The 288,358-nt window shown below is 42.4% G+C and overlaps 2 pseudogenes; one reads left to right on the top strand and one right to left on the bottom strand.

Moving 5' to 3' along the window:
- The first annotated feature begins 161,024 nt into the window (after positions 1-161,024).
- Positions 161,025-161,475, top strand: LOC147683329 (protein BTG2 pseudogene; annotated as a pseudogene).
- An 87,541-nt stretch (positions 161,476-249,016) lies between these two features.
- On the bottom strand, positions 249,017-249,175 carry LOC147683328 (U2 spliceosomal RNA; annotated as a pseudogene).
- Positions 249,176-288,358: the final 39,183 nt, after the last annotated feature.

Below are 288,358 nucleotides of genomic sequence, written 5' to 3'. Positions count from 1 at the left end.
TAACTATGTACATACAGCAGTCATCCATCCTTCCACTCACATGCCCGTTCCTCCACCCACTTACACGTACATGTATTGACCCACTTGCACAAGTAGCACACAGAAACTCTAGAACATATGCAAGATAAATTTAAAAAAACAAAAGTTGAAAAAGAAAACGTGCCGCGGACCCCAGTTTGGGAAACACTGTCATAGAAGATGTACTGAGTGAAGTAATATTTGGGGTAATTAGCAGTGCATGGCAAGGGTCCAATTTATAGTTACCATGGGGTGGAAGTTATAGTCACTTAAGATAACTATAATTTCACCTATCTATAACATTACCTTCTCCTTTGTTTTTTCAGTAAATGTATTTTTTTTTACATAACCCCCCCCCACATGGAGCTAACCCCACGCTGCGCACAGTCTTTGGTCTCGAGCAGTCATGGGGTTGGACTCAAGGCCTGGCCTACGGCCAGGACTTGTGGCCAGGACCTGTGGCTAACTCCCATAATGTCAGCCAACCCCACACTGCGCAGGGCCTTCGGCTGTGCACGGTGGGGGGTTGGCCACAGCCAACCCCCCGCATGCAGCCAACCCCATGATGTGCATGGACTTCCCTGTACACAGTGAGGGGTTGGCCCTTAGGCCTAGGGTCCCAATTCCTCAGTGCCTGGCCCCCTCCCTTAACCTATTATGGCCCTGGGGACCAGATCTCCCAGGGCCATATATAGTTTAAAGGGGAGGTGGCACTGATGCACATTCATTTTGCTCCAAGTGACCCCCCTCCCTGAGCCTCAATAGGCCCTGGGATCCCCATCCCTCAGGTCCATATTTATTATAAAGGGGAGGGGGCTCTATGGTCCCCTCCCAGGGCCATATTAGGTCCAGGGTACTGCATCCGCAGTGTTTTTATTTTATGAAGGGGGAGAGGGCTGAGTAGCCCCATTCCCTGAGCCTTTATTGGGCCCTTGGGACTCCCTCCCCTAGGGCTGATTTATAATGTAAGGGGAAGGGGCAACACAGCACCCCTCCCTGAACCTTCCTAGGGGAGGCGATGGTCACGTGGCCCCCTCCCCGAGCAATTTTCTGACCCGGGGACCCCATCCCCAAGGGGCTCTCATTACTTAAAGGTGGGTACCATATACACATTAGGGGCTGTGTGGGGTGCCACAGGGCCCCAGATGGCTAACTGCATGCAGTGGGAACTGGCACTAATATCACCCAAAAAGATCAGCTATTAATGCTGCTTCTTCCAGGCAGGAGCAACATTTTTATATGTTTCTCTGCTCACCTCAGTTCAGGCAGGGAAACAGATCAAAGGTCTGCTCCCAGCTGGCTGGAGCATTTTCAAAACATCAGCCCGCTGGAAGCAAAGTCATAGCTCCCATTGGATGGAAGCATTTTCAAAGCTCCCGCCAGCTGCAAGCATTTTCAAAGCTCCCGCCGGCTGGGATCTGACTTTGTGTTTGCATCCGCATAGCGGTAGTTTTGAAAATGCTCCTGCCAAGAGAGAGCAAACACGGGTTGCTCTGCCCGTGTCAGTGCAGGCAGGGTAGCACTATTTCCTGGGGGTGTGCTCTCCAGAAAATAGCTAGTGAGTGGGCCGCGGGGGAGGTGGTCCTCGTGGCAATTGGGACCCCCCCCTGATTTCTTGTCCCCTGCTTGATGAATCACCCTTGCGCAAACTATTCAAAAAGTAGAATGTTTTATGAAGAAGATTCATCAGAAGGGGCCAAAGTTATGAGCAGCCCAAAAAACATTTCCTATGGAAACATGATCCTAACGATAACTATCGCCACTCGGTATTATATTCATTGAAAAACACAGAGGTTAACGTAACATAATAGGTTAATAGGGAAAATATTAACATTTTAAACAAAAAAAACACAGAAATTCACCAGTTATTTCTAGCAGAGCTAACTATAACGTGCACCCAGTCATGCACTGCTTATGACCTCACATATTACATCACTCATGAGATGTTCTATGACATCATTTATGACATCACAGATTACATCTCTTCTCAAATGACATAATGATGACATCACTGAGGATCCCATTCCCCGGGTCATTATTTTTAAAGGGGAGGAGGCCATGTAGCTGCAAGCTTTATCCTGGTGCACTGCTGGCAGGGGATGAGGTCCCCAAGCCTCATGAGGGCCTCAGGACTATAGTGGACTTCTTCCCCCAAGCAGAAGTTCACTCGGAGGCATGTTTGCAGAGTGGTGGAGAAAGGGGGAGTGGCCACTGTTGACCTTTCAGCAATCTAGGTGTGTGGGTCTTACTGGAGGTAGTGGGAGGGCTAGTTGGCCACCAAGGACCCTCAAGTGCCAAGGGGACTTCCTTAGCCAACTAGTAGAGTGACAAGATGTCCTTGGAGGCCATCTACCACTCCTGTTATCTCCAGTAAGTCACACACAGTGGGATTGCTAAGAGGTCTTCATAGTCCACAAACCCTTTCTCCACCATTCTACAAACGCAACTACTACTTAAAAAAACATAGAAATTCGCTGAAAAAAACAAAGGTTACAGTGATGTTAAAGTAAGAAATTCGCATTTAAAAAACTTGAAAAATTCACTGAAAAAACCAAGGGTTACAGGTACGTTATAGTTAGGAAATGGATTGGGAAAAACAAAGGTTACAGAGATGTTGTAGTTAGGCTCAAGTTTCACTCATACAAAACCAGAGAAATTCAGCAGTTATAATTAGCCGAGCTAACTATAACTTGTGCCCCTGCAAGGCACTGCTAATAAACACATACTGCATCACTCATGACATGGTCAGTGATGACATCTCAAATAACATCACTGATGACATCATCCAGTGTGTTTGAGTGTTTTAAATATGTTTATTAGTGTTAAATATATATACCAAAGTGTATTGGTGAATCAATGGGTGTATGAGTGCCTGTATGGATGATTCAGTGGGTGTGTGACTGACTGCATAAGAGAATGATTAGGTGTCTCAGTTAATGTATGGGTGAGTGACTGGTTGAGTGAATTTCTATATCAGTTGGTGTCTATGTGGTTGTATGGGTGTGTGAGTGGGTGCATGAGTGGCTGTATGGCTTGTGTGTTTAACTATAACTCACACCCTCACCATGCATAGTTTCTTCATCAATAATGTTGCTGCAAATATTTCAGTGATATTATCAATGATGTCATAGAAGATATCATACATGATGTAATATGTGGGGTACTTTGCAATGCATAACAAGTGCATGAGTTATAGTTACCTTAGGCATGAGATACAGTTTTTGGATAACTATAACTGCTACATTTCTAATGTTTTATGTGTGTAACATTTGAAGCTAACTATAACATCCCTCTAACCTATTTTTCTGTGATTTTCAAAGGTTTTTATAATTCTATTTCCTAACTGTAACGTCACTTTAACCTTTATTTTTCAGTGAACTTCTCTGTTTTTTATGCTATTTCCTAACTATAATACTACTGTAACCTTTCTTTTTCAGTGAACTTTTATTTGTTAACAGAATTAATATTTAGTTACCATAGATTAATTCATCGATCGCCAAGCCAGGTCTTTGGCCATGCATGTCAGGGGAATGGCCACAGGATCTGCCCGACCCCCCCCCCCCCCCAAGACAGCTAAACCATGGGCCTTCTCCCAGGCTGATTTTGGCCCTGGGGACCCGATCCTCTGGGGCCTGGTAACATATTTCAGGTAGAGAAGGGCATGTGCCACCCCTCCCTAGGCTGATTTTGGACCTAGGAGCCCCATACCCCAGGGCCCAGCGCCATATTGAATGGGGAGGGGGCATGTGACCTCCCTTTCCTAGGCCAACTTTGGCCCTGGGGACCCAACCCCTGGGGCCAAGCACATGTTGTGGGGGAGTGGCTGCATGTGCATGAGTGGCTGTCTGGGTCTGTGAATGGGTATATGAGTGGTTCTGTGGGTGGATGGGTGGGTGTGTGAGTGGCTGTATGGGTGTGTGAGTGGATGTGTGGGTGAGTAAGTGGGTGTGTACGTGCATGTCTGAGTAGCTATGTGGGTCAGTGAGGGGGTATGTGAGTAGTTTTGTAGTTCTGTGAGTCATTGTGTGTAGCTGGTTAGGTGTGTGACTGAGTGTGTGAGTAGTTGAGTGAGTGTGTAAGTGGGTGTGTTAATGGGTGTGCGAGTGGGTGTGAAAGTGGTTGTGTGGTTCTGTGAGTGGGTGTGTTTGTGGTTTTTGTAGGTCTGTGAGTGGCTGTATGAGTGTGTTAGTGGGTATGTGAGTGGATGTGTACGTGGGTGTGTGAATAGGTATGTAAATGGGCATGTGAGTGGTTTTTGGGTCTCTGAGTAGGTTCATGAGTGGTTTAATGAGCTTGTTAGTCAGTATGTCAATGGCTGCATGGGTGTGTGAGTGGGTGTGTAAGTGGGTGTGTGAGTGGGTGTGTGAGTGAGCATGTTATTTTCTGTGTGAAGGATTGTGTGTGTCTGTGAGTGGGTGTGCGAGTGTTTTCATGGTCTGTAATTGTGTGTGTGAGTGACTGTATGGGTATGTGAGCGGGTGTGTTGGTGGTTGTGTGGTTGTGTGAATGTATGTGTGTGTGAGTGTATGCCGGGTGCATGAGTAAGTGTGTAAGTGGCTGTTTGGTTCTGTGAGTAGATATATGAGTGGTTCTCTGTAGCTGTAAGTGGGTGTGTCAGTGACTGCTGAGTGTGTAACTGAGTGTATGAGTGATTGCTATGTTTCTGACTGGGTGTGTGAGTGGCTGTGTGGGTGTGTAAGTAGATGTGTGCATGTGTGTTGGTGTGTAAGTGCCTATTTGAGTCTGTGAGTGGGTGTTTGAGTGGTTCGCTGGATCTCTGAGTGGGTGTATCAGTGACTGTTTGGGTTTGCAAGTGTGCGTGTGAGTGGCCGTCTGGAATGTTTGACTAGGTGTGTGAGTGGTTGTGTGGGTGTGCCAAAGAGTGTATGAGTGGGTCTGTGAGTGGGTGCATCTATTTTTTTAATTGGGGTTTGAATCCACAAATCCAAAGCAGATTCACGCATAACCTCATGTGCGGAAAAAAGAAATAAACATTTTCCCACAATCTATTCCTCATGAGGGGTCCCTCAAGGACACCTCTATCGGTTCCATGATGTTGGAATACCTCTATCCTGACCCCTTATATCCTATTTCTACTTTATTTACCCCCCCCCCAGGAACTGTGTCCCAATTAACAAAATGGAGGCTGCAACTTTTATCTCAGGTTGCGGCCAGTCAATCACAGCATTGCTGTTGCCGTGTAGATCCATGAATTTGCCTTCTGGATCCACATCTCTAGATATACACAAATCTTTGTTCTTTAATAACTCCAAAACTACTTAACAGGTTTATCCCAAATAGAAAAATGCTCTTTCTGGACCAGGATCTAGCTTTCTGCCAAATTTAGTGCAATTCCGTTCAGCGGTTTGGGCTGTAGTCATGTCTAAAATTCCTGTGAGAAATAGCATGGGGAAACCAGAATTTAGGGCCCACCTCGCTTAACGAGTCACCCAAAAACTTTACAGACAACAGCTGAAGTGACTGGCAAACTAGTTTTGAAAATTTCATGAAGACTTGTCAAACTTTATTAGCAAAACAAAAAATGCTTTCTCTATGGAATCTAGGTGCCAGATGTGCGACCATTTGCGCCTCGCAAATTGTGAAAAATTGCGAGTCACAATTTGCAAGTCGTAAAAGCAAATGTATAACAGTGTCAGAGACACTGTTAGCGATTCCCAATGGGGTTGCAAAAAGTGAGGCTCATGAATATTAATGAGCCACTCGCAATTTGTGACCCCATTGGGAATGGCTGGCCCTCCAAGGATGGTGGCCTGCTGGACTCAGTAGGCCTCAATGTCTGGGACTGGCAGAGAGGTAACTAGAGGACTGGACGTACCCGTGGCGACGCATCACAGCACAAGACCGAAGATTATACTAGTGCTACTACACATCCCGTTACCATTATCCAGAGTGGAATGGGAGTGAAATAAAGAAAAGTAAACCACGGGAAGGAGGAAACCCCTGACCTTTGGAGGGGCTCCATCGGACGAAGCAATACAAGGAACACATGCAAATCCTATGATCCAGAAAGCCTGAAACAGCGCAAAAAATACTAAAAAAATTCCAGACAACGTTCCATCGAGAAGCAAGGAAAAGCTAAAACTTCTTAAGATTTTACTCCTCAAAGAGAAGATCAAGTATATTATCCAACTCTACGTGGATACGACTCTCATATTAGATATATGAGCCTTTCTAGTCAAGGAAGGATACCACATTTTAAACCCCTAGCCATCTTGAACTGTCCTGAAGAAGGTGTGCCAATATCCAAGGGCAATACACCGAAACGCGTCGACGCATTTCTTGTCTTGTAGAATTCAAGCCCAGGAAATTCCTAACATCAGGCGTATTGCAATATAGGATATATATGAATATGTAAATAGGGCTTTTTTGAATCTTATGATCATTAACAGATATAGATACTTTGCTTACATTAGGGGTTTCAGTTTCTGTTTTGGTTCATAGGAAACATTCCTTGCCTTAGATTAATATATTGTTCCCACTTAGTATTGAATATGTTGACACTTTTGCATTTGTAAAAAATTGTTTCTCTCCCTGCCTCATCTGTATATGTTTATGAATATTTTTTAATGTTGCTTTTTATTGTGTGCACAAATTGATTTTATTTATGAATTGTATTGTGTAATGAATTTTCTCTATATGTATGTTTTTAATAAAAGTCTGTGAACGGTATAAAATAGTTTCTGACCAGTCACTTAGAATAGGGAGTGTGAGTGAATGTAACAGTTTTCCAGGGATTATCTTTAGACTTTTCACTGGTATTAAATAAACATATTTTTTAAAATGCAGCCCGTTTTCCTTATAGTAAAATGGGATGCATTTAAAAAAAAAAAAAAAACGTTTTCGTTTAATTTTTTAAGGGCAGTCAGTAATCCCTGAGACAACCGCCTGCCTTAAAAACATATTTTCCCATGCATTCCCATAGGAGTGAATGCTTTACTACCTACTTGAAGTAGGAGGTAAATTGCAACTGTTAAAACAGTCATACACAGGGCTCAGACTCGCTATTAGGAAGGGACGCACTTGAAACGCCCCTTTCTAATAGCGAAAGGCAAATCCTGATTAGCGAGTCGCAAATAAATTGCGACTTCGCTAATTAGAGTTTGTACATGGCACTTAGGTATCTTTGCATGCGCAAATGGGTTGCAAACCCGTTTGCGCATGCAAAAATACTTTGTTCATCTGGCCCTAGCTCCTAACTATAATTATATGAGGAACAGCCATGGGACTTTCCTTCTCCTCTGGCTATGCACATTTGACCATGGGCTTGTGGGAGAGGTAGATTGCGTGGAATGACATACATGACTAATATCTCTCAAAAAAAATAATCTGGTTGTGATATGTAAATGATCTGTTTCTGATATGGAACAGAATGGACAAACAATTTGAGCAATATTCCAAAGCAATCAACCATAATGAATACAATTTGAGCTTCACATACAACATAGATGATGTGCATATTGATTTCCTAGACGTCCACATCTATGTTAAAAAGCAAAAACTAGAAACAACCATGTACAGAAAACCCACTAAAAAAAAGTTTTCTGCATGGAATCAGCTTCCACTCAAAGGCTTTATTCAAATTAATTCCTCATGGGGAATTCATCCGCACCAGAAGAAATTGCTCCAGGAAAGAAGATATGACGGCTCAGTTGAGAGAAGTAAAGATTTTATCAAAGCAGATACCCAGCAGCATACATTGGACATGGGGCAAAAAGACCCAATAATTAATATAAGAGCACAGATACTAACAGAAAAACCAACCCAAGCGGATGAAAGTGCTGACAATCTTAGAATGATCACGACATCCAGCAAAGAGCACCTTGAGATTAGAATATTCTTTCAAAAACACTTAAACATGTTACTAAGTGACAATGACATTACTAAAGTTGTTGGACAAAAACTTCAAATCTCATACAAAAAGGTACGCTTTTCAAGGGTCAACTGGTAAGAAGCCATTTCACTAACCAGCGTTCAGAGAACTGACTGGAACAACAAAACACAGGTTTCCTTAAATGCAAAAGCTGCAAGGCATGCAGAATAGACAAAAAAGTGAAGACTATCAAGGACCCACAAGGCAAAGAAATCTCAATTGAACACAAGATCACGTGTAACACTCAATAGGTGGTATACATTGTTGAATGTATATGTGGACTAAAATACATAAGAAGCACGGTATGCCAGCTGAAGAAAAGAATATTGGAACACATGCATTCAGTCCAACACAAAGATATGAGTTATGCAGTTGCCAAACAGTATGCCCTATCATATGACAATGTCAGGAAGACCATGAGGTACTATGAAGTGGTACACTCCCTGAAAATGTGAGAGGTAGGGATAGAACACTACAACTTCGCAGTTTGGAATGCAGGTACATCATGAGACTATGAACAAAGGTACCTCTTGGCCTCAACGTAGACCAGGAAATACACGTACACTTTTAAATAAAGCAATGCCTTTAACAATGGACAGTATTGCATATCTTCCAATTGAATCTGATAGTGGTCAAGAATCTGTTGGTAAACCCCATTGGGCTTTATACCTATGACAGGAAAATATGTTATCAACTGTACCTTGATGGAATAGTAAACATGACACTGTGTTCTTACAATCAGTTGTACAATAACAGCACTGACATAGGGTAGGTGGAGTACAATAGTGGATATGTAGCTCAAGAAACACATCATGTCATCAATGTCATCAATGTTAACAACCCTTAAAGATGCTATTAAAACTGTCACACAGTCTAAGAATACCCTCACACAGTGGAGCTTAACATCAGCTCACAAACATTTGAAGAACAGACTGGCATGTAGCCAACAGAGGCAGCCCCATTAAATGTAACAGCCAAGCCCACTGGTATGAAAAATACAAAAGAGGAAGTGTAAGCCACAAATAAATAGGCACTCAGCCTGCAATGTGGTAACACGGCTGTAAACATATATATCATTGTAACAGCACAAGACACAAAACAACCAGCCAACATCAGAATTTAGAGCACTAGGTGATAACACAAGAACAGTCTACTAAATAGTAATGAACACCATGCATAACAGGTGACAAACAGAGTCCACAATTTCGACAGTGACATTGCAACAACTGGAAATTGTATACAATGTCAACTATTGTGTGTATTTTTTGTTACATGACATAATTGTATGTTATCAGGAAATACAAGTTCCAGAATACCTCCTAATAGGATGGATGGGCAACTGTGTATATATATGTGAAACTAACAAAGGACTCAGTGACCGTGAGGGCAAGATGGTGGCCGCTTAGCTGGCCGAGTGCTGAGGCAGTGGGCAGTGGCAGTGACTACAATCTCAGACTGATGGTCACATCGTACAATTACCTATACCTATGCCCGACAGTGAAGCCGATTTTGTATCCCCGTACACCACCTCGCATCTACCTCTAAGCTTTGGAGGTTGTATAGGGGATGTGTCAGGAGGCCCCCTCTCTCTGAGGTCTCTCGCAATAACGTATTCGAGCGCCTCGAGCGCCTCGAGCGCCTCGTCGAGGGCTGTCTGTCGAGGCTTCTAGCATGGCTGCTAGTGCAGCTGACCGTGAGCAGCAGCAGTGAAGAGGAAGAGCAGGAGATGGCTCCGAAAATGTCGGCGGCAGCATCTTGGGCAGCTGCAGGAGTGGCGGCCCGCAAGGCATGAATGGAAGGTGCAGCAGAGGCAGCAGCCCTCACTGGCAGCCCTTCACTAATATCAAAGAAGCTTTCCCCGGGTCCGGACCAGGAATGTGAGCGAGCACATCAAACACTGTCAAAGCCGCCCAGAAGGGGAAGAGGTGGGGCAAAAGATCGGCCAGTGGGTCCTACTGTGTTCGAGCTCCTGCAGTGAGCCAAGGGCTCAAAGGGCATGAATGGTGCAACAGAGGGCCCGTACAAAGATCTGGCAAATGATCTGGAGGGGCTCAAGGGTTTGGAAGAACAGGGAAATGATGCTGGAGTGGAACTGGTTGCTGGAATTGGTGAAAGCTGCTCCCTGCCAGATGAGGTGAGGCAAACTAACATGAAGGAGGCTCCTTCACAGAGTGAATATGTGAGCAACGCTGGAGGGGGAAATTGACTGTCTGACATTGGTTTGTTCCCCGTGCCCTCTTCTCTACCCTCTCTGTATCTATTAATGAAAGTAGTAGGAGGAGGGGTGAGGGGGGAGTACCGAGGACTCCGGGGGTACCCCAGGCAGCAGATTGAAGGCAGGGAATGCTCAAACCCCTGTTGATCAATTACTAGCTGATCCTTTTAAAAATATACCGCCCACATTGGAGCGGTAAAGGGGTAAGAAAAAGGATGAAGAGAATGAAGAGGAGGAGGAGGAGAAGGAGCCAAGTGACTGCTTCTTTTCGCTATCTGAAGGAGCGGAATGGTCTGATGACTGAATAAACACATCACAAGGGGGAAGTTGTTTAGAGTCAGATGGGGAGGATAGCCAGGTGGAGATCCCTCAAATGGCCATAAAACCTGCACAGCAGAAAAGTAAGGGCAGCAAGGATAGAAAGGAGTCGGTTCTCCATTATCCCCCCGTAACTACTGGCACAACTATCCGCACAGATCCAAGGAAGACATTTATTGCTGAAGAAGTAAGCCCCCCCGCTAGATACAATTCATCAGGCCATACTAGCTCATAGAGAAGAAACCTGGCAAGACAACCGGAAAGTAAGCATGGGCGGAAAATCCGTTTTGCTCGCGGATTTTGCGGATTTTCGGTAAATTCGCAATCCGCAAGATTTGCGAATCTCCCACAAAATCCGCAAATCCGCGAGCAGCGGATTTTGCTCGCACTGTTCGCGTGAGTTCGCGGCTTCCCAGTACAACTTCGCACCCCGCGAATAAGTGCAAAATTGCAGTAATACGATCTTAGCAAAACTGAAACTACTTACCAGGTTCAAAAGTTCAGGCTCATCATTAGTAGCCATTTCCTGTAGTGCTTCCTGAGGGGCCCCTCCAGAGTTCAGTTGCCAGTTGCAACTATTATGTGACCCTGCTCTGAACCTCAGAATAGTTACACATATGCCACAAAGGTCCTGAATTACAGCTAAGGGAGACAAGCAGGAGCCAGGCTGGAAGTTCAAATCCATTAATCAGCCCCTAATTCATTATTGTCAGTTGGGGCAGGGCAGGTGTTGTAACTAATTTTGCAACAATGAAAGCACTTAGCAAGTGCAAAGGATCACTAATCAGGAAGCACTAAGGAAGCAGGTGCCAGCTAAAAAAATATTCTGTGACACATTAATCAGCCCCAAATTAATTCAGGTCACTTGAGGCAGGGAAGGTGTGCTTGCGTTGCCACAATAATGTACACTGACTGGACAACCAGAGGGTGCTGTGATGAAACAGAGGGTGGCATGGGTGGGCCAGAGGGTGGCATGAGTAGTCAGAGAGTGGCAGTGGTGACAGAGAGTGGCAGTGATGAAGAAGAGTGTCCCAAACAGGCTGGACACGTAGAAACAACAAGTTCGCGAAACTTGCGACCCGACAGGTAAGTTCGCAATTTGCGACATTGTACAAAACCCTTGCGAACTGGCAGAAACCCGCGTAAACACAAAAAAAAATCTGCAAATTCGCGAGAATTCGCGGATTTTGCGGATTGCGAGTTCGCAAATTCGCAAAATTCGCCCATGCTTACCGGAAAGCCCAGCAGGTATGAGGAAAATGCAGGGTGTTGTGAGTAAGCTGACAAAGGCGTTCTCAAATTTGTGAGACAGAGTATCAAACCTGGAAGAAAGAATTGTCGAGACAGAGGCGGATGCATCTAAGGCTACATCTATGGCAGAGGCTCAGTGCGCACAGATTAGAGATATTCAGTGGAAACTCGAAGAGTCTGAGAATAGGCAGAGACTAAATAATATTCAAGTGCTTGGTGTGCAGGAGGGTCCCGAAGAGTATGATCCTAGACAATATGTAATCAAACTTTTTAAGGGGGCCTTCCCAGAACTGTCAGAATGGAACTGGGCAGTTGAGATTCAGAGGGCACACTGCATTCCGTTGAAACCTCGCGTACTGGCAAAAGTCAGGGATAGACCACGGGCTCTACTCGTGTTTTTGGGAAATTTTCTTCTGCGACAGTCAATATATGACAAAGCAAGGCCTGATGTGAGAAGGTCAAGCGGAGGCGTCTCGTTTTTTGTTCGTCCCGACTTTTGCCATGTGACAGTGTAGAGGCGCTGGAGGCTGAGACAACTTATCGAGCCGTTCCAGCATAAGAAAATACAGGTGTTTTTGGTTAACCCAGCGCAATTGAAAGTGATGAATAACGTTACAATCCAATATTTCACGTCAGCGATCAAGGCCAAGCAATATCTGGACTCCCTGGACAAATTAAAAAGTCTTACTATCCGGGGATGAAAACATAGAACATGTGAATTTTGGGGGCAGCTTGAGCGCCCTCATGTGTTCCTTTTTTGAACAGAAAGAGGCGGGGGTTGAGTGGTATGAGAAATTAGTAATATGATCGTTATTATGCTTGAAAACCACAGTCGAGGGGTGGAGTGGGGGGTGGGTGGTTGGGGGTATTTGAAACCGCATCAGGTGTGATTTGTGGGGGGTGTTGGCTTTGGGTTAGGTATGATTTTTTTTTCTGATGATCTAAGGGTTATGATGGGATTAGATATATACGTTAAGGTGACCACTGCCCATCTTCATCACATGCACAAACTATCGTCTGAGCGTCCTAGAGGGTTGGAAGGGCATCTCATGTTAGGGAGGGTGTCTGGGGGTCTGGGGGGTGGGAGGGTTGGTGGGGGGTTGGGAAGCTCTCTAAAGGGGTGGAAAAAGATTACCTGGTATTATGGTTTATATTTGTCGACCACTATGCTTTATGTGTCATTGTCATATTGTTTTGAAAGTAGACTGCTGTTAGGCTGTTTTATACCAAGAAGCAATGGGGAGGCTTAAGATATGCTCTGTTAATGTAGGAGGTCTGAATGATTGGTCTAAGAGGCAAAGATTGGGGTATTTTGCAAGATAAACCCAGCTAGATATAATCTGCCTACAGGAGACCCACCCACCGTGGGGAAAAAATACCTATTAAACATTAAAGGTTTTGATTTGTTGGCATGTTACTCCCAGACATCTACTATAAGAGGGGTGGCAATCTTGGGGAAACCATGTCGGGGAGGCATTGGCTGCTCCCTAGTAGATCCTTGGGGGCGATGGGCAATTGTTGAACTTAAGATGGGGCCTACGTTGAGTGTAATTTATGGATCCAACCAGGATGACTCAGAGGTGTTCGACAAGTTAGAAATAGAACTGGCAAATTGGAAATCTCCCATTATCTGTTGCGGGGACCTTAATATTGCTGCTGATTTAAGCGTTAGGGATGAGACCAGTGTTTATGAGAGAAGTAAACCCAGGGTCTATAAAGCTGTGAGCTCTTTGATTGGTTCATATAGTCTATTTGATGTTAGGGGGCATAAAGAGCAACATGACCCAGGGTTTACCTATTTCTCACACCCACACAAGAAATACACTAAATTAGATTATGTTTTAATTTCATCATCAGAATTGTCTAGGATCGAGATAAAAAAACATCCGAAAATTATTTCGGATCATAATCCTCTGGTCTTATTCTACGAAGTAGAAAACACCCCGAAGGTTGGTTCCAGATGGACATTTGAGAGGAGACTTCTGGCTAATCCTAAATTTAGAGACCACTTAAGAAAGTGGGTTGAAGAGTTTTTCGATGCAAATAGATTTAGTGCCTCCCGCAACTGCGTCTGGGATTCTTTCAAATCAGGTTTAAGGGGTAAGACATTCAGTTTCTCTGCTATGCAGAGGAAAGCAAACCAGAAATAACATGTGGATTTGGTTGGGCTACTCATACAGGCAGAGGCCCTACATCTGAGTAATATTATAGCGGGAAAGTATTCAGATCAAAACCTTAAAAAAATTGTGTCCATTAAGGCTAACCTTAATAAATGGATAGTACAGAAAAATGCTGATGAATATCAGGTGCACAGGGGAGAAATGTACGAAACGGGAGAGCAGGCCGGGAAGCTTCTGGCATTGAAAATCAAGCAGCAAAGCAGTCAGAATGTTATCTTAAAAATCTGTGAAGAAGATCAGGAGTTTGTAGAGCCAGCAGATATCTGTAGGGTGTTTAAAAACTTCTATCAACATCTTTATAGGGAGGAGGATAGGGCAACACCGGTTGGACGGGCAGGGCTGGAGCAGGGTAATCTAGGTCATAAGATAACAGATCAGGACAAATTAATGCTTGAGGCCGATATGACGTTAAGTGAAGTGGAAGAGGCATTGCAAGATCTGACGGTGGGGAAGGGTACAGGGCCTGATAATATCCCCATTGAGGTTTACAAGAGCCTGCAGGATGTGTTGGCCCCATTTATGCTGGATTTATTTAATGGTGTTATGTGTTCGGGAGTTGTCCCTGCCTCTTGGAAGGACACCGATATTGTTGTATTTCATAAGAAGGGCAAGGACAAGGAAAATCCAGGCTCCTACCGCCCAATATCCCTCATAAATGCAGACACCAAAATGTATGCGAAGGTCTTGGACAAGAGGCTGGGAGGGATCATCGGCGGTCTGGTCTCACCATGGCAGCACGGGTTCATACCGGGTCGTGACACCGCGGACCACATCAGGTGGGTGATCACACTATTCGATGCTCAGGCTGCTGTGGGGGGTCGGATCGCCATGATCCTTCTGGATGCGGAAAAGGCCTTCAATCGCATCACCTGGAGCTATTTATGGGGGACATTGGAGCAGAGGGGCCTGGGCCCTAATGTCATGAGGGCTATCAAAGCCATGTATGACGAGCTAGTAGCAAAAGTTCAACTAATGGGTGATAGCTCTGAGGAAATTAACATATCGCGAGGGACCCGGCAAGGGTGCCCCTGCTCGCCAATTCTATTTGCAATATATATAGGCCCTCTGGTCAGAAAGATCTTAGACTGTAAGAATATCAATCCTGTGGTGTGCAATGGTTATGAAACTAAATTATTGGCGTATGCAGATGACCTGGCTATAATGACGCCAGACCCGGAGCAAGCTATGGCGGCCCTTATAGAGCTAACTGGGGAATTTGGACAATATTCAGGATACCATCTTAATGAATCAAAAACTCAATTAATTTGTTCAAATAATATTCTTTAGAGGGATGATAGATATTTGGAACCCAGTATATCTGGGGGTTAGGATTAACTCTAAGGTAGACTTAATTGTCGAGGAAAATTTTGCACTCGTCCTTAAGACAATTACGGCAGATTTGAAAAGAATTGACTGTTTACATCTATCTACAATAGGTAGAGTTACTGTTATTAAAATGTCCATGTTTCCCAAGATACTTTACCTCTTTCGTACTATCCCCTTGGTGGTCGGTGAGGAAATGTTAAAACATTTAGAGGCAACCTTTGCCAACTTAATCTGGCAATGTGGGAAAATTAGACGCTCTATGAAGTATCTCTCACTCAAATTAAAAAAGGGGGGGGGTTAACGGCTCCTAATATAAGATTTTAGATGTTGAGCTGTCTCTTTAGCCAGATGGCAATCTTATTAGGAGGCGTTTCAAATAGATCAGATTCCTCTCTAGGGTTAAAACACCCTCCATCTATTTTTGAGCTCCTGCTGGGTAAAAAAACTACTGGTGTTTTGCTTAATAAAACGGACAAGCGTCATTATAATAAAAAACTATACAAGACTTTGGAAAGTATGGAAATCTATTCAGATGCATTTGGGTATTCTGGAAATTAGTCATTATACCCTACTTTGGAATTCAAGCCTGTTTCCTTATCTTAGTATGGATAGGCTTTGGAGCATGTGTGAGGTTCACAGAATTAGAAGATTGGGAGATTTGTTCGGTTGGAACAGGTTAATGAGTTTTAATGAGATTCAAAGAAAACATTGAGTCCCCGAATCGCAAGGTTTTAAATTCCTGCAGATATATCAAACACTATCAAGGTTTAGACTACCTAGTTCTGCAGGGGATAAAAACAATGCGGTTGATTATGTGTTGTCGGGGGTGTTAAAATTAATCCAATTTACAATGTGTTAACTTCAACTCTCCAGAATGATGTAAATAAAATGGAAGCAGCATGGATGGCAAAATTAGGGGATCCTGATGTTGATTTAGATAAGACCCTCGAATTAGCTAGGAAATGGTTCCGCTCTACAAACTTGAGAGCCCAACGTTATAAGACAGTATTCAATCTCTATTACACCCCGGCTAAGTTATTTGGGTGGGGTAAGAGGAAAGATGATAAGCGGTCCTAGATGCTCTGAGGGGCCAGCTGATCTTGCTCATATGTTCTATTCCTATGAAAAACTATCAGAGATTCTTATTAATATCCAGAAATTTTGGGAGGGGCTGCTAGGTATTAAGATCATCCTATCCCCTACCCTAATAATTCTAGGGCATGATAGTAAAATGAATTTAAAAAAGAGGAAGAAGGGATTGTGTTCATATCCGCGGCTATCTTCCGGATCATGTTGGCAGCTGGCTGGAAGGATATTGCGGCTCCCTCCTTTCAGATCTGGCTCTCTTGCCTGCTAGGGGTCCACAATATTGAGACAGCCCTATATAGGGGAAGGGGTAGGAGAATGAGAGAACTAGGGAGAAACATATGGGCCCGTTACAAATTTGGAGAGAATCTTGCTTATAATAAGTCGGAATTGTGGGAGGTCTTACACGATCTTATGGCTTTTACCTCTGATTGAGATGAACTGTGTGATTCTTTATGTATTTGTATCCTGTGGGTAATGAATTCATTTATATTTATATCTGTCTCGATCCTAACTTCAACCTTTTTTGTAACTATGTGATATATGTATAGTGGTTTTATTGTTAATGTTATTGTATTATTCCTAATTGTTTTACCAGGTAAACAATAAAAATAAACAAAAGAAAAAAAAAGGACTCAGTGACCGTGAGCAAGACTAGCAGGAGTTGAAATGTGTTGGTGTTTGCTATATTGAAATAAATCTGTAGATTCTATCATAGACTGATGTGCAGCAACCTTTTTTTAAAAGGGCATGTGCAATATATCTATCTATCTATCTATCTATCTATCTATCTATCTATCTATCTATCTATCTATCTATCTATCTATCTACCAATCAAATGAATTTTAGGTTGTTTAAAGGAAGTAATGCTGTGCAAAATGTAGAATGGTTTATGGCACTGACAAATTGACCTTGCCCGAAACGCGTTTGCAAGATTAAATCATTTTTTAAAAACCCCTAAGTGCTCTGAAATCTTGTTGTTGTGTGACAAAACAAACTCACCTCGCATCTATGGAGGCACCCGCTGCGTGTTCGGCTGCCCAGGTGAAGCGTAATGGGATGTGTTTGGCAAGCTTAAACCGCTGCTGCTGGAGCCTGCCGACTTTGAAGGACGAGGACTATACAAGTCTGTGGTGCCCTAGCCATATGAGGGACACCTGCAGGAAGCACAGCATCTAATCGAGTGAGAAGTGGCTGCCCGCTTGAGACGACATCATGAGAAATTATCAATGGGAAGGGGCTGTAATGCTTAACAGATTCACAGAGTACTGTTAAATTCATCAAGGATGATGCATGATGGGATATTGAGGCCGCTCTCACTGGATATCCATGCAGATGCAGAAAACACTTGCCATCTCCTAATTGGCTGCAGCTCTACCAATGAAATGAACATTAGGTTGTTTAAAGGACATAATGCTATGCAAAATGTGGAATGCTTCATGGCACTGATGAAGGCACCACGCCCAAAGATTTAATCATTTAAAAAAAACCCTGAGTGCTCTGAAATCTTGTAGTTGTTGTGTGACAAGACAAACTCACCTTGCATCTACGGAGGCACCTGCTGTGTGTTCAGCTGCCCAGGTGACGAATAATGGAATATACATATATATTCACTGAAAAAACCATAGGTTTGACACCAGTTATAGTTAGCTGAAAATTTTACTGACATAAAACCATTGAAATTCCCACGTTATAGTTAGTTGGACTCACTATAACTTGCGCGCCTGCAATGCACTGCTGATGACGTCACATATTACATCACTCATGACATGGTCAGTGCCATCACTCATGACATCACTTATGACACCATCCAGTGAAGGTGTGTCTTTCTGAAAAATAAATATGTTTTATATTTTAGTTTCTATTTTTGAATATGTGTTTCATGGGTTACATTACACTAAAATGAGGTCTGTCACTCTGTCACAAGGATGGTGTCACTGGTTTTTTTATTCTTTTTTGTTGTTTCATAATTGTTAGTATCAGTATGAGTGTCTGTATGGTTTGGTGGGGGTATTACCTAGCACATAGATGCATCAATGAATGACTCACTGTTTGTATGTGTTAGAAGACAGCATATATGCAGGACTGTATGGGTGGATGAGTGTGTAAATGTGTATGTTAGTGAGTGAATGACTGTCTCACTAGTGTCTTTATCAGTAACTACATATGTTTTAATCTAGTATATGTGAGTATTGATGTATATCAGTGAGTATATGTGAGAGTGAGAGTTTGTAAGAGTTCCTTTTTAAATAAGTATGTGTTTCTATAAGTGATTGTTTAAGAGAGTAAGTATGTATAAGTTTCCTTAGAGGTAAGGTGGTAGTGTGTGTATAGCTGTATATGCAAATACATGGATGTTCAATAGTTTATTTGCATGTGTGAGTATGTGTGTGAGTAACTTTTGGATGACTGTCGGTGTGTAACAGGATGTGTAGGTGTATCACTCCATATGATGAGTGAGTATATGTTTGAGTGACTATATAGAACTGTTGGTGAATGAGTGGATGTGTATATAGATGGTGGAATTACTGAATTGGTTGTTATAACTGGTATGGGTATGTCCATTTTTTTGAAAATGTTAGTTTCAATTTTTGAATATGTGTTTCAAGGGTTACATTACACTGAAAGGAGGTCTGTCACTCTGTCACAAGGATGGTGTCACTGTTTTTTTATTCTTTTTTGTTGTTTTATATTTTTTAGTATCAGTATGAGTGTCTGTATGGTTTGGTGGGGGTATTACTTAGCACATAGATGCATCAATGAATGACTCACTGTTTGTATGTGTTTTGAAGACAGCATATGTGCAGGACTGTATGGGTGGATGAGTGTGTATATGTGTGTGTTAGTGAGTGAATGACTGTCTCACTAGTGTCTTTATCAGTAACTACATATGTTTTAATCTAGTTTATGTGAGTATTGATGTATATAAGTGAGTATATGTGAGAGTGAGAGATTTTAAGAGTTCCTATTTAAATAAGTATGTGTTTCTATAAGTGATTGTTTAAGAGAGTAAGTATGTGTAAGTTTCCTTAGAAGTAAGGTGGTAGTGTGTGTATAGCTGTATATGCAAATAAATGGGTGTTCAATAGTTTATTTGCATGTGTGAGTATGTGTGTGAGTAACTTTTGGATGACTGTCGGTGTGTAACAGGATGTATAGGTGTATCACTACATATGATGAGTGAGTATATGTATGAGTGACTATATAGAACTGTTGGTGAATGAGTGGATGTGTATATAGATGGTGGAATTACTGAACTGATTGTTGTAACTGGTATGGGTATGTCCATTTTTTGGAAAATGTTAGTTTCTATTTTTGAACATGTGTTTCAAGGGTTACATTACACTAAAAGGAGGTCTGTTACTCTCTCACAAGGATGGTGTCATCAGTGATGTCATGAGTGATGTCACTGACCATGTCATGAGTGATGTAATATGTGACATCATCAGCAGTGCATTGCAGGCGCGCAAGTTATAGTGAGTCCAACTAACTATAATGTGGGAATTTCAATGGTTTTATGTCAGTAAAATTTCCAGCTAACTATAACTGGTGTCAAACCTATGGTTTTTTCAGTGAATTTAATAGGTTTTTTAAATGCTAATTCCTAACTATAACTGGTGTGAAACCTATGTTTTTTTCAGTGAAGTTCATAGGTTTTTTAAATGCTAATTCCTAACTATATATAGGGCCTCAAACCTATGTTTTTTTCAGTGAATTTCAAAGGTTTTTTAATAGCAAATTTCTATAGCTATGAAATATATTTTTTATAATGAATCCTATATTGTAAATTTTTGCCATTTTTTTTAATGTATATTGTTCATGTTTTTTTTTAAATGTTATTTTATTTTTTTGCCCTGGAGCGCTCCCGGTGCGCGTACCGGTGTGCGCACCGGAAAGCGCAGTCTTGCGGCGCGCCCCGGTGCGCGTACCGGTGAGCGTCCCATTTGCGCTATTTCCGCGAACGAAAACATCATCGTGAGGTATCGCGTAGCCGCGTCCACGTGATACCCCAGGCGTAAGCGCACCCAGAAGCACCCGAGTGCATACAATCGCACTACGTAAGCGCCCCGGGGCGCTCCCCGGGGCGCATAGCGTAAGCGCATCGGATCATGTGACCTGAAAATAACACTTTTCATTGGTTCAGAACAGTTTTTTTTAACAAATTATGAAAGCCCCCACCTTTTTTCCTTATTCTCACTTTGTACTTTGACTGAGGAAGACCTGTTTGCAGACCTATTTGTACTGAGAAATGGCTACAGTAGCAGCAGCAGCAGGAGCATCTCAACCACCACCACCCCCTCCACCACCACCACAACACCACAGTGGTGGGGAAGAAGAAGAGGAGGAGGAGGAGGAGGAGGAGGAGAGGTGGTTCCTGCCTGAAGATAATACCCCTATAAGCCAAAGGAGCACATTGTCTGGGAGTTTTTTAAAATCCCAAGGGGCCTAAAGAAAGTTAATGCTCCCAAAGTTACTTGTCTGATCTGTGGCACTGTACTTTCCAGGGGGAACCCTGCCAAAAAGTATTCTTTTGGCAACAACACTATGATTCGCCACATGCATCGCCGGCACCCAAACAACTATGCTGCGGCAGAGGTCAGAGATCTGACTAGAAACCTTCCCCAATCTTCTCCCAGCACCTCCCAAAGTAAACAACCCACTTCATCGGGTCCAGAGACAAGGGAGATGGTCCCAAATATCAAAACCCAGTTTGGAGATTTTAAAATAGTTTGTAAATTTTGCGGAACCACAATTTGCTATGGAGAGCAAAGTATTAAACTGATTAACCATGCTGGAGACAACCACAAGTGCAAAAGCAAACCTTAATTTTTTCCTGTGTTTTTTTTGCTCCAGTTGAGCCATTTACAATTCCCTGTTTCTTGTTTGTCCCCATAAAAATTACGAAAAAAATATAAAATTGTTCATAAAAGCCGAAAAAAGTAAAAAAAAATCCAAAAAACAATAAAAAAAATAAAACAACAAAAAGAATACAAAACCAGTTCATTTTAGAACTACCTCCAATTTATAAAAAAATGCTACATTTTAAAAAACTCTGTCATTCTTTTTTCCCCATGGTACGATCCCCGGTACGCTCCGCGGTGCGCGTACCGGTCGCTCCCCCCGCGCAAATCGAAAATTTAAAAAAAACATTTTTTGCCACTCGGGGCCCTTTTATGGCCCCCACATCAAACCTAGGGGGTCAGGGGGGTCTACCCTGCCCCCTTTTGGACATTTCCCCCTTTGTTTTAGCCACCTCTTGTGTCTCGATCCTACCGAAACAGAAGATGGCGGCCGCTCCAGACTATTTGGAATGTTGACAGACACCCGAGAGCCAATCTGTTTTCCGCTCGCGAACTCGCGTAGCGCGCTGGAGTGCGCCCTGGTGCGCACCTATAGATATATAATTTTTTTTAATCTAAATTACTCAAAATCCACTGGAGCACATATCTTGAGACATAGCAAAGGCATATCGGGCTACCAGTCCCTACAATTTTGCCAAGTTTTGTGGAAATCCATTCAGCCGTTCGGGCTAAAAGTTAGTCCAACCGCCCTATGGAAATTAACATGCGAAAAACACGTTTTGGGACCGCCCTTTTATCTCGGCCCCCGAAAATTACAGGCAGATTCCTCAACCAGCGCCAAAGTTATTCCCAATAGAATGTTGCGGATTTCCTATAGAAAACAATCCTAACTATAACTACCTACTGGCGACCGCCAGTAGGTAATATATTACCTACTGGCGACCGCCATAATCTCAACTCCCGATTACTACCCAATCACTTGCTGGTATATTGTCAATGCAGAAAAATTTCAAAAGATTCCTATCACTATTGTTGAATTTAGCGAAATGCCTCGCCAGAGGATAGGAGAAATCCTTGTTTTCAATTGCTCTTGCGTGTTCTAGAATTCTACATTTTGTCGAGGGTATCGTACTCCCAATGTACTGTTCACAAGGACTTACCAAACAGTACACACAGGTATTACTAGTCAAAAATGTATTAATCACTTTGTTATGCTTCATACCTGGTATTTTGTAGGATAGGACTCTAGAATTATGTTAACATGCTTTGCATTTTAACAGGAAAACAACCCTGTCAATGTGCTGATTCTTGGAATAAATGGGATAGGTTCATAATGACTCTTTACCAATGCATCTTTTAAGGATCTACTCTGTCTAAAAATCACCTGTAGGTAATCTGTGAGGGTACTGTCTATCACCATGTCAGTTTTCAAAAGATGCCAATTACGACACAAAGATTTCCTTAGTATGCCTGCCTCATTTGAGGAAGTAGTAATAAACCTAAAGGTTTCTCCCTCTTGATTCCTAGGTTTTTCTTTATGCAGTGTCTGGGAATTCTATCCACTTTAGATAAGGTTTTAGCCAGCAAGTCCTGGCAGTGGCCGCGTATCTTTAATCTTTCTATCGTTTCAGATGTTGCTGCATGAAAGTCACTCTCTGAAGTACAATTTCTTTTCATAAGGAGAAGCTCCCCATAAGGTATACTATTCTTCAGGGATTTTTGGGGACTGCTACTTGCTTCCAAAATGGAGTTACCTGCAGTTTTCTTCCTAAATCGGGATGTACAAATCTTATCCTCCTTCACAAAAACTTTTAGGTCTAAGAAAGAAACTTCAGTTGTGCTGAAGTGGCCACTGAAGTGTAAATTCAGATTGTTTTTTGTTAAGCTCTGTGATGTAACTATCTGCATCTTTCTGGGAACCTTTCCATAGTATAAATAGATCATCAATATATCTATATCATGCTGTAAGGCACCTGACCCACTGATTTTATTTGTCCACCCAGGCCTCCTGCTTCTCCCACCAGCCCACAAATACATTTGCGTAGCTGGGGTCAAAGCAGGTGTCCAGGGCTGTGCCCCGTATTTGGCGGTAATGTTGTTCAACAGGAAGATATTATTTGTCAAACAGAACCCTATAAATTCTATCAACATTTCATTGTGTTCTGTGAACTTCAGTGATCCTCCGTTTAAAAAATACCATATTGCTAGTAGGCCATTGGTGTGTTCAATTGAAGTGTAAAGCCTCGTCATGTCTAAAATAATCATCAACATATCACGTTCCCATGGTGTATCCATAATGTTTCTAATAAAATGAGCAGTGTCTTGTATGTAGGAAAGCAACGTCCTTACAATTTCTGCCAGGAAAAAGTCAACATACTGGGACATTGATTCTGTTAAACAGCCAATAGAGGAAACAATTGGACCCCCTGGTGGTCTGACGGCGTCCTTATGAATTTTGGGCAGGTGATAAAATGTTGCTGTAACAGGATATGGGCATGTCAGGAATTTGTATTCATTATCATCAAGCATATTTTTATCCACCCATTTTTCAATGAGTGCATGGTATTGGTTGATACTTTCAATATATTCATCCTTGGTTACTCGAGTATAGCACTTTTTGTCAGATAATTGTCAAAGTTCCTCCTGTACATAATATTCATGTGTCATTAAAACAATGTGTTGTAATGCAGTTTGTTGTCCTCTAGTTAGATCCATATTTATATTGCTTGGTTTTGTTGATCCTAACTATAATAAATCCCTATTAACAGACGCTTCAAAAGTATCAATGATATCAAAGGGAGTCATAGGAATGTATGTTTACTTCGGTTTGAAATTAGTTTGACAGATTTCTGTTCAATACCGACGCTCGCCACATTAAGTATGTTTGATGTCGCCTCCTGTGAGCTAGCAGGTTCTTGACTGGAAAATATTTGCAACGTTCTTAAATCTTCGCCTATCAAGCCGTCCATTGTAGTCACCTGTTGTTGGGCAGGGATTGATGCAGAGTAAAGAGATAGAGGTTATTCTGTGTTTGCGAGTATTCTAGTCTTTCAGCTGGGCAGAAGATAAGTCCTTTCTTTAGTACCGATTCTTCATCTTCAGTTAATCTCTTCTTCGTTAGATTAAGAATTGCCAGATCTTGAACTGGCACTACCTCCTGAACCCTCTCATGCTGCTTGTTTGGCCTGCCATACCTTGGTTTTGACTTGTTGAAGCCACCCCTTCCTGTTTTTCGGGGGTGTCTTGACGTCTTTATTCAGGGGTTTGCCACGTCCTCCCTGTTCTCGTAAATTCCTGCATCAGCTGGAATTCCTCGAAAAAAAATATTTTTTCCAGCAAAAACAGGTGCAGTGTTGACATTTTCTTTACCTGAAAAATCTGCATCCGTACTTACTGCATACTCTGACATGTCTCTGGATTCCACATTTTGAGAAACTGCACTTCTCAATGCCCTGTGTTGCCCATCGAATCTGCATGCAAATGTTAGTATTCTCCCTTGCTTGTAGTCTCTAGCATCCCTATTAAATTTTGTGTGTTTTTGTAACTTGATTTTCTCCTGGTAGGCGATAAGGCGTTGCTTCATTTTTTCACGGAAATCATTCTGTGTTTTGGTATCCTGGTTTTGTGCAATATGAGCTTTCACCACCTACCTCCTTGAGACATTTCTCTCGGTCGCTCCTTGTGAATTTTATCAGTATCTTGAGCATACAGACCGAGACTTCTGTAGTGTATTCAGACCATTCCTCAAGGAGAGCCTGGTCCGGGTTCTCATATGATGGAATCGTATAAATTCTCAATCCGTGCAGTATGCGCTTGACCTCGATGTAGTTCTGCAACGAGGTGGCTTCCCACCACTTGCAGATTTTGCGCTCAAGATGCTGCTCCATATTTATTAAATTGTGTCTGTAAAGAGCCTTGTATGCCATTACTTCGGTCCCGCTCTGTGCGCTGCATTGGAGTGCATTTAAACACATCTGCTGCTTCCTCAATTTGCGATGCATCGGAAAACATTTTGTAGCGAGGAACTCAGCACTTTTTATAGTCAGTATTGATTCCAACCTTGAAAACACTCCTGCTACAAAGTGTAATCGTTATACGACAATATTCATACGCAGATACCAGAATCACGAAGCAACACACTAGTGCGCCTCACGACTCACCCGTTAATGTTGCTCACGTTTTTCTTTCAGCATCGATGCAGTGTAGCGGTGCTCAAAGCAACGAAAGGTCAAAGCTCCTTTTCCACCACAGGTTGCTCAACATAAATGACGGACTCATCCGTAAATCATAAGTTAAACAGAGGTGCCATATTGGAACATATAAAAGCAAAGTAAATACTTATAAATTCATTACTGAAATCAAATCAACATCAGTGATTTCAAGACGTAATTCACAGTAATTCATTTGTTACTGAAATACTTTAATCCCTTCAGGGATGTCACATATTGGTTCAATATATATACCATAGGTTTGACACCAGTTATAGTTAGCTGGAAATTTAACGGACATAAAACCATTGAAATTCCCACGTTATAGTTAGTTGGACTCACTATAACTTGCGTGCCTGCGATGCACTGCTGATGACGTCACATATCAATATATATATATTACCTACTGGCGGTTGCCGGTCGTTATATTTAGGACCTAGTTTCCATAGGTAGAGACTTTTTTCACTTGCCAATAACTTTGGCATAGTTTGACAAATTCTGAAATAATGTACAAAAATAATTTGCCACTCACAGCAGCGGCTGTCTTGAAAATGTTGAGATCGTCCGTCAAGGAGGGGCCAAGAAAAAGGGGAGGGGTCCCAAAACAATTTTTCTCCATGGTAATTTCCAGAGGAAACTTTAGACACAGCTACAGCCTGAACTACTGAACGGAATTACAACAAATCTGGCAGAAAGGTAGCCGTTGGTCCAGAAATCAACCTTTATGTTAAGTGGTGTAAATACATTCAATGTTTTTTAAATATTAAGGAAAATTCAAATATGTATATCTGGGGAACGCCATGGAACTGCTTCCTCTCCCGATCTTTTGCTGAGATTTGATTTGCTGCTAACACTTCAAACCAGGAAGTGTTGGCAGCCATCTTGTGACTAGGTTGAACTGATTCACAGAAAAAGCATTAAAAAAAGAAAAGGGGGCATAGTTGAAAAACCCTGACTCACTAGGCCTCTTGGGGGTCTCACAGGAAACCTGCACCAATAAACCATTTTTTCAAACAATTCTGCAGGAGTAATGCTGGATCTGCCAGTCCCACCCAAAAAACAAAGTACAGCCTCTCACACTTCATTTCTAACAGGCCCCCTGTGGGCCAGGTTTAGAGGGCAAGTCCAAAATATGTAGGTGGGGCGCACGGGGACCAACTCCTAGGAGCTCTAAAGCTCAGTTCAGCAGCATTGTTAAAAGTCCAGGTTGATCTGTCAAGTAGGGGCTTAGAAAAAAGAAGGGTCCCAAAATGCATTTTTCCCACGTTAATTTCTCTAGAGATTTTGAACATGACTACAGCCTGAACTGTTGGACAGGATTACACCAAAGTTGTCAGAATGCTAGCTCTTGCTCTAGAAAGCATGCTTTTTGTGAATTGGGGCCTGATTACTGGTTTGGCCATCTTATCGCCATTCTGCCATGGCAGCAGCCCCAAGAAGACCTCAGCAGCGGTGGTTTCCCACCAGCCGTATTACGATGTCACCATTGGGCCATGTGCACTGTTTCTGATGGCTGGCAATATTTTTTTAGATGTGTTGATGGAGGTGTGTTTATTTTTACTGCACAAGTGCTAAATGTACACATATGCATGACATGTGAAAAAATACCTACCATCAGTACTTACCCATTGCTGGGGTTCAGACCATGCGTCCCCAGTCCAGTCAATGGGAAAATAATGCAAACAGACTTACCAGGATTTTGGCACCAACAGGGTTGTTTTCTGTGGGGCTCAAGATTCTGCTGTGAAGGGGGGCCCTAAAGGAAGTGATCCATGTTGGAGACTGTAGGGAAGAAAAGGAAATGGGTGAATAGACATCCAAATCCTTTTATTACACTGACTCGAAGACGGCAGTTTTTGTGCCATAGTTGGCTCAATAGAAAGCCAACTCATAATTCTGATGGCGGTGAACTTATCTGTACCACCCTCTGACACATGCTTTCCCCCTACCACTGTCAAGGTGGTTGGTGAAAGGCTGGGGGTGGTGGAGGTGCTCTGGTGGTCTTTCGGTCCGCAAACCACTAACTGTGTAATTTGGTAGGCATACCACCAAATAGGCGGCAGAGTTTCCAACATCATTTAGACAGTGGTCCCCTTACCGACAAACTCATAATCAGGCCCGAGCTGTAAGCCTTTTCAGTAGCTTTAGAGGTATCACATGAAAAACAAATTTGTTTCTCTATGGGCGTGGATCCTCTGCGGATCCAATAGTCCCTGTGCTGAAATATAATTGGTTGCCAGCACTTCAACTAGGAAGTGTTGGTAATCATCTTGAGTCCCATAAGAATTGCTAAAAGTAAAGAAAAGGGGGCAGGTTAGGAATTCCCTGACCCCCTAGGTGTGGTGGTGGATCCCACAGGGACCCTCCCAGGGGTTAAAACATTATTTTCTCAATTTTGCTGCAAAATTGAGGGTGGATCTGCAAATTTGCGGCAAAATAAAAAAGAACAAGCATGGTCTATCACTACACTATAGCCATCAGGTGGGCCAGGTCTCTGGGACCTGTGGGCATCAAAAAGGGTACACGGGGTTCCCCTTCTAGGGTTTTTTAGCTCCAGGGGCCACCACCTCTCCAGGGCTATTTAAAATATATTGAAGGGTGGTTGCGTGGACTCCCCTCCATTGGGCTTATTGAGCCACAGGGACCATCACCTTCCTTGGGCTTTATTTTTTTAAATGGTGGAAGGGCTGCATGGACCCCCTCCTGGGGCTGTTTCAAGCCCCGGGAACCACCACCTCCCTAGTGCTAAAATGTAATTTTTAAAGGTGGGCCATGCGTACCCTCCTGGGGAGCACCACCTCCCGGGGCCAAATACATATTTAAAACTAGAAGGGGGAACCGCTGGCCCCTTCCCAGGATATATATGGCAACAGGGACCACCACCTTCTTGGATCTGGCCACGTGGCCCCTTCTTGAAGCAATAATGGCCCTGGGGACCACCACCCCAATAGGGCCGGCTCCTGCTATCTCCAAGATGCCCACCCTTGGGGAACAGCTTTTTTCTTTCGCTTGGTGGGATCTTACAGCCTGCCAAGCAAGAGCAAATGTAACTCCACTCCCATTGAGCGGGAGCTGTCAAGCTGATCCCTCTTGCTGGAAGCAGAGTTTTCAAATGATTTCATTGCATCCAGCGTGCGGGGAAATAAGATGAAAGATTTTGCCTGCATGCAGGAAGCTGCCTATTTAGCAGCCCCCTGAGTGCTGGAACAATGCCGGCTCCCCCAGAAGGCAGGGTGATGGTTGGGACCATGAGGACCTTCAGGTTCCACCAAACCCCATCATAGCACAATGGGTGCCATGGATAGGCTCCACAGGAAGATTTGACTGGGCCCCAGGGACCCAAAATTGACCCCGGGAGAGGGCTCATGTGGCCTGCCTTCCCCATTACATTTTGGTGTGCCCCAGGGGATGGGGTACTTTCGCCGAAATCATCCCAGGTAGGGGAGCCATGCAGCCTCTCTCTTAGTATTATTTTTTTAATAGGCCCTGGGGAGACGGTAGTTCCCAGGGCCCAGAGGGTCCACATGCCCCCCCCTGCTTATTTTTTTAATTTAGTCCCAGGGAGGTTGTGGTAACTGGGGCATGGTATAGCCCCAGGAGTGGGGTCCACAAGGTTTCCCCATTGACAAAATAAAGCCCCAGGTAGGTGGTGGTCCCTGGGGCTCAAGAAGCCCAATGTAGGAAGGTCCGTACAGCCCCCCTCCAATATATTAAATAATGCCTGTGTGGTGGTGGCTCAAACAACCCTGGGAGGTGGATCCGCAGATTGTGCGAGGATTGGCATCTTAGCATAAGCACACCGTACCGATCACACACTCAATGCTAATTGGCCGTCAAACGGTTGTATACATTCAAAACCAGGAACTGTTGGCAGCCATTTTGTGCCTCGGTAGAAGAGAGGCTGAGGAAGTCAGTGGAATATGTGCGCAAAACAGAGAAAGGTGGCAGGGTAGAAATAATTTTACCGGCTAGGGGGTCCCAGAAGGACCCCCAGGGCCCACATTAAAAAAAAAAAATCGGCAGGTGCGTGTAGGGTGCGCGGATTCTGCCGTAAAATTGATAAAATAAAATGGAGCTTTTTTTATAATTAGCCCCCCGGGGGGAGGGTAAATACCGGGGGCAAAATTATTTGAATTTTAAGTGGGGCCCTTATATTTAGACTTCGGGGGGGCTAAATACTGGGAGCAAAATTATTATATTTTATGGGGGGCTCCAGCCCCGGGGATCGTCACCCCCCGGTGCTAAAAAAGAAGAAAATAGTGAGGGGAGGGGTCCAAGGTCCCCAAAGCCACGGGGACCATCACCCGAGGCTTTATGTATTGTGGAAGGGGGACTGCGTGGCCCCCTTCCTGGAGCACTCGAGGGCCCCGTTACCCCCAGGCTACAAAAAAGATGGTTGGGGGGCTGTAAGGTCTCCAAAGCCCCAGGGACCATCACTCCCCGGGGCTATATGTATTATGGGAGGGGGACTGCGTGCCTCCTTCCTGGAGCACTTGAGGGCCCCGTTACACAAGTGGCTAAAAAAAAATGGTTTGGGGGGCTGTAAGGTCTCCAAAACCCCGGGGAGCACCACTCCCCGGGGCATTATGTATTGTGGGAGGGCCGGCTTTTGCAGTGCCCCAGGGTGCCCATCCTGCCCTCCCATAGCAAGGAAATCTGTTCTCTCTTTCAATATCTAAATGACATTGATTTTCTACATGGAGAGCTGCATGTTAGTAGCTCCCTATGTGGAAAAGCAATAGTGGCTCCCAAACGCGTAGAAGTTGTACACCATAGGCGCTGGATTTGTGCACCCTACAGGAGGAACGGTTCTATGATTTGCGAGGCCCTGGGCCAAAAGGGAATGCGCGAGTCCTCTCTAATTTACATAAGGGAATGCGCGAGACCCCTCTAATTTATTTGAAGTGACCCCTTGCAAAGCATTCAGAGACACAGCAGGAGACCCATTGTACAGGATGTTAGCGCCCCTATAGTTTTAACTATCAGCCCACAAGCAATTCTCACACCTCCAGCCTGATAAGTGTAAGAATTGCTTGTGGGCTGAGAGTTATTACTGTGTGGGTGCTAAAATCCTGTACAATGGGCCTTCCGCAGTATCTCTGAATGGGTCTCCTTGCAATTGGGACTAGGCCTCCAGACACCGTCCCTGAGAGGCCCAGGGAGGGGGAGCCTCCCCTGGACCCTAATTGCAAGGAGACAGGGAAACAACAGGGCACATGATTGGTTTGGGGCCCCATGCTGGTGAGCTGAGCGCAAGGCCCTGGGCAGCCGCCCACGCTGCCCGTGCCTAGCGCCTGTCTTACAGATTATGAGTCATGCATGCAGCGCATGCACATCAGGGGGCCACACTGCCGAGGCTAAAAAAAAAATGGTTGTGGGGGGCTGCAAGTTGTCCAAAGCCCCAGGGACCACCATTCCCGGGGCTTTATGTATTGTGGGAGGGACGGTTCCTGCAGTGTCCTGGGGTGTCTATCCTGCCCTCCAATAGCAAGGAAATCTTTTCTCTCTTTCAAAATGTAAATGAGATTGCTTTTCCACATGGGGAGCTGCATGTTAGTAGATCTCCATGTGGAAGAGCAAAGGCGCTGGAGTTGCGCACCCTACAGATTATGAGTTGTGCATCAAGCGCATGCACACCAGGGGGCCGCACTGAGCTGGGTGTGCGACTTTTAATTTTACCGTAAAAAAAATAGACCCTATCAGTAATTTTTAGTGTTTCCGGGGACCCTATCCCCTGTGTCTTATAAAAAATGTTGGGGACTTTTGTGAGAGCCGTAACATTTACTATTCTAACACCAGGGGGGTGCCTCTGTGTAGAATGTGCTGGATAGTGTATCACTAAAAAAATATATATTCTAACCCCAAGGTGGTGTATCTGTAGGGTACGTGCTGGATAGTGTATGAGTAACAATTACTATTGCAAATCCAGGGGGTTGCATCTGTGGGGTATTTGCAGGATAGTGTATGAGTAAGAATTACTATGAAAAAGAAAGGAGTTAAAGGAAAAGGAGACACGCACTTTCATGGTGAACGTGGAAGAAGAGAGATGATTTCCGACGTGTTTAGGCTTGAGAGCCTGGATAATCATTGAATGGGGTCTGGAAGTGAAGTGCGTTCTTATTCTGAAAGAAGTCTTTCGTGGTCTTGCGAAAGCAAGTCATTTTTAATAATTGTCTCTCGCTGCGTGTACTTGCAAGGTTATCTGATTTGCTCGTATGTTAAAAACAGAAACTTTCTACACCTCTTTTTGATTGGTTGTGAAGCATTGTAAGAAGACGTATTAGCGACCAATCCCTTTCCTTGCGCAGATTTTGAAAAACATTTGATTGGCTGTTGTGTGGTTAAGTCTTCCTTCCTGATCCTAATGTTGATTGGCTTGTTTTTTTTATGTGACATTACGATACACTCACCATGTGCGTAGCCCATTTTGTGACGCACTTTATTTTACTATGCGTTTCAAAAACTAGTTGTGGTAGAGTATTTTTAACTTATACTGTGTACTGTGCTTATGAGTTTGTTGACTGTAAAGGTATTTAAAAATATTATTCTATTTTCTATTCTATCATAATTGTGCTGACTTTTCTCCTTTAACGTGGAGTACTATGTTCTTTTTATAAAATGTATAATTCTTCAAACCATCCTTGAAAGAAAAATGCTCCTGTTTTCAAAATATTTTTATTGAGTCCTTTATATTCATCATATGGGTGAAATGCAAAAATTATTTTACATTCATTGGTATCACGCGTTTGACCACATTTACTTTATTTTATCATAAGAACTCATTCCTTATGTTAACATTATATACGTGTTGCCCCATTATCTTTTTATAAATATTTGGGCTTTTTTTACTTTCAGATCAAGCAGAATAGAAGTGCTACGACAAACACTCCCTCACTACTCCAGCTTTCATTTTTGATGTACATTTCATGTCATTATTACATTTAATAATCATTTTTAAAAATGGACAGAATTATTAACATTTGAAGCTACATTTATATTACTTTTTTTTCAGAAAAGTGCTTGCAAAGATAATCCTCCTGTTCTTCACGAGTGAAAATTGGGAAAAGCACTACTCAATATAAATACTTTTAGCCCATTTTCACTCTAGAAGATAAAGAGTATTCTTTTTTATTCCAAAGTATTTCATGTTTTCGTTGACAGTTTATTAATAGTACATTTTTCAATCATTAAGAAATACTTGCATACTAAAAAAAATTATTTATTAATGTATGAAATTCTCGGTTGTAAGTCATCCAACTCCAGGTGAAGGATCATAAAGTTATATATAAATTAAAATATACATTAACAGTATGATCCCTTTGTGGAAATGAAAGATACATTGAAGATTATGACATCGCTCCTAATCATTACTTTGCACGTAGTAATTCCTTAAATAACCTATATTTGTTGTAATGGTTCTTAGGTGAACTCGTTATTATATTCTATTTAAACTTAATCATACCACATTCTATAATCATATAAATATTTGTGCTTTCTTTTTTAAATATATAAAACATATACTCATTAAGATAATTTACCTCTCTTCGATATTCTTTCCTTCCTCCGTCGAAATTCATCCAACTCCTCTGGAAGGGACATCATGTTTTGTGGAATTTTAAATATACATTAACAATATGTTCTCTCTGAGAAAATGAAAGATATTGTCAAGATGCTTCCGAAGTCATAAATCATTACCTTGCTCGTAGTTTCTTTGCCCAAATTGATTCTGTGAAACAAAACGAATTATCCCACAGGTGTGGTTTAATACTCTTTGGTTACCTAACAGTGTATGGGGTCAATTTATTGCTCCTCCCACTTTTAAGTCACGTTTTTCAGTTGACAGGTGTTCTCATTTGAACTGTTTTAGTGAGTCATGTGTTTATGTAAACATGCCTCTTTCCATACTTTTTAACTTTCGTATAATTTCTAAAATGCTTTATTTAAACTCGTTTTTTTATTAAAGCATTTCTATAGGTTACTTTTTTTAAATACGAGTATTAACATTCACTCTCCTTTTTTTATAACTTATTTTTCTTGTAACTTCCCTTTTTTTTAAAAAATATTCTTAATATTCGTCATTACCCTAAACCCCTACAACCCGTGCAAGAGATACTCTCTAATAAACTTTGAGTATTCTAATTTATATCGAGTATTAATTTATTTAATTCCATTACTACGAGTTTTAATACATTTATTTATCTAATATTTTATCTCTTTCTTTACACACTGCAAGGGATACTGTTATTTGTGTAGAATAACACTATAAATCAGTGTCCAGTTGGCAAAATTGAGAGAGCTTGATTTGGTTGGTTGATATGTTTGCAGTTACATAAGTATATATACTTTTGCAGTAAGCCAGGCGTTAGGGTATGCAGTGCTTCAAACTCCTATGCATTATGCATGTAGTTGTGTAACCACCTTCCCATTTGTGCTTCAGGCCTACATTTCCCCAGTCAGTATCTATAAACTCCAGGTAACACAGTTTGAACCCTATTGCAATTTGAAAATGACTCTTTTGGTACCATGTAGAAATTCATTCAGTAAAGTAAAAGGGAACCAATTAAGAATTCACTCAGTGTCTTTACTTATAATAATGTAATCATTCAGTCAGTAAGCATGTACTCATGCAGTCGGGCAGGCTTTAGGGAATGCAGTGATTCAAAGTGCTATGTATTATGCATGTAGTGGTGTAATAAACTTTATATTTATGCTTGAGGACTACAATTCCGCACTAACTTTACATACCAGGGGTCTCCAACCAGTAGCTATGGAGCTACTGGTAGCTCACCAGCACCCTGAAAGTAGCTCTCAGAGGTGAAGCCAAACCAATCTCAGAGATTCTGTGGATATTAAAGAAGGTAGTACTGCTAATTTCACTACTGTTAAGAGTTACTGACAGCCAAAGCAATGGCAGAGCCTGTTCAAAACAATCAAACACAAACTGTGGTGGCGTATGAATTAATCAATTAGGGATGTATAGAGATCACTATTCACCTGTGAGGGTTTCCAGGCACTGGGGGAGTATTTTGGGGGGGATTTGTGCAGCTTTAGTCTTTCAAAAAGGCAGGTGTTATGGCTCTTCCTGAATGCTTTCAGTGTGGGTGTTCATCTGATGCTGAGGGGGAGTTCTTTCCAGGTCTTGGCCATGATGTACGAGAAGGGTGTGCCTCCTGTCTGGTTATGTGAATACACAGGATTTCTGCCAAGGCCTGGTCAGCGGAGTGAAGGTTTCTTTTGTGGGTGTAGAAGGAGATTGAGGTATTGGAGTCCGGTGTTGTGGAGGGCTTTATAGGTGTGTGTGAGCAGCTTGAAGTTCATTGTTTTTTCGACGGGGAGCAAGTGCAGTTCTCGTTTATGCTGAGTAATGCGGTCTTGTCGTGGGATCCTGAGGCTAAGTCTGATTCAGTGTTCTGGACAGTCTGAAGTTTGTGGAGTAGAGATTTGTTGATTCCGACTAGAGGGTCTTCCCGTAGTCCAGTCTGCTGGTGATGAGTGCTTGAGTGATGGACTTTCTTAATTCGGGGGTGGGTCTATTTGAAGGTCTTGCTGAGGCTGTGGAGGGTGTTCAAGCATGTGGAAGCTGCAGCGTTGGCCTATGGGTCTGTCACATGAAACATGTTTATGCACTTTAAATCTAAGTTGGGGAGACTTAATGTTGTGGTAATACCATTTGTGGCACACTGTATGTGGTGATTTGAATTTTACTTGATTAGAAGCATTTAATATTGATAAACGTTATCCTAGCATTCTGCTGATAACTTCATCTGGAATTTTTTGGTGGTTACTACTGAAAATTGTGCTTAGGGTGGAGATAGTGTAACGTTAATAGATACCGCCAGCACAACCACTACACTTCACAAACACCACTACACTATTGTAAACCCTAAATACTATCCCCAGCATGAACCTCTACAGTACATAAACACTATTGTACTTCTCTAAACCCTAAAACACTACCCACTACAGTAGACAAACACTACTGGACTATCCTAATCCCTACAACACTACCTTCAGCACAGCCCCCTACACTACACAAACAGCAGTGTACTACCCTAAACGCTAAATGTACCACCAACATGACCTCCTACTCTAGACAAAGACCTATGCACTACTTTAAACCCTAAATCTATCTGCAGCACAACCCGTTCACTACACAAACACCACTACACTACCCTAAAACACTACCCCTAACACTTATGCAAACAGCACTTCATTTATTTATATAGATAGTTACTCATAGTTAGTGTTATAAAATCACTAATACAAGTATACAGTTAACTATACAGTTACTGATGCAATCACTGAGTAAATATGTATACTTTTTTACATACAAGTAATGCCACATACGTTGCCTTTTATTTTTGTACTTTATTGCACATGTACCATTGAGAGATATACTTACTAATCACCACACCCATAAAGATGTTAACTCACCCAAACAAGTGTTATAACATGTAGTCTTAACGTCATATAATTACTGAATCAACTATTCACACATCTTTGGGCAGTCACACATCCCCCACCGAACCACAGACACATTCATTCTCCCATACATATACTTAGTTAAGTAATCAATAAGTAATATAGACTTTCAAGTAACTAGTAACCAACTGGTGTAGCAGTTTACAGAACAACTGTCAAATTAATACAAATCTTCACAGAGTTTAGTCACTATTCAATATATTTAATGATACAGTATAAATTAGTCAATTAAACAATCAATCACACTGCTACTAAACCCTTTATCCAGATTGTTTTATATCCACTCATTCTTTAATGCATATTGTTATATATATAATACATATTTAAATAACAAACCAAACTACATTCACTGGATGTTGTCATCAGTGATGTCATATGAGATGTCATCAGTGATGTGATCTGTGATGTTATTAAACGTGTCATTAATGAAGTAATATCTATACGTAAAGAGCTGCGTATGATGGGGCTGTACTTCTAAGGAAAGGAATAGTCACGCAAAGTAACTTTTTCTCTCTTTGTAAATATGGAGGAGGCACATGCGCAACCAGTATGTCACAAAAAGTGACGTACTGGTGGCGCAGAGAGCTTGTAAATCGGCCGCAGAATTGTTTTTATTTCTGCTCATTTTTTTCTTCCAATATATGCTACAATGCACAGCATAGATTGTAGGAGAAAAATGCTTTCACTGATTGTTTTTGTACAGGAAGGTGTATATTCCTGGACAAAAACAAACTCCACACAACACAGATGTTTTTGCACCATGGTGCAAGGTTGCCTGTATCATCACATGCCTGCAGTTTAAGCAGCAGTGCAGAGGGAAGGACAGATTTACAACATATTTATGTGCATATGTTGTATCTCTGTGCTTCAGAAGTAGCTCATCACGCTGTAGCTAAAGAGCTTACAGTATCATGCTACAGCACCTCAGCTAACCCCGTCCCACAACCACCTCAGAGACTATTGCCATCCTCCTTCGACCTCGCCCCACCAAGTAACCGGGGGCCTGTCTTCAGCAACTGTAATATTGGCTATCCTTGTATACTCCCATGCCTCTTGTAATGAGCACCCCCCCTGCCTAAAGTACAGTATACTCTTGTTTTATCATGCCTCTTGTATGACTCTTTAATTCTGTAAAGAGCTCTGATACCCTAATGGGTCAAGTTCGCAATACATTCTTTAGTCAATTATGCAGTAGGTATACATTTATGTAAACTTTCACACACTAGCATATACATTTAGCTCTTTCTTTAACCAGAGTAGTTCGTTCTGAATAGATTTTCTTTGTTCTTTTATATATTTTTTTTATTTTTTAAACTTTTTTTGTTTTTTTGTTTTTTTTAGAAAGAAAAAGAAAGTCAACAGGACAAACAAAACCATGAACTTTGAGGGAATTAAAAAAAATAGCATTGATGGTTATTATTTGCTCTGCAAACTAGGTCTACTGATTGCTCCCCATAACAAATTAAATGAAAGCACTTCAGGCAGTGCATTCTAACTTTCACAAATTGGGGATCTATGTCTGGTGGCGATGTTAAAGGTGATGCCACAGAGGTACTTGGTATTGCGGGTGGTGGAGGTGTATTTTGGCGCAGACTTCTACATTCTTCGTGAGCATAGTTCACAGATTGCTGGGATTTGACGTGCTAGCGCATACTAGCAGTGCCACAAGAGTATTTCTTGTTTGGATATCCTCTGGACAGCACTGCCTGGCAAATCTTGCATGTCACCTTGGTGGCATTACATTTCTTTTGTCCCTCCGGAAAAGTAAAACATTTCCATACAATGGATGTGTATCTTTTGGGAGGGTGAGGTTCTGGTAGAAATTGTTCAGTAACAAAATCATTAGAATCAGATGATTTTTTGTAGTGATGTAGCCATTTTTTAATCCAAAAAAGAAGTTCAAGTTTCCAATGACGAAAAAGTGAGGTTTTTCTCAGAACAGGTCTTCTCTTAAGGAAGGTCTAAGAAGAGTGATTATAATGGGTGGGGTTCTTCAATAGTTAGAACAGTAAGTGTTATAAAACAATAAAATGTCTTTTTTTGGTCACATGGGATGCATGTTGGGTGCGTACATGTAGCACGGATCTAGCGCAACTTCTGAAAATTGCATTTAAAAGTAATATAGGTTTATTAAAAGTAAAAGAATATTATTTTTTCCTCCTTAATATTTATATTAAGTATATATATATCGATCTATCTATCTTTTTTTTGTACTGAAAAATTTTGCGGAAGTCGTGCGCCTACCTCGTTGAACACGTATCTGACGTCATGCTGAAACGCGCACGCACGGTGTGGCGTGATACGTATATGTTGCGTATGCGCTTGAAGTCACGTACGGGTCGCATAGCAATCGCACATGAAAACACGCATGTATCGCACACCCTACGCACATCCTACAGAACAATTTTAAAATGGTGGCTATGTTCTGCGCAGCAATCGAGAGAGGTGCACTTTGGGTGCGGGACTGCTAAAAAAATTATATAAAAAAATATATATACACATATTTTAATAAATATAAAAATATATATACATCACATTTCTTTTAAATACATTAAAAATGTGTAATGTAATCTAAAAAAAAGATATCTACAGCATTAACAATTAATAGATTTAAAAGTTGTTCTTAAATAAATCTTTCAAAATCACTGAAAAAAACCTTGGGTTTCAGGCAGGTTATACTTTGAAATTATCATTTAAAAAACTTTGAAATTCTTTGAAAAAACCATAGCTTTCAAACAGGTTATAGTTAGGAATTAGCATTTAGAAAAACCTTAGAAAATCACTGAAAAAACATAGGTTTTAGGGGTGTTATAGTTAGCTGAACATTTAACTCATACAAAACCATTGAAATTCCTCCATTATAGTTAGTTGTACTAAGTATAACTCGTGCGCCCCCAATCCACTGCTGATGATGTCCCATATGACATCATTCATGACATGGTCAGTGACATCACTGATGACATCACTGATGACATCTCAAATGACATCACTGATTACATCATCCACGTGACAATCTGATACACCTCATCATACACTAGTATAACCTTTCATCACTCACTGTAAAAAAGTTTCTAAAAACCCACTCAGTGATTCCTAGATCTACACACACATCTAATCACTTACCTATAGATTCACTCATACATATTGTCAATATTCAATAGAACACTATCAAATATACTTATACACCTATATTGACATTACACACCAGCACACATCCTATTCACTTATGCAGTCATCTTACTCACTTATGCAAAGAGTGGATCATACTTACATTTACTCAGCTACACACTTATACAAACACCACTTCATGTATTCCTATAGATAGTAACTCATACTTACTGTGTTATAAAATCACTATTACAAGTATACAGTTATCAATACAGTCACTCATATATATATATAAAAATCTGATTCAATAAACATAATGAATAAAATACATTACAAACTGACAATAATCGACTAAAGCAATTATCCACATTGCTCTTAGCACCTCGTCAAAAAGCAAATCATATAAAATAAATAGATATATCAGCTCCTTTGCTTTTCATGTAATGGACTGGAACCCAGTTACCTGTATGACAGGAACATCTGACCAGGCCCCGAAAGATAAGCACACAAATATGCTGAATGTTATAAAATGGCATCATCCGATAATATTTGCTACAGCATTTGTTCTGCAATCGAGGTCTGCCTCCATAACCATAGCTCATTAAAAACAATCAAAATTACAGGAAAAATTATAAACAAGGCACAATATTTCTGTCCTCACAAGTAGGTATAGATCTCCTCATCAACATTGAGGCCCACAGGTTACATGGTGTTTAACCTGAGTATGTCTATGCAGTCCAGCTGTCTTAATTCCCTCTCTCTGTCACCACCTCTTTTGGCTATATCTACTTGGTCAATCACTGTGTAGTGTAGATGTATGGGTTTACTATTATGGTCTTGTCTAAATTGTCATGCTACTGGGTAGGTCTCGTCGACATTCTTAATGGCTCAAAGATGTTGTATGACCCTTTTGTGTACTTGTACTATAGTACTGCCCACCTACCTCTTCTCCCACGGACATGTCAGGACATACACTACAAATTCAGATCTGCAGTTTAGGGACCTTTTAACAGGAATTATCTCTCCTAGATCTGTGTACACAGTAGTTGTGTTTGCCCTTGTGCACATGCCTTGCACTTCTTATATTTCTTGAAACCTAAGTTTGAGTCAGATGTTTTTCTCTGGCATCTGATTTTTAACTATTGTGTCTCAGAAAGAAGTTGTTCTCCTGTAAGTTATAGATGGTCTGGTACCCTTTTCTACTCCTATTACAGGGTCTTTTCTCGGCAAGTGCCAATGTGTATTCAGAATCTTCCTCACTTGACTGTTTGCTTTGGTAACGGTGGTGATGAATCTGCAAGTCTCTATCTGTTTATTTCCTGTTTCAACTGCAGATCTTCTTACCTTCACTGACCTAGGAGTGGATTGAGTTTGAAATAACAGACCAGTCCTGGATTTGGTTTTGACTTTATTCTTGGCCTGTTTTAGGGTGCGATCATCATAACCCCTTGCTCTCAGTCTCATGGTCGTCTCCCTCTCAGTTGTGTTGTAGGCCTCTAGGGTACTACAAGTGTGCTTGACTCTGAGTACTTCCCCATAGGGAATACTCCTTTTCAGAGCACCTAGGTGTGAGCTGGTGGCATGCAAGGTTAAGTTCCCTGAGGTGGATTTCCTATATACTCTGGTTGTAATCTTATCACCCTGAACTTCCAACCTTACGTCTAAAAAGTCAATGCATTCATTGCTAATGCGACAAATAAAGGAGAGGTTAAGATCATTTACATTGGGGGGGCGTGGCTTGGCGCCCGTTGGTGATGGCGGCGCCCGAGTGAGGCTCTGCTGGGGCTCTGGGAGACATACAGCTCACAGTCCATCTTTTCTTGTTTCGAGGCCATGTCTTCGCGTTGGAACACTTCGAGACTCCTAGGCGGCCCCTGGAACCGTGCTGCATTGCTCAGAGATGGACATTTTTGGAGAAGTAAGTTGCTTCGTCTCAGCTCCGAGTGCGGCCACCATTTTGCGATGCCGCGCAACACAAGCCTTCTTACCGGAGCTCTGCCTATGACTGACTTTCATTAATAATCAGGGCACTTCTGCTTTCATGGGGCCTCTCCTAGCACCTTTTTGGTAATAAGTGCGCTTTTCCTCCTCCTCAAAACTGCTGCGTCTTGTCACTGCGCCATTGAACACTCCCAACCGCCATTTTGTGAGGCTTCAGGTGCTTCCTCATTTTCCTCATTGTTATGGCGTAGGAGCTTTTTTTTCTAATGGTGGCTGTTCTCTCTTCTTCCACTGCCGCTTAGCATTGGCTATGGTTTCATTGAAGACTGGGTGATTAACTACTTCATTCTTCATAATATCGAGACGCTCCTGCTGTGTTTTCTCACTTGGATTGGCCTTTGCTGCGCACGGAGGTGGAAATGCTACTAGCATGGTTTTTTCTGCCTTTTGAATACAATTTTGATGCCTCATTCATTGTTGTTGGAGATACACTCTGGCCATTCACTTCTCCTTATTGTGCTTGTTATTCGCACGCTTCTTAAGTCTGTTTATTTTACTTTGTGCACTTAACCTACTCTTGTCAGCCATTCTGCATATGGTCACTGCGTAGTGCCTTCAACAAGTGATTTTGCAGCTTCTAGACTGTATCTTATCCTCTATTTTTGTGGCTCCTATGTGCACTGTCCTTTCCAGTCAACTCAAGTATTCGCTTTATGGGCAAGCTTAAATCCATGTCACAATTGCCTCGCACGACTAAGACTGCTATTGTCAAAAACTCTAGAGTCTTTTCTGCCCTCGCTAAATTGGAAGATTCCCTCACCTCGTCTTGCTCTGACACTGTCAAGATCACAAGCACCCTTACCTGTAGGTCGCTTGTTGTAGATTTTTGCAGAGACGTTATGGACCAACTTCCCCAAATTCACGGCAACACCTAGTGATTGATTGATAACACTGAGGTAATTAAATAGAAATCAGGGAGGTAGGCCGGTTCGTGGACGCTACCTGCTTCCTTGATTGTCGACCTGCGAAGCAATAAGGAGAACTTTTGTAATATCAGTTTCCTATATTTCTATTGGTTTTCCCCCACTAGTATCCCTAAGGGTCTGTAACTACTTTCAATAGAAGCCTACCTGCAACTGGTAAAGTTTTGGCGTCGCGTCCGTGTTGTCGTTGTGAAGGGTAGAGGCTGAGCAGGATTTGTGATGATGTGGAAGGGTTGTTTTATAAGCGATAGTCCTCTGAAAAGCAAGTAATAAAAAATAGGCCCATGAGTTTCTTCCTTTCTAAATTATTTGCATTACACACTGCACCTATTCGTTATATATCACTTACTCAGTATTCACACCGTGCCGTTCTTCTCCTTCACACCCTAGTATAAACAATATTAAACGAGAGAAACATTTTCCTAATGGCAATCAACAATAACATTTGCCCTCAAAGATCACTTTGATACTTCTGAAAGCTTTAAAGTTCCTTCTTTCAAATTCTTTGTAACAATGTCTTTTTCTATAGGTTCTCAAAGGATTATGCCTTAGAATTGCTGTCCAGGTAAGTCTTTAAGTTCTTTAGATCAATTGTAGCTTGCTTGCGATGGGCGCCAGATAATGCAAATAAGAAGAAAGTTATTCACTTAGCTTTTGTCGTGTGTTCTTCTTTTCAGGTTTCAGGTTTGGTGTCAAGCGTGCGCAAGCAGGATGAAGACCTTCAAGCTTCCTGGGCGTTGGCCGTCGTCTTCGGGATCCAGGACTCTCCACGGCGAACCTCTGGAGGGCGGTGGCAGAAGGCAAAGCGCTGAACAACGTTGGGTGTGGCCTTTTATAGCAGAGCCACACCCAGAGATCGTTGACGCATCGCGCACCAAATACCTGTGTGCCGTTTTCAGCGTGCGCGGCGCCAGCGTCTCCCGAACCTTCTCAGTCCGAGCATTTCCCTTCCCGCTCTCACTTGCTAGCCAACAGTTCTCTCCTGCAATTTTTACCAATACCTTTGCACAGCGTTTCTTACTCGATAATGACATTAATAAACAGCACTTGGCAGATACAAATGATACTGTGAAACATGTATAACACAAGAAGCATAATTACAGAAGATGTACAGTAACACTACACATTACATTGGCGTGCTGGTAGCACGGGACAGGGGTGGGTTTCTTGCGTGGGCAAATTACCCCTGAGTGAGTGTGAGTACGTGGATGAGTGCAAGGCCTGTGATTCATGACAGTACTCCCCTCTCAAGAGCCCTCCCAAAATCTGTGGAACAGGTTTCGGTTTGCTTGGATTACGAAGATAAAAATTTCTGAGTAATCGAGGAGAATGTTGTAGGTTTGAAAGGGGTTCCCATGTTCGTTCTTCAGGACCATAACCTTTCCAATGTATTAAGTAAAACAATTTCCCTCGAAGCCTCTTTGCATCTACAATCTTTTGAACTTCAAATTCAGGGACCCCATCTATAAGTATGGGTGCTGGATTCTTTTTAAACCTAGTCATGGGATTACAAGGTTTGATTAATGACACGTGAAATACCGGATGAAATTTATACCTAGTTGGTAAGGTAAGTTTAATGCTAACAGGATTTATTATTTTTTGTACAACAAATGGGCCGATGAATTTGGGACGTAATTTCTTACAGATTTTCATTCTTAGATTCTTTGTAGATAACAACACCTTATCTCCGACTGAATAGTTAGGTGGCGGTTTTCTATGTAAGTCTGCAATTTCTTTTTGGTTTTCTTTTGCTTGGGCTAAATGATATTGAGCCTGACTTTGTACATGAACCAATTTTGTAATGTGATCTTCCAATGATGGTATTTCAGGGGGGATTTGTATTGTTCCCGGAATATTTTTAGGATGAAATCCGTAATTGCAAAAGAATGGTGAAAGAGTGGTAGAAGAATTATCTATAATATTGAAAGCAAATTCTAGGACCCACAAAATATCTGACCACTCTCTTTCTTCTTCTGCTAAAGCACATCTTAGAAACTGCTCTATGGTTTGATTTGTCCTTTCGGTTAAGCCATCTGTTTGAGGATTGTAACCAGAGGACATGCGAATGTCCATGTTTAAAGTTTCTCCTAAATTTTGCCAAAAGTGAGAGACAAATTGTGGACCTCTGTCTGAAATAATTACAGAAGGAATACCATGCAAACGAATTATTTCTTTAGAGAAAACTTGAGTTAAGTCTTTTGCAGAAGGGATTTTTTTTAACGGGATAAAATGAGCCATTCGAGAGAAATGGTCAACCGCGGTCAAAATGGTGTCAAAACCTTCTTTGGTCTTAGGAAGTTCCACAATAAAGTCCAGCGATATTGTGTGCCACGGTTGGGGCGGAATTGGGAGAGGAAGCAAAAGACCACTAGGTGCTTGATGTTGTGTCTTATTCTGAGTGCAAACTACACAAGTTTCAATATAAGATTTTACATCATTTAACAAAGAAGACCACCAGAATTTTCTCTTAATTAACTGACTGGTTTTAGCAACTCCTGGGTGTGCACACATTAGAGTATCATGATGTAATTGTATCACTCTGTTTTGCAGTTCCTGTGTAGGTACAAAAATTTGTTCATTCATATACATTAAACCTTCTTTGAATTGCATCAGAGGATACAAAACATTCCATTCTTGTAAAGACTTTTCTTGTACCCTTTTTTTAATGTCTTCCATTACATCAGTAACTACCACTCCCACCTTGAAGCAACTATCAGGCAGTACAGGTTGGACATTTTCAAGAGAACACTCCTTATCATCCATGATTCCCAAACGTGACAATGCATCCGCTTTGAGATTTTCTTTTCCGGGACGATAAGTAATTACAAAATTGTAATCATTGAAGAACAATGTCCATCTTAACTGTCTAGCAGTGAGAGCTTTTACTGAACGCAAAAACTGCAGATTTCTGTGGTCTGTATAAATTGTTATTGGATGTCTTGCCCCTAACAAGTAATGGCGCCATTCTTCGAAGACTGCTTTTATGGCTAACAACTCCTTGTCAGCTATGGCATAGTTCTGTTCAGTAGGGGTTAGCTTTCTCGAATAGTATGCGATTGGATGCATCTGACCTGATTCTTTGTGTCTTTGGGATAGAATGCCACCAATAGCAAACTGAGAAGCATCTGCTTCTACAATAAATGGATTGGAATGATCGGGGTGCATTAATACTGGTGCTGTAGTGAAGTGATTTTTTAAATTCTGAAAGGCTTCTTCGGCATCTTTATTCCATTCAAATTTTGCGTTCTTTTTTAACAATTTAGTAATTGGGGTTATCAAGTGAGAAAAGTTACATATAAAGCGCCTATAGAAGTTAGCGAACCCCAAGAAACTTTGTACCTGCTTAACTGAGGAGGGACTGGACCAATCTAGGACTGCCTGAATTTTCTTAGGATCCATTTCTATACCATTTGGACTCAAAACATATCCCAGAAATTCAACTCTTGTGGTGTGAAAGGTACTTTTTTCCAGCTTGATGTACAAGGAGTTGTCAAGAAGTTTTTGAAGAATAGCTCTTACTTGTTGTACATGTTCTGTGGTGTTCCTAGAATAGATGAGAATATCATCTATGTACACAATGCAACAAATATCCCAAAATTCCCTCAAAACTTCGTTTATAAAAAATTGGAAAGCTGCGGGAGCGTTACAGAGCCCGAATGGCATGACCTGGTATTCGTACAAACCGAATTTGGTACGAAATGCTGTCTTCCATTCGTCTCCACTGCGAACCCTGACCAAATGGTAAGCTCCTCGCAAATCCAATTTTGTATAAATGGTGGCATCTTTTAACTGGTCTAAAAGTGTAGGAATCAAGGGAAGTGGGTACCTATACTTGATGGTAACATTGTTTAAGGCCCTGTAGTCGATGCATGTTCTCAACTCACCTCCCTTTTTTGGAATGAAAAAGAGAGGGGAGGATACTGGAGATTTAGAGTGTCGAATAAACCCATTGGCCAGATATTCGTCTAAATATTCTCTTAGATGTTCATTTTCTTTCTCGGTGAGAGCATATATTCTGCTACACGGCAAAGTAGCCTCTGGCACTAAATCTATTCGACAATCGAAATCTCGATGAGGTGGTAGAGTGTTGGCCCTTTTTTTATCAAATACATCGTGAAGGTCTGAATATTCTTTAGGAACTCCTTCCAGTAGTAATACACTTTTAGAAATCAAGGGGAAATTACTACCTTGAATCAATACTTTGGAATCTTGTGTCGTCAGACAAGATGATACACAATGATCCGAGTCTAATAGCAAGGTTCTTTCCACCCAATCAATTTTAGGGTTATGCTTCACTAGCCAAGGTATGCCTAGAATTAAGCGGAATTGAGGGGCATCTATGATGTCAAAGGTTATGTCCTCTTTATGTGTATGTAAACAAGTCATCAAAAGGGTCTCAGTGTGGAATTGAATCAGTCCAGACGATAATTCCTTACCAACCACCTCCGATTGTTGTTTTGCCTTAGTTTTAAAATCTAATTCCTTCAAAAACATGGTATCGATGAAATTGCCTGTAGCCCCTGAATCGATCAAAGCGTCAACCGTCCATTCCTTCCCCTTTTCTGACAAAGATTGTAAAGTAACTTTTATACTAAGATGATGGGAAGTTATCTCAGGGGTTATTGAGGCCAAACTAGATAACTTACTCGACAATCTGACCTCTTGATTTGTCGAGCCAGTTCGTTTTCCGACTGCTGTACTAAAGCTACCTCAGAATTCTTATTCTTAGGTTTGTTTGGGCGTACCGGACATTCCTTAACGAAATGACCTGACTTGCCACAATATAAACATTGATTCAATTTCCTTCTTTTGTCCTTCTCTTCTTTACTCAGAGGTCCTTTAATCGTGCCTATTTGCATAGGTTCTACTCCTGCATCCAACTTGGACGTGTTTTCTGTCTTTACACTGTTGTATCTCTCTTTAAAGGAGAACACTTTGACTTCTGTTTTACCTTTCTCCCCTCTGCGTTCTATTAAACGATGGTTTAATTTTACTACTAAATCTATGAAGTCTTCGATGGTATCTGGTGGATCCAAAATTTGTGTGACCATATCCTTTAACTCATCTTTAAGCCCCTTGTAAAAAAGGGAAACCCTTTTTTCCTCGGGCCAGCGGGCTTCAATAACGAGCCTATTGAATTGGGATATGTAATGTAATAAGTCCGATGAACCTTGCTTGAGGTGTAATAGTTCATGGTCTGCAGATTGGACAAAGACATGTTTGGCAAACAATTTTTTCATAGTGTTCTTAAAGTGTCTAAGATTATAAAGTATTGGGTCATCTCGCTCTACAATTGGTACAGACCACAGGGCTGCGTCACCTCCTAAGTACGACAATAAATGCTACTTTAGAGGAGTCATCAGGAAAGGCTGTTGGTTTAGCTATAAAATGCAGATGACATTGATTTAAAAAGATTGAGAACTTATTACTATCCCCCAGAAATCGTTCAGGTGGTGCTAAAGGGACTGATACAGGAGTCACTACCTGAATCTGGGTTGGCGTAGCAGATGAACTGGTACTAGAGTGCAAAGTTTGAAACCCCGGCTGAAATGTGGCTGGTTTCAATATAGATTTCTGAGTTGGAGAAAAATTCCAGGGTCTAGAACCGGATTGTATACTGCTTTGGATATCAGTGACATCTCTACGAAGGGCTGCGTTTTCAGCTTGTATTGCCGTCAACAAGGTTGCAATGTCTTGCAAAGAATCTGTAATGGAAGCATCCATAACGTCTGGGCGAAAATGTCGTCGTGGGCTTTGCCTTCTGTCAAAATCACAAGCACCCTTACCTGTAGGTCGCTTGTTGTAGATTTTCACAGAGACGTTATGGACCAACTTCCCCAAATTCTAGGCAACACCTAGTGATTGATTGATAACACTGAGGTAATTAAATAGAAATCAGGGAGGTAGGCCGGTTCGTGGACGCTACCTGCTTCCTTGATTGTCGACCTGCGAAGCAATAAGGAGAACTTTTGTAATATCAGTTTCCTATATTTCTATTGGTTTTCCCCCACTAGTATCCCTAAGGGTCTGTAACTACTTTCAATAGAAGCCTACCTGCGACTGGTAAAGTTTTGGCGTCGCGTCCGTGTTGCCGTTGTGAAGGGTAGAGGCTGAGCAGGATTTGTGATGATGTGGAAGGGTTGTTTTATAAGCGATAGTCCTCTGAAAAGCAAGTAATAAAAAATAGGCCTATGAGTTTCTTCCTTTCTAAATTATTTGCATTACACACTGCACCTATTCGTTATATATCACTTACTCAGTATTCACACCGTGCCGTTCTTCTCCTTCACACCCTAGTACAAACAATATTAAACAAGAGAAACATTTTCCTAATGGCAATCAACAATAACATTTGCACTCAAAGATCACTTTGATACTTCTCAAAGCTTTAAAGTTCCTTCTTTCAAATTCTTTGTAACAATGTCTTTTTCTATAGGTTCTCAAAGGATTATGCCTTAGAATTGCTGTCCAGGTAAGTCTTTAAGTTCTTTAGATCAATTGTAGCTTGCTTGCGATGGGCGCCAGATAATGCAAATAAGAAGAAAGTTATTCACTTAGCTTTTGTCGTGTGTTCTTCTTTTCAGGTTTCAGGTTTGGTGTCAAGCGTGCTCAGGCAGGATGAAGACCTTCAAGCTTCCTGGGCGTTGGCCGTCGTCTTCGGGATCCAGGACTCTCCACGGCGAACCTCTGGAGGGCGGTGGCAGAAGGCAAAGCGCTGAACAACGTTGGGTGTGGCCTTTTATAGCAGAGCCACACCCAGAGATCGTTGACGCATCGCGCACCAAATACCTGCGTGCCGTTTTCAGCGTGCGCGGCGCCAGCGTCTCCCGAACCTTCTCAGTCCGAGCATTTCCCTTCCCGCTCTCACTTGCTAGCCAACAGTTCTCTCCTGCAATTTTTACCAATACCTTTGCACAGCGTTTCTTACTCGATAATGACATTAATAAACAGCACTTGGTAGATACAAATGATACTGTGAAACATGTATAACACAAGAAGCATAATTACAGAAGATGTACAGTAACACTACACATTACATTGGCGTGCTGGTAGCACGGGACAGGGGTGGGTTTCTTGCGTGGGCAAATTACCCCTGAGTGGGTGTGAGTACGTGGATGAGTGCAAGGCCTGTGATTCATGACAGACACAACAATGGAACCGTCCCAACCTTCTTCGGGGAAAAATACCTCCAAGAGATTGAAGATGGATCCCCCCTGCCTCTTAAACAGTCTTCGCCTGTTTCTATGGAACTATTACTGGACGAAATCAGGTCTTTCCGCCCTTTCTTGGAGGAAACCAGATCCTTACGCCCTTTTATGGAAGAAACCAACGTCAAGCTTCAGAAACTCACGGATAACTGGTCGCAAATGGAAAATAGGGTGGCCTCTGTTGAACATTCTGTCAAGTCCTTCCAAGAAACCTGCTCCACAGTATCTCATTTGAACTCTCAAGTATCTGCTCTTCAGCGACAGGAGGAGGAGTTGGAAAATAGGAACAGGCGGAATAACCTCAGCATTTATGGCCTGGCGGAGGGACTTGAGGGCTTGGTTCCTTTTGCCTTCCTTTAATCGTTCCTTCCCAAGCTATTACGTCTGCCAGAGGGTACAACCCTTAACATCCAATGTGCGCACCGATTGGGACGACCATCTTCTTCGCTTTCCCCCTCACAGAAGCCCAGGGGTGTCATTCTCTATTTTTTGGAGTATACTGATCTCCTGAAGGTTCTGTCGGCTGCCAAGTCCTCTCCAACACTGTCATGGTCTGGTTCTTCCCTGTTTTTTGCTCAGGACTATGCTAAGGCCACTGCCAACCGCCATAAGGCTTTTCTGAACTTGAGACCGGACCTTCGTGAGATGGGAGCGAGAAGCATGAGCGGATTTTGCGGATTGGCAATCCGCGAATTTTGCGGATTTGCGGATTCGCAATCCGCAAAATCCGCGAATTCCCGCGAATTTGCGGATTTTTTTTTTTGTGTTCGCCCGTGTTTCTGCCAGTTCGCGAGGGTTTTTACAATTTCGCAATTTGCGAACTTACCTGTCGGGTCGCAAGTTTTGCGAACTTGTTGTTTCTACGTGTCCAGCCTGTTTGGGACACTCTTCTTCATCACTGCCACTCTCTGTCACCACTGCCACTCTCTGACTACTCATGCCACCCTCTGGCCCACCCATGCCACCCTCTGTTTCATCACCACACCCTCTGGTTGTCCAGTGTACATTATTTTCGGCAAAGCAAAGCACACCTTCCCTGCCTCAAGTGACCTGAATTAATTTGGGGCTGATTAATGTGTCACAGAATATTTTTTTAGCTGGCACCTGCTTCCTTAGTGCGCCCTGATTAGTGATCTTTTGCACTTGCTAAGTGCTTTCATTGTTGCAAAATTAGTTACAACACCTGCCCTGCCCCAACTGACAATAATGAATTAGGGGCTGATTAATGGATTTTAACTTCCAGCCTGGCTCCTGCTTGTCTCCCTTAGCTGTAATTCAGGACCTTTGTGGCATATGTGTAACTATTCTGAGGTTCAGAGCAGGGTCACATAATAGTTTCAACTGGCAACTGAACTCTGGAGGGGCCCCTCAGGAAGCACTACAGGAAATGGCTACTAATGATGGGCCTGAACTTTTGAACCTGGTAAGTAGTTACTTTCAGTTTTGCTAAGATCGTATTTCTGCAATTTTGCACTTATTCGCGGGGCGCGAACTCACGCGAACAGTGCGAGCAGCGCGAGCAAAATCCGCTGCTCGCGGATTTTGCGGGAAATTCGCAAATCTCGCGGATTGCGGATTTCCCGAAAATCCGCAAAATCCGCGAGCGTAACGGATTTTCCGCCCATGCTTAAGCGAGATATGGCTTATATCATCCTTGTCTGTTCAGGGTCACCTACAATAATAAGACTACCACCCATGAAGATCCTGTACGCCTTCGGAGTTTCATCAATGCGCATAAGGCCTCTGCCATGGATTCATCTGGTCCCTCTTCCTCTGCTCCTGGCTGACCAGTGGCTGTGTTGACTTTCTTATTGTCACTGCACTTTGTTTTCCTTGATCTTTAAGTGGTTTCTCCGCTTTGTTGTTACATCCTGCCTTCTTCGTTCTTTAAGAAATTTCAATATGTTGGTTTTTGTTTTATGCGTACACGTTGTTTTCTCGACTGTTACTCATATTTGACTACACAGTTGTTGCTTGTTTGCTCTTTCTTGATCCAGATTTGTAATTCTTCTCTTTTGTCTCCCCTCTTTGCCTTCACAGGATCCTTTCCCCGTTTGATGATCTCTCCCTGGCTCCCCGCCCAGCTGTCCTTGGATGTGTTGCCTTACCTCTGTGGTTCCCTCCCCCCCCTGATTCCTTCTCGTTTCCTCCTTTTGTAGGTATGTTCATCCTTTGTTTCTTCCTTTTCTCTCGTTTTCATTTGTTTCTTTACCTTCTTTGTGTGCTTCAATTTCCTTGGTTGTATAATCTGCATAACATTTTCCTTTCAGGTTGTACTTTTCTTTATTTTCTTTCTCTTCTCCTTCTGATCTTCCTGCATTCTTCTCAGATTTCTATTTTACTCTTTCTTTATGCACACTATTTTCATCTTGTTCATCTCTTCCTTCTCTCCCTTCTCTTACTTTTCATTGTATCTTTCTTTTCCCTTGATTTGTTCTCCTTCATGGGTTTCTATCTTGGTTTCATTTGTTACAAACTCATTACATCACTGTACATGTTATGTCCTTGAATATAACTTCCTGGAATGTCAAAGGTATCATTTTCCCAATTAAGCGTCAATGCATTTTATCTCACCTAGCCAAATTGAATGTTGATATTGCGTTTCTTCAGGAAACTCTCCTTTCCGACATAGAATCTGCTAAGCTTAAAAGAGGTTGGGTGGGTGAAGTTTTTTATTCGCAAGGTGATGGTAAACGCAATGGTGTTGCAATTCTCTGTCACAGGTCTCTCCCTTTCACAGTCATTTCCCAAGAATCTGATACTAATGGCAGATGGACACATGTCAGACTATCGCTTAGAGGTGTTCCAATCTCTCTCCTTAATGTTTTTGGCCCCACCAATGGTGAACCCCTTTTTTGGGCTGAGTTTTCTCCACGCATCACCCAATTCATGGATGACAATTTCATCCTTGCGGGGGATTGTAATCAACCTCTTGATCCATTTATAGATAGGAAATTTGATGCCACCTATGTCCCTACTAAATTGCATAAACTTTTTACCCCAGCTATATCCCAACATAAGCTTGTTGACTCTTAGCGACTCTGCAACGCGACTGTCAGGAGTTCACAATCACGGATTGACTACATTTTTGTTTCCCATGATCTTGCTCAAACGCTAAATACAGTGGAAATTGGTCCCATTTTGCTCTCGGATCATGCCCCTGTTGTAGTCAGCCTTGATGTGCTCCCTAAAGTTGACGGGCCCAAGAGATGGAGTTTTAACAATACCCTCCTCTTGAATCCCAAATTTTCTGTTTGCTTCACAGCCTTTTTTGATCATTTTTTTTCTGTTTAACGATGTTCCGCCCATTTCAAAACACACTGTTTGGGACGCTTTCAAGGCAGCTGCGCGCGACTTCATTATTAATTATGTCGCGAAGAAACGCAGGACTGCTCGCCAATTCACTAAAACCCTCCTTCTTGACATTAAGCGATTGGAACATGCCGATTTCACCTCACATTCCAAAGATAGTCTGACAGCTCTGGTCGCTGCTAAGCTTAAATTTAATGAAAAGTCAACTGAAGATGCCTACTTATATTTACTTAAGTCAAGTGCTAAGTTCTATGGTGGTAGGAACAAAGCTGGGAAAATCCCTGCCAATTACCTGAAGGTCAAGCACAACAAGATGACTATTGAAACTGTTTATGACACCAATGCACACTTACAACACAAAGATGTCGACATTCTTGCTATATTCTCCAGCTTCTACGAGACCTTATACACCTCTGACACCCAACACTCTCCTCATTCTCTTACACATTTCTTCTCAACTATTCAAACACCTGCACATTTCCCTCTTGATCTTTCCTCTTTGGAGACTGACATCTCACAGAAAGAGCTGCTCACCGCGCTCCAGCATCTTAAACTTAACAAAGCTCTTGGTCCAGACGGTTTTACCGTTGAGTTTTACCTTAATTTCTCCAAATTATTAATTCCGAAGCTGCATTCCCTTCTCCATTCCTTTGCTGACTTAGGTGCCTCCTCAGGGTCCTTTTCAGATGCACACATTTGTTTAATACCCAAACCCGGAAAAGATGTGCAATATTGCAAGAACTACAGACCCTTCTCCCTTGTTAATATCGATTATAAAATCTTCACCAAGTAATTGTGATAAGGTTCGATCATTTGCTTCCTGACCTCTTAGGAGAAGAACAATCCGGCTTTGTTAAAGGTTGTTACATCACTGACAACACCAGGCTTTTATTCAAAATATTGTCAAAATAATCCCATTTCCAGCATTCCCTCGCGGCGATTGCCCTGGATGCTGAGAAGGCGTTCGACAGGGTGGAATGGCCTTACCTCTTCCATACTCTCGGATGGTTCGGGTTTGGCCCTAAACTTATTTCCCTAGTCTCATTGTTGTATTCTCACCCACGGGCTGCAGTTTATGCTAATGGTCAAATCTCCCCCTACTTTGACCTTGGCAGAGGAGTTCGCCAAGGATGCCCCCTCTATCCTTTTCTTTTCAATATTGCTTTAGAACCTTTCTTGTCCATACTGTGCCAGAACCCCGACATTCATGGCTTTCAGACCGCAGAATCCTCCATTAAACTTGCTGGCTACGCAGCTGATATTTTACTCTTCATCTCGAATCCCACGGTCTCCATACCTGCTTTCTTGGAGGAAGTGCTGAATTATTCCTCAATCTCTGGTTATAGGCTCAATAATGATAAGTGTGAGATCCTTCCCCTGACAAAATTCACCTTTAAACCTGACTTTAGCGCCTCCAATTTTACCTGGAGCTCTTCCCACATTAAGTATTTGGGATTGCACATCACCCCTTCCATCCCTGACACTGTTTCCCTCTGTCTTACTAAGTGCACTCAGAAAATATCCGACCTCACAGCCAGGTGGCATCCCCTTTACCTGTCTTGGCGGGGTCGTTTGGACACCATTAAGATGATGTTATCCCCCATTGTTCTGTACACACTCTCCAATATCCCCGTCTCTACCCCAGATACATTTTTAAAGAAAATTAATTCAGTCTTGTCCTCCTTTTTATGGCATAACAAAAACCCAGAATGTCCCATGCTAGGCTCATGCGTCCCGCTTCTGAAGGAGGAGTTAATTTTCCGGACTTCCCGGCTTACCATAAGGCTTTTTTGTTGCGTCAAGCTTCCTTTTGGTTATAGGACCCTGATTCCCCCTGCCATCTGTGGACCAAGGTTGAGCGCCTCTTCCTCTCCCCTTTCTCCTTTGCTGAATATATCTCTTTTTCACGCAAACCCTCCTCAATTCCTACTCTCATTCATAAATTCAAGGTCAAACTTCTTTTATCCTCTAACCCCCCCCCCCCCTACGAATATTGCAGATTTCCTCTCATCTACTATTTGGCATAAAAAATTCCTTTTAATCCGAGGTAAACCCTTTTACTAGAAATCATGGAGGTCCAAGGGATTGCTCTGGATATCACAGCTCTTCTTACAATCCACCTTTATGCCTTTCTATACCCTATGTTCTACCATTGATTTGCCCTCCTCCTTTGCTCCCAAATATCTTCTCCTCAAAGCAGCGGTTATGGAGGTTCATGCTAGGCCTGGGCGAAGCACTACGCTACGCTCGCGGAGTTTGCGAAGTATGCGCAATTTCGCACTACGCGAGCGGCACGTAGCACAGTGCGAACACACGTAGTGCAGCGTAGCGTAGTGCAACGCTCATTTTTTACTTGTTCGCGGTCCTGAACGTCATGTTCGCGACCGCGAGCAAGCAAAATGACTTCCCGGCAAGATTCTCAAAGCGGGGAGGTAAGGTTTCTCATTGTGAATGGTTGCGCATGCTCGCGACCGCTCTCAATAAGAAACTACCAGTTCGCGTTGAGAAAGCTGCAGCTCGAGTAATAATCTACTCGAGCAGCAGAAAACTACAGCTCGCACTGTGCAAGATGCCGTTTTCAATGATTGCACAGTGCCAGATGCTTGTCTGCACTGTGCAATCATTGAAAACACATCTTGCACAGTGTGAACATGCTACTACGCAGCTTGCGTAGTGCTACGTGAAGTTCGCGTAGTGCGAAGTGCACTTCGCGTAGCGCTACTTCGCGAGCTAAGCCCACCCTTAGTTTATGCGAGACTCTTGCAGGCAACCCCTTCTCCTATTTCACCTGACCTTACCCTCCAACTTCATTCTATCCTACAAGCTCTTCCTAAAGCTTCTGTTATTTAACAAACATCTTCATGCACATACACTCCCCAGACCCAAGTCCAAGGTGGAGGAGCATTGGGAAAATGATCTTTCTACATCATGGCCAGTATCTCTGTGGGATACGATTTGGACAAAAGTTCGTAAAACCTCTAGGGCGGCGTCCTTGGCGCAATCTATATTTTTCATATTTAACCGATTGCTTCAGACTCCTTTTACCCTCCACAAGCGATTCCCTGCCACCCCAGATATATGTTGGTCTTGCTCTTTACCCAACGCCACTCTGTTTCATATGTTGTTCCTTTGCAAGAATGTACATGCCTTTTGGTTACAGGTTCGGGCAGAAATTAATGTTATCTTTCACACTTGCATTCCCTTCTCTCCCACCCATATCTTTTTGGGAAGTCTTTCTCCTTGTTGGGACAAGCCTGATCTCTATGTACGTATTGTTGATATACTACTGGCTGTTGCATTTCAACAAATTACTATTAATTGGAAGTCTTCCTCTACAATTACTTTCAAAGCATGGTGGCATAATGTTTGTCATAATCATAGGCTTGACACTGCTTTTGTTTTTCCTGCCCAGATGGCAGCTAAACGTGCAGATTTATGGCTTCCTGTTACGATGTATTTGGATAATTGTACAACTCGTTCCTTCTGCCCGCGACCTGCTCAGCAGGAGGTTTCCAAACCCCCTTGATGCCCTTTTTCATTCCCCTTTCTTTGTTAACATAATTACCTGCATAACCTCATTTGCATTTACTTCCCTCCCCCCTCCCTTTTTCCCCCTAATTCTTTTACTGTATTATGTATTCATACCTTATATTATGATTAATAAACTTTTATTGAACTGAAAAAAAAGATCATTTACATTGATCACCTTCACAAACTCTTCAACAGATGTAACATCTCCTCACCACAGAATAAGCAGGTCGTCAATGTAACGCAACCATAATTCAATGTTGGCTTACCAATCATATGTTTCTGAGTTTTTGAGCACCTGCTCTTCCCACAAATTTGGACACATTTTCAAGAGAGCTACCAATTGCCGATTTATCGGTCTGCCAGGTGGGTGGGCGTGATCTTTATGTCCAACAAAAAGGAGGGGGAGAATAGGGATCGTTATGATCCAGAGGGCTTAAATTACCACTCAAAGGATGAGTGGAAGGTCCAGCCATAGACCGAGTCCTCAACAATGAGGAAAACAAAGGAAGACTGGGCTGTTCCTGGGGGGTCAGACGGTCACTGAGGTGCAGGGGGGAGTGCTCGTAGGAGAACTTTTTATCCAACTGCCTATAGGTGAAGTGGGGGTGTGGGGCCAGGACAGTGTAGACGGTGTTAGTGAGGGTAAAATGAAGAATCGCATGTCAATGAACGTATAGCGAGAAACATGTTGATGAAACCTTTTACACCTTAGTACTGTCTCGTACGTGGAAACCTAAGTTCCAGCGAGTACAGACTAATCCCTATTTTAATTGAGGCAAAGGACCACCTGAATAAAGTTGTTTTCCGGTACCTCTTGCTTCATTTTACCCTCACTAACACCGTCTACACTGTCCTGGCCCCACACCCCCACTTCACCCATAGGCAGTTGGATAAAACAATCTCCGCCAAAGAGCTTCTCCTAGAGGTGTTGCCTGTTGGGAATTGCACGCCTACCCAACGAGGAGCATTGCCTATGATGAAGCATGACACTCGCAAGGGTGTGTGAGGCCATTATATCCAACATAATGGATACCCTGGGGTAGTTCTCCTAAGAGCATTCCCCCCTCTACCTCAGTTACCGTCTGAACCCCCAGGAACAGCCTAGTCTTCCTTTGTTTTCCTCGTGATCTTTATGTGCCTTCGGCAGGAGGCATAAGATAGGCAGTTGAGGGTGTTTCACATGTAGGAATTCAAATTCCTCTTTGCTAATCAAATTCCTTTCTCACCAGCCTTTTAGGTCTATGAAAAGGCTGTTTTCAACCTCTCATATTTACTGCTGCCAATCTTGCAGTAACACTGTTGGTTATTGAATTGGCTATAGGCTTCCGTTAAATACTTTTAATTGGGCCAAATTACAATATTCCCTCCCTTGTCTGCGGCACGTTCCGGGCATTTCTCATTAGAGGACCATTCTGTCATGACTTCATCTAGTTTTTGTATGAAATAAGTTTTATGTCTAGGTCCTTGAGTATTCTATTGTCTCAGTTTCTTCAAATCATGTATCACACTTTCATTAAAATCATCTATTATCATGAGGCATTGGGGGATAAAAGCGGGATTTAGGTTTAAAGGGATTTACATTCCTGTCATTGCTGTGGCTATCAGAAGCTGTCCAAATTCCCTCAGCTCCTGATTGCTCACTCATGCCTTCTTGGGCTAAATCTGTCAAAACATTCAGAAGGTCTGCATCGTCAACTGATAACACATTAGGAGCAGACTGTAGTGTTGGTTCTATGTTAGGTCTATGTTTACCTTATATATATATATATATATATATATATATATTTTCAAAAGTTCCAAAGTAACGGTGCTCTCAGTCAGCAAGTCCACACAACACCTCGCAAGACACTCACGTGATCAAGGCTGTCCGCAGCCGAAACATGTTGTTGGTTTAAATAAACACCCTTGGAGTCTTGCGAGGTGTTGTGTGGACTTGCTGACTGAGAGCACCGTTACTTTGGAACTTTTGAAAATTGCATTACCGGCGTGCTCGGCCGGCATTGGTGCCACTTCCCGAGGGGCCACTGTCAGCGTTTACGAGCGGACGTTGGAACCATATATATATATATATATATATATATATATATATATATATATATATATATATATATATAAATAATGAATTAAACACCACTGTTTAACCATGTATAGAATGAGAGACAACAAGGAGTTAAGGTGGGCGGATTACTTTTATAAAGATCCGCCCTTTTGTGGTTCAGAAATGCCTTAAGTACCCTCTTCGAGATTTAGTAACGTATCATGTGATCAAGCCTCTGGCTAGAGGCGAAACGCGTCATGCAGGACTGCTTGGGTGTTATTTTTTAATGGAATAAAACACTTATCTTTGCACAAGATCTGGGTCTGGCTTGTTCATTTTTCCAGTTGGATCAGTGGAACTGGGATGCTGGCAGCATTGAGCGATACAGGACTTCATAAAAAACACAGTTTTCTGACTTCTACGGTGTAAGCTGGACCCCTCCCCCCTTTGGATTGGCTTGGCGGCAGGAAGCAGAACGGTTCCCTAACCCGGAACTACAACTCTACACGGCTCCGGCGAGGAGCAGACCGCGTACAGCCCCTGGCATCCATGAGGATTTCCTGTTTGGCAATGGGAGTCGAGAATTGTCGGCAGCTGTAAAAAACGGCCACGTCTGAAGACAGCCCAGCCTAAGGTAGGACAAACTTGGAAAGGCCAGTGGGGAGTAGTGCAGACTTATTAGCGCGCCAATTAACTTGGTGATTTCAAGGAGAAGTCGTCGCATAAGTCTAAGTGTTTATATCCTATAACAATCGCCCTAAACACAGCGACTTTCTGAGTTGCAAGCATAATGTCTGCGGATACGTTACGTAGCAGGGAGGAGGCAGCGGACAGTATGTTTGATAAGTCTCCGGCTGGAGGTACAAACATACAGGGACCATCATCGTCCGGTAGTGCCACTACAACTAATCCCACACTAAAAGACACTTTCAGGAAGTTGGAGAAACTGATGAAAAAAGAACAATCTAAGTGGTGGGAAAATAAGTCCTTATCCCGATATTTGGAAGTCGGAAGAGTGCCCAGAGGGCTCAGAATTACTTCAGCTCCAAGCTATGAGGCACCCGATCCGATAATGCTCACTAGATGGGCGGAAACAAATTTGGAATGCTCCGCTAAACTAATGACTCTATTAGTGGAATATGCAGAAAGTGATCGATTGAAAATACAAGATGAAATCGAACAAATTGAAAGCAAATTAACTAACCTGGGACCTAGCGAGCAGGTTAATAAATTACGGACAGAAATGTTACAAAGGGTCAAAAAGGATGAAGATGTGATTAAGAAAAGAAAAGCCTACAAATTTGAACGCGATCGTCTTGACTATCAAAATGGGCAAATCTTTACATACGCCAAAAAATATGAAAATGTGAAGGCTCGCGCAAGAAAGACCCGACAATTCAATACTGGAAACAAAACAGTATCGATTTCTTCTACTGACGCGAGTATCACATCAGGAAGCAAGGCGGAAAACGAGGCTGCTGGATCCTCCACGGTGGGATCAGAAAAGCTTACACTAGCCCAGGAAGTCAGTTGCCTATGTCAGAATCGTCACAGCACCCTACGACCGAGGATAGAAGGGAGAACGCAAGCAAGCAGCTCCGGAACAACCAGAAACGACGGGCAAGAAGAAAATGCCGGTGGAGCAAAGCCCGGCAACAAAAAACAAGCAGCCAAAGGCCGTTGGAACAAATCAAAGAAAAAAGTAGTGGCAAACTAAAAAATGAAAAATCAATTATCAACCTCTCAAAAATCCCTCTGACAGCAAATGATGAAATGATCCTTGGTCTGGGCCTAACGTACTGTCCACCATCCAACTTCAACTATGCTGATACGAGGATGGATTCATATCGATTTATTCGCAAATTAAAACTGAGCAAACACTTTCTGTTACAACCAAAAAGAAAAAAACAAACGGGATTACAGACTAGTCCTTCTTTATTAGAATCGGCTGAACGACCATTCTTTGACCAGATTTGGGATTTACAACAAGAGGGAGAAGTTTCTGGTGACTTACCCTTAATGACGTCAAGGGAAGATCAAGCAGTCAGTTGCACCCCATTTAAACCCAAATCCGTTTTTCAACCTATTCTAACAAATGACAATATTGATGTGTATCACGACTTGGTGATCGAGGAACTCAAACAACTATATGTCAAGACTAATGAACAACGCAATGTGGTAAACAAAAAGAATCAATGCTACTACAATCTAATCCAAAAACTAGAAACAGATAAAAATGTAATCGTCCGTCAGGCCGATAAAGGCGGAAATATAGTTCTTTGGCCTCGAGATTTGTATGTAGCAGAAGCTGAGAAACAACTATTGGATACCACGTGCTATAGAAAGAGCAATATGCCAGCACTGAGAGCATCTTGGCAAGAACAAAGTTCCAAACTCATGGCATGGAGGAGTGCCAAACTACTAACTGATGATGAACATACATTTTTGAAGAAAGATCATCCAGTGATCCCATCATTTTATTTAATACCTAAAATACACAAGGACGCTACCACACCTCCGGGTCGCCCAATAATATCGGCGATAAACAGTTCAACAGAAAATATCTCCCGGTATATTGACTTTTTTCTCCAGGACTGGGTTAAAGGTCTAAAATCCTATGTGCAGGATACTTCTGATTTCATCAGAAAGGTGAACAATACAGTTTGGGATTGTGAATGTTTGCTTATAACGCTTGATGTTACATCACTATATACCTCAATCAAGCATACTGATGGGGTTCGAGCTGTTGAGTTCTATTTAAACAAACGGCCCATGAATTTTTCTGCGCATAATAGAATGCTGTTGTCCATGATACGAATCTGCTTTGAACAAAACTTTTTTCTATTATCAACCAGCAATACCAGCAGGTCCGAGGGGTCGCCATGGGGTCATGCTTCTCCCAGAGTCTAGCATGCCTTCACATGGGACTCTGGGAGGAGCATGTCCTAGGCGGTCCCTTGGAAGACACTATGCGGCAACATGTACGACTGTACTTGCGGTACATAGATGATTTGTTCCTAATTTGGCGTGGTTCAGTGACAGAAGCGCAGAATTTCATTGGGGAACTCAACAAAAATAGTTTGAATCTAGAATTTACTTCTTGCATAAATGAAAAGGCAGTAGTTTTTCTAGATACAGAGGTTTATGTATCAGGTGACAGATTAGCAACCAGAATGCACAGGAAGCCCCGGCAGGTAATACAATTTTACATGCCTCTAGTCAGCACCCCCGTCACCTAATTGACAGCATTCCCTTCGGGGAAATGCTGCGAATTAGGCGGATATGCAGCTCGGAAGCAGAGTGCCATAAAATACAAGATGAAAGTAAAGATCGCTTCGTGGCCCGTGGTTACTCTGTCAGAACAATACAACGCGCTATAAATAGATCTCTTACAAAATCTAGGGATGAAGCCTTGACTATAAAAGAGAAATCTAAAGAAGGGGTAACTGATAATGACAAACTGATTGCGCCCAGAGTTATTGTAACTTTTAGCAAACAGCACAAAGAGATTAGACAAATCTTTTACAAAAACTGGAATCTAATAACGGGGGATCATGTTATTGGCAAGTATGTAGTCAAAAAACCAGACATCACCTTCAGAAAGTCCATTTCTATGTCAGACCGACTAGTCAACAATTTTTTAGAGAAACCCATCTCTGATACCTGGGGTGCTTTGGGAAGCGGTTTTAAAAGGTGCGCTGTATGCAAAGCCTGTAAAAACGGGTGTAGTAAAACTCAGCATACAGTGCCTTTTTCTACCAAACCTGTACAAATAAAAAAGCGCATGTCTTGCAAAACAGATTTTGCTGTATATGTGCTGCAGTGCCCGTGTGAGCTCCGATATATAGGCAGCACTCGCTTGCCTGTGCATAGACGGGTACTGCAGCACATCAGAGCAATAGTGGGTAAAGACCAAACTTACCCGGTGGCACGCCACTTTGAAAAAGCCCACAATAGCGATCCTTAGGGCCTTCTATATTACGCCATAGACTGTGTCTTGCCCTTAAAAAGAGGAGGGGACAGGGATGCCAAACTCCGCCTCCTGGAAACAAGATATATTATCGAACTTGATAGTAAGGCCCCTAGGCGCCTGAACGCAAGTGAAGATTTATATACTTGTTTATAAGCACCTGTTAAGAGACCTCACAACAGCTCTAGAATTACCATTGTAGCATCTCATAGATTATAAATCCAATAAAATGTGGCTTCAGGTGCGACAAAAAATAAATGTGTCTGCACATGTGGGAATAGCAACCAGTTTACATCTTGGATGTGTGCTTTTATGCTGCCGTAAATAAGAAAGAACATCCTATATAAATGAACTAAGAACTACTCACCTCCCACTCCATGAAAGTGAAAATGATTAGGATATCATTTTCAAATATATTAAATATAAAAAAATAAAAAAAGAAAGAGAAATTGATTATATTATTATTTTCACATTTACATTATATATGCACTTTGGTCTTTCTTTTTCCTGGGGTCACGAGGAATTTTGGTACCGAGGCACAAACTAATCAATAGTTTCTGTGAAACTTGGCTACAAGACTGTTTTGTACTCATTCTTTAGAATCTAGCAGTGGTTTTGTTTATATCTTATATTGACATTTCGGGTATATGAGTTCTAGAATATAGATGATACTAAAGAATTACACAGGTTAAAAAAGCGAATGATATTTTGCACTTTACCTGCTTGAATTTGCACAATTTTGTATTTTTGTAAATATGAATTACATAGAGGATCAGTAATTTAGACACTACGTCTTTTATTGTAAATAGTATTTATATATCATGAATTTTAATTATTTATGAGACTGTATATATATATATTTTTCCTCACATATTGTAATTTCATATGTTTGTGCATTATTTCATATTCTATTTACCTATAGAACATTTAATGTATCATATATGAGTCCTATCTGAACTTGAAATGTGAAAATTATGGCACTGTGCCATTTATTTTTGTAAATAATGAATTAAACACCACTATTTAACCATGTATAGAATGAGAGACAACAAGGAGTTAAGGTGGGCGGATTACTTTTATAAAGATCCGCCCTTTTGTGGTTCAGAAATGCCTTAAGTACCCTCTTCGAGATTTAGTAACGTATCATGTGATCAAGCCTCTGGCTAGAGGCGAAACGCGTCATGCAGGACTGCTTGGGTGTTATTTTTTAATGGAATAAAACACTTATCTTTGCACAAGATCTGGGTCTGGCTTGTTCGTTTTTCCAGTTGGAGCAGTGGAACTGGGATGCTGGCAGCATCGAGCAATACAGGACTTCAGGATTTTCTCACTGTCAGCGCGGGGACACGCCGGTGCGCGTAACTCAGCGCTCTACAAATGCCCCTATTATTATTATATATATATATATATATATATATATATATATATATATAGATACATAGATAGATAGATAGATATGCTAGGCTCATATACAAAAGAAGGCGCACACTCGGGACAAGTGCAGTGAAAACGAAGTTTACTCCAGCACCATGACATGTTTTGGCAGATGAGCTGCCTTGCTAACATTATAGGTTACATGGGACGTATATGTCTGTATATCTATCTGTCTGTCTGTCTGTCTGTCTGTCTGTCTGTCTGTCTGTCTTCCCAGAAAAAAACAAAAACAAAGGTTTGAAGTGATGTTATAATTCGTAAGGTAATATCATTTGTGCTTATGTTTAAAAACACTGAAATTAATCATTTATGGATCACTGAACTATGTTACGCCCCACCATGCCCTGCTTATGACTTCACATATTATACCACTCATGACACCATTGCATTCCGCCACTGAACATAGGGGTCCCAGAGGGTTCCGTCTTAAGTCCGACCCTGTTCAATATATATAGGCGCCCGTGGCTCCTTTAGCTGAACAATACGGGGCAAAAATTATATCGTACGCAGATGACACGCAATTGCTGTTCACCTGTGAGAAGGATGAGGTGTTTAATGGCAATGAAGTCAATGTTTGCTTAACCAAGGCATTTGAGTGGTTTAGGCAAAATCAGTTGCTCTGCAACTCTACAAGTTGGAAATTATATTTTTTGGACACACTCCAGGCAACGAATGGCGTCAATGGTGGCCTAAAAATCTATCTCCACCTGAAAGACCAGTCTCTTCTGCAAAAAATTTAGAAGTGAAGTTGGACTCTGACATGACGATGAAGTCCCAGGTTTCAATCGGTTGCTGCCACCTGTTTTGGCCTTTTGAAAATGATGAGGAATTTTCTCCCTTTGCTTCCTATTCTCTACAGGAAAATTGTGTTCCAGGCCTTGATTATATCAAGGTTGGACTATGTAAATGTGTTGTACCCGGGCCTTCCAGACTACTTACTGAACTGCCTGCAGGTAGTTCAAAATGTGGCAGCTAGGCCCGTGCTCACGGTTGGACCCAGGTCACACATGTCTCCCCACCTTAGATCCTTGCACTGGCTTCCAGTGAGACAGAGAGTCTTTTTTAAATTCCTGGTCCTAACATTTAAGGCCCTAAATAACATTGGGACCTTGTACATTAGGAACAAAATTCAGCCCTACAAACCGCTCTGAATGCTGCGATCCTCCTCCCAGCAGCTGACAATTTGCCTAAGTTTTACCATTCTTACAAAGGTGGCCGCTCCTTTCAAGTAGTAGCGGCAAAATTATGAAATGGTCTCCCTTTTTCCCTTAGACAGGAACGAGAACTCCTCAGCTTTAGGCGAAGCTTAAAGAACTGGCTTTTTCAAAAGTAGTTGCAGTCCAGTAGTTACCGCTGGCTGTTTCCTCACTTACTCTGTTCTGGGGTTAAGACGGCGCTGGGACACTCCTCGGAGTAGCCGTGCGCTTAACAAATACACCTATAACATAACATAACATGATATGTTAAATGATTACTGTTTACATTTTCCAAGCTACTGCACCAACAATAGAAACAGAAGTATACTGGGAACATGTCTCATTTCGTAGGGGAAAAAGTATGTGGTGAACTCTTTTGCTACCAATGAAGTCGAAAGTGCAAGCAGTACTTCATTGGAGCAAAGCGTGGGTTGAGCATAACTAGCGTGATTTGCAGTCATATCTTGCATATAGTTTGTGCCTTAATTCGAATCCTGTGACTAAATAATGTGTGAAAAACCAAAACTCCTCCTTACAATCCATTTTTCCCCGGTTCAAGTCTGTAATGCTGATCTGTAAGAGTTTTCATGTAGTGTTACAAACAATGTCTATAAAAACTTCAGACTTCTAGAGTGGTGATATTTATTTTGAAAAGTTCACTTAAAATTCGGTGACACACCTTGTTGTAGAATGTATAAGCCAGATTCACAAAGGTAAACTTATATGTTTGGTCTAAACTTACACCATATGTCTAAGTTTATGACCTTGGGAAATCACAAAGAGCGTTTACGAAGAGTATCGTTATGCCTACACTTGGGATGAAGATCCACCCCAAGTGCGGACATAAAGATAGTACTTGTAAATGCCCATTGCGATTTCACAAAGTCATAAACTTAGATGTTTGGTCTAAGTTTAGACCAAACATCAAGTTTACCTTAGTGAATCGGGCGGATAATGTATGGCTGACTCACTTACGGGCACTTCAAATTGGAGTATGATTGTGAGCATTCTTCCAATTATGTGAACCATTCTGCCAATTTTGGTAATAATTGTTAAATATTTTTACGTACCATGAAGGGTTGTCTGGTAGTGCATGTCTTATAATTGTTTCGTCCATAGAAGAGAAGCTGCTGATTTAAAAATTTGTGTCAAATGAGCTGCTCAAGACACACCAGTAAGGTAAAAAATAACCAAACTCGGTTTTTGAATGGTGTTCAAGGTTTAATAAGTTGCTGATGCCACTTATGTCTACGAAGTCTTTATATTTCTTATGTACCTCAATACCAGTAAAAATACCAGTAAAAAACAGTATATCTACTTAATGTAGATGATTTCACAGATATGCTTTATGGCCTGCTTGTTGCACAAGGATACACCCCTCAGTGCTGCAGAAGTTATGGCATATTAAGTGTACATGTACCTTGCTGAATGTCATGCAGTATGAAAAGCTTATAGCAAACTGTCATGTCCATTAGATGATGTCATCAGTGACATGATCAGTGATGTCATAATTGACTTAATTTGAAATGTCATAAGTGATGTCATCAATGATGATATTTAACCACATGGCTGCTGGGCGTTTTCCCCCCCTGTGCTGGAAAATGCCATTTTAGTGGCACCATGACGAGCTCAGCTCGTCATCAGCACACGACACCTTTTGGTGATGACGAGCTGAGCTCGTCATCAGCATCGAAAGGGTTAACATATCATAAGTGATGTAATAGGTGATGTCATGGAGGAGGCACACTTTATGGTTATCTCAGTAAAAAACTGCAGAATGTCAATGCTTTTTAAAAAAGTTTTAAAAAGAGATTTTATTTCTAATTAATTAAATACAATATAATAAGCACAAGATAAAATCATACATATAAAGTTATCAGATCAATAAAATATGCAAGATAGAGGGGAAAGAAAGGGAGGAGAACTTGACAATCAAATTATGCAAATTAGTATAATCACAGTACAGTAATTAACATCAAAGTCGAGAGTCAGAAAAAATAGACCAATCAATATATTGCCATATTTGCAGTGTATGAACAGCATTCATGGAGGTTTAGGAACTTCCTCAATTTGGGGATTATGAGAACATGCATTCATAGCAGAATTATCTAGAAAGGTAGTTATGGGTAGCCAAAGGGTGTCAAGCTTAATAGCAAAGGAAATTGGTGAAAGATATGCTCTATCTAGTCTGTGATTGTAACAAACTGCATACCACCAGGCCGATAAGATATTTTAGTAGAGTTCTTCTATTCCCTGGTGATTTGCTGAAAGGCAACGGCAAGGAGTAAGTCTAATATGTAAAAATTGGTCACATGGGAATCCCAATCTTCAGAGACACTCCCTAAGAAAATGGTAGCAAAGGAAAGGGGGACTTGCATTTGAAATATGTAATTTATTTGCTTCCAAACCTGCGTCCAAAATGTGTAAATATGTTGACAGTCGAATAACATGTGTTTTAAATCCGCATTGTTGGATGAACAAGACCAACAAGAAGAGGAGCGAGTTGGATTTATCTTGTGTAATGAAACAGGAGTGAACTTAAGTCTATTATATATATAAAATAATGTCTGATCTTGAAGATCTTCTTATTTTCAACCAAATCTTGTTCCAAATATGTATTGGAAATGTAAGCTGGAGGTCTGTTTCCCAGAGTAATTCTACTTGTGTTCTATCTCGGTTGGTTGAGGAAGGAGATGTCTATATAATTGTGAAGCAGAAGGGGTAGATTACAAATTTGAAAGTATATTGGGTGGAGAAGAGAAAGATACAGGAATAGATACAAAACTATTGTAAGCATATTGAATTGCTGTGATTAAAGAGTTAAGTTTAGATTCCCAGGAATAGGTCACTGAAAAACATATTTGGGCATTGGCAAAAGAAATACAAATATCACCATGAAGAAGTTGAAAAGCACAATGAAGTACTTTAGTGTGCCAGTCTTTACAAAAAGCAGTTTTGTTGTTAATTCAAATGTGTTAGTTGTAACAAATGGAGGTTTGTAAGAATTGACCCTTAAGGGATTTGTGAGAAGGGAAGATAGGTTGGAAGATTTTTGAAATGTTATTAAAAATAGGAAGGGATAGAGATAAAGGGAAAAGGGTGGACACAAGTTTTTTCAATATTGGCCCATAGAGGTAAATTTGAGGCATCGTCCTCCTGTAATAGGAAGGCACATTGCTTGAGGAAAAATGTAGTGTGGTAAGAATAAAAGTCCGGGAAGTTAAAATCACCCATAAACTTGGGTCTTTTCAGTTTCTGAAGAGACATATGTGTTTTTTTCATGTTCCATAAAAATTTAGATAAGATGGAATGTATTAACTTATATTGGAAATTAGGTACATTTAAAGGGAGGTTGAAAATATAAAAGAGAATTATAGGGAACAGCATAATTTTTATTACATCCAAACGACCCCACCAGGATAAAAACAGGGGATTCCATCTCTTAGTGATATTTTTTTAAGTTATTTTCAATTCTTTTAGATTGAGGGATACAGTTTCTTTAATAGTAGGCATAAACCATAAGCCAAGATATTTAATTGTATCTGGGTTCCAACGGAAATTGGAAGCGGTATAATCAGCATGAAAACATAGTTTATTTAGGGGAAGAATCTCACACCTGTCAGTATTTAATTTGTATCCTGAAACTTAAGTAAAAAGCTGTACCTCGATGGAAAAGCTGGAAGAGAGGTCTGTGGCATTGAAAGAAAAAGTAAGATGTCATCAGTATAAACATGGGCCTTTAATTGATTATCACCATATTGAAAGTCAGAAATTTGGGAGTTTGTATGAATCTTTATCTGAAGTGGTTCAAGAGCGAAAATGAAAAGGAGAGGCGAAAGAGGGCATCCTTGTCTAACACCATGATGTAGGGAAAATGAATAAGAAAGAAGGCCATTAGCTAAACCAGCGGATGTGGGAGACAAATATAATAGGTAAACTTAATTAATAAAAGTTTTACCAAAACCAAACCAGGAAAGGGTAGAGAAAATAAAAGGCCAGCTTACACGATCAAATGCTTTCTCAGCATCCAGGGAACTAGCTGCCAAAGAGTGTTTAAAAGACTTGGATTTACTAAGGACATTGAAGAATAATCTAATGTTATCTGCAATATGGCGGTTTTTAATAAAACCCCATTGTTCCCCTCCAATTAATTAAGACATTAAAGATTCCGAACGTAAAGCTAGTATTTTTTCAAAAATGTTATAATCTAAATTGTTTAAAGAAATTGACCTGTAATTTTTACACAATGTGGGATCTTTATTTTCTTTGGGTATGAGGCAAAGTAGAGCATCCTGAAAAGAGCCACCAGTGGATTGAGAGGATATAAAGAATAGGAAGGAAGAAGAAAGTGAGAAAAATGAGAATAAACTCAATGGTAAAACCGTCAGAACAAGGTACTTTACTATGTTTAATGGTACGGATTGCATTACGGATATCCTGAATTGGAATTTTTTTATCTAGTGAAGACAAATCTAAATTAAGATGGAAAGGAGGATCAATCGAAGATAAATATTGCTAGGTATTATCTTCAGATGTGCGAGAGTCAGGTGTATAGAGCTCCTGATAACTTCAGGTAAATTCAGCCAGAATGTCTTCATTCTTATGGAACATGTGATTAGATGATGTAAGAATTGAGTTGATTTTGGCGCGTTCCTTTTTTATTTTAAGTTAATTGGCCACAAGCCTCCCCAATTTATTTTGACCTCCAGCTTTATTGTTTTAAAACATCATATTTTCTATGATTGCAATACTTACCTATAACGCCACTTGAATCTTTTTTTTGTCAGGGAATTCCTAGGGATTTTTTAAATATGAGCTAAAATCGTATTACCTCATGTAACTATAACGCCCCTTTAACCTTTGCTTTTTTTCCAGTGAATTTCTATGCTTTTATTACCTAAATCATGATCTTATTACAATCGCTACTTATAATCACTTTAACCTTTGTTGTTTTCAATGATGTTTTAATCAAATTTATGTAACATTTATACTGAATGCAGCATTTGACCATACACAGCAGAGAGTTGGTTTCAGTGGCTAGGCCCTGCTCCTAAACCCCTCCTCTAGCAAACCCCTTTTTATCAAGTACTGCTTTTTATATAATTTTCATTATTTTTTTTACAGATTTTAACTACTGTATTTAAATGTTTCTTTATATTCTTTTTCAAACATTTTAAATATTTCTTTTACCTGTTTACAAAAGTCTTTGTGCCATGTTTTCATGCTCAATTCCATGACCCTTGACTGTATTCTAGTTCAGAACAGGCTACAACTTTATAACAGAGTCTGCTGTATATCCTGAAATGCTGCATGTGTGATCATTTTCTTCCTCTTCTTGTCACAGCACTTTCTCAGAGCAGTTGGTTTTATTTTGACTGCTCATTACTTTTTCACCTCAGCACACGCTATGGTGTTTCGGTGCAAGCCCTCAGGTGTTTCTAGATTTCAATGGTTCTCATTGAATACTGGCCATTCTTTTCTTTTTGGAACAATTTCTGCCACAAAATGCAGTCACCTCCTGTGCACTCGTTTTCTTTATGCCACCTGAAAGGTAAAAAAACTGGCACCCCAATGATTACTTCACTGGCCTTGCTTCTTGTGATGCTGCAAAACTGCTTGGCAGTTCGGGCTGGACTGTTCTCATGAGGCCCAGGGTCAAGACTGATTTGCATATGGCCAGGTCTAAACTGAGGTGGCATGGTGAGTAAAAGAAAGATGAATTTAACCCAGATCTCTTGCCTGGGGGTGAATGGTTTGATTTCTTCTGCATTCTGTCCATCAATTGTGTGCATTTTGCTTTCTCGCCCTAAATGTGCTGGGTATGTCCAGACGTGGGTCCCGGGCTCACTGTGCCACTGGATTCAAGCTATCCTGGCTGATGAGGTCAAAACCCCGAAACCAGTTCTAGGATGCTAGTTTCCATTCCAGGACGGACCTGACTTGGCAGTTTGGGCTGGACTGTTCACATGAGGCACAGGGTCAAGACTGATTTGCATATGGCCAGGTCTAAACTGGGGGGGCATGGTGCTCAAAAGAATGAAGGATTTAACCTAGATCTCGGGATGAATGTTTTGATTTGTTCTGCATTGGGTCCATCAATTCTGTGTCTTTTGCAATAGTGCTTGGAAGAACAATGATGTAATCATCTTGTGGTGATGAAGCTTGCATTGACATGGTGGTGGATGATGCACTTGGTGCTTGCTGTTCTTCAGTTCTGCTTGAGACCACAATGACTTCAGATTGTGCAAACTGTCTCTATTAAACACCATTTCAGTAATGGTGCTTAGCAAAACCATTTGAGGTTGTTTCAAAAGGGTGTGTTTTTTTAAAGTAGTGTCTCGTGGTTGGGCATTCAAATGACAGCTTTAATTTTGTATTTCCTGCAGGAACTGTAGTACTGCTGGGGGAACCAAATAAAAAATGACAAGGCTTTATGGGAGTCCCTCTTGGATTCTACTTTCTGTTCTGGGTAGTTGTTGTGTTGCTGTGTTTTCCTGTGTTCTGTTTCCTTTTCTTTGCAGTGATTCTTTTGCTTGGGTTTCCTCCAGTTAGGCATATTTATAATTAGAGACTTTCCCTTACCAGAATATATTGGGCAAAAACATTGCTGTGACACAAGACATTAGGCGAGAGAGTGGTTCCACAGAAGTCCTTGGCATATTAGATCTCTCTCTCTCTCTCTCTCTCTCTCTCTCTCTCTCTCTCTCTCTCTCTCTCTCTCTCTCCACCAATCTTCTTTCCCTCCAGTATTAATTCATATCTGGAACTTCTTATTGATCCATGCAATTCAACTTTCAACTTGTCGGAGGTGAAGCGGATTGTCATAAGAGATTGTTTACTTGAAGGGTCTGTTTGAAGTAAATATGAACCTGTTGAGAGATAGAGGGTGTGAGCATGGCTATGCAAGAGGAAAGTTTGTCCAAGAGGAGAAGCCCAGTATTTTCTTAGCATGAGAAGAAGCTAGACAAAGCTGACCTTCCCTAGACCTTGAATGCTGGAGAGAACTGTATCATGAAGGGGTCAACCAGTCACTCTATGCTGTTTTTGTGTAATCCGCATTGAAGAATATACCTAATGTACTCATGTTCTCTGGTAAATTACTGTGAGCACAAGGACTGGTGCTGCCAATGGCACTACCACTGAAGTAACAAAAGAAGAGTGTCACTGTAGAATGAGAATCCCCAAAGGGCCTGAATGCCACAACAGTCTGTGGTTACCATTCTGAGGAGATTGCCTGAAGACCACAATGACAGTGCAAGATATTGTCAGTCAGGAGGACCAGAGCTGCTGAGATCCGATGTTGGTATGCAAGACTCCTACCTATCACCTTGGAGACCATCAACCCTAACGAGGCTGCTTTGATTGCTTAAATTAAAGAAGAGCTGCTGCCACGATGGTGTAAGCCACTCTGCTCCCACCACTCCGACCCAACGTCTTCCAAACCCAGCAGGTAAAAATGAAGGACTGGCCTGAATGGGAACTAAACACTGAAGCATGTAGACAAGTCTCACATGCTCGCTAATGGCCTGATTTAGATTTCAGCCAACGGGTTACTCCGTCACAATGGTGAAGGATATCCCATCCACCGAAATCTAAATGGCATTATTTTTTATGGGATTTGTATTTCACCAGATGGGATAGCCGTCATTGTCCTGATGGAGCAGTCCCTACGTCTTTTTCCAAGATGGGGGTAAAAGATGTTGAACTGAAATTCTGCACTTCACTTCACTTGTGAAATAAATAAGGCTATTGGCATCTATTCCTGTTACTTGTCTAACACCTGTAGTGTGCCTAGAACACCAGATGTCGATTCATGACCATAGCAGGAGGAAAGGAGGTATACCGAGAAGTAAGGGATGTAGAGCCTTACTGCCTGTTGTTATGTAGTTCTCAACCTTTAAATAACTTTTACTTATTATATAGTATGTAGTTCTGCTGTGTGAGTAAAGTAATTTTGTTTACATGAAAGATAAGCATTGGGATGGATATCATTTTGCTGTGTCTGTTGGTTGACTGTTAACTTCTGAGTGCTTGCTCCACCATACTCACTCCCTGAGAAGCCTGTGACTGCTCACTACTGAGAGGTTCAAGTGCAGAGAGGGTTGCAGTTGGTCCAGTGTGCAGAGCAATGGTAGGATAGAACTTATGATACCCATGGCAAATGCCCTCAACAAAGAGAGTTAAGCCCTAATAACCCCTGTCTGCCACATCCCACCTTCCCGAATTATGTCTGACACAAATGCACAGAAAAGGATTTACCTAAAGGGCCCATGTTATTTCCAGCATAAATGTGTTATTAATATCTGTGCTTTGTGTATTTGGCATGAAAGTGAGAATGTCTATACCTGGGCAACATGGATTATAGCTCCGCTGCCAATGGTATTGTAACAACCATGGCAATTTGAAGGATTGAATTGCACTGATGCTTTGCATAAAAAGGAAATTTGTTTCTGTCATGATAGAGGTGATAGAGATTCTGTAATTCTCGCATGACAATTACACTTTCAATACCAGCGAAATGTGATTTCTGACATGGATGTGTTTCCTTGCACACTGGGGCAATGTAGAAACTGCCATGACAATATATGGTGTTCATGCTGGGGCAATTTAGACAAGGCAATCTAGCACTACCTGTAATCTAATGGATACCTGGTGCCTTATTTATGACCACCCCAGTTGAGTCACACTTACAATATGGTACATGTGTGATGCAACTGAAAATTTTGAATTATGAAGCCATGCAAGGCCACTTTGCATGGCTCTTAGTGGCTTCAAACCTCCTCACTGCAACTCTCATGGTTTTTGACTCATTAACAAATTTACAAGAACTGGTAAACCTGGGAATGCAGCAAAAAGATGCTCCTTGCCAGTAGAGGTGTAATGAGAAGAATATCTTTATTTCTCCTGTTGCTTCCTCCTTCTAGGTGTGCTGCTTTCAGCTTGAACAACAAATACCTTGCACCATTCCTATAAATCTGTACAACCCCCTAAAACCGGAGTATTCCTTCATACAATCAATAGTTCATGTTGAGTCTGAAAACTCAGTGATCCTATACATCTTTAAAGGATTGCAGCAACTCTGACATGCTGGTGAAATTCATTGTCATATTATTAGGGCAGTACAATGGTTTCTAAACCATACTGATCCAGAGGCTGGCATTATTTCATGAATTATTTGAAACTAGTATTTTTCTGGAGAGAGAACTTTGTTTCAGAGTTTATTAAGTTGGTGTCATGGCATAAGAAAGTCATTGCATCTCCGGTGACCACTATGAATCAGTTGCATATTTGTCAATGTTTTGTGTCACCCCTGAGCCATGCAAGGCAAGGGCAATTCTAAGCTTAGATAAGATTTACCAAGTCCCGCAAGTCCTCCTTGCCTGGTCCTGTGGTGCTTGGTAAATCTGGAGTAAAGCAAGGCAGCGCAAGTAGCTGGCTTGCTTTAGTTTGGCCCAGGTTAGCATTCCATGGGTGGAATATGGCTGTTCCTGTGCATCCACCCATGGATTTCGCACATCCCCATATTTACCATGATTAGTAGACCTGGGAATGTTGCAAAATGCTACGTTTTCCCACGGCAATCGTGACGAGGAGAAATATCTTTATAGTGCCTCGTTTTTTCTACTTTCTGAGTGTGCTGAATTCTACAGCACTCGTAGAAGGAGGAAAAAGCCTCAACGTATTCTTTTTGTGCACTAAGGTGTCCCTTACTGCATAAACACAATCCTGCCTGCAACAAGGGTACACTTGCACCATGGTGTAAGAGTGCCTACATTGGCTCTAGGTTGTCAAGGAGGAAGCAGGACTATGCCATAGCATTCCTGTCTTCTCCTTTCACGCAATACCGCAAGGTGTCTTGCTGCGTTGCGCTGCATTAAAAAAATTATAAATGTGGCCCCCAGTTCTTTTTGGATCCTTCATATAATTTGTGTATTGGCATCTCCATAAGATTCTTCTTTCAGAAATATTGCTTGTAGATCCCTTGGGAGACAATTAAGTCCTCTTCTGAAGAATCTGTCACTCTGATGCCTTTTTAACACATATATTTTGAAACTTTGTTGTAAAATGAGGAGTTTCAAGTGCATTTATTTTATAATGTATTTTGAGGGGAGACCACCCAGCTCTCTAACCTCCTTCAGTTTCACCACGAGGTGACAATGTGGGATCAATTTGAAAATGTCAGCCAAGGCAAATTTTGTTTCTCAGACAGTCCCTAGCAGGGGAAATCCACTCCGATTTGTTAACTCTCCCAAGAGTATACCCCTAGCACATCTCTTCTTTCGTCATCCTAGGAGATTCTGATATGCCCGGATCTAACTACTCATGCCAGCATCATATGGGCCTGCAATTATGAAGGAAAACAGGAGACAGGGGTCCTATTGGCCGCTAGTGGGCAATAGCACTAGGACAGCTCAGCAATTGCCAAGAAGATTTGTTTGGACGTGGCCATACACATTGTTTTGAGAAGTCAAGAAATACAACAATAAAATATTTTTAAATATTTATTATTTATAATCAGAATTAGTGCATTGACACTGACGATACTTAAGGAAACTGAATGGAAAGTATATAACAAATATTTTAGAATAGGGCTAACAGAATCAGTTCTTGTATTTGCTGCTTATCTGTAGTAATGTGCCTAAATCCCTGCATACCTGTTGTCTATTTAGTCAGGAACAATTAATTGCTTGTCCAATATTCTAATAGCTTACTGATATGTCATTCAGACAGCCATCTGAAAATTAATCGTCCTCTTCCCCTTGCACCAAAAACATGTTTTTTTTACAGTTTTTCACTGAATAAAAGTGGGTGAAAAGAGTGATGAGTCTGTTATGTCTCTAGCTGTGCATGAGAATAGGGGAACATAAATATACACCTCAAGCTGTAAACCCCACAAGATCAAAGCATATACTTATATCCATATTTTTGGTAAATGTAGCTTTAGTAATAATAATTGCCATGCATGTGTGCATTTCCCATGTCTTAATCCAGTCGCTACTGAGTAGGTATAGTTATGTCAGCTTTGCCATAGGAAATGGCTTTGTTTTGCTAATAACTTTGGTGCTGTTTGACAAACCTTGACGAAACGTTATTATTATTATTGATACTTTATTCGATATTGTCATATCATAAAAGTACATTAATCATAGAAAAACATTAGCATTGAGATACATTACATTATACTTGTATAAAAATTCCTAAGTACATTAAAAACATGAAACAGCTCAAAAATACATGACAATATTAAGTATCAGACACTTAAAAATTAGTTATTATTTACAATCATGATCATACGGCCTAAGAATCAATAAATTTAGACATTCTTATACGGGTGAGCCAAGCACTTGAAAGGTACTTTGCTACACCGCAAACCATGAATAGTGGGAGCGTATTGGTTGTAATAATACGGAGAGCAACCCGAAAGTCTCTTGTTCCAAGCTCCCTACAAACTGGTTTAAGCCATCTCAGCCTTGCCCCCTTATAGCTTTTGCAGCCGAACATAAAATGAGCAAGGGATTCTATTTTACACGGACAACATGGGCATCCACCGTTCAGTGACCTTGAGGCTTTCCATCCTTTGGTAAAATGATTAAGAGGTAGAGTTCCATATCTCATCTTTAGGAAAATTACTCTATCTCTGGGTGTTGTTATCAAGTCAAGAAAGGGTTCCAGCTTTCTTGTAGATTTATGTTCCAAAAATTGCATTGTTAGGGTTCCCCAACTTGGGTTTCTCTGTTAAAGAGCCTCCACCCACTCCCAGTAGATTTTCTTTATTACTTGCTATGGGGGTGGTGCCTGGGTAGTCCAGGATTCAATCAGACCCAGCTTTATAGTCATCTCTTTAAGTTTATTTAGCCAGCGTATTTTACCACCCGAGTTCAATGCAATCAGCTCGTCCAGCACTAGGGCATAGTGTGCCAGCTCAGGGGTCCTCCTTAAGCGAACCCAGAACAACAGTGGGCGCAAGTGGAGTACGTCTGAGATTGGACGTTTGCCCATATCCAAGTACAATGGTTTCAATGGGGTGGAGACAGGTAAGGCAACCAGCTCCCTAATAAATTTATTCTCTGCCTTTACCAATAGCTCAACATTTTCTCCTCCCCATAATTCTGCCCCGTAAGTGGCTGAGGGCATCGCCCTTCCCTCATATACAGCTAGAGCAGGGCCAATTGGTCTACTAACTGATAATCGCTGGCTCCTTAATATAGCACCCAACACTCTCCTGAGGTTTAAATGCATCTTAGCTATATGGGAATCCCACCTCATTTTGCTATTTATCCTTATACCCAGGTAGTCAAATTCCTCCACCACCTCAAGAGGACTACCATTTAGAATGATCTGGGGAATCTTACCATTTTTTTGGGGGGTAAAACCATTAACTTAGTTTTGGACGTATTGATGGTGAGACCACGCTCATCACAAAATAGACTGAATTTAACCAAAAGGTTTTGCAGGCCCACCGGGGTTTTGGCCAACAGGAGGGTGTCATCCACAAACAGGAGAGTTGGTGTTTTCTCTCCTGCCAGGACTGGGGCATCCGCACTGTCCTCCCTCAGCCGCTACACTACTCCATTAGCAAAGAGAGAGAACAGTGTTGGCGCCATCACACAGCCCTGACGTACCCCACTATTCACGGCCACCCTCCTCGTTAGCTGCCCTTGGTTTCCCCATCTAATCCTGGCATAGCTGTCCTAGTGGAGCTTGACTATCAGTTCCAAAAGATAGCGTGGGAAGCCCATGTCCAGTAGCACCCTCCAGAGCTTTTCACGAGGTACCAGGTCGAAGGCGCTTTTTAAATCTAGAGTAGAGTTTTCCCTTTCTAACACTGACGGTTTTCCAGTAGATTGCCCAAAACCTGAAGACCTGGTCCATAGTCCCCATGTTTTTGCGAAAACCTGCTTGGAAATGGGAGAGAATACAACCCTCCTCCACCCATCTATCTATTCTGTTCACAATCACAACCACAACCAGTAGAGTTTTCCCTTTCTAACACTGACGGTTTTCCAGTAGATTGCCCAAAACCTGAAGACCTGGTCCATAGTCCCCATGTTTTTGCGAAAACCTGCTTGGAAATGGGAGAGAATACAACCCTCCTCCACCCATCTATCTATTCTGTTCACAATCACCCGTCCAACTACTTTTTGCATAGCATCGATTAAACTAATCGGCCTATAGTTGGCGGGGTCCTCCTTGTCACCTTTCTTGTGGATTGTGACCACTTCTGCCCCCTTCCAAGAGTCGGGTACCGGATGACCAGCAAGCATTAGATTTATTAGTGGGGCAATGAAATTTGACCACAGCTTAGGATCATGTAAAAACAGATCACCTGGTATCCCATCCTGGCCGGCCGCTTTCGCAGGAGTTATTTTCCTTATGGCTGCAGCTACCTCTTGTGCTGTAAAGGGCTCATCGGTTGTTGTCCTATCATTACTGGGATATGGCTGATCCAAGTCTAATGGGGGTACTTCCTTCCCACAATTATACAAGTTAGAAAAATGTGTATGCCATTGTTGTTGGTTTATATGGTTGGCTAGGGGATCATTACCTTTTCTGTCTAACCTGTTTATCATTTTCCAGAATAGTATTGTGTTCTTAGAGGTTGCTGCCACCCTTAATTCCTGCCAATATTCCTCCTCCCAATCCCTCTTAGCCTTTATTATACAGCTTTTATAATCTTTTCTAGCCAGCCGCAAAGCTACATTATCCTTCCTCTTAATTGCCCTTCCAATTTCCCTTCTTTTCTCCCTACATTGCGCCGTATACCAGGGAGTACTAGCTTGTTGGATACCTTTCTTTCTAGGGCCTCCACCCCCATCTATAGAAAAAAGGGATCCAATGTCCTTTACCAGGGTGTTATAGGAGACTTCGAGGCTAAAGTTAATACACTCCATATTGGCAGCCATGTTTACATGAACCAGTTCCCTGGTTAATGATTCAACCATCCCTTTAACAGAGAGCAGACTATCCTCTTGGCCTAATATTCTATTCCATTTAAGTTTGCAGTTACCATCTGACGGGATTAGTTCTTTTGTGATTAATAACGGGGTTTCTACAAAATTCCTCTCCCTCCCCCATTTTATTCCCATACACAGTGGATTATGGTTGCTGTCTTGAGTCTGCACAACTTCCATATCCACTAAACTGCTCCAGGAATTAGTATCGAGCAGGATATAATCAATACGGGAGGGACAACTGAGTTTATTGTATGTCATTGCCCCATTTGGGTCAGATGGTGTTCTCCCATTTAGTGCGCGAAGATTATATTCAACTGTTAGGGCATTCAATTGTAGGACTCTCGGGGTCCACTTTTTTATGGGTGCCAGAGTTAACAGCGGGATAGACCTTGCGCAATCATCCTCATTCACACACATAAAATCATCCTTATCCAAGGGTTCGTAGGTACAATTGAAGTCACCTCCAATGACAATACTGGATAGTGGACGAATACCTGCCAATGCCCCCTCAAGAAGTGTTATAGTGGGGGACATTTGGCCTCCTGGTGTCCCACGTGCATACTCATTGAACAACTCAAAGGTTTTGTGACCCTTAACCGAAATATGTAATATATCATTTGATGGTAATGGCCAAATTAAGTGATATTTTAGTCCAAATATGTAGGCCCCCAGATGGCCGACCCCGCCCATTACTAATAGCCGGTATAAAGGGAGTTGTGTATCCACATTTATACTGGGGGGATATGCTCCAGGTCTCTTGGAACAAGCAGATGTCGAATTTATCTATAAATTCGTTCCATTCTGGTTTGGACATGTTTTTTGATAGTCCTGCTATATTCCACAAAATTAACTTAATTATAGCTGAGTTTGGGTTTACCTTATTTATATTTACTCCTGTATCTTTTTCTCCGTTATCCTCAGATTGGGGTTCTTTTAGTATCGGCACAATCCTGGAGATATCCTCCCTGAGTGGGGGAATTACCTCATCATTATCCTCCCTGTCATATTTCCCCGGACATTCGATGTTATGATCAGCTATTTTGGCTATATTGTCACTCAAGGTCCCACCACACAGTCAGTCAATCCCTTCAATCCCTTCGAACATGGAATAGCGGTTGAATGTAGAGACATTAAAACCATAGGTAGGAAATTCACGGCCTCGGGTTGGTGGGGGATGTACTGGTCTTTTCAGCAATGATTGTGGGTAGAAATAGGTCAGGTCTCTAGTTGTAATTCCCTCCCTGTCTCTCCCATCATACCATTCCCCAATATATTTGGAGATGCTATGGTCTCTAAAGTTTATGATAATCACATCCCCATTTTGATCCTTTGGTCTAGACCCAGCCACCCGACCCTTCTCACATTCAATATTTCCCCATTCAGGTTCGGTGGCAATGGACAAAACGTTATAAAAGAGCTCTTCATTGCATAGTTTGTGCACTGAGTGATCTACCAAGTGGAAGCCAAGGAAGGAAAAAAGGGGGTATCCAAAAATGCTAAATCATTATGTATTTTCCATATACCTTTTTAGGCAGCGCTACTGCTAAAACTGCTGAATAACATCACATTTGGCAGGAAGCTGCGACTTGGTTCAGAAAGCATGTGTTTTGTGATTTGGTGTAAATCTGTTATCCGCATACACTGCTTGCAGTCTCCTGGGCAGGGAATTCCACTTTGCTCTCACCTGACGTGAGCAGTAGAAAAAGGCCATAGTACCCAGGTGGGAGCAAAGTAAAGGTGCCAGCTCCAGCAAGCATTGAGTATGATGCTGGCTGGAGACATTTCCGAACAACCGAATATGATGAAAGGAAACCGTTTGGGCTGTCCGAATCAGTTCCGAACAGAATTTGGACAGCCTGAGTCATTCAGAGCCAAATCATACAGCTCTATGCACACTGTTTCCGAACGAGCAATTACGATGACCGATTCAGACAGCTGTTCCGAATCAGCCTATCTGACATGAAATGGCTGTCAGAATCTGAATTTGGGGGCCCGTAAATGGACCCCCTTCACCTGGATGCCTCGGGTTGTGGCCCATGGTGGTACCCAAGGGAACCCTCTTTACCACCATGCACAGTGTGGCAGAAACCATGGAGTGCCCGTCACAGGGTGCATAGTTTTCCCAACAATCCCTTTTTTCAATGGGAGACTGTGTTCTCATTCAGAACACAGGCTCCCATTGTAGTCAATGGGAGTCTGACCTAACGATGTGCAGAAGCATTGTAATCGCTCCGTCAGACTCGCCGAACCTAAGTCAGTCGGACACAATTCCGAAACCAATTCAGTTGGAGGACTTTCCTAACACCATCGTAATTGGCCCCTTTGTTGGAACAGGAACTGTTTAAACCCTTTTCTGAGGAGCAGGCTAATGTAAATGAGCATTGAAATGTTAATGCAGTTATGAAAAGTGTGGGTTTAAAATGTGAGAGGTTGTATAGTTTTTTAGTAATTTAAAGCATAATGCATTTTTAAAAGGGAATCAAAATAGTTAAATAGAGAGACATCTGCATAAGTACAGCATTCCATTTCCACATCTGTTTATCTGCTTGCTCAGCCTACCTATTTTCTCATTCACTTAGCAGCTCCCTGAATTTCACATAGTGACATGTTGGTAGACACAGATACCCCCCCACATACACACATAATTTTCACTAAACAAACCAACTGTAAGAGTTATGTTAAGTGCTAAGACCATAACTTTTTTTTTTAAACAGAAACTGTAGACTGATACCTGTACATTTCCTGAAGTTCTATACATGAGGAAATTCTGTCCTGTAGTTCCTAGGAATCCCCAGGACCTGCAAGTTTTTGATGACCTAAACTAAGGTATTGGTGTCCAAACTGATTCCGGGCACCCCCACAGGATACCTCAGCTGTTTGACCAGCTAGCTCTACAGTGCCACTACCACCCCTGTATCTTACAGTGGTGTAGGTAGTTTCTGGCAACCACTGAACATAACAACCCCAATTCTTCAGGGATCGTGGAAAACAGTGCAGTACTTTTTGATCAGTCACTCATGCTTACTTATTCTCAGAAAATACACAGGATGGCGGTTAGGACATTTAAATAAGTATTTATTGGTCCAGCGTCGTCTTGTGTAAAACATATTTGCTGTGACAATCAGGAGGTAGAAGCATCAGAATGTTATCACAAGTACTAATATAGTAAACAGTAGATACATTTCTACCATAGTGCTAAGAAGATAAACATATACAGTTCAGATAAAACTGTAGCACTTGCATACTCCTATAATGGGCACCCTACGTAAATTGCCTAAATGTACCTATGGTAGATATGTAGGTGTGGCTTCTATATGTGTATAGCTATATATGTATATAGCTAAGAATTTCCTAGGGAAGAACCAACCCCCTCACCTAATGGTAGAGAATGAAGCACCCCGTTTCTGCTCCGAGGTTTACACCCTGCAATGTCAGATCGCTGGGTGTCGAAGATTCAGCATGCATGACCTCATGCCAGCGTGGAAGGAATTCTCCTCTAATTTGAAGGGGGGAATAAGGGTCTTATATACTAGAGTGGTCACTCCAGGTTTTCTGGTACAATCGATATGTTTTGGAAGGAATAATAAATGTTTGAAAACAATCATAAATGTTTTTTTTTAACACTGCGAACATGCACTGCGGGCCTGTTGGCCAAAGATGAAAAAAGTGGTGACCCTTATACAGAATAAATATGGAGTGCCTGAGGACATGTTTATGTACGTCAGATACAGTGATTATGATAAAATACTAAAAGCATAGTGTCGAAGAGACAGGAGCAAACTACTGGGTAAAAGGTCACCTATTCAAAACCATTATTGTCGTGTGGATGGGACAATGTATGTAAAAAGGGGAAATACATGTCTGGACTAGCCCAAAGGACATGAAAGTTCACTTTACACAAGTTTCACAATCACTTAAGTTCTGATCCAGCAAATTTAGAATACGAACATTAACATCCAAACTGTTTTATTGGCAGAGACAGTGCTTGTTTATTGTTGCCCAGCTCAATGAGGGGCATAAAAATTGTGCCCTTTGTATTGCTCACAAACATTTCGCCCCATTGGAATTAATAATTAAAACTCTACAGCCAATGGCATGATACTTGTGTATATTATATTTAGGACACGACACTGATGTCAAAAGATGCTTTTGGGAATATTAGTCTAACGTGCCAATGAGCATACATTTGTTTTGGCCCTGGCATTCACATTACGAGCCCTGTAAAGTAAGTGCAAACAGTAAGAAATCAATACAACAAACGCAATTTCAATTCAGTTTTTTGATTATGTTCCCCATTGACATCTTCCGGCCAGATACACGTTAGCAGCATCTGTCACCCTTTACCAGTGGTGTGCTGAACCGCACTCCGGCACATGACAAGACCAGTGATTCATACAGTGATATTTCCCAGACAAAAAACAAACATTGACAGGAATATGTTTTCCATGTAGCTGATGAGGTTTGCTGACTCCACAGCAAGGAGTCGTCATGAAGGTCAACGGAGATATGAGGTTGTGTGCGTCCAACCATGGCTCCTGGTGAAAAGATTTGCTGAAAGGGTCTGAATGACATGATAAACAACACATTATGTGAAAAGAAAATGAGCAAGGTTGGCTCAAGACTTTTTTAGAGCGTGGTTTGCACTGAAAGCCATTTGAATGGATGAAACATAACACAGTATAAACTTGTGTTTTAATCTTAGTTTTTACTTGTTACACAAAATTCTTTCCCAAACATCAAGTGCCACGTTATTCGTTATAAGAACTTTACACAGGCGCAAAAGCATATACACAATTCAATAAATAAGTATTACTATTCTATTTGCATCATTTACTGCTTCTATAGTTTATACTTGCACCACAGCAAATTATAGACCAATTTGATTTCACACTATTTTTGATTGCTCAGTGGATAAAATGAACGTCCTACTTTCTTCAAATCTGACATTTAGATGTAGTTGAGGCAAAATGTTTCTGTTTTTTTATTACACTAAAAGGAAAAATTGTGCGAAATTAGTTTGTCTAGTTTTTTGATAGGATTATTTAATGATAAACATGTATTTGCTGCAATTTCCAACAGTCGCTTAAAATGATTTAGAAGCAATAAACGTGAATTTCCAAACCTTTCTTTTTATGGTTCAAGACTGGTGGTATTATATGGAATGAAGTAACATCTGTTTGCTGAATTCTGTATTTATAAACGCTGCAATTTGTGTGATTGGATTTGGCCTTCTTTTTACTAATGATGTTAGTATATGTGACTTCCATAATTCAAACATAGGGTTAGATCTAGTTTGGCGTACGATGCTCCATCTGCCAGCATGGCAAAGGACATTCTGCTGCCCCCTGAGGGACTACCATCTGCTGTAATTCAGAGACCACTGCTGGCCCAGCAGTGATCTCTGTACATTTTCACTAACTAATATTATCGCTATTCCTGTCATAGTACAATCCTTTTAGTGGACAGACAGCATTGGTTGTGATGGCCAACCGCCAAACTTACATGCTTTTCAGCTTTCGTAAACAAACTCCAGTAGTAGGAATTTGTCATTCAAAAAACAATGGGGCATATTATCAAGGGGGTTTATCTCCACTTTTTTGGGTTTAAAAGCCAAGAAAGCGGAGATAAAATTATCTCCCTATTACCTAGCTGTCGCTAACACCAGTTAGCGACAGCTACTAGGAGATAGCAACCATCTTGGGCCCCACTTTGCATGTCAGTGATATTTATCACTAATGACATGCAAAGTGGGCGTGCCAAGATGTTAGCGACTGGAAACAGTCGCTAACATCGCTATCTCCTATTACCAACTTATGGAGATATTCGCGCTAAGCGCGAATATCTCCAAAAGCTAACACCTGCCCTGAGCAGTTCTTAGCCATGTTATCCAATGGGAGGTGGATAACATGGCTAAGAGCATTAGCTCGGTAATGCATGAATATCGCTGACTTTTCAGCGATATTCATGCATTGCGGCCGATTTTTATTGCATTTTCGATAAACCTTGGTAATGCCAAGGTTTATCTGCGATAAAAATCGCTGCAGCTCAGCGGTAAATTTTTGTCTCTAACCAAGCAATAGCGATAATTATCGCTATTGCTTGGTAATATGCCCCAATATAACTAATGACCTCCATAACAAGGGAGTTGTTTTGCTGGGGGTGGAGGTCATACCGAAAATAGGAGCAGCATTGCAATGCCCATCCTCTGACAGCACCTACTCTGTGTGGCCATTGGAGGAACCTTTCTGGAGCCATCAGGGACCCTAATTAGGGAGGGGTGACCATCATTTGGTGCACAAGGTAGTCTGTCATATTTGCAAAGAAGTACTCTGCCTCCAAAACACTAAATCATCTCCATAGTCTCCTAGATAGGGACAGGTTCAGTTCTTACTTCTTAGCATTTTGGTGCATTCCCAGGTCTACCACATTTGCTAAATCTGGGAATGTGTCAACATCCATGGATGTTGCATGCGAACACCCATGCAATGCACATGGAATGCCTCCTGGCACAGAGTAATACAATGCAGCGATTTGCACTGAGTTGCGTAACCCAGTATTTGTGAAGCCCCACAAGGTGTTCTTGGGTGGCTTCATAAATCACATTTTGGGCTTGTGTCTCTCATGCACCACATTGTTTGGTGCAAGCACGACACGGCCCCACGCATTAATATGCCCCATAGTTCTTCCACTCTGCAAAAGTCTTGACTCCACCTCAAATGAGTTGGCTTTTATTTTTCTGCAAAGTCAATTTCACAATAACATATAACCCAGGTTCCAAGCAAGATAAAACGGATGCCATTTTACGACTGGCAGACGTCGATCAAGATATTAAAAACAGGCTATGCTCCCTAGTTAAAAAGCCATAGGAAGCAGCAGTTCAGAATTTTCTTTCAAAAGTCAGTAAAGGTCACCGCAACCCTGGACCCATGAGAGTGGTTAGAGAAATCCATACACCATATAAGAAACAGTAATTCTACCACAAGAATCTGCTATATATCCCCATGCCAAAATTAAGGAAGGGAGCATTTCATTGGTGCCATTCTACTCCCTTAGCAGGGCATCCAGGTAAAAGACCAAGCAAAGCTGCATGCAATGGTTCTTGTAGGAAACAGTGCCCAAAGATGCCACCACCTTCATCCAGACTTGTCTAAGCTTGTAACAAACCAAGCTCCTCCCATTCTATAGGTCTCCTTCTAGTAATGCCCATTCCACTGACCTACTCGCACACCATCAGCATGGATTTTGTGACCGATCTCCAGTCCCTCAAAGGATAAACTACCATTGCAAATGTGGGACCTTTAAAAAAACTTCCCACTGCTACATAGTTGGCCTGCAAATCGATACAACGGATACTGTAATTACACAGAATTCCCTTAGTGATCATTTGGGATCGAAGTCCCCAACTGGTCTCCAGTAATGTAGAGAGTTGTATTCATCACTCAGCATAGACCTCAGGTTGTGTTCTGCATATCACCCACATACGGGTGGGCAGATGGAAAGGGTTAGTCAGTCCTTGGAACAATCTCTACAATGTTTGCTATTTGCCAATCTCCATACACCAGTTATTGAGTCCATGTCTCCTGCCTGGTCATTTTTACATTCAACAATACAAAGCACTACGCTCTCAGGTTCTCTTCATGTTTTTGTAATGTTGAGCATCAGGCTAGAGGCCTCCTCTTGGAACTATAAAAAAGCATAAGTCAGGTCCCTGCAGTACAAACACACCATGCCAAACTGATGAATATTTTGTAGACTGCAAAAGATGTTTCACTCAAATATAAGATAAAGATGAAAACACAACCTGATCAGAGACGGAACAAGAATCGGCCTACACAGTAAGTTATTTATCTGGTTGGTCACTAAAATAACTTCACTTAGAAGAACCATAAAAAATGAAGCCCCACTGTGTAGGCCCTTACACAATTTCACAAAGCACCAAATATGTAATAATGAAACTCACCTTGGCTGAAAATGACTAGGCTTTCATGTGTCTCTTCTCAAACCCTACGATGACCTACGTATACCGAATCACCTCCACTTCACCAGGTTGACTGCTAAACACATTGAAAATTCAGTTCACAAATGTTAGGCTCTAAATTGGATAAAGGGTAATTGTATTATTTTATGGATTAGAATGGTTACTACTCAGAAGAGAGGACTTGTGAACCATCCGCACACGTTCTTGGAATGCACTTTCGTGCTCAACATGTTGGTAAATCAAGCCCCGTCTGTCAGCCTTTGGGGCGAGAACTGCCATACCCTGATCTGCCTGTGCTGATGTTTCCCATTTTGATCACTATTTTACAGGTGCTATGTACTGTGCTATGTATTTTTTTTGCATGCTCTGCTGAGTGTTTAATTTGAAAGGCATGTAACCCACTTTAGTATATGTACCCTGTAAACAAGTCTGTTTAATGAAGTGCAAGTACCTGGTATGTTTATTAAAACAACATACAATGCTGGGAAGTCAATTAAAGCCCTCCATTTCATGATTGCCTTGGCTCCTGCAGGGATGTCTAGTATTTTTCTTTGTACAGCAGCTGATGGCTAATTGTAAACTGCTGAGTAATGAAAGCCCTCCATTTCCTGCAGTCTTCATTTCCTGGCGAAGTGTCTGGTATTTTGTTTTTGATTGTACAATTGCTACTGACTAATTATGCACTCCTAAGCAATTAATGACCTACTGTCCTATTTTCTTCCAAGTAAGAACCTCTGTTTTCTAGCCATATTTTCTGCTCTAGAATATCTTCTAATTGTCAGGCACCACTTTTCAAATGCATGACAGGCTATAAATACTACATTCAAGTTGTGGTCACTGCTTGGCTTTGTCAATCTAGCTTAAGAGAAATCTGTGTCACTCACCAGCATTGTCAATCGGTTGTGAGCGGGGACACCTGTGACAAGAGTAACCAGGACATTGCCACAAGGAAGTTGGGGGCCTGTCTCTTGGAATCCTGTCCCTTGGATATAACTTCCTACAAGCTTTAACCCTGGAACCTGGTCTCCCTCACTTTGACTATGAATATAATTTTCTTAACGCCATTCAACACGCCAGGGACTTCGGCTCATTACATGGACCTCAGGTTAGTGCACTAGCTAGGGTCCTCTTGTTGTTCGTTTCTACTTTCTTCAAGGACACCCTTACAGTTTTAATTTAAACCAGGAAGTATTATCAGAAGAAAAAGTAAAAATTGACGCCTAAGTGTAGTCGGATTTCTTTCAATAACTCTTGTTTGATATTTTCTCAAAGAATAACACCCAAAATACTTTCTAAATTATATATTTTTTTTAAAGAGCAATCATTTGCCTCTGTGTAACTTTACCTTATGAAGTATAGAAGGCTACACTCGATAGTGGTCTCCTCTAGTGGGTTTAGGCTCTATAGAGGTAAGCCACAAGTAACTGAAGGCAGGGAGTAGGATCAGCATGCTCTAGCTGATTGCAAAGCACTCATGTATGGTTGCCTAAAGCGATTGTGTTCTTTTGTTACTGAATACTTCTCCTGGCAGAAGGAACAGTGCTTACCACTAGGACTTGAATGGTCCTGCAGAGAAGGATCAACACACCACCATTCTTTCCACAGGAGCTCCAAATACACCAGAACCATTTCTCCCACTCTATTTCTTCAAACTACTGTTTCACCCATGGTCGGCTATTGGTGTCAGTCATCTCTTCTGATACTAATGATTAACCTCAGGGGGATATGGTAGAAGATCTTTGCTTCAGCTGAAGTTGTGGGAATTCAGTTGAGTGGCTCTCGGCGAGACAACAACAATGTAATATCTGTCAACAAATAAAACATTCAAGACCAGCACAAACTCCCCTTACCATCTCCAATTGACCATTATGGGTAATTTTCCTCGATCATATCAGGCCATCAATCCAATAAACTGGATATAAATGAGCTGCTTAATACTGTTGGTTTTGCTGCAAAGGAAAGCTGATGCTCGAGTAGGCACAAAAGATTTGCAGATGTAGTAGAAATGGATAAAGTTCATCATCTTTCATACAGAAAATATTCCTGTGTTCACTGCAAAGCCATTCACAGATGCTATATCTGCTATGCGAGTATGTGTACATTACTCGCACCTGTTTTGTGCAGACAGGAACGGGTTAATAGAGCATGCCACTGGTCCAATTAAGCAAGTCATCACTGCTAGAGTATTAAGTACAGGACTGTGTTGGTTACATAATCAGAATAGAGTTCAGAGATCATTAAATACCCTTCCAGGAGGAGTGTTAGTTTGTTGCATTCTATATGAAATGCTCTTCGGAGTACGTATGGGCCCGAACTTGATAGTTCTGGCAAGGTGAAGAAAGGAAAATAATTTGACCTGAACCAACTTTTGAATATCTTGAAGAGCATCCATACTGGACTTCAGATAATATCCCTGAGTTGGCTGTCCATGTTGTAATTCTATCTAGGACTATTCTGCCAACGATGTTTACCGTCCAGTCCAGCAAAGGTTTGAGTCAGTAGCAACATGGATCCTGTCAACTGCCCTCTTTTTAAACTGGCGCAATAATAGCAGTATGATCAGATTTAGAAAATGCACTTCTGAAAGCACAATTTAAAATGTTCACAGTAAGTGGGGCCCAAAGCTCAATATTAGCTTTATATAAATCCATTGACACCCTGCCCAGGCCTGGGGTTTCAGAAGAAGGGCTTGTAAGTATGTCTGTTTCAACTTCGTGAACAATAAATTGAATAGATAATGTATATATTGATATCTCTGAATTAGAGGTTATTCCCCCTGAGATCGGAGAACAATATATCTTTTCATGGTGAACCACCCATTTGTAGGTCCTAATGTATGTTCTCCGGGCTGGCGTATAGAAACATTTGTTTGACAATGTTTCAAAATGCTTCAGTATCCTTATGCATATATGCACCAACCAGACTCACTCTAGTTTTTTCTTTTAGGTCCTTTTTCCTCTTGTCTAAAGCAAGCATGTAAGTCACACAGCAGTTTGTGATTTCCCCCCTGTTAGTAGGTTAACAATTCAAAGCCTTTCAAAGCCTTCTATCGGCTTGGCCACAAACCATTTCAAACCAGCCAGAAGAAGTTACGTTTGGGGTCATGACTGGCTTGAAAAGAACTTGCTGGTATGGTTACACAGTTTTACAAAGCTGTTAATAACATCCCTTGGCCTTTACTCCTCGGATAGGCATGAATATACACAATCTAGATATATGTTGTCATTTTATGTAATATGTCATGTGATTTTTTATGTAAACATATTATGTAATGTTTTATATCATATTTCAAACAGAATGTTATTCATTATCTCATATATAAGCAGTATAAAGTTATGTGTTTTATAATATTGTAAATGTGTTTACAATTCTACTATCTCGATTAACAATGCCCGATGTTGTGAACAATGTGACAAGGACTATTCAGACATCTATTTTTCTCATGTGCTTGCTTGCAGATTATTTTATTTCCGTCTATTAGAAAGTGTGACATTTTAGACAAGAATCTTCTCTGCCTCCTATATAGTCTGACTTTTCTGTGTTGTTTAAAATATGGTCACTGACATAACAATATGGATGTTTACCATGAAGGCTGCTATGTCACAATTGTATTAGGTATGTGAGCCAATATTCTTTTGTTTTGTTGGGACTTTAGTTTCTCTAAACTTATAATTCTGCGATCAGATGCCATAAAAACCCAGATATCTGACCATTAGTTGGAGGGGTTTCACGACAGCAACATCAAGCCAGAGGCTATGCCGGTTTGTAGTAAAAACCAGTCTTGTTCGGGGGCTGCTCTGCAAGCAGTGCAGAGACCTGGCCCACACTTGGCATTGTATGTCATTACAAGGCAAGGGTGTGATAGAGAATAGTTAAACAGATATTTTTTACAGAGAGAAGCTATGTTCTACAATCTATTTTAAGCAATGACATTTATAGGCTTGCTATTTCCTGCTGCTGCTATGTTTTAGCAAAGGTCTTAGAAGCAGTGATAGAATGCTAGTAACTTGCAACTGTGTTAGGAATGTTCATATTGTTTCTGCTGGCCATGTCATGCATTCATGGATTTATCATTTTATTCTGTGTGGTTACTGTTCATATTTTATGCACTTGACTTGGGTTTTAGAAATAAACATTTGAAGGAGGAGGGAAGAAGAGAGGAGAGGGGAGGGAAGGAGAGTGGAGGAGAAATAATTACTTTCATTTTTAGGCACATTTTCTTCGGTTTTGAGGGGGAAGAGAAGAGAAGAGAAGAGGAGAGGAGAGGAGAGGAGAGGAGAGGAGAGGAGAGATGTGACTTAATTTGGAAGGAAAAGAGACTTGCGTTTTCAGCTGCATTTAGGAAAAGCTTCAAGTTCAGTTATTTCAGAGTATAGTTTATTAACTTTGTTGAGAAATGTCAGTAAGTGCACTACTGTTGGTAAACTTATTCTACACAAGGTTTACTGAGTAATAAGCTGTTTGTAGAGGTTAGAATTCTCAATATAACTTTTAAGAGGGAGATATTAGAATGTAGAGAGATATTAGCAGGTATTATACATTACATTACAAAATGAGCTGTTCAATCTGTGTATTGGGGTCAATTATGATTGCGGGCGGATTGCCTCCGCCGGGCTGGCGGTAGCCACTGCCGGCCTGGCAGAGGCAATCCGTCCGCCATCCTACCTGAAAAGACCCCCCGCCACATTAGCATGGCTGAGGGGTCAGCGGCGGACGGGAAGACTGTCCGCCGCTTTTCCACCGTGGTCGCCTTCCGACCATGGCGGAAAAGCTCTAATATGGTGGCAGTGTCTATCAGACACCGCCAGCCATATTAGGATGTGCTTTGGGACATGCCTTTTCGTGGCGGCTTGGCATATGGTCTTTGCTTTGGGGGCCCGTTGGGGGCCCCCAGGGTGAAGAGGGTGGTGGGGGGGCCCATGGGGGTTACCTATGGTACCCCCATGCATTTGCATGCACAATGCGGCAGGCACCGCGCGGTGCCTGCTGCTTTGTGCATGCATATTTAACTTTGCTGCGGGTGCTGCTTAAAGTAGCACCCGCCGCATTGTTAAATATACGGGGGGTGACCGCCAGGGTGGCGGTCATATCCTAATTCCACCGGAGGGACCGCCGCTGCCCATGCGGATGGTCCCTCCATCTCGGGGGTGGTGGACGGACGCAGGTGCGTCCGCCATCCTAATAGGCCTCATAGTCATTAGTAAAAAGTGAAGTGTTTCTTAAATTATAAAGCAAAGAATCTACAATATGTTAATACAAGTCCTGGTATTTTTATAACCTTACTGTACACATCCTTTACCAGTATGAGATGTTCAAGTGGAAATATTTCTATCTCTAGAGTAAACCACAGTGCTCACTATTAGCAAAGCTGTGTTAAGAGGAATGTGTAACTTTATAAACTTTTATGGAACCAGGATTGATGGTATGTTATAATGTAATTTCAAAACAAAAGAAAAGCACTGGTTGACAGTGTGGATTTTTTTAGGAGAACGGAATAACAAGTTAGTGGTACACTAGATATTAATATGCAATTGTGGGTGAAAATTTTGGAAATGTTTTGAGAATATAGTAATGTATCACTGTTATGAATTATTGATGAGTATGTAACTTTAAGTTTTTTAGCTATTTTGTCTCTAATGAAAAAATGATCTGTTTATATAAGCGATAAAAAAGAGCCTCTTTAAGTGAATCAGGATTATTGTATTGTTCAGCAGTAAGTCTATGAGAAGGCACAGTGTATCCAGGGTTAAAGGATGTGGAAAAACATGAAGAGTTCTCCAGTTCAGCAGCACAAGCTAACTCTGCCTGAGCTATCCTTTATTCTCAGAGGGTAGGTGAGGCGCCGGAAAAGAAAGTGATGCATTGGTTCCTTACTACACAGGATGTGATGTGTTGGCTCCTTATTGGCAGGGGAGGGGATGTATCGGTTCCTCACTGCTAGACAGGGGAGGTGATGCATTGGTTCCTTACTGACCCGGGAGGTGACACATCAGTTCCTTACTAGTAAGGAAGGTGATGCATTGATTTCCAGACACAAGGCCTCAGTTCCTTACTACAGTGTGGTGTCGATGAAGAATTTGCGCACAGGGACTATGCATCAAAATTCCAGACGTGCTGCGTTGATGCGACTGTGGTGATGCAGGCGCCATGTCAATTTCACACCCACGAAGCAGGTGCTGTGCCAATTCTACTGCCACAAAGCAGGCCCTGCATCAATCTTTAGCACCAATGAGTCAATAAAACAGGTGCTGGGAATTAATGCATGGATTTTCTCCTTAAGATCACCAGGTTAAACTTCCAAGGGCACAATAACTGGATTTTGCAGCACTTGGCAGTCAGGTCTCTCAGCAGAAGAGCCCAGGAACTGGCAGATGATGTATTTGATGGCCCTGAGACTTCGTAACAGGAGGCAAGCATGCACAAGCCCTTGGAGAAACTTGGAAGCAGGTTGTAGAAAGCAAAGTCTAGTCACTCCCAGGACGGAAGCACCAAGCAGCAGGCCAGCACAACAAAGCAAAAGACAGAGTGTCAGTCCCTACTACAGCATCCATCTCTTCTTCCTGACAGAAGGGCCTCAGTCCAGAAGTGTTCTGAGTATATTATGTTACAGGTCCAGTACTGATACCCATTTCGGCCTTAAAAGTAGGCAAACTTCAAAGGAAAGTTTTTTAGTGCCCTGGCTCCCAACACACTACAGGGGGTGGAAAATTCTTTGTGTGAGGATGGGCACAGACCTATTCAGATATCAGTATCAACTCCTCCCAGCACTCCGGCTCAGGAAAGCCCATTACCCTGCTGATGGGTCATCAGGATACAGGATATGCAGGGCACACCTCAATCAATCAATCAATCAATCAAAGACATTTGTAGAGCGCACTACTTACCCGGAGGGTCTCAAGGCGCTTGGGGGGGGGGGGGGGTGCTGCTACTGCTTGAACAGCCAGGTCTTGAGCTTCTTCCTGAAGGAGAGGTGGTCTTGGGTCAGGCGCAGGTCGGGAGGGAGGGAGTTCCAGGTCTTGGGGGCCAGGTAGGAGAAGGACCTTCCTCCTTTTGTCGCTCTTCGGATGCGGGGGACGGCGGCGAGGGCGTGGTTGGTCGATCGGAGGTGGCGTTTGGGAGCGTAGAAGTTGAGGCGGTTGTTGAGGTAGCTCGGGCCTTGGTCGTGTAGGGCTTTGTGTGCGTGGGTGAGGAGACGGAAGGTGATTCTCTTGTTGACGGGGAGCCAGTGCAGGTCTCTCAGATGTCCGGAGATGTGGCTGCGTCGGGGGATGTCGAGGATGAGTCTGGCTGAGGCGTTCTGGATCCGCTGGAGTCTCTTCTGGAGCTTGGCGGTGGTTCCGGCGTAGAGGGCGTTGCCGTAGTCCAGATGGCTGGTGACGAGGGCCTGGGTGACCGTCTTCCTGGTCTCGGTGGGGATCCACCGGAAGATCTTCCAAAGCATGCGCAGGATGTTAAAACAGGACGCGGAGACGGCGTTGACTTGTCTGGTCATGGAGAGGGAGGAGTCCAGGATGAAGCCCAGGTTGCGTGCGTGGTCTGTCGGTTTCGGTGCGGTGCCCAGGGCGGGGGGCCACCAGGAGTCGTCCCAGGCGGAGGGCGAGGAGCCCAGGATGAGGACTTCCGTCTTGTCTGAGTTCAGTTTCAGGCGGCTGGTCGTCATCCACTCGGCTACGTCTTTCATCCCTTCGTGAAGGTTGGCTCTGGCGGCGGCGGGGTCGTTGGTCAGGGAGAGGATCAGCTGGGTGTCGTCAGCGTAGGAGATGATGTTGAGGTGGTGTTGGCGTGCGATGGCCGGGAGGGGGCTCATGTAGACGTTGAAGAGGGTGGGGCTCAGCGAGGATCCTTGAGGGACGCTGCAGATGACTTCGGTGGCCTCTGACTTGTACGGTGGTAGCCAGACTCTCTGTGTTCTTCCGTCCAGGAAGGAGATGATCCATTCCAGTGCCTTCTCCTGGATTCCGACATTGCTGAGGCGCTGCACTAGGGTGCGGTGGCAGACAGTGTTGAATGCCGTGGAGAGGTCTAGGAGGATGAGGGCGGCTGTTTCTCCGTTGTCCTCAGCTCCCTTTGTGTGACTATCTAGAGTGAATGCACAAATAGGCCAACTATCATCCTGACCGAGACGTGTATTCAGAGACAGGCAGAGGCACAGAATGGTTAAAGTAAGAAAAGGCCAACTTTCTAAAAGTGAAATTTTCAGAACCACAATTTGAAATCCAACTGCACTAAGAGATGTATTTTAAAATTGTGAGTCCAGAGCCACCAAACTCCAGTTTCCGATCAGCTCCCAATCGGAAGAAACACTTGTAAGATGTTACAAGCTAGCTCCAATGCTAACCCACGGGAGAGATAGGCCTTGTAGTGGAAAATGAACTTAGCCGTTTTTCACTACAAGGACATGTAAACACATCAGTACATGTCCTGCCATTTACGTACATTGCACCCTGCCCATGGGGCATCCTTGGGCCTACATTTGGGGTGCCTTACATGTAATAAAAGGTAAGGTTTGGGCCTGGCAAGTGGGTGCACTTGACTGGACGACATGGCAGTTTAAGCCTGCACACAAAGACACTGCAGTGGCAGGCCTGAGATATGTCAGCAGGGCTACTCATGAGGGTGGCTCAATCTGAGCTGCAGGCCCACTAGTAGCATTTGATTTACAGGCCCTGGGCACACATGGTGCGCTGCACTAGGCACTTACTAGTAAATCAAATGCACCAATCTTGGAGAAACCTATTACCATGACATTTTAGGGATAAAGCATATGCACTTTAGCACTGCCATTGTAGAGGTAAAGTGCCCAGAGTCCTAGAGCCAATAAAAGGGTTAGAAAAATGTAGGAGGAAGGCAAAACATGTGGGATAACCCTGCAAAGGGGCCAGGTCCAACACACATATTTTATGCTACAGAGAATTGTTGATGGAAAAGGCAACTATTTGAATAACCAACTATGGTGACTTCTCATGCATCTGTGAGGTCTCAATAGAGAGATTGGTCCTCACTGTAGTATAAAGAAATCTCATACAAGAGACAGGGTTTGGCACACAGGCAGGTGTAGACTCATATTCTACTATACACTGTTGTCAGCTGGTGGAGGTTTGATAGAAGAGGGGACAGTTCTTTTCCACATGGTACTGTATATGCGTGTAGCTCTGGAGAGAAATGTTAGTGGAGAAGTCTGTCCCTGTGCATACCCTATGATGCCTTATTGTCCCCATGGGGATAGATCTGAGGGAGGGGTGAGTGTGTCCCCACATTGAACCATACACACCAATCAACCAACACCCAGTTCTCAGCAGAGAGGATACTTCATTGCTATACCCTAATGTGCACATTCCTCCCTAACCACAAAGAGAAGTAGGAGCAAAGAGAACAGTCTCTACTCACAATCTACTACACAAATGTCTTTCTCTGGGGAATGGTCTGAGTTGACAGAGTAGCCTCTTCCCATACCCTAGTATCTATGTTTGTCATCCAAGAAAGACTTCTCAGCCTAGAGGTCAATTGCTCAATTGCTCCCCATACCCTAGAGGTCAAATGCTCCCCATACCCTTATTGTACATCTGTCACCCTGAGAAGAGTGTGAACAGCCAGGTAAGCCCGCCCCCTTCATACCCTACAATGCACACCCATCATCCAGGAGAGAGGTCTTTGCATAAGGCTAATTTCCTCTGTACACCCTACTATGTGTACCTGTCAACTAACCGAGGGGTATCAGCAGGGAGGCCAGCACAACCCCGCCCCCTACTATGCATACCCATCCCTGTCAGAACAGGTATGTGCACAGACGTCACTTTACTATGAACATCAGTCATTCTGAGAAGGGTCTCAGCGGAGTGGTCAGTCCCTCCATAAATTGTACTATGCTCACCCGTCACCTGAAACAGAGGTCTCACAGAAGAGTCCAGTCTCTCCACACACTCAACCATACATGCCCACCATCCCAGAGAGAGGTGTAACCAGAGAGGCCAGTCCTTTTATACACCATACTTTGCACACCTGTCAGTCCAAATAGAGATCTCAGCAAAGAGGCTAGTCTCTCTCCTCACCCTATTACACACACCCAGAATTACAGCGAGAGGTCTTAGTGGAGAGCCCAGTCCCTTCACACACCCTAGTAGGCACACTTGTCATCTGATAGAGAGCTCTCAAAGAAGAGGCTAGTACCTATCAACATCCTACTATGCACATTAGTCATCCAACCAAGAGGTCTCAGTTGAGAGAGCAGTCCCCTCAGAAACCCTACAACACACACCTGTCAGCACAGCAAGAGGTCTCAGTGGAGAGGTTAATCTCTCCCCTCACTCTATTTTGCACACCCTTCATTTGAGAGAGAGTTCTCAGAGGAGAGGCTGGTCCCTTCCCACACATTACTATGCACACTTGTCATCTGACAGAGAGGTTTGAAAAGAGAAGCAAGTCTCTCTCCATATCGTACTATGCATATATGTCATCTGACAGACAGGTCTCCCCAAACCCTACTATACACACCAGTCATCCAAGAAAGATGTTTCAGCAGAGAGGCCAGTCCTTTCACACACCCTACAATGGTCACCAATCATCTGACAGAGAAGTCTCAGTACAGAGGTCAGTCCCTCCAATACACTACTATGCTTACTGGTCACCCTGAGGAGAGGTGTCAGCAGAGAGGTCAATCTCTCCTTATAACCTACTGTACAGTTCTGTTATACTCTGGAAAGGTCTGAGTGGAGTGGCCACTTTCTACCCATACCCTATTTGTGGGAATAAAAAATTATAAGTACTGTAATCAAAGAAAGTGGAACACTGATTTCCCACAAGGATTTACAACCTTGTGAGACTTTGTAAGATCATAGAAAGGTCAGGAGGAGTACAGAAAATGTGTTTGAAGTGGTAGGTCTCAGCAGAAAGATGTATGTGTTTGCACACTCTACCATCCAAAACCTAGAATACAGGAATGTTATCCATAAGACTCATGCTAAGTATTTGAGCTTGTGAGATTCTCGTGGCTGTCGGAAAAATACTTGAGTGGGGGCAGGGATTTGGGTGCTCCGACTCTTGTGGAAGTCTCACAGATGTAAGTATCATAAAAGAGAGGGAGTTAAAACATGAAAGAATCACATATTGTAGGAATGGGGTGGCTCTTAAAAAAGCTGTTGTGTTTAAAATGTCTAGAGGTAGTTACACATAGAACTGAATGCATTCTCTGCCCCAGCAAGCCTTTGCGGACATATTGAACTGAAGTGCCTCCACATGCCTGTGTTATTCATATTGCACTGTTTGTTTCTACTCTCCTGGATGAACTCCTTCTTGCAAAGTTTGCACATAACATACTTTGCAGAGGCTTTTATCCCACCTGGCCTCAAGTAAAAAAAATTGCCATGCCAAAGATTCTTTGGCAGGCTGAGGTGTCTGGGGTGCTGCAACAGCACCAGGTTGCTCATCTGAATCTGATGAAGACATTTTCTATTCCAAACCAAAAAGGCAAACAGAGAAAAACAACAAGGCCTACCCACAGCAAACTTCAACAGGCAAATAAACCAAAAGGATGGAATTTACTTTTTGGAAATAAAGACATGATTCCCACAAGATGGTAAAATTAATATTGCTTTATATATTCAATGAAACAATTCCTAAGAGTTTTTTTCTAAGCTAATCAACATCTTTGATGTTTTAATTTCTCAGAATTACAAGAATACATAGGTATTACCCTAATTCAAAATGCACAATCTCACAGGTAGCTTGTGAGAGCTTAACAGGAAGTAGAGCCCACTCAGAGTCCAAGCTGGAGATTGTGCGTTTGACTCCTGTGAGCCTCTCATGAAGTTGTAAAAATATTATTGATTTATATTTTCAACGGAACACATCATAATCAATTTTACTCATATATTCAACATCCCATAATCTGTAACTTGATTCAGAATTGCTGGAAAACACTGTTCTGAACTTAATTCAAAATGTATGATCTTGCGAGAGTGTCATGAGAGCTGATCAGTAAGTATGTCCCTCTCAGAGTCCACTCAGGGGATTGTGTGTTCAACTTCTACAAGCATCTTGTGAGAATCACCACCTTTAAAAAAACAAACGTATTAACATTAAATAATAACTGAACACATAAAAAAGAACTCTAAACAGTGGATTAAAACAAAATATCAAACTCTACAGACTTGAAAAAGTCTCTTGAGAGTAATAACACCTAAAAAATAGATTTATTTTAGGAGGACACTTGTTGGAGCCACTGTGCCCAGTCGGGCACACTTTCCCACCTGTTATGGTGTTGCCCCAAGCTACATAGGTACTGGGAGGAGGTGCTTACAGACATTGATCAGATCTTAGACACGGAAATACTGCGATTCCCAAGCTATGTTCTGTTGGGACTTCCCAGCATGTTAACCTACCCACTACACTCCAACAAAGGCAAAGTCATCACCCTAGCATTATGCGCAGCGAAGTAAGTCCTGTTGTTGATATGGGGCATGGGAGTTGTCCCAACACACACTGATTGGGTCCATAAATTGTGGGACTTGTTGGGGATGGAAAAATTAACTGGTGTTGTCAATTTAAATACCCCAGTTCACAAAACGATGGGGCCCATGTATTAAGCACCTCTCAGGAGTGTACCTAGAACTGACATGCCCCATATATCTGAGAATACTAAATATTTCTCCAGCCACCGCCACAAAAGAATCAGAAACAGCGAAAGAGAGATGATTCCTATAGGGCGATATGTGCATGTAATATTTATCTTGTTTTTTCCTGTTTTGATTCCCTTCCCTCCTCCTTCCTTCTAATCTCAGACACCTCACCGGCAATTGGGTGCAGGCAAAGGAATTTTTAAGGATGAACATTTATAAAAACTGTTACAATCCTAAAAAATAGATTTAGATAATTAAACTTAATATTACACAATTTTCAAAAAATTGTTACTCTCTTTCTAAATTATAATTGTGACTTTAATGTAAATACACATACCAAGTCTATGAAAACTATGCTTTACAATAGTCATATACTTACTGGGAAAATGTCTCAATATAAGAACTAGAAGAACTGAGGAGATAGAAAATCAGAGCACAAATATTATTGTATTACTCTGTTTTATACTCAAACATAATTTTTTAGAAACATTTTGCAAAGTGTGCACACTTTACTGTTTAGTTACAATGCGAAAACCAATCGCTTTTAAAATAATGTCTGCACACAGGATATATTATTCAGTTATTCTACCATACATACACTTAAAAGAATATAATTTAAAAAAACTCGGAATGAACTGATAACAAGGTTACGGTAACATTATTGTTAGGTGTGATAGAAAGATCTGTTTGTTCCTAAACAACTTAAGACATTCACTAAAAATATCAAAGGTTAAACTAATGCTATAGTTAGGTGAATTTGTCAGTGACCACATTAATGTTTTGAACATAAACCACAGAAATTCACAATTTTGTCAAGCCTGTGTCCAGCTAATATGTGTATGCAATAATTAAACCCTTGTGCGCATAATAGTCCCTTGCTCACTGCACCATCAGGATTCAAGCAAGCCGGGCCGACGACGGCTGAAATGCCAGAAACCGGTCCCCGGAAGCTTGTTTCCTTCCCAGTACAAGAATTGGCTTGGAAGTTTGGTTTGCCCTGTTCCCATCATGCACTGGGACAGGAACAGACTACTTTGCATGTAGCCAGGTTCTGAGCTGGGATGGTGCAGTGAGCTAAAAAACGGTGATGGATCAAGCCCTGATCTTTGGACTGGGTAAGAGTGGTCTGCTTAATTCAGACACTCTGTTCATCACCACCCCCTTTTCTGAATCGTTTTTGGCCACTATAGGTGTGGCAGGGTATACTCAGACATGAGTCCCTTGCTCACTGCACCATCAGGATTCAAGCAAGCCGGGCCGACGACGGCTGAAATGCCAGAAACCGGTCCCCGGAAGCTTGTTTCCTTCCCAGTACAAGAATTGGCTTGGTAGTTTGGTTTGCCCTGTTCCCATCATGCACTGGGACAGGAACAGACTAATTTGCATGTAGCCATGTTCTGAGCTGGGATGGTGCAGTGAGCTAAAAAACGGTGATGGATCAAGCCCTGATCTTTGGACTGGGTAAGAGTGGCCTGCTTAATTCAGACACTCTGTTCATCACCACCCCCTTTTCTGAATCATTTTTGGCCACTATAGGTGTGGCAGGGTATACTCAGACATGAGTCCCTTGCTCACTGCACCATCAGGATTCAAGCAAGCCGGGCCGACGACGGCTGAAATGCCAGAAACCGGTCCCCGGAAGCTTGTTTCCTTCCCAGTTCAAGAATTGGCTTGGTAGTTTGGTTTGCCCTGTTCCCATCATGCACTGGGACAGGAACAGACTAATTTGCATGTAGCCAGGTTCTGAGCTGGGATGGTGCAGTGAGCTAAAAAACGGTGATGGATCAAGCCCTGATCTTTGGACTGGGTAAGAGTGGTCTGCTTAATTCAGACACTCTGTTCATCACCACCCCCTTTTCTGAATCGTTTTTGGCCACTATAGGTGTGGCAGGGTATACTCAGACATGAGTCCCTTGCTCACTGCACCATCAGGACTCAAGCAAGCCGGGCCGAAGACGGCTGAAATGCCAGAAACCGGACCCCGGAAGCTTGTTTCCTTCCCAGTACAAGAATTGGCTTGGTAGTTTGGTTTGCCCTGTTCCCATCATGCACTGGGACAGGAACAGACTAATTTGCATGTAGCCAGGTTCTGAGCTGGGATGGTGCAGTGAGCTATAAAACGGTGATGGATCAAGCCCTGATCTTTGGACTGGGTAAGAGTGGTCTGCTTAATTCAGACACTCTGTTCATCACCACCCCCTTTTCTGAATCCTCTCTGGGCAGAGGCAATTCCGGCAGCCACTGCATGCAGGGAGCTGGTTGGGGCCATAGGGCCTTGGGATTCCCCCTGCGGCCTCTAACAAGTGTATGGTTGGTAGCCTGGGTAGGCATCAGGGCACCCACTTTTAAGTGCTGAAAGCCCCTAAGGATGGGTCCCTAGGGCTGATAATGACTTGGTGAGGGGTCTGACAGCCCCATCCCTGTATCTAATGAGTGGCCCTGGGAGATGTGGCCTCCAGGGTTTATGAAAGCTCAAGAAGGCTAACCACCCCTGTTTAAAAAAATGCCCTATGGGAAGGGGGTGACCAGGGTCTAATGAGACTTGAGGATGGGGGCGCAATGCCCCCATCCTCTTTAATTTTAGTAGTGGCCCTGGCGGACCGTGTCCCCAAGCCTAACAAGGCTCAGGGAAGGGGGCCTTGTGGTCCCCCAACCACTGCCTAAAAAAGGCATGTGGGATGGAGTCCTTAGGGCCTAATAATGCTTGGCATGGGGGGCCACACGGCCCCCTTCCCTTTCATAAAAAAGGCCCTGAGGCATGGGTTCCCCAGGGTCTAATAAGACGTGAGAACAGCAGAATTTCCTTCATTATGTTAGTAAATTGCTGCAGGGAAGTGTCTATCTGATCAATATCGTCTGTGTTGACTACTTTCTTAACTCGGGGGCTAGGACACCCATACGCTGTAGGCAATGAGTTTTGTGGTAGTTGGGAGGGGCTTTATAGACTGGGGGAAAGAGGTAAGACAGGTAGCACCACCCAGACTATCCCTCAGGGAGCCACACATAACCACCTGCACCTCAAACAAAATAAACATTAGGTGGCTGGATCAAAGGCGGACTTTTGGGCATCCTCAATATGGAAGTGGTGTTGCATCTACTGTCCCCCACCTCTATGTCTTCCGGCCCTTGAACAAAAAAAGGAGCAAGTAGGTCTACCACCGCCCGGGGTATGGCTTATGTCCGGTGACATTGCGGGTTTGGAAGGATTGGTAATATTTTGATACATTGAACTGAGAAAAGCTATCTCTATCCATCTCTGTTGTTTGCCTTTCTACCTTTTCTGCCGCCCTGAGGCAAGAACTCATGAATACTCGATCAAACTGCCCATCTCCAGGGGAAACACAAGGTGGGGACCTATAATGGGAATACACATTCCTTGTCAAAGAACGGGAACTGGTGCTTCTTTGTTCCAAGGAGTCACCTTGAGAGAATGAGCGGATCAAAGTAAGTAAGGTGAACCATCCCTCACAGCTATTAACATAGGATAAGGTCATAGGCAGCAAGTTCCCACTTTGATGCGTGATAGACAGTAACAAACCATACACCCAATATTTCGTTGTATTATAAACAGCATGCGTTTGGTGCAACGTCTGAATAAACACATTGTCCTTATAGGACTTCCAGTGTTCTTCTTTGTGAGGCACTAAGGTACCAAAAATATGTTCAGGAGGTGTTGGCGTTGTACTTATCCAAGCATGCACAAGGTATTTCTCTTCTACGGAATACAGCACCCCAATTACTAATAGCAGGGAAAGCAAAATTATTACAACAAACACTATTTTACTCTAAGTGGACCAAGAGGACCAAACAGGCCCTTCTATAGTGAGCCACGGAGCTGCAAAGGGCTGCTCCACATCAGGGGTAGGGTGACCAAAGGGGTACATTTATAAAACATCAAAGGCAAAGGATATGTGTCACAAGGAAAGAAAATCACAAGCTGAACCCACTATTGCAAGAACAGTACCAGGGGGGACAGAAATCACCCAGCGTCTTTTTAGAGCCTCGTTGGCAGACTCCTATTGTTCATCAATGACAGTGCTAGGAAGCACTCCCACGTAGGAGCTCCAGGATCGCAGGCCTTGCAGAAAAACAAATCCTCTTCATTTAGTATAGGGCACCCTCCCAGGCAAGTACCCTCAACTATCCTGTCCAGTGTGCAGGGCAGTGCACCAGTGAAGCTCACTCTAGTCTTATACAGGCACCTTAGGCACAGAATAGAGGAAAAGTGGAGGACTGTGCCCTCACGTTTTGTCAGAAGTGATCCGAAAATTAAATACAGACGTTCTTTGAAAGTCTTAAGTGCGTAGTTTTTAATTCATGTTACATCTGTGGATAAAGAACAGCCGACACGTGTTTCACCCTAGTGGGCTATAGGCCGTGGGCTTGTGGAATCGTGAAACGGAAAAGAGTGTGATGACGTTTGGCAAAGGGACAGAGGGCCAAGGAAAAAGACATTGGGGAAATAGTAAAAGTTGTGCGGAGCAGAAAAGGGCAAAGTAGAGGAATGCAAGGAAAACAGAGTATGGTAAATATTGGAAAATGATGAGGAAGGCGCCAAGATGGGGGATAGGGGTTAGAAAGTTCAGAAGGAAAAGACATGAAGGAACAGGAAAAAGGGAGAGAAAGGAGAAAAATGTGCGCATATTGATTCAACAATGGGTGAATACAGTGAGCTTGTGAAATACAAATGTATCAATGTACAGTTATTTGCGTGTTCCATGAGGGAAGATTCAATCAACATGAGATGCGTAGATGGCATGTTATTAAGCAATTGCAGCATGTAGTAGTATTCAGACATAGCACAGTTAAAACAATTGCGTCATTAGTGTTTGTCAAATGGGCCTAAATACAGAGGGTGCATCAATGACATTTTGTTAAACAAATAAAAAATACAAAAGAAAAGGTAAAAGTAGAATAAAGACCTATTAGGGCTAATAATGAGTCATATCAAAATAAAGGCAGTAGCCTCATCTATGTTCATCATATAGGAAAATGTAATGGTGGCTATCATTCCGGCTGTTAATTTAAAATATGGACAGGGATTGGCATTAGGTAATTTATCGGAGGCACAGTTAAAAATGGCATTCATACCCAAACAACCGTAATGTGAAGAAAAAAGGTAACATTTAGTTAAATGTGATCGGGTAACATGAAAATAGATATAATTCCAGCTGTTAATCTAAAATATGATCTAGGATTGGCACTTAGTAGTTCATCCGAGGCACAGAAAATAGAGGTATTCTTAACCCATCAAACATAATGTGAGAATAAATGGTTACATTTGGTTAAAAGTAACATGTGCTTACCAAGGGTCTGGTGTTGGTGTAGGTCAAGATCATGATTCTAGGGTAGAGACACGATTATATTACAGACACATTGCGAGTACGCAAAGGGCGTTTCAGAGTCTTTATAGAAGGGGGCCAAAAAATGTGTTTATTTAACGATCATTACAGCTGGTGAGGTCGTTCTATAATGCAGAGCGAGGGGCGCACAGGGATTCTATCAGGGAAAAAGTGGTCAAGGGACACACTGAACCGAGGCCCGAGGGTACATGGCTACGAAAAGGGGCAAAAATATCATGCTCTAAGAGCGCAGAGTTTATTTATTAGGTTTCTTTGTGAGAAAACTGTAATAATCGGGTGCCTCATGGAATGCAGGCAAGGTTAAGAGGCCCGGATATGTAGCCGCATATGGAAAGGAGCGGTGACTGGAGTCTTTCATTATCAAAATGCTGTCTGGAAAGAATTTGAGGCCTTGAACTTGGGCAAATGTTCAAGTTCGTGTCTTACCTGTTAGAAAGCTGTATCTCGTCTCTGCGGTCCTGGAACAAACGGAGTTCCGTTTCCCGCCACGGTCATGTGCTGACTCATCTTCTGACGTCAGAGACTAATTAGTCATTCTGACGCATAAACAGAAGCAAAGGCCACTGAAAAGTTACTGTAAAGGCAGAAGACGCTGAATAGTCATATAGATTAATATGATGAAGAGGGTTTAAACATAAGAAAAATGCAGTGATGGTAATTAAGAAAGGAGGGATAGGTTGTGATTATTAACGAAAGTGACTGGCTCAGTAAGCTGCATGGTTAATGACAAAGAATTTACTCATTCAAAGAAAAACTGCTATTCCGAAGTGATAAAGCAGGCCCAGAAAAGAAAGTACTTATCATGTTTGTTGCAGCATTCATTCCAAAAGGAATTGCATTTTCTTTGCCACGAGATCTGTGAAATTATGGAGTGGCAAAAGGAAAAGATGAAGAAAACATAATTGTGACCCACGTTAGTCCCCACCCAAAGTAGAACACCACAAGTGATACAGTGATTCACACAGTTGTTGTGAGCAACACGGAAAATGCAGCAAAATGCAGATATAATGAATGTAGTAGGTCTATGCGTGTTGGTGTAGGCTCTTGTTAATGAACTGCTCCATTCTCATTGGGGCATCTTCAGATCAGGTGTCGCCTTCTTAGTATAGCCAATAAGTGGAGTGGTGTGGCTCACTGGTTAGAGGCGGCAGACCCGTAAGCAGAGGATGGCCCGGGACCAGGGGTCGATTCCCGACGCGGCAGGGTCGTGGACCAGGGTCAGCAGGCTCGATAATTCTCGCCTCGGTGCCTACTCCAGTCAGGGACCACACTCAGCAACTCTGGGCATTAGCTTGCCTCATCTTCACAACGGCCCCCCCAGACCGCTGGGGATGCTTGGTCGCACCTTAGAGATACCCATTAGGGACCATCTCTCAGGGTGAGCCAGGACGGGTTCCCCAGCGGTCGAAGTGCGGAGATACTCCTCTGGTAGTCGATTCTAGCGCTATATAAACCCGCAATTAAATTAAATTTAAATTAAATAATGCATCTCTGCATCTTTATTAAGTCCAAAGGTGGTGGCATTTAGACGCATGATGTATTCACTTTCTCTGAGTGTCATGGTCAGTTCCCTATTTCCACCTCGGGAAGCTGGTTTGACTGTCTCTAGTCCAAAGAATTTGAACAAGACTTTCACATTCTTTGGACTAGAGACAGTCAAACCAACTACTTTGGGGACTACCGTGGGTCACAATTATTTTTCCTTCATCTTTTCCTTTTGCCACTACATAATTTCACAGATCTCGTGGCAAAGAAAATGCAATTCCTTTTGGAATGAATGGTGCAACAAACATGATAACTACTTTCTTTTCTGGGCCTGCTTTATCACTTCGGAATAGCAGCTTTTCTTTGAATGAGTAAATTCTTTGTCATTAACCATGCAGCTTACTTAGCCAGTCACTTTCGTTAATAATCACAACCTATCCCTCCTTTCTTAATTACCATCACTGCATTTTTCTTGTGTTTAAACCCTCTTCATCATATTAATCTATATGACTATTCAGCGTCAGCTGCCTATACAGTAACTTTTCAGTGGCCTTTGCTTCTGTTTATGCGTCAGAATGACTAATTAGTCTCTGACGTCAGAAGATGAGTCAGCACATGACCGTGGCGGGAAACGGAACTCCGTTTGTTCCAGGACCGCAGAGACGAGATACAGCTTTCTAACAGGTAAGACACGAACTTGAACATTTGCCCAAGTTCAAGGCCTCAAATTCTTTCCAGACAGCATTTTGATAATGAAAGACTCCAGTCACCGCTCCTTTCCATATGCGGCTACATATCCGGGCCTCTTAACCTTGCCTGCATTTCATGAGGCACCCGATTATTACAGTTTTCTCACCAAGAAACCTAATAAATAAACTCTGCGCTCTTAGAACATGACATTTTTGCCCCTTTTCGTAGCCATGTACCCTCGGGCCTCGGTTCAGTGTGTCCCTTGACCACTTTTTCCCTGATAGAATCCCTGTGCGCCCCTCGCTCTGCATTATAGAACGACCTCACCAGCTGTAATGATCGTTAAATATACACATTTTTGGCCCCCTTGTATAAAGACTCTGAAACGTCCTTTGCGTAAACGCAATGTGTCTGTAATATAATCTTGTCTCTACCCTAGAATCATGATCTTGACCTACACCAACACCAGACCATTGGTAAGCACATGTTACGTTTAACCAAATGTAACCATTTATTCTCACATTATGTTTGATGGGTTAAGAATACCTCTATTTTCTGTGCCTCGGATGAACTACTAAGTGCCAATCCTAGTTCATATTTTAGATTAACAGCTGGAATGATATCTATTTTCATGTTTCCCAATTACATTTAACTAAATGTTACCTTTTTGCTTCACATTACGGTTGTTTGGGTATGAATGCCATTTTTAACTGTGCCTCTGATAAATTACCTAATGCCAATCCCTGTGCATATTTTAAATTAACAGCCGGAATGATAGCCACCATTACATTTTCCTATATGATGAACATAGATGATGCAACTGCCTTTATTTTGGCATGACTCATTATTAGCCCTAATAGGTCTTTATTCTACTTTTACCTTTTCTTTTGTATTTTTTATTTGTTTAACAAAATGTCATTGATGCACCCTGTGTATTTAGGCCCATTTGACAAACACTAATGACGCAATTGTTTTAACTGTGCTATGTCTGAATACTACTACATGCTGCAATTGCTTAATAACATGCCATCTACGCATCTCATGTTGATTGAATCTTCCCTCACGGAACACACAAATAACTGTACATTGATTTGTATTTTACTAGCTCACTGTATTCACCCATTGTTGAATCAATATGCGCTAATTTTTCTCCTTTCACCCCCTATTTCCTGTTCCTTCATGTCTTTTCCTTCTGAACTTTCTGACCCCTATCCCCCATCTTGGCGCCTTCTTCATCATTTTCCAATATTTATCATTCTCCATTTTCCTTACATTTCTCTACTTTGCACTTATCTGCTCCCCATAACTTTTTCTATTCCCCATTGTCTTTTCCCTTGGCCCTCTGTCCCTTTGCCAAACGTCATCACACTGTTTTTCCGTTTCACGAATCCATCAGCCTTGAAAAAGCCCACAGCCTATAGGTCATCAGGGCGAAACACGTGTCGGCTGTTCTTTATCCACAGATGTAACATGAAATAAAAACTACGGACTTAAGACTTTCAAAGAACGTCTGCATTTCATTTTCGGATCACTTCTGACAAAACGTGAGGGCACAGTCCTCCACTTTACCTCTATACTTACCCTTACAATGGCTCTTGGGTTAAGCCTTTCGCGAAGAATGTGCCACAACACAATTGGGCCCTGACAATTGTAGCACCGAGGCCCAGTAATTTCCACCCAAACATTTATCCACAACCTTAGGCACAGCAGCTGCGCCCTAAGCTCAAGTCCTTCCCTAACTTCTAGACTGTTTGGCTGGTGCACCGTCCTGCTTTTGGGCCGCAGATTATATTTTGTCACTCTAGGCACTGTTTTATCAACAAAAAGGGGCAGAAACTCAGGGTCAGGTGGGTATCGAGACTCAGATTCTGGTGTATTTGAAACAGTGTTATTCTGGGCGACCCTTATCTCTGGTGGGATCACCCCGAATTGGGCTGCATCACTTTCTTCGTCCGTCTGCGACCTCCTCAATTGGGCGTCAGAGAAGGTAACAAAGCATGGCACCCTCTCACCTTCCTGATCAGTGATGCCTTTGTTGACCCAGCGGTCATACGGGAGCGGCAGAGGTATAAGTTTAACATGTGAACCATGGATCCAGTGTTTTCTGCCGTCCACTTTCACTGCTGTATGGGTAGCAAGAAGAACGAGAAGGGGTCTCTTCCACCAAAGCTCCAAACTGTTTATCCACTGAAAGATTTTGATAAGCACAAAGACAACGGTTGTACTTGCTGCTCTGGTACTGGATGCAGTGTGGTGTGTATCTTCTGGTGAAGAGAACGAATATCTTTAGACAACTCATACAGATATTCTGCAAGCAGGGGGTACACTATCTCGGAAAAGTGCTTGGGTCTTGGGAATCCCCAAACACATAGCAGGTTGTCTGAAGACCACCTCATACAGGGACAATCCTGTTCTAGAATGCGCTATCGCTCTGGTAGATAACAAAGCCAAGGGTAATGCATCTGGCCATTGGAATCCTGTGCTTTCTTGAATCTTTTCTAGTTTCAGCTTGGGAGTACTAGTGTACTTCTCAACCAGACCTGCTGACGGCGTTGATTCGCAGCATGAAACTTCTGCTTAATATGAAAGCCGTTACACACCAATTCAATGATTTTTTAATTGAAGTGACTTCCGTTGTCAATCTAAATCACGCATGGCAATCCATAGCACTAGAAGAACTCTTTTTAAAGTGCCTTCACTGTTGCGATAGATATATTCTCTTTAGTGGGGTAAGGTTCAATCCATTTACTGAATGCGCAAAACACTACTAGCACATATTTTGATTTGTTAACCCTGGACCCGGTCACTCTACTACCATACAGCCAGCTACAAGATCATCTGGAGGGACCGCGTCAACCAGACCGGAGGAGGCATCGCCATCACCCACAGAAACACTATCCGCATCACGACCAACAGCGACGCCACCCTCGCCACCGCAGAGCACCTGCACTTCCAGATTCACACCGACCCCAAGACCACCCTCAGAGGAACCCTCAGCTACAGACCCCCAGGACCATGCTCACACTTCAGCGAGGCCATCGCAGACTTCATCAGCCCACTCGCCCTCGCCTCCCCCGACTACATCCTCCTAGGAGACCTCAATTTCCACCTGGAGAACGACTAGGACAACAACACCACCACCCTACTAGACAACCTTTCCAACCTCGGATTCAAGCAACTGGTCAACACCCCCACCCACACGTTCGACCCTGTCTTCTCCTCCAGCAACCACATCTCCTTCAGTCACACCACCGAGCTTCACTGGACCGACCACAGCTGCGTACACTTCAACTTCAGGAAAACAACAACCCACCTCCGCCCTCAACAAACCCCCCGAAGATGCTGGGGCAAGATCACCACCGACCAACTCACCATCTCTTTGCACCTAAACTCTTCCACCAACACCACGGACCCCAATGAAGGAGCCCACAACCTCACACAGTGGATCACCGACTGCGCCGACACCCTTGCTCCACTGAAAAACCCTCCCAGCAACTTCAACAGCAAGAATGCCGCGTGGTTCACCAACGATCTCAAAGACTCCAAGAAATCCTGCCGTGACCTCGAGAAAGCCTGGCGCCACAACCAGTAAACGGACAACATGACAGCCCTCAAGAACGCCATCCGCAAACACCACCAGCTGATCCGCACCACCAAAGGGTCGTCCTTCAGAGAACGACTGGACAACAACACCCACAACAGCAAGGAACTCTTCAAAGTCGTGAAAGAGCTCTCCAACCCCAAATCCAGCAACAACGACATCACGCCTTCTCAAGACCTCTGCAACTCTCTGGCCACCTTTTTTCACCGTAAGATCGTCGACATACACGACAGCTTCAGCGCTGAGAACACATACCCCACCACTAAACCTACACCCCCCACCACCACCATGTGCGTCTGGACTCAGGTCAGCATGGAAGATACCACCCACACGATGAACACCATCCACTCGGGCTCCCCTGCCGATCCCTGCCCACACCACATTTTCAACAAAGCCAACTCCATCATCGCACCCAAACTTCGGGACATCATCAACAACTCCTTCATATCCGCCATCTTCCCGGAGAGCTGGAAGCACGCAGAGATCAGTGCCCTCCTGAAGAAACCCACCGCAGACCCCTCAGACCTCAAGAACTTCCGCCCCATATTGCTCCTCCCCTTCCCTGCAAAAGTCATCGAAAAAACCGTCAACAAAAAGCTGACAGCTTTCCTGGAGACGAACGGCTCCCTCGACAAATCGCAGTCTGGATACCGAGCGAAACACAGCACCGAGACCGCCCTCATCGCGGCCACCGACGAGATCCGGACCCTGCTGGACAACAGAGAAACCGCCGCCCTCATCCTGCTCAACCTTTCGGCTGCGTTCGACGCGGTCTGCCACCGCACCCTGACAACCCGCCTCCGCCACGCCTTAAAAGAATGTTGCTGTATGATGGGCTCATAATCTTTCATCACACTCCACACATCCACCACACTATAGATCACATTCCAGGCCCACTGAGTTGCTTAATTCGCCACCATTTGCTTTTCCTCATCACCCACAGCATAACGCACCGGATCACGGACATACTATCGAATACAAAAATATGGAATTACCAAAATTTTGATGACAAAATATAGAATGCAAAAATATCGAAGTCCTATCTACAAACAGGTAATTACAAACATATCGAATCAAAAATATAGTTTAAAAAATATAGTTAGTCAAAATATCGAATTTTTTCAAATGTCTTAAAAGCAATTTAAAATTAGAGAAATAATAAATATAATTAACTAAAACATACTCAAAAATACTTAAATAACCTTAAAATTAGTAAATAATTAATTTAAGTTAAAAAAAATTAAACATACCATTTTTTAAATACATATATATACATATTAACGTAATATTAATAAAAAATACACAATATTTTTACTGTAGAATAGCGGCAGGGTACAATTTACTATTACCACTCCAGTGAGTGCAACAGTAGGGAGAGCGTTGGATAGCAAAGGGGTAAAAATTACTATTTCCACTCCAGTGAGTGCAACAGTAGGGAAAGCGTTGGATAGCGGGAGGGTAAAAATTACTATTCCCACTCCAGAGTGCGCAACAGTAGGGAAAGGGTTGGATAGCGTAGGGGTAAAAATTACTATTCCCACTCCAGAGAGTGCAACAGTAGGGAAAGCGTTGGATAGCGTAGGGTTAAAAATTACTATTCCCACTCCAGTGAATTTAACTGTAGGGAAAGTAATGATTTAACATATGAATAAAAATAAATTAAATATCAATAGCAATAAAACATTTATTAAAATTAATTGCCAATTTAATATTATATAATAATTAATTATTTAGACATACACATAAAAATTAGTTGTTAATAATTAATTAATTATACATAATTAACACCAAATTAATTTTCAATAACAGCAACTAATAATAATAAAAAGTAATACCAATTAATAATTAATTAAAAGTAAATGAATTATCAATACACAAAAAGTATTTTTAATATGTAATTAATTACAATTAAATTACTTCCCACCCTATTCCCATATAAACCCACAATCAGCTACAGAAAATAAATTAATACAATTATCGTTATTATCAATTAATCAATTAATACAAATTAAATACCAATGAATACAAATGAATTACCAATTAAAAATTAATAAACAATACATTAAAAATCAATACCAATAAATAAATAAAAAATATTTACCTAATTACAATTAAATTACATCCCACCCTATTCCCTTGTAAACCCACAACTTGCTACAGAAAATAAAGTAATAAAATAACATAATTATCAATTAATAAAAATTATTTACCAATTAAAAATTAATTAACAATATATTCAAAATTAACACCAATAAATAAATAAAAATATTTAATTAATTACTATTAAATTGCTTCCCACCCTATTCCCCTATAAACCCACAACCCGCTACAAAACTAAAACGCAAAATTAAATTAAAAACAATTAGTAATTTCTAAAAATTAATATGAAATCAAAATCAAAAAATTCTTTATTTGGTTATTAAGACAGAATAACCATAAAAGTACAAATAAAAACACAATTATAAAATATAGTTAATTCATCCAATGCACTAAATTTCTGTTCAACTCAGTTCAGGATACAATTGATTTACGTGATTTTTAAACATTTTTTAAAAATGAAGAAATAAATACAATAGTTAAAATGTTATCCAATTTCTGTAGAGCTAAAAAGGCAGGGCGACAGCGATTAATTTCCATAATTTTCAATAGTGGAACAACCCATCTACGTCGTGTCATGGTATAAAATTTGCAAAAGAAAAGAATATACATATCTGATTGCTCGGACAAAATGTCACAGGGGCACATAGGCAAGTTTTTAGACCAATCATTCGTTACAGGAAAACTGAGCAACCTAAACAACAAATGTAATCTGAAACGAGTTAATAAAAACCTTTCATGGTCACTCATTTGCAATCTGATGTATGGCTGCATTTTACCTAAAATTACAATCTGTTCGTGGGCTGTCACTTTCTTCATTTCTATTATTGATCGGTGCTCGTGTAGGTAAGTCATACATTTTTCTTTCAAGGACTTCCTTGAGATGTTGACGGCGAGACTACACTCCTGACAAGAAGCTGGTATTCACCACCCTGCTTAAAGACTATAAGCTAGCTATTTTACAAGCCAAAACATCTTATTTCTCTAAAAAAATCACTGACTCAGCCTCCAAGGCGAAGGACATTTTTTCTATTGTGGAAGAACTTTCACACCCAGACATGATTTCCATCAAACCTTCCCCCACCCAGACACTATGCGACTCCCTTAACTCTTTTTTAATTGAAAAAGTTATTAAAATTAAAAATAGTATCTCCTGCTCGGTCCCCTCTAATTTATCCTCTTCTGTCTCAACGTCTGCTGATCACAACTTGCAGCAGATTACTCAGATACCACCCATCTCGGAAGACGAGTTTCGAACTCTGTTAAATAAGGTGAGCTCCGGCTCCCCTATTGACTGCTGCCCCCCCCCCCCCACGTTTTGCGCGATGCTTTCTCGGCCTGCCCTATCCCCCCTGACTCTCCTCAATAACTCACTTAAAACAGGCTCAGTCCCTAGTTCCATTAAAACCGCGGTTGTGATGCCTATCCTTAAGAAACCCAATGCCGACCCCTCCCTTATGAATAATTTTCGTCCCATCTCCCTACTCCCTTACCTCAGCAAGGTCCTCAAGGCCCATGTTACTCACTGTTTGAGTTCATTTATTGAACACTCACAGTTCCTTGACTCCCAACAGGCTGGGTTTTGTCCTGCCCACTCAACTGAGTTAGTCATCCTCGCAGTGATGGAGGAGCTGCCGAGAGGGGCGGACGGCAACACCAGCCAGGCCCTGGTACTCCTAGATTTGTCTGCCGCCTTCGACACGGTCGACCATGATATTCTGGTCGGCCGTGTCGAGGAGGTTCATCCCCTTGACTGGGTTCGCTCGTTTGTGAGCGATCGTCATCAGGCTGTCCGTCTATCCCAGTTCTCCGCCGACAAGGTCAAGTTAACATGTGGCGCCCCGCAGGGCTCCTCTCTTTCCCCCCTTCTTTTTAATTTGTACCTTGCCCCTCTCATTCGTTCTCTACGAGGCAGAAATGTCACTGCATTTAATTATGCAGATGACATTCAACTGATCCTCGACATCGATTCCTCGGATCAATCTATCCACAACTTCCAGTCCACTCTGTGCCACATTAGTGACTGGATTGGAGCAAACCACCTGAAACTTAACCCCGATAAGACCGAACTGGTTCTTATCGGGGGTACATCCAATCCTTCGAATTCCAACTTCTGGCCTGCTGACCTAGGCCTTCCCCCTCGCCCTGCTGACTCTGTCAAAATCCTAGGGGTGGTCATCTGCAAGGACCTATCGATGAAACCCCAAATTAATGCGGTGGTCTCTTCTAGCTTCTTTCACTTACGTAAAATCCGTAAGATATCCCGATTCCTAACCACAGAGGCCCTCACCCTGGCCTTACTTGCCCTGGTTATCTCCAGGCTCGATTATGCCAACTCTCTCTATGTTGGCATCCCTGCCTACCAACTAAACCGATTACAGCTGGTCCAGAATCAGGCAGCACGATTGATTTTCAACCAGCCTAGGCATCATCACGTTCACCCACTATTGAAAACTCTTCATTGGCTCCCTGTTGCTGAACGGTGCAATTTTAAATTGGGATGTACGATCTTCAAAGCACTGGCTGGCCTTGGCCCAGCCTTCATCTCTTCCCTTTTACAACACTACATTCCCCCCCGGAACCTCCGGTCCTCCCATCTTGCGCTACTCAAAACCCACCTTCAAACGCAAGAGACATGGAGGGCTTAAATTCTCATTTCTTGCCCCTTCCTTTTGGAACGCACTCCCCTTGGAGTTTAGGCTCACCACTTCTTACCCTCATTTTAGGTCCCTCTTGAAAACACATCTGTTCCGTAAGGCGCACAATTAATTCCATTATCTTTTGTCCTCACCTGTTTTTCCTCTGCCTCTTCACTGCTTATAGCGCCATGAAACCGCTGGGTGTAAGTGCGCTCTAGAAGAATTTTTTACATTACATTACATAGAGCGGACTTGTCGGAGAAATAATTCCCCATGCCCAGGTCAGTGAGGAATTTCCTCATGTAACACAACCACTTTATTTTGCTACTCTTTTCTAGTCTGACCACATTGTTCAAGATCAAGCGATTTAGCCCACACTCATAGGTCGTCCGTATTCTGTGCCATAGTAATACTGGGGCGGTCTTTATGGTATCCTCCAGATATGGTTCTACAAGTTCTGCATGGCAGACATATGTGGAGACACTTTTAGGTACTGCTAGAAGATATTTCAAAAAGCAATTTTCAATCGTCTGCAAAGATGTTACATTTGCATATCCCCATAAACCTGCGCCATATGTCACAATTGCCACTCAGGTGGCTCTATACACAGTCAGCATTTCCCCAATGGGTTTTCTTCCTATTTTTTGTCTAACATTTTTTAAAGCCATAATGGATTTACAGTACAATAGTTTTCTGGTGTTAATTGTAGAATTCCATAGGCCTGTCTGATCAAACAAAACTCCTAAATAAGAGAAAGTTATGGTAAAATCAACTGGGGAAGAACCAATAGCAACCTCCTTTCTATTTTTGTGCGCACCCAGGCCACAGTTCATGGTGAAGGTCTTTGTGCAGTTTATCCTCAAATCCAGCCCAGTCATAAAGTCCACAAAGGAGGTAACTAAACTTTGCATCGCCATAGGAGTTCTAGCCATCAAGACGGCATCATCGGCGTACAACAATGCTGGAATCGGTCTTACCCCCACCATCGGCACATCCCTACATTCCTTCAATAGAGTGTTCTCCACATCATTAATATAGAGTGAAAAAAGGAATGGGGCAAAAATGCAGCCTTGGCGTACTCCCCTTGCAATACCAAAGGAATCTGTGCATTCACCGTTTTTCCCGTATCTAACTCTGGTGGTTGCGCCCAGGTAGAGTTCACAAAGAAAGTTGATAATTGAAGGATCTACCCCCAGTTTCACCATCACCAGCCAAAGTTTACTATGCGACACACAGTCGAATGCAGTACTTAAATCTACAAAAGTTAAAAACATTCGACCGTCCTTGGCTTTTGTGTATTTTTCTATTGAAATATACAGATTCAAGCATTGTTTAATTGTACCGAGCCCCATTCTAAACCATACTGTAGATCACTGATTATCTTGTTCTCGTCTGCCCAACATTGCAATCTGTTTAAAATCACCCGTCTAAAGATTTTAATAGTAGAATCCAGAAATGACATAGGACGGTAACATTGACAGCTAGCCATGTCTCCTTTTTTATACATGGGGACTATCAATGATTCACACCAGGAGGGCAATAGGTCATTATTAAGTGTGGCATTAAAGAGTTGTGTAAGAATTGGAGCCCAAAGGTCAGTATTATTTTTGAATAGCTCTACAGGGACCCCAACCGGCCCCAGTGCCTTACCCCCCGAACTTGCATCAATGCTAGAAGTTACTTCTGTTACAGAGATATCAGGGACTAAGTTGCTCATTAAGTGTAAGGGGTACCCAACTGGATCTGTCTCAATTAAACTGTCCTCCCCTTGCATCTCAGCAGAGTATAAATGTGAAAAATGTTCACCCACTCCTTCTCAGGTATCGCTATTTCAATTTTTGCTCCGGTGTTATGTTGCAGAAAGGGGGCATTGACAAATTAATATTTAATTTAAGATAATTAAATTACCCCCCACCCTATTCCCCTATAAACCCACAACCTGCTGCAGAATTAAATTACGCAAAAATTAAATAACATAAAATTCATTACTTAAAATAAATTACAAAAATAATATACACTTTTCACACATATACTAACATACAAAACACTTTAAAAAATTCAATATTAATAAAAATTCGATATATTTTAATACCCATATTATATACTTCGATATTTTGAATTCATATATTTTGAAAATCAATATTATATTATTTACCTTCAATTCGATATTTTTCACCACTATATTGTGTCCATTCGATATTTTGTCCATTCTATATTTTAACTTAGATAGTATGGCCATTCTATATTTTGAATTTGATATTATGTCTAGTCACAGAACGCACCAACACATGCGGTCTCGCACTGCTGCCCAATTCGTTTGATGCATCCCACGGAACAGGTTTTTCAACATTTGACAGTATTTGGGGTGTCACACCCAAGGGGGAAGGAGCGGATGCAGAGATAGGTACCATCATGTAGGGAGACAGGGTTGTAGGGGTGAAAGGGGGCGTGGCATTCAAAACGGAACTAATAGACAGGACAAGAGAGCTAATGGCTCCCGCCCCAGTGACTGGTCGGGTAGAAGAGAAGCAAGTGGGGCCAGGGCTGAAGCAGTAGTGCCAGAAACAGAAACACTAAAAAGGGCGGCACTGTGGGCCGGAGACTGGGACGTCGGAACTGTCGGGTATATCCGTTCAGGGGCACAAGGAGGTGGGGGGGACGAGAATCGAATAGTTCTTCAACAAAATCGTCACCTTCCTCTCTAGTAACATTTATCAGTCTGTAATCTGAACTTTCTATCTGCACATTCTATGCCTTTTTCTATCTTTTCCCTCTCATACACCAGTGCCTTCTGTGTTATCGTTTGCGTCTGTCTCTTCCGAGACTCTTTGCTCTCATACATCGTTGCTTTACTTCTTTCTGCCACACTCTTAGAGAATCAAACATCGACTGCCTGCTCCTTTTAGCGAACAATTTATCCTGCAAGAAATTACATTTTTATTTATCGAACGAACCTGTGAGTGGCCATTGCACCTCAGCATTGTCCTTTGTATATTTATGCCACAACGTGCTAAACGTAATAGGGTCATTGCCGTGTTTGATGTATACGTCAAGATTTGGTGAACCCTCCGGAGGCACAGGCTGTCTCTCTTCCTATCGAGCATCAGTAGAACAACATCGACATCCAAAACATCCAAACTTACTTAAACAAGGCATCTTACTAAAGACACATACACTGTCCCCAACGAACAGATACATTAATGAAAATAATAGAAGGAAAATAAACAAGAGAACAATTGCTCAAGAACCAAAACAAAACCATCCACAAACCGCCCACTGCAGTCCGGATACTGTACCAAGTTCAAGAAGACAGGCTCTAGCCCCAGACCATTTACGAGGAAAAAAGAAATTACCAGTTCGTCTGGCAGATTGTTCGCAAACACTCTGTATCTTTCAAAAGGGTCCACAAACCCACCAAGTTCAAACCAAAACAGCCCAAAAGACCATACAAAGACACAGCCTGTCGGCTTGTGCCGGTCAATCAAGGCAGTCTAAAACCTGCACCGAGGCAGTCAAGAGACTATATCAGGACACAGCCCGCAGGCTCGTGTTGTTCAAGAATAGCACAATTTTCCAAGAATCAAATCACTCACCTGGTGCACTGAGGTTGAGTCAAATTATTCTCCACTGCCGACTCTTTGGACCAAACGGTCAACTCCAAGGTTTCACCTTCTTAGGACCCCAGCCGGTGAACACTAGAGGAGGAGTCGGCCGATCATATGGGCGGAACAGCTGTGAGAACCAAGCTCGATTGTGTGGGGTACCCAGATCCACCCCACAACCAGACTTTCCCCCGACCCTGCAAATCACCTTGCAGGGTCCCTCTTTGGCCGCCAACTGGAGAAAGTGGCCCTTAGGGGCCACCCGGATTACTTACAACCACGTGCTATGCCTTCCCAAGAATGAAGAGTTGGTCAGACAGTAGAGAATACAAACACACATCTTTATTAGCTACACTCTACAGAAGAGCCCATCATGACCTGTAACCGAGGATGTCTGTGGAGGGACTGGCCCCCCAACAGTCTACAGTGAGTAATCCTTCCTCCTGAGAAGCCTCTAACCATGTCCACAATGGAAAACAACCAGCCTGGGCCGAACATGAACAAAGTGGCACAGTAGGATAAGTTAACACCTGCCAGATGGGTAAATGTTATCAGGAATCCAAGGCCACAGTGCTGGGTCTCAGCTTCTCCTAACACAGGAGCAGAAACTACGCATTCGGATAGGTATGCAAGGGCAGATTGGCCTATTCACTAGTAAGTCGAGAAACAGCCTTTACAGAAGAGAAAATAATTATGAAAAACAGTGTTCAGCTGAGGCAGGCAATACGAGTATTAGGGCCTAGTTCAGGCACAGTCTAAGCAGCCTATTAGGGATTACAAAATGCAAAATGGAGTCACACTAGCTAACTGAAGCCTGTACATTACGGGGATGACTCAGTGGGTTGCATAACGTCAATACAAATGGCATTCATTTAGCCACACATTGCTAACCTAATAAAGCATGAAACAAGTACGTTGCAGGAATGGGAATTTCAAACCTTTCAATAATGCGGCAGTCGGACCGAAGTGCTGACATTCGGCAGGGCCTCCATCGAAGGCCTATTGGTGTTGGTTCGCCTGACATTGTAATTAGGCCCTGAGTATCTAAGTGAAGGTCATCCTAACAAATAAAGCCCTGATGGGCAATTAATGTATTAAATACGGGATACACATTGGGTACAGAATAACCTCCTCATATAGCCCAAGTGGCATCCAATGACTGACGTGGATTGTGGACCATAAATTCGGCACTGATACACTTCATGCACAAATACTTACTTAAATACACTTTCCTTGCATTCTAAAGGCATGTGTGGTAAAGGTAAATGTGTGCTAAAGGCAAATGTGTGGTAAAGGCAGCACATTGTAAATGCCTTGCATGGTAAATGATGTATGCTAAAATGCCTGCATTGTAAAGGATGTTTCCTCAGCCGCACATACTCAACTGTACCTGACTGTGCCCTCCTCCTGGCCTCTGCAGCAGTGAGCCCTGATTCTCAAGACATGCCCTCCATGTCCTGGACCCTTGGCTGGCATCATAGTGTACTCCTTCAGGCCCAACTGTGGGTTGCCTCAGAACCAATGCAGCATGAACCAACTCGACCCCGTGAGATGCAGGACCTCGCATTGTAGTCGCTGCAACTCCATATCGGTACCATCACAGTGTGGCACAACTCAATGCAGGTTCTCGCATTACAGCCCCTAATTGGAACTGACAAAACATGAGGCAACCCTCCGTATCGAGAACATAACAAGATACAATCCTCGGTGAGGCTAACATTGTCCCTGTATCCAACCTGCACTCCATTGTAGTCATCCTGAACTTATGACTTTGTCTCGGCCTAGCGCAAGCAGTGCTCACAGTTGGCACTTTGTGCTTTTAGGTGCTTTACTTAACTTAAAACTTTTAAATGGCATATCTCTGGTTCTACTGCTTAGATTCTTGTTATTTTGGTGTCAAATAATTTATTCAGTCATACTCTATTTTTCAAAGTTGATGTGGGATTTTACTTGTGTTGTTTGTGTGCTTCATAAATGCTTTATACATTGACTCTAAGTTAAATCTGCCTGCTTTTATGCCAAGCTACCAGAGGGTTAAGCACAGGTTAATTCAGGGACTGTGGTACACCTTGACACAGATTTTGGCTGTTGCTTGAGAAGGGCTCACACCGTCCTCAACCAACAACCCAATTCCGTACTTTGGTGCTCAGTGGCTGGATTCAATTATTGTGTTTGTGACTCTACCCGCAAGCATTGAATTTGAGCTCAACAACTTGGAGAATTACACTGTAGCAAATCTCAGATGATTCTGCAAGGCAAGGGGGTTTCTAGCAAAGAGGTTCTCCAACAAGTAGGAGTTTCAGAAAGCCCTCTGGACCTGGTGGGAGGCCTGCCAGTTTCAGTCTACAGAGGAAGAGTTGGATGTTGAGGAGGAGCAGGAGTTGGAAGAGGGCAGTGACAGGCCCTACCCCTATTTGTGGCCTCAATGTAAGGATAAGCCTTACAAAATATAGGGCCAGCAGCAGCTTCTCAGCCACCAACATGTCCTCAGAGGAACTGGAACACAGATAGAGATTTCCAGCAGCAGATGGTATAAATAAAAACGGAGGAGGCTGCTGCTAAAATGCCTTTAGAGGGAAGGAAACAAGTCCTGGATGAGAAGCTGGTAAAGGAAGATATGCTAAGGGAGTCTTGGAAGAAAGAAGATCTTGTTGGCTCATGAAGTAAGTCTTCGGTAGCTAGACCTCAAAGCCAAGCAAAGTACAGGGTCCCGCAAAAATGGTGGCAGTGAAACCACAGCATCCAATGAGGACAAGAGAACCCACATTCCTAAAGACCTGCGGGCTTATTTATGAAAGGGTTGCATCAAGTTTTCACCACTAAATGTGGTACCGGTGTGACGTAAACCTGTAAGCCAAATTTTTGAATCCACCAAAGCCACTTTGCATGTCTCTGAGTGGCTTAAAAAATCTGGAGTAACACAATGCAGTGCAAATCCCTGTGCTGCGTTACTCTGCCCATGGAAGCCAATAATGGGCATTGGTGAGGTGTTCCCATGCGACTCCTATGCATTTTGACGCATATCCAGATTTAGAAAAACTTGTGAACCTGGGGATGCACCAAAATCTTATACCTTTCCCCAGGGGAGGCTTAACAAGGAGAATTATCTCTATTTCTCCTTGTTTCTTCCTTTTTCTATGCATGCTGCATTCTGCAGAACAAATATAAAGAGGAATATACCTCCCAGGATCGTTTTTTGTACAGGAAAGTGCCCCTTCCCGCACAAAAACAATCCTGCATGCAAGACATGGACAAAGTATTTTCCAGTCACACTCCCAAACTTTTTAAAGCTGGTTTCGGGGCCGGACGGGGACCTGAACAGACCCGTCAACCCAGAGTCCCATAGGGAGGGGGAATATTCCCAAGGATCATACATTCTGTTTTGGCTCCGTCCAGCTTGAGGCAGGATTTATTAATCCAGCTGGCTACTTCCTCCAGACAGGGAACAAAGGTGGACACTGGGGGATTCATGTCAGGGGCAAGTAAAAAAAACAGCTGGGTGTCATCCTCATAGGAGACTATGAAAATCCCAAATGGAGTTATGCTATCCATCAGGGGCTGCATGTATACTTTGAACAATGCAGGGCCAATCTCTGACCCCTGTGGCACTCCACAGGTGATTGGGAGAGTAGTAGAAGAGCAGGCTTTGTCAAAAACCTGAAAGGATCTGTCCATCAGAAAGGAACTAAGCCAACCCAGGACCTTCCTTATGACTCTGGCCTTATGAATCCTGTCAAAAAAAGTAAGATAATCAACGGTGTGAAAGGCTACGCTAAGGTCAAGACGTATAATAGCAACTGTGGCCCCTTGATCCAATCTCCTTTTCGCTTCCTCAACCACTGCTAAAAGAGCACTTTCGGTGCTGTGCTAATGCCAAAAACCAGTTTGCATGTGGTGCATGGGTGAGTTGGCCCTGAAGAAATTTGAAAGATGCCTGTTGACATATTTTTCTTCCACCTCACATAACTCCTAAAGCATGGAATGGCCACCCACTCCACGTTAAAGCCTACTACCCTCTCCTTCAATTCTGCATGAAGCTGAATACCTGACTTTTCAATTAACCAATGTACCATCGACAGGGCTAAGCACACACATACCTGCTCAGTGTCAGGATACCCTTGTAGGTGATAGTGCACAAAACATAACTTCTGCTCTAGTCACTTCTTGCTAGCTCCTTACCTATCTGCAGAAAATACTATATAAGGTCTGAATGTAGAACAATGCAACAATCCTCTGATGCCACTGTGTAAGACAAAGAACACTTGCACACATCACTGCTTCAGCCCCTACATTTTGCTGTAACAACATCCTTAATTGGGAGAAAAACAACTTTGAAGTTTCATGTACGGTTGGCAACCAACCAATTATAGCCAGTTGAATTTCCTGTTAGAGAAACTACCTTACTATTGTCATATTTCATTGAATCCCGCTAGTAAACAGCATAGTTAACATCACAGAATCTACACGACATGTGTTACCTCCAGTACTAGCAGAAATGTGGTCCCACACTGAGGAAAACGCAGCACTGAAAGTCTGACCGGCAGTTTGAAACACCAGCTCCGTTTTGTAATTCATAGGGTCTAACAGCATCTTGAAGAGGGGGAAGTGACTCTTTCACCCACCCACAGGCGAATGCAGTGTGTGACTATACCTTTTTGAAGAAAGATGCTTCGGACCCCCTTCCTTCCTCCCATGGGATGCCATTTTATATACATCAATGGCTTGTTTGCCCTCGTGCCCAAATCTGAAACAAATTGAAGCACAAGGCCGAAGGCGTTCTCTCATTTGAATGGGGCAACACCTCCCCAGACAAATGGAGGCATGGCCCTTTGAAATCATGTGGACATAAAATGTGTGCTTGCTCAATCGATATTATAAAAGGGGCATGTTGTGTGATCACATGCAGTCGGACCTTTGCAGTCCGCGGTGGAATCCTTTCAAAGGTACTTAATCTGGTCGGAGGTATCTGGGAGTGGTCAATAAAGTGTATGATGTGGTGCTGTCAGTAAATGGTTGTATGACAAAGATGTGCGTTACAGAGCTTGTGTGTAGCATCGTCATTTGCGTGCTCCAGCGCTGGAGAGAATGTGACAAATGGTGATGAGTAGGAGATGCATGCTCTGAAGGAACAAGACTGCTGTCCCCTAGACTTGGGTCAGGTTCAGCAAACTGCTTGTGCATGTCAAGTGAGCCCCAAGAAGCAGTCTACGGTTGGCATATGTGGAGTCAAAGCTCTGCTCTAGTTCTTACAAGGCCCTCAAAGAAGGTGAAGGCCCTACAAAGGAACACAGTCAGAAAGCCCAAAAGAAGCCTACTGGTAAGACTTAAAGAAGAGATAGTGCACTACAGCATAACACAGAGCCATCATCGATACTTGTAGAACTGCTAAAGCCAATGACACCAAGTATGTTGTACAACTTTAAGAGCGGTGATGAACAAGTGCAAGAGACAAAACTGTTACTCACTGTTAAGAAAGAAGATGGTGGCAGACCACATCAGCCTTGGCGCGACAACATAGATGCAAGCACATGGCTGAAGCCTACAGACGCTGCAGGTCCAAATGAGTAGTGACTGTCGTTGGAACACCATATGCTCTCAACATCAGTAAATCTTAACTCAAGTTATGATGCTTCTGCGTTTTTTAAACCACCACTTAAAACAATGGACACCCAAATGCTCAGAGACACATAGTGGCCTATGCTAGTAGAAGTCTATCTCAGGCTGCCTATTCTCAGTCAAAAATATAGAGCCTGGCATTAGTGTGGGCTTGTGAAAATTTACATAGGTTTCTTTACGGAAACCATTTCAGCCTTGTCACTGACCACCAGGTGTTGCTCACCATTTTCAGAAATCCAAAAACCAAGATTGCCCCTCGCATCGATCAACAGTAAGGGGTGAAAATGATGTTAAGCAGTGGCTTTAACTGAGAAAGGGCTCATGTAATCTGGAAACTGCAGCAAAGCAAGGTTTAAAAATATTGCACTGTGCAGTGTTCAGTTCCACGCTACTCTTGCTTTTTAAAATTATTTTACTAGGCCAATCGAAAACAGAGATAAGGCCAGTGCAGTTTTTCATTTCACTGTACATGTGACTAAACCAAGAGTAATTGGTTCTGTGATAGAACAACACATGCCTCAACAAAGCATGCCTAAATAGCACAGTCTCAACTACGACTGCATCTTTACTTGCATGCCTTTTCCACACATTCCATTACAAAGAATTTTGTTGTAAAGGCATAATTGGCAAAGCATATATAGTAGAAATCACACCCCAGCCTCCATGCCCTCAGCCCTAAAAAATGGTCCTAAAAATAGGCCCCCAGCATGGCTATTACTTCCGCCCCGCCCTAAACACTAACCAACCCCTGCCCTAAGCTCTAAAAACCGCCCCTAGCCCTGCAATGTACCCTGCCCCAGCCCCAAAATGTCCCCAACCCTAGACCCCTGCCCTGTGCCCAAAAAACAACCCAAACCCCCCACCCTGAGCCCTAAAACGTCCCCCAGCTCATAAATTGACCCTAACCCAGCCCCCCCCACACTGAGCCGTAAAACCAGCCCAGTTCTGAAAACTGTCCCTTCCCCCAGCCCTGAGCCCTAAAACGACCTCCCAAATACAACCCCTCCCCCACAGCCCTACTTATCAAGCGCATCCCGGTTCTTCCTCTCTCGATCCTTCCTGTTCCTTTCCCTGCCTATCCGGTCTCTAAAGATAGACCTATGACTGCCTTAGCCCTGCACAATTAAGCATGGGCGAATTTTGCGAATCTCGCGTTCGGCAATTTTCCGGATTTGCGAACTCGCAATCCGCAAAATCCGCGAATTCTCGCGAATTTGCGGATTTTTTTTTGTGTTCGCGCGGGTTTCTGCCAGTTCGCGAGGGTTTTTGTACAATTTCGCAAACGCGAACTTACCTGTCGGGTCGCAAGTTTTGCGAACTTGTTGTTTCTACGTGTCCAGCCTGTTTGGGACACTCTTCTTCATCACTGCCACCCTCTGTCACCACTGCCACTCTCTGGTTCACTCATGCCACCCTCTGGCTCACCCATGCCACCCTCTGTTTCATCACAGCACCCTCTGGTTGTCCAGTGTACATTATTGTGGCAAAGCAAAGCACACCTTCCCTGCCTCAAGTGACCTGAATTAATTTGGGGCTGATTAATGTGTCACAGAATATTTTTTTAGCTGGCACCTGCTTCCTTAGTGCTTCCTGATTAGTGATCTTTTGCACTTGCTAAGTGCTTTCATTGTTGCAAAATTAGTTACAACACCTGCCCTGCTCCAACTGACAATAATGAATTAGGGGCTGATTAATGTGTCACTGGATTTGAACTTCCAGCCTGGCTCCTGCTTGTCTCCCTTAGCTGTAATTCAGGACCTTTGTGGCATATGTGTAACTATTATGAGGGTCAGAGCAGGGTCACATAATAGTTGCAAGTAGGCAACTGAACTCTGGAGGGGCCCCTCAGGAAGCACTACAGGAAATGGCTACTAATAATTAGCTTGAACTTTTGAACCTGGTAAGTAGTTTCAGTTTTGCTAAGATCGTATTTCTGCAATTTAGCGCTTATTCGCGGGGCGCGAAGTTGAACTGGGAAGCCGCGAACTCACGCGAACAGTGCGAGCAAGCCATAAAATCCGCTGCTCGCGGATTTGCGGATTTTGCGGGAAATTCGCGAATCTCGCGAATTGCGAATTTACCGAAAATCCGCAAAATCCGCGAGCGGAACGGATTTTCCGCCCATACTTACTGCACATGCATGGTTGAAGCAGTGTTCCGCTTGCATGGAAACAGCACGCATGTCTTAGCTCCTGTGCTGTTTCCCAGAGTGACTATGATGTTGATATTCACTCACTTTGTATTACTTTTCTCTGGGCACTTTTCAGTTACTCCACAGGTAGTGCCTGCTTTTAGTAATCCATGTGGGACATATAAATTCATAATTTGGCTTTGCATATATTGCAAATAAAGAAATTGTATCTTGGTCTGATTAATGATTTTTTCTGAACTGCGCAAAAGCATTAGGATTCCAGCCTTCACCTTTAATGGTACAGAAATAAAAAGCAGCAGTTCACTAGATTGAACCTCTGCTGTGCTGCGTCTGGTATGGGGGAAATAGATCAGAGACATATCTACTAAGATTACCCTTTTTTCTGATATCATCCCCCGTGTTGGCGGTCTAATAATGGTGCCTTGCTTCACGGACAGCTCATCACCATGGTGCAGACCTGAATATGTGCTCTCTAGCACAGGTTTTGTACTGAAAGAATACCCCTCCAGTACACATTCTTAGGCCTAGATGATCTCAAATGTATCCATACATTGTATATGTGCACCTCCATACACATACAACTAAATATAACATTAAAAATATAAAAATAAAAATAAAACTAAAGGAGGCTTGACGCAAAAGGATTCAAAACAGCATAAAGCATTTTTGTGCCAAGAATGGGGCACCTATCCAGTGAAAATACTTTTGTGCTTGAAAGTAAATGTCACTCTTTTGAATTGTCGTATATTATGTAGTTTGTTGTCCCTTTGCAAGGGTGCTAAGTCTTAGTAAACCTGGACTCATATTTCTTTTCTGAGATATCCACAGTGTAGACACTAGCTCATCTAGTTAGAGTCTATGCTAACTACATCACTTTTTTCTCGAATTAGGGTGCATGGCCTGAATGGGTACTGTGCCACATGTAGGCAGGGCTACCCATGCGTAATCAAACCCAACTTATACCTTGTACTTTATATGAACTTGTGGGCCTACAATAATGAAATAGTACCAGTCATATTATCTGCAAATACACAATGACGGTGCTGAGATGCCTGTGTGTAGCCATGTTCTTTACAAGTGCTCGTAGAATAGAATAGAATAGAATAGAACAGAACAGCTGCGGCCGGTAGTGGGAGTACCGGCCGGGCAGTGATGTGGGGAGGGGCAGGGTGGGATGTAGTAATGTATGGATTACGGACTTTAAAAGGTAGGTAAACATATAAATAAATAAAACAAATTTTGTTGCACACACTGCATCACCAAATGCGATGCAGTGTGTGCAACGAAATTCGTTTTAATTATTTGTATATTTACTTACATTTTAAAGTCTGTAATCCATACATTACTACCCCCACCCTGCCCTTCCCCCTCCCCACATCACCGCCCAGCCGGTACTCCCACTACTGGCCGTGGCTGGAATAGAATAGAATAGAATAGAATAGAATAGAATAGAATAGAATAGAATCTATGATATGGTCGGCCGTAACAAGACCGTGCAGTGCAGGGGGGAGCAACCATTTAGAGCCCCCATCCTCACCCCTCAAGGGGGCTCAATTCAGCTCAAGGCCAGAAAATATCTGTGAAATATAGGAAACTTAGGAGCCTGTTTTCACATATGATGGGGGATAGATAATCACTTTATTTTACGCCACTGGCTACAGTACATCATACTGCAGCATACTACCAGGATCAAGCTCCCTTCTAAAGGATTGGGCCCTTGGGTAGATACAGCAGGGGGAGTGCCTTCCCCACCTCTGCCTAGGGCATGCCATTATGCTTTTGTCATACTAGACAAATATTGGGGTTCTGCCCAAATCACCCTCCCATACCTGAGCAAGGAACATCAAAAAGATGTAAAAGTCAAGAAGTTGGTACTGAGGGATCAATCCAACATTTAATTGCCCACAAGATATAATTAATTATCCTGTAGGTGACAAGTATTTGAAATCATTAATGCACACAAATTTATAATTGCAAACAAAACAGGTGATGGACCGAATGTGGATCAATGTCACACATTCATCCCAGTCCAAAGATCTGGGCCCAAATCCATCGTTTTTTTGCACTCCACACCACCCTGGGTTAGACAATGGCGATATGCAAATCAGCTCTGACCCTGTGCCCCATGGGAACAGTCCAGTCCGAACTACAAAAGCCATGTCCTTCCCAGAACGGAATCAAGCATCCGAGGACCGGACCGGTTTCGAGGTAACACCTCTCATCAGCCCGGCTAGCTTGACTCCAAACCGGTCCGGTCCTCGGATGCTTGATTCCGTTCTGGGAAGGACATGGCTTTTGGAGTTCGGACTGGACTGTTCCCATGGGGCAACAGGGTCAGAGCTGATTTGCATATCGCCATTGTCTAACCCAGGGTGGTGTGGAGTGCAAAAAAACGATGGATTTGGGCCCAGATCTTTTGACTGGGGGAGTGTGTGACATTGATCCACATTCAGTCCATCACTTGTTGTTTTTGCAATTGCCGCCCTAAGTGCGCTGGGGATGCCCAGACGTGGGTCCCAGGCACTCCACACCACTTGGAGTCAAGCTAGCCGGGCTGATGAGAGGTGTTACCTCGAAACCGGTCCGGTCCTCGGATGCTTGATTCCGTTCTGGGAAGGACATGGCTTTTGTAGTTCGGACTGGACTGTTCCCATGGGGCAACAGGGTCAGAGCTGATTTGCATATCGCCATTGTCTAACCCAGGGTGGTGTGGAGTGCAAAAAAACGATGGATTTGGGCCCAGATCTTTTGACTGGGGGAGTGTGTGACATTGATCCACATTCAGTCCATCACTTGTTGTTTTTGCAATTGCCGCCCTAAGTGCGCTGGGGATGCCCAGACGTGGGTCCCAGGCACTCCACACCACTTGGAGTCAAGCTAGCCGGGCTGATGAGAGGTGTTACCTCGAAACCGGTCCGGTCCTCGGATGCTTGATTCCGTTCTGGGAAGGACATGGCTTTTGTAGTTCGGACTGGACTGTTCCCATGGGGCAACAGGGTCAGAGCTGATTTGCATATCGCCATTGTCTAACCCAGGGTGGTGTGGAGTGCAAAAAAACGATGGATTTGGGCCCAGATCTTTTGACTGGGGGAGTGTGTGACATTGATCCACATTCAGTCCATCACTTGTTGTTTTCACAAATTTATAATAACATATATACATGTCAAAGGACAAGGTGGCACACAAAAAGGATTAAATAAAAAGAGCAATTACTATATACCAACACAAAAACTGTACAACCATATAACAACCTAGCTAGCATTCATCTCTATGCACAATACTACTTACAGTATATATACAACACATCTACAATATATACACAACATATACAAGAAATTATCTATACTACTATTATAAAGAGAGAACTTGCACCTTTTGGCCAGGTAAACTCGGGAACAACAGCGCCAATCTACACACCCGATACATCTATGAAAATGTCAGGGTGTGTAGATGGACATAGGAGTTAAACATTTAAAAAAAAAGTAAATTAAAAAAATTAAGTTTGTAAACAAAGTAGTCCCCTGAAAGTAGCGCCGGCCCGGACCTAGCGCTGGCCGCTACGCGACGTGCGTGATGACGAAGGAGCAGGGCGGTGCAGTGACGAGCGGCTATGCAGTGAGGAGCAGCGGCACAGGTAAGGAAAAGGAAAGTGAGACTGTGTGATGCAAATGTCGGAGCGCAAGTGAGTCGGGGAGGGAGGGGGCACGAGTGAGTCGGGGTGGGAGGGGGGAGCGAGTGAGTCAGGGCGGGAGGGGGGCGCGAGTGAGTCAGGGCGGGAGGGAGGCGCGAGTGAGTCGGGGCGGGAGGGAGTCGGTGCGGGAGGGGGTCGGGCGGAAGTGGGTGTACTTCCCCCAGCCCCTTTCTGCCCCAGGCAACGCTGAGCGGGATGCTAGTATACATATATATGTGTACCCTAAAGAAATAAATAAAATTCTCACGGTATCCACCCATAAATCTAGGTGGAACACATCAAAAGGAAGTCCTACACACGCCAGAGGTATAACTCCTCTAAGAAATCTAATTATCAAGGTGCATGAAATCAAATACAAATTAAATTGGAATTTTATGGGGACTCCTTATCAGAAAGGTGTCGACGCAGGGGGCGTGCCTTCTCCCACCTCTGCCTAGGGCATGGAAATATGCTTTTGTCAAGCAGCCATGCTGGAAGCATCATCAAAAATCTAAATTAATGAAACCAACCTTGTCATGAAATCGTGAGAGTAAGAAGGTGAAGGTATTTGATTAATCTCAATGTTTACGTTGCATTAGTTTCCTACCTAGTACAATTTAAAACACGTTTCATGTTATTAGTCATCAGTAGTATATCTGGTATGTGCCACTCCCCACTGCTCAGCTCCTGCTAGGGTTGCCACACATTCATCATATCCCCAACCTTTTTTTGCGCCTGCTGTCACTTTTGGGGACACTCAGACCTGTCACTTTTGGGGACCCGCATGTTGACGAAAGGTATCTAGATATACTACTGTCATCCAAAAGGAAATCCCGAGTACTACTCCATTCAATAGAAAAAAAATCCCTTCCAGATGTGCGCTATACTTTGTACCCTTCCTTCCTGTCCAGAATTTTGTCCTTCTGTCCTGAATTGTTTGTCCTGAATTTTGGCTTTCTGTCCTGATTTTTTTGTCCTGAATTTTAAACCTTTGTCCTGAATTTTTACACTCACTGTCCTGAATTAACACCCATGGCAGTTGGTCACCCTGCTGAGAGGCAGTCATGGGGTGTGAGGGCGCCACAAATGATTGTCGCACCGGGTGCCACCTGCTCGTGATGTATCGGCGTCCTTGTACCGGAGAGCAACACGTTGCGAACATATACATTATTTCACATCAGACCATATAGCCACTTCCCTAACACCCTTTTATGGTCTCACAAGCCATTGCTGCATACTTTCTTTGCCAGGCACGGGTTCATGTAATACAGCTGTTTGTCTACTAACAACTAGAGCGTGTTCGAGACTGACTGGAGAAGGTGAAAGGTTGGCATAATCTGTGAGCATTCCAGAATCTTCTGCCATGTCCCGTAAATATACACATTGTGGGCACGTAGGAAGGCTCTGGTAACATGCTGCTGCTGTTTAAAATGCAGGAATAATTGAAGAAAACTCTGGCAGACGTCTGCCTAGCCCGGGAAACCCCACCCCCAACGCAACCTCATAATTCCTCTGATCTAGGGCTTCGAGCTCAAAAAAGTTAAAAATACTTTCATGTTCCGATATTTCTTTCCTTTCTGACAGAAAGAAAGGGTCGGTCAAATAAATCCATTTAACAACAGGTTGCGGAAGGCATTGATGCCGGCTCGACTTCCACTAGGGACAGATGCGATTAAGGAGAAACATTGCACACGGCCGCCTTTTTCATTTTTCTCAAAGGTTACTGTCCACTGTCTCGATCCACAGATAAATTCAGGGTTATGTTTCATTATATGTGCAGAAAAAAAGCTCCCGCTCCGCATCGGTTCTGCCTGCTGCTTTGAAAGTCAGGCTCTGGGAAGCTTTCAAAGTCTCTCGGAGCCCGGGTTTGCACACACGATTCTGTAGCCAACGTGCAGCTTGAAGGAGGGGATTTGCTTCCGTGCAAAGGGCATTTTGAAGAGATCCTCCTAGCAGGGTGAGAGGAAACAGTTTTTGAAGCATCGTTTCTTTTAGGCTTTCTCGTTCCTTTTGTGTGCATCAGCCTAACAGCCCCTTCAACAGAAGCAAATATGTGCTGTATGCCATTAGGCCATCAAGAAAGAAAAGAGGCCCTTGTTTGCATGAACAAGCCTTAATTTCGTATTAAGTGTATATGCCTGTTGTGGTATTGTAGGCTGATTCTATCCTATATCTAGTCAGAGGCAGGAGGTGAGATATACGAAAGGCATTTTACAACTTTTGTTTCTCAACCTCTGTGCTACTGTTAGGGGGCTTATTTACAAGAAACTGAAGCATCTGTATAGATGTGTAAGTTTCCCTGCGCCTGCAGTGTGCGAAACTCTTGTGCTACCATGGATGCGCCGCATTTACAATACTGCGCATCATGGTGCAAGGATTGACAGAGGCATGAGAAATGTTGATGCATCTGTTGGTGCAAAAGTCATACATTGCTGGAGTTGTGTCGCAAGCACAACGCAACTCCAGCAATGCATTAGGAGGACTATACCTAATCCACTGCGTCACTCCTTACGTGTGCTCAAAGCAGGTGTAGGGTTTTGACGCAGTGACGTCCTAGAAGTGGATCTAGTACTAGAATCTTGTATATTTCACTGCATCACTTCTAGGAAGCTTTCCCGTATGGGAACTCCCACTCTGCATACATCATACCTGCCAAAGGTATAATGTGGCGCAGGGCTTTACAAGGTGACGCATCTCCCTAGATGCATCACGTTGTAAATGGGCCACAACATGGTGCATTGTTTATGCCACTGCTGCGTCACAAATAATGACGCAAGGGCAGCGCAAAAGTATCGCTAGGGGCTTATAAATCTGCCCCTGGATTTTTTCAGAATAGTTCATGATGCGATTGTGTCTGCATCATCTGTGCCACAGAAACCTACATACATATAAAAGAATCATACTTTAACAAAAATCTTGATGTTCTTTGCTCATGTAGCCAGGATCTAAAACTACATATAATGCCATGGAATTATAGTTAACTTGCTTCTTTTCAGTTCATCCAATTATGGAGACAAATCGTTTTGGACTACATTTAAAAGGAGAAAGAATTCAGATTGTATTAACAACCACATTTATAATTGTACTTTGAAAATGTAATTCCAGTTTCTATTTCTATCATCTTCAAGTCAACTTAATACTATATAGTTCCTAAAGTTGCTTCTAAACAACCTACAACTTGTAAGTGGAGCTGCGCAAAGATTGCCACTATTTGTACGTCACAGACACTTAAGAAATGCACGGTATGAGAGTGCACATCCACATGACTCATGTGTGATTTAATGAACTAAAGTAAGTGTTGCACTTGACATTTTTAAAGAGTGCCTTCACTGTGGCATTAGAGAACTTACTCACTTAAATGTCTCACCATAACTAAGTGTGACAAATAAATAATCATCATTATTTAGTAGATGATGTACTCACTGTTAAGATGAAATTTAAGTTTCTAAATGTGTGTGCTACTGCACATGAATGACATTTAATGAACTGAAACTATGATAGAAACCATGTTCATATATGTAGAAAATAATCCTATTAGAAATTACATGAGATTTATGTAAAGTGTGCATTATTATTCCATATATTTGATTTAAATGTAGTTCTCAGTCATACTTATAAGTGAATATTTTAATGACTTATGGAATATTACATGTAGTGTGGGCCTACTGCATTAGAAGTGTATATTTGTTTATTTTTAAATGTAAGCACACATATATTAAAAGTTCCCCATTGAAATTAACATTTAAAACTTAGCATGAGTATGCGTGTATTTCACTGTGATACATAAAGATGTTTTAATTTTTCTGCTAACTCAACATTTCTTGCAGATATTCACATGTATTGTTAGTTTAGAATAGGTACATTACTATACTAGAGATAGTTGGAACCGGAGCCTGAGAAAATGACCTTCATCAGGACACACAGAGAAACATAGCGCTAGCTTAATGAACTGCTTGTCAAAAAGGTTCCACCTAGGTTTGTCTGAGAGAAAGATGTCGCTCCCATGTCCGGTGTGGAACAAACCAGCAATGTTGCAGTCTGCAATGTGATGATTCGACAAACACAATGGACCAGCCGCAGTCCGTGCAGGTAACAGTGGTGGGGCGGTGCGGCTACATTGAGGGGGATTTCCCACGATGATGCAGAAGGAACATTAGTTATTTATTTAATTTTCCTACTGCATCATCCCTCAAAATCCCCCCATGCGGCCCCACCGATGTTACCTGCAGAGAACGCGACTGCAATGGACCCATGATTGTGCGATCAAGAGGGTGTTGCCCAATGGACTTTGCATGTTATAATATACCGTTCCCCTTGGGCTTTACTCAGATGCCTTTCAGATCCTTCTCTGACCACTCAATGATTCTTGATCCTTGCTCAAGTGTGGCTTAGGCTAACACCTGAACCTGACCCATAGAAGTCTCATGAACGAGCTTCTGAGATACTAACGCTTTCCTACATGAATTTCTTTTTGTCCTGATCTGATTTCCTTTATGGAATTCCCCTGATTTGCTAGGTTTTCATTTCCTAAACCATCCGCTGAACTTTGAAATTCTAGACTACTAATGTATAAGAGAGAGCACTTTAGATTATCCCCCGGAGCACCAGATTTTGATGCTGTTGTTAGGGAAGAGGTGTGGCGCAGCAGGCAGGGCGACTGACTCTGGAAGCTGGGGGCTCGTAGTTCAATCTCCGGTGCCGGTGGCAGATCAGCCCAGCACCATGTGACTCTGGGCAATATCTTGCTTAATCTTCCCAATGGCTCCCAGCGTCTTGACACCTTTGGGTAATTGTTTGCGCTTTACAAGTTCTGTCATTGCTGCAACAGAATTGCTTATACATCTAATACTAATTCACCTTAATTTCTTTAGATGTCTGGGAATCCCAGTTGTTATTCTCTATCTTTACATCATGGTTTTACGAGTTGTTCATTTGAATTTGATTATTAACTTGTAATAAAACTTGGTTAAACTTGGCTACCGATTCCTGGTCCTCATTGTGTAGCCATATGAGTTGCACTGTTAATTGAATTTGATCAATAATAAAGCTAACTCCCATCGAAAAAGAAAAGTCTAATGGAGCACCAATGGTAAGCAAGTGGGCCCAGAAAACGCTGGTAGCACATTGGATGGTTTTCCACTGATATGAGGGAGTTAGGATGTCATTTTTAGAAATTGTCCAACCCATTCCAAATCTCAAAAGCCCATGGAACGGTAGAAGGATTTATGGAGTTGTGCCGGTTTGGAAATTACTTCTAGCAGTGGGAGTGTGAGTATCAATGTGGCTACACATTGCTATTGCTTATGCTTGGATTGTGGTATTTTGAAATGGCTGTGTAGTGTTATGCAGAGCTGATTTAAGTTGATCCGTAAATGCGGCACTTTATGCAGAGAAGTTGAAGTGGTTATAGGGTCTGCTGTGGGCTAAGATCCCGGGATAAGGATAAAAAAGGTAAAGTCAAGTAACAGTGTAGAAGACGATGGATGCAGTTGTCTGCTGTGAATTGATCCTTATTGTGAGGTGTCATCAACAGCATTGTTGACAGGGACTTTGGGGCCATATGCATGAACACATTTTCCCACAGACACAAAATGGGCAAAATGCTTTGATGCATCTGGCCCTTTATCTTTGTATGATTGTGAGATGTGGTTGGAATAGTTGATCTTAGTAAACATGGAATAACTGTGTCAATCTGAGTGTGATCCCGCTGGTCAAGGTTTCATTTGAAGTGAATGTTAGACCAGTTATGAATTTTTTAATGTGTGCATGAATAATCTTGAATTTATTTAGGGGAGCAGACCAAGTTATTTTTAAAAATTGCTTGCATTGGTTTGCCTGAAATGCTTACAGAACGTGCTTGAGAGAAATTGTAAAGGAGGGTGACCTGCTGCAAGGAGTGAGTTTGATGTCACAGTGTGTTACACTGGTATAGGTCGTTTGGTGTAGAGCCATGACGGAATTGGTTGATTATGTAACAGAGAGCTGTGCTGGAGTTGGTTTTGATTGCCGAACTGAGAACTGGGGGTGAAAAATCATTTGCTGGTTTCAAGGGAATGTCATTTGTGAATATTGCATATTATTGATTGAAAATGAAATTCTTTAACGCATTACATAGCATAGTGGGGGGAATGATACAGTGCCTTGTAGAAAGGGACAAGGAGCACCACCCAAAAGTACGCCAGGTTGTACTATGGTGGCAGAAATTGGTGTTCATGCATGGGTTTGGCTCCAAGTCTTCTTTGATATAAACGAAGGATCAGCGAAAGAAGATATAGTATGGGAAACATGTAAGGCATTCTTGAGAGGGAGATTGGGAGCTCAGGGTGCAAAAAAGAGGAGGCTATATTATAGTAAGATTTCAAATTTGGAGAAAGAAATATGAGTCTGGGAAGCTAGTCGAACTAGACAAGGGGAAATGTAACAGAAGAGGAAGTTAAAAATAAGCTTTTGGATTTAAAAATAGAACTCACATCAGTACTCTCACAAAGAGTTAAAGAAAGATGGGAAGCTAGTCAGTTGGCCCACTTCTCATATGGAGAAGGGTGTGGCAAACTGCTAGCGTGGAAAGCAAAGAAAGATCTTGTACGTAACAAAATAAAAGAAATTAAAAAGATGGATTCAGGAGAAGTTATCACAGAAAGTAAAAGTATTGCAGAAGCTTTTCACGATTATTTTGTAAATGTCTATAAAGAAGACCTCTGTCCAAGAAAAATTGAAATGGAAAGCTGGTTACATCTGTTGAAAGCACTCTCTGTTGACTGGGTGGGGGAGCTAAATAGGGAAATTTCGCAAGACGAAGTGGTCAAAGTCATCAAGGAAAGCAAAAGAGGGAAAGCACATGGCCCGGACAGTCTCCCGGCTGAGGTATATAAAGTCCTAGTGGGTACAATTGCTCCCACACTATGTCAACTGTTTAATCAAGTGTTTAGAGGGGAGGTAATAATACCCAGCTCTTGGAATGAGGCAACAATCACCCTAATACTTAAACCAGGAAAATCATGTAGCTGTTTGGACGCATATAGACCTATATCACTTTTGAACTGTGATTATACATTTTTTTCAAACATTTTAGCCGATAGACTCAGCAAGGTTATTCATAAATTGATTCATGAAGACCAGAAAGGTTTTATTAAGGGGAGATACTTAAAAGATTTAACATATACTTTGATCGGAATAATAGATATGGCTTCCAGACATGAGTATCCCTTGGCGGTGATCGCTTTAGACACTGCCAAGGCTTTTGATCGAGTCAATTTTACATATTTGAAAACATTATTGCAATATCTCAACTTAGGAGAGAACTTTACGCAATCGCTTTTTTCTTTGTATTGTTCACCGATATTGCGTGTTCTAGTTAATGGAATTCTTACCCACCCCATTAAAGTAATGCGTGGCACTAGACAAGGGTGTCCTTTATCACCCTTGCTCTTTAACCTATATATAGAGCCACTGGCTTGCAGAATTAGAGCCTCAGAAGAGATACCCCCTTTTATAGTTGATGATTGGTCAAAAAACTGGGTTTATATGCAGATGACATTATTATTCATTATTCTAATTTGCTTCATTCCTTGGAGAATTTGGTTAAAATAACGAAGGAATTTGGAAATGTTTCCGGTTATCAGATAAATCAGGATAAGACTGAGATAATGGCCTGGAATCTAAATACGGAGGGGGTAAACAATAAATCAGAAATGAGATATTTGGGAGTTAGGATAACTCAAAATATTGAAGATCTTGCTAAAACTAACTTTGTTAAGATTAAAAAAGAAGTTGTGGCCACTTTAACCGCATGCGCGCTAGCGGGTTTTCCCGCTGCGCGCTGAAGATTCGAAAATCACGGTTTACGTGACAAAGCCAGCTCGTCATGCGCGCAGCGCAGGTAACGCCCATGACGAGCTGGCTTTGTCATCCGCGTCGAAGGGGTTAAAAGGATGGATGAACCTCCCCCTGTCATTATATGGTCGGACTAATCTTGTGAAGATGGTGATTGTGCTAAAAATCACTTTTGTTTGAGACTATCCCACTTGGATTTAGAAAAGAATGGTTGGCTAAACTACAGAGCGAGATAATATCATTTATTTAGGCATCAAAGGGCTCACGGATATCGTGGAAAAAGTTAAGGAGGAGAATCAATAAAAGTGGTCTGGCTGCTCCAGACTTACAAATTTATGCATGGGCTTTTTGGTTAAAAAATTGCAGGATGCTGTTGGGTACCCTATTTAAATCTACGATTGGAGAAATATTTGGTGTGCTGCTGAAAAGTTCTGGATATGATGATTTTGGTTTTTTATATAAGTTTGCAGATCCCTAATTTTTCAAAAAGGTGAGACTTAAGATTTTACGGGACTTGGCGGAGGTATGGTACAAAATAAGAAGACTACTAAAATTGCCTTATTTTAGTTATATGGCCCCAATATGGGACTCTCCTGGTGCTCCACTCTGGACAAAAGATGCTTTGGCTTTGCATTTGAAAAAAGAAGATGCTCTGCAGAGATGGAAAGATTTGTTTCAGGATGGTAAACTGCTGCCTTGGGGCTTTTGCCAACAACTGTGGGGTCAGGTCTTCTCGAGATATAAGTATTTACAGATTCAGAGTTGGGCAAATGATCCGGAAAATGTAATGATTTTGAGTTGAAGCTTGGAATAGGGATCTTTAAGAAGGAAGTGGCCACATGGTATTGGACGATACTGGAAATGGAAGATGGACCATTTGTGCTTCCGGAGGCCCTGTGGATGGAAAGCTTGCCAAAGATCCCGACAGAGAACCTATGGCAAGTAACAATGTCTATGCTTTACAGTATTGTTAAACCCACAAATTTAAGGCAAAATCTTTTGTTTACTATCCATAGGGCATATTGGTCCCCTCGCAGATTATCCAAATTTAAAGCTGGCGGAGTCGTGGGGTGTCCGAAATGTAAGGCCCCAAATGTGGATGATCTTCATATGTTCGTCTTTTGTCCACATATAAGGCAATTCTGGCTGGATGTAAGTAATTGTCTTTTCTCTGAATCTGTGCATTGAGGTAAGCCCGAATTAATCATAACAGGTAGATATGATTTAGAAAATAAATGCATGAATAATAATGTAAGACTTACCTTTTATGCTATGTTGCTAGCTCGTAGAGAGATATGCAAGTTATGGGTCTCACCATTTAGCCCTAATTTAATGGATTGGATTTTAGCCATTAGGTATATGGCTAAGCTTGATACTTCAGATCATACCAAGAGAAATCGAGGATTTTGAGTACCCTTCCTGACATGTTTTGGTTGAATAATATTGACTATGATTTCCGATGATTAAGCCCGCGCCTATCTCTCTGGTATATATTATATGGGATTCTAGGACGAAAACAGAGTAAGAGGAAGACACACTTGATGAGTCAGATGGCCAAGAAGGATCGCTCAAAGAATTGCCAGACTCAAAATAGGTGGAGTTTATGCCTCACTACTCTAACCAGCTTATGAGATAAAAAAAAAAGCCCAGTGGTGGACTAAGTTAGAAGATATGGGTGGCGAGACGGCAAATGAGGAAAAAAAAAAAGAAAAAAAAAAGAAAATGCATTGGTTTGGCTCGCACAGTGGCATAGGGTCACTGAGAAAGATGGTGCATTGCAATTTCCTCGTTATGGGACATTTATTTTGAGAATGAAACGAGGACGCTGTATGTCAAAGTCAAAGTCAAAAGCCAGCTTTATTCGATTACTTAAAATCATAAAAGCAACAAGACAGTACAATTTATAAAAATTTTAAAAAGATTATTTTATATATCGTGTAATTCATATAGTTAAAACAATTACAAAATCAGTCCCAATGATATATAGATCCAATCAATAATTTAGAAGTTGGTACAAAAACAATACATTCGCAATGTAATCATAAGAAGAATAGTTGATTAAGAAGTGTTAACAGAGTCTGCACTATGGTAAGGTCGCCCTTCCAAGTCCTTCGGGGATAGCTTCCTGGTTTTCGTGCGCATAGCTGCGACCAGAAAGCTAGCAACCCCGAAGATTATCTTGGTGCTACCTAGTAACTGTAAATAAAGTAGTGCTGGGCGTACTTGCATAAAACCTGCTTCCCTTAGGATAGGGACCAAGTACAGTTTTCTGCTCTTCTTAAAGTGTTCACAAAACATTACAAAATGTATAAGGGACTGCTCTGAAAAGTTATCGCAGCTGCATGGAATTGACTCATCTGAGACCCCCCATACAGGGAAGACTCCTAAAGAGTACTGGATGATGTTGAACCTAAATCTAATAAGAAGATGTCGATGGTATGGGCGGCTTACAATTGTTAGATAAGGTTCAATCGAGGGCGTAGTTAGGAGGAGGAAATTGGCTCTAGCTCTAGGTTTGGTCAACTCCTCGCTCTCCCGCTTTAGCGATGCCCTCCTCAGGAAATTATCCTTGATCCATTTCACGTACCCCTTGCAAATTGTATTTGGGTGGCTAAAAAGGTTGGGCCTGCAAAAACTTTCCAGGGCGCTGTATGAAATGAAGCTGACTTCTAGACCAACCTAATTTGAAGCACATTACTCCGAACATGTGGCCCATTTGAGACAGAGAGCTGGAATTCACGGGCGAGTCAAGTATTACATATTCACTTGTGTGGCTGCTAGATGAGATGCAGAACAGAAAGCCAGGAGAATTGACATGATAGAGGGAGCAAGACTATATGTTGCACTAACAACAGAAGAGGGAAAAGAGAAACAAAAGCAGAAGAAAAAGATAAAAAGAGACAGATGACCGAGAGAATGCCACTGAGGACAGTGATTGCGACATAAATGATGACTTTACAACTGAGATACAGTTAAATTGTCCACCTCTGGCACAATGACATGCGAAATAGTGGAGCAAGTAATATGCCCATGACTGAAACCTTTGATGTTCCCACAGCACCACTAAATATGAATCCTGATTCAATGGGGGACCATCAGGAACGGCAGCCTCTTTGACTCCACTAGCTCAAAATGCCCCAGATGCGTTAACCTTTTCTGTAACAATTGATCCTGTAGTTCTTTTGTATAAACCTGGAGTAGCAGGAAATAAAACCAATACTTTGGCTGTTCCTACTAGAATGAATGTCATGGCGAACAATTCAGTGGACATGACAATAAGATCCATTCCTCAGACTCCTAGAATTCTGACACAAGGCTGCAAGTTCATCATCACCATTTTTCATGCCCAATGCAAAAGTCCCACCAATGATGATTTACATTATTCCTGGACAGGAATACTTACAGGAACGCCAACTTCCGATATGTCCCTTTTGCACTCACTTCGTGTTCCAAGTAGTGGGACCTCTGGCTGAGAAATTATACTCCTTCCCCGACCCGAAAAACAGGTCTTACTGCCCAACAACTTGTTGATTAGGTCATAGGTATAGAAACCCAACACTTAGTGGGGGACCTGGAAGGAGTGGAACAGATGTACATGTTCCTGAGAGAGAAAGGCATGGATGGGGCCAAATTAAAATTAGAATTAGAAGAAATGATAATTGGGACTCTTGACGTGACACAACTGGATGCATACCATGATAATGAAATGTTGTTCCTATTTATAGACATTACTAGGCATGCAGGACAGGCTCGTGAGAGATTATCTGAATGTGCCCAGAGACATGGAATTGATACACAGAGGTCCAAAGTCTTGTTGAAAAGTTACACGTTAGGCTTTAGTGACAGAGATATTGCTAAAATGCATCTGACAGGAATGAGATTACCTATTAAGGAATTAATTGGTCACATTTGAAAATGGAGTGAGTTAGATTAAGGGGAAGGCTGATGGTCAAAGAAAAGGGAACCAAAGAAACCTAGGATGCCACTGCCACCATATGAAACAGAGGGAGAAGATGAGAATATACACATGCTTCCCATGAGCAAAATGCCTGATGGAGGGTACATTTGTGTACTATGGAGCAGGATTGATCTTGCCTCATTCACAAATGATCTCCAGAGCCTGAGAGATAACCCATTGCAATGGTACAGACAGATAGATTAATTTTGGCAAACTTCAGAGGTTTTGCTGAAAGATTTGGATACTATGTTTGAAATTGTGGTCTGAAGCGATCTGTGGCCTGAATGCAGAGTCTCTGTGGATTGGCCCAAGGTGGAGCCAATGAAACATCCTAAATCGCATGTGCTGTCAGCATTGGTAAAGAAAATGTAAATCTATACTAAAGAGATTGATTGGTTCACGATTGGCAGAATGACCCAAGAGTCTAAAGAGTTAATACATACTTACTATGAGAGATTGCTGCAGGCATTGAAACAGTTTAGTGGGGCAGAGATTATTGAGGCAAAGGATATGGGACATTTTGTTTACAGTTTCATGTATGGACTGAAGCACGAGGTTAGTAACATGATTCAGCAGCATTTGATTTGCTGGCAGATTAAGCCCATTGGAGAAATTCTGCAATATGCAAAGTATTGCAGCAATGAATTAGAGATGACTCATAAGAAATTGAAGGAGACATTAATGATAACCTCAATGAAATCTGTATAGAATGGTCCGAATCCACAGTTTGTTGGGAATACTGGTCCCGTGCAGGGAGTTTATCAGCAGGGAGCTACTGTGAAGCAAGGTGGTAATAGATTTTAAGAGCAGGGATTCAACAGCGAGAGTTTCAACCACAAGGTAGAGGATGTGGTGTCCTGATTGATCCAAGTATAGATGTTGGTGTGCTGACTTTGAAGAAAACTAACCTCTGCCATGTCTGAAGCAGGTTAGGGAATTGGGAGCTCGAGTGTCTGATCAATATTATGAATATGGTAATGGGAATCAGGCTCAGAATGGTGAATTGGTGCAATCACAGGAGAATTCAAAATCCCATTGTGCCCCAAGCTCAAGTGATGCATGTTCCACAAGCCATAATGCTGCATCAAACTGGAAATGTTCAGAGATACAATACAAATCGAATTCCCAATGGAAACACTAAACCCTAATTCAGACTGATGATGAATTCAGCTCTGAACTTTTACAGTGACAGGACCTAAAAGAGGAGGAGGATTGCATACTTGGTGCAACCTTAAAGGTACACTAGAGTGTACCATATGTGAATATTGAGGTAAATGGAAATCCTGTTTCATTCCTCGTTGACACTGGTGCTACCATCTCTACTGTGAGCACAGCGGAGGTTCCCAACTTACCCCTCTTGGAACAAAGGATCCAAGTTGTGGGAGTTGAAATAAGCAAATAGCAAGCCCAGTTTCAGAAGTGATACATGTCTAGATTGAATCCTTTAAGGACAATCGCCAATTTGGGATGTTTTATTCAAGCCTTGTACATCTGCTTCGATGAGATCTTTTGTGCAAGCTGAATTGTTTTATTTACTGTATCCCAAATGGCATTGAAATCCAGACTCATGATGAGAACCATGCCTTTAAACCTACCTGACAAAGATCAGATATTGAATTGTTCGCTCTGTTGACAAAAGACAATTTACCCCCAGAATTGAGGTACACAGTGATACCTGGAGTCGGAGACTTTTCAGGTAAAGACATTGGACTTATCAAGTTATTGAACGAGTCCGTATTACTGACAAGCCAAATGCTGAGTACACGATAATCCCACAATATAATATGACCCCTAAAACTGTTGCTGGGATTACTCCTGTGATTGACTCAATGATTGAGCAATGCATTCTGAATGTGATTATGGGGAGTCCATGTAACTAGCCCATTATGGGTGTGCAGAAACACAATGGCAAGTACCACATAGTCCAGGATTTGTGAAAGATGAATTCCATAGTTGTTCCTTGTTGTCCTGTGGTAATGAATCCAGCTGGGTTATTGTTTCAGATTCCATGTGAGGCTGAGTGGTACTCTCACTAATATATGTCAAGCCTTCTTTTATATACCATTGCATGAAGATAGCCTCTTTGCTTTCCATTTCAGAAGCCTTGTTTTGGCATGGTGCTGAGTTCCACAAAGGTATACAGAGAGCCCATCCATCTTTAATCTGGCACTCAAAAAGAATCTACAGTACTTAGTGATGTCCTTTCACTCAGTCTTAGTCCAGCACATTGATGACCTATTGGAGGCATAAAATACCCAGGAGGCTTGCAAACGTGACACAACACAATTGCACTCTTGAACCACTTAGCTGAGAATGGACATAAGGTGTCTTTAACCAGATTGCAGTACTGTAAGGAAGAAGTGCATTATCTAGGACATTGCATTGAGAAAGGATCCTCTGTGATTCTGAAAATAAATCTATCAATTACACGCAGATAAATCTGAATGTTCTTAAGGAATGGTGGACTACTCTCGACAATGGATTCCCAACTTTTCCCTGATGGCCAAGCCTTTACAAAGGCTGATAAACAAGTATGTGTCAGATAAGGTACCATGGGATGACAGCTACATGCTTGCCTTCTCAGAACTGTGAGAATGTTTCTGCTGCTCCCCCGCACTGGGAATGTATGATTATGGTAAATGTTTTGCTTTGTTTTGCAGTGAGAGAGATGGTTGTGCTCTTTCAGTGCTAACTCAGATATATAGCCTATTCTTCTGCTACACTTGACACCGTAGCTTCCACTTTGTTTGAATGTCTTAAAGCTGTTTCCTCCAGTAGTGTTAGAATCTAGCAATGTGAATGCATTGTTATGGGTCACCCCTTGACTGTTTTTGTTCCCCACAGAGCTGATTTGCTGTTATCTGGTGCTCAAACACAGCACCTTATCAACACACGGCTTACCAGGAATGAGCAAGTCATTCTTGGAGCTGAAAATCTTACCCTGCGATGGTGTACTGTACTAAACCTCACTATATTACTGCCCCTTCCTGGAAACAAAGTTGTCGCTGGAGAAATGGAATATGACTGCCTTGATGTGACTAAACTATGCACCAAACCAAGATTTTATTAATCGGATGTGCTGTTTGTTGATGGCTCTAGCCTACAAGACAATGAAATAAACCTGAGAGCTGCTTATGCAGTCTATACTGTTTCAGGTGTGGTTGAAGCCTCTTGCTTCAAGGAGTGTTTTCAGCAGAAGAGCAGAATTGATTGCTCCCATTGGGGCATGCTGTGTTTCAGACCAGCTAAGAGTGACAATTTTCACCAATAGGCAGTATAGATTTGGTGTAGAGCATGACTTTGGGCAGTTATGATCCCAACACAAATTCACAACCTCTTTGAGATCACCAATCCATAATGGTAGGATTATAACTAATTTGCTACAGGCTTTGCAACTGCTTGCCCAAATTGTGTTAGTGGAAAGTGCTGCACATAGGCAAGGCACTTACTATGTGACCGTGAGTAGTGTATACGCTTAGGAGTCAGCAAGGTACTGGGCACTAAATTCATGCACCTTTAATGTGGAAAACATTTATGGTAATTCTGATGTCACAAATTGCAATCTGTTGTTGTTTACTGTTGATACTTGGGAGGCAGTTAAGAGATTACAGAATGAAGTGCCCGAAGGTTGGGTCAGGGCAGGTTGTGTCTTAAGAGCTGAGGATGACATTTGGGATTCAGGAGATGAAAAACCTGTACTGCCAGATTGCTTATTACCTCAAATGGCACAATATTATTATGGCCTTGCACATTTTGGTGGAGATGCCATGGGGAATCTCTTTAGGCAAGCCTGGTTTATCCCTAGATTTAGACTGATGGCTGAAAGTTTGTGTCACAGATGTGCTGTGTGCCAACAGCAGAATTCAGACAGAAGAACAGCAGTATTGCAGAGTCATATAGTGAGACAGGAGGTCGCTTTAACAGGATGCAAGTAGACTTCATTGAGATGCCTGTGTGCAATGAGTTGGGATATGTCTTAGTGAATGTTTGCATCTTTTCATGGTGGTTTGAAGCTTACCTACTAGGATAAATGACAGTCTCACAGTAGCAAAGCTTTTGTTGAAGGAAGTAATACTCTGTTTTGGCTTCCCGAAGACTTTGAAGTCAGACTGAGAAAGTCATTTAATAGTGAGGTCTTGAAGATGTTATGCGCAGCATTACAAGTTGAACAGAGATTCCACTGTAGTTACCAACCTGAGGCTTCTGGAATTGTGGAGCAAATAAACAGCTCTTTGAAATCCAGGTTGGCTAAAGTGTGTGCTTCAAAATCTATGAAATGGTCTGATGCTTTGCGCCTTCTAGTGGTGAGTCTACGTAGTACTCCGGATTGGAGGACAGAATTTTCGCCCCATGCAGTCATCATGGGGAGAGTCATGAAATTGCCAGATATGCCTGCAAATAAGCTTGTGAACATTATAGATGAAATGATTCTTGATTACTGCAAAGGACTGGCTGATGTGGTATGTTCTGTGTCTCACCGGGATGGAGAGGCTACTGCCCCACCTGAACAGGAGCAGTCCCATGACCTTGGTCCCAGAGACTGGGCAATGGTGAAGAAGCATGTTTGTAAGTCATGCTTGGAGCATAGGTGGCTTGGCCCCTACCAGGTTATTTTGGTTACAAAAATAGCTGTGAAATGCAGTGGTCTCCCTAACCAGATACATGCTGCCCATACTTGCAGAGTCCCATATCCCCTTGATGATATAAAAAGCACCTGTTCCAGATGTGCCGGTGGTTACGGTGAGTCAGCTGGAGCAGATTAGTCAAGCTGTTGGGGATGAGCAAGAAGCAGGGGCAATACTCGTTTGGCCTGAGGGTGGGTCTGAGAGAGTCAACAGTTGAAGTTGGTACAGAAACATCTCATCCAGCGGTGTTGACTGTGCCAGATTAAGACCCTGGCAAAGGGCCTAGTGCACTAGGAACATGAGCTGTGTCTAGAAACCGCTGACCAAGGAGACAAGAGAGAGGGAGATGCCATCTATCTGATTTGCATATACCACATACTATCCCTGAAGATACTTAGGGAGTTGGCCAAAATGACAGTGATGAAGAAGGGCCATTAGTAAGGAGATCAAATAGAGCAAAGGTGCCCTGTTGACGGAGCTCTTCACCTCAATGAATTTACCCAGCAGACAATGATAGGGAGAGAGCGTTTTACACCTTATGCTATAACAATTTGCATCTAACTAAGCCTTCTTGAGCTTAACTTTATGGCTGAACTAATCTTTGAAATTGCATTGCTGCTGAACTGACTGAGTCAATTTATTCGGGAAGTGATCATTAGTGAGTTTGAACTGTCCATTTATCAGAGACAAACTTAACAAGATTTAAAGAGAGACACTTGAACTTTGCTTTGCCTTTTGTGCCAGTAGATGCTGGCTGACAAAAACCGAAGAAAAAAAAACTGTGCTTCAATCTTTTAGCTAGCGGTGTATCACTGAAGAACTCATGGAGCATAATACCAACTCTATTAGACACAAACACATATGTGCAGGAGTGTTTGCTGTTACAACAATAGTGATAGCTGTTTTGCTTATCATTTTGAATTTGTCCCATCACTTACAGGTAAAGGATCCTAAAACTACACTTGCCCTGAAAATGCCATTTCCTACTGACAATAGTTTACCTGCAATAGATGAGAAAGAGTTACATGTAGATGCTTCTAGAGCAGATTACTTACTGAATGTTTACTCTAACCTGCTTTATGATTATGTTGACACTATGGATGCTAGGAATGGCTACGTTTGTATGCAATTACCTGCATCAGTTGCTGAGGGGATAACATATCATCACCTCCCTTTGGCATTTGGAATTACCTGTAGTTTGCTGATGAACTTATTCTCTGGGAAAGGTCATTTTCAATACTATTACTTGAATCATGACTTGGTTCTTTAAGAAGTTCCTGTGCTGAAGCAGTTAAATAGACTTCCTGATACTAAAAATGCTGAGATAATGGGACATTTTTTTTTAGATCTGTCATGATGCTGGACATGGCTTATGCATACAGACACAACGTAATGTATCTACTAACAGATGTAGAAAAGAAATGTATAGATTCAGTAGAAGAGACATCATAGATAAAGTAAATCATTCAAAAGTGCCATCATGGGCTATAGAAGAAAATGAGTAGAGATACATAGGTAATTGGGGGCTATACTTAGATGAAGCAGATCCTCTTTTTCCTGGAGTTTATAACATTTGTGGAAAAAAAACAATTTTACAGGTTACCCAAGAGATGGTATTGAACATGTTATATGGGAGTCGTTTTTTACTAAATATGTAACATGTAGAACACATTGATGATTCAAGGAAGGGAACAACACATGAGAACAAAAAGAGGTGCTAGAGCTTGTGAAACTGTAGGAGACATTTTTAGTCCATTGATTCCATTTGTAGAAGTGACATTTAAGCATGGGCGAATTTTGCGAATCTGGCGTTCGCGAATTTTGCGAATTTGCGAACTCGCAATCCGCAAAATCCGCGAATTCTCGCGAATTTGCGCATTTTTTTTTGTGTTCGCAAGGATTTCTGCCAGTTCGCAAGGATTTCTGCCAGTTCGCGAGGGTTTTGTACCAGTTCGCAATTGCGAACTTACATGTCGGCTCGCAACGGTCACGATTATGTTGTTTCTACATCTGGTTCATCATCACAGGTTCCCAGAACCCTCTGTTTCACCCCTGCCACCCTCTGTTTCACCCATGCCATCCTCTGGTGCATCAATGCCACCCTCTGGTTCATCATCACTGTAGATTATGGGGGGGAAAAGCAAGCACACCTGCCTGCTTCAACTGACATGAATTAATTTGGGGTTGATTTATTAATGTGTCACTGTTTTAAAATTCCAGTCTGGCACCTGCTTCCTTATCTGTAATTTGCTTTCTGTTGCAGTGCAATTTTTGTTTCCAGGACCTTTGTGGCCTACTTGTAGCTATTCTATGAGCCTGCTGTGAGGGTCAGAGCAGGGTCATATAATTGTTGCAACTAGCAACTGAACTCTGGAGGGGCCCTTGTCAGGAAGCACTACAGGGAATGGCTACTAATGATGAGTTTGAACTTTTGAACCTGCTGAATGCTTTTTTTGTGTTCGCAAGGATTTCTGCCAGTTCGCAAGGATTTCTGCCAGTTCGCGAGGGTTTTGTACCAGTTCGCAATTGCGAACTTACATGTCGACTTGCAACGGTCACGATTATGTTGTTTCTATGTCTGGTTCATCTTCACAGGTTCCCAGAACCCTCTGTTTCACCCCTGCCACCCTCTGTTTCACCCATGCCATCCTCTGGTGCATCAATGCCACCCTCTGGTTCATCATCACTGTAGATTATGGGGGGGAAAAGCAAGCACACCTGCCTGCTTCAACTGACATGAATTAATTTGGGGTTGATTTATTAATGTGTCACTGTTTTAAAATTCCAGTCTGGCACCTGCTTCCTTATCTGTAATTTGCTTTCTGTTGCAGTGCAATTTTTTTTCCAGGACCTTTGTGGCCTACTTGTAGCTATTCTATGAGCCTGCTGTGAGAGTCAGAGCAAGGTCATATAATTGTTGCAACTAGCAACTGAACTCTGGAGGGGCCCTTGTCAGGAAGCACTACAGGGAATGGTTACTAATGATGAGTTTGAACTTTTGAACCTGCTGAATGCTTTTTTTGTGTTGGCAAGCATTTCTGCCAGTTCGCAAGGATTTCTGCCAGTTCGCGAGGGTTTTGTACCAGTTCGCAATTGCGAACTTACACCGCACGCAGCAAAATTGTATCACCAAGAAAAAAAAATCCGCTGGGCGCGAATTTGCGGATTTTGCGGGAAATTCGCGGATCTCGCGGATTGCGAATTTACCGAAAATCCGCAAAATCCGCGAGCGTAACGGATTTTCCGCCCATGCTTAGTGACATTCAACTCACACAAGATTAGGAAGCTTTCTACTTTAGTTGATAAACAATCTACTAGTACATCTAAAGGATTTTTAGTTATAGATACAGAAATGGATACAAACAGATCGATGATTAGCTAAATCGACTTGTTTCAGTTGTCCTTCCCACAAAAAAGGGCAGAGTCTGCAGGATGTTAAAACTCCAACAATGTTGTACTTACATTCCAGGTGAGAGTAAAGACTTGAAGAAATGCATTAGCAATTTTCTTGACCGGAAGAAAGATTTGAAAGGGTTGATAGGAACAGGTGCTTGGGAATGAAAATGTAATGGATTTTCTGTTATAGGTAGGTGGTTTGGAAACCTAGGTAGTGGAACTGTTGGGAGCATCCTTAAACTCTTAGTGATAATTGTTCTTTGAGAATTATTCCTGATTATGATCTCTAAGGTATTCAAATATGTACAAGCAAAGAAGGGAGCGATAGGATGGAGAGATGGTAAGGCACTGGAGTTTAAACAGAGAAAAAGCTAAGATGCTATGACATTTCTGGAGGGTTTTAGAAGAAAGCTGATGAAAATAACCAGCTTGTGATTTGTCCATCTGATAAGAGATTGATGCGATGATGGCTTGATTCGTCATCAGAAGGGGGATTGGTGCAGCACAACAAAATCCCACCCTTTGTACGTCACTGACACTTCAAAAAACACACAGTATGAAAGTGGACTTGGCACATGCTTCATGTATGAATTCATGTACTAATGTAAGTGTTGCACTTGACATTATTAAAGGGTACCTTCAAAGTAGGATTAGAGAACTCACTACATAAATTTCTTACCATGACTAAGTTTGACAAATAAAGAATCATTCTATTTAGTAGCTGATGTATTCAACATAGAGATTAAATGCAAGTTTCTAAATGTATACACTAATTTACATGAATGACATTGAATACATTGAAACTATGATCAAAACTATCTTCATATATATAGAAAATAATCCTATAAGAAATGACATGAGATTTATGTAATGTTAGCATAACTATTCCATATATTTGATTTAAATGTTGTTCTCAGCCATATTTATAACTGAATATTTTAATGACTTATTGAATATTACATGTAGTGTGAGCCTAATGCATTAGAAATATATGTTCATTTATGTTTAAGCATGCACACGTATATTGAATGTGCAACATTGAAGTTAACGCTTAAAACCTAGCATGAGTAGGTCTGTATTTCAATGTTCTCCATAACGCAGATTTAGTTTTTCTGCTATCAGGTATTGACATGCATTGTCAGTTTTGAATAGCGGCATTACCGTACTAGAGATAGGTGGAACAGGTGCCTAAAAAACACAACCTAAATGAAGGCACACAGAGAATCACAGCGCTAACTGAATGAACTGTTTCTCAAAAAGTTGCCATTTAGTTGTATCTGCGAGAAAGATATTGTCCTATGTCCAGTATGGGACACACCAGCAATGTTGCAGTCTGCAACATGATGATTCAACAAATAGAATATACCCCTAATGATGGGATCAGGGTGTGTCGCCCCATGGAATTTGCACTTATAATATACTGTACCCCATGGACTTTACTTAGATGCTAAACAGATACTTTTCAGATCCCTTACTGACCCCTTGTAGATTCTTTACAGATACCTTTTTGCCTTTTGCCCTGCAGACACCTTCCTTGAGTCCTTGTTACCTGAATGGACTTTGAGAGGTTTTAGACCTCAATACTTCTTTATCCTTGCTTAAGTGAAGCTTCGGCTAACACTTATTCCTGTCCCATAGAAGACTCTTGACCAAGCTTCTGAGATGCTAACAGTTTCCTACTTGATTTTCCTTTTGTACTGATCTGATTTCCTTTTTGTATGTGCCTGATTTGCTAGGGTTCCATTTTGAAAAACTTCTTGTGAACTTTGATATTCTAGACTAGTAATGCATAGGAGAGAGGCCTTAGAATATTCTCTGAGCACCAGATTTTGATGCTGTTGTTCTGCATTGCCCTAACAAAATAGCTTGTCTGTTTCATACTAATTCACCTTAATTGTTTAGGCATATGGGAATCCTTGTTGTTATCCAGTATCTTTCCAGCATGTTTTCAAGAGAATTTTATTAATAATTTGCAATGAAACTTGGTTGAACTTCGCTACCAATTCCTGGTCCTCATTGTGTAGCCAAATGGGTTGTGAAGGAAGTAACCCATTTAGGGCCACCAGGGTCTCTACCGACCACCTCTCAGCCTTCCGTATTAAATGAAGAGTTGGTCAGACAGTAGAGAATACAAACCAATAACTTTTTTATTCATATACAGTCAGAGTGGAGCCCCATCTGCTCAGTCGCTAGGAGTGCTGCAGAGGGAACTGAAATCGTCAAATATAAAGATACAATATGTACATTTCGTAACCGGGCAAAAACACGCCAACAGTGGAATTTTCCAAGCAGGTGCAGTTAAACAGTGAAATACAGAAAAAACGGTTTAGCGCTCATATCTTACACAAAGTAACATATTCCAAGGCTGTTCCATCCGGAGCCCGCCACCAGACAAGGGAAAGAGGGCCTCTATCTAATGAGAAAGCTATGTGCTAACCTAAAAAGTGCGCTCATTACTGAAACAAAACCCAAGTGAGGAAAAGAAACTCCGAGAGGAGCATTTCTCGGAATTGAACAAGATCAGTTTCAAACAGCCTAAAATGACGCCCAAATAGAAAATGGCGCAGTGAATGCTAACTTACATTAAAAAATGCATAAGCATAAACAATTTCTATTCTACAAGGCCCGCCTTTTAGCATGAGCTCGAACATTTTCTAATGGCAACAAGAGGAAACAAAATGACGAACAGTAATAAGAAATCCCATGATTAAATAGTTATGAGCACTCCATACTATCAACATCAGGAAGTGAAAGAGTAAGGAGGGAGAAATTCTCAAAAATTCCTTCATCTATATTCATCAGATCCTCAATATCCTTTAGAATCATTGTAGTAGCATTTGAGTCATGAATTGATATCTGCTTTCTTGTGGTGAGAACAATGGTACAATAGAAGCAGGAGAAGGGAAGACACTGAATAAGGGCACAGCAGAGCCCCAATATCACAATCAGATGAATCACTTTTTCAAGAATCCAGCCCCAGCTAACAAGAAGAGACCAACTCCAATTCCCACTTTCCATTCCTTTGACATTTCAAGCTTATCTAGTATGTGTTTGGTGAAATTATTTTTCCATATTCTTGATCCAGACTACACACTGACCGCCCACTACCGTGCATGCATCATCACTCTTAGCCAGAATAAAATCTACTGAATATCAAGTTGGTTATGAATATATGCGCATGCTCTCTGATTGGTGATGTCGCGCAAAGCTGCTACTGTGGTATTAGATCAAATTTGTAGTTTACAACCAAAATATTCTCTAGCCTTCTCACTCCTTGCCATAGAGGTATCACCCAAAGTTAAAATAGGAGGAAGGATGTATCCAAAAGTGATCCCATTACTATAATTATTGACCTCTATATCGGTCACTCCCTCACAGAATTCTTTTGTCAGAGTCCTTTGAACCCATCGTATGTTAGGCTTAGCATATTTACAAGGTACACCCAAGGGCAATACCATTCCAAGAGCTACATCATCTGTACCATTGTGGACATTAGAATACATCCCATTAGAAAATAAGAAAAACCCTGGGTGTGCATAAATCGGTCCTTCACAATGGAGTTCATTCCAAAAGTACTTGGATCCTCGTCATTCACCAAAGGACTGGTAGTGTTATATAACACTATTCCTGAACAAATAATATACAGTGAAGTATCAGTGTTATTCACAATGGGGCAACAAGCGGGATAATACCCAGCCTCCCGGGCAACTATCAGTTCCTTGTAATGCCAATCCACCAATGAAACTCTCTGTTTTTCCATATAGAAATTGTTGCAGCATTTATTGTTATCACAACCTTGGTAACCCATCCCCAGTGGCTGTCTATGGTACTGACATTGTCCCAGATATCCAAATCCAAACACTCCTTTCACTTTTGTAAACTAAGGGGTCGAGTATAAGTATAATTTACAAGTGACAATGTTAGTACTGAACTCAGTACTACCTATCTTGCACGGTCCAACCCTAATCTTTGTTCTCCTTAGAGTCAGTATCCCTCAGCCGAGGGCGCAAATTGTATCTGGTAACCCCAGGGACCGTGTGATCAATAAACAAAGGCTCCTGAATAGCTCGAATTTCTGGGGGAACAGCCTCATTCAAAACATCATCATTCTCCTCATCGGTCTGCATTCAGGTCAGCTGGGCGTCACTGAAGGGAACAAACCTGGGCATCTGGTCACACTCTGTGTCGTCAACACCCTCCTTGACCCAATGAATCATTTGGTAATGGCTAAAGAATCCTCCAGCAGTGAGTAACGTGGACCCATTTCTTTCGACCAGCAACTTTTAAAGTCGTCCGTGTCACCAACAGAACCTGCTCAGGACCCTTCCAGCACGACTCCAAACTTTTCTTATGCTGTAAGTTCCGGATATGATATAAAATCTCCAGGCCGAATGTTGTGGCTGGGCTCCTCTGGTACAGAATGTAGGGACTCCCGCACCTGTTGGTGAATAGAACATAAACTTTCTGATAACTGGCCAAGATAATCAAGCAAAACATGATACTCAATATCAGAATATTTACAAGGAGGTGGGACACCCTAGACATTCACGAGTGTCCGAATACGACCACATAAGTTGACAATCATGTTCTAGATTGAGCTGTAGTTCCTGTTGACAAAAGAGCTAACGGTAGAGCACCTGGCCATTTTAACCTTGTTGTCTCTTGAATTTTTGCCAACTTCAGTTTGAGAGTACCATTGTACTTCCCAAGAAAGCAAGCTGACTGGGGGTGATTGGCAGCATGACATTTCTGCTTAATTTGCAACCCTTCACAAATCAATGTAATCACTCTTCCATTAAAATGACTTCTGTTGTCACTTAGGGTAATTCGGTGCAAGCCAAAACGAGGAAAGTACTCTTTATTGAGTAACTTCACAGTAGTAATGGGCGTATTATCGTTAGTGGGGTAGGCCTCAATCCATTTTACTGAATGCATATACAACCACCAAAATGTACTTAACATTATTGCATCTCTCTAATTCAATGTAGTCCATTTGATGGACCTCAAAAGGAAAAGTGGGTGGTGCAAAATTACCAGGTGGTGTAGGGGTACCCTTTCCTGGATGATGCATCATACAGACAATGCAGTATTTCACCAAATGCACAGCTTCTCTTGGAGATGTAGTCCTTATTCCACACAGGGGCTAACAATTTACAAATGCCTTTTGCACTAATATGAGCTGGACCATATACCATAGTAACCACGGGAAGAACATATGCATCCGGCAACATCCATTTCTGTTGCCCTGATTTATCAATCCAACAACCTTCCTCTTTCAACTGTGCTGTACTCTCCTGCCATTTCGCCAATTCCTCTATTGTGGCTTTGCTTTGTATCGCCTTTACACTCTCAAGGGTATTTTCAAACATAACAAACTCAGGAACCCACCTAGCTGGACATGCAAAAAACATGCATTTAATTTTATTTCTGACTGTTTCCTTAGCTAGCAGATCTGTAAAAGCATTTCCTCTACCCACATCATCTGTGACCTTCCTATGGGTGCTGCACTTGATCATTGCCAATTTCTTGGGGAGCGTTAAAGCCGACAAAAGCCACAATATAAGGTGCCCATGCTGAATCTTGGTACCATGGGAGGAAAGAAACTCTCTTTCTGCCCAAAGACGCCCAAAATTATGCGCGACCCCAAATGCGTACTGGCTTTCAGTATAAATATTGACAACCAACCCTTCACTTAATTTGCAAGCTTGAATAAAGGAAGCAAGCTCAGAAGCTTGAGCCGATTGATAGGAAACCACTGCCCTCAATGTAGTGATAGCATAAGCTGCAGTGTTGGTGCTATCTGGTAATTTCAAACAAGAGCCATCAACATGTAGTTCTCCTTGAGGGTCAGAGAAGGGAACAGCAGTCAGGACTACCCGTCCTTTTGTCTCTTCCTCTGGCTAAAAAATACAGTCAAGTTTGTTTACTTCATCATTCTCAGGAAGGGTAGCAACGTGGCTGGATTCAGAGTGGCACATCTCTTGATCGTAATGTATTTAGCAAACAATGTTAATTCATATATAGTAAGAAGTGTCCTGGTCAGATGCTGTGTCTTATTCAAAAGTGTATCCATAGCATGGGGTACCATAACTGTGAGGTCAGTATCAAGTTTGAGTCCAGCTGATTGCCTGATTGAAGTGGCCACAGCTGCGACCTCTCTCTGACAACTCGGGAAGGCCGAGGCGACAGAGTAAAGCACAGCAGAAAAATAAGTGCAAAGCCTCTGCTTATCCCCAAATGTCTGTGCTAGGACAGAAAGTCTGCAGCCGGCTATCCCATGGACATAGAGCACAAATGCTTTGGTATAATTCGGTGTGCCAAGTACTGAAGTCGAACAAAGCACAGTTTTTGATTGCCCAAAAGACTGCTGGCATTCGGGCATCCAAGGCAAAGGCTCATGCACTGCTTTGTTGTTAATGCAAGCAAAGGTTTGATTTGTAGCAATTAATTTGGGATCCACTGGTGACAGTAGGAAGTATGTATGTCTTTTTGAGTTTGTGGATTGGGCATTTTAACAATAGTCATGATACTCTCAGGGGTCAATCTCCTACCCTCCTTCGACAATAGGTGACCTAAGTTGGTAATCTCCTGTCGACAATACTGAAATTTGGAAAGAGAGACCTTATGACCATGATGTGCCAAGTCCAAAAACAATTTCACCGTACTGTCTTTGCAACCCCATTATGCATCAAAAACAATTAACAGGTCATTAACATATTGCACCAATACATTACCTGGAGAAAGCAATAGTGAGTTCAACTGATTTTTCAATGATTGACTATAAATACTAGGACTCTCCGTATAGCCCTGAGGAGCACGGCAGAATCTAAAGCTTCGCCGACTAGAGTAAATCCAAACAAATACCTACTGTTTGGATGGATAGAAATACTAATAAATGCATTTTTCAGATCAATGACAGAAAAGAACTTAGCAGTAGATGGAATCATCGTTAAAATCGTAGTGATATTAAGAAGCACCGGAAACTGCGGAACTACAATTTTATTAATCTTTCGCAAATGAATCACAAAGCAATTAACATCGTCAAAAGCATCAGGTGAACCCGAAGGTGTCCTCCTAAGGCCCGGAAAATAGGACTATTACAAATGTTGTCAGATGTTTCAACTACTCCCTTTCATATCAAATCTTGAATAATCTGAAGAAGAGCCTGTTCACCTGCGGTATCTTATACTGATGAATGCAGGTGAGAGTATCTTTAACTTGAATAGAAACTGGTGGTATATACAACAGACCCACATCTGTATCACCTTTTGCCAACAGTGTGGGTGGTGCCTGAGCAAATCCAGCTGGAATGGGCACATACTGAGACAAACACTGCCTAGTACTTACACTTTTCAAAAGAAAAAAAAAACAGGAGAGGGCTAGCATACACTAAATAGGGTACTGCACATGGTCATGTCTGGCGGGATCATAAAACTCAACCGGCTGCTACGCTGACAAAACAACAGCCAAAAGTTTCAAGAAGCTAGCCCACTAAGGATCTGTTCTTGGAACATAAATGGGCTTTCAAAAAAACTGGGGGATGATGCCACGATCTCCTACTTACGGTCATTTGAGATCATATTGTTACAAGAGACATGGCTTGTGAAGCCGCAGTATTTGGAAGGGTTCAAAACTCACCACACTCCAGCACTGAAAAAGAAATCCTCGGGATGATGTAATTACCTCATGGGTTTACTCTCTCTTGATTTACACTGTAACTGTACGGCTTGTGAGCCGGAGAGGTGGTCACAACATTGTGTAAATCACAATGGACACGATAACAATTTTTGGTTTTACAGAAGACCAGTTCTCGAAAATTATTGGAAGCTCAAAAAATATTAATACATCTGCCTTGACGGATAGCAATGCAGAAAAGTGGAACACCTTCTGGAATCCTAAAAAGAAGGTAACGCGTACAGAATTACACGCGGAGTTCCTTATTAAATACTGCAGGAAGGGTATTATACCAATTGGACAACAGGTAAAAAATGAACCTGGCCTTTTTGCTAAAAATGATAAATTCATTGAGCACTGGACCCTGATAGCGAATCGATGCAGCAGGGACTGGATGCTTTTAATAATTGAAACAGCGCAAGAATTTTTTTTAGTGGAAAAAAGAGATTTAGATCAACTAGAAAATGAATTGAAAACCAATATGAGTAATGCACTTGATGAGGCTAAACGAAAACTCAAAGAAATAGAGACAGATGTAGAGGGATACAGAGAATATCTGATCAATAAAAAAACACATACATTAATTAAAGATGTGGCTAGATTCAGCAGAGAAATAATTTATTCCTACACACAGAAAGATTATTATGATGCTCCAGCGCAAGATATAACTTATCAGAAAAGAACTTGGTATCCATACCGCCCGAGAGGTTTGAACAAAAATGTAAGTTTTTCAAACACCTCATATGCGAGTACTGAATCAGAGGAGGAAAATCAACCTATAAACAAAAATAGAAATGAAAATCACCAGGGACAACATAGGGAACAAAGACCTTTTTTAGGGCATCAACAACCCAGGCAAAATCAAGGAAACAGGGGAAGACGCCGGGGGAATTTCCAACGACCAGCACAAACATACAGACCCCCTATATGAGAACGAGAAGTCAAAAACAATGGGATTAATGCCTCAAGATAAGGCTCCCATTATAAATGTATCCAAAAAAGTTTTAAATAGAGCAGAAAAAACCGTACTAACCTTAGGCCTAGGATTTGCACCTACATCTAAACCCAATTGCTATGACATCCAAAAAGATAGAAAAAGTCTACTCAGGAAAATCATGCTAAAATATTTTTTCTAAATAAAGAACCAACTGAAAAAGTAAATCGCTCTGGCCTAAAACCAGCCTCCACTTGGACACCAGCTCGTACTATGGTACATAAAAATGTGGAATTATTTGAAAGAGGTATTGAAAAAGATATTGAAGATCTTTTAGATGAAGACCTAAAAGTATATAACAACAATCTATCGAAAGACTCTAAAGAAGCCCTAATAAACCTGGAAAAATGTGACAACCTTACAATAAAACCTGGAGATAAGGGTGGTAGCATTGTGTTGCTAGATACTGATGATTATATGAATAGGATGATGTCTTTGCTCCTTGTAGATGATCATTATAGGAAATCAACCGGAGAGGAATGGAACAATCTGCAAGTTAACATAAAAAGAGTTCTAGACTTTGCTAAAGAGGATGACATCATTTGTACTGAAGAGTATGATTTCTTATAAAATAAATACCCAGTTCTTCCAGCTATCTATGGACTGACAAAAGTCCATAAGAGTATAACGGACCCTCCAATGAGACCTATTGTCTCAAGTTTAAATTCTGCGACTGAACCCTTAAGCATTTATGCAGATACATTTCTAAGACCATTGGTGGCATTACAAAAGTCTTATATCAAAGACACCACCGACATGATAAAAAAGTAGAAGGATTAGAATTCAATGGCAGTAATCAATGGATGGTCAGCCTCGATATTGAGGCGTTATACACAAGTATTCCGCAGAAAGCTACAGTAAATACAATAAAGGAAATTCTAAAGGACGAAAAATGGTGATCTAATCTGAACATTCATACTTCATAGTGGAACTGATTGAACTAATCCTTATGAATAATATTTTTATTTTTGAGGACGATCTATATTTTCAAACCAAGGGCGCCAGCATGGGGGCCACCTGTGCGCCGAGCCTGGCATGTCTCTATGTTGGTGCCTTTGAGGATAAACATATTTACAATGAGGCAGCCCCTTTTTTTAAAGGCGTGACCCATTGGTAACAATTTATTGACGATATTTTTTTTTATTTAGACAGGGGAAGAAGGGACCCTGCTTGAATTTATTGAATGGTTGAACTGTGGCGATCCCAACTTAAGATTTACATCAAATATCAGTCAACAATACTGTGATTTTCTGGATATCAAAATCCTGAATAAAGATAACATACTTACCGTTGACATATTTGTAAAACCAACTGACAGAAACACTATGCTGCATTATGATAGTGAACACCCCAGATGCCAAAAAGATAACGTCCCATTTGGGCAGTTTCTGCGTTTACGCAGAAACTGCTCAGAAAAAAAGGGATTTCGAGAAACATGCAGGAAACCTAAAAAGGAAATTATCGAGCAGGGGTTACCCAAAAGGAATAATTAAGCAGGCATACAAAAGAGCTAAATACTATAACCGCGATTCATTGTTTGATACTGATAGGAATAGAAAAACAGAGATGAACAGAATAACTTTTGTGACTAACTACTCTCACTTAGTAATAAAATCAGAAACATCATCAATAGAAATTGGAGCCTGCTACAGGATAGAAATCTGGTAATCCTGGAGAAACCACTTTTTTCCTTTAGAAAAAATCGGAGCATCAGAAATAGACTAGTGAAGACAGGGGTGGGGGAATCATATTGCCCGACGCCCGAACCAAGTTGTTTTTATCGGTGGGCAAGAAGATTTAATGTCTATTTCGTCCGACAGACAAGTAGACATTAAATCACATAAATAAGACGGGCTGGGGGCACTCTGGGGCTCACAGCCAATCAGATAAGCGTGCCGGAAGCCTTTGGAGGCTTCTGATTGGCTAGCAGCCCATAACTGGGCTCTAGACAGTGATTGGATTAGAGTGAAAACGTCACTCAGTCTCAGCAAGCAGGAGTTTGTGGCCGCCGCGAGGCAATACATTAAGGTAAAATAAGCACTGCCATAATTCCCGCCATAGCACTTGTAGAGTGTTCAAAAGGGTTATATTGTGCTCAGCTTGCAGATTGCTCTGTAATTAGAATAGAACTGGTGCGCAGGCCTGCTGTGAGAGACCGTGTATAATGCGTGTCCTTATGGTTCCAGAAAATGCGGGCTCTCATCGCTGTGTTTGGAGCGTGAGACAGCATAAAACGTGGGGGCTCTGAAGCAGAGGGCCCAGTAAAGCTGCGCCGCAGTACGGGGGATCGGAAATAAGAGGTAACTTGACCCGGCCTGATTAAGGACCTGTCTGTGGGCCTCGGAGAGACTGCCGATCGATAGGGCCGGAGTCAACAGAGTATTGAAATCAAGCTGCAGACCGAATTAGCTGGGAGCTGTATCCCACTGTCCAAGAGAGCAGTCACTGTCCCTTTACTACAGCCACGCGAACTTCAACTTACTCCACACACTGTGGCACTATCAAGCGTCCGTAACCATGTAAGGAATCCGAAAATCAGAAGACATTCTGCCCCCCCCCCCTCTTCTTTACACGAGGCCCCGTTATGACGCAGGACCCTGCCGCCGCCACTACCTAGTCCTGCTGTCCCATGGGCACCGAGAGATCAGTGCTGCCGGCTTCCTATCCTCGTTGCTTCGGGGTGAGTGAGCGAGAGCAGACTGCGGGGTTTTGAAGGGGCGGTGGGCGAGGCGCTAGCAGAACACTAGAAACATGATCACTGGTTTCCACTTCCAGAGAAGCCCGCCAAAGGATCCGGGTACTGCTGCATTTGCATCAAACACAGTAAGGTGGGGGGAGTCAGATCGGCCTTACGCTGTTCACGCTGCTGCCTCTGTTTTGGTTCGGGTAGGACGGTTCCATTTGTGTGCTTTGAGGCAGCAGCCCTACCCCCTGTCCCCATTCCACCTACCTTACCGTCACTGCCGACCTGTAAGATGATGATGATGGGGTGCACGAGCATGTCCAAAAGCTACATGTAGACTGCAGCTAGCTAACGCCTCCATGGTTGTGTGCACGCCAGGGGGTGAAGTGGGGCCGTCACCTACATTCTAAAGAGCAAGTCACTGAAATAGAGCAACAACTAAAAGCAAGCGGGGAGAGGGGGAGCGGGATTGTGTATACCCTAAAGCTAAATGAACCTGATGCGTTTGGTTATTGTAAGGGAGGGGGCGAGGTAGCAGGGTGGATATTGCTCTTCAAAGATTAAAAGATTACCGGGTTTCAAGCCTGGCCTGATCAAGAACCCACTGAGTCCTTATTATCGGGGCCCAGTCACTGCCCGTTTACTACGGCTTGTGACCTTTTACCGAATCCTCCCAGCACTACGCTGCCTCTTTGTGGGGTTTTGAATATTCATATATATCACTTTGGGCCTTGCATTTCAAATTCACTGTGCCCTCACCCCCCCCCCCGTTTTGTTCTGTTGACAACATATCAGGAACGAGTGTCTTTGTTGCCCATGATGTTCGGTGTAAGTGCTCTAGCTCCGGGTGCTTCGGAATTCAGTTAACTTCACACCTTAAGTACCAACAGATGTTACCAACCGCTGCTATTGGAGCCGTGCTTTAAGTCGTGCCAACTGCGCACATTTCCATTGCTGTGCAGAGAGCAGATTAGAACTCCCTTTCACACTAGATGTGTGACACAGAATTGGTATATTTTGCAATTTCCTTCACAAATGGGCGATATCTTTCCCATTCGTGTGAGAAAATGCTCAATTGGCCAGTGCCTTGTATTTTAGTGGGTATAATTCAGCCCGTTGTGAGCATTTCTTTTAAGCTGCCACAGCGCTACAGTTTCTTTCTTGAGCTGCCAGGCTTGTTTAATTGCTAACTAAAGGACACTGGATAATTAGGTAAAGAGGTTGTCCAGATTACACCACGTTGGTAAAGTGAGGACATGAGCTTGGATTAGAAGGTGCATTTTGGGACTCTACAACCTAAATGTCCCCTCTGCATAACACATTTGATATCCTGTGCAACTGCGCCAATGTAATAATGCAGTGAAAAAAATGAATGTGTCCTTCTGTAAATGTAACTGGCGCTCCTGTAAAGCGTTCCAATACCTTCAGGTCGAGTTCGCGGTATATAAAACCGCAAAAAAAAATGCCATTCTTTTATTAGCACTGAAAGTCAAAAGCTAGCATATTCATGCCACATTAAAATTCACATCGATCCATACCGTGTAGAAAAAGAATGTCCAGCTTTTTTTTTTAAAGCACCAAACGCCACTTAAGTGCGTGCGCACTACCTACAGGGCAAGTGGCTGTGGGCACAAGCCATCTGCTCGGAGCCTGGATCCCCCTTGAGAAGCAAGACATTCTTTCCCTCCTTTATTGTGCCTCAAGGTGAGACAACCGCACAGGGGGTCTGCATGAGGGACATTTCTGCAAGCCTCACCGCCCACGGGTATTTCCTAAATATCCTGCGCACAGCAGCAGAAAAGGCAAAGCTTGACCCGGGCGAGAACAGGCAGCGCAATGCCTCTATTTCCATTTCAAAAGGTTAAAGCTGTTTTTTCCTCACCTTCTTATCTGTTACTCAGTGGTGTGGTGATCCTCCCACCTCCGCCTCCCCCTCCCCCTGTCAGCTGGAAGAGGGAGCGAGGGCTGCTACTGGGCCCCACTCAGCCTGTCATCCTCAAAATAAAGAGCAATGAATTCTACAGTGTGTGAAGTGTAGCACTGTAATAAGTGTTGCTTGTGTGCCCCAAATAACTGATATGTATGGGGGGCCCAAGTTAGCTTCTAAGGGTAGACCAGAACTACATAGTGGAGCAGGAACTCAGTGCTACCTGTTTGCTACTTCTCACTCTAGCTGAGACCTGACTTGCTGCCTGAGGCATTCTCATTGTTCAGACATCTTTGACTTGTGTTTGATTAAAAATAATCATTAAAACTGCTCTATTCATCAGAATAACCTATCCCCGTCCAGTATACTAGTTAAGTCTTAAAATGACTTGACTAGTGAAATGGTGGTGAGATATGAAGGGTGCCATTAAAGAAGAGAACATGATTTCACTTGGCAGCAGTACACAAATCTGGTGGTTTGTTCAGTTGGTATGTGCTAGTTTATACATATGCAGAGCTCTGCCAATGAAAACAACTAGAACACTCGGACAGTGCTTGTGTGAAACCAGGGGGCCTCCATTTAAATACTCATAGTTTGTGAAAGAGAACCTGGCTAGTTGAAAATTGGCTTCCATGCTTAAATGGTGTGATCTTAGGCAAATATTCTAATTCACCAAAACTAACTTTTACTAAATAATCAAGGGAACCACTTTCAAATGCATGCGTTCAGAATATGAGCTGTACAAAAACCCATTTTTGAATTAATATGGGCTACAATGTTGCTCTATATTCTGGTCACATACAGTGTTCACTTCTGCCGTGCCTCTTGGTTCACTAATGGCACTGTCATCAGTGCGGTACATCGTCCATTCTTCAAGAATGTCAAGACTGATGGCGCGGGCAAACCGATCATGACGGTTCCGTTTTCTCCTTGGCAGGGCATGAAACATGCTTCTGTCTGTAGGCAAGCCAACGGATGTTCATTTTTAATCAGTAAATAAATATTTTCAAAACATTTAGCCCCTCATTCCATAGGTGAATGCATTTATGGTGATGCATACACTTGTTTCTCCGTCAGCCCTTATGTTTGATGTATGGACGGGAGAAGGTGGGACAAGTGGATTTTACGGGACATGTAGATCTCAGTGGCATTTTGTCCCTTGGACAAGTAGATTATTTTGAAAATTCCACATCCCTGGAAGACCTATAAAGATAAAAATATCAGTTACCAGAAGAGTATAGACACCAACAATAAGGTAATTGGAACTTACCCATGCAGTAGTTGTGTAAACTGCAAAACAATAATTACTGTACAAAAGATAACAGTAAATAATATTGACCATACAGCCAGGGAGATGTTTAATTGCAGAACAAAAAATGTTATCTACCTGATACAGTGCCCGTGTGGCCTAGGATATATAGGAGAGACCGGAAGAGAGGTCCGAATACGTATTAATGAACACAGATCGGCCATAAAAAACAACAAATGCAATGCCCCTCTCACTGAACATTGGCACAATAGCAAGCATAAAGTAGAAGACCTTAGATGGTGCATTATAGAACAGATAGAACAGTCAAAACGAGGTGGTAATATCGAAAACAAGAGAACAATTCTACATGTGTAAATTTGAAACCTTTATACATGGTTTGAACAACCGAGAAGAGTGGGAGAGAATATATAGATGAATCAAAACAGGGACGACCCCACAAGTGATAAGATCTCCTACATCTCGAGGTTATACCTATTGCTTGATAAAGCTGTAAATAATACTCTCTTCTATAAGTATTTACTTCCGTTCACAATGCCTTAGAATCCAACTGTAAAATAAGAACAGACTAAAAAACATCTCTTGTTTCTACAAGTATTTACATCCGTTTACAATAGTTTAGAATCCAACTGTAAAATAATAACATACTTAAAAACATCTCTTATTTGTATATTGTTCGACGAAAAATAGAGAATGAGAGTGATTGCGCACTCTCCATCATGAGATAACAATAAATGTAGATGCACCAAAACTAGGCTAAGATGGCGACCAAATTAGAGGACATCTCGCGCCACATATATTTAACACGCAGTGAGCGCAGAAGGTTGAATAATCTTACTGATTAACAACAATATCCTTATATGTCGATAATAAAAATAAAAGACTCAATAAGAGCGATTTTCATAGGAAGGAATAACAAACAGTAGGTGATAAATATCGCACCCTTAGAGAGCGCTCCATGCCGTATATATAAAAATATGCAGAAAGTGCAACGAAACCATATAGGTCAACAAAAACATTTCAACATGTAGATTATGTAATCAGTGGCAGAACTTAAAAATAGGTATTTTTCCACGGAAGGAATAAGAAAAGATTAGCGGATTAACATCACTCCAAGATGGCCGCCAAGGTTAGGAGTATCAAACTATGTGTATCATGTGGGTAAAAAGAGTAATCATGTGACCCACTCGATCGCTTTAAATGCAGGAAGCGAGTAAACCAGGTTACTTTACATGAACCGCGGTAAACACAAACGAGGAGGCACCAGGTGAGAAAGGGTTGCGCTCTTGGTTTACTTTAAACACAGGGAAATCTTTGAATCAGGAATAATGGGGAAACTTTAACTTAAGTTTGTGAGAAAGGGCCACGCTTTTGGTTTCCTTAAACGCTGATTAATCTTCGAATCGGGAACAGTGGGGAAACTTTAATTTTGTAATTAAAAGCGAGAGGGGACCGAAACAATTCTAAAAAAATTCTAAAATGTGAGCTTGAACACAGAATAGCAGTTAGGAGCAGTTATTATAATGGTACAGATGGCCACCCCTGGGGGTTATATTAAAAAAGGATTGCGAACCCATGGTGATTAACATCACATGATGATCGCGCTAAATTTAGTAAACTGCACAATATTAGCGCATCTAACAGGTCGTGAAACAGCAAATAAACAATAAAGTATAACCCCAAACATAGCAAAATCACATCAAGTAATAACAGTACAACTAAATGTGATGTGCAGTAAAAGTAGCCTCCCAAACAAGAGAGCAAATACGGCCATTTAGAATATAAACCGCTAGAACACATCGGCAGGCAATGAAATATGTCTTTAATTCTGTTTGATGCATTAGAACGCTGAGACTGGGACAATTGAAGAATTGTCTGATGAAAGTATAAAAAGAAACGAAATAACCCTCGAACACGAGGAGAAGTATACTGGAAAATACTCTAGCATTGGTAAGTCATAGTAATGTCATAAATAGAAAAGAGGACCACAGGAACATAATAATAGTGCCCTAAAAAATCTATGTACTCTGTTTTTTAAAAATAAGTGCCAGTATGTATCCTTAAGAACAGAAAGGAACACCCACAACGTGGAATAAAACTGATAACTAAGTATAGAATTTTTTTTTTAACTGAGATCTATCACATTTTTGCCAGTAAGTACAAAGCGCTAAGAACAGTGAGTTGAAATAGAAGAATAGAACAAGAGCAAAATAAACAATGTGTCTATCTTTATTCAACACTAGCAGCCCGTCCCGACGTTGCCCGGGAGCAATTAGGCTTCAGGGCACCCTCCCGCACCGCTTTTGTAACCTGCAGACGTCACTTTTTCCTCCTGTAATTTACTTTGCATCAAGGCCCCCGCCCGCCCCACTTTTGTAACCTGCACACGTCACTTTTTCCTCGTGCACACGTTATCCACCCCCTTCCCTTCACTCCACCCAAGGGACGCAGATTAAAACGCCTCTGGCTACACGTCACTTTTTCCTCCTTTTCCTCCTGTAATGCACCGTTTGTTTGACATTTGTAGTGCACCATTTGCATCCTCTTTCTTGTCCTCAGGCTTCCCCGACCGCCGCCCGCCCGTCCCGTCCCCTGCCCGGCCTGGCCCGTCCCGTCCCCCTCACCGGCTTGGACCGTCCCGTCCCCCGCCCAGCCCAGCCCGTCCAGTCCCCCGCCCGGCCCGGCCTGTCCCATCCCCCGCCTGCCCCCACATGAGTGCCCTTACCTCCGCCGCTCCCGCCTGTCCGCTCGCACCACCGCTCCTCCCCTGCGCCATGTCCGCCGCTCCTCCTCCGTCGCCGGTCCTCTGCTCCTGACATCACCGCTCCGCCCCCGCGCCATGTCCGCCGCTCCTCGGACGCCTCTCCTCCCCGTGCTCCTAACGCGACCACGCATGTCGCGGCCGGCGCTACTTTTGAGGGACTACTTTTTTTTTAATCTAAAATTTTAAATAACGTTTATTTTTTTAATTTATATAGCCTACAACCATCTACACACCCTGCCGATTTCAGCGGTGTATCGGGTGTGTAGATTGGTGCAGTGGTTCCCTAGTTTACCCGCCTCAAAGCCTGAAAGTTTCTGCTTTATTATAGTAGTACAGATAGGACTACGAAAAATAACTGTCTGGAGTCAGCTTCGCAATAAACAACGGGGCTGATTGGTGAATAAACTAAAGGTATGCTAATAAAGTGGGGCAATATACTGTCAGAGTATGAATGTTTATCATAGTATGAGTCTGGATATCCCAACAGTTGCCACAATGGGCAACAATGTTTGTGAATGTGGATATGGATGCATCGCAGTTGGAACACAAAATTAACACAGGGAAAGGGCTGAGCACGACCAAAATAGGCCCATGCAAGACCAGAAACCCTGGACTATAATGCATGAACTTGTTATATAAAAACCTATATCTGCATTTATGAGCAATATTTCAGATATGAGGAAACCATTTAAAGCATGAGTTTTCTTAAATTGATAGTGAAAGCCCCCTACTCTGAGGTTTTCAAATGGTCTTAAGTTTTGTAAACGTATGCCGAGGATAAAGAATGACTTTGTTTTTTTTTAAATTGCTTTCACAGAATTGTTTTTAATTGTTCTGAGGAAGGTGGTGCGCACAGCAAAGATCCACCGAAACTCGTCGACTTGGATTTATTTTATTTGAATGTATTTATAAATGTATTTTACAAATGTATATCTCTTTTGAGTGTTTCAATAACAAGCCTGTATAGAAACGAATAACAGTATGTTGATATACATATGAATACCCATCAAAGGAGATACATTTATGTGTTTTAATGCAAATTTTTTTCATGCAATTTGGAATTGTTTTAAAAATTAAAAAATCTTGTCATAATACATATACCCCGGATACGTAGTATATATAGCTTTAGATTGTAAGTGCTTTTTGCGGTTCCATTTGAGTTTGAGAGTGCAGAGTGCAAGAATAATTGTGTCATTTAAATCATAGTGAGATCTCCACAGGGATTCATCTGGAGATCTCTAACTCCATAAAATCTAGGATATAGAAACTCAAGGGAACTCTTTACATTTATTTATTACCTCATGGGACCTCGCAAGCCCTTCCCATTCTTTCCAGTCTGTGGGAATCTCTCTCAGCACTCACAAAGGCCAGCCAGGACAATAATATTACTGAATGTGTACATTTGCCCAAATCCTGTGTCTAGGCAAACTCTCTCAGATGAGGTGATACCGACAGTGCTAAGAATGAGATCTGGATTCTCGAATGCAGACATTAGACTATCTGGAGACTTTAACATGTGGCTAATGTCCGACCTACAAAAAAATGAGGTCACTAAATCAAGGAAAGCGTTTGGACTATACCACCGCATGATCATCCTGAATGGTGCAAGGAGGACCCGAAGGGCCGCACCCCACAAGGAAACCTGGAACATCTTTGCCTTAGAGCCCCTCAATGGGTGTTTCTCTCCTGACAAGCCACGTGGTCTCTCATTCTAATCGAAAACTGGTGCATCCCTAATTGACTACGAATTTGTCAGCCTCTCCATCTTGAATTAAGTATTCGCCTTTGGGTTTGGCAATAGACTAGAAAGCGACCACAGCCCTCAAGAAATTCTGCTCAGCACCAGACTGATGCAACATGCTGAGGCAGGGTCACAAGCTTTCAAAAGCTTTACGATCAATTTAAAACACATCAAGTGCTCAGTCAATAACCTACAGCAGGTAGCAACGGAGGCAAAACACATGATTGAGAACATCAGCAGGACAACTGAAGATCAAATTGCAAACTGGACAAGTTTCACAAGGAAGCTGACAGCAACACATGCAAAACCAATAACGCATGCAAAAGCGATTGGGACCCAACAGTCGACCTCCTGGGATCCTGTGATACCATCCGCGAAAAGCAGCATGAACCGACTATGGCGGGAACTAAAAACAAAGCCAATGGATCCATCAACAATAACCAAACTGAGAGAAGCCCAAAGCCACCTAAAGACTGTAAAAAGAGAACATTGAAGGGCTCACTGGAACTCCTTTTGTGCCAAATTATATCAAGACATTAGGTCAAACAACTCTGCGAGGTTCTGGTGCACCATAAATAGCCTTGGGGGCTATGTCCGAAAGGTGCCTCGTCAAACATCATGGAGTCGGAGTGGTATTTCTTTCTGTACAGTCACTTTAATGATCAACAAGATCAGGTTATTGGCACAGAGGGCACAACGCTTCGACGAAGGTGAATTTGCCTCCAGAGCGCTTTCGCAAAGCGCTTACTATGCAAGAGCTTTTTCACAAAGGTCCTATTGTAGTGTAGTTCCTATATTCCCAATAGGCTCTGCGCATTGGAATAATATACACTATTGATTTGACATAGGACTGAAGTCAGTATGTCTCTATCGAGCATACTAAACTTAATTGTGTTTGCCAGCTAACTCAGAGGTCACTAGAAACTTTCTCAAGTAAACAAGAAGGGATTAGTTTCTGACAACCGCATAAACATGTCAACTTTATTTCCCCTATAATCCAAACATATCTTCAGCGTTGTGGAAACAAAAGATAACTATTTCACTCAGTCAATTGTGCATGCTTCATTACTACAGAGTTTGAACAGAAATAGAGAGACAGGCATTTCAATAAAAGGGTTTTTTGAACAGTCGTCTTTCTCATGCAAGAGAGGTGAACTGCTACAATCGTTAGACAGAATGCAAAGTATAATGCATACAGCGTAAACAGTAATATAAAATATTACTGTAATAGCATTGTCTGTTGCTATGACGTGTAAAAATATATACATAAAAAACACAAGCTAAAATACTCAAATACGCCTACCCCAGTGTACCTAACCTAGGTCTAGTACGAAGGAAGAAGTAGGTGTTTGTCTTTAGCATAGGTTTAGTTCTGCTGATAATTGCCAAAGGTTTCTCTAGGTTCAAATCAGCTCCATACCTTAGAATGAGAGAGGCTGGTATCTCATTCATGGACTCGATTTCCTAATACCCCGCAAGGGGAGTCAGAAACACTGGAGCTGGATTCTCGCAGGAGGATGACAGCTTCTGGTCAGTGCATCAGCTGGAGAGTTGGCTTCCTTAGGCAGTTGCAGTAGCGAGCTGCGTCGTGCAAGTAGGTAGTGGAACAGCACAGAACCACACCGTGCTTTGCCATAGCTAGTAAAGGTATATTTATACCTTGAAGGTGTTTAGGAATGTCACGGCTGCTAATCCTCAGGGTCGGAATGATGCTCAAATGGGGTCCACCTCCAGACGTCCCTGCACTCCAACTATCTAAACCTTCAGAGTGCAAGGCAGTCAGGCGAGGGAAAAAAGGTAGGAACAGGAACATCCGGGATAGGGACCTGAAATGACAAAAGGGGACACGTTATTCTACCACACTCTAACTTCCAAGTTCAGTCTCATGAGGACGTATCAGGACCCTCACCTGATAATGCTCAGGAGACGACCCTTCCCTTGATTGAATCCCTTCTCATGCTAAGGAAAAGAAAATGAAGTAACAATCAGGGCCCTCCTACAATCCCTATGTCTCATGTGTGTTGTTCACCCTTCCTCACAACCCACATTCACTCACCAGGTGCCAAGAGAAGGGGAGCTGTAAGGTATTCTCAGTTGCACTAATGGAAGATCAGTCTCTCCCCAAGTTCCTGATCAACTGATGAAACAGCATCCGATGTTCCTCAACAAATGATAGAAAAACAAACTTAAATGTAGCCAGCCGGCTCTTCCTGCTTGAACGAAATGATCAGAGCAAGAACAAGTACAAACAACAGGAGGGTGCAATCCCAGCGGCTCCTGTAAGAAGTTCTCAAATACAGAGTACAGTACACAGTCTCGGTGAGAAGTGGAGGGGGAAATCCGAGCGTCTCCACCTACACCCAAAGGAAGGCTAAAAAAAACAACACAAAGGCGCGGAGGGTGAAATCCTGCGTCTCACGCGCATACGATGAACCACAGCACCAGCCGGTGTCTGCAACGCGGTTATTTGTCCGTGTCCCATGAGTGAAACGAAGGGGGCAATCCTGCGTCTCCAGAATCACTCACCCATCACTAAACGATGTCACCGCAAGGACGACGAGGGGGCAATCCAAGCGTCTCACACGCCTCGCGGTAAAAAACGGTAGACGATAACAGTCGGCACTGCCTTCAATCGTCTCAGCACAAACTTGCTCCACAGCCGCAGAGCAAAACGAACCACACCTTCCCAGCAGCTCCGCGGGGACAGGGCATCCGCAAACAACAGCGTTCATAGGACAAATCACGAGCACCAATTGCAGGCTTCCATAGGACTTTATGCTTTCTGAAGCCGACCCACTACATGCAAGGCATTCTGATAGATGTAGTCTATCCTCTAGGCAGGCACCTCAGTCAGTCCCTGACAGTACGCCCCCCTGCCCTGTGCCTCCTAGCGCCCGCCTTCCGCGGATTGCGGATGTAGAATGAGCGGATCAACCGCGGGGCATGAACGTCTTGACTAGGCTCCCACGAGTCATCCTCTGAGCCATACCCCTTCCAGGAAACGAGAAACCACAGCTTCCCCTGGCGGAACCTCGAGTCCAAGATGCGTCGAACCTCGAACTCCAGTTGGCCGTCCCTCAGCACCGGCGGCGCGGCCTTGCGTCGGATCGAACCAGCCGGCTTCAACAAGCTGCTGTGGAACACCGGGTGTATCCTCATAGACACAGGCAGCTTCAGCTTGTATGCCACTGGATTGATCTTCTTGATGATTGTATAAGGACCGATGAACCGGGGATGGAAAATACGTCGGTAACGGAATCGAATGTTCTTTGTGGACAACCAGACCTTGTCCCCAATCTCATACAGAGGACTCTCCTGCCGGTGTTTGTCCGCCCATTTTTTGTATGAGGTTTTTGCTTGGACAAGGGTCTTTTGTATCCGTTGATGCGTTTCTAACAGAGCCTTCACATGGGCTGCCACAGTGGGATGATTCTGGATTTCTCCCGGTATGGTCAAAGGCAGAGTGTTGGCGTGAAAGCCTGTATTGGCCTTGAACGGTGTTTCTCCTATTGCACTATGCCATGCGTTATTGTATGACAGCTCCGCCAGCCAGAGAAGAGAGACCCATGAGCGACTAGCTTCTTCCGAATAACACCTCAGATACTGTTTGAGTGTTTGATTTAGTCGTTCGGTCAGTCCGTCCGTCTGAGGATGAAAGCTGGTGGAAAGAGCGTCTTCCACCCTCAATGCCTTACACGACATGTGCCAAAACCTGGCCACGAACTGCGGTCCCCTGTCCGAGACAATCACTCGTGGGATGCCATGAATCCGTACCACTTGTGTTCAGAGCAAATGAGCAGTCTGGCTGGCAGTAGGAAGGTTTTTGCATGGTATGAAATGCCCCATTTTTGTCAGGCTGTCCACCACTACCATGATTGCGTTGTATCCTTGGTCCATGGGCAACCCCACGATGAAGTCCAAACTGACAGTATGCCAAGGACGGGACCGAGTGGGCAACGGTCTGAGCTTCCCACGACTCATGGAATGGTCCCCTTTTGCCCTCGCACAAGTGTCACAGTGTCCTATCCACTTTTCTACGTCTTTTGTCAGTGTTTCCCACCAGAAATGGCGCTTTACAAGATGGACGGTTTTCTTAACTCCGGGATGTCCGGCCAACACATCCCCATGACACCAGTTGAAAGCCTGAAGCCGTAGGTCATGGGAGGGTAGAAACAATCTCCCACCATGCAAGGGTACTCCATGTTGGATACTTCGGAGACGGTTCTGGCTTGCCCAATTCTGCCATTGGGCCTGGTTTCGGTCTTTCTGGACTTGTTCGATAAAACGATCAGCTGTTACCAGGCACACCACCTTTTCAGGTGCGATAATCGCTCTTGTTTGTTCCTTTGCTGACACCAGGTCTCCCCCTTGTCTAGAGAGTGAATCTGCTTTCTTATTTTCTGATCCGGGACGGAAAGTGACGATGAAATTGTATTCTGCGAAAAACAGCATCCACCTCATTTGTCGTTGGGATAGATGGCGAGCAGTTTTCATGAACAACAGGTTTCTATGGTCAGAGTACACTGTTATAGGATGTTGTGATCCCCACAGATAATGCCTCCACTCCTAGAATGCTCTTTTTATGGCCAGCAGTTCTTTTTCGGATATTGTATAATTGGCCTCAGCAGAATTTAATTTCCTGGACAAAAAGGCAACCGGATGCAACTGACCTGTCTCCCTGTCTCTTTGCGATAGAGCAGCCCCCACTGCCGAATCAGAGGCATCTGCCTCTACTATGAAGGGTAGGTCCAGTTGCGGATGTTTCAGGATTGGGGCAGTAACAAATGCCTTCTTTAGTAACTCAAAGGCCCTCATGGCTTCGGTGTTCCACTGGAAGGGGACCCCTTTTCTTAGCAGTTTAGTGATGGGAGAGGCCAACAAGGAGAACTGGGAGATGAAACGCCTATAATAATTGGCGAAGCCAAGAAAACACTGCACCTCTTTCACACTGCTTGGCACTGGCCAGGCATTCACCGCATCAATCTTCCTCTCTGCCATGTGAAACCCTCTCGGTGTCAGTATAACTCCCAAGAATTCCACCTCTTCTACACTGAACTCACATTTACTGAGTTTACAGTAGAGCCGGTACTCCAGCAGCTTCTGTAACACCAGGAGAACATGGTTGGTGTGTTGTTTACGTGAATCGGAATAGACAAGAATGTCATCGATATATACGATGATGAACTAGTCCAGATATGCCTTCAGTACATCATTAAGAAAGTACTGGAACGCCGCCGGGGCGTTGCAAAGCCCGAACGGCATTACCAGATACTCAAAAAGGCCATATCTGGTCTTGAAGGCCGTCTTCCACTCATCACCGCTGCGGATTCTGACCAGGTGATAGGCACCACGGAGATCCAACCGCGTATAAATCACAGCCTCTCTCACCTGATCCAAAAGCACAGGGATGAGTGGAAGAGGGTACCGATTCCGTATAGTCTGTTTGTTTAACTGGCGATAGTCGATGAGGGTGCGCAGCTCCCCATTGGCCTTCGTCGTAAAAAACAAAGGGGACGCTGCTGGTGATCTGGAGGGTCTAATGAAGCCTATAGCACTAAAATGTGGCAAGTATTCTTGCAAGTGTTTGGATTCGGGTTCGGACAAAGCATACACCCTGCAAGATGGAACAACAGCACCTTCAACCAGATCTATTCGGCAGTCGTACTCCCGATGGGGAGGGAGTACTTCGGCCTGGGTTTCGCTGAACACCTCACTGTACTTGTGGTATTCTATAGGCAAGATAGTTACCTTTTCCACTGCAGTGGCTATGTGCTTTATCTGAGTCAAGGCTATAGTGTGTGATGAAGATGTATTCATACAAACGCTCTGACACTCCTCTGACTGAAAACTTACAGTCTTTTCCCTCCAATCAATGGAAGGGTTGTGTTTTTCCAGCCATGGATTTCCCAATATTAACTCATATTGTGGAGCCTCTATAATATTTAGTACTATACTCTCAACATGTTTAACAATGCTGTTCTCCAATACTAGCACCACCTCTTCAGTACGCTCAATGATAGGACCGGATTTTAGGGGAGTACCATCCACGGCCAGCACGGTTTCTGGGTTGGCCGTAGTTACTCTTCCCAACCCCAGACGACGCACCAAGCCCTCGTCCACAAAATTCCCAGTAGCCCCTGAATCTATCATGCTCCACACAGCATGCTCTTTGCCCTGGCTCTGTAATGAAGTGGATAAAGCAACGTGCGTAACAGGGGCTTTACCCTCAACCGAAGCCAACGAAGTCAGCCTCCATTCTTTTGTTTCCAACCCTTTGCTCAAGGAATTGTTTTCAGCATTGCCCTCGGGATAGACAGTGGTAAGAGCCACTTTCTTAGCAGAATAAAAGGTCTTGGATCCTTTGGGTTTGGAGGGGCACTCCTTGACATAATGTCCCCTCTTCCCGCAATACATACACAGCCCCTGTGTGCGACGACTCTCTCTTTCTGCTTTGGTAAGAGGGGACCGGATGGCTCCTACATCCATTGGCTCTGAATTACTGTCACTGGTCTGTGGACTGGGTGGAAGTACTTGTCCCACGGTTTCAGAAGGCCTATCATGTTTCCTGCGGTCGCCTCCCCGCTCTCCTAATTGATGATCTAAACGTAGCGTGAGATTGATCAGATCAACACATGTTGCGGGTTGAGGGTCGATCTGAGCTATCACATCTTTTAACTCGTCCGACAGACCCTGGTAATACAATGCCATCCTTTTTTCTTCGGGCCAGGCTGTTTCAGACACAAGACGATTAAAAGTAGTCATGTAAGTCACTAGATCTTTCCTCCCTTGTCGGAGCCCCAGCAATTCCCAGTCTGCGCTTAGTGTAGTAGCTCTCCGGTCGAACACCCGTTCGAACTCTCTGCGGAAAGCCGTCCAGTCGTTCAATATGGGGTCGTCATTTCTGACGAAGGGAACCGCCCAGTTTGCTGCATCCCCCGACAAATAAGAAATGGTGAACGCTACTCGGGACATGTTATTTGGGAACGATGCCGGCCTACACGAAAAATGAAGGGTGATTTGGGTCAAAAAGGCTTGAATCTTCTGAGGGTCACCTGAATATCTCTCTGGGCTAGCTAACGGTATCGGTGGAGGTACAGTTACTTGAATAGAACGACCTCCTGGGGCAGCATCAAAAGGATTGGCCTGTTGTCGATCTAACCTTTCTTTTAGGGCAGTGGTCTCTGCTTTAGACGCAGCCAGTTCCTGCTGTACTAACAGCAAGGCCTGAAGCACATCGTCCATAGACGCCATGTTTTGAACTTCCTTCCGACCAGGAGGAGAATTAAACGTGGGCTCGTGATTCTGTCACGGCTGCTAATCCTCAGGGTCTGAATGATGCTCAAATGGGGTCCACCTCCAGACGTCCCTGCACTCCAACTATCTAAACCTTCAGAGTGCAAGGCAGTCAGGCGAGGGAAAAAAGGTAGGAACAGGAACATCCGGGATAGGGACCTGAAATGACAAAAGGGGACACGTTATTCTACCACACTCTAACTTCCTAGTTCAGTCTCATGAGGACGTATAAGGACCCTCACCTGATAATGCTCAGGAGACGACCCTTCCCTTGATTGAATCCCTTCTCATGCTAAGGAAAAGAAAATGAAGTAACAATCAGGGCCCTCCTACAATCCCTATGTCTCATGTGTGTTGTTCACCCTTCCTCACAACCCACATTCACTCACCAGGTGCCAAGAGAAGGGGAGCTGTAAGGTATTCTCAGTTGCACTAATGGAAGATCAGTCTCTCCCCAAGTTCCTGATCAACAAATGATAGAAAAACAAACTTAAATGTAGCCAGCCGGCTTTTCCTGCTTGAACAAAATGATCAGAGCAAGAACAAGTACAAACAACAGGAGGGTGCAATCCCAGCGGCTCCTGTAAGAAGTTCTCAAATACAGAGTACAGTACACAGTCTCGGTGAGAAGTGGAGGGGGAAATCCGAGCGTCTCCACCTACACCCAAAGTAAGGCTAAAGAAAACAACACAAAGGCGCGGAGGGTGAAATCCTGCGTCTCACGCGCATACGATGAACCACAGCACCAGCCGGTGTCTGCAACGCGGTTATTTGTCCGCGTCCCATGAGTGAAACGAAGGGGGCAATCCTGCGTCTCCAGAATCACTCACCCATCACTAAACGATGTCACCGCAAGGACGCCGAGGGGGCAATCCGAGCGTCTCACACGCCTCGCGGGAAAAAACGGTAGACGATAACAGTCGGCACTGCCTTCAATCGTCTCAGCACAAACTTGCTCCACAGCCGCAGAGCAAAACGAACCACACCTTCCCAGCAGCTCCGCGGGGACAGGGCGTCCGCAAACAACAGCGTTCATAGGACAAATCACGAGCACCAATTGCAGGCTTCCATAGGACTTTATGCTTTCTGAAGCCGACCCACTACATGCAAGGCATTCTGGTAGATGTAGTCTATCCTCTAGGCAGGCACCTCAGTCAGTCCCTGACAAGGAATGCCAGCTTTGCCGGACAGTCGGGCATAAGAACATCATAAATGAAGCCCTAAGGAATAGATCTTCATGCATAATAATGAGTTCTTGGAGAAATTAATATTTAAGCAAGGGGAAGTCCCTAACTGATTAAGAGTCTGTTTTTCCAAGAAATCGTTATGACATAGATGAACAGATGATAGTAGCCATGCCTGTATTTGGGCAGCATAGACTATGCCTAAATAAGGACTGAATTTCTATGCCTATATATGGGCAATGTGAATTGTACCTATATAAGGGCATGAATCGGGAAATTCATACGGAATCTAGAATTGAACACAACAACCACTCCACTTTCTTATGTACGACATTACTAAGTTCTAAACACGTTAAACTTGTGTTTTGCATTTTGCGTCTGTGAGATCTCAATGAAGTGTTAAAACCCACCCAAAATACATAAAAATGCAATGGTACTGGTTGTATTAAAAAATAAGCATAGGTGCTGTACGCATTTAAAGCAATGTTTCATTCCAAGCATAGTCGTTGACATTTGAATGCTAACTGAATGGACCACATAAATATACATTTATGAAATGGCTCGTAAATACAGAAGAAAAAGGGGCAGAAACCATTTCATGTGAGATTATATAAAACTGTTTGTATGTGGACATGGTCAAATATTGTTTTGAAAAGTGGTAAGTGTGTTCTCCACATAAAATTACATCAGTTTTCCAAGATTAATATCCATTCTTTCCAGATCATGATACGGAGGACAGAGACAATTTTGTTTGCAGTGAAGTTTCTTTATTTTTATTCAAAGAACAAGGACAGCCGACACGTGTTTCGCCCCCTCTTGGCGATTTGCGCCGGGGCTTTCTCAAGGCTAAGTAGGTTAAATCACGTAGACAGTTGTCGTTTCCAAATATTTGCAGTGTCCCAAATACGAAAATATGATTCTTCAAAGGTAAAACATTTTTTGTTAGGCTAATGCCCCTGATCCTAAAGTCCTTCCGACATGGTGGTCCTTGGGTTGAATCCCCGTCAAATATTGTCTCTGGAAGTACTCAAAAAATAGTGTTCTCTATGAATAGTTCTACTATAAGCAGATTATTTGTGCCCAAAAAATGAAAAAAATACAAATTTGGAAACAAAAATAATCATAGGAAAAAGAGTTCCAAAGATTGTACTTTTTTTTTTGAAAAATGAAGGTCACATTCAAAGTCTCTGTGAACACTGTGTGCCAAAATCAAAAGTCAGTGTTAGGGCTTGGAGAAAACATGAAATCTTCTAAGTCTGTTGACAAAAAATCATAGGTGAAAGTTGGATTCCCTCGTTTAGAAGATTAACCGCACATAGATGCGAAGCATCGCCGTCAGCAGTGGTCGCATTAGCAATGTTCGTAACGGATGGTACCTGTGCGCCTGTTTCCTCACGTACCTCAGCAGTTGCATTTTGCGTCTGTGAGATCTCAATGAATACATCATCAGAATTGGTAGCCGCTGGGGACAACACAGAGCATGGGCCATTACTGGTTCAAGCAAAGTATCAACATCCGTTGGCATGACTGATGGGAGTGTGAGACAAGTGTCCAACACGCATTCTTCTCCACATAGCAGGCAGCGCAAAACAGGTAAGATGCAATCTTGCCAAATTGGTCTGAATGACAGAAACCGTGTGGTATTTAATTCTCATAGACGAGGTAGTCCCAAAATTTGGACGATGCGCTCACGACACTTCATCGCCAGTAGAGTTGTCTCCATGGAGAACTGGGGGTCGATGGTGAATTGGCTTGTCATATCGCAGCAGTAGGAGCAAAAATAGTATCCCTGCAATGATTCCGAAAAGGAGGGGCAGTCCACCAAACACAGAGTGCCGAAGTTTGGAAATATTCCTAGGACTGCATTAAAAGGTGCCAACAGTCCAGAAAATATGGTCTTAAATACATGTACAATACCGCTCGTATCAGACATGTTTAAGATACGACTTAACATTTCTGAGAAATGTATAGGGTAGTTTGTAGTTAAAAGGGCATGTATCTCAGCAGTAGTATTGTAGTGTAGTTCCTATATTCCCAATAGGCTCTGCGCATTGGAATAACATAAACAGCAGTGTAGACGTAGGACTGAGGTCATCTAGGTCTCTACTGACTATGTTAGACTTAATTAGTTTTGCTAGCTAGCTCAGAGGTCACCAGAAACTTTCTCGAATGTTTAGGAAAGGGCTAACCGTCCTGATTTAGACAAGAAGGGATTAGTTTCTGACAACCGCATAAACATGACAACTTTGCTCCCCCAGAATAAAGAGTTGTGTGAAAACAATAGACAGCTATTTCACTCAGTCAATCGTGCATGCTTAATTTCACAAGAGTGCAGAGAAATAGAGAGACAGGCGTTTTCAATAAAAGGTGTTATTTTATTGAGCAGTCTTCTTTCTCATGCAAGAGAAATGAATTGCCACAATTTCAATACTTATTATAAAATAAAGTGCGTACAGTAAAAGTAGTATTATGAAATAATACTGTAAACATATTGATATGGATTCTTAGCCATATGATGCTTTAAAATGGATATAATATGTACATACATAAAAACATTGACTAACAGACTCAACTGATGCTTCTAAGATACGCCTACCCCGGTGTACCTGACCTAAGCCTAATACGTGGGAAGGAGTAAGTAAGTTCCAGTTTTAAGTTAAGTTAGGTTTTTTTGCCAAGTATCGGAATCAAGAATTCTCTCTAAGGATTTAATCAGCTCTGTACCTTGGTTATAGAATGAAGGAGGTCTTGTATCTCGCTTCTCAGGACTCAATCTCCCAGCAACCCACGAGGGTGACTTGGGAACGCCGGAGCTGGATTTCTCAGCGTGAGAAAGGCAGCTTCTCCAGCGAGTCAAAAAGGGAGGGGCGGCTTCCTTCGACTCTGGCAACAGCTGGGCTCTCGGACAAGTAGAAAGTCGCTCTGACCCCCCACCACCATGTGTTTGCTTAAGGCAACGTTGGTATATTTATACCTGAAAGGTGCCGGGTTTCACGTAAGGTTGGACATAAGACGTCACTAAGAACTAACAGTTCTTTCTGGACTCCAGGAGTTCTTGTGCAAATCAAAACAAAAAGCAGGGGTCATTCCCGGGCTGCTGGAGACTTGGTTTGTTTAAAGAACTTGCTGTGTTTTCTAGGAGTCTATGGGAGTAGCTTTGCAGTGCTTTGGACTGCATGGGCTATTACTAAATATGGATTTGATTCTTATGCCTTTATAAGGATATTATTTATTATAACCACATAAGGGCATGAATCGGGAATATCGAATTAGGGTCCTAGATAGAAATACAACACCCACTCCACGTATTAATGTCCATCATTACTAAAGAATAAGCAATAGTAAACATACGATGCATGTGTGTTTTCCAACCCACCCCAAAATATATAATTGTGTTTGAAATGGTGTATGGTTTGTACACGAAAAATGAGTATTGGTACTGTACGTTTTTTCAAGCAAGATTATCATTCAGTTAAATGCATATATATCAGCTGAACGAATTGCGAACATTACACATGAAATGGCTCTGCATACAGAAGTGAAGGTCGAGACCATTTCATCACATATTATTATACGATAGTGTACATGTGCTAGACACTGAGGTAAATATTGTCTCTTATCTCTCTAAAAATAGAAGCTCTGTTCTCTAAGAATAGTTCTACTTTATGCAAAGTACCATGTGCAGGAAAAAATGGAAAATATTTTGATTTGAAAGAAAAAATAATTTCGTTTTCAGGGGAAAAATAGTTCCAAATGTTTTCAGTTGCTTTGTTTAACAGAACTGAAGGCCAAATTCAGAGTTCAGGGAACGCTGTGTGCTTGTTATTTTTAAAAGTTATTCTCGTTGTTCAGGGGAGAACATCATATCAGATAGGCTTGCAAAAAATTGGTCTACAACATCAGGTGAAAGTTCGACCAAGTTTGAAAATACTGAAACTGTGCAGTTCTGTGCGTGATTGCTATCATCGATGTATGGATCAGCAATGCTCACAGAAGGTTGTACCTGTTTGGTGCTGCTTTCCTCTCGTACTTCACCGCCACCTACTCGTAATGGTGAAGTCTCAACGAATGCCGTCATCAGAATAGGTAACCGCTGGGGACAACACGTTGCATGAGTTGTTACTGGACAAAGCAAAGTATTGATATCCATTGGTACTGCTGATGGTAGTGTAAGACAGACGTCCAACACGCATTCTTCTCCGCATAGCAGACATCGAAGCACAGGTAAGATGCAATCCTGCCATATTGGTCTGAATGAAAGAAACCAAGTTGTACTCAGATCTCTTAGCCGAGCCAATCCGAGGACCTTAGTGATACGGCCTCTGTATCGTATTGCTAGGATCATTTTTTCCATCATTGCTGGAGTCTTGTCTGTGGATTGGCTTGCCATATCGGAGCAGAAGGAATAAAAATAAAATTCCTGCTACGAGTCCCAAAATTAAAGGTAGGCCACCAAAGACAGAATGGACAAAATTCGGGAAGATGCCCAGAACTTTTTCAAATGGTGTTAACAGTCCCGAAAAAACTGTCTTAAATACATGTACGATGCCACTGGTATCAGGCATGTTTATAATTTGGCCTAACATTTCTGCAAAATGTACCGAGCAATTTGTCAATAAAAGGGTATGTATCTCTGCCGCTGTCCTTGCAACTTGCAGATCATACATTTCTTTGGATGAGGTCAAAGGCACAGTTTTCTGTAAAAGAATAGACTTCATTCTGCTTAAAGTATCAATTCGAATGGAAGAGATATTCACATAAGGCCATACTGCCGCCTCCATGTCTGGATTGCTGTTTGAATACAATACTTGCATACACCAAACGACCCTGGAAGTAACAGTTACGAGATAGCATTCTCCTGGCACCAAGCCACAACAGCTGTGGTCAGTTATTATAACGTAGCTACCGTTGAAGAGTTGTCTGAAGAATGGTTCTATCTGTGTTGCCGGAGTGCCCTGCAGGTGACATGAAAGGTTATTTGAAGACCCTTCGCAGGCTCCATGCAAGTTAATACCTTGACACAGAAGTGTACCGCTTAGCAATTTTTTACAATCATTGCCACCAAGGAATACCTCATTTTTTCCTTCACTATAACATTTGTGTGTGTAAGGTAAATCCCAGGTTGATTTGATGTAACCTTTACCCAACCTTTCATACTGGCCTGCTGGTATATATTCTTGGCAATATTTAAACTGGAAAGTTGTTATCGGAATTGTAATTGTTCCGTGTATTATCCATTCAATGACAGGTCTCTATGACATTGTCAATGGTAATCTCTCAAGTTTTTCAATGCTCAGAATCGTATAATCTGCTCCTTTTTGTGCCAAACTGATTTGTTTATCAGTAAGGTTAAAGATAGAAAATAATGACGTTGTGTTGATTAGACGCCATGGCACGTAGCCTGAACGTACGTTTTGCAACGTTCAGCCAAGCTGTACAATAAAACGCAATTGGGACTGACCATGTTGTAACATTAGCAAGTCTTGTTCTATTATATCAAAGGTAGATGATACGATACTGTCCATTGAATATATTCTGGAAGACGGAGTCGTTAACCCATTGTCCACAACAGAAAGTGATTTTTCCAAATTTATACGATCAATTTCCCGTATTTTTTCTGCTGTTTCAATTTGCATTACTTTCCAAGCTTCGTTGTATGCAGTGTATATACTGGCTGCTATGAAACGTTTTTGACGCTGTTTGTGAGGTCTCATCATGAAATCTTAGAAGTCAGCACCTTCTTTAAGTAAAGTCAAGTGTTGCTTAATTTCAGCCAGTGTGGATTTGTGTAACCACTCAAGGTATAATTTCCCTACACTGTATGTTGTAACTATCCCTGGATGTTGTCTCTGGGAATATCTTGGGTCTGGCCTGGTCATTTTCAACCCCTGTCTTTTGTTCAGGAATCTATCTTGACAGTTGTTTGTGTCTATGGGCCAGATCAGCCATTTTTTCCAATCAGGATTTGTTATGTTTTGGTGAAAAATATGGGATATGTCTATTTCCACATCCATAGTACTATTACCATCAGGTATGGGCTTCGGAATAGACGGTTTATTTAAGTCTTTTATCTTAGCTAAACAAAGACAAGTAGTCTGTTGAATGGTATCATTCAGGAATATTATTTGTTCTGGGATCATGCAGGTTCTAAATATTGATTCTAGACCTTGTACCTGCCAGTCTTTTGTTCCCCAGATGGTTTTTGTATCAATGTTGTATTTCCAGAATTCAAAACCAAATGTTGACATTTTGTCATAACATTTTTCAGAATAAATCAGTTTAGTATTTGTCAACATTGTTTTTATTCCTGTCTTATTTAACATTTTCAAATAAAATGTTTCTAGATCACTTTTGTTAAACCCTGAGAAGTATGGAAATTTCTCAAAAAATGTTTTCGAACTTCCTTTTGGTGGAGTTGGACAATGTTCCCATTGATTATAAGAAAAAACATTTCTAGGTTGTGCAGATTTATGCAAATAGTGATGACCATAGAGATTGTAACAGTATAATTCTTCATATTTTGATGAACCCTGTAAATAATCATGTTCTGTAAATTTGGCTGACATTACTAAATCTGACATCATATTATTAATATTTTCAAAATCCCAATCATCAGAAAAAGAACTTGGTTTCACAAAATCACTTAAGAAAATATTAAACTGGTGTGGATACTTCAAGAGCTCAATCGGGCCATAAATATCATAGTCAGTTCTGTCCCATGCAATACCCCCAGGTATTGGGTTGGCTGTGATGTTTACTGATGAAAGTTCTCTTTTCTCGATGTGAGAGGATCTGTGAGACTTTAGGACCAAGTTTATGTTCTGACTTGCTGTGTCCATTGTACTATACTTTCCATCAATGAATCTACCCAAACATAAAACCATGATGAGCCAAAGCAGGAGGAAAAGTACACCTAACACAATCCAAAATTAAATCCATGGTGAAATCAGATAGATTTCTTTTAGTTGGTGAAATAGCTCGGTCATTTTTTCTTTGAAAGTTTTTGTTGCTGGCTTGTCTCCATGTTCACTTGGATCATTGGAAAGTCATCAAAGTTGATATAATAGCCAGATACAGATCTGTCAATTGGTGGGATCGCTTCCGGATTTCCATTGATCTTTGCATTTTCTTTTGTTACATTTGTACATTCTGATGCTACATCATTGTAGATTGGTGTATCATCACAAATTGTTGCAATTTGGGTTTATAGAGGCACGAGTTCCATGGCTTTATTGCATAGTCCCTTTTTATTTACTGCAGGTTTATCGAATGTGATTAGTCTTTCAGTTTGAACCTCTTGGATTGTAGCAAAGTTTGGTCTTCTGCTATTTCTTGGTAGTCTACTGGGCCTGCTATTTAATATCGGCCACATGTTTGTGGTTTCACCAGATCGATGGAAACAATTCTGTTTTCCTTTTTACCAGCAAGTGAAATTAAATGAAATGAAAACGGGATTTCTAAAGCGCATGCCTGCCCGGGGGCGTCCCAGCGCTGGGATTGCAATAACAACTGAGGGGGGAAGCGGAAAGAGAGAGGGGTATGCGTGGGTTATTGTGGGAAAAGGTGAGTTTTAAGTAACTTGCGGAATTTGTTACCCAAACATAAAACGGTAGTACTACTGATCTTGTTCCGCTGACAGCTAAGACAGGTACTGCTTTTCTGTACGAAGGCCCAAATTCCTTCTTCACCGCGATCTTTTCTCTGACCAGATCCCCAATCTTTGGAATCCAGACAGGTCTTGCTGGCACAGGTGGTTCTTCAGTGGTTGTTGGCTTACTCTTTATGTTACTTAGACTCTTTCTTGTTTCATTCAAGTCCGGTAAAACAGCCAAACGATCTTTGATATCAAAAGTTTTTTTCTTCTACCACTGAAGTTTGACGATCCAGATCCTGGATAATCATTCTAGTACCAAACAAAAGTTTGTACGGACTGATACCTCCTAGAGAATTTCTTGGCATGTTATTAAGACTACGTTGGACGGTACACAGACAAAATATTGAGTTTTAAATTTCGATATACAATTATATCGAAGTTTAAATATCGATGGGACAAAATATAGAAGGTAAGTAATATCGACAGTCTTAATATCGACATTAGTATGATATCAGTAATATCGAAGTTTTAAATATCGATGTCAATAATATCGAAATAAATAATTTCGATGTTACTAATATCAATTTTTAAATACATTTAGTGTATATTATATGGTATTTATTATGTTTTATTATTTATTTTTAATGTAATTTAATTAAATATTGTCTTTTAGTACTGTAGCGGGTTGTGGGTTTATAGGGGAATAGGGTGGGAAGTAATTTAATTATGTTAAATTAATTATTAATTAGTAGGAATTATTAATTAATTAATTGAGAATTATTTTTTAATTAATTTTAATTAATTGATTAATTGATAAATATGTTCTGTAGCGGGTTATGGGTTTATAGGGGAATAGGGTGGGAAGTAATTTAATAATAATTAATTAATTAATATATGTTTGTAAATATTTTAATTAATAATTAATTGGTAATTAATTTATATTAATTAGTTAATTAATTAATATAATTTTGTACATATTTTTAATTATTAATTAGTTGGTAATTAATTAATATTAATTAGTTTATTACATTAATTAGAGAAATTTTTTTATGTATAATTTTTTGTTATTCTTAATTAATTAATTTGGAAAAAATAATATTAATTATTAAATTACATTAATTACAGCTAATGTGCTAATATATTTACTTTATTGTTATTGTTAAATAATAATTAATTGGTAATTAAATAATATTAATTAATTTTGGGTAAAGGAGTATTTTTAGGGTTCAGGGTCAGTTTTCAGTTCTTGGGTAAAGGGGTATTTTTAGGGTTCAGGGTCAGTTTTCAGTTTTTGGGTAAAGGGATATTTTTAGGGTTCAGGGTCAGTTTTCAGTTTTTGGGTAAAGGGGTATTTTTAGGGTTCAGGGTCAGTTTTCAGTTCTTGGGTAAAGGGGTATTTTTAGGGTTCAGGGTCAGTTTTCAGTTTTTGGGTAAAGGGGTATTTTTAGGGTTCAGGGTCAGTTTTCAGTTTTTGGGTAAAGGGGTATTTTTAGGGTTCAGTGTCAGTTTTCAGTTCTTGGGTAAAGGGGTATTTTTTGGGTTCAGGGTCAGTTTTCAGTTCTTGGGTAAAGGGGTATTTTTTGGGTTCAGGGTCAGTTTTCAGTTTTTGGGTAAAGGGGTATTTTTAGGGTCCAGGGTCAGTTTTGGGTTTTTGGGGTACAGGGATATTTTTAGGGTTCAGGGTCAGTTTTGGGTTTTTGGGGTACAGGGATATTTTTAGGGTTCAGGGTCAGTTTTGGGTTTTTGGGGTACAGTCGTACAGGGTAAAAATAAAATAAATTTACATTAAATCAATTAAATGAAATTAAAAAAAATAAAATTACATTACATTATTAAGTGTTTTATTTATTTTAAATGTATATGTATTAGTTTTAATGTTGTTTTAATATTTTTATTTAATATTTGTAAAATTATATGTATTTTAAAATTATTTTTACATTATTATTAATACATTTAAAAAAACAATATTTTTAATTTCGATATTTTTGTACTACGATAATAATTTTTCGATATTTTTGTACTTACCTTTATGAAGATATGACTCCGATATTTTTGATTTCGATATTTTTGTGCCGATATTTTTGTATTTCGATATTCTGTCTGTCGATATTATGTCAGACATTCACGTTGGACACTTATTAAATGTTTGACCCACCCATCACCCGAACATAATACCCTCGCCGTTATAGATTGCTTTACGGTTTTTTCTTTCCACTGCTCAGGATGGAAGGTAAAAGAGTACTGCAATGCAATGCCCATGCTGGTCATGGCCTCTTTGTAAGCTGGAGAGCTAAATGCAGGACCCTGTTTAGAATGTAGCATGCCAATTATGTATGTGCCGATAAAGACTTGCAAATCTTTTATAACAGTTCTGGCATCAGCCGAGTGCTGGGGCCACATTTTTAGTGAATCAAGTCTTAAAAATTATGGGACCGCATTTGTCCAGTGGGACTTTTGCGCATAAATAGCCTGATGCTATCCAATAGTGGTGTCTGGGCTGGTATCTGGTCCGGTTCACAACTGCGATCTCTGTTGCAGTCCCCACAATTTTTTGCAAAATTGTAAATATCTTCGCCCATTCCCGGCCACCAGTATTGTGATTGTAATTCTATCAGAGATTTTAATATCTCTTGGTGCCTTAGACCCAATCCCATGTGTGCGTCTTCAATCAAGAAAACTCTCCGGTTCGTGTTTGGAATTACTCTATCCCCCACTCCAGGGATTTGAGCAAAAGGAACCGAGTTTGCATCAATTATGTATGTATTACTGAGTGGATAGTTGAGAGGTAATGCTGCATAATCGTCTTTTAACAACGCTTTTACCGCCAGCATGGTTTCTCCATCTATGTGTTTTTCTGAACACTTTTTTGTGGCTAAGGAATCCGGTTGAACCTCTGCCGCTGTGGCTCTAACAGCCAAAGAATTCCCTGCAACGTGAACGCCATCACGTTGATGACTCAGTGCGTGTATCACGTGAGTCTTTTGTAGTTCTTTCTGTAAAATAACTATTTGTTCCCAAAGCGTTTTATGCTTGATTGTGCCACCTTTTGCATCTTTGAAGCCGTTCTGACTCCAGTTCTGCAAATATTTATTGTAAGATTGAACGCAGTGATATGAATCACACACTATCAGTGTGGGGAATTCGTGATCTGTATTTTCAAGCGCCATCTTAAATGCCAGAAGTTCAGCTCGCTGAGCTGTACAATCTCCTAGAGATTGGGTTTTAGTGACCAGTGGCCTAAATTTTCCTTCGTTCCAATGACCTTTAACGATCCCGCACGCAGCACTATAAGCATGTTTACCCCCAACTGCGGGTTGTGCTGATCCGTCTGTATATATTATACAGCCATAATGTTCCAGAGGCAGAATTTCGGTCAGCAGAGGACATTCGTATTCATATTGGAGAAATTCTTGTGTTTTTATATTAGGATCAAATTCGTATACTACGTCTGTTACAGCAAGAGAATTAACCCATTGGATCCATCTCGGATGTAGAGCTTTAGCATTCGGAATGCTTGCCCTTGTTACTGCTTCTAGGGCAGGTACTAGTGTAACGATTATTATTGGTTTACCTTGGGCCAGGTCTCTTTCTTTTGCTACAGCAGTTTGAACCGCTGTCAGAATTTTTTCTGTAGAACTGAATTTCATTTCAGCCTGTGTGTACAAATGTGATTTGTAAGCTATTGGTACCGTTTCTCCCTCATTAGAGGTCAGGTATGTGAATCCGCAACTTCCTGGGATGACTCGGATTACCAGATTGCGTATGTTTTCATGAGTTTGCAGTTTTGTTTTAGCTAACATGTCTGACTGTAATGATCTCAAAATTTCTGTGTGTTTTTGAGTCCAATGTATTGTTTTGAAATCAGGTTTTATTAATTCATAGAGAGGTTTAACCCTCTCCGCATAATTTAGAATGTATGTTCTACCGAAATTCAGGAAGCCTAGTATTGAATGTCAATTTTTCAGCGTTTTCGGTGCTTGGAGTACTGCACACTTCTCTAAGAAGTTGTCTGCCAGGCTTTTGCCTTCTCTTGATAATTCATATCCAAAAAATAGGACTGTTAGATGGGCAATTCTTGACTTTTTAAAGTTGAATTTGTAACCCTCTGATGCGAACCCAAGAATTATGGTGTTTACTCTTTTTAAGTGAGTCTCCAGGTCATCGTCTGTAAGATAGATGTCATCGAAATATGATAATGCCTCATCATCATATATTTGTAGTAATTCAGTTACCCTTGCTGAGAATAATCCTGGGCTATTCTTGAATCCCTGTGGGAGTCGGCAAAATTGTTTTTGCGACCCCATTATTGAGAAAGCGGTCAAAAACCTGCTTTCAGGTGCAATGTTTTGACAGAAGAATCCATTCGTGATATCTAATGTTGTTTTATATTTTTTGTGCACGATGTTGTTCATTAGTGCTGCACTGTGAGAGTTTTGTACCGCAAAAGTTTTGCAGCAGGAGTTTAAATGTCTGTAGTCCAAAACTAGACGATATGAATCGTCTTGCTTGGAGACAGGAAACAAAGGATTGTTCATTTGTGAGGTGCATGTTTCAATTACCCCTTGGTATACGTCAGTTCTGCAGAATCATCAACACTGGTATAAGCGCCTTGATATCCCTAGGGATGAGTGTGGCGCTCTACAAATAACAAATAATAATAATTAAAGTTGATCTAAGATCTCCCTGACTTGCTTTTTAGCTTCTTGTTTAACTGGGTACAATCTTTGTGCAGTGGGTTGATTTTTTAACTGGATTTTTTTGGGGAGGAGAGTCCTCATCCCATCCTACATGATTTTTGTATAATGCAGGGGCCTGGGCCAGTGCCCATTTTCTTGCAAATGTTTATTTTTTATGAATCGGGATATGATTTGAGAAGGCAGGCATAATCATTTCTTCGCCATGAGGGCACTCCCTGACAAACTCTGGTGGCCAGTCTTTTTCAGCTAACAGGATTTCATAGCCTATAGAAAGATTCTCCCAAAAGAGACCTTTTATTTTCCTAGTTTTATCCCCCTCTATACGTAATGTTATTTCATATAGTTTATGGGGCACGCTAACTCGTGTGTCTGCAGGTTCCACCTGAATTCATTTATTATTTCATAGAGAGGTTTAACCGTCTCTGCATGATTTAGAATGTATGTTCTACCGAAATTCAGGAAGCCTAGTATTGATTGTAAATTTTTCAGCGTTTTCGGTGCTTGGAGTACTGCACACTTCTCTAAGAAGTTGTCTGCCAGGCTTTTGCCTTCACTTGATAATTCATATCCCTAAAATAGGACTGTTAGATGGGCAATTCTTGACTTTTTAAAGTTGAATTTGTAAGCCTCTGATGCAAAGCCAAGAATTATGGTGTTCACTCTTTTTAAGTGAGTCTCCAGGTCATCGTCTGTAAGATAGATGTCATCGACATATGATAATGCCTCATCATCATATATTTGTAGTAATTCTGTTACCCTTGCTGAGAATAATCCTGAGCTATTCTTGAATCCCTGTGGGAGTTGGCAAAATTGTTTTTGCGACCCCATTATTGAGAAAGGGGTCAAATACCTGCTTTCAGGTGCAATGTTTTGACAGAAAAATCCATTAGAGATATCTAATGCCGTTTTATATTTTTTGCGCACGATGTTGTTCATTAGTGCTGCACTGTGAGAGTTTTGTACTGCAAAAGTTTTGCAGCAGGAGTTTAAATGTCTGTAGTCCAAAACTAGACGATATGAATTGTCTGGCTTAGAGACAGGAAACAAAGGATTGTTCATTTGTGAGGTGCATGTTTCAATTACCCCTTGGTATACGTCAGTTCTGCAGAATCATCACCACTGGTATAAGCGCCTTGATATCCCTAGGGATGAGTGTTGCGCTCTACAAATAACAAATAATAATAATTCAAGTTGATCTAAGATCTCCCTGACTTGCTTTTTAGCTTCTTGTTTAACTGGGTACTGTCTTTGTGCAGTGGGTTGATTTTTTAACTGGATTTTGTGGGGAGGAGAGTCCTCATCCCATCCTACATGATTTTTGTATAATGCAGGGACCTGGGCCAGTGCCCATTTTCTTGCAAATGTTTATTTTTTATGAATCGGGATATGATTTGAGAAGGCAGGCATAATCATTTCTTCGCCATGAGGGCACTCCCTGACAAACTCTGGTGGCCAGTCTTTTTCAGCTAACAGGATTTCATAGCCTATAGAAACATTCTCCCAAAAGAGACCTTTTATTTTCCTAGTTTTATCCCCCTCTATACATAATGTTATTTCATATAGTTTATGGGGCACGCTAACTCGTGTGTCTGCAGTTTCCACCTGAATGTATTCATTCGTGTCCACTGTCTCCAGAATATTCATCAGGTTCTTGCGAGCTATGGTCACTTCTGCTGCGCTGTCTAGCATTGTCTGGGCCCAATCTCAGTTTTTCAGTTGTGTCCTCAGAATCCTCGGCAATTTTAATTTTAATACTTGCTACCTTCTTTCTGGGAAATTGTGATTATTTATTTAGACAAGCAGGTTCTTTGTCTTTGGACTTGACGTGCTCTTCCTTGTGTTCTGACCGTCATCTTCTTTCCGATTTCTGTGAGGAAGATTGAGAAGGATCGAGTGAGAAAGATCGAGAGGGACGTGTATCAATATCTTGATATCTATCAGGTTTTCTCAATTTATCCCTAGCTCTAAGATTGTATCTTCTCTCAGAGGGTTCCCTTTGGGGAGACTTGCCTCCTCGGCCAGGAGATCTTTCTCTCCGTTGAGGAAACCTTCCTCTGGACTGGAATCTTTTTTCCTTGGGAGTGGATTGTTTATTACCATCCCAACTCTTTTTTGGAGTATTTAGATTATTTTTAATAAAAGTTTTTTTTAGGATTTTCAGTTAGTTGGAGTTTTATTGGTTTCCCACCCAAACTATCTCTTCCTAATTCTTCATAGGATTTTTCTATTATTCTAGCAAGTTCAAATGGTTGGTCTGTTATATCTGTTTCCTTCAATTTCTGGAGGTGCTTTATATCGTCCCTTGCCAATTGAACTAATTCTCTATATGCCTTTGTTAATTCTTTTAGTTGAACTAAGAGTTCTTCACTTGACATTGTTTTAATGTCTGGGTGTGGTGTGTAGCGGGCTAGAACCGGCCACGTGGCTCCTGGTCTACCTAGTGGACCGAGCCTGGTGATGTGATTATTATGTTTTAGAGTGCCTTTAAACCAGAGCAGGTGGTCTTGGTATGTTAGTGGAATTTCAACGTCCTCGAAAGGAGTGTATATATCCGGAGGTTCCTTTATTTTGTAATAGTGGAAATCTTTTGTCACAGCGTGTGCTGCTGGAAAATGTATCCATGAATAGAATACCTCTGTCTGCCGATATTCATGTGCCTCTATTACGAATATGACTGTAGCACCTCTTGGTGATAGTCCATTTTCTATAAGTTTAAGAGTTATCATTTTTCTTATATTGACCGGAATGAGTATAGCCTTCTGGTCTTCTTGCTGGAGACTTGTGTCTTCCTTTAAGAGTCGAGCTGCTAAGGCTTCTCTCTCTCTTTCTTCTTCACTATCCTTTATTTTATTGAAAGAAAGTTTTTTATTGTTGCAGATCAAGTTTCAAGGAAACAAAGATTAGGTGCACAATATTTTGGAACACTGTATCCTTCAATGTTGACTAAACCAAGAACTAATACATAGGATTCTCATCCTACTAAGTTCCGGCGGATTTTACCCTTTCGCCCACTCCAGACGTCTATTGGAGTTTTTACAGGAGAAAGGGGTCTGTGTGAAAAGCACGACTGAGTTACTCTAGTGTCTTGCGTTAGATTATCGCCTTACCAAACGTTGGGTGCCATGTAGTGTAGTTCCTATATTCCCAATAGGCTCTGCACAGTGGAATAACATAAACAACAGTGTAGACGTAGTACTGAGGTCATCTAGGTCTCTACTGACTATGTTAGACTTAATTAGTTTTGCCAGCTAGCTCAGAGGTCACTAGAAACTTTCTCGAATGTTCAGGAAAGGGTTAACTTTCCTGATTTAGACAAGAAGGGATTAGTTTCTGACAACCGCATAAACATGACAACTTTGCTCCCCCAGAATGAAGAGTGTATCTCTAGAGTTGTGTGAAAACAATAGACAGCTATTTCACTCAGTCAATCATGCATGCTTAATTTCACAAGAGTGCAGAGAAATAGAGACACAGGCGTTTTCAATAAAAGGTATTATTTTATTGAGCAGTCTTCTTTCTCATGCAAGAGAAATGAATTGCCACAATTGCAATACTTATTATAAAATAAAGTGCGTACAGTAAAAGTAGTATTATGAAACAATACTGTGAAAGCATTGATATGGTTTCTTAGCCATATGATACTTTAAAATTGATAAAATATGTACATACATAAAAACATTGACTAACAGACTCAACTTATGCTTCTAAGATACGCCTACCCCGGTGTACCTGACCTTAACCTAATACGTGGGAAGGAGTAAGTAAGTTGCAGTTTTAAGTTAAGTTAGGTTTTTTTAGCCAAGTATCCCAATCAATAATTCTCTCTAAGGTTTTAATCACTTCCGTACCTTGGTTATAGAATGAAGGAGGTCTTGTATCTTGCTTCTCAGAACTCAATCTCCCAGCAACCCGCGAGGGTGACTTGGGAACGCCGGAGCTGGATTTCTCGGCGTGAGAAAGGCAGCTTCTCCAGCGCGTCAAAAAGGGAGGGGCGGCTTCCTTCGGCTCTGGCAACAGCTGGGCTCTCGGACAAGTAGAACGTCGCTCTGCTCCCCACCACCGTGTGTTTGCTTAAGGCAACGTTGGTATATTTATACCTGAAAGGTGCTGGTTTTGATGTAAGGTTAGACATAAGACGTCACTAAGAACTAACAGTTCTTTCTGGACTCCAGGAGTTCTTGTGCAAATTAAAACAAAAAGCAGGGGGAATTCCTGGGCTGCTTGAGGCTTGGTTTGTTTAAAGAACGTGTTGTGCTTTCTAGGAGTCTATGGGAGTAGCTTTGCCGTGCTTTGGACTGCATGGGCTATTACTAAATATGGATTTGATTCTTATGCCTTTATAAGGATATTATTTATTATAACCACATAAGGGCATGAATCTGTATTATCGAATTAGGGTCCTAGATAGAAATACAACAATATCCTTGAACGGAATATATTGCTCTGGTAGATCATCTTCTTTGTAGAAGTGAAACACGTGTTATTGGATTTGCTTCAGGGAAGACTATCCATGAATAGAATACCTCTGTCTGGTGATATTCATGTGCCTCTATCACAAAAACTGCCCTACCACCTCTTGATGTTAGGCCATGTTTTATAAGTTTTATAGTGATGGCTTTCCTTAAATTTAGAGGAATGGCTATAGCATCCTCGTCGGTTTCTTGAAACCTGTTAGGTTAAAAGCTGCTGGATCAGCCGCAGCTCCACCGTTTTCGGTGTTGTTGCCATTATTCGACTTTTTTAAATAAAAATTGCAGAGCAAGTTTCAAGGAAACTAAGATAATTTGCACACAATTTTGGAACACTGTTGAACAAACCAAAAAGTTAATACTTGAGATTTTTCGTCATCTTCAGCTATGGCAGATATTATCCTTTTACCCACTCCAAAAGTCTATTGGAGTATTATGGAAAAGGGGGTCTCTGAGAAAAGCACATATGAATTACTCCAGTATCTAGTGTTAAATTAGTGCCTTACGAAACCGTTGGGTGCCATGTAGTGTAGTTCCTATATTACCAATAGGCTATGCGCATTGGAATAATATACACTATAGATTTGACATAGGACTGAGGTCAGTATGTCTCTATTGAGTATTTTAAACTTAATTGGGTTGTTTCCCCTAGAATTGAAACATATCTTCAGCGTTGTGGACACAATAGATAACTATTTCACTCAGTCAATCGTGCATGTTTTCACAGAAATAGAAAGACAGATAGAATTGCCAAAGGTTTCGCTAGGTTCTAATCAGCTTCATACCTTAGAATGAGAGAGGTTGGTATCTCTTTCATGGACTCGATTTCCCAACACCCCACAAGGGAAGTCAGAAACACTGGAGCTAGATTCTTGGCAGGAGGATGACAGCTTCTGGTCAGTGTGTCAGCTGGAGAGTTGGCTTCCTTCGGCACTTGCTGTGGCAAGCTGCGTCATGCAAGTATGTAGTCGAACTGCACTGAACTACACCGTGCTTTGCCATAGCAAGTGAAGGTATATTTATACCTTGAAGGTGTTTAGGAATGCCAGCTTTGACATAAAGTAGGGCATATGAACGTCACGAATGAACCCCTAAGGACTAGATGCTCATGAATAATAATGAGTTCTTGGAGAAATCAATATTCAAGCAAGGGGAAGCCCCTAAGGGCTGAAGAGTCTGGTTTTCCAAGAAATCGTTGTGACGTAGATGAACGGATGGAAGTAGCAATGCCTGAAGTTTGGGCAGCATGGACTATGTCTAAGCGACTGGATTTCTATGCCTATATATGGGCAATGTTAATTGTACCTATATAATGGCATGAATCAGGAAATTCATTCGGTATCTAAAATCGAACACAACACTATAATCGAAAAGTAAACAGAGAGTCAAAATCATGTCAACAGCATTGAGTACAGCACAGCCCCGGAGGATCAAATTGAAAAGCAGATCAAAAAGGGTTGGGAAGATGGGGCCCCAGGACCAGGAGGCAGTCCTCCAGCCTTGTTTAAGGAGGATCCGGCCTTCTGGGCTTCCAAGCTAGCTCCACTTTTCACTTCCATCTTAGAAAAGAACACCATTCCACCCTCTTAGGAAGGATCGACTCTCGTTCCAATATTTAAAGGCGGGGACAAAAAATCTGCAGGAAAATATCAGTTAATCGCCCTTCTTGATAAGGAAGCAAAGTACTTTGCAGGGATTCTGCTCAAGTCACTTCGGGCATGGGCCGAGGGACGTTCAGTAATCCCTCCAAACCAAACTGGATTCACAAGTGACACTGGTACTACGGTTAATCTTCTGACTCTCTCTTGTTTGATAGACCAGGCAGAGACTAGCACCAGAGCGTTCTACAGAGGATTTATAGACTAGAAATTGGCGTTCGATAAGGTCAACAGGCCAAGCTATAGCAGAAGCTCTCCACATTGAACATCTTAAACTGGTTACTAAGAGCTGTATAGCTGCTGCACCAGGACACATGGGTCAGGATCAAGATTGGTGACGACTCCAGACTGTCACAACCAATTTTAACAACACAAGGTCTCAAACAAGGATGCGTTTTGGCCCCTACACTTTTTAATATATTTCTATCGGATAGCCCGGAAGCCCTAAACACAGTTAACTCTCATACTCCTAAACTAGGCAGCCTACATTTTGCAAATCTACTATACGCAGACAACGTGGTCCACCTAAGTAATACAAAGATAGGTCTACAAAGGCTTATGGATGCAAGTGCTGCATACTCAGATAAGAACGAGCTCCAGATAAATAATAAGAAAACCAAAATCTAGGCTGTATGTCCGGGAAGGCCCAAGAAGCTGGCATGGGTCTTAAATTCGGAAAGCATTATAGAAACCAACTGCCACAAGTACTTAGGAGTCCTCTTCAACAACAACAGAAGATATAAAAGCCACTTGGGAGAGAAAAAAAAAAGGAGCGGCGCTAGCATTTGCACTCAGCTCTATCCATAAGAAATTATTCGGCCCAACATTCGCTTCAACACTTCAGGTGGCACAGGAAAAAGTTATCCCAACTTTGACATACGGAAGCGAGGTGCTAAAAGGACTGGATAGTGGCCAATTACAAATCATTGCAAAAATCTTTTGAACAGTCTTCCAGCTACCATCATACATGTCACTGGCACAAATCAGGCTGGAATTGGGCATCTGCAAACAATCACGGGGCAGAATGATGACTTTTCTAAGGAGCTGCCACAAGCTGAGGTCATCAAAGGAAGGCAGCCTAGCGCCACATCTATGGTCTAACCTGAACACAAAACGATGGCTAGTGGGGCATGGTTATTTGTCAAGTGGGTTAGAACCCCTAGGCCTGAGCGAAGTTTAGGACTTACACTTTAGCCAAAACGAGTTTGAAAGGCCAGCAAAAATAAGTGCAAAAAAGCTCTCCTCTATGGAAGACAAGGCAAGTCTTGCAAGAAGAAGTCACGGTTGGATGACCCTCATAACAGACGATCAGCTGACACCTCAGGGCTACTTAACTTTTCCATTCAGCGAACGCACCAAACTCTGCTTTTTAAAACTAAGAATGGGGGCTATCAACTTGTCCTGCCATCTTCCCAAATGGAAAAGAGATCATGCCACGGAATCTTGTCCCTTTTGCGGCCACCATAGGGAAGACATAATCCATGTCCTGTGCCTGTGTCAAAGCCTCTTGAAGGAAAGAAGGACCCTCCTATGGAGGGGCTGGAATAACAAAGAGGTCAGATCATGCAGAGCTGCAGTACTGGCCTGCTTTGATCCACGGAATACAAACTTAAACTGTGCACTAGTGAGGTTCATTTGACCACGCAGCAAAAGAATTAGGGGAGGGGATATGGCGACCGCTACCTCAGAGGCGTAGATTCCTGGATCTTCACCATAGCTGGTCAACTTTCCTTGTGGGCATCCAGACACATGAAAAACTGTCGGAAACACCAAAACAAAACTGCTACCAAAAGGGGATTGGCGTATAGGCTGGCTAATTCTAGGACTCAAAATACAGATCATAAATGCCCCTAAGGGATCATCATCACAGGTATTTGTGGGCAGTGCACCTACAAGAGAGCTCTGACATGTGGGGGGGCCGGGCGCTTTTTACCTCAGGAACCGGGGTTCTATTTATTAAATTCAATAAGTGCTATATTTTTGTGTATTGTATTTTGCAAAGGTTTTTTATAATCATATAATAAAGTTATTCGTTTTTTTTTCGTACTTACACCCGGACCCATAGTAATATAAACACCTACAGGGGAGCAATAAATAGTAGCATGCAATTTCTTCAATACATCCAAACCAATCAAATTTTTACCACAGTTAGATGTTAATAAGAACAGAGATTCCACAGTGAAAGGACCAACAGTCAATATAAGGGGTCGGGAAATGGGGCTTACAACCAATACACCTGAATACCTACCGAAACATTATTGTGGACAGACAGAGCCGCCCAGGGGACCATATGTCGAGAAACAGAATTCTTTGTTGCACCTGTAGCCACCCAAAATTCTGTAGTTGAGCCTTGCAAAGCTGCTGTGACATAAGGGCCACGCTTAACTATAGGTATTGAAACTGGTCAAGCATTCTGTCCCTGGCTGCCCTAACTGTAAGACATACCTGTCACATCATCCATGTCATAATCATCATGATAATACTCTCCATCTCCTGGGTCATCAAAATAATTAGTGTCAGAATGGCCCATCGGGGCTGCAACATTCTGATTTCTGTCAGTCCCACGGCGCCTACCATCAGAACCTCGTCCTCTGGGGGCGCAACCTTCTGTAAAAGCCCAGGGCACTGGCTACGCCAATGTCCTGCCTCCTTACAATACACACATTGATTCTGCCCCAAAGGTTTTGTTTTGTGGAAGGCTACCGAGTATGTGACAGCTGTCGAGAAGGACCTCCACCTCCCCTATTATTTCCCCTAAATGCTTGCTGCAACAACACCTTCATTTTTAGATCCTTATGTTTCTTATCAGTTTTATCCTTTTCCTCCTTATCTCTGTGTTCATAATACTGGGTCATATTCATAATACCAGAGGGAGAAGATGTAGATCAAGTACTCTCAAGACGCCTGCAAATAAGTCAATATTTCAGGGAGAAGGTTAGTAACAAACCTATCAACAAACAATCAAACTCCTCCCTCAGTGAACATACCCTGCCCACTATAATCCCAAAACGTGTCTTCAAACCGAGTAAAAGGGTCGGACACACTCTCATCCTTCTTCTGTCAACAAGCTGTTAATCTGTCCCAGCGTACCTTCTTAGGCAGAGTAAGTGTGTTCTTATATGTAATAATACGACCAGGCAAAGCAAGTATCTCAGAATACTGTTTATCACCTGGCTTTCTTTCCTGATTCCATCCTTTAATTACATCCCATGTATGACCCAATTCTGCAACATGATCTTGAGTATGGACCTGTTTCCAATAATCGACAGGAACAAGAAGACCAAACAATGTTTCAATATCAGCAAGAGTCATTAGAGTAGAAGAGGCAGCCTCTGTTAATTCCTTATAATAAGCTGTAGGATTTTTCCTGAGTTCGGTCAGAGTAGTCTTTAGGGCTAACACCTCACTTCTTTTCCATGGAGTATAACACCCATTGCTCCTGTTAATGGCCCGATATGGCCGGTCTAGTAACATTAACGCACTGGTCCGTTAACTCAGGTATTTCTGGATGATATATTGGATGAACCGCACGCACAGAAAACTGGGAAATTTTAGTGGGACTCTTATCATACAAACAAACTCTATAAGAAACTATAGTGGCAATATTTGTAAGCACATGACTCAGGGCTAAATCAGCTACATAGACATGGTCCTTAATATCCATTTACACCTGTGGGGCCTCTGTTTCAATGTGTGTGTGCCAAAGATTAATCAATGTAGCGGAAATATTTTGGAGAACGTGCTGCTGTGAAAAAGGCTCAAAGTCATGCATAGCTTGCCAAATGTCCTCAGTGGCATAAACCGGATTACTAGCCCACGTCATAGCCTGTCTTGCTAATACATCCTTCTCATCCTCACCCACTCCAAAGCGCACCAACGGACCTACTCAATCCCTAAATTTTGCCTCAAACCCTTGTATGCCTTTGCAGCATCCAAAAATATTGGAGGAGGAATAACCATAGGACGAGAAGCAACAGAGGTAGTAGGTACAGCTGTGTTTAGTGTTTGCACCGGAGGAGAGAGAACACACAGTAGATGTACTAGAGGTCTCAGTCATCAAAGATGGTGAGGACAAGAAGGAGCGGGCGCCGTAGCCAAAGCTGTCGAAGTAACAGCCATAGATACAGAAACGACTGAAGTAGATGAAACAGGCTGCTGTGACTGTAAAGGAACAGTGGGAAATATCCTATACAAAGCATAAGGAGGCGGGGGTCGTGTATCTAACAGCTCCTCTACAAATGTCAAAAGTATAATTTTCCTCCTTGGCCAAATAAGATTTGTCAACATGGAGCCGAAATCTGCTATCTTCACATTCAATTCCTGACCCCTGTTTTTCTCTATCATATGCTACAACATTTTGTGTCAATGTTTGCTTGTTCCCTTTCCATGCGTCCCTCTCCATCTTTAACCGCCTGTGTCTAGCCTCCTTCTGCCAAGTTTGAAGAGAGTCAAACATCGACTGTTAACTTCATCTTTTAAATAACTGTTCCTGTAAAAACCCAAACTTTTGTTCATCAAAGTGCCTGTCAAAGGCACCTCAACATTGTCCATCGTATATTTGTGCCATAATGTTCTAAACATAATAGGGCCAAGACCATGTTTTACATACATTAGGGCTGCCCTCAGGAGGCACAGGTTGAGGTTCTTCCAATCGAGCATCTGCAGAACAACAACAACACAAACCCCAAAGTTTGCTTAGGCCTGGCATTTTGAAAGAGGTACAAAATTGTTAGTTTTACCTGGCAAAGTATTAGCAAATACTTAAGTATTAGCAAATACTTTTTATCGAGACAGTCCTTAGACCGTACCAAGCTCAAACCCAAATGGTACCATATCCACAAAGAACCAAAACAAACTCACCTAATATCAGTGCTACAAATAAACCGGTTCTCCACTGCAGACTCTTCAGACAAAACGGTCAGATCCAAGGGTTTTGCTGTTCAGGACTCCAGTTGGAATAACCACTGGGCGAGCCACTGTACCCCGGGACGGAAGGAGCAGCTGCAAGTAAGAGAACCTCTTCTTGCAGGGAACCCTGAGCCATCAGTCTGACCCGATGATGTCCTCGGCCTCCCCCCATCTGTGGAAAGGGGATGGATCAATCACCTGAAGGAAGTAACCTGTTAAGGGCCACCCAGGTCACTAATTAGCACCTCTCAGCCTTCCATACTAAATGAAGAGTCGGTCAGACATTAGAGAATACAAACCAGTAACTGTTTTATTCATATACACTCAGAGTGGATCCCCATCTGCACAGTCGCTAAGAGTGCTGCAGAGGGAACTGAAATCGACTAGCTTAAAGATACATTATGTACGTTTCATAACTGGGCGAAAACACGCCCACAGTGGAATTTTCCAAGCAGCAAAATACAGAATAAACGGTTTCATCGCTCATATTTTACACAAAGTAACAGTCCAAGGTCGTTCTATCCGGGGTCCACCACCAGACAAGGGAGAAAGGGCCTCTATGTAATTCGAAAGCTATGCCCTAAAATGAACAGTGCACTCATTACCGAAACAAAACCCAAGTGAGTAAACAAAACTCAGAGAGGAGCATTTCTCGGAATTGAACTAGATCAGTTTGGAACAGTCTAAAATGGTTCCCAAAGATAAAATGGTGCAGCAAATGCTACCTTACATTAAAAAACTGCATAAGCATAAACAATTTCAATTCTAACAGTTAGGCCGTTAATTGAATTTGATCGATATTAATGCTAACTCCCATCACCTCCCAGTCAGGGAGAAAGGTCTATCAGAGGACAAAGGTAAGCAAGTGGGTCCAAAAAATAGTGTATCGCAAGGTAATGAGTGACTAAATCATGGTGTGTGTGCAGTGCTCACATCTATATACAAGAGTGGGAAGCTAAAAGCACATTCAACTGCAAGTAATTAGTCAACCTTTCTTGCACTATCACTAACTGGATAAACCAGACTTGCTAGTATTGTATAAACCAGGAGTCATCCTATTCATTCAACTTACGTATATATTTATTTCAACCATAATATTATATACACACCTCATAGAACCCTAATCCAATGAGTCAAAGAGACACCAGGGACAGTGTCATGGTCATCACTAGTAGGGGACGCTTCCCTTCACCTCACACACCTCCTTTGCTTTATATACGCTTGAATGGAGTAAGAGTGCGGAATGATGGCCTAATTGATTCTACAGGAGAGGTGGCCTACAATACCCACAACCCACCATTCCTTCGGATCCAAATCACCTGCATGGGGGAGGAGCTTGGAGTATCTCATCCAACCCTGCAGAGTGGGCCAATGCTTGTCAATCTTCCATGACACCTGACGTGTGTAGCCTGGATAGCTCTTTTCCTGTACTCTGGACTTCTTTACCAGCGCGGGAGAGTTGCTTGAGGATATCCCCTTGCCATGCCCTCCTGCAGTCTTCCGTGCTCTGGGTGCAGCGACGTTAGAACCGCAGCACTGCAATCAGCTTGCGCTATCAGTGAGCCTCTGCTTCTTCTTGCCTTCTTGCTGCTGGCTTCTTTGCTTTGTCAGTTAGTGACTCCCGAGGTGGGGACGGAAGGCGCAGACATTTCTACAGGCAATGCATTCTCTTCATTACTTAACAGAGTGGAACAAACTTGAAAAATGGTTGATGAAAACTAAAGCACTGACGTTTGGTAAGAAATTAAGAACTACCAGATCATGGAGTATCAATGTGCTCAGTCTATCCATTGAAACGCAATGTAAATCCCGGGGTTTATATTTGACTCCAGGGGTACTTTTGCGCAACACAAGGAAGTAATGAAATCAAAATGCACATCGTGGACCTCAGTATTATCCACCCTCTCCAGGTCACAGAAAGTAATGGTTGCAAAGTTGTTGCCGTCTGTTAGACCTGGCCTCCTTGCTATGGCTTTTTGCCTTTTGACTCACTGTTTTGCTGGCTTCATTTTTGCTAGCTTTAGTATTCTGGGCTCTATACCACTGCTGACCAGTGCTAAAGTGCATATGCTCTGTACTCAAACAGGGTAACATTGGCTTATCCACAATTGGCATATTTATTTACTTATAAGTCCTTAGTGAAGTGGACTGTATGTGCTAAGGGCCTGTAATTTAAATGCCACTGGTGGGCATGCACCACTGATTGTGCCACCCACTTCAATAGCCCTTTAAACATGGCTCAGGCTTGTGTTGCATGACTAAACGCTGCATGCCGTTTCCTTTGCATGCCTTAACAGCGCAGTCAGTACTCCAACTGCGACATTACCATGCAGTCCTTTACCACGCAAGTCATTACAACAACTTGCCTTAGGAGGAAGCCGGACTTTGGAATTGTATAAATAACTAATCAGTGTATCAGTGGGAAGGTGTTGAACTTAAATTCCAACACCAGTCCAACAATACGTCCCTAAAGCAAGTCATTGTTATGACTTGCATGGTAAAGAAACTCATAGTAAGTTTGTAGTCGGGGTAGTGACTGCAGTGTAAAGGCACATTGTGGTAATGACTGCAGTGTAAAGGATATTTCACCTCAGGCCTGCCACTGCAGAGTCTATGTGTGCAGTTTTAAACCGCCATTTCGACCTGGCAAGTTAAATTACATGCTAGGCCCAAACCTTCCTTTTTATTGCATACGTCACCGCTAAGGTAGCCACTAGGTAGCCCCATGAGCAGTGTGCAGTGTATTTGAAAGGTAGGATGTGTACCTCTGATTGTTACATGTCCTGGTAGTGAAACACTGTCAAATTCGTTTTTCACTACTGTAAGGCCTTTCTCTGTCATACGTTAATATTGGGGCTGCCTTCAAACACCTTGTAAGTGTAATTTCAAATTTGGAAAAGATAGAGAGTTGGAATTTGGTGCCTCTGGACTCACAATTTAAAATTACAACTCATGGTGAAGTCGGATTTTAAATTGCAAATATGAAAATGCCACTTTTGGAAAGTAGGCTTGTTCTTACTTTAACCATTTTGCACCTCTGTCCTTCTCTGAATACATGCCTGGGGTGTTGACAGCTGGGCTTTGTGCATTCCCTCTAGATAGTCACACAAAGGGAGTTGGGGTGTGACTCCTTTTTGACATCTCGAGGAGGTCTAGCGTCCGTCATCATTTACGTACTCTACACTGGCTGCCTGTGGCACAACGGATTCTGTTTAAATCCCTGGATCTCTCTTTCAGAGCTACGCATGATCAAGGACCCCACTACTTGAGAAAGCGTTTTTCTCTGTATGTCCCCAACCATTGGCTAAGATCAGCCAATCAGTGTCTGATGGTCCTTCCTCGCTTTCAGCGTGCCCGACTGGGTGGACAGTCCATTTCTGTGATAACAGCTAGAGCCTGGAATGCTTTCCCCCTGAAACTTCGCGCTATTCAGGACATAGGTCTTTCAAAAGAGCTTTAAAAACGCATCTTTTTAATATAACATCCGAATTTCCCCCTCTCCGTTACCTGCCAATTTTCATGAGCTCGGGCCAGGATACTCCAGAGTAATTGCGCGCGATATAAAACTCTCTATAACATAACATCTGCATCCTGATGGCCCATCAACAGCATGATGGAACTTCCTGTGGTAGATTGGGAGGGAGGAAATGACACTTGCACCTGAGTAGGGGTGTGCTTGTCCCCACACAAAGAGCTGCATACCCCCATGTAGTGAGTATGTAGCCATGGCAGGAAAGGCAGAAACCTTGTGATTTTCAAAAGCTTATTTGAAGTTTCCCCCACTTCAAAGTTACAACTGGTTATAATTGCTGGACCGCTGAGACCACTAAATCAGAACTCTCCTGGAACCAAGGACATTCTGCCAAGAAGAAGAGCTGCTGTGCTGTAGGAGGGACTTCCACTCTGTTACCTGAATTACTGTGTTGGCTTTGAAAGTGGGTTCTGCAGCTGTTTTTCTGAATGAATGGACACAGTGATGACTTTTCACTGATTGGAACCGACACAGGGTCCTTCGACACCGACTGTGCTGATTCAAAGATGATGCTGGTCCTGACTGCGAGGATCAACATAACACAGTGCCGGCCCCAAGACAGCCCTGTGAGGCACGACATCACCACAGCACCTACATAGTAAGGGGTTCATGACAACACAGGACCTGACTGGAAGGCTCTACTTCAATGCATTTGTAATGTAGTTCCTATTTTCCCTATAGGCCCTGCGCATTGGAATAACATAAACAGCAGTGTAGACGTAGGACTGTGGTCTTCTAGGTCTCTACTCACTATGTTAGACTTAATTTAGGTTTGCGCCAGCTAGCTCAGAAGTCACTGGAAACTTTCTTGACTGAATAGGAAGTGATCAGCTTCCCTGGCTCAGACAAGAAGGGATTCAGCTTCCGACAACCGCATAAACACGACCACTTTGCGCCCCAGACTAAGAGTCAATCTCTAGAGTCGTGTGAAAACAATAGACAATTATTTCACTCAGTCAGACGTGCGTTCTTAGTTTCACCAGAGTGCAGAGAAGTGAGAGAGACGGGCGTTTTCAATAAAGGGAATGATTTATTGAACAGTCTTCCTTCTCATGCAAGAGAAATGGATTGCCACAATTGCAATACTTAATATAAAGTAAATTACGTATAGAAAAAGGAGTATTATGAAATAATACTGTAAAAGCATTGATATGGTTTCTTAGCCATAAGATAGTTAAAATGAATAAAATATATACAATATATACATTCATATATACATTGGCTAACGACCTCAACTGGTGATTCTACCTATGCCTACCCCGGTGTACCTGACCTAAGCCTAATACGTGGGAGGGAGTAAGTAAGTAGCAGTTTAAGTTAAGTTGGTTTTGCCAAGAGTTTGATCCAAGAATTCTTTCTAAGGGTTTAGTTAGCACCGTACCTTTGGAATAGAATGTAGGAGGTCTGGTATCTCTCCTCTCAGTACCCGATACCCCAGTCACCCGCAAGGGTAGGCTGGAAACGCCGGAGCTGGATTTTTTTGGCAGGAGAAAAGACATCGTCTTTCTCAGCACGTCAAAGAGGAGGGGCAGCGTCCGTGGGCTTCTCGGGTCTGCTGGGCTCTCTGCAAGGGGACAACTGTTCTGCTCTAGTATTCACCACTGTGTGTTTGCTTAAGGCAATGTTGGTATATTTATACCTGAAAGGTGGCGAGTTTGACGTAAGTTTTGGACATAAGACGTCAATAAAGATGTCACTAAGAACTGGTCGTTCTTACAGTGCTCGCAGGAGTTCTATTACAAATCAAAACAAAGCAAGCGGGGCTTTCCCAGGTTGCTGGGGGTTTGGTGTGTCGAAAGAACTCGGTGTGCTCTCTAGGAATCTAAGGAAGTAGCTTCTGCTGTGTCATGGACTGCAGCGGCGATTTACTGAAAATATGGCTCTGATTAATATGCCATTATAGGGATATGTATTGATTATAGCCATATAGAGGCATAAGGTCACAATATTGATCGGATTCCTAGATAAAACACATCACATTGAACAGCCTGCATGAAACGGAACCAACGCATCAAGTCTTCAACGCAGACGCATTGTCCATTTAAGGTACTTTTTTCAGCAGGACCTGCATCGGTCCTGTAGCCAGGACATTTACCCTGGTCCAGCGTGAACTCAAGTAGCCCCCAGGTTCTATTAATTTTCAAAGCACTATATTGCAGTTTATTCTTTAAAAATTTCTATCTCGAGTTCTACTTATTGGGTTTTTGTCATTTGGATCTTGTTTTACTGAGATAAATATTTCATGTTTGTAAACTGGTGTGGAGTCTTTTTGTGGTGTTTTCACTATATTACTATATTTAAAGTGTTTCACAAATGCTTATCACATTGCCTCTTAAGAAAAGCCTGACTGCTCTCTGCCAAGCAACCAAAGGGTGAGCACAGGTTAATTTAATATATGTACCTCACGGACCCTGACTAGTATTGTGGTCCCTACTTGGACAAGGTGCAAACCTCTGTCAACTAGATACCTAATTTCTAACAACGTTTATCACGTATGGCTGCAAAATACAGGGAGAAAAGAAACAAGGCTGTTGGACTTACTGACGGCAAAGCCTATCTGTCTGTATTTAGATTCCAAGATATACATCGCAGGCGCAACTGCACTTGGAGTTCGGCCTAACGTAACAAGGGCCACTAAAAGTACCTATCTGAAGATGTACCACACCCTTAGATTGACAAAAGAAAAAACACTTGATCGAAATGAAAAATGCTAAATTCCAGTTCAACAAGTAGAGGTTTTTTAGATGACAACATGCAGTCGTTACAAGCCAAGAATTTATGGAACACCCCAATTTCAACTAGCGAATTTCAAAAACATATTAACAGAATGGGCAGATCAGTCTCCTTGCAAGACAAAGCAAACTTGACGAAGCTGGGGCTCACCTGCCAAGTCACTAACACCTACAAGTCATTAGCTTCTGTCATATTTTGATAATAGACATTCAAGTTTTATACATTTCAAGTTCCTGTGACTCTGGTTAGGGGTTTAACAAACATTGGACTTGAAGCCGACCTGGTTAAAAATGGCTGAGGTGGCAGAGTGCAGTCTATGCAGCATGGGAGATTAGACAATGATACATGTCCTCCACATCTGTCAAGCTATGCTGCCCAGTGCTTGGATGTAGAAAGATGCTGGTTGGGCGTTCAATCAAGTCACAAACCAAACCTGTCCAGAAGCCCTCATTGCGACCCAAAATCCAGAAAACACCCACCTAAATATACCAGTGGTGGAGTCTCTCGCCACATTTGAAGCCAGAGTAAAGGCCCATGCAAGGCAGGGGCATAACAGAGGCCCCTGCAGTCCCTGCAGTGTGTGTGGGGGCAACAGGCTCACCTTAAAGGGGGCCCCAACTGGGTATTTTTATCGAATAAACGCTGCCTGTAATGAATAGTGCTCAGTCATGTTCTTTCAAGAGGTCCAGACGGGCACAGTTGGAACAGTAGAAACTTGGGAAAAGGCATGGACACCCTGTGTGTGGACTCAAACGAGAGTTGGAGTAAAAGCGTGAAAAAGAATGAGGAAAAAAATTGCGTAAATCAAAGATTACATGGATAGCAAGGATTAATATGGTATTGCCAGAATGGAATTATTAGCAGTGCGAATAGTGGGGCGTGATGACACCCCATTCTAGTGATATGAATTTGAGATGGGTGTCACCTTGTATGCGGATGTAGGGTCAGCTTGTTCCTCAACAACTAGAAAAAATGTGGGTGTACTTGTGGGATGTTTCTGCAAACTGCTTTTTTAATCGCATATGCATTTCAGCAGTTTGACTTCATCAGTGCGGTAAAGAAATACTAGAATAGCACTGTAATTGAGTCGTTTTAAATGTTCAGTGCTCTGATTGGCTGAATCCGGGGCCAATAGGGAGGCATCAGCGTTTTCATAATACAATTATGGGCGTGGGTGTCCCAATTGCCTCTTTCCCCAATGCTTCCTGGATGCAGGGCGACACCCACCCCGCTGGTCCTGCCACTGCTTGATTCTTCACAGTATGGGTATCCACGTTGTATGGTAAGTTTGTGCTTCTGGCATCCCTCATCTGGCGCTGGTTTTCAAAGTGGTGGATTTCCTGCAGATGTCCGTCAAATGGCTGGTCACCCTAAATTTGTAAAATATACGGCCTGCAGTGGTCGACGGAGTCCAAACAGCCGCAGTTCAGGCAGATTGCAGATAGTTTCTTGAACGGTTTCCCACAAGATCTGCGAATCTCGCGTCGGGTCCCATCCTGTATGCGGATGTGGGGTCAGTTTGTCCCTCAACAACCAGAATAAAAGTGGGTGCACTCGTGAGATGTTTCTGGAAACAGCTTTATTAATCGCAGGTGTGTTTCAGCAGTTCGCTTTTATTGGTATGATAAAGCCATACTAGACTAGCACTGTAATTGAGTCTTTTTAAATGTTCAGTGCTCTAATTGGCTGAATCCGGGGCCAAAACGGAGGCAGCATTCACCTTGGAGTGTCAATGGAGTATCAGTGTTTTCATACTCCAATCATGGGCATGGGTGCCCCAATTGCCTCTTTCCCCGATGCTTCCTTGATGCAGGGTCACACCCACCCCGCGGATCATGCCACCGCCTAATGCTTCCCTGTATGGGCAGCCACGTTGTATGGTAAGTTTGTGCTTTTGGCATCCCTCGTCTGCTACTGGATTTCAAAGTGGTGGATTCCCTGCAGGTGTCCATCAAATGGCTGGGCACCCTAAATTTGGATAATTTACGACCTGCTGTGGTCGACGGAGTCCAAACAGCGGCGGTTCAGGCAGATTGGAGATAGGTTCTTGAATGGTTTCCCACAAGATCTGCAGAAGTTTTGACAGGTGCCACCCCTATGTGGATGTGGGGCCGCTTGTTCCTCAACTAGAAAAATGTGGGTGCACTTGTGGGATGTAAATGCCAGGTGTCCAAAACCATAACCAAAAACTCAATAAACAACTAATAAAGGAAACTGTGGGGGATATTTACAAGAACGTCCGATAATTATTGCCAAAATCAGTTATCACAGTGTTTCATATCTATTGCGGGAAAATAACTCTGTGTTAACGTCCTATTCACAACATGGCAGTAACATGCGATAGTCTCCCTATAATGCCTCAAATGTCCACAATAAAGTCACCAGGACACCAATAAAAATCAAAACCCCAATGTGAAAAAAGTTGTGATAGGCCCAACCGCGATAAAAATATCAACGATAAGCTGCGCCAGGCCTGCAATTCACACACATCAGATGGGAAAAATCTTTATAAGAGTAGAAAAAAAATACAATCAAAAGCAAAACAACTGCGAAGCACAATGGAGGGAGCCAGAGCAAGTGTAGAGGACACCCAGAACCCCACAAGCTCCCAGAGGCCCAGGCCAGGATCTCGGGGTCGTGGAAGGGCAAGGACAAGAAGACGCAGTCGCGGTTCAGTCCGCAGGAAAACAGGATCCTGATAACGGAGGTAATAGAACACCATCATCTACTGTTCGTCACCTCCACTGTGTCAATTGGCAACAAAAAAATTGAATATGGCAGTCCATCGTGGACAAGGTGAATGGAGTCAGAGTGCTGAAGAGGACAATGGAAGAGGTCAAGAGGCAATGGAATTACGTGAAGCGCCAAACCAAGCAGAAACTTGACAACAACCAGAAGGCAGCAATGCCGACTGGAGGAGTCCAGCACCACAGGAGGAGCTGGATGAGATGGAGGAAATTGTGTCCACAGTCATCACTGTGGAGACGGTGGCAGGAGTTGGGGGACTGGACACTGCTCAACATGACCTGACACAACAGCACCAGGGAGAGTAATGACCAGGGACTGGGAGGACTGGGGTAGATGGGCACAATGGCACACATGCACAATTAAGTATAGCACATCTGCGGACAAACCATACCCAGAACCCCAACTCCCACCAAGAGACCAATGTACCCAAGTACGCGACATCTCAGCACTGTATAAGCAAAGAATTCATAGGAACACCGCATGAAAGGGATAAGGAGCTGCAAAATGAGAGCTGCAGGGACGACTCTCTGAAAATGCAGCACACACACATAACATGCAGAACACATCAACATTGACAACAATGTGGTACAAACCTCAACACGTCCATAACAGAACAGAGGACACAACTGGTGCCACGTGTGTGTAGAAACTGGCCAATCACATTTGGCATTGCAGGGAAATGTAAGTTGACAAAGTACAAGTACAAACACACATCTGTGATGTCGAAATGTCCACTGTCCCCCATCAAATAGGCAGCTCCTCCCAAACAGTCACAATGTACCATGTCATGCAGTCGGTATGTAAACATGTACAATGTGTCAACATACATGTGAAAACAATCTTAAACTGCATCTCCCCTTTACACTACAGAGGGAAAACCAACACCTCTTGAAGAGCAGACCGAACCTCTCTTCTCTGATGACGAAGAGGACTACCACACCTTCGACACCGATGACCTCCAAGAGTTCATTGACCGGTACGTCAATCCACCTCCAGGAGCAGGGCAGGCCAGCTGCATCGATGAGACCCTACACAGACCACACAGCAGGCAGCACCCACTACCACCGCTGCTTCCCAGGACCCCCACGAAGAACACATGGTGTTCCGATGCCTTGTTTTGGGGTGCCAGGAGAAGCTGGCTGAATAGGTGCGGTGGGTTTCGATCACATGGCAGCCAAAATAGATGCCATACATGGGTATCTAAGTCCCATCAGGGACCACTCACAGTCCCTAACAGGCACCCACATTCCGCTCCATGCTCACCAGCAATCCATGGCTGACATCGCTGGAATTCTGACTCAGAGACAAGAACAACTGTCTAGTCAGAGTGGCTCCATTGATGTCACCCGGGATTTGGTACACATGCGAAGGATCATGGAGAACATGGCATGGACGCAAGCAGAAAGAGTCTCTGTCATGGCTGCATACCAGCGAGACGTAGCTGGGTTCTTCCATGGCCTGCAGACCCTCCTCATGGCATTGCTGCCACAGGGCCTGGCACGGATGAATGCTGCTGCAGCCTCTCCATCCACATCTCCGCCCCCTGAAGTATCAGTGCCACACATTATGGCAGACATTCCACCTCCGGCCCCTGATGTATCACTGCTACACAGTGCTGGAGACTGAACACCACCACCCACATGTGAGGCACATGAAACAGCAGAGGACGAAGATGGGGATGATCATGCCTTAGTGGTAAGAAGGACGCAGTAGCATTCATCTCCGCAATATGGCCGGTTTCTGCTTGTTTCTGCCTTCTGCATCATCACCTTCCATTGTCCCCCGATACACTCTGCGACACTCACCTTGGACCTCGACATGGACGGCCATATTCTGTTTGGTCACCAACAGCAATCAGACTGCGGAGTGAACACTTCCTCTTCTGATGAACCTGTCATTCCCTAAAGAACTTTGGCTGGCCCTCCACAGGCCAACAATGTAAAGTGGGGTATGCATGGCCCTGTACTGCTCCAGCTACAACACTCCACTGAATGTGCATCAAATATTCATTTTCAAAGAAATGTGTCATGTGTTGTGCAATCACACTCTGCGTTCCGTTTTTTTCCTTCTTGATGGTGTAAGATCCCAATTCCCCCGTGAACCAGCCAGTCCAGCGAGGAAGAGAACACTTGATGAACTAGCTTGTCCCCAAGGAAAAGGGGAAGTGGAGAGAGAAACAAGACAAAACACTGGACGTTCGTCTTGAGGGATCCAGATGTGGGTTCCTCTTACTGAAGTGCTCTGGGCCTTTTATGAATATTCTGCCAGCCAGCGTTTTCTTCTTCTTGCATTTGCAGTAACAGAAAGGAATGAAATTTCACTCTTTCTTCAATAAACAATGAGCAAATAATCACACAATTATATTCTTTACATACCACTTGTCTGTAGGCCCATGCAATCACTCCAACTGTTCTCAAGCTAAGTCTGATTCTTGATTTTGACCTTTATACCTTGAACAACAAAACACAACACAATACTATAAACTCGTGAATTTTAGACTTATGTTCTCACATGTTAACAACTGCGTTGAAACACTGGTTAATAGGATTAGTTAAAGGTCAGTCAACAAATACCCACTCGAAAGAGCCGTACCTCTTCACTTTGGGTTCTGTTCTGTAATGATACTAAAAGGAAAAACAATCCAAAAGAAAACAAGAATTTGAATTATCTTTCATTAATGTCTCTTACTCATTCAACATGAACATTCATGTATAACATGTATGCTTAGGAATTCTAACATGTGTAAAATTGCCTTCCAAGTTCTGTATTATAATTGTCCTTTCAATGCTTGTTGGCAATTGTTGTTAAATGTGTCTTTTCTATGCTTGTTTGCAAGCTATCGTCAATGCAATTTGTCTTTTCTATGCTTGTTTACAAGCTATTGTTTTTGCAATGTTAACTTCTTAATCCTGTAATCTCAATTGGCCATAATAACACAGTTTCAACAATTGCATTTAAGTTCCTAAAGAAATAGGTCTTCGAATGTTCCTTAAACCTTTTCAAAATGAGTTGTGTTAGGTTGCCTAGCAACCTAAAATTCGTACTTTCCTTTTCGCGGGCCGAATTTCCTGTGGAGTCGAGACCGGAATGGAGACCGGAGTCAGCCGATCTCCTGGAAGGAGTCCTGAAGTCTTGAAGGATCAGGTAAGTCGGGGTTTCACTGGGCAGAGGGTTTGGAGGGAAGAGGGAATGAAGGGATAAAAGGCAGGAAACAAAGGCGGCTTCAAATCTGGATCGAAGCAGGAGTCCGGAGTGCTCGCAGTGACGCTGTGCTAGGAAGTGAAGCACCGTCACGTTTTCAAGCGCTTTCTTTTATACCTTCTGTATGGCTCAGTACGGCGGTGTAGCCCCCTTAATATACATGCGCCTCACGTGGAATTAATGATACCGTTAAGCGGTTATTCCACGTGGGAATTTCACTTGAGGCAAAGAGTATTCCTGAATCTACTCGCTTAAACAAACAACCATTGTCAAGTGCAGTCGCCAAAAACATAGCTTATAATACCAACAGTGCTGTACTACAAACCTTCATATGCACATGATACCTAGAATCAACTTAATAAGGAGAATAATCATTCACATGGTCACTGTTAATAATAAACATGATCTTGATTACGCAAGATGTGACAATTGTGTTGCATCTAACAGACAGCTTTATATGAACCCTTAACAGTTCCTACCCCCAAAGGCCTTCTCACAGGGCGATGTTTTCCTGGATTAAGGGCATGGAATGATTTAATTAGTCTTGGGGCATTCACATTACCTTCTGGTTCCCAAGATCTTTCAGATGGATCATACCCTTTCCAGTCTGTTAAATAATACAGTTGACAGTAAATGCGTTTTGCATCTAAAAAACTTTTGACCTCCTATTCGAGATGATCTCCTACCACACTGGTGGAGGGGGATTTTCTGGTTGTGTGGATGGGTTATGTGGTTTAAGGAGGGAGACATGAAAAACTTGATGGATTGCATAATCATCAGGAAGAACCAATTTAACTGAGACTGGGTTTAGGATCTTCTCAATAGGGAATGGACCAATATATCTTGGCTTTCGTTTTTTGGGACCTTAAATTTGAATGTTTCTGGTGGATAACCAAACCAAATTTCCCTCTTTATATGGTGGGTCTGGTAACCTATGTTTGTCCGCTGAATCTTTCATTCTTCGTTTGTTTTTGCCTAAACTTTTCTTTACAAGTTCCTGGAACGTTAATAATTTTTTCAGTCTTTCTGTAACTGCGGGCATGATTTGTTGATTTTCAGGAAATACTATTGGAATGGAACGTGGGTGTTGACCAGTTAAAAAATGAAAGGTTGAACAGCCCAAAGCAGCATGTAAGGTGTTGTTGTATGAAAATTCTGCCCAAGGCAAAACCTCATCCCAATTAGCTGGCATGGTAGAGGTTAAACAATGCAAGCCTTGTTCTAAGTACTGATTCACCTTTTCAGTCTGACCATCGGTCTGGGGATGAAAAGCGGATGACAAAGCCAATTCTATACCTAGTTGTTTACTAAGGTGAGTCCAAAATTTTGAAATGAATTGGGGGCCTCTGTCCGAAATGATCTTACTTGGGAGGCCATGTAGTTTAACAATGTTGGCTAAAAATATGTCACTAAACTCAGCTGCTAAAGGTAATTTAGGTAATGGAATGAAGTGCCCTATTTTTGATAGAAGATCCACTAATACTAGAATGGTGATCAAACCATTTGATTTGGGCAAATCATTAAAAAAATCTAAACTGATCGTGTGCCAAGGATAAGGAGGGATTGCCATTGGCTGTAATAGTCCCACTGGTGGAGTGTGTAAGGCGTTTTGTCTTGTACATATTGGACAAGACTTGATGTATTGTCGTACATCTGTAATGATGTTATACCACCAAAAATGTCTTTGACAAAGCTCAAGAGTTTTGTTAACCCCTGGATGAGCTCCAGGTGGGGATTCCAATTAGGCACTTGTAGACGCAAGTCTTTCTCAGGGACGAAAATTTTATCTTTATGAAAGAAAAAACCTTCCCCAACAGAATTATGTTTTTGAGATAACCATTGTCGTTGATCTAGAGTGCTTACGGTTCTTTTAATCTGATTTAGAAAATCTTCCGAATGGATTTCGGCTAAGATTCTCTCTACAGGGATGATGCTTTGTGATTTGTTACTCTGATCCTGATGTTTTTCACAAACCAGACGTGATAAAGTGTCTGACAAAAGCTGTTTAGATCCTGGACGAGAAGTAATCAAAAACTCTAACTCACTAAAAAATTGTAACCAGCGCATTTGTCTAGGAGTAAAGGCTTTTACAGTAGAAAAGAATTATAAGTTCCTATGATCAGAACAGATGGTAATAGTAAGTTTAGCTCATAGAAGGTGATGCCTCTATTCTTGAAAAACTGCTTTTATAGCCAAGAGTTCCCGTTCAGCAATGGTGTAGTTTTGTTCCGCAGGCAAAAGCTTACAGGAGTAAAAGGCTATTGGATGTAAATGTCCAGTATCAAAGTCTTTTTGCATTAGCACGCCTCCCAAAGCTGTTTGTGAGGCGTCCGCCTCAACAAAGAATGGTCTATCTGGGTCAGGGTGGACTAAGATGGGAGCTGAGGTAAAAGCCTTTTTTAGTCTCACAGAGGCTTGTTCCGCAGCTGAAGTCGATTGAAACTTTTCTCCTTTCATAAATAACTGTGTAATTGGTGCTACTATTTCAGAAAATTTAGAGATAAACCGTCTGTAGAAATGAGCAAACCCTAGGATTCTTTGTGTGTCTTTTATTAAATTTGGGGCTGGCCACTGTAGGATTGCTTCCACCTTTTTTGGATCCATTATGATCCCATCAGGAGACAACCAGTACCCCAAAAATTCCACCTTGGAAGTATTGAAAACACATTTTTCTTATTTCACAAACAAAGAATTGTCTCTTAATCTCTGCAAAACCAAACGAACATGCTGCACATGATCTTCTGTATTCTTTGAATAGATTAGAATGTCATAGATGTATACTATGACGCAGATGTCCAATAGATCATACAGTACTTCATTTATGAAGTATTGAAATGCGGCCGGGGCGTTGCAAAGGCCTAACGGCATAACTGTATATTCAAAGAGGCCGAATTTGGTGCAAAAAGCAGTTTTCCAATGATCGCCTTCCTTGGCTCGAATTAAGTGATAAGCTCCTCTTAACTCCAGCTTGGTATAAATGCTAGAGCCTTTTACTTGGTTGAGCAGTACAGGAATCAGTGGTAGAGGATACCTATTTTTGATTGTTGCCTTGTTCACAGCGCGATAATCGATGCACGCTCTCAAATCGCCAGACTTCTTAGCCCCGAAGAAAAGTGGCAAGGAGACTGGCGATGTTGAGTCACGGATAAACCCAAGTTATAACAGCTCATCCAGGTTTGATCTCAAATATTGATTTTCTGGTTCATTCAATGCGTATTTTCTACTACAAGGTAGTACTGCTCCGGGAATTAAGTCTATTCTACAATCGTAGATTCTGTGAGGTGGTAGGTTAGTTGCTTTAACTGGCTCAAAAACATCAGAGAAGTCTTGGTATTCTCTAAGAACGTGAGAAAATCTTGACCCAAGGCTGCACAAAAGAGAGGCATTACTGGGTCCTTAGTATCTTGATAGCAATGGAGTTTACAATGAGGTGAATATAAGGTGACGGTACGTTTCACTCAATTGATTTTAGGGTTATGGAGTTCAAGCCATGGAATTCCTAGGATTACCCCAAAGGTTGAAGTATCAATGAGATCAAACACAGTATTCTCGGTATGGCCATTATCAGCGACTAGAATCAAAGGTTCAGTATGAAATCTAATAAAACCGGAAGATAGAGCAGACCCATCCATTGCTCTCACTGGCTCTGGTTCTTTTTTGGGTATTTGAATTAGTTGCAATTTCCAAGCCAATTCTAAGTCAAAAAAGTTGCCCATAGCTCCTGAATCAATTAGTACTGGCATACTATGTCTTTTTTGTGTAGATAAAATAAAAATCACTCTTACTGTAAAATATTTGGGAATACGATTGATTAAATTGGTTGCATATTGAGAGATCTCTGTTACATTACTTCCCGGAGAAACAATCTCTTCTTTCCCCGAGGAAATCAGTTTTCCGACATATGAGGTGAATGTCTTTTGCATACTAACACCTTCTTTTTAGCAGGCTTTGTAGGGCACTCTTTAGGAAAGTGGCCAGGCTTTCCGCAATAAAAACATAAATTCCCTTTATGTCTTCGTTCTTTTTCTTTGAGTGACAAAGGTCCCTTTATGCCACCTATTTGCATTGGTTCTGTGGTTGAGCTCTTATCCTCAGTCTCCTTTCTGTCTGATTTAAAATGTAAGTTTCTTATGTCTCCTCTTGGCCTTTCGCTCTTTTGTTCCCCCAGTCTATGATCTAGCTTAACCACTAAGTCGTTCCCCCAGTCTATGATCTAGCTTAACCACTAAGTCTTGGAATTCAGCAAAATCTTCGGGCAAATTGACAATATGAGCTAAGGAATCCTTCAGATCGTCCCTAAAACCCCGGTAAAACAAGGATTAGGATACCCTTTTCTCTTTGGGCCAATGAGTTTCAGCCAATAACCTGTTAAAGGTGGTGATGTATGTTATCAGGTCTTTTGATCCCTGGCAAAAACTTAGGAATTCATTATCAGATGCTTGTATAAACACATGTTTGGCGAAAAGATTGGACATGGCTATTTTGAAATTGTGAAGATTATGTAGCATAGGATCGTTACTATCTACTAAGGGCATGGCCCAGTTAGCTGCCACTCCTCCTAGATAAGCAATAATAAAAGCCACCTTAGAGGAATCTGAATAAAAAATCTGTGGTTAAGACATGAAGGGTAATTTGCATTGGCTCATGAAAGTTTTATGACGATTACTGTCTCCTGTAAACCTATCAGGATTAGCTAAAGGAATTTGACTAGGGGTAACAACAGTGACTTGTACAGGCTGTTCAGAGGATTGACCTAATGTAGTTCGGGATTGAAAAGCATTGGTGCCAAGCTTGGGAGGGGTTACAATGGGTTTCACTTCCTCTGATGATTCCCTCCAGGAAGTAAACCCTAATCTGGTTTTATCTAATTCCTGTCTAAGAGACTGATTTTCTAATCGCAAGTCTTGTATTTCTTCATTTAATTTCTGTATGAGTTGGGTTACTTGAGTGACATGCATCTTTACTCGACTAGGTAGATACAAAATCAAGAGGAAACAAGGGAGTGTGGCTTCACTTTCTGTTGCGCAATCACACACGGCGTTCCAGTTGTTTCCTTCTTGATGTTGTAAGATCCCAATTCCCCCGTGAACCAGCCAGTCCAGCAAGGAATAGAACGCTTGATGAACTAGCGTGTCCCCAAGGGAAAGGGGAAGTGAAGAGAGAAACAAGACAAAACACTGGACCTTCGACTTGAGGGATCCCGATGTGGGTTCCTCTTACTGAAGTGCTCTCGGCCTTTTGTGAATATTCTGCCAGTCGGCGTTTTCTTCTTCTTGCATTTGCAGTAACAGAAAAGAATGAACTTTCACTCTTTCTTAGATAAACAAGGAGCAAATAATCACACAATTATATTTTTTACATACCACTTGTCTGTAGGCCCATGCAATCACTTCAACTGTTCTCAAGCTAAGTCTGATTCTTGATTTTGACCTTTATACCTTGAACAACACAACACAACCCAATACTATAAACTCGTGAATTTTAGACTTATGTACTCACATGTGAACAACTGGGTTGAAACACTGGTTAATAGAATTAGTTAAAGGTCAGTTAACAAATACCCACTCAAGAGAGTCATACCTGCAAGGTCCACGTTGATTTCTTCACTTGGGGTACTGTTCTGTAATGATACTAAAAGGAAAAACAATCCAAAAGAAAACTTGCACAAGAATTTGAATTATCTTTCATTCATGTCTCTTACTCATTCAACATGAACATTAATGTATAACATGTATGCTTAGGAATTCTAACGTGTACAATTGCATTCCAAGTTCTGTATTATAATTGTCCTTTCAATGCTTGTTGGCAATTGTTGTTGAATTTGTCTTTTCTATGCTTGTTTGCAAGCTATCATCAATTCAATTTGTCTTTTCTATGCTTGTTTACAAGCTATCATCTTTGCAATGTTCAATTCTTAATCCTGCAATCTCAATTGTCCATAATATCACAGTTTCCACAATTGTATTTAAGTTCCTAAAGAAATAAGTCTTCGAATGTTCCTGAAACCTTTTCAAAACGAGTTGTGTTTGGTTGCCTAGCAACCTGTAATTCTTACTTTCCTTTTTTTGCAGGCCGGATTTCCTGTGGAGACGAGACCAGAATGGAGACCGGAGTCAGCCGATCGCCTGGAAGGAGTCCTGGAGTCTTGGAGGATCAGGTAAGTCGGGTTTTCACAGGGCGGAGGGTTTACAGGGAAGAGGGAATGAAGGGATAGAAGGCAGGAAAAGAAGGCGGCATCAAATCTGGATCGGAGCAGGAGTCCAGAGCGCTCGCAGTGACGCTATGCTAGGAAGCGAAGCACCGTCACGTTTTCGAGCACTTTCTTTTATACCTTCTTTGTGGCTCAGTACGGCGGCGTATTCCCCTTAATTTTATGCGCCACATGTGGAATTAATGATACCGTTAAGCGGTTATTCCACGTGGGGATTTAACTTGAGGCAAAGAGTATTCCTGAATCTACTAGCTTAAACAAACAAGCATTGGCAAGTGCAACCGCCAAAAACATAGCTTATCATAACAACAGTGCTGTACTACAAACTTACATATGCACATGATACCTAGAATCAACTTAATAAGGTTGAATAATAATTCACATGGTCTCTGTAAATAATAAACATGATCTTGATTACGCAAGGTGTGACAATTGTGTTGCATTTAACAGACAGCTGCATATGAACCCTTAACATCATGTCTGTGATCATTGATGTGAGGAAGTATGGATGAATGTAGGGTCAGTGATTCCCCCTTAAGTCCATGTTGCTAATGTTGTGGGACTTGAGTCACAGGGTGCAACATTACCGATTGCGGTCTGAGTGGTGCGGACACTACAACAGAGACACACGCATTAGTTACTACCTTGTCCACCCAAGACAAAACTACGCCCAGAGCCCCGGGGTCATTTTTCACACCCCTATGTAGGACTGGCGTATGCCAGGCTAGCCCACTCCGCTTCCTCTCACAGGAGGGGATGACAACATTACATGTTCCAGGTCTTCCCTGTAGTGATCTGCTGATCACAGGTCTAGTTGTCAGCATGCCACAGCCACTCCCTCACGAGTGGTTTACGCCCACACCAATCCAGCACACACGTCACAGGACATGTGGCCCTGCCAATAAAAAGGGCCGGGCGCAGGTGCTCAACACCATTTCCAGTCTCTATCTGGTGTGGTTATTATTAATGCATGAGGGCCTAGGGCCCTACCACATCACATTCCTCACTTCCCAAAGTAACATGATGGCATTTGCATCACGAGACTCAATCATAAAAGGCCCATGACTTGCGGTGCACAGACTTGGTGGCACCGGATACACTGCGGCCAGCAGGGGCTTACTGCCATGGGACGGTGACTTTCGGTGCACTGAGGTAGGGGCACCTTAAGTGCTGAGCGGGTGTGCAGCCTGCGATGATGCCCCGTCCTGGAGGTCCGTACTGATAAGGATTTCTGTGAGCCCTGCTGGACCGCAGTGTAGGCCTACCGCCACGTGGCATTCCCTCACGGGTCACTGAGTTAGTGGCACCTAAAGAGCTGAGCCGTGTGCAACCTGCGATGATGCCATGTGCACTGATATGATCTCTGCCACTGCAAAATCAAGACCCAGAATCAAGTGTGTGACCTGTTGGCCCTCGGTGTGGGGCTGCATGATGTGGAGACTGCCAAGGTCGTGGGCCCTGGGCTCGGATCTTGCACAGGAATGTGGTGTGCCCTCTTAGAGACACGCCGGTGGTGGAAGGTGAGCAGTGAGGCCTGGGTGCGCAGGGGGCAGACATTCACAGCTGGGCGGCAGGAGGTGCTGGGGTGCAGCAGCCTGTGTGCAACGGGGTGGGCAGGCGATGATGGCATTTGCAATCGTGTGAGCTCTGCCATTCATAAATCTGGTCTCTGTTTCAGATAAGGGACCTGGTGGACTATAGTGTATACCGGCATGTGGTTGGAGACACACCGGTGGCAGCCGGTGAGCAGTGAGGCATGGGTCCGCAGTGTCGGCACCCTCTCGCTCTCTCTCTCTCTCTCTCTCTCTCTCTCTCTCTCTCTCTCTCTGTCTCTCTCTCTCTCTCTCTATATCTCACTCTCGTTGTCTCTCTCTCTCTCTTTGTCTTTCTTTCTCACTCTTTTCTTTTTCTCTCTCTTTATTTCTCTCTCTTCCTTTCAATCTTGCTTTCCCCCCTCCTCCTTTCACTCTCTCTCTCTTTCTCCCTCTTTCTTTCACTCTCTCTGTTCTTTGATGAGCACATGACACACCTTCTTATCTTGAATTTTGTCTTGCAGGCTGTGACTTACAGATTGTCCAGAGAAGACCCACCATGACTCTTCCAAATAGTTGTTTTGAGTTTAATTTGAAAAAAATGTTTTGTTTGGAAATACAAAGATGAATGAGTGATTCTCCTTTTTCTGACCGCACATGATTGAATGTTATGTGTAGTAATTGTGCGACATCAGGCAAAATGTTTTATTAATGATTTTGTAATGTGGTGAAATATCATTGTCCGGGGGGGCAGCCGGGGGGAGAGGGGGTGGATGTTGTGGCCCTCTTGTGTGTCCGAGCTGCACGTTCAGTAGCTCCATGGCATCTGTTTTTCTTCATGTGTGACTCTGGGCTGGGCTCCTTTTCATGGTGCAGGTTGTCGTCCGACTTTATACTAGGTAAGAGCAGGTGTTAAATCCCTGCTGCTAACGCGCCTTATCGCCTGTTTTGTGCTCTTATCCCTGATCTGGCTGGCCGTTGAGAATGTTCCGAAGTGGTATTTTCGCAGCTTTTTGCACGGGAAGCTTACTCTGCATCTCATTAGCATTAGTTGTCGGGGTCATCTGTGGCAATGTTTTCTGCAGCAGCTATCGCATGTAAACTGGTGATATCGGCTGTTAGCACCAGCTTGTGACTAGGGCGATATCTTTATTGCCATTTTGACTGCGATAACGTGCAGCTAACTCGGCGATAAGTCTTAGAGAATATGCCCCTGTGTTTCTTAACCACACTTTTCAAATTGTCATACGTTTTAGGACTTGTAGGATTCATACTAGATGTTTGAGTTTTACGAGTTTTTTTTAGTTTTAATCAGCCAGGCATAAGACATAATGAACAGAAGGAAAGTTATTGTTTCAACTCTACAAATGGAAGTAAATATGATAGAAATCCATTAGTTAGTGCTTCATTGGAGCCAAATTCATTTACAAGCGAATGACAGGAGAGTGTGTTCTTCTCAGTGATAAGAAATTGGGACACTTTTATGAAAGTCAATGTTGAACTCACTAGACTGACCTATTGCTTTGTGTTGTGTAGCCAGCAGTCTGTACCTCAGTCAGAGAAAAATATTCACAAATCCTTTTCTGCCTAATGTAGCTATGTGCAGAGAGATGCACGGAGTCAGCCTCATGAATATTGTACTCTTTGGGGCATATTAGCAAGACCTTTATCCCCTGATCCTTTGCGGACCCGGAAGTCAACGCGACAGCGGCAATTCGAAGGAGACAAGCTGTATGCTCCGTGCCCCGTCAATCGAAGGCGGAGGCACAAGAAACTCAGATACAGACACCTGTGCTCTCTTGCCAGAGTGCAGAGAGGCAGGGCAAGATCGTCATTAAGATAACACAGACCTACAAACAAAATAACTTGTACACGTCGGGAGCTTTGTGCAGGTCGTCCACTCTCTGAAAGTCAAGAGACAACTGTCCTGATGATAACTCCAAAATAACACGAGTTTGAAATGTGTAGACCTTTCAATAAGCCAAAAAATACAAAAAGGGTTCCAAGAATTGTAAAAATAGATCTCTCTTAGAGAATATTAATTGTAGATGGCTTAACTGTGAATAACTTTATTCCAGCACTCATTTAAAAAGCATATTGTTTTTGTTGTTTGTGGTGGTACGTCTGATGAATGAATGGTGGCTTGAATGGTTCACTTTTTTTAATCATATATTGTAATTGCTTTTTGTTTATGTAAATATGAATGTTTTTCTTTGTGTACATAAGGTCTTAAAAATGTGAATTTGGCAAACTAAGATACCAAAGTAGAGGAAATATATAAATAAAATATAAAACAAATATAAAACAAATGATAACACACACGAAACATGGTGTTTTAGTTCATATGTTTTGAAAAAATTGTTTAGGCTAAGCAAATAGCGGCACGTGCATCTCTTTTGTTTATTATAGCTTATGGCAAGCTGTGCCGTTGGGAGCCCAGACCCAGTGGTGGTTCTTTTTTTTTCTATTATCAAGAACGCATTAAGCCACTTAACGTGGCTTAAAGCCACATTAATTGGCTTAACGCAGCCTTGATAATAAGGCACCTTTCATGATAAACTTATCGTAAAAGGGAGCATGCAGTGGGTGTTGCTGTGGGCGTTCCACCACAATACCCATTGAAGTCGACGCTGCCACCTATTATGAAGCTTGGTGATAATAGGTGGCAGCGCCAAACTTGAGACCAAAAAAATCCGGGTCTTAAGGTGGAAAAATGAGGAGAAATGCCTTATTTCTCCTCATTTTTGATTTTTCCATGTGCTGCACATGGAAAAGCAAAATGCCTTGGTCTGTTCATGTACAGGAAGGTGTCCCTTCCTGTACAAGAAAAACCGTTTTTCAAAATGCCATTTCGTAACTTTCAAGTGTGCTGCACGAAGCAGCACACTTGAAATTTACAAAATGTCAATTTAGGTTTGTTTATATGCGGGAACAAACTCCTTCCTACACATAAACAAACCTCCCTGCTCGCAGACACCCTTGCTCTCTGGTGCAAGGGTGCCTCCGCTGGCGACAAGTTGTGTAACTTATCGCTATTGCAGGGGGAAACGTCAGGCTGCACCGTTTCCTTGGTAATATGGTACAGCCTGGCGTTTCCGAAGTGGCGAACAGAGGCAATAAGCCAAGACGGCTATCGCCTCTCTTCGCCACTTCATTGATAATATGCCTCTTTGGTTCATCATCTTCAGTCCCCCAAGTATAAATCAAGAATTCCCAGTATGCAAATCTACTCAGTCTCCAAGCGCTTTCATCTATACTCACTATACATACAATCAATATACTACTGTTTTTTCATGAAAAAAGGTTAAGTGGTCCACGCCTACAAAACTTTAGCAACCAACACTGCACTAGTCATCATATCAGACCCCTGTTATGGTGGGCACATGATATCAATTAAAATTGTATAATGTTTTAATAAAGATTATGATTTAATTCTTGAACTGGTGCATTTATCACCACCTCATGTAATTCATGATTCCAGTTAATAAATCACCCTTTGCTATTTAAAAAAACATCCCTTGTCCTAGCTTGTGAAACTTTGAGTAATACATTTCTTTAATATGTATTAAATTCCATTAGATAATAAAGTCCCCTAGGGTTTGTTTCTTATCTCTTGCTTACATGTTTGTTACACTTTCTTATTGAATCACAGAGCAGATAGTTATGTGCCTAAACGAGATCAGTCAATTTTCGCTCCCTTCAGTACAAGGTCACTCAAAAAGTAAAAACTGCCAGTTGTTCCTTTCATTGCTTCCACGACCCCTCGTGTGCTGTGACAGCAAGCTTTGGCCACGGGTGTAGCTGTTAAGGGCTAAGTGCAAAGTGCAGTGATTAAAATTAACAACAAGATTACAATGCAATTTCATGGATGAGCACAGAAGTAAACAAATAAAAATGAAACATCACAGCATCCAGTAGCTAAACTTTCATGGAAACGCACAATAAGAAGTAGACATAACTCCACTCAAGGGCATGCACAGCGCTTTCTTAAAACGTCCAGTGGTTCAGAAGTGTATACACATTTATGGGGGAAACCCTGATGGGCAATCCAATAAGTTGCGCCGTCTGATATCACTTTTGGGCCCTCCAAGCAGCAGAACTTTTTAGCTGCTAAGACTATGAAGTTGACCAACAAAATGTTCAGAGCGATGTTATCAGGGTTAAGGGAGTCAAAAAAGGCCAGCTGGCATGAGCGAGTGCTCAGTTTGTTCCAATCCCGCTTCAGGAGAGATTTTCGTTCCTCAAGTAGGGTTGGGCAATTGCAGACTTAGGGCCAGATGTAGGTAGGCTTTTACGGATCGATAACGGCCGAAATCAGCCGCTACCGACCGGTAAAGGTATTTTCCTATGTAGGGGGCAAGAACGTAATGTAAATAACGAATCAGTAAAATTTGGTATTTACGAATCGGTAAATACTATTTACCTACATGAGGCCCTATATGTTCAAAAGAATTGTTTTACAGTCCACGTCCCCTGCAGGTTGTTGATTCCGAAGGCCGGCGCCACCTGGATAGGTGTTTTAAGAATGGCCTTTCCCTGAGTCTGATGTCTATGAATCTTGCTCTTTTGTGCTTGAGTACGTACAAGACAGGTGAGGTAAAGGAAGCGCTTGTTGATAGAAATTGATGACAGACCAAGCTTGCTTGTGCTTTGGTAGAACGTCCATGTCAACTTGATGTGAAAGACAGCACACAATTTTTTTAATACATTGCTTGAAGGCATACTGACTCACATGGCCGACCCAGAGCTCTCTGATGTTCAAGGTGCTAAGGCAGTCCTCTAGATACGTAAGATGGGGTTGTCTAGAGTCACCAGTTTGAATCTCATCCCACAGTAGGGCCTCTAAACATCCTCTTCTGGAACATTTGAGTTTCTAACAGAGATAGAATGCTCCTGCTCTGACCACCCGCTGATCAAGAAGGCCCAATTCCAATCAGATCCCAGCTGCAGAGGAAGATCTTGGCAGGGGAAGGGAAAACTTATATATCTTGGTGGCAAGTTTATTCATGAGGTTGAGATTGTTTCCCAGTAGGATTTCACTTCAGTAGGACGTAGATGGAATAACTTTAACCCTCAATGCATTCAGGAGAGGGAGATATCTTGACCCCCACAGCAAACTTGGTCTTCTGAAGGAACAAAGCTTTAATTTCAACTTCCTTCATTTGCTGGACAAAAGTGTACCTTGCGTTAATGATTATCCCCAAGTAATTATATGACTGTTCATTCGTGATCTTGTTATCATTAAGGTACTAACAGTTCCCCTTGTTGGCTTTCCTGCCCAGTGTAACAGTTTTCTTTTTCCTTAAGTTGACCTCCAAGAAGTTGGCGATTGTATAGGAATGCAGAGTGTTTAGCAAGAGCTGTAGCCAGCCCAACAAGCTGGCTTTGTATAGCTAAACAAGGCCAGGTCACCTGCATGGAGGCAAATCTCCTCCTATCTTACGGGAATGGCTGTTGATAGTGTCAAGGGTGCTAGATAAATCAGAAATGAACAACTTGAAGAAGAGGGAAGCTAACACACACACCTCTGCTTTATCCACTCAAGGTTGGGATTTTGATGAACATGCAGGATTATCACCAAGTGTTAGTATGCAACTGGAGTTTTAATGGAATACCCCAGCGCTTTAACTTTGTCCATAACGCCCCCCACTCCCTTGGGATACAGTCAAATACTGCCTCAGAATCCATGAAGCAGCAGTCCAGAGAGGTTTGCGAAGTGATTGCCCTTTCAGATAGCATGGATATGGCTAACCAATTTGTCAAGGTGCCAAATTTCACGGTGAACCCAGTTTGGTTCTTTGGAATAAGCCTCCTCTGCTCCACTCATTGCTGCAGATCCTTCACCATTAGGCTGATGAAGAATTTGCTTTGTTGTCCAGAAGCGCTAATAGTCTATAATTGCAGGGGTCGGATTAGGAGCCTCTTTTGTAGATGGGCTGGATAAGGGCCCCACACTAGGACTCTGGTATTAACGAGCTTCTCAAGCATTATTTAAAAGGCAGAGAGATCTTACAGACCTAAAAGGGAATATCCTGCTTGAAAAGGGTACGGAGAAACCTTTGGGCCCAAGAGTCCCATCTGATCTGGGCTTGATCAGAACCTGGTGCAGCCGTCTACTCCGATATGGTGGGTCTTCAATAGAGGAATTCAAGCATTTGTAATCTTGATATGTGGTAGAGATAGCAACCTCATTGGGGCTAGTAGGGCAAGGTTCACTACCTTGCTGGGAGGGATAGCTGTTCAGACAGTCAGGGTTACTTGGCATGAAGTGCCTGGGAAGAAAAAATGGCCATCCTGGTTCAGAAATGTTTGCAAAGCCAGATCTGCCAATCCCATTCACTTGCTGATTTCCCAGAGCTCAGAATTCCCTTGTTGCTTTTTTTTAGTTTCATATAATAGAAGTGCCTCAAAGTGATCTGCACATCTTGTTTTCTCTGTCTAGACAGCTTGCTTATAGTGGTTTTGCGCCTGCTTAAGTGTAGTTGCTAGTTGAATATTGCCAGGGTTTTTATGAGCTCTTCTCAAGGCAGAGGTTCAGACTTTCTTTCTGCTTAGGATGATAGCTGTGGTGGGAAAGACTAAGGGGCATATTAGCAAGAACCTTGTTAAAATTATCGCAGTTTTAGCGGCGTGAAACTGCCGCTAAAAGGGAGATAATGGGCTTGCTAATAAGCGTTATAGAATTCCAACAGAAGCCCAGGTTAGATATCTTGCACTTCTAACCTGAGCTTCTATTGGAATTCTATAAGTCATATTTTAACAAGCCCATTATCGCCATTTTAGCAGCAGTTTCCTGCCACTAAAACTTCGATAATTTTAAAGAGGTTCTTGCTAATATGCCCCTTAGTGTAGCTCCGATATGAAGCGAGAGTAGTGGCTGTATGACAACTTTTGCAGAGAGAGAAAGTTTGACCACTCAACAACCGGAGAGATATTTCAGGTGGCAGGCCCTACAGTAGGTGTTATGCATCAGGCCACGAGTTTACTCTGAGTGTCATCCCTCCATTTAAGATCCCTAAAGTTGTGGTTGGAAATTCCTTTACTGGTAGTACAAGCCAAGGTGTGTTTGGCCAGGTTGGTGTTAACCCCTTTGCTGCGGGGGTTATTTTCCCGCTGTGTTGGGGGAGGGGGGCGTGCACGGCACCCCCATGCTCATGACGAGCTGAGCTCCTCATGAGGCACGGCGCTCCTGTGCTCATGACGAGCTCAGCTCGTCATGACCACACCCGTTCCCATGGAACACTCAGCACAGCAGGGGAATTATCCCCGCATGCGAGCGTTCCACGGCTCATAACGAGCTGAGCTCGTCATGAGCACCGGAGCGCCGTGGCTCATGACGAGCTCAGCTCGTCATGAGCATGGAAAGAGTTAATTCTTATGACTTGAGGATGATGGTGACTCTCAGAGTGAGGGACTGTGCAGTAGCTTTCCACTAAGGTAAACAATTCAACATTGCATATAGAATAATCAAGGTGAGCATGAGATTTACCATCTGATCGTATCTAATTAGTTGGAACATTGTGTGGCAGCCTTCCATTTAAAACTTTGAAACATAGGTCACTAAGCTGCAAAACCATGAGTTCCCGCGTTGTACTTCATGGACATCCTTTGGGTCCTATTTGTTGTATGACGTTTTAAGTGCCAGCAGCAGAGATCTCTGGAATTTTCTTGTGATGACCCAGAAAGAGGTTCACATTAAAGCCCGAAGTTCCATGGAAATGTAACAGTGACCTTTTGGTCTGCCGTTTTTGGGCTCTTTAGAGGCTGGTTTGCTGTACTTGATGAAGCCGAGGATTGAATTCTGGATTTGTAACCGTGGGGAGGTCACATAAGCACTTCCACAATTGATAAAAAGGTCAGTGAAACAATTACCATGCTGAGTTTGACCAATGCCACTGGCCCTCGGTGCCTATTAAGGTGAATAGGGACTAATAGCATAGTAAAACCTATCAAGTATTGAGGTTACTGGTGTCCTCTGAAACCATGCAAGAAAACTGGAAGGGGCAGTTATCAAACCCATATTTAAAAAAGGAATACAGAAGCCCCTTTGAGTTATAGGTAAGGCTCCCTGTTTTCCATTTTTACAGATTTTTACAGATGAATGCAGACAGTTAACATTTTTTTTTGCCTGTCGGAATTAACTTTTAAATGTGGCTGAAAACGGAAAATAGATTTTTCTTTTAATGATTCTAATTCTGTCAATCATGACTGCCAGACCACTAGCTGTGCAGACTGAAAGGTAAGGGGGGTGAAGAAAATAAAGGAATTTTAGTAAAGAACATAAAACAGAGGAGACATTCACAACCTTGATACTAACATTTGCATGTTTTCTTAAAAGTGCTTATTTTATCATCTGAATGTGTTTATATCACTGAAACCGGGCAGGAATTCAGGTATTTTGTGTATATTTATTGGTTAAATAAATGAAGAAATATACTAGTTTCAGCTTTATTCTTCTCAAAATAAATATGGATAAATACAGGTAATATTACCAAAAAATAAATATGGATAAATACAGACCGAAATGTCAAAAGAATATGTACCATAAAACCAGGAGCCCTGGGTATAGGCCTATTAGCCTTCCATATGTGTTCATAACTGTTCTCCAAACTTTTACTCAAGTATTTAGAGGACCGTTTAGGCATCCTGGATCTCATACCAAGGAAGACTATTCGACCATTGATCAATGTTTCAGTTTATAGGAAATAGTCAAGACATCTATTGAAGGGGTGGGCAACCTCAATCGTTGATTTGTTGACATCAAGGCTGTATTTGATTTGGTAAATTGTATTGTTTAGTGAGAGCATTTGAAGAGTTTAAGAATCAATGCAGGGCTAGTAAACACTGTGAAGGAAATACATAGGGGCAATTGGGCGAGGTTGAATTAAATCATGAAGTCTTGTTGTCTCAAAAGATTGTGATTAATAATGGCTTACGCCAAGGATGTGTGTTGGCCCCTACTCTGTTTTCCCTTTATATGGCAGAGTTACATCATATTTTGGAAGATGTGTGAGCATTCTCTCTCAAAATAGGAGGCCACCACATTTCCTGCTTGCTATATGCAGAAGACTTGCTAATTATGACTGTTACTCCAATCAGACTATAAAAGAAGTTGGAGGTGTTTGCTCAATATTGCGATAAGAAAATATTGGTAATTGGCATGGACAAAAACAAGACATTGGTTTTCGGCTGCCAAAATGGGAAACATCAATGGTTTACTAATAGAGCTAGGGTAGAGGGAGACACCTCTTACAGGTAGCTTGGTCTCCTTTTGATTAACATTTAGACTGGAAATCCCATCGGAAGCAGTTCGCTGGTTCTAAGGTTATGTAAGGTCAACAGGGTTTATGGTGGTTATGACATGACCCCAGCTTTAAAAGCCTTAAAGTTGATGGTGCAAACATGCGTGGAATTTATGATTGGAATAAGCTGGAAGGTCAATGTATAAAAATATTGTTATGTCTCCGTCAATCTTCGATGGTTCAAGCAGTAAGGAGTTTCCTGGTATTATATCTCTATGAAGATGTGTTTAAGGGTTTGGAACTGACTCTTGGTGGACGGAGAGGACAACATTGTTCACTTTTGTAAATATGAGCTTTTAAATAGGGATCTGACGTGGGATGCGAGCGTTAGAAAGCTTTAAAATATTTTTAATACTTTGCTTTGTTTACACTGTGCCAGTATAGAATTGCCCCAAAAAATGTCACTGAAGGACAAAAATGTGAAAACAGAAAGTTTTTCGAGAGAAGATAATTATAAGTACATAGGTCTGAAAACATCAGTTACCCACTTATTGGAATAATGGTGCAATCAGGATGTGTATTAGTACACTGAAGGCTTACTGGATTCTAGCTTGCGAAATACTATATTGAAATATAGACTGGGTATCAATCCTTTAATATATGGTATGAAATTACCCAACACGTTTTATCAGATTGTTGGTTTTATGTTGGAGAAAGGAGCAGATGTTGTTAACTTATATAGTTTTTAACTCGCGTGTTTTGTACCTTTTTAGTATTATGACATAGGCCTTTGGTTATGTCAATGTATGGAATAGATTAATAGACTCTGTGGCATATGTACAAGCCCCTATCACCACGGGAACGTCACTTTTTGTGGCGTTCCCGTGGCAATAAGGGCTTTGCCTTATGTACAAGGCAACGTTAAGCCACTTAACGTGGTTTAACGCTGCCTTGTACATAAGGCACCCTTTCACACTATGTTTAGCGTGAAAGGGGCGTGCAGTAGGTGTTGTGGTCGGTGTTCCACCACAACACATGTTGTATTGGACACTACCCCCTATGTACAAGGGTGGCGTACATAGGAGGCAGCACCTAAGTTATGACCAGGAAAATCCTGGTCTTAAGTTGGCAAAATGAGGAGAAATGCATTATTTCTCCTCATATTTGCTTTTTCCATGTGTGCTGCCTTGTGCAGCACACATGGAAAAATCTTAACGCCATGGTTTGTTTATGTACAGGAAGGTGTCCCTTCCTGTACATAAACAAACCCTTTTAAAACATGCCATTTTGTAACTTTTATGTGTGCTGCATGAAGCAGTACACTTGAAAGTTACAAAATGGCATTTTAGGATTGTTTATGTGCAGGGTGGGACACCGTCCTGCACATAAACAATCCTCCCCTGCACGCAGACACCTGTGCACTCTGGTGTACGTGTGCCTGCGTTGGCGCTAAGTTAAACTTAGCGCCATCGCAGAGGGAAATGCAAGGCGGAACCACATTCTTGTAAATATCGCGCAGCCTTAAGTTTCTGAAGTGGCAGAGAGCGTTGTTAAGCCCAGGAGGCAAACGACACGCTCCACCACTTCATTGTACATATCCCCCTCTGTTCTTAATAATCTTATATTTTTACTATTACTACGCTTCCCTTCGAGCAAGCAACTCACTCAAACTGATTTTGAGCCCAAGTAACCTCCTTCAATGACTGGAGGCAGACTGTCTACGGGTCAGATGTTTTTCAAGGGCAAACATCTATCAGCACTGAGTTTGGTATAAATATGGCAATGTCATGTTCCTTCTATACTTTGTCACCAAAAGTGCCTTCCCCACTTCCAAATTTCATACATATCTGGTTGGACATGCTCCTGCAATTAATTTCTCACTGCTTTGCCGCCAGTTTATGCCAGCACCCTTTATTCTTCTATTTCACACCTTTTATGAAAAGATGGGGAATCTAATTGCTCTCACTGTAGGGCAGGAGGCTCGACAGAACCAAACTGATGACTGCCCAGGCTTCAGCAGAGATGAACACATGTTTCATAAAACATCTTTCTTGCATATTTATTATAAATTCGTGCTCACCAATGAATTAGATTTTTTAATAGTGTATCACGGTGGCTTAACAACGGTTTTCCTATGCCTTTTTTAAGTAAACTTTTTAAAAAGTGGCTTTTAATATTTGAACAGGCCTCCATAAAATGGGAGGTTGCTTCGGTGTTTTTTCAGTACATAACATATTTTGATCCTGGTACTGCAGAGATGTGTTATTCCTGTATTTGGCATGGGACAGTTTTATAAATTTTGCAGATCGGTTTTGTGGTCGCTAACACACCACTTAAGTAAGGGAAAGGTAATGTAAGACGGCTTTTCAACCTGCCAAAAGCAGTTTGCACTGATGTGTGCTGGCATTAGCTTTTTCCTAAAAGAGTACTGAATCCATGCTTCTATTGCCACACACATCAGCAGTGTCAGGACCCCACTCAGCCCATGTGACATCTGACCTTGCATACCACGGATGCACCATGTTACTCTGGCTTTACTAAAGAGTCAGTTATGTCAATTAGAGTTAATCAATGTTGCCATATTTTAAAAAGATGATCACTTGGGCCTGGAGATCTTTAGCACTCCTTCAGTGCCCAGAAGCACAATATGCCAGAAAATCCAGAGCAAACAAAGGCAAAGCATACAGGGCAAGCACAAGGAAAGAACATGTTCCTACAATGGTCACAATTGTTTATGACTGAGATAATGTCCTGCCTATCTAATAAGCAGAATTAAAACCACCTGAGTATGTTATTCTAAACGGGCTTCATTGGGAAGGTTGATGAAATCATGATACAATATATTGTGGCAACTACATCATCTGTTTCATCAAACCTATGTCCTCATTCTCCAATGCCCACAAAAGCAGCTTTTGTATGTACTCTATGAACACAAGTGCAAATGCCCTCGGCGTTTCCCTGAACCTACTCCATCAGTCAAGCATCCAGTTCTTTAACATCCACCCATCAATGGAATCCTGCATCTGTTCCATTACTTGAGCACTCCCTTCCATCCTTCGTGTGCCTGCCCTGTGATATAATCCACGAATCCGTTTCCCAAATAACCACTGGTTCAACCTCCTCAGCAATTCTTTAATTAGCAAACTGAGCAACTGATTCTGTGCACGTTTGTTCCTTTGTTTCCCACATTCCGTTCACAGAACAATTGATACCCACACGCCCACTGATACACAACACAACTACTGCTTCAAATACTTGTGGTACTTATGTGTCGAACCGGAAGTCCTCTGATGCAAAGAAGCATCACCCTCTTCAAATGAGGCTTCGGTACTTTACAGACTCGACCAATGCAACCTCTCCATACATCATCATCTAGATCCACCCGAAGGCAAATCCACAAACACGTTCTTTGCATCTATTTTCTCTCGCCTGTATTTCTGTTATGAGTGCATCTATTTTTTTCATATTATTTTCTGGTACCTGCTCCATGCAATGATTTATAAACTCTACTAACTGAATGTCTTGAGCCCGTTCTTCTTTTTATGCGACATGCACTTTAATTTCTACATCAGAATTTCTAATACGGGCAAATTCGTTAAATGAAATTGAGTATATGATTAATTAAAGGAACGTATGCCTCCATTTCATCCAGTAATGAAATTCCTGCATCAATTCGTGTTCCGTTGCCAGCGCGTCCATCTCGGTACCCTAGATGAGTCTCTCCAGCTCTGGTTTAAGCATTTGATATAGGTTGCATTCGTTTTCTCGATTGCAGTCCAGATAAACATTCACAACAAGTGCACGAATGCATCAACTCCGTTGACTGCATTTCTAAAAACTCCTACTGAATGGCTGCAGGTCCATTTACTGTGCATTAACTTTAGACAGCTGTCCATCCTTTGGCAAGACCCTGCATCCATCTTCATTATCTAAGTATCTGGAACTCCTGCCCTCCCAAACTCTTTTCTAGTCTTACCTCTCTAAGTAATAAAACATAATGATTGCATTTGTGATTACCGTGCATTACAGAATCGATATTTATCGACTGCACAATATTTGCACCAAAACCAATTTGTTTTTGTAGAAGAAGTTAAAGGCTATTTATTCATTTAAAAAAAAGATTTATAAAAGCTTCCGGCAGAAACTGTAATTTAAGATCCAGAGGATATATTGTGTTTTCAGGACATTAAATTAAAAAAGAAAGCACAGAAATATTCTAGTTTTGCATTAAAGGTGAAGCAGTAAAATATTTTGAATGCCCGATATAATTTGTAATCTTTTCACCTTCGGGCAACTGAGAGTGAGCTGCCTCTAAACACTGTGGTGCTTATTTACAATCCCCTTGCGCCACCGGTGCAAGCACCGTGCCACTTTTAATGACACTCGAGCGGTGCAGAGTAGCTTTTCATGGCCTCATAGATATGGTGTACGGCAACGCTGTGCAAGACACTGGGTTGCCTGACAGTGAGTCAGGGGGATGTTCCATGGGCATTGCAGTGGGGTTTCCCATGCAACACATGGGGTTTGACACATTCCCAGATTTAGAAGTATTTGCAAATCTGTGAATATGTCAAAAGTGTACGCCTCCCAGGGAAGGCATAACAAGGACACATATATTTGTCTCCTCGCATTCTGCAGCTCATGTAGAAAGAGGAAAAAGCCTCAATAAATTACTTTAGCGCATGAAAGTGTCCCTTCCTGCACAAAAACAATCCTGCCAACAGATCAGACACCCATGCACCATGGTGTAAGGGTTCCTGTGTTGGCGCTAGGCACCGAATTGCACACCAGCGCAGGCAGAAAGGACAGGATTGCACCATATCTTGTAAATACGTCGCATTCTTGCACTTTCAAATTGACGTAGGGCAGCGCAACAAAAAGATTTGCGGCACTGCCCTACTTCATTAATTTGAAAATGAGGCCCTGTCTCTCAAAGGAAACTCATTGACAGCCAGTGATGCAAGACAAACTGATGAGGCTGTACCCTCTGCAGAATGACCTGAGGGGCCGCTGAGATTCCTATATCTGATATCCATTTGCAGGACTTGGGCTGATTGGGGGCTTCCCGTGCTCCAGGGGTTGCAGGGGCCTGTGGTTCGCCTCTTTTCATATTTCTACAATAGTATCATTTATTAAAAACAATCTTCATGGCCTACATCTAGTGAATGTATATCCCTGTAGTATTCAGCAAGGAAATATTGAGATGTTGCCATTGTCCTGCAGATGACAATGCAGTAAGATCAATGGATCAGAGGGCACAGTGGGACTTGAACCCAGTAGTGTAAGTGGTCTGTTGCACCCCAACCAAGGAATCGGGGAAACCACTGGTTTGCTTTGCAGGCCATGTCACCCTTGCAATGCCAATGGCTAATGACTTATTTACTATCATACTGCCACATGAAACCACTACCACCCTTATCATCCACCACTAACTAAGCAGACACCATTCTTATATACCCAACACAAACATTCACACAGCATCATTATACTCCAAAAATACACCCACATTTAAGATACTCTCTGATCAATTTCCTCTACTCAACTGACTTTCTGCATTTCCTCTCTGTGGGACCGATTCACAAAAGTAATCTGAGACAAAATTCTAACTTTACGACTTTCGGTATTCTCAAAGTGCATTTAAGCGTAGTAAAGTTAGGAATCCTAACTTTACTACACCTAAATGCCCTTTCTGAATACTGAAAGTCGTGAAGATAGGATTTTGTCTTAGTTAAACCTAAGTTTTGGTCTCAAGAAGAGCAAAACTTAAGTTTAACTGAGCCAAATCCTACCTTTCTGACTTTCAGTATTCACAAAGTGCATTTAGGGGTATTATAGTTAGGAATCCTAACTTTACAACACCTAAATGCACTATATGAATACCAAAAGTCGTAAAGTTCAGATTTTGTCTCAGATTACTTTTGGGAATCGGGCCCTCTGTTTGCAAGGAAGAACACTTCCATTTTGTCATTCTTGGTCAACATTTGAATTCAGATTTGTTTTCTTAATCAACAGAATCTTCAAAACCAAATGGAGGACATTGCTTTTTGCTTGAACCCCAGAGAAAGGCAGGGGATCGAATCTACATTCCTGGAGTTTCTATACTGCTTCAGATATCATGTACCACAGAGACGTTTTAAGGCATAGGTGAAATGGGCTCTGGCCCAGGGACCCAGAATTTCAGGGGTCCCCATGATAGAGCCAGCTCTATTCTGCTGTGGAGTCTTGTCCTAAAGATCTTGAATAATTTTTAAACAGATTGTTTAACTACAGTTTTTCTTTATTTCTAATGTGGGTGTTTTGTGAGGGTGTATTACAGACATTTTGCCGAGACATGTCGTGTTTCTGTTTCATGTAACATACCTAGAAAAAAGTTTCTTTTAGATCAAAACCAGACCTGACATATGAGAAATGGGAAGGTGTTTCAGGGTGCAGGAAAGATTAATGAGCTGCTGCTTTGTTTCAGTAATTAAAACACACATCACTATCCCTGATTAATAGATGTAAACATATTTAGAATTTGGACAAGTGTGACTGTGCACTGTGAGTGACCTGGCCGAAGAGGGCATTAAAGAGTTGAAATTGGACCGTAAATTTAAAGATGTTCTGAACAAGTTCCCCAAGTACCATTAGGCAAAGGCTCCCAAAATCCTTAAGACCCTGTTATACTGTTATACTCACTAAAGTGTTTCTTGTATTTGGGAACATCTTTTTTTAGTATTAAGGTGTCTTTTTCTCTGTATCCATGTGATAGAGCGTGCAGGTCACCCGACTCGGTTTTACCATGCTCACATGGGCCTATAAAAACAACATATAGTTTTAATCAGGTAACCTGTGCACTTACTCTCATCAGTGATTTATAAATTTCATTTTCCTATACCATTGACTTACCAATCCTTGTCATCAATACTTATAGTCCTAAGGTATCAAAAGGAGTTAGAATAATAGGTAGAATAATAACATTTGCACTCATTTAATAACCACAAACTTGGGAAAGGTTTAAACTCTTTATCTAAATTGCTTAAATGTCTTAATCCAAATATTAAACATCAGAAATCTTTAAATCCGGAAAATAATGGCTAGAATGAGAATATGCAGAAATCTTATAAAGCAGTCTTTACGCATTTGACATTAGGGTGGGAAGAGAGAAGGAAACAGTACAATGACATACCCACATAGAATATTTACCTAGAATGGTATGAAGACCAACCCTGGCCACGGATCAGTCAAAGGATAGAACCCAAAGTGCAACTGCCAGCGAGTCAACAGGTGCCAACCAGAAATCAGGACAGGTGCAGCCAAATTTGGATCAGGACAGGGCCACCACAGGCTAAGACCGGCACCCACAGTTAAAGTTGCTACGCCAGCGCTACAACCATCTCTGCAGCTAACAGCCTAACCCCGATTGGGTTATCGAATCTTCTGTCAGATTGCTCGGCCAGCACCCTTGCTCCCGAATCCCGATTTGGTTATCGAATCTTCTGACAGAGTGCTCCGCCAGCACCTCTGCTCTTAATTGCCTATTGAGTGCGTTGGGTCAGTGACAGGTCAGCTATTCGGACAAGTCGGACAAATTAGCTAACTAAGCCTACTCTAGTTATACTATTTTCCAGGGCAGAGTACCACCCCCCAATGTTGTAAGTGTAAGGATCCCCAATTTTGATTGGTCAAGGGATGGGGAGAGATCATCACACCATACTAAAATGAAACTTTTACTTCTGAATATTCTATTAACATTCCCGCCCATCAATTTTAATTTTCCCATGCATCTTTATTCCACCGAACAATGGATGTTCTCATAGAAATACAATGTTAACAATATTTTCTTCCGCTTGGGGTCAGCAGGCTAGATTCCCAGGCGCATCTTCTAATTTACTGTAAGTTTGGCATGGTTTCAATGTCAAATGACTTCAGCTTCTTCTGAAGTTTGACATGCGCAGTGTGTGTTTTCAAGATGGAGTAACAACGCCTCCCAGGCCCAAGATTATCGTTTCATGAAAAATAGAAAAGAAACAGTTTTAGAACTCGGAATAAAAGAATGTACTGTATACCACTTATCTCCACTCTATTCCCATTACTTTAATTCAACTATTGCGTTAACGATTAGGCAAAACAAACAGCTTAGCAAAAGCAGCAGTGCAAGCTTCATGCATGCTGTAACACAGAGCAGCTATCTTAGTTCTAGTGCGCAGAAGCAAAGGTTTCCCTCCAAGCTGAGAAAGACGTCATGTCACATGAGTATGACAGACGCATGCGCAGCAAGAAATCCTGCGTAGCAGTAGCCATTTTAGTGCAAGCGGATTATTGTTAGTAGAATTACATAAGCAAGCTTCTTCTAGATACCCAACGTGTCGTGAAATGTAATGTTAATAAGACAAACATGTTAGTTAGTACATTAAAGTTATGTCGAGAGGACTGAATACAGGCAAGTCGCATTACATGCAAATCCTTGCTCCATCACATGTATAGTTAGTAAACTAGTTAATACTTTGGGTATGTATGTGTTTAAGTTTTTGACTTTAGTGGAGGTTGACCATCTTCTTTTACAGGTGAAAAAATGTTCCGCAAATATCAAAGGGAATACAAAACCTAAGGCAGCTCTATTGAGCTGCTTTCAATTCCAGGTGAGAGCAGCTTTAAGTTTATCTGAGAAAGGAAACCCTTTTATTGACACTTGCCCTTTAGAAGATGACAGAATTAGTGTCTGAAAAGACCTGGTTTGTGAATCCTCAATTTCCATTCAATGTGAGCTATAGTGCACTCAATAAATTAGTCAATTAGTATTTGTATAGCACAGGATTGTCACCCCTACGGGTATCTGGGTACTGGGGTTGCTGGGTCTCCGTAGAAGAGCCAAGCAATGAGTTTCTTTTTGAAGTCCCCCAGCGAGGGTGGTGTTTGGAAGTGGAGGGACAGGTTGTTCCAGGTCTTGGCTGCGAAGGGTGAAGAGGGTGTGTGCGAGAGCGAATGAGGTGGAGCGCAGGAGTCTTGCGGGAAAGTGGAAGCTTAGTTGTAGATTGAATTAGGATGGCATTTGTTGTGTAGAGCTGTGTATGTGAGTGTGATGACCTTGAGATGGTGTCTCTTCTGGATGGGAAGCCAGTGGAGGTTTCTGAGGTGAGGTGTGATGCTGGTCCAATTGTGGAGGTTCAAGATTAGTGTGGCTGAGATGTTCTGCATGGTCTGGAGCCTTCTGAGAAACTGTTGGAAATTCCAGCATAGAAAGCATTGCCATAGTCAATTTTGGTGGTGACAAGCGTGTGAGTGGCAGTCTTTCTGGTGCTGGTTGGGATCCATCTGAAGATTCGGAGGAGCTTGTGGAGGGTTTGGAAACAGGAGGAGGAGACTGAGCTGATATAATTTCATGGTCAGTCGGCTGTTCAAATTGATGCCAAGGTTGCATGCCCGGTCTTTCGGAGAGGGTGTTGGTCTGAATCCTGCTGTCCACCAGCTGTGGTCCCATGCGGAGGAGTTCTTCCCAAAGATCGGTACTTCTGTCTTGTTCGAGCTTAGTTTGAGGCAGCTGTCTCTCATACGTTTGGCTATGTCAGTCATGGCATTGCATAAGTTAGTTTTGGCATTGTGGGGGTGCTCAATGAGTAAGAGGATCAGATGAGTGTCGCCAGCGTAGGAGATTATCTTGAGTCTGCAGAATCTGACGATGTCCGCCAAGGAAGGTCATGTAGATGTTGAACCGGGTGGGGCTGGTTATGGCCCCTGAGGGATGTTGCATGTGGAGTTCTTGGATGCTAAGGTGAAGAGAGGCAGGCAAATGCACTGTGCGAATCCTGAGAGGAAAGAGATGCTCCACTTGAGGGTGTTTTGCTGAATGCCGATGTTGTGGAGTCTGTAGAGGAGGGTGCAGTGAGAGACTGTATGGAACACCACAGAGAGGTCCAGGAGGATTAGGGCTACAGTTTCTCTGCTGTCAAGAAGGATCCTGATGTTGTCTGTGGCAACAATATGTGCGATCTCCTTGCTGTGGTTGGCACAGAATCCTAATTGTGAGGCATTGAGAAGGTGGTTTAGTTCCAGGTATTCTGCAACCTGTTGGTTGATGGCTTTCTTGAGTACTTTGGTGGGTAGGGGAGCAGGGAGATCGGTCTGTAGTTTTTGAGGTAGCTAGGGTCGGCAGAGGTTTTTTTTGGGAGGGGTTTGACATACTCGTTTTTCCACCTGCAAACTTGCTGTGGAAGCAGGCTGAGAGGATGTCAGAGTTCTTAGGAGAGGTGCATGGTGGTCTGTGTGGCTGTTGGGTTGGAGAATCCCTTGATGATTTGATTAGTTCTTTCATGAGGTTGGCCGTGGTGTTGATGCAGACAGTGATTACTGCTCTCTCAGCTACCTTGATGTGGAGGTGGTAGTTGCAAAGAGCTGCTTCGTGGACGATCTGTCGGAGGGCTATTTAGTCATGGACCAGTGCCACTTGAGTCTGCAGCAGTTGCATTTGGTGGTTCTGAGCTCCGGAGTGAACAAACTGTCTTGCTTGTGGGTGTTGTTGGCTTTTGCTGGTTTCAGTGTAGCGACTCTGTTGGTCTGTGGTACATTTCTGGCTGGTCTGGTTGAGGTCTGCTGTGGGGTTGGATTGTGTAGTTCTAAATTCCTGCGACCAGTGGGTCTCGATTACTTGTCCCCAGCTTTGGTGGGTAGTGCTGTGGTTCTTGGAGATGGTGTGGTGGGCGCGGAGATGGAAAAGAGGACAATGGCGTGGTCATTCCAGATTAGTTCTGTGACTTGAGTGAACTTGATTCTGTCGCTGGAGGTGAAGATGGCACGTGTGACTCCGGCTTTGTGTGTGGGTTTGGGGACTAGTTAGGTCAGCCGAAGTTGTTGATGTTCTCCAAGAGAGAGAAGTTGGTGTCATTGGGGTTCTTTATGTGGAAATTGAGATCACAGAGCAGGACACAGTGGAGGGAATCAGTGGCAAGGGGGCGATGACACTAGAGATGGCATCGCAGAAGGCTGTTTGGGCTCCCTGGGGTCTGTAAGCAAGGGTTGCTCATATTGTGGTCCTAGCATCAGTCGGTAGTCAGAAGTTGAGGTGTTCCATGAAAGGCATTGGGTCGTCATTGTTGATTATGCATTGAATGGTTTTCTTGAACATGATGGCTAAGCCCATGCCATGTTTGCTGATACGGACTCCTTGCATCATCTTGTAGCCATCAAGTGTGGCGGTGGCGATGTCAGGTTTGAGCCACGTTTTAGTGATGAAGGCAACATCCGGGAAGAAGGTGGTGATGGTATCCCAGATTTCCCTGATTTGTTTTCAGAGGGAGCAGGCGTTGAGCAGTCTGTATTGGAATGGTTCCAGGCTGTTTGTAGTCCTCTGTGTGGGGACGGCGTGGGTGTCAGTGCAGGCAAGTGGGCCCGGTTCGCAGGAGAAGTGGCAGTAGCAGCAGGTGAAAGGTCTGTTGGTTGATTGTGGGGATGACGTGAAGCAGCTGTTGTTGTGGTTTCCAGTGTCCATGGCCAGGAACTCCTTGGTGGAACATGGATCCCTCTTTCATCTGCCAAAGATTTACCAAACAGATATGTCCATTCCTCATTTTTATAAGCACTTCCGAGAGACGTCTGTGGGTAAAGGATTTACTGTTACCCAGTTTGCCTGCTTTGCAGCGGCAAGGAACAGCAGACCTTTCATCCCCTTTTTTTAAAACAGCACAGAGGCTGTTGGATCACCAGGTACAATAAAATTACCCAACAATATGAGAGTTGCAATAATTCGCAGAGCAAGTATGTGAATATTTAGAGAGGAAATACATTGTGAGCATGTTTGAGGCCATTAACCTTATTCAAGTTTCTGTGGCTTCAATAAACTAATAAACAGTGCAAAAAAAACAAATATATGATATCTGGAAGCAGTGAGGGCAAAATGTATAGAAAGGAAACTGACTCGTTACAGACGAAGGAAGTCGGAAGATTAATGCAACGACAAGAGAACAGTCAGCAACTGATACATTGGTTCAAAAACATTCTTGAATATAGGATGATTATTGGAAGAACAAGAGGGCATCCAAAGACCTTTTACAAATTGATCTCATGCCTAGAAAAGAACCCCAGGCTTGTAGTAGTAATACACATACCTATAGTTCACGAAAGGAGGTTGTTCTTAGACACAAAAGTGAAAGAGCTCACAAATCAATTAAAACAAAAAGAGAGGGAAATAAAGTGAAACTTAAAATAAACGGCCACTGTATATTTGATGCAATGGAAGAATCTCTCCGACTTCCTGTTGGAGTGCCTGGTCTTCAAGAAGTTCTGATGAAGACCCCCACCATCAACTTGGCAGTTGAAATCGAAATAGTACTATGTGGCCAAATCGGAGTGATTGTGTTCAGAAGCAACCAGAGAGCGAGCTGCTCACTGGCTAAGGAAGCCTGCAGCCAGCAAACTGCATGCAATGCTAATTCATCGAGGAAGAAGCACTTACACTTAGCTTCCGACTGCCAGAATCATTACACATTTTCTTCCTTTTAAGCTAAATAATTCAACTTTATTTACAGACTGACTCAGGACTTTAGCCAAAAGTCTGTAAAAGAAGTTTACCATCACCTGCCAAGTTAGATGAATACTTATCCAAGACATGATGCATTGGACACAAGCGACAGTCACATTTCGAAAACGGTTTGCTTCAATCCTCACCCACAACTGACTGTTTTTGTTGAGTACTTCATTTTTAATTATTGTTATTACATGAAAGACCAAAAAGATCAACCAATTAAAGTGGCCATTTGAAAAAAAAAATACACAAAATAGGGTGATGCATCCAAATAGTTTATTTTAAAGCAAAGAATGAAAAAACAACTTTTTTTTTATTTTTTTTAATCAGATCAGGCTTTAACTCTGTCATGACTGGTTGGTCTTTCGTATTTATTTTTTCAGCTTGCATTGTTTTCCCTGCTGCTCTTTAACGTAGGTTATTAGTAATCTCGCGATACTTACATGTCGGCATTGTTTTGCACACCATAACAGAAACGTAGGGAATCGGGCGACTTTCAGCTACATGCATGGTCCCACTTGTTCAGTTGTACCTTGCCCTCTTGATCACCTGACTGCTTTTTGTATTGCATGGTTCCAGTCCCATAAATTTAAGCTTGTTCACATGCCTACGGGAACACCCACAGCAACACCCATGTCACGCCCCCAACACCCAAAGTGTTGCGTGAACAGGGGCGATATTTACAAGCAAAGGTTAAGTCACGCAGGATGACTTTACCTGTGCTTGTAAATATCACTCAGCAGGCTGCACCACCTGTGCGTCACGCAACGTGATGCACCGGCGGCACAAGGGGCTTGTAAATATGTCCCCTAATACCTAATCTATGTTTTAAAAAATGGAATCTTGACTTGCAAATATAGTTACTGGAAAGTTCTTATTTAACAGCTCAGGTGGAGATTATGATGTAGGTTGAGTGACCTATTTTGCTCACCAGTGGAAATACAAGTTATCCTGCTTCCTCAAAGCCAGGGCCACTGGAATTATGTGCAGGGCTGGACCGAATTATGTGGTAGGGTTTACTTAATTATGTGGCAGGAAAAGGCAAATTATGTGACAATGTGGCACATTTTGGGGTAGTATTACCTTATTATTTTGTTATTTTTAGTGTCAAACCTGTGGAACCATGCGCCACTGCTTGCGCATCACTTGAAAAACACTGTTTTCAAAAAGGGGTTGGAGCCTTCCCATTGTTATCATTTTTGCCCCAGTTTTCCTCTTCCTTGCAGCCTCGTTAATTGGCCAATGCAAGCGAAACGTCAATACCGAACCTTTCAGTGGAGCAGGAACCAAGGACAGAATGATTCAACTTAATCAGTGCCTGTCCACTGATCTCAACGTGATTCAGGTACTATTTCTTCCCCCTCCCACTATCCCTGCCTGCTGCTCCTACCATGGGGCTTTTATTTTCTTGTTTTTGTTCAGATAGGGCAAGGGAAGCAGGTCTGCTTCGTGATTCTATGAATTTAATGTAAAAGTATTTTTAAAGCTCTGTTTTTAAACAGTGACTCACACTCATAGTGTAGTAGAGCTTATTTTGTTTTATGGCTACTGACCCAGCTGCAGCCATTCCAATGTGTTATGCAATGATGTTTTGACACTCCAATGCACACAGATTGTTCAGCCATACTTCAGTTATACATGCAATATTGAACACTGACTTTTTCTTCATTCTCTGATTTCGATACACAATATGGGCCTTTTTTTAGTCCATCTAGGTGGTCCTCATATGAATATGAACCCCACAGCCGCTCTCTTGGTTTTGAAAACAATTTGCACTAATTTTTGGGCTTTCCTTGAGTACTTCAACAACAAATGGCACCCCAAAGTTAATAATGATTGATGGGGCTCACAAGTCATTTTATTATTAGTGGCAGCTGGCAGGGAAAAGAGTGGTGGGCAGGGGGGTTGGGGAGGGGATGTTTGGAAAAAAAGCAACAATAAAAAAACACTTAACTTTTCACAGCCGCCAATTCTGTGTTCCTTCTCTTCCTGGCAAGTCCGGGACCAGGAAGCATCCTGCTACTCTAAGCCAATCACAACACTGCAGTGCAGCATGATGATTGGTTCACCTAGGCCAATCACAATGCTGCAATGCAGCGTTGTGATTGGCCTGAGCACCTTGGCTCGGCACTCAGATAGGGACTGGGGGCCTAGGCATGTTCCCCACCAGGCTGCCTAATGCAGCCTGGTGGGTGACATGCTAATTGTGCCTTATGCATTGGCCGGGCCAAGACGGCCAGCTAGGCAGTCATGTGAAATTTGAGAGTGTGCATTCACCACTCCTCCAAGGCTCCGACCCCAGCCCCCAAACCCAGCCTTGTAACAAAGAAAAAGAAAATGACATTATCGAAGTCATAATTTTTTTTCTCCTGATCTCAAGGCAGTGGTGGGGAGGGGGGCGTGGGAGGAGCCTTCCCTGTTTCTTCTGCCTCCAGAATATTGTGGAGGTTCTCAACCTGAATGCTTATGTAACAATGTCGAGGATGTACATAGATGTTGTAATTATGATCTGGAATAGCACGATTGACCCCCTGGGTTGTTTCTAGTATGGCTTAACAAGAATTCTAAAGAAACACACATTACCTTGATTTATAGCAATGATGAGATCAGTTTTCGGGAAATTACAGTAAAACACCATAAAAACATGGTTGACGGACCCGCCTAGCCCACATAACCGTAAAACGCACCAGGTTTCTATTTTTGTATTGACTGGCATTTATATTTTCATTTGTTAAATGCCATTCCTCGTTTTACCACTTTCCTAGACTGATATTGCTATCTCTTGCATCATGCACAGCAGAGGTTTTAACCATAATGAGCCATGGCTCTTGTCTTCCATTTTTGTTCTGATAAGCGCAAAGTAAGCACGTCTGGTTCTCAGTTCTATTAATTTGACTTAAACACAGGCTTTAAGTAGAGTGGGTTCCTCGTGGTCTCAGACCCGGTAGTAATTTAGAATGTACATTGAGAAAAATGTCACTCTCGGGCCCTGTATTCATGTCCTAAACTGTTCACACAAAACACTGATCGATTTTAGAACAATGAGTGTAAAAAACGGTAAAGTAATCCACGTGGCTCCTGCTTATTTTTCACATGCATTAATTACTCTTGCATTACCTGAGTGTTTGCTTTTTCCCGGCTGTTGTATTACTTGTTTTTCTCCAACAACATATTATTTTTGTCTAGGGCATAATTCGAATTGAGTCGCATCCAGGTCAGGTGTTTATAGTGGGGCACAATTGGGGTGTGGATAAACGCAGTGCAAGTTTCTTTCAGTGCCTATCAGGGGAAAAAATGTGTTCAGAATATGTGGTCATCCAATCTTTGACCTCTCTGCAAAGTGCTCAGAAAATGGTCACCTATGTCAGCCACAGTTATCATTCTATGCAAATGTGTGGGTAGGATGACACTCTAAGCTTATATGTTTGAGTCACACCTTTCACTATATATGCACCCTTTAGGGTCCCACCTACTATTTTCACATCACTTAAAGCTCTGTTTAACCATGTTTTTTTAGGTTGAAGCCTACCAGACAGCGCAGCTCTCTGGTTTGCTAAATACTGCCTGGGTAAGATTCAGAAAGGTGAGCTAAGAATGCAGTGCCTCCATTGCTTACCATTTGCTTTGTGGTTTGTAGCTCACTTTCAGTGCTTTCTATCTGCTGGTTTTATTTGTTTTAGGCTGCCCAGCTTGAGTTCATCCCTCATGTGGAGCATAGCCAATTTACTGTATTCTTCCACGTGCTCGCTTTCAGTAAACAGGTCTTTAAATCTTGTTCTCAACGTGTCACATTTGCTGTCCATTCAAAGACATAGGTCAAATGTCAGTCTCTGTATTCCAAGGGAGCTTGGAGTTTACTTTTCTTTCTTCAAATTCAAAGTGAGAGGATGTATGTGCCGATCCTGCTGTAAAAAAAGGCTTTTTTTCTAGCACACAACAAATGTTATATGTCTGTAAATGAACTGTGCAGATTTTCAGAATATATCAGAATTTGGAAAGCCCAAATAAAGCCTTTTTTTGTAATTCTGAGGTGTGATCGAAATAAATATTTGAATAGTATCAAAACAAATCAATACACTAGGTGATGATATTTCCACGCACTATTGTTTGGGCGCTGTATAAGTGCATAATTAAAACTGGATGTATGTATGTGCGAATGTAATGGTCATTACAATTGAAAATCTGTTGGCTGTAATGGCTGTGTGCTCCCAGAACGTGCATACACACTACACCCCACTACACTCTAATCTGTATCACTCAACACCACTGCACTCTACTCTGTACCATTCCACTCTATGCCACTCCATGTCACTGCACTCTACTCTACTCTGTACCACTCCACTCTACGCCGCTGCACTCTACACCAATACACTCTTTGCCACTACACTCTATCCCACTCTGCTCTACACTGCACCACTGCATTCTACGCCATTCTACTCTACTCTATGCTACTGCAGTCTACCCTGCACCACTACACTCTACCATGCACCACTCCACTCTATGTCACTTCCCTGTAATTTGAAAAAAAATACTTTACGCCATTGCACTTTAAATCACTGTACTCCACTCAATGCCGCTCCATTCTGCACCACTGCATTAATTTTCATCCATGTCCTCTAGTCAGCAACGTTGATCAAAATGAAACATTACCATTTCCCATGTATCCTTTTTTACTAATAGATTATACGTTTCTGTTCAGGCATATAATATCTAAACAATAACCATACATAAAAACAAATTGCGCGTCCTTACATATGAAATGAGTTCAGTCTGTTTTTGAATTCATGCAACTCATCAATTTAATTTCTTCCAAGTGATGGTAGTTCGTTTCAAAGAGCTACGGAATATTTCATGGCTCAACTTTCAGAATTCTTTAGACTGAATATTCAACAGTTAGTCTTAGTTTTTGTTTAGTGGTACAGTAAACTCTCAACCAGCCAATTATGTTTGTGTGCCACAGTAAATTATCAAACAGACTTGCCATCCAGTGTAACGTTAAGTTGGAGTATGTTCCATAGTCATCTCATTTTCATATCCCTTAGATAGTGACTAGACAATGAACTGTGCCATGTTTGACATAATTTTGCTCTGCCTCACTGTACAAGCCCAACTCACGAGTGCAATCCACACACAACTTATGATACTGTTAATTTAACATATCTATACATTTGGTTTACATTATTGATTGGGGAAAATACACTCTTTTGATAATTGCTCTGCTTGAAGAAGACACCAGTAAGAACTGCTTCTTTGCTTTTGGCCAAAGAAAATGTGGAAAACTGCTACAAAGCTTTACTGTATTGTACCTAATGTTGTGTCATAGAAGGTGGCCCATTCTAGGCAAGTGAGGAAGGAGTGCTGAATTATGCATTGTTCAGAAACTACATTATATACGTTATAGAATTCCCACTTTTATACATTATGAAGATATTGCAAGTCACTGAGGAGATCCGTGACCATAATAAAAGAGAGAGGCAGTAGGCTGAGTACTTTTATAAGGTTGTGGAACTGCAAGCTGACTGAAATAACCTTCTAAGGAGATGTAATTATGACCCAAGATTACTGTTGGCTGAAGTGGGTTGCAGTATCTGAAGACGAAGGTGCACTAAAGCAGATTAAGTCGATAATTGAACAAACTTTATTAAGGCTTGGTTCTTGAGATACCCAGGATAAGTTTCCCCCAGACCTTATGAAGGTTTATGAGGACTTATTTGCAAAATTAAAGTCCCTTTTTATAAAAGCTAGAAGACCGCATAGGCATATTATAAAGGAAAAATCGGCCAAATGGTACGATGAGGCATGTGGTGCTGCATACAAGCATCTCTCAAATACAATTAAAATAGGAGCTCCTCATGAGGTTAAAGTAGCAAGGGCAAATATAAGAAAGCACAAGCGCAGGCAAAGAAGAACTTTGACGAGGATAGATGGGTGAGCCTGTCCAATGCTAGTAAGGGGAAGAACTGGACTAAGTTTAGGCAAATAGGAAAGTGGGGTAGTGGTGTGACAGACTTTGTACCTGTTAATAATGTACCTCCAGAACATTTGGTTGAGCATTATTAAGCCCAATTTTCCTCCCCAAATAGCAATGTAATAGCTTACCCTGAGGTTATTAGTGAGGTTGTCCTCACATTCACCAAAAGAGAGATCGAAAGCGTATTGGAGAGGGTCCCAGCTGGGAAGGCCCCTGGCCAGGATTGTATTCCAGCCGATGTTTATAAACTGGACAGGAAGAACTGGACAGATTATATTTTTATCTTCATAAATGCTATTGCTAGAGGTGCAACAATCCCAGATACATGGTGTGGGCCTGAAATTGTCCCCATATATAAAAAGGGAAACAGTGATAGCCCAAGCAATTACAGGCCGTTAAGCCGAATTGATACTCTACAGAAAATTGTGGCTAGGCTTGTGCTAGGTAGCGTTAATGAATTGGTTATAGATCCGAATATATTATCTACCTACCAAGCGGGATTCAGACCCCACGTCAGCACCATAGATCAAGTTTTCAGATTTGTGATGATATAATGGAACACAGTGATTCTTACAGGGGGGACTCTTTACGCAGCCTTTGTTGATTTAAAATCAGCTTTCGATTTAGTTCCACGCCATAAGTTAAGGGCCACTTTAAAGGAGGCTGGGATGCCTCTTGAACTTTTGTCTTTCATTATTAAACTTCATGAGGCGAAATATGCCCAGGTAAGGTGGGGACAGCAGGGCAAACTAACAGATCGTTTCCCTGTCAATAAGGGAGTGCGGCAAGGGTGTGTCCTTGCCCCTACCCAATTCTCCCTATTTATATTAAACTGATAAGAACAGATACTACACTTGATCTTAGCCAAAAGGCCGAGAAGCGATTCTCCCTATTTATAAATAAGGTAGTTGGTTATTACAATAATTTTCCAACTGATGCACCAACTTTTTAGAAAAGAAGCAACAATGGTCAGTAGCTGTGTTTTGTGCAAATAGTCCCAAGGCAGCACAACGTGCTGAGTTCTGGACGGCACCCAGGTGATGTTACCTGGGTGCCGCACTGGTTTTTGGTATCCTACAATGCAGCTCCGAAAAACGGCGTGGGGCATCCCGGGTGGTGCGGGGGGAGGCCTCGTCAGTAGCGGTCTGTTGTGCGAATAGTCCCAAGGCAGCAGAACGCGCTGAGATGTGGATGGCAACCAGGTGATGTCCAGTAAGTTGCCGCACTGGTTTTGGCATCCTACAATGCTGCTTGGAAAAACGGCGTGGGGCGCCCCGGGGGGGGGGGGGGGGGGGAGGCGGCGTGAACGGGCCTCCCCAGGTGGAGGCTCGTCGGCTGTACTGGGGCGCCCCTTTACCGTTTCAGTTGCCATTCTGCTCGCTTTTGCTACACTGTGCCTCATCCTCCATTCAGCTGGTTATCGCCCGCTCTTGCGGCTACAGCATCTCGCTCACCATGTAGTTGAGTTGCGCCCACTCTTGCGGTGCAGCGATAGGCGGCTGCCACAGGACTCTCAAAATGGCGGCAGGCTCTTTCCTTTTTGGGCCTGGTCCACTAAAATGGCCCTGGGACACCTTGGAACTCGGACGCTTGTCTGCTAGGTCTTGGACCCCATTCTCGAAAGCGTCCCCTCAGCCGTGAAGATTCTACAAAAGTCTTGGGGGCCCTCGACTCCTGCAGGCTTCTGGTGGGGAGCGGCTGCCATGATTGCTCGCGGAATGACCACGACGGAGCCACGAGATGTTGGTGCTTTCATGCTGACGCCAGCTTCAGTCTGAAACATCCAGAAAGAAGGTGGGGCTTTCATCGTTTGGGAAAAAAAAATGTTCTAAACCAATGAAAAGTGTTATTTTTAGGTCATATGACCAAGCTTTTCATCATTAAAATAACAAAAATAAAATGAACCAATGAAAAGTTTTATTAACAAGTCACATGACCTGTTATGCTTACGCTTACGAGCAATCATGGCAGCCGCTCCCCACCAGAAGCCTGCGGGAGTCGGGGGCCCCCAAGACTTTTGTAGAATCTTCAAGGCTGAGGGGACGCTTTCGAGAATGGGACCCAAGCCCTGTCAGGCAAGCGTCCGAGTTCCAAGGTGTCCCAGGGCCATTTTAGTGGACCACGCCCAAATCTGAAGAGCCGGCCGCCATTTTGAGAGTCCTGTGGCAGCCGCCTATCGTTGCATCGCAAGAGCGGGAGCAACTCAACTACATGGTGAGCGAGACGCTGTAGTCGCAAGAGCGGGCGGTAAACAGCTGAATGGCGGAAGAGGCACAGTGTAGCAAAAGCGGGCGGAATGGCAACTGAAATGGTAAAGGGGCGCCCCACTACAGCGTGTCTTCAGGTCAAACGGATTGTGGGACAAGGTCCAGAATGGAAGAGTCATCAAAAGGCAAAAAGTTCCGCCGGACCCCGGGAGCCGGCCGCCTATGTCGGGGGCGATCTCAGGCCACACCAGGGCAACACGACTTGGGGAGGGGGCAGGAGCTAAGTGCCATCTCACCGCCCCTCGGGGGCCTCCGTCAAGCGGTTCAGGGAGGCACTGCATCACATTGTTTAACAATGCAGTCAGGTCCACAAACGGCCCTCACTTACTTTGAGAATAGTGAAGCTGCAGTAGGTGCAAATAAGCTTCAGACAGTGTTACAAGCGCTGCTCAGAACTCTGAACTATGGCACCCAACATCCAGGACTTATGCCATTTGAGCATGGCAGTGACATCGAAGCAACTCAGGGACGAAAACCATGAACGTACACTCACGAATGAAAATCTTACTTGGGGAGGGGGCAGGAGCCAAGCGCCCCCTCCCAGTCCGCGCCACCACACCGTATGTTGAAAATCTGAAGCCATCGTTCTACAAACTCAACCAGCCTTGGATGGAAAAATCTAGAAGAATGTACAAACTGAAAACCAGTTTTGGTCTGCATAGCATCAGCAGCACCGCTTGCTATCAGAGTGCATGAGTTTCATGCTCGATCGATTGAGCTAGCCGGATCGGGCAACAAAAAGTATAAAATAGTTATGTAAATAGTTATTTAATAAAATGTTTTACCCTGTTACTTTGCTGGTGTGTTGTATATATTTATAATATTTGCATAGGGTTTGTCGTTATTTTGGGTGGGGTGGGGTGGGCGGCAGAGTCGAGCTGTCTTGCAGCCATCATGGTGTGGAGCTAAGTTCATCTTACTAGTTTCGTATTTCTCATGAGGGGTTGTTCTTAATGTTTCTATTTTAGCGAGGTCAAAAACAGATCCCATTAGTGGCCTACTGATTTTGCTCGATTCCTTTTGTTTTTTTAAACTATTTTTCACTATGTGCAAAGACTAAACAGAGTATTGCGACTCTGTGCTTGTTTGTAAATACAGAATGAACCAAAGAGAACAAATTCTAAAACAGTAAATGCTTGGATAGCAATCAATCAAATAGAGAGAGAAGCAGGCACGACGGATTACAACGGGGGCAAAGGCCTGCGTTAACTACCCTTCACTATCTGCAAAGAGAGAGTACTGCTAAGAGAAAAGAGGGGGGGGAAGGGGGGCAGCGTTCAAAGCACATCAGCGTGCATAAACACGAAAATGTTTTTACCTGTCATGTACTTGACATTTGACAGCATTTGATATTTGCTATTAAAAAACCATTGAAATTCACTGAAAAAACCATAGGTTATAGACCATATATAGTTAGGAATTAGCATTTACAAAACCTTGAAAATTCACTGAAAAAACCATAGGTTATAGATCATATATAGTTATGGATTAGCATTTATAAAACCTTATTTTACTCGCATAAAACCATTGAAATTCGCATATATAGTTAGTTGCGCTAACTATATATTGCGCACCCGCAATCCACTGCTGATGATGTCACATATTACATCACTCATGACATGGTCAGTGACATCACTGATGACATCACTGATGACATCTCTAATGACATCACTGATGACATCACTGAAGACATCTCAAATGACATCACTGATGACATCACTGATGACATCTCAAATGATATCACTGATAACATCACTGATGACATCTCATTTGACATTACTGATCACATCAATGATGACATCATTCATGTGATAATACGATTAACCTCTTCAGACTCTAATATAACCTTAGATACACTCAGAGTAAACAGACACTCACAGACTGTCACTCATCCATGGAATTACTCACACACCTAGTCAGTCATGCAAAGAATCAATCACACCTCCATTTGCTCAACTATACAGTTATACACACCTTACTTATTCAAACATATTCTAACACATATTTACTCTCTTATACAATCACTGATACAAGTTCACAATGATCCATACAGCCACTCACACATTCACTGGCTCTTATGCACAGTAATTTATATATGTCAACTCTCACATGTACTGTGTTTTACATATGTACTTACTTTGACATGTAGCACTGAGATATCCATTCACTCACCAATACACTCATGCACACAGTCAACCGCCCATACAGCTGTTTCCACATGCACTTTTGAACCCATAGATCTAGTGAATCAACTGCTTACACATGTATGCACAGAGTCACACACCTCCCAGCCACCCCCACACACACACACACACTCACTCTCCCATACAAATACTTGGACAACCAATCAATAACCCATATAGTTACTCATATAGCTACTGATCAACACATGCAGCAGTTTACAGAACAACAGACATAATGATGCACACATTAAGACAGTTTAGTCACTAACCCATGCACTCAGTGAGACACATTTAATCACTCTCTCATACAGTCAGTCATGCACCTACTAAATCCTTCATCCAGACACTTATACATCCACTCATTCTTCAATATGTAAGATATATTTTAACTTTACAGAAACAGACAGCCACTGGATGATGTCATCAGTGATGTCATCAGTGATGTCACTGACCATGTCATGAATGATGTAATATGTGACATCATCAGCAGTGGATTGCGGGTGCGCGATATATAGTTAGCGCAACTAACTATATTTGCGAATTTCAATGGTTTTATGCGAGTAAAATAAGGTTTTGTAAATGCTAATCCCTAACTATATATGATCTATAACCTATGGTTTTTTCAGTGAATTTTCAAGGTTTTGTAAATGCTAATTCCTAACTATATATGGTCTATAACCTATGGTTTTTTCAGTGAATATATATATATATATATATATATATATATTCAAAAATACTGGTTCTGCACCTCCAACATCGGCAAATATATATTCACTTAAACAACCATAGGTTTCAGGCCTTATATAGTTAGGAATTAGCATTTAAAAAACCATTGAAAATGCTCCTATATAGTTAGTTGTACTACCTATATTTCGCGCACCCGCAATCCACTGCTGATGATGTCACATATTACATCATTCATGACATGGTCAGTGACAACACTGATGACATCACTGATGACATCTCAAATGACATCACTGATGACATCACTAATGACATCTCATTTGACATCACTGATGACATCATCCAGTGATTATGTGTTTCTGTAAAGTTTAAATATGTTTTACATATTGAAGAATGAGTGGATGTATAAGTGTCTGGATGAAGGATTTAGTAGGTGCGTGACTGACTGTATGAGTGAGTGATTAAATGTGTCTTACTAAATGCATGGGTTAGTGACTAAGCTGTCTGGATGTGTGCATCAGTATGTCTGTTGCTGTGTAAGCTGTTGCATGTGTTGATCAGTAGCTATATGCGTGGCTATATGGGTTATTTATTGGCTGCCCAAGTATTTGAATGGGAGACTGAGTGTGTGTATGGATGGCTGGGAGGTGTGTGACTCTGTGCATAGATGTGTGAGCAGTTGATTCACTAGGTGTATGAGTTCGGGAGTGCATGTGGAAACAGCTATATGGACGGTTGACTGTGTGCATGGGTGTGTTGGTGAGTGAATGGATATCTCAGTGCTACATCTCCAAGTAAGTACATATGTAAAACACAGTGCATGTGAGAGTTGGCATATATAAATGACTATACATGAGAGCCAGTGAATGTGCAAGTGGCTGTGTGTTCCGTCCTTCCTCCAAATGTTAACCTCTACTTGCCCCTCACTCGAACTGGACGTAGAGAAATCAGTAGCAGTCTTCTCCGACTGCCTACTCCAGGCAGCTGAAGCCCACGCCCCCTGCGTTAACTTCTCTCGCTCCCGCCCCAACGATGCTCACAGATGGTTCACACCTCATCTAAAAGCCCTTAAACTTAAAACTCGTCAAATGGAGCGCAAATGGCGCACAGCCTACTTAGAGCATGACAGAGCCAACTTCCGTAAGGCCCGCAGGGAATATCAAAATCTCATCCTCAAATACAAAACTGACTACTTCTCAGATAAAATTCTCAAGGCCCAAAACAAGTCTAAAGAGTTGTTTAACATCGTGGAAAACCTCAGCTCTTGCGACAGAACCTCCCTCCCTACGGTTCCTACCCAAGAGCTCTGCAACACACTCAACTCTTTTTTCTATGATAAAATATGCAAGATCAAGCAAAGCATTTCTACTACTCAGTCCCCTCTATTATTTGCTGACACCTGCTATAACCCTGCCACTTTAGACTCTTTCCCCCCCATAGACGATATCAAGCTACTCAAATTACTAACCAAAGTCAAAACAGGCTCTCCTGATGACATTTGCCCCCCTCACATCATGAAAGAAGTGGGCACCAATCTCCCTGAGTGCTTACTTTCTTTACTGAATGGGTCACTTGCACAGGGCAAAGTCCCACGCAAATTGAAAAAAGCCCTCCTCGTTCCCCTCATAAAAAAGGCAGGTGCCAACCCGCTAGATCCCATCAACTACAGACCTATATCGCTGTTACCATACTGTGCCAAGTTGCTGGAGTCACATGTGTGCGAAACTATCTCCAGCTTCTTGGAAAAGTCTGAATATCTGGCACCGAATCAAGCAGGATTCCGCCCTTGCCACTCCACCGAGGCGGTTATCCTCTCGGTGTTAAACACTCTGAGGCGGAATGCAGACGCAGGAACCCACCAGGCGCTTGTACTATTGGACCTCTCTGCTGCGTTCGACACGGTCGACCACACCATCTTGGTAGACCGTGTCGAGCAGGCAGGTCTCAGGGGCCCTGCACTGAGCTGGATCCGCTCTTTTATCTCGGACCGCACACAATCAGTCAGACTCGGCTCCTTCACCGCTCCCACTATACCCACCACCTGTGGGGTACCACAGGGCTCCTCGTTATCTCCCCTTCTTTTTAATGTTTACTTACGCCCTCTTTTGCACTCCTTGCGTCATGCTAATGTAACCATCTTCAATTATGCGGATGATTTGCAGCTCATCTTCCCTCTCAACAACACTGACTCAGTGGACGTATTCCAAAGAACCATGTCCCACATACTGAGTTGGATGAGCTGCAATCATCTGAAGCTCAATCCGGGCAAGACCGAGCTGGTCCTGCCCGGACAGAGCCCACTAAGCTGGAACCCTAACTTCTGGCCCACTAACATGGGAGCCCCCCCTACTAAATCTCCCGTGGTTAAAAGCCTAGGCATTTTTATCAGCGAGGATCTCTCGCTAAAAAGACAGGTTGGAGCGGTGGTATCTTCCAGCATTTTTCAATTGAAGAAAATAAGAAAAATTGCCCGCTTTTTCTCCTCAGCAGCCCTTACACAGATTGTCCTCTCCTTGGTTCTATCCAGGCTGGACTTCTCTAACAGTCTTTACCTCGGCCTCCAAATTGGTGAGCTTAAACGCCTCCAGCTTGTTCAGAACCAAGCTGCCAGGCTGCTGCTGAATATACCCAGGAGGCAATCCATCAGACCTGGCCTTAAGCAACTACACTGGTTGCCAGTTGAGCAACGTGTGGCCTTTAAGACTGGGTGTATTCTGTTCCGCTCTCTGAACGACTCTGGCCCTTCCTTTATCAGAGATCTTTTCAAAAAATATTGCCCCTCCCGTCACCTTCGATCCACCTACAAATCACTCTTGACTGTGCCTCCTTTCAAGAGGAAACGCCACGGAGGCAGCTGCTTCGACCACCAAGCTGCTGTACTCTGGAATTCCTTTCCTCTCCATATAAAGCAGATTGATAACATACTTAGCCTTAGGCAATCTCTGAAGACCTGGCTGTTTTCTCAAGCTTACTACCGATAGCACTGCCTGTCCTTCGACTGTCCTGTTTGGTTCCTTCTACAGCGCCATGAAGCCTCCGGGCGTACGAGCGCTTAACAAATCCCAACTAACATTAACATTAACATGGATCATTGTGTACTTGTGTCAGTGATTGTATAAGAGAGTAAGTATGTGTTAGTATATGTTTGAATAAGTAAGGTGTTGTGTGTATAACTGTATAGTTGAGGAAATGGAAGTGTGATTGATTCTTTGCATGACTGACTAGGTGTGTGAGTAACTCCATGGATGAGTGGCAGAGTGTGAGTGTCTGTATAGGTGTATGAGTGCATATGATAGTGTTGTATTGATGAGTGACTGTATGTATGAGTGATTCTATGGGTGAATGAGTGAATGTGTGTGTAGACCTAGGAATCAGTGAGTGCGTATTTAGTAACTGGTATTGGTGTGTCAATAGTTTCAAGAATGGTAGCCTGTATTTAACACTGGGTGTATCAAAGGTTATATTAGAGTGTGAGGAGGTGCATCGTATTATCACACGAATGATATCATCAGTGATGTGATCAGTGATGTCAAATGAGATGTCACCCGTGATGTCATCAGTGATGTCATTTGAGATGGCATCAGTGATGGCATCAGTGATGTCACTGACCATGTCATGAATGATGTAATATGTGACATCATCAGCAGTGGATTGCGGGTGCGCGAAATATAGTTAGTACAACTAACTACATAGGAGCAATTTCAATGTTTTTTTAAATGCTAATTCCTAACTATATACGGCCTGAAACCTATGGTTTTTTAAGTGAATTTGCAAGGTTTTTAAAATGCTAATTCCTAACTATATAAGGCCTGAAACCTATGGTTTTTTAAGTGAATTTGCAAGGTTTTTTAAATGCTAATTTCTAACTATATAATGCCTAAAACCTATGGTTTTTTAAGTGAATTTGCAAGGTTTTTTAAATGCTAATTCCTAACTATATAAGGCTTGAAACCTATGGTTTTTTTTAGTGAATTTGCAAGGTTTTTTAAATGCTAATTCCTAACTGTATCAGGCGTGAAACCTATATTTTTTTTCAATAAATTTCAAAGGTTTTGTAAATGCTAATTCTGCTAGCGGATAACGTTTATATATGTTATTATCCTTCTGGGACCACCTGAGCAGCCATCTTGTTTCTCAGGAGAAGTGAGGCTCAAGAGAGCACAAAACAAGAGTGGAAAATGCGATAAGGGGGCAGGGTTGAGACCCCCTGACCCCCTAGCCTTTCTCAGGGGGTCCCAGAAGGACCACCAAGTGCAAATTTTTTTTATTTTTTTTTAAATCGCGGGTTACGCGCATGGTACGCGTACCGTACCCATACGGTGCGTGTACTCCACGATTCTTTTGAATTTTTTTCTTTTTTTTGCCCTTGGGGGTCCTTTTGGGACCCCCTGAGAATGGATAGAGGGTTGGGGGGTCTCTACCCTGCCCCCTTTTTGTGTTTTCCACTCTTGTTTTGGGCTCTCTTGTGCCTCAGTTCTCCTGAAAAACAAGATGGTGGCCAACACTTCCTGGTTTGGACAGTTTGGAATGTTGACAGTCGACTGCCAGCCAATCAGAAACTCGCTCGCGCACGTAAGGGTACGCGCACGTACGCGTACTGTACGCTTACGGTGCGCGTACGGTGAGCGCATATAGATATATAATTTGCTCAAATTCAATTTTCTCAACAACTACTGGAGGGATTTTCACCAAATATAGAAAAGGCACTACTGCATACCTGTCCCTACCATTTTGCCAAGTTTGGTGTAATTCCGTTCAGCAGTTCGGGCTGTAGCTGTGTCTAAAGGTCCAATAGAAAATGCCATTTGAAAAATTTCAAATTCAATTTTCTCAAGAGTTACTGGAGGGATTTTGACCAAACATAGCAAAGGCACATCTGCATACCAGGCCCTACCATTTTACCAAGTTTGGTGTAATTCCATTCAGCCGTTCGGGCTGTAGCCGTGTCTAAAGGTCCCTATGGAAATTAACATGGGGAGAACACGTTTTGGGACCCCCCCTTTTTTCTCGGCCCCCGCTTAAAGAATCCCCCCGAAACTTTCAGGGAAAGAGCGGAGCAGAGAGAAGCAATTTTAAGGAAAATTACACGCAGATTCCTCAATCGGTGCCAAAGTTATTTCCAATAGAATGTTGGAGATTTCCTATGGTAACTAGGTCCTAACTATGGGCTAGATGTAGGTAATTTTATTTTACCACTTCTTAAATACCGAATTTTACCGATTCGGTATTTAAGAAGTGGTAAAATAGAGGGGGGATGTAGGTATTACAGAATTGTAAATACCGAATCGTTAAGATTCGGTATTTACCGATTCTGTAAATACCGATTCGGTAATGCCCATTGATTCCTATGGGCATTGAAGCCCATAGGAATCAATGGGCATTACCGAATCGGTATTTACCGATTCGGTAAATACCGATTCCTGCAAGGGTGCAGAGGGTGTCACTTTGACACCCTCTAGCACCCCAAATACAGGCATGTGTGCCATGTGGCACACAGACATGCCCTAAGGGCATGTCTGTCTGTCACATGGGATAGGTGTGCATGCACACATGTGCATGCACCCCTGGATTCGGTATTTTATCACCCAATTGGATTGGGTGGTAAAATACCGAATCTGAAAGGCCTTTGGGACTCGGAAGAGTCCCACCTACATCTAGAAGTTACCGAATCGGTAAAAATACCGTTTCGGTATTTTACCGATTCGGTAAATTTACTGATTCGGTAGAATTGGCCCCCTACATCCCAATAACCCATTTACTGGTCGGTAACGGCCGAAATCGTCCGTTACCGGCTGGTAAATGGCCACCTACATCTGGCCCTATATATACCTACTGGCGACCGCCAGTAGGTAATATATATATATATTTTTTTTTTTTCTTTCTTTCTTTTTTTTACTTTATTCGTAATTTTCACATGAAAACAATGGTCCACATCATGATACCCATAAGCATGAGAGTTTAAAATAAAAGTGATGGATACAATAGCTCTCAGGTATGCAAGTCTGTATCAAAAGGGATGCAATAAAGAAGAAGCATGTCAAGAAGAGTCAACAATGGGAAGGGGCGATATAAATAGTCACATAGCATCCATGGCAGGGCCACAAGTTAAGTTTGAAGGATACATATTTCTTGGGGGAGTTGTGATGCAGATTAATTTTAAGTCTGCAGTGTCCAACATTAACAAGTGATCTCGTAATGATTGACATAAATCCTTAGGTCTTGAGGTAATGGCTGTAAAGTGACATAGCCTTCACTGGTTTTATCCCAATAATTCATACTCTTCAGCCATGCAGAGTCAGTGGGACATGTTTTACTACCCAAGTGTAGTGCAATCCAACATTTAACAAGCAACGGGGCAATAGTAGTAAAACAACGCACCTGCTTAAGGATATCATCAACATACTCCAGGAGCGCAAGGAGTGGGTCGGAGTAGTGCCAGTTATCGTAGAGAACAGAGTGAACATTTTGATCCACTAGTCATCCACCAAAGTGCACATCCAAGTCAGGTGGGCGAAGTCTGATTTGGGGACTCTGCATTTGAGACATTGGGAAGAGCAAGTAGGGTAAAAGCATGCCACATCTAGTGGAGTGACATATGCCTGGTGTGAAAATATATAATGCAAAGCCCTGTGTTTGTTGTTTATGGAGATAAGCTCAGTCTGTGTACAGCAACAATACTAGATTGTGTTGGGGAGAGGTTGTCCAAGGTCAAGCTCCCAGGCATCACATGTCCGCCTGTAAGAGTCAGGCTTCATTGCTGAACAGGTGTGATACCGTGTCACAACTCAATATATTACCTTATTACAATAGTGCAGCTATGTCATTACTTTATAATAGGTGAATAAAGAAGTCACATTTTGCCTGTAATAAGGAAATTAGAGACAAGCTTTTATATATGGTTTTCAGCCTCCCATATAATATATGTGGGATACTGTACTCCATGCCATACGTTATAAGGAATTTGTTAGTCACCAAGAAGTTCTCTGACCATAAGGTAATGGAACTTCAGGATGACATACAACATCCTTTCAACATTTGGAAAGATGTATCTAAGAAAGGGGGTCTTTGGTTACAAGGACCATTAATACTGCATATTTGTTTTGCATGTTGAAGAGTGTATAGTCATCCATTTGAAGGCAGATTCCCCACCCCTCATACTTTAATACAGCAATTTAGAAAATATGCAGATATTAATACACAAATGAAATCAATATTTAAATATATTCAGAATTTGTATTCATCAGTTAGTGCATAGAAAGTGACCAATCAACGTAGAAGTGTGAAGACATTCATCTACTCTGAGTCATTAGGGTCCAATACAGGGTGAGATCATTTTTATTCCAAGTTCTTCAAAAAGCATAAAAATGACATCCAATACACGTTTTGTCCCACCGCTACACATTATCATCAAATCATAAATTACACAAAGAAAGCTACGTAGTCCATACATATATGTGCTCAAAACTATTTTCTGTGAGGTATGTACACAGCAAAGTAGCTAGGTGTGTGCACACTCATAATGCACCGTAAACGATGTAATAGGTGACCTGGAAATGTCCATATTTCAGTTGAGCATTCCCAGTTTAAAAAAATGTTGGAAGCATATGTTATGTTCTTAACAGTGTTCTTAATATAGCATTAATGGAATGTACTTGTACTGGTAATGTGTTCAAGACATTAAGCAAGATATGTAGTCATGATCAGGATGTCATGCGACCATGTGCATGAGCTAAAAATATGTTACGTTATTGTAAAAATGAAAAAAGAGGAAAAAGGCAAGCGGGCTACGAAAAGTGGTATCTCAGGAGATAAGTAGTGTAGAGTTACCTCTAAGGTAGTAAGCTGTTTATAAAAACAAATACATCTTAGGGAACACGAGGTAATAAGCCTAGGTAGAGGAAACAGGTTGGAAAGTGTAGGATATTGGGTTACTGGTTGAGGGGTTTGGAACCCTAGTCAAGCAGCAACTGTAGTTCTTGTCAGAGTGAAACACAACCAAACCCCAAGTTAAGCTGTCCAGAAACCCTCTAGTAGCTTGGCACAAAGCAGTCAGGCTAAATTTAGGGGCAATGCATAAAGTTTTTATGCATCACACAAACAGTAAAATAGTGAAAACACAACACAAGAAAAATCCCACACCAATTTTATGAAAATAGTCAAATTTTACAAATTATTTGACACAGAAATGACAAAAATCCAATTAGTAGAACCAAAGATATGAAATTGTAGAGGTTTTGTAGAAATCAAGGGCTTAGAAGTAAAATGCGCCAATAGCATATCTAGTCATGGTAGACCGGGTTCAAGACAGAAGTTCAGACTGACTGTGATGGAGTGGGGGCCAGATACAAGACTAAGTTCAGTTTGCCGAAGAGTATCTTGTGGCCTAAGCTTCGAGATGCAAAGTTCTTGCATGGAGCTGCGAGGTCCAGCATCAAGATGCATCGCACAGTGACCAAACTAATGACCATTGCCTATGTGCTGCAATGGAAGGTCCTGTATCCTCATCAAGGTAGCCAGTGAGGCTTGCAGAGACCTGCGATGTGATGTGTCAGTGCAGGCAACAAGATGCAATGCACTGGGCCAGTGTTGTCATCAGGCTGTGTTGAAGAAGCCTCAGGGATTTGCAAAGACTTGCACTGAGATTTGTCAGCATAGAGCATAAGCTGCGTCGTACTGCACTGGTGTTGATGGCGGGTTGCATCTCATTGAGATGCATGGAGATGTGTCAATGTTGAAGAAGCCTGTTATGTCATTGTGGTTTGAACAGGGGACCAGTCGACTGACCCTGAAATATTTATTGGAGTCCTGGGTACAAAGAGGTAGGATGGGTTTAGCAGGGCCACTTACAACAGAAGTAGAGTCCTGGCACAGAAACAGCTGGCCTTGGGCAGTAAAGCAGTCATTGGTCAGCATGCAGGTCAGCAGGGCAGACTTCAATGCTGGACAGTCCTTCTTCCTGAGTCCACAAGTCAAGAAGAAATCTAAAGAATTAGGTCTTATGGTCCACTTCTTATAGCTCGTGTTCACTTTGAAGTGGGAGAAGCATCTAGAGTCCTAGACCTACAGAGATATCTTGAATATCCTGCCTGGTGACAGCTTTGCCCCCCTATCCTGTCAGTGGTGGTTCATCCTGCTAACATGATACACACATGAAGGGGTGGAGAGGAAAGACCACATACAACGAAGAATACAAGCAGTGACACAGTTGTATGTTTGAAAAGATTGCCCTCACTCGCACACAAATGTGTGTGACATGCTTCATCATCTGGTCTACTGCGATGCCCTAGCTCAGTCAAGCACAGAGCGGAGCATAGGGAGGGGAAACGTAAAACACAGAGACAAAACACAAAATTGGAAGTGACAAACAGTGTTCACAACAGAGTGTGTCAGTCCAAGACTGGGTACAGTGATAGAAAAAAATATGCAGTCAAAGTAGTGAGATTAAATTAAAACTGGCTCATGGAGACCTAATGTACCTTTATTCGTAGGTTCCAAGGTCAGGATTAAAAATTAATACCGAATGGTGGTGTTAAGGGAGGAAATTAGGAACCTATAACACCCCTCCTAAACTGCTGGAGTCAACATGTTTCGACCTGGGCATGCCCCCAATCAGTAGGTCACATCGGTCTTCTTCAGGACGTCTATCCATCCCAGTCCCATGAAAAAAACCCTTACCGTAGTCAGTTGCTAAGGAGGTAGTAGTATATCTAATCGATCTTGACCATGTGGAGGGAATTCCGCCAACTCGGAATACACATACTGCGGAGACATAAACAACATTCTAGAATTGTGATCTAAGCAAGTGGGTAACTGCTAAGTAGTCAGTCTGTCCCATCTTAGCTTGATGGTTCCAAAGAAGGTTAAAACATAGAAGTGGGTCCTTAAATTCACTGATGGTATAAACGTATGTTATGTATGGTCGAAATTGACTTGGATAGTTAATAGCTCACATGGTATTCATGTTCTGCTATCATATCCTAAATCCAAAGCATGTCTCCGAACCAAAACATCCTCACCCTTCATCATGCTATGTACACACTCACCGAGTTTATTGGCAGATTAAACTCGAAATGACGTCAGGAGGGTGGAGATCCAAGGAACACAACCTGTATTGTAAAAGGTACAAAAACAAGAAGTGCGAAAAGCATATATAGCGTTACCCGGAGTCATAACACACGATTGCGCAAATGTCTGGCCTCACGGGGGTCCCATGAAATTACAGAGTATAACCCTTCACAATGACCCAGGAGACATGATTTGCCCTTCATATATCAGTACGCCCCGTGCTGGATAATAAATCTTGGCGGTAGGCTCTACCTCATTGTCATATGTGGGAGTTGTTGATACATTCGTGAGGTGGGGCATATTTCTTTAGTACGCCCTCCGAATATAACATCAGAGAACCTGCCCCCAGCAATGATTATGCAGCTATCACTCTCTCCTGGCAAGTAGACACAACCAATTCATGCAATTAATAGCCCCAGAGTGTGTAAGTAGGAACCTCTGTACAAGTCACACCCGTACTCAGAAAACCAATTGCCCATCTTAGTGCTCTGATGGAAAAGTCCGTCACAACTCGTGCCCCTGTTGCTGACGCTGCAAAGGTGAGTGTGCGGTTTGAGGACGCCATTATAAGCTCCCACTGCACAGGCGTTCCGCGTCTGTGCCGTCGCAAGCGCTTTAACATCATCACGCGCATACGCAGACATGGGAAATGTAGTCCCACAAGTATTACCATTCGAGTATTCCCGATATCCTTTCGAGATAATGCCCTGTGTGATAAAGTACTTGTGAACATTTCTGTGATGTGCTTTCTACGTTTTATGCGGACATTACTCCTTACCATAAATGCAAAGCAAGATGAGAGAGTACACGTTCCAGTTTAATCAGCGTTGCAAAAAAGGGGGCAGCGATAGCCTGCGCTGTTTTTCTTTCTTGATGGAAATTAGATATAGGAACCATCAAAACGAAATCTTCCTACCCCAAGGGTAGAGTGTAAACTGAGTATAGAGTTATCTATAGCCATATACTAAAAGTTCCATAAACAGCAAGGGGCCCATACTGTAATCCTATGGACGAATAGGGGACATAATCAAGCCCAAAGTCTACTGAGTATAGAGTTGTCTGTAGTCGTATAATAGAGGCTCCATAAACAGGGAGGGGCTCATCCTGTAACCCTATGGATGAATAGGGGACATAATCAAGTCAAAGGTCTACCTGAAGTCAGGATACAAGAACAGAAAACAGATAGGACCATCCTTAGGATCAGTTTATCTACTCAGCGCATGCCAGGGTATATCATCGCTGAGTCCGTACAGATGGCTCTTGAGGCGGAAAACCCATTTTTGTTCACTCACAAACTAACACCCATACCCCTCTTTTCTGATACTGTCTAGAAGGAATATACAAATACCAAATTCCAACTGCATCCCGTCATGTGACCTAGGAACAGACTGCAGGCACAAAATACCAACTTTCTAAAAGTGGGATTTGCAGATTAGTAATTTACAATGCGACCATTAAGGATGGTTTTGAATTTCAATTCCTAAGACACCTGTCATGGGTTTCCTATCTGTCCCAATCAAAAGTTATCACTTAGTAGATTGGGGCATAACGATCTTCAGCTGAAATTGGCAGTGCTCCTTCTCTTGCCACTTAAGGACACCATGTTCTGCATTCTCTGATGTACGGCACTCAATGGTGGACTGTGGCTGTCGGTATTGGAAGTGTGCGGATTGAGCCAGACAATCGTTTCGGCCTCTCGCTGAGAGTCCGGCTGCACGAAAACGCAGACTGCAGCGGGCAGACGCATGGCTGCAAAGATGCAGCATGACCTTAGTTTTTACCAAGCTGAGTGGCACATGAGCACCATGCCCTTGTGAACCTGCGGCCCTTCAGATTTTTGAAGGAAGCTGGCAGCATGGACAGTGACCCGGTGTGGTCTGGGTGATATTTAAATCTTCCAGGTTCACCACAATTCTGCCTAACTCAAATAAGAGGCCAGGGAAACAAGCAAGTCATCGATGTTTTTTTACAACAGTGGCCACCAAGTTTTCCACTGGGGGTAGGTGTGAACACTCTGCTCCAGGCAACAACAGGGCCGAAAGGTGCTACCCGTTTGGGGGGCGCTGGGAGAGCCATATGGGGGTTTTAATCACCTAATTGGCATTCTTTAAAGAGTAATATTGGAAGACTATACTATCCGGTATCAGAAAGCGGTCCCTATCTAAAAGTATATAAACAAAAATATAAGAATTATCGTGCACTAAATGTGAAGCCACTCTAAAGTTTTAGGAGCTGCATCTTATTGGATGCGTCAGTCATGAACAAAAGAGTCAAAAAACGAGTGGGACAGGCACCAATACAAGCTAATTGCAGAGCCTCTTTACACAAAGACTGCATAATGTCCAGCAATATAGAAGTAGACAACACAAGGGCAGGTGCAAGTGCCCTAGGACATCACCAGTATTATTGACAAGAGAAAGATCAGGAGGTTGGAAATACAGGGCCTCATTTATGAAAAGTGACGCATCGCTGGGTGAAAACAGCGATGCGTCACTTTTCACTGGGTCCTCCTTGCGACACCAATGATGCGTCATATTTACAGTATGACGCATCATGGCGCAAGGAGTTACAGATACGTCAGTATTTCTGACGTATCTGTATGGCTCAAAAGTGACGCATTGCTGGAGTGTGTCACAAAAGTGACGCAACTCCAGCAATGCGTCCTTTTACATTGGGCAAGCCCCATGTGAAAAGACCTGCGTCAGTCTTACGCCTGCTGTGAGGCAGGCATGAGAAATTGACGCATTTGTGTCCTAGAAGTGGCGCAGTGAAATCTTATAGATTTCACTGCGTCACTTCCATGACCCTTTCTTGCGTCAAAACGCCCCTCTTGCATACATTATACCTGGCGCAGGTATAATGTGATGCAGGGGTTTACAAAGTGACGCATCTACTTAGATGCGTCACTTTGTAAATATGTCGCAACAAGGCACATTTTTTACACCACTGGTGCGTCACAAAAAGTGACACACCGGCAGCGTAAAAGTGACGTACAGCCTCATAAATGAGGCCCACAATCTTTACCCCTGGCGGTTGCCACCCAGATTTAGATTCAGTTTCACCCAATGAGAGCAATGAGCCATTAAGGGGAAGCCCCTTAGAGGCCTCCATTAAATTAGAGGGACAGGAGCACTGTAAAGTCAAAGAAAATTATACAGTAACGTTTAGTCACAAAGGCTAAATCTGGCTTGAATACCGGCCCGGCATTGATTTGTCAGAGAAATCTCAGCCTGTTGCTCTCCAACCCTCATGGATAGCTACCGCTCTATCTCTTGGCTCTGATTCCAACATATTTCAACAATTGACACCACCTAAACAGATGTCCATGGTCCTATGCCCGGCAGGAGAAACCAAGCAAACTTCTCCGGGAGTTGAAAACGCGCAGAGTACATCAGGTCCGGGTTCATTACAAGAGGGCTCGCTTCAAGGGGACCCGCCACTTATTTTGCAATGGGACACCAAGTCCATGCTTAATCTCATCTTGGAGGAAATTCGGAATCTCCAAGCCTCACAAACCGCCGAGATTTCAGCTTTACCTGTTAGACTCTCGAAAATTGAGGAGACCGTGGCTCAAATTCCAGAAAGGCTTAAAGAAATGAAGGCTCAGAACTCGGAGCTAGAGGACCAAGTTATCATAATGCAGGAGAAAAGTTGCTACATTTTTTTTTAAGCCATCAATGGAGTTTAAGCTGCAGGAATTGGAAACCCACTCCCGACTTACAAATATCCGTATTGTGAGGATTCCAGAAGGACTCGAGGGACGGCAAACGCTCCAATGGGTGGATGTCTTTATCAAAACGCATGTTCATTCAGAGCACTCTGAGGACCTTACATTAACGAGCTCATTGTGTGCCTGCACATCAATCTCCGCTTCAAAAATTTCCTTGTACAGTTCTTGTCAACTTTGGGGCTATCCGATGAAAGATCAAGTATTATCTAAAGCCATCAAACAGAGACAGTTCAGTGCACCAGAGACACCTCTTTGTTGCGTATTCCCTGACAAGTCAGCATCTGCAGGCAAGCTGAGAAAATAATTTGTAAAAATGCTTTACGTTTTAAAAGCGCAGGGTGCCCAGGCAATGATAACGCAGCAATCCAAACTGAAGGTGTTATTGAAAGGGTAATTCCATTTATTTTGTTATGTGTCTGAGGAACAGCAACTCCTGCAGCAGAATTCTAATAAGTCTTAATTAAGTGATGTAGCTCCACAAGTCTGCATTCTTCATTACTCAACTCTTCGGAGTTATGATCAGGCTGTCATCCTGATGGATATTTGATGAATTTGTAAAATATTTGTTTCTTTTTATGTTGTTATTAGGCCTCGCATCTCTTTTATACTATCTATATATGTCCTGATGGGGTCAGGCCTGGTGGATTCAGGCTAACAGATCCTGGCACAGGGTCACTGTGCCAGCCTTAATGGGGGGGGGGGGGGGGGGGGTAAGCATGTCAGGTGTGAGTGGGGGGGGGCAAACCACTCACTGCTGCTTAGAGAGGTGGGGAGGATTGGGGAGGGGGTGTGGGGAGATGCTGTGAAGGTGGGGGAGAGTGCGTTAGCAAATAGAAATCTGAATGTGTGATTATCGTTACATGCACAACACGTAGAGACACAAAATGTTATTTTTTATGAAAGGAGACATCACCACAGTTTCAAATTTCTTACTAATCTGTAAAGTGTCAGGGATCAGTTCAGAATGCATACAAGTGGTACAAAGTAGATGTATAGATCAACTAATTCAGTTTCCATTTTTTATGAGGGGATTAGTAATGTTCCAGCTGTAGCTAGCTATGGTGTTACCCTGAGAATAGATAGATAAGATGATAATGAAGAATACCTTGAAGGTAGTCTCATTCCATGTCAATGGCTTAAATAACAAAAAGAAACTGTGGTCTATAGAAACTTGGACCAAACTGAAAATCCATCAGTGACATTAGTTCAGGAAACTCATATTCCGGCAGGGAAACTGTCAGAATTCTCCGGGCCTCATTTATGAGCCCCTACCGGTATTATTGCACCACTGGAATGTCACTTTTATGACGTTCCAGTGGTCCAATGTGCCACTGGCATTTTTATTAATTTATGGGTTTTCATGTCCTCATAAATATGTGCCCCTTTCATGTAGAAAACTGCTTGAAAGGGGCGCTCCATGGGTGTTGCTGGAGGCATTCACAGTAACATCCATGGCTTTTGACACTGCCCCAAATGTAAGAGAAATTGTAAGTCTGAGGCAGCACCAAAAACAATCGCCTCCCCAGGGGAGGCATAAGGGAGGCACAACGAGGAGAAATATCTTTATTTCCCCTCGGTTTTCCTCTTTCTATATGTGCTGCATTCAGCAGCATTAAGTTTTAACGGGGTTCACCCATCAAACCACCCGACCTGGGTCAAGATAACAGTACGTTCAGAAAATGGTCATGGTAGTTCAATACATTTTTAGACATGTGAAGATAAACAATTCAACAGAAAACCAATTTGCATTCTATTCGCGGGGGGTCGCATGCTAACTAGTATGCGACCCCCAGCGAATCGAATGCAAATTATTATTTTTTTTTTTACTTTATTGCGCGATTAATAAAAATCTTTGCAATTATTCTATAAGAAAGAAAGAAGTACATAACCATGAGTTTTGCAAAAACGGGTAAAAGCAGTACAAAAGTTAAGAATGAAAGAGAAAAAACCATGCAAACTGATACAGTACAGTGCATTTTTAAAAGAAATCTTTCAAGGTTTACTGAGTCATTAGTTATCAAAAGAGAATTGTCTTAAAATGCGAAAGCAGAACTTGATATATCAGGTTCAATCACTGGCCGCTGGGTTTAAGGTCATATTAATTGGTTTTGTGGGGAATTGTTCATCTTCACATGTCTAAAAATTGAATGAACTACCACAACCATTTTCTGAACTTACTTCATTCTGCAGCACACATAGAATGAGTAAAAAGCCTCTTGTGATTGTTTTTGTGCAGGAAGGTTTCCCTTCCTGCACAAAAAAAGTCATCCCTGCAACACAGGCACTCTTGCACCATGATGCAAAGGTGCCTGCGTTGGTGCAAGGCAGCTCAATGTGCGCCGGCGCAGGGGAAAAAGGACAGGAATGTGCCCTATTTAATAGATACCGCGCATTCCAGCTCTTTTCTTTTGCCGTAGAGCAGCGCAGCAGCGCGGCTACATCCAAAAGCCCATAAATGAGGCCATCTGTGTTTAAAACCTGGGCAGCATACAGCGTGCTTTCTTCCTCCCAGCAGCACCCAGGGATATCACGATTTCTGTGGGGAAAAGGCTAGGTGCTGAAGTGGTTACTTTTTCCAGGGATAAAAGCAGGAGGTATTGTTGGATGAGCTGCTTGGTGGGGTCAAGATGTCTGACATTCGTAAGTGTCTATGCCCCCGTTGAAGACAACACTATGCCTTATGAGGAGTTATTCCAATCTTTATCACAAGATAATAATTATAATTATCGGAGGGGACTATAACTTACTGCAGAACCTGAAAATGTACTCTTTAGCTATATTAAAGCAGCAGTTAAAGCCAAAAACCTTTCATTGGTTGGATGGCCCTGCAGCCAACTGGGTTCATAATATTTATCAGTATCCCTTTATCCAGGGGTTTTGGAATGAAAATTTTAATATTTAGAGATTGAATGACAATTCAGACTGGTTCCTAGACCTGGTTGAAAGTCTAGGGATATGATACATCCTCTGGCCTGGTTAACACATGAGCAAAATTAGATCATGTCGCAATGGCAGTGGCAAGATCCCTCCTGCTTCAAAAATGGTCGTCACAGCTGATTCCAACAATAGGGGATTGGCTGCAAAAAATTACGCAAGTCAGAAACAGTGAACGGGTATATGCAAAGCAAAATAGGGGTACTAAGAAGTTTGCTAAACTATAGGGTCGTACTTTATGTAAAAACAAGGGTCACACCACAGAACTTGATTCTCCTGTTGCTACTTTGCACATTTCCAGTTGTTGATACACTTTATGTATTTGACATTGTTTATTTCAGTGGGCTGCTGGAAGAATTGACTTCATGTTATTATCCTATGTGGATTGTAAGCTTGTATCATTATGTTTTATTAACCTGGGATTCTACCTTCAGTCATGTAATGGTTATTTATTGATGACCGTTGCATGAACACTATTTATGAATTAATGTATTGGCAAAAATATTTTGGATCTCAATAAAAAAAATTAAAAAATATATAAAAAGTTATGACTTCTCAAATATAATATGGTAACCCAATGTTATCCAATGGGAGAGGTAGGCACAGAAGTGACAGATTTATTTAAGAGTATTTCATTACCAGGACATGCAAAACTTAAAAGTACATGTCCAACTTTTTAAATACAGTGCACCCTCTCCTCTGTACAGTTCAGGCCCTACCTTAAGGGTTACTTATATGTATTAAAAAGAAAGGGTTATGTCAGGCCAAAGCTTTATTTTGCTGGAGCAATATGGGAGTTGAAAACTGCACACAGATGCTGCAATGGCATGCCTGAGATAGGTTTAAAGGCTACTTAAGTTGATGGCAGAATCATGCTGCAGGTCCACTGTTTATTTAAAGGCCCTGGGGATGTGGTGTACCACTTTACTAGGGACTTGCAAGTAAATTAAATGTGGCAATTGGGTGTAAGGCAAATTCACTATGTTTAATGGAGAGAGAACAAGTACTTTAACACTGTTTAGCAGTGGTAAAGTTCAGAGAGTCCTAAAAGCCAACAGAATTGGGTTCAGAATACAGGAAGGTGAAGGTATAAAATTGAGGATGAGCCTGTTTATTGGGCCAATGGCAACAGAAAGCATTAAACTGTGCGGGTACATCAGAAGATAAGGATAATGAAAAAGTACAATCAATCACGCAATTTACCTTACCAATTTCTGTAATATTTAGATTCTTGCAGTATTGATCAGGCTAGAATTGAAAATAAGTAAGGGACAAGCAGTATGAGCCAAAATCCGGAAACCATGGATACATTAATGAAAAAACTGCTGCTCTGAGTGACAGTGCCCTCCAAAAAGGAAAGAAGACAGTGATCATACCTTATTACACAAAGAAAGCGGTCCCCATTTAATCTGGTAGTAGTCCATTCAGTCATTCATTCATGTGGTTTAATGAGGTCTCGTAAGTGCAATTGTGTGGGTGAGCTGTTGTGCAAAGTAAGAGGAGAGAGAAATGTAAACACAAAATGTAGTAAGCTTATTTTTTACAAAGTATATTATCATTGAAAAACTTTCATCACAAAGAAGAACTAAGGTAACGAGTAGTAATATGTTTCTAAACTTTTAATTGATCGTATACATTGAGAAGCGTATTAAAAATTTGACATAAGTTCTACAAAGGTTGAGACCTGTTGGAATTTGACCTACAAGAATTATTAATCCTTACTTAACAGACTCAATACATTTTTATTAGGGGAGATAATATTTCAAGTCTAACTCATTATTCCATGCAGTTTGATGGCGGGGTGTGAAAACCCCCGGTCGCACCTCCTGAGGCGGAAGCTTGGGCATTATCTCTCTGTGGAGTCTGTACCTGAACTTGAATTTGTCTTTTAGTGGGATCAGGTAGACGTGGTTTTGGTAGATCAACTTTAGGTACGGGAAGTGGTGGAGCTGGTGGAACAGGGGAAACCTGTCGTGATACTGGCAGAATATGATCTTGGGGCGGGTTACCACCCCCGTCCCCGTCGGTAGGCAGGGCGCGAACAGGCAGGTTGGTATAAGCGGGTACTACATCCTCTAGATAGGAATTCAGGAATATGTCTTTAGTGGTCCTATGAGTTACTTTAGTTGGAACCAATGGTGACGGCAAGTTTTTTCGGTATTTCTGAAATGGCCTCAGGCGGACCCTCAGCCGCGAGATACATACCGTTTACGAGGTTATTTCGTGCGCGGTCTACTTGCTCTGATTTTACTCGGATCCCCTCGGTAACTAACTCGTTTTCTTGGGCCTTGTCTGATTCTTTAAGTCTGTCTTCTCTACGTAGTGCTCTTTCAGCACGCTTATGTGATTCCTTACGCCAAAACTCTATGGCGTCTTTCTGAGATTGTCTGGCTTTCTTTTTCCATAGTGCTTCCTCTACCTTCATGGTGCACTCGGCATCCCATGTTCCTGTAACGGGCCATCTGTGTCTTTCGTCTAGATGTTTAGTATAGTCAGCCCATAAATCTAGATATAATATGGCATCTATGCCATGCTTATGGTACATAAAATTACCTGGGGTATCCTTAGGGGGATAGGAATTTCTTCCTCTAGTATCCCTTTTCTAGTTCCTATCTGTTTTAACTTGTTGAAAAACGGCATCTTGTTTACTTAATACTGAATGCTCAATCCTTACTACTTAATACTGAATACAGCTAGTTATACAAGAACACATTAATGTACATTAGAAACAATCACACTCATACCACGACATTAATCACATGAAAAGACATTCTGAAACATATATGACTACCCCCTATACTGGATGTACTGCTAAACAGCACAGATACACTGCTAAAGCGGTGCAGAAACTTGAAATAACGGATGTACTGCTAAACAGTACAGATACACTGTCTAAAAACAGTGCAGACCGGACTTGTGTACCCAAACCCGTCTAGATACGTCCCAGCAATGGTACTCACCGGGAAGCACGGAAACAGAAGGCCTCGGAAAACTCGACTGGACTCGACTCGACACTTCGGAAAATTTCGGAAAAACTTCGGAAAACCTCGGAAAACTGGTGGGCCTCTTGACACCTCGGACCTTGCTTCTTTCGGCTAGGCTCTGGTCGGGATCCTCCGCACTCCTCACCGCCTCGTCTGGGTACTGATCGTAATCTTCGTCACCTCCGTGGGCCAGAGGGAGATACAGGAAATCCTGCCGGTACGCGTAGTTTCCTTCTAGCTGATGGCAGGGGACAGAGCTTACAACGCACCAACCGGCGCGTGAGGTGGGGGAGGGGTCCCTGTTCGGGCGCCAAAATGATGTAAATATATAATTTACCGTCTTAATTTCTATGCAGGTAAGTACTTAATCAATAATAACTCAATCGGAAAGAAAGAAGACAGAGTCCGTGGTGTTAGAGTTCTTAGGGGTTTTATTCCTTAAAAAGGAATGGTCAAGACCAGGATATCATGTTCTTCCCACCGCAGGGGTGGAAGAAGGGATAGAGCAATGTTTTATTGACAATACATAGCTTATATACTTAATTTACATCATAGGAAGTAATAGAGTAGGCGTAACAGCTGAGAGTAGACAAGATAACAGCATCCACGTGTTACTAGTGCGTAATCAGAAGGCGTGGACTAGGCGTAACTGGAGGTGTGTGCTAGAAACGTCACAGATAGGTGTCACAAAAAGGGGCGGCACTAAGCAGAAAGTTGCAATGTCAGCAGAAATCAGAGGCTTGGATGCGCGCGCAGCTGCATGACGTGTGATTGACGTGAAACTGGAGGGTGCAGGGGCTTGACATTTGCACTGACGGAAAGAGAGACAGAAGTCTAGCATGTCAGATCAACTTGTGCTTCTATCATATCTGATATCTGGTGTTTAGGAACTGAGCTATCTGGGCGGAAAGGTCTCTGGGGTAGAAGCTATTCTATACTGACTGTGAGTGCGTGTATAAGCGCCTGAGTGTCTGCATGAGAAGCGTGGGGGCATGGGCCTTCCATGGGAGCATGGTAACAGAGGCTATGAATTACTTGAATTACTTGCACGGAGACAGGCAGGTCCTTTGGCTCTGCAGCGGAGGGGGATGTTTACTGTAGCTAGTAGGCAGGAATGTATTTTCGAGGAGCGGAACAGATAACTCGAAGGTTGTAGTCAATCTTGGCAGGCAGCAGGCTGAGCTAAGCGCGGTGGGCCGCGCTGGAAGTAAGGCAGAGTTCACAGGTACGGGGGCAGCCTGGGCTGAGGCTTTCAGAGTCAGGAGGAAGAAAAAGGCTCGATGGCAGAAATTCTGGGCCTACTTTGCCAGAGCTGAAAAACATGTAGAGTACACTACAAAGAGACATTGGCATAACATACTTAGGAACGGACTATCCAACCCATTCAGGGTGGGTCTGAAAGAGGACATGTTAACGTTGGACGCAAATGTATTTGCGTCTTCATAGCTGGCACAGGAGGGAAGTTACATGCACTTTAACTCGTACATGGAGACGGTGGGGTACGCGCTAGGGAACACAATTCGACCAAAATTTATATTTCCTCATTCCCTCCTTGTTCCCTACGGACCCTTCATGATATATCGATCATCATAAATTGATCAGTTTGTTCTTGTAACATAATTTGTTCGTCTCTCTTCCGTTGTCTGTTTGAGAGAAAACTGGTATGTTCAATGCACGATGTGGCACATAGTCCACATATCGCCGGCCCACACTGTAGGCACAGGCAACAGCTGAATACTATGACAAGGCCAAAGCCTAGGAAGGATAGGATCTTCCATCCCCAACCAGGTGCCTGGATTCTGATGTATCTGATTTGCAATTTTATGCAGACGTGTAATAGCTTGATATACGGATGGCGCGTTTTGTGGAATGAAAACACAGCAACTTGACCCGATGACCTTACAGGCTCCACCTCTATCTGCCAAGATGACGTCAATAACAAGACGATTCTGAAGGACAACAACCCGCATGGCAGATTGCTCCTCTGTTAGGTTACCTAAGGCGGAGGCAGTTTCATGTACTACAGCTTCAAGGGTTCTAGTTAATCTACGTATTAATTTACTGTTTTGGACGGGGCCTAAAAAGAAAAAGAATCCTTTATTAAAATCGGTGTATTGTTCCCATGCCGTTTCTGTATAGTCGACAAGCGGGAGATCTCTTGGGATTCTATTCTTTACTAGATTTGTGTTTCTGTGGTAATCAGGAGGGGCTAGAAAAACAGGTGGCAGAAGGAATGCAATATAACAGGTACCATCCCAATCTGGAGGCAGACGTATGTATGCGGTATGACCACAAACAAAATAAGAATGACGGGTAGCCTTAAAGGATGATTTACCATGATCACTGAATTCGACCACAGTAGTACATTTACTATGACCTAAGTGTACCGAACCTTTCTTTCTGACACATAATTCACCAGTAACTGGTAATACTGACATAGCGGGCAGAGCTGGTTCAGCTTCGGATTCAACAGTAAGAATCATAAGGCTAATTGTGTAATTACTTAATCCATATACTTCATTTTCTAGATCAGTTCCTATTCTAATGGGGAGTCCCTCCTTATCAGGGTAACAGACGTTGAGCAGGACTAAGTTCAGGTTTCCCCAAACCCAGCTCCCGTCGAGGACAGCAATATCAGGATCTAAGGAATTAATTATTTTGAACCATGCACCACAGGAGCCGTTGTGAGTGAACGGGTACGGAAAGAGGGGCAGAGCTCCCTTGTAATTCTGGTAGGGAGGGAGTCGGCCACATATCCAGCAGTTTGTAGCGTTATTAGTCTGATGGGAGTGGTGTAACATACTAATGAATGTGTTGTTGCGCAGCGCAAGTCTGTAAGAAAGTTCATGTGGAGGTAACTCGCTAAAAGAATGTTCAGCAGAAACGTTGTAAGCAGATTGCTCACGCTTGAAAATAGGGCAATAGATTGGGAGAAGTACACTTGCAACGATTATCAGAATACTTAGAAAAAACATGATTAATAATGTCACTATACAGTGACTACGCAGTGATTTGCAGTATGCATGTTTCTTGAATTCTCTCTCTCTCTCTCTATCTCGATCTAGGGGATACATGTCAGAAACTATTTAACCGATTCACCTAGGGGAGGACTTAAACAATTAAACTGTCTGACTTGCTAGATCGAAGCTTGAGTTTATACTCCTCTTGGGGAGTTTTCTCTCGTTTGGAAACTTTAAAGTCACTGGGCTCGATACAGTCTTTGGAAGGGGTGGACGAGCCTGGGTCGGATTTCAGTTCATTGCATAATTTAACATGGCTCATGTGAATCCACCCCTTTCAGCCCTCAACTTTCACCGCTGTCCTTGTGGTAAGTAGAACGGTCTTCGGCGATTTCCAGCGGGGCTCCAGCGGACTTTTCCTGTCAAAGTTCCTTATGAGAATCAGGCCCCCTGGACGGACATCATGCGGCTTTACATCAGTGTTGTCAGGGAAGGCTGCGGCAACCTGTGAACGACATGATTGGAGTGCAGACATCAAGGAGGCAAGGTAATCTGTCAACATATTGCAATCAACATCAGTAATTTTCTTAGGAATGGGCGTCCCCCACATATTCGGTGGTCTACCAAAGACCACCTCGTACGGGGATAGTCCTGATCTCGAGTGGGCGACCATTCTCATATAGAACAGTGCCACTGGCAGGGCGACTATCCAGTCGACCCCTTTCTCTTGACATATTTTAGCAAGGCGTGTCTTTAGTGTCTGATTATGCCTTTCTACAAGGCCTGCGGCTTCGGGATGTCGGACACAATGGAATTTCCATTGATATCCTAGCAGCAAGGAAACCTGCTTCATTAATTCAGATGAGAATGGCTGACCGTTATCTGAGTACACGACACGAGGCATGCCGTACCGTGGGAAGAATTCACGAACCAGCTGCTTGGCAGTGGTCGGAGCAGTGTAGTCTGGGACTGGGTATGCTTCGGTCCAACGAGAGAGTGCACAAACAACTACGAGGACATATTTAAATCCTCGACAACGGTCCATCTGGATATAATCCATCTGGAGGACTTCAAAAGGATGATCGGGAGGATGAAATCCACCTTGCTCTACAGGGACGCTTTTACCTGGATTGAACTGACAACAGATCATGCAAGTACGCACTTTCTGTTTTGCTGCTGCTCGTAAGTGTTTATTGCTCCAGAGATTCTGTAAGCTGTCTAACATCGCTTTTTCTCCTAGATGTGCTGGACTATGTGCTGTATTAATTATGACTTGAACCATAGAGTCAGGGAGAAACCATGTACATTTTTCCTTCGTCATCCAACCTTGATCTGTCTGGATCCCTCCTAGTTCAATCCATTTCTTTATTTCATCTGGGGTAGCATGTGTCTGAATATCGATAACATCTAGTGTGGGATCCCTGACTGTCATACAATTTGTCGGTCCTTTTGTCTTTGTCATGTCAGTTGTCTGAGTGTGAGTCAATGCTGTATGTTTTGCTGTCTGGTCTGCCAGGTCGTTACCCTGGGAAACAGAATCTGTAACTTTAGTATGTGCTTTACACTTCATGACTGATATGCCCGAGGGCAAATGTATTGCCTCTAATAGTGCTTGAATGAGGGGACCGTGCTGGATCTTGGCACCATGAGAGGTCAAGAAACCTCGTTCTTGCCATAACATTCCGAAGTCGTGTACGACTCCGAACGCATAACGGGAATCAGTGTATATGTTAACATTTCTGTTCTTAGCTAGTATACAGGCTCGGGTCAGAGCGATGAGCTCCGCCGCTTGAGCAGACAGTGTGTCAATACGATGTGTTTCTTTAACTTCGGTTTCAGTGGTCACTGCATATGCGGCCACTAACTCTCCTGTACTTGTTCGCATACATGAACCATCCACATAAAGTGTCAGGTCTGGATTTGTCAATGGAACATCTGTTAAGTCTCGTCGTGGCTTTGTTACTGCATTAATGATCTCTATACAATCATGCGGGGCTGGATCTGTCATAATTGTAGGTAACAGTGTTGCGGGGTTCAGAATGCTGCAGCGTCTGATTTCTATGTGTGGCTGGAATAGCGTTAATTCATAACCTGTCAGTCGTGCTATAGTCAAGTGTTGAGTCTGGGTTCTGTTTAAAAGAACCTCTACAGAATGTGGAACTTGAACTGTTAAAGGATGTCCTAAAACAATTGAATCGCTCTGTCTGATTGCTAATGCTGTTGCTGCTACTGACTTTAAGCACGCAGGGAGTGCCTGGGCTACTGAATCCAACGTACTTGAAAAATAAGCACAAGGCTTATGTGAACCTGCTTGGTCTTGAGTGAGGACAGACAATGCTGTACCATCACGTTCTGTAACAAAAAGTGTAAACGGTTTGCTGTAACATGGTGTCGCTAAAACTGGTGCTTGACATAATGCTTTCTTTAATTCCTCAAAGGCTTGTGTATGTTCCTGAGTCCAGGGAAGGACAGTCGAAGTCGCTGCTTCCTGCGTTGTTAACTGAATGAGTGGTTTAGCTAGAAATGCATACTGAGGAATCCATTGTCTGCAGTACGAGGTGAGGCCTATGAAGGCCCGCACTTCCTTTTGTGTCTGGGGTTGTGGCATATTTGCAATTAACTGAATGCGATCGGGAGTGAGCTGTCTCCCCACTTTGGACAGCAAGTGACCCAAGTACACAACTTGCTGAACACAGAATTGTAGCTTCGAAGGAGACACCTTGTGTCCCTTGTCTGCCAGGAAATGTAAAACTGTCAGTGATGCTTGTTCACATTCGGGCTCACTTCGTGCGGTGATCAGCAGATCATCGACGTATTGCAGTAAAGCGGTGTTAACTGGCATTGTGATACAATCAAGTTGTCTTTTCAGTGCTTGGCTATAGATGCTGGGGCTTTCTGTGAATCCTTGAGGTGCGCGTGAAAATTTGAAACTGCGTCCATTTAAACTGAATCCGAAGAGATATTGGCTCTCTGGATCAATAGGCACGCTGAAGAAGGCGTTCTTGAGGTCAATTACAGTAAAGAACGTTGCTTCTGAATCAATAGCAGTCAATAAGGATGAGATGTCGGGAACCACAGGGTACTGTGGAATAATGCATTTGTTCAGTTCTCTTAGATCAATCACCAGCCGATATACTGGCGTTGCATTGGGATCAGTACGTTTAAGAATCGGAATGATGGGTGAATTACAGATGTTGGAGTCGGTCTCTACGACCACTCCCTGGGTAATGAGCTCTTCAATGATTTCCAGTAAAGCCACTACAGCATCGGGCGGTAATTTATATTGTCTGATTCGAGGTAGAACTACACCTTGTCTGAGTGTAACACGGTATGGGGTAATGTGCATACAACCTACATCAGTTGGGCCTTTTGCCCACAGGTGGTCTGGTACATTTTTCAATCTGACATCAAACTCACGCAACATATAATGACCCTTGAAATCCCGCAGAAAGAGTCTAACTCCCTCCGGAGAACAGCAAATTATGGCTCCTAGAGCCTTCAATGTTTTAATTCCTAACAGATTTTCTGGACATGATTTCGTAAGTAACAAGTCTGTAACACGTGATAATGGACCCACAGCCAGGGGGACTGGTTCTGATACCTCATTTACAATGGGCTTTCCTGAAAAACCAAGGGAAACATTCTGTGAGCCTGAGAGGGGTGCCCCTGGAACTTCCTCATGACTGATTGTGGTACGACTTGCCCCTGTATCAATTAAAAACTTTCTGTCTTTTCCTAATACTTGACTGTGTACATAAGGACCTTCTTGATCTACAGGAATTTCAATAAGAGGCAAGCCACCCTCCCTCTCTAGGCTGTTTCATGTATATCGTGGATAATCGGGGTAAGCGGACTGGGCATACTGGTACATCTGTTGTGAAACTTGCTGAGACGCGGCAATGGGCTGCGGCTGTGATATCGCTACTGTCTGTGCTGTAGGTGAGGAAGCATGCGTAGGCTGTGTATTCTGCATGGGCTGCATATTCTGTGAAGACTGATGCTGGTTATGGTCTTGTCTAGGCGGATGCGGTCTTTCTTTAGTTTTACCTGTCGCTATGTTATGTTTCAGAACTGGGCATTCATGTACGTAGTGACCTGGCTGCTTGCAATAGTTGCATGTCCCTTTTACGGGAGCTGCGGCGTGACCTGTCTGGGTCGTACCCTTTCTATTTCCGTCGGTATGGACCGACTGGGCTACTAACATTTTCATTTTCGTGTCTTTCATACGTTTCTGTTCCTGATCCTGTTCTTCTCTAATTCTGTTCTGATGGTATTGTAACATTTGTAACATCTGTGACGGCGTATTTGCTTGCCATGTACTCTCAACCTTGTATACACGATTCTTAACTGCTAACAGGGAATTCTCAACTAACTTGGATACAAAAAGATGCGGGTACGACTCGCTACTTGGTTTAAGACCACTATTAATAATAAAACATTTCTCGAATCTTGAATAGAAGTCACTAGTATCTTCGTCGGGTTTCTGTTTACATGCTGATATTGCATCCCAGTCTTCTTTTCCAGTTGTCAATAATCTCGGCAGAACCTGTACTATCAGACCTGGTAGTGCTTTAGTTTTCTCCCCAAGGCCTACTCCTGGGACCCGTTTGTTCTCTTCATCTTCTATTTCTGCCCATACAATCTTTTTCTCTCCCACCTCCCATTCTTTTTCCTTTAATTTCTCGTAGATGCCCGTGGGCAGTAATACTTTTAACATTTTCATGATATCTTCGTACGTATAATCTCCCATCAGTAACATGTCTTTAAGTTCTCTGTGAAAACCTGCAGGGTCTTTATCATGGCAGGGTACTAGTTTCTTCATTTCTAGCAGTTCTAACTTAGTCAGTGGCGTGTGTACATACACGCGTTTCAAGGTACGATCTTCACCCATAACTGGATGTACTTCTCGTAAGGGGTTCTGACTTTCAATGCCATGCCGACGTTCCATATGATACATTTTCCTTTCTGGGGGTGGGGTGGGGACATATTCGGAGCTTATGAAAGTGTCATATCTATGACGTTGTTCCAGAATTATTTGAATTAATTTGGTACTTAAACCTCTCCATCTATCCATGAGTAGTGCTTCTAATATTTCGGGTAAGGGACCTGGGTCAGAATGCTGGTTTCTGTACTTTGTGAGGAGGTGCTGGATCATGTATACACCTGCTAATTTCTGCTCGTCTGGGGAGAGGTTCAGAAATGTCTGCGCTACGGTGTCATCATTATATATGTCTGGATTTTCGGTCCATGATATGGCTGACCGGGCTAGTTCTTGTTCATCCATAGAACTCAGTACATGGTACCCTACTCGATCTCGAAGCCTTTTATCAGTTTCCTGGAACTGATGTTCAGCAGAATTCGGGTTTGTTAAGGCAGAGAAAAGGACTCTCTTGCTTTCTGGACGGATACCCTTCCTAAGGTAAGTTCCTTTACCTACATATGCTATAGTGTCTGCAGTTTTTTCTGGTTCTTCATGTTCTTCTTCCCCCTCGGAGGAAGCCTTTTCTTTCTCCTTTTGGTGTATTTCTATCACTGCTTTTCTAATTTTCTTGTACATACTGGCTATGCAAGTCCCCTTGTCGTGTTTTCCTTCAGATATATTTTGACCCCACTTGTTTAGTGCATCTAATTCACTCTGATCGGTCCCAGGCCTATCTCGTTCTCTTATTAGGCAATTTATGAAAAAACGTAATATCTGTCCTTGAACGTCAACTTTCTGATGCTCTATGGCATCCTTAATACTGTCGGGGTCCTTACAAAGTCTGAACAAACTCATATATTCTATCTAGGCGCTCCTTCATTCCTGCATAGCACAGCAGGAAATCAGTAGCAGATCTTAACCGTAGTGATGCCATCATCATTATATCGTCTTTGCCGGGTACTGGATCATATCTGCAAACTGAAAGGTTTTCTTTGAACATGTCAAGGCGGGGGGACTTGAACGAAAAAGGATTCCGCAAGTCCCCTAGCTGTAACCTGCGTGTCGATGGCGGGGTGTGAAAACCCCCGGTCGCACCTCCTGAGGCGGAAGCTTGGGCATTATCTCTCTGTGGAGTCTGTACCTGAACTTGAATTTGTCTTTTAGTGGGATCAGGTAGACGTGGTTTCGGTAGATCAACTTTAGGTACGGGAAGTGGTGGAGCTGGTGGAACAGGGGAAACCTGTCGTGATACTGGCAGAATATGATCTTGGGGCGGGTTACCACCCCCGTCCCCGTCGGTAGGCAGGGCGCGAACAGGCAGGTTGGTGTAAGCGGGTACTACATCCTCTAGATAGGAATTCAGGAATATGTCTTTAGTGGTCCTATGAGTTACTTTAGTTGGAACCAATGGTGACGGCAAGTTTTTTCGGTATTTCTGAAATGGCCTCAGGCGGACCCTCAGCCGCGAGATACATACCGTTTACGAGGTTATTTCGTGCGCGGTCTACTTGCTCTGATTTTACTCGGATCCCCTCGGTAACTAACTCGTTTTCTTGGGCCTTGTCTGATTCTTTAAGTCTGTCTTCTCTACGTAGTGCTCTTTCAGCACGCTTATGTGATTCCTTACGCCAAAACTCTATGGCGTCTTTCTGAGATTGTCTGGCTTTCTTTTTCCATAGTGCTTCCTCTACCTTCATGATGCACTCGGCATCCCATGTTCCTGTAACGGGCCATCTGTGTCTTTCGTCTAGATGTTTAGTATAGTCAGCCCATAAATCTAGATATAATATGGCATCTATGCCATGCTTATGGTACATAAAATTACCTGGGGTATCCTTAGGGGGATAGGAATTTCTTCCTCTAGTATCCCTTTTCTAGTTCCTATCTGTTTTAACTTGTTGAAAAACGGCATCTTGTTTACTTAATACTGAATGCTCAATCCTTACTACTTAATACTGAATACAGCTAGTTATACAAGAACACATTAATGTACATTAGAAACAATCACACTCATACCACAACATTAATCACATGAAAAGACATTCTGAAACATATATGACTACCCCCTATACTGGATGTACTGCTAAACAGCACAGATACACTGCTAAAGAGGTGCAGAAACTTGAAATAACGGATGTACTGCTAAACAGTACAGATACACTGTCTAAAAACAGTGCAGACCGGACTTGTGTACCCAAACCCGTCTAGATACGTCCCAGCAATGGTACTCACCGGGAAGCACGGAAACAGAAGGCCTCGGAAAACTCGACTGGACTCGACTCGACACTTCGGAAAATTTCGGAAAAACTTCGGAAAACCTCGGAAAACTGGTGGGCCTCTTGACACCTCGGACCTTGCTTCTTTCGGCTAGGCTCTGGTCGGGATCCTCCGCACTCCTCACCGCCTCGTCTGGGTACTGATCGTAATCTTCGTCACCTCCGTGGGCCAGAGGGAGATACAGGAAATCCTGCCGGTACGCGTAGTTTCCTTCTAGCTGATGGCAGGGGACAGAGCTTACAACGCACCAACCGGCGCGTGAGGTGGGGGAGGGGTCCCTGTTCGGGCGCCAAAATGATGTAAATATATAATTTACCGTCTTAATTTCTATGCAGGTAAGTACTTAATCAATAATAACTCAATCGGAAAGAAAGAAGACAGAGTCCGTGGTGTTAGAGTTCTTAGGGGTTTTATTCCTTAAAAAGGAATGGTCAAGACCAGGATATCATGTTCTTCCCACCGCAGGGGTGGAAGAAGGGATAGAGCAATGTTTTATTGACAATACATAGCTTATATACTTAATTTACATCATAGGAAGTAATAGAGTAGGCGTAACAGCTGAGAGTAGACAAGATAACAGCATCCACGTGTTACTAGTGCGTAATCAGAAGGCGTGGACTAGGCGTAACTGGAGGTGTGTGCTAGAAACGTCACAGATAGGTGTCACAAAAAGGGGCGGCACTAAGCAGAAAGTTGCAATGTCAGCAGAAATCAGAGGCTTGGATGCGCGCGCAGCTGCATGACGTGTGATTGACGTGAAACTGGAGGGTGCAGGGGCTTGACATTTGCACTGACGGAAAGAGAGACAGAAGTCTAGTATGTCAGATCAACTTGTGCTTCTATCATATCTGATATCTGGTGTTTAGGAACTGAGCTATCTGGGCGGAAAGGTCTCTGGGGTAGAAGCTATTCTATACTGACTGTGAGTGCGTGTATAAGCGCCTGAGTGTCTGCATGAGAAGCGTGGAGGCATGGGCCTTCCATGGGAGCATGGTAACAGAGGCTATGAATTACTTGAATTACTTGCACGGAGACAGGCAGGTCCTTTGGCTCTGCAGCGGAGGGGGATGTTTACTGAAGCTAGTAGGCAGGAATGTATTTTCGAGGAGCGGAACAGATAACTCGAAGGTTGTAGTCAATCTTGGCAGGCAGCAGGCTGAGCTAAGCGCGGTGGGCCGCGCTGGAAGTAAGGCAGAGTTCACAGGTACGGGGGCAGCCTGGGCTGAGGCTTTCAGAGTCAGGAGGAAGAAAAAGGCTCGATGGCAGAAATTCTGGGCCTACTTTGCCAGAGCTGAAAAACATGTAGAGTACACTACAAAGAGACATTGGCATAACATACTTAGGAACGGACTATCCAACCCATTCAGGGTGGGTCTGAAAGAGGACATGTTAACGTTGGACGCAAATGTATTTACGTCTTCATAGCTGGCACAGGAGGGAAGTTACATGCACTTTAACTCGTACATGGAGACGGTGGGGTACGCGCTAGGGAACACAATTCGACCAAAATTTATATTTCCTCAGAAGGTGAAGGTATAAAATTGAGGATGAGCCTGTTTATTGGGCCAATGGCAACAGAAAGCATTAAACTGTGCGGGTACATCAGAAGATAAGGATAATGAAAAAGTACAATCAATCACGCAATTTACCTTACCAATTTCTGTAATATTTAGATTCTTGCAGTATTGATCAGGCTAGAATTGAAAATAAGTAAGGGACAAGCAGTATGAGCCAAAATCCGGAAACCATGGATACATTAATGAAAAAACTGCTGCTCTGAGTGACAGTGCCCTCCAAAAAGGAAAGAAGACAGTGATCATACCTTATTACACAAAGAAAGCGGTCCCCATTTAATCTGGTAGTAGTCCATTCAGTCATTCATTCATGTGGTTTAATGAGGTCTCGTAAGTGCAATTGTGTGGGTGAGCTGTTGTGCAAAGTAAGAGGAGAGAGAAATGTAAACACAAAATGTAGTAAGCTTATTTTTTACAAAGTATATTATCATTGAAAAACTTTCATCACAAAGAAGAACTAAGGTAACGAGTAGTAATATGTTTCTAAACTTTTAATTGATCGTATACATTGAGAAGCGTATTAAAAATTTGACATAAGTTCTACAAAGGTTGAGACCTGTTGGAATTTGACCTACAAGAATTATTAATCCTTACTTAACAGACTCAATACATTTTTATTAGGGGAGATAATATTTCAAGTCTAACTCATTATTCCATGCAGTTTGAAAGGTGTATGCAAATAGAAGTTGATTTTGTATCGTTTTACAATACATGATCAAAGTGCTTCACATCTAAAATTGGAAAAGTGTCTAAGCATTAGAAGTACCGTTTGACATCACATGATCAAAACAGGAAGTACAGGACATACAATATAAAATGTTGCTAAGCCTCAGTGAATCAGGAAGCAGAATGAAAGTGTGGCATAGAATAACTGGTTGTCTGCGCAGATCAAGGAGAGGATGTAGCCTTACGGCTAGAGCGGTCGATCTCGAAACTGGGAAACCAGGTTTGAGTCTCAGCAACGACGCTCAACATCCTGTGATTCCGGGCAAATCACTTAATCTCCCTGTGCCTAACAAATATGAATGTTTCCTTCTGTAAAGCAACTGGTGCTCATGTAAAGAGTTCTGATACCCGATATGTCAGGTCTAGTTTGCACTATATAAAATTCTAAAAGAAGATATTCCACATCTATGTGGCTATGGAAGACCAAGTCAAACCTAAAACCCATCTCCTAGAAAATTATTTGTATACAATTTTAGTAATAGGGATATCTTATATATGACTCATGTAAAATGGCATGATGTTGATTAATGCACTAGGGCTTATCACAGGGATGCTGGCAGATAATGTAGTTGGTTTTGGAAAGTCCCAAAGACCACCTGATCATTATCTGTCCTTTAGATCTCATATGATGAGATGAAGTTGCGATTTTAACCAATGGTGCAATTTTGCATCCTTAATGAGACCATTCCTCATTCTATCCAACAGTTAAAATTGATCTGCTTTCTTTTTGTCATATCATGAGTTCTCTGTTGCCTCCTCATGTTTGTGGAGGGTGGAGGTATGTGTTCAATTGCAAAGCAAGCAAAGTTATGATGATATTCATGGAATTTCATATAGTGTTCCGTTAGGGGGAGGTCAGTTTTATGTTTAGTCTGATATTGTTCTTGTATTCGCAATTTCAAGGGCCAGATAGTGCTACCTACATTGATTTTGGAGCGCTGACAGGGTAGTATAGAGACTACATATATGCTACTGCAGCTGATCCATTGTTTGAAGGGCATTCATGTCTGGGCGTGCAGTGAGAACGTTTTGAGCTTGATATGACCAAACTTTAACATGAAATAATCAAGACAAATAAAGAAGCTGGGTGATTTTGCAAGAAAGGTATTGGTAGGTTGTCTTGTTATCCTTAAATTTAGATGGACATAAATTTGTTTTAGGTTTATCACTCTTCGAAAGCCCATCTTGGGTTGTGAACAGAAGCTGTCTTCGAGGCAAGGGCTACTTGTTAAGATGTGCCAGTGTTTTTTCAGTAGTCAACACACTAGCTAATGGCCATTATGGAATTTGGTTGGGGATATCAGGTTTTCCCTGTTGGTAGCATTGCTTGGTTTGGTATTGTTTTCTAGTAGCGTGTTCCATGATATTTTGCTAATACTTTTCACCATCTGGAGGAGGTGGTGCAAGTGATGGCCACAATGTTGGAGCCTATCCAGTAGTTTGTATGATTTTCCATGAAAATTAGTTTCCAGGGAATGTTTTGGATGGTTGTCAGTGGTTGACAACTCTTTGCCTGTAGAATAGAATTGGCTTCTGCTTCTTTGCAAAATAGTGTAGCATGCAGTCTGTTGTCTTCAATGTAAATGGAAAGATCCAGAAAGTTGATTTGGTAGCAGTAATTCTGAAGTTGTTTTGATGTTCCATTCGTTAGTATTAAGTAGTTTCAAATATTGTAATTTTTATTGCATCTCCTTGCCAGATGAGGAAGATATCATCGATGTACCAGCACAATATATAATATGAGATGTGTAATCGTCGAGTTGGTCATCCCATATACAGAACCTTTCAGCCTCACCCATGAAGATGCAGGCATAGAAAGTCGCAAATTTGGCACCCATCCTTGTCCTTTGGATTTACAGGTTGGAATGTTTCTGAAAGCTAAAGAAGGTATGGGCGAGGCAGAAGTGTTGCATTTCTGTACTCATTCGTCTTGAATAGAAATAATGTATTTATTTGGTGGACAAGGCTTTAATCACTGTAGCTGTACCTTAATCTTGTTTTATGGATGCATGGACCTTGTCAATGGTCACCAGGATGTAATAACTCTGCCAGTTAATGTTTTCCAATTTTCTCAATATGTCTTTGATCTCCCTAATGTATGAAGGAAGGTCTTTCATATGGAGTTTTAATTAAGTGTTAATATACTCTTCTAGGTATGAACACATTGAATTTATTCCATCTCTAATCAGGCATCCTGATGGGGAAAATCTCCATTTATGAACCTTAGGCAAAAGATGGGAGGTTTTCAATGTTGTATGCTGTAGAAAAAAGTATTTTCCTCAAAAGTCAGATGATGTTGGTTATATCATTCATCCAGTTTGCCTCTAAGTTCAGAATGAATGTCCTTGGTAGGGTTGTTTTTACATTTGAGGCCAGCAATATCCTTCAGTTGTCTTTGTGCTTCTTTGACATAGTCATCTATTTATAGGATTGCAATAGTACCTCCTGTATCAGTTTCTTAATGATGTTTTTAGTGCTATTTTTATTTACTTATTTATTTTTTAAATCTGTTCATTAGGCAGCTTATGACAGGTATTTACTAGCCCCAAACTGGGACTCAGCAATCAATTAAGACATATAGCCATTATAAGCCTTTTACATTTATAGAACCAAAACCCCAATCAAGTAACAACCCCCCCCCACCCCTCCCTTCCCCTGTCCCTGGCACTGATTATTTCTGTTGAACCCAATATTATACACTGTTGAAGACATTAAACAGGCCTCAGTAGCATTCACAGTCCCACTGCCTATAACAATTATAA

Source organism: Lissotriton vulgaris, chromosome 11, assembly GCF_964263255.1.
Source record: "Lissotriton vulgaris chromosome 11, aLisVul1.2, whole genome shotgun sequence".
Taxonomy (NCBI): Eukaryota; Metazoa; Chordata; class Amphibia; order Caudata; family Salamandridae; genus Lissotriton; species Lissotriton vulgaris.
Note: the sequence above shows the minus strand (reverse complement) of the source record. Positions and strands in the feature narration are given on the sequence as shown.